The sequence below is a fragment of the Microchirus variegatus genome (genome assembly GCF_963457635.1).
Source record: "Microchirus variegatus genome assembly, chromosome: 14".
NCBI classification, from domain to species: Eukaryota; Metazoa; Chordata; class Actinopteri; order Pleuronectiformes; family Soleidae; genus Microchirus; species Microchirus variegatus.
The window spans coordinates 7,017,196-7,251,867 of NC_139815.1; the positions used below are offsets into that span (position 1 = coordinate 7,017,196).

At 41.4% G+C, this 234,672-nt stretch overlaps 2 protein-coding genes across 4 annotated transcripts; one reads left to right on the plus strand and one right to left on the minus strand.

Annotated features, from left to right (window-relative positions):
• Positions 1 to 104,045: 104,045 nt before the first annotated feature.
• Positions 104,046 to 201,018, plus strand: nav2a (neuron navigator 2a). 3 transcript variants are annotated; one of them, XM_083900855.1, is made up of 41 exons: positions 104,095 to 104,227; positions 104,348 to 104,565; positions 110,541 to 110,658; positions 114,785 to 114,837; positions 127,471 to 127,543; positions 128,818 to 129,052; positions 129,292 to 129,348; positions 131,070 to 131,203; positions 143,837 to 145,055; positions 147,085 to 147,194; positions 147,287 to 147,395; positions 149,033 to 149,464; positions 156,706 to 156,828; positions 170,398 to 170,527; positions 172,834 to 173,152; positions 174,968 to 175,685; positions 177,420 to 177,639; positions 178,274 to 178,575; positions 179,487 to 179,552; positions 180,348 to 180,392; positions 180,875 to 181,035; positions 181,818 to 182,000; positions 185,642 to 185,694; positions 187,932 to 187,955; positions 188,314 to 188,388; positions 189,937 to 190,020; positions 190,127 to 190,250; positions 190,383 to 190,564; positions 192,325 to 192,497; positions 192,631 to 192,784; positions 193,656 to 193,836; positions 194,018 to 194,118; positions 194,226 to 194,321; positions 194,900 to 195,077; positions 195,216 to 195,451; positions 195,799 to 195,950; positions 196,038 to 196,109; positions 196,271 to 196,467; positions 196,560 to 196,678; positions 197,515 to 197,715; positions 198,443 to 201,018. In XM_083900855.1, exons 4-41 carry the CDS (start codon positions 114,835 to 114,837, stop codon positions 198,566 to 198,568), a joined length of 7,167 nt encoding a protein of 2,388 aa, XP_083756981.1. In that variant the 5' UTR covers positions 104,095 to 104,227; positions 104,348 to 104,565; positions 110,541 to 110,658; positions 114,785 to 114,834; the 3' UTR covers positions 198,569 to 201,018. The 3 variants fall into 3 exon arrangements, with proteins under 3 accessions (XP_083756979.1, XP_083756980.1, XP_083756981.1); XM_083900853.1 differs by lacking the exon at positions 104,348 to 104,565 and having other exon boundaries at positions 104,046 to 104,227; XM_083900854.1 differs by lacking the exons at positions 104,348 to 104,565; positions 129,292 to 129,348 and having other exon boundaries at positions 104,046 to 104,227.
• A 1,053-nt stretch (positions 201,019 to 202,071) lies between these two features.
• dbx1a (developing brain homeobox 1a) lies at positions 202,072 to 204,705 on the minus strand (the record flags this gene model as incomplete). The annotated part of the gene is made up of 4 exons (XM_083900922.1): positions 202,072 to 202,368; positions 202,489 to 202,691; positions 204,150 to 204,251; positions 204,348 to 204,705. The coding sequence occupies 4 exons, from the start codon at positions 204,703 to 204,705 to the stop codon at positions 202,072 to 202,074; spliced, it is 960 nt and encodes a 319-aa protein (XP_083757048.1).
• Between the last annotated feature and the right edge of the window lie 29,967 nt (positions 204,706 to 234,672).

A 234,672-nucleotide genomic window follows, 5' to 3' on the forward strand; every position in this document is an offset into this window, starting at 1 on the left:
CTTTTGCCCATGGCACAACCTAATGAACGTGTGTACCAAGTTTCGTTCATGTACGTTATTCCCGACAGGAGTTGACCTAGTAGCACTTTTTTGCGTCAGTCTTTAGCCCCGCCCACTTCCATTTTTTGACGCACATTCACCGAACCACTGTGGTTCGGCGATTTAAGTTAGGTCTGATGTTGTCCCAAAAATTCACGAGGTTTGAGATCCGTTTAGGCCTTCAAAAAGGCACTTTCTTCGTGGGAAAAATAATAATAAATATAGACTACTCCAAGGCATCAATCCAGGGAAGGACATTGGATCCTCCATCGCAAAGTTATAAGTGTTTCGTTGTCTGTTTTTACAAATCAGAATGTTTGCCAACTTTAGCGCCCCCTATCTTGTACGCCATGCGACATTTTAAAAAGCCTTCACTAACTTTTGACCCTCAACTCGTCCACATTGACCTCACCAAATTTGAAGGTAATCGCACAAAAGCTCTAGGACAAGTACAGTCAAATGCCAAATGTAGTTATATCTGCTATCACCAGGGGGCGCTGTTTTCTAAAGTGAATATTTACATGTAGACTTGTTCAGGGTCGGACTGTCATCGAACCAAGGAAGTTTGGTTCAAATCGGAACATGTTCCACAAAGTTATCATCATAAATGTACTTTTTTTGGGTAATAATCCTCTCACCACTAGAGGCGCTGTTTCCGAACGTGACCGTTTTTTCATATTCATCTTTAAGACCTATCGATCATGAACCACGGCAAGTTTGGTTCATATCTGACCTTCCAATGCAAAGTTATAAGAGATTTGGTCAACATCAGAATGATCGCCAACTTTAGCGCCCCCTATCTCGTACGCCGTGCGACATTTTAGAAAGCTTTCACTAACTTTTGATCCTCAACTCGTCCACATTGACCTCGCCAAGTTTGAAGGTGATAGCACAAAAGCTCTAGGACAAGATAGATGTAATAACAAATAAAATTCTTTCTGTTGCCACCAGGGGGCGCTGTTTTCGAAATTAAATATTTTCATGTAGACATTGTCAGGGCTGGAGGAACATCAATCCAAGGAAGTTTGGTTCAGTTTGGACCAGGACTCGCAAAGTTATAAGAGTTTGTTTTTTTGTCGCAAAAATCCGACTTTGCACCGCCCACGCTGCTACACCGTTAAAGAATGCGCTGTCATATTCAACACGCATCATCTACCATGTGTTTTCAATGTTTCAGTGTCATTTTGAGTGACACTTTTACAAACTCTGTAAAAGTTATTACCGAAATCGTAAATTAACTTTTTTTTTGTATATTCTCTTCCACCACCAGGAGGCGATGGTTTCAAACGTGATCATTTTTGCATAGGTGTCTTCAGCAACTACCCATCATCAATCATGGCAAGTTTGGCTCCGACTTGACCTTCCATCGCAAAGTTATAAGCGTTTCGTTGCGTGTTGGGAAAATTTGGAATTTTCGCCAACTTTGGCGCCACCAAATACGTCCGCTATGCGATATTTCAAAAAAAATTTCAGATTAGATCGTACCTCAACTGGTCCACATCGACCTCGCCAAGTTTGAAGGTGATTGCTCAAAAACTGTAGATTTTGGTATCTACGGCAAGTTATGCTGTAAATTCGCCAAAAACGCCTCCGTTTTCGCCTTCAATCCAAAATGGCGGCCTTACTGTAGGTTTCACAGAAAACTTGTGATTGACTTTTGCCCATGGCACAACCTAATGAACGTGTGTACCAAGTTTCGTTCATGTACGTTATTCCCGACAGGAGTTGACCTAGTAGCACTTTTTTGCGTCAGTCTAGAGCCCCGCCCACTTCCATTTTTTGACGCACATTCACCGAACCACTGTTTTACAAAATTTTCAGCGAGGTCTGATGTTGTCCCGAAAATTCGCGAGGTTTGGGATACGTTTAGGCCTTCAAAAAGGCACTTTTTTTGTGTGAAGAATAATAATAACAAGAAAATTTGGTTCAGATTGGAACAGGATTTACAAAGTTATACCAGTTTCTTTAGTGTTGCACAGTAGATGGCAAAGTCTGCTGCCACCAGGGGGCGTCGTTAAGACATTGAATATTGTCATATAGACTACTCCAAGGCATCAATCCAGGGAAGGACATTGGATCCTCCATCGCAAAGTTATAAGTGTTTCGTTGTCTGTTTTTACAAATCAGAATGTTTGCCAACTTTAGCGCCCCCTATCTTGTGCGCCATGCGACATTTTAAAAAACCTTCACCAACTTTTGATCCTCAACTCGTATACATTGACCTCACCAAGTTTGAAGGTGATAGCACAAAAGCTCAAGGACAAGTTCGTTCAAATGCCAAATGTAGTTATGTCTGCTATCACCAGGGGGCGCTGTTTTCTAAAGTGAATATTTACATGTAGACTTGTTCAGGGTCGGACTGTCATTGATCCAAGGAAGTTTGGTTCAAATCGGAACAGGATTCACAAAGTTATCATCATAAATGTACTTTTTTGGGGTAATAATCATCTCACCACTAGAGGCGATGTTTCCGAACGTGACCGTTTTTTCATATTCATCTTTAAGAACTATCGATCATGAACCACGGCAAGTTTGGTTCATATCTAAACTTCCAATGCAAAGTTCTAAGAGATTTGGTCAACATCAGAATGATCGCCATCTTTAGCGCCCCCTATCTCGTACGCCGTGCGACATTTTAGAAAGCTTTCACCAACTTTTGATCCTAAACTCGTCCACATTAACCTCGCCAAGTTTGAAGGTGATAGCACAAAAGCTCTAGGACTAGATAGATTTAATAGCAAATAAAATTCTTTCTGTTTCCACCAGGGGGCGCTGTTTTCGAAATTAAATATTTTCATATAGACATTGTCAGGGCTGGAGGAACATCTATCCAAGGAAGTTTGGTTCAGTTTGGACCAGGACTCGCAAAGTTATAAGAGTTTGTTTTTTTGTCGCAAAAATCCGACTTTGCACCTCGCACCTCGCTACACCGTTAAAGAATGTGCTATCATATTTAACACGCATTATCTACCATGTGTTTTCAATGTTTCAGTGTCATTTTGAGTCGGATACGACAATCTCTGTAAAAGTTATTACCGAAATCGTAAATAAACTTTTTTTTTGTATATTCTCTTCCACCACCAGGAGGCGATGGTTTCAAATGTGATCATTTTTGCATAGGTGTCTTCAGCAACTACCCATCATCAATCATGGCAAGTTTGGCTCCGACTTGACCTTCCATCGCAAAGTTATAAGCGTTTCGTTGCGTGTTGGGAAAATTTGGAATTTTCGCCAACTTTGGCGCCACCTAATACGTCCGCCATGCAAGATTTCAAAAAACTTTTCAGATTAGATCGTACCTCAACTGGTCCACATCGACCTCGCCAAGTTTGAAGGTGATTGCTCAAAAACTGTAGATTTTGGTATCTACGGCAAGTTATGCTGTAAATTCGCCAAAAACGCCTCCGTTTTCGCCTTCCATCCAAAATGGCGGCCTTCCTGTAGGTTTCACAGAAAACTTGTCCACGACTTTTATTTAAAGCTCAACCTAATGAACGTGTGGACCAAGTTTCGTTCATGTACGTTATACCTGACAGGAGTTGACCTAGTAGAACTGTTTTGCGTCAGTCTTTAGCCCCGCCCACTTCCATTTTTTGACGCACATTCACCAATCCACTTTTTTACAAAATTTTCAGCGAGGTCTGATGTTGTCCCGAAATTTCGTGAGGTTTGGGATACGTTTAGGCCTTCAAAAAGGCACTTTTTTTGTGTGAAGAATAATAATAATAACTAGCACCGCAAGCGGTGGTAACGGGTTCGAGCTTGACGCTACGTCGCGACCCGCGCCCACCTCGTCGCTTGCGCCCTGATCTCGTCTCTCGTTCATTCGCTGCTTGCTGTCGTAGTTCTAATTGGCGCCGTCCGTGCGGATGTTGGGCTGTGGAGTAAAGTCATATATTATTTCCTGTTAAGTGCGTTACACTTTCTGTCGGGAGGTCATTGTTTGCGTGTTCAGGATAGGTCCCTGGCCTCACATACCAAGTTCCATGCAGAGCGGTCAATGTACAGTAAAGTTAGAGGGCACTTCCTGTTAAAATGGCTGACTTCCTGTTGGGTCAGAGCGTGTCTATTAACATGTTCAGGGAAGTTCCCTTGACACACATATAATGTTTCGTGGAGATAGGGCAACGTACGGCAAAGTTAAATTCTACTTCCTGTTTTGGCGTTCCACTTCCTGTTTGGAGTTTAGCTTTTGCAGACATGTCCAGGATAGGTTCCTGGTCTCACGTGTCAAGTTCCGTGCAGATTGATCAATGTACGGTAAAGTTACAGGGGACTTCCTGTTTAAAATGGCTGACTTCCTGTTTGGTCAAAGGTGTGTCCATTAACATGTTCAGGGAAGTTTTATTGACTCACATATCATGTTTCGTGGCGATTGGGCAATGTATGGCAAAGTTACATTCTACTTCCTGTTGCGGCAGATCCACTTCCTGTCAGGAAGTCGTCTGTTGCTGACATGGTCGGAGCGGTTTTGTGGTCCCATATATCAGGTATGAGGAGGATACAGGGCTGGAGGAACATCAATCCAAGGAAGTTTGGTTCAAATCGGAACAGGATTCACAAAGTTATCATCATAAATGTACTTTTTTTGGGTAATAATCCTCTCACCACTAGAGGCGCTGTTTCCGAACGTGACCGTTTTTTTATAATCATCTTTAAGAACTATCGATCATGAACCACGGCAAGTTTGGTTCATATCTGACCTTCCAATGCAAAGTTCTAAGAGATTTGGTCAACATCAGAATGATCGCCAACTTTAGCGCCCGCTATCTCGTACGCCGTGCGACATTTTAGAAAGCTTTCACCAACTTTTGATCCTCTACCTGTCCACATTGACCTCGCCAAGTTTGAAGGTGATAGCACAAAAGCTCTAGGACAAGATAGATTTAATAGCAAATAAAATTCTTTCTGTTGCCACCAGGGGGCGCTGTTTTCGAAATTGAATATTTTCATGTAGACTTGTTCAGGGTCGGACTGTCATCGATCCAAGGAAGTTTGGTTCAAATCGGAACATGTTCCACAAAGTTATCATCATAAATGTACTTTTTTTGGGTAATAATACTCTCACCACTAGAGGCGCTGTTTCTGAACGTGACCGTTTTTTCATATTCGTCTTTAAGACCTATCGATCATGAACCACGGCAAGTTTGGTTCATATCTGACCTTCCAATGCAAAGTTATAAGAGATTTGGTCAACATCAGAATGATCGCCAACTTTAGCGCCCCCTATCTCGTACGCCGTGCGACATTTTAGAAAGCTTTCACCAACTTTTGATCCTCTACCTGTCCACATTGACCTCGCCAAGTTTGAAGGTGATAGCACAAAAGCTCTAGGACAAGATAGATTTTATAGCAAATAAAATTCTTTCTGTTTCCACCAGGGGGCGCTGTTTTCGAAATTGAATATTTTCATATAGACATTGTCAGGGCTGGAGGAACATCAATCCAAGGAAGTTTGGTTCAGTTTGGACCAGGACTCGCAAAGTTATAAGAGTTTGTTTTTTTGTCGCAATAATCCGACTTTGCACCCCGCACCTCGCTACATCGTTAAACAATGCGCTGTCATATTCAACACGCATCATCTACCATGTGTTTTCAATGTTTCAGTGTCATTTTGAGTCGGATACGACAATCTCTGTAAAAGTTATTACTGAAATCGTAAATAAACTTTTTTTTTGTATATTCTCTTCCACCACCAGGAGGCGATGGTTTCAAACATGATCATTTTTGCATAGGTGTCTTCAGCAACTACCCATCATCAATCATGGCAAGTTTGGCTCCGACTTGACCTTCCATCGCAAAGTAATAAGCGTTTCGTTGTGTGTTGGGAAAATTTGGAATTTTCGCCAACTTTGGCGCCACCAAATACGTCCGCCATGCGATATTTCAAAAAAAATTTCAGATTAGATCGTACCTCAACTGGTCCACATCGACCTCGCCAAGTTTGAAGGTGATTGCTCAAAAACTGTAGATTTTGGTATCTACGGCAAGTTATGCTGTAAATTCGCCAAAAACGCCTCCGTTTTCGCCTTCAATCCAAAATGGCGGCCTTCCTGTAGGTTTCACAGAAAACTTGTGATTGACTTTTGCCCATGGCACAACCTAATGAACGTGTGTACCAAGTTTCGTTCATGTACGTTATTCCCGACAGGAGTTGACCTAGTAGCACTTTTTTGCGTCAGTCTGAAGCCCCGCCCACTTCCATTTTTTGACGCACATTCACCGAACCACTTTGGTTCGGCGATTTAAGTTAGGTCTGATGTTGTCCCAAAAATTCGCGAGGTTTGAGATCCGTTTAGGCCTTCAAAAAGGCACTTTCTTCGTGTGAAGAATAATAATAAGAATAATAATAACTCCTTCAATTACAATAGGGTTCTTGCACAGTCGTGCTCGAACCCTAACAAGCGGTGGTAACGGGTTCGAGCTTGACGCTTCGTCGCGACCCGCGCCCACCTCGTCGCTTGCGCCCTGATCTCGTCTCTCGTTCATTCGCTGCTTGCTGTCGTAGTTCTAATTGGCGCCGTCCGTGCGGATGTTGGGCTGTGGAGTAAAGTCATATATTATTTCCTGTTAAGTGCGTTACACTTTCTGTCGGGAGGACATTGTTTGCGTGTTCAGGATAGGTCCCTGGCCTCACATACCAAGTTCCGTGCAGAGCGGTCAATGTACAGTAAAGTTAGAGGGCACTTCCTGTTAAAATGGCTGACTTCCTGTTGGGTCAGAGCGTGTCTATTAACATGTTCAGGGAAGTTCCCTTGACACACATATAATGTTTCGTGGAGATAGGGCAACGAACGGCAAAGTTACATTCTACTTCCTGTTTTGGCGTTCCACTTCCTGTTTGGAGTTTAGCTTTTGCAGACATGTTCAGGATAGGTTCCTGGTCTCACGTGTCAAGTTCCGTGCAGATTGATCAATGTACGGTAAAGTTACAGGGGACTTCCTGTTTAAAATGGCTGACTTCCTGTTTGGTCAAAGGTGTGTCCATTAACATGTTCAGGGAAGTTCTATTGACTCACATATCATGTTTCGTGGCGATCGGGCAATGTATGGCAAAGTTACATTCTACTTCCTGTTGCGGCGGATCCACTTCCTGTCAGGAAGTCATCTGTTGCTGACATGGTCGGAGCGGTTTTGTGGTCCCACATATCACGTATGAGGATTATACAACAATCCCTGTTATAGCAGCATAAAAAAGTGTGATATGTAATGTTATATCCAGCAACCAGGGGGCGCTGTTTTTTAAATTGAAGATTTTCATACGGACTTTTTCAGGGCCATACTGTCATCGATCCAAGGAGGTTTGGTTCAAATCGGAACATGTTCCACAAAGTTATCATCATAAATGTACTTTTTTTGGGTAATAATACTCTCACCACTAGAGGCGCTGTTTCTGAACGTGACCGTTTTTTCATATTCGTCTTTAAGACCTATCGATCATGAACCACGGCAAGTTTGGTTCATATCTGACCTTCCAATGCAAAGTTATAAGAGATTTGGTCAACATCAGAATGATCGCCAATTTTAGCGCCCCCTATCTCGTACGCCGTGCGACATTTTAGAAAGCTTTCACCAACTTTTGATCCTCTACCTGTCCACATTGACCTCGCCAAGTTTGAAGGTGATAGCACAAAAGCTCTAGGACAAGATAGATTTTATAGCAAATAAAATTCTTTCTGTTTCCACCAGGGGGCGCTGTTTTCGAAATTGAATATTTTCATGTAGACTTGTTCAGGGTCGGACTGTCATCGATCCAAGGAAGTTTGGTTCAAATCGGAACATGTTCCACAAAGTTATCATCATAAATGTACTTTTTTTGGGTAATAATACTCTCACCACTAGAGGCGCTGTTTCCGAACGTGACCGTTTTTTCATATTCGTCTTTAAGACCTATCGATCATGAACCACGGCAAGTTTGGTTCATATCTGACCTTCCAATGCAAAGTTATAAGAGATTTGGTCAACATCAGAATGATCGCCAACTTTAGCGCCCCCTGTCTCGTACGCCGTGCGACACTTTAGTAAGCTTTCACCAACTTTTGATCCTCTACCTGTCCACATTGACCTCGCCAAGTTTGAAGGTGATAGCACAAAAGCTCTAGGACAAGATAGATTTTATAGCAAATAAAATTCTTTCTGTTTCCACCAGGGGGCGCTGTTTTCGAAATTGAATATTTTCATATAGACATTGTCAGGGCTGGAGGAACATCAATCCAAGGAAGTTTGGTTCAGTTTGGACCAGGACTCGCAAAGTTATAAGAGTTTGTTTTTTTGTCGCAATAATCCGACTTTGCACCTCGCACCTCGCTACACCGTTAAACAATGCGCTATCATATTCAACACGCATCATCAACCATGTGTTTTCAATGTTTCAGTGTCATTTTGAGTCAGATACGACAATCTCTGTAAAAGTTATTACCGAAATCGTAAATAAACTTTTTTTTTGTATATTCTCTTCCACCACCAGGAGGCGATGGTTTCAAACGTGTTCATTTTTGCATAGGTGTCTTCAGCAACTACCCATCATCAATCATGGCAAGTTTGGCTCCGACTTGATCTTCCATCGCAAAGTTATAAGCGTTTCGTTGCGTGTTGGGAAAATTTGGAATTTTCGCCAACTTTGGCGCCACCTATCTCGTGCGCCATGCAATATTTCAAAAAACTTTTCAGATTAGATCGTACCTCAACTGGTCCACATCAACCTCGCCAAGTTTGAGGGTGATTGCTCAAAAACTGTAGATTTTGGTATCTACGGCAAGTTATGCTGTAAATTCGCCAAAAACGCCTCCGTTTTCGCCTTCAATCCAAGATGGCGGCCTTCCTGTAGGTTTCACAGAAAACTTGTGATTGACTTTTGCCCATGGCACAACCTAATGAACGTGTGTACCAAGTTTCGTTCATGTACGTTATTCCCGACAGGAGTTGACCTAGTAGCACATTTTTGCGTCAGTCTGAAGCCCCGCCCACTTCCATTTTTTGACGCACATTCACCGAACCACTTTGGTTCGGCGATTTAAGTTAGGTCTGATGTTGTCCCAAAAATTCGCGTGGTTTGGGATCCGCTTAGGCCTTCAAAAAGGCACATTCCTCGTGTGAAGAATAATAATAAGAAATATTATTTCCTGTTAAGTGCGTTACACTTTCTGACGGGAGGACATTGTTTGCGTGTTCAGGATAGGTCCCTGGCCTCACATACCAAGTTCCGTGCAGAGCGGTCAATGTACGGTAAAGTTAGAGGGCACTTCCTGTTAAAATGGCTGACTTCCTGTTGGGTCAAAGCGTGTCCATTAACATGTTCAGGGAAGTTCCCTTGACTCACATATAATGTTTCGTGGAGATAGGGCAACGTACGGCAAAGTTAAATTCTACTTCCTGTTTTGGCGTTCCACTTCCTGTTTGGAGTTTAGCTTTTGCAGACATGTCCAGGATAGGTTCCTGGTCTCACGTGTCAAGTTCCGTGCAGATTGATCAATGTACGGTAAAGTTACAGGGGACTTCCTGTTTAAAATGGCTGACTTCCTGTTTGGTCAAAGGTGTGTCCATTAACATGTTCAGGGAAGTTTTATTGACTCACATATCATGTTTCGTGGCGATCGGGCAATGTATGGCAAAGTTACATTCTACTTCCTGTTGCGGCAGATCCACTTCCTGTCAGGAAGTCGTCTGTTGCTGACATGGTCGGAGCGGTTTTGTGGTCCCACATATCAGGTATGAGGAGGATACAACAATACTTGTTATAGCAGCATAAAAAAGTTTGATATGTAATGTTATATCCAGCAACCAGGGGGCGCTGTTTTTTAAATTGAAGATTTTCATACGGACTTTTTCAGGGCCATACTGTCATCGATCCAAGGAGGTTTGGTTCAAATCGGAACATGTTCCACAAAGTTATCATCATAAATGTACTTTTTTTGTGTAATAATACTCTCACCACTAGAGGCGCTGTTTCTGAACGTGACCGTTTTTTCATATTCGTCTTTAAGACCTATCGATCATGAACCACGGCAAGTTTGGTTCATATCTGACCTTCCAATGCAAAGTTATAAGAGATTTGGTCAACATCAGAATGATCGCCAACTTTAGCGCCCCCTATCTCGTACGCCGTGCGACATTTTAGAAAGCTTTCACCAACTTTTGATCCTCTACCTGTCCACATTGACCTCGCCAAGTTTGAAGGTGATAGCACAAAAGCTCTAGGACTAGATAGATTTTATAGCAAATAAAATTCTTTCTGTTGCCACCAGGGGGCGCTGTTTTCTAAATTGAATATTTTCATGTAGACTTGTTCAGGGTCGGACTGTCATCGATCCAAGGAAGTTTGGTTCAAATCGGAACATGTTCCACAAAGTTATCATCATAAATGTACTTTTTTTGGGTAATAATACTCTCACCACTAGAGGCGCTGTTTCCGAACGTGACCGTTTTTTCATATTCGTCTTTAAGACCTATCGATCATGAACCACGGCAAGTTTGGTTCATATCTGACCTTCCAATGCAAAGTTATAAGAGATTTGGTCAACATCAGAATGATCGCCAACTTTAGCGCCCCCTATCTCGTACGCCGTGCGACACTTTAGAAAGCTTTCACCAACTTTTGATCCTCTACCTGTCCACATTGACCTCGCCAAGTTTGAAGGTGATAGCACAAAAGCTCTAGGACTAGATAGATTTTATAGCAAATAAAATTCTTTCTGTTTCCACCAGGGGGCGCTGTTTTCGAAATTGAATATTTTCATATAGACATTGTCAGGGCTGGAGGAACATCAATCCAAGGAAGTTTGGTTCAGTTTGGACCAGGACTCGCAAAGTTATAAGAGTTTGTTTTTTTGTCGCAATAATCCGACTTTGCACCTCGCACCTCGCTACACCGTTAAACAATGCGCTATCATATTCAACACGCATCATCTACCATGTGTTTTCAATGTTTCAGTGTCATTTTGAGTCAGATACGACAATCTCTGTAAAAGTTATTACCGAAATCGTAAATAAACTTTTTTTTTGTATATTCTCTTCCACCACCAGGAGGCGATGGTTTCAAACGTGTTCATTTTTGCATAGGTGTCTTCAGCAACTACCCATCATCAAAAATGGCAAGTTTGGCTCCGACTTGATCTTCCATCGCAAAGTTATAAGCGTTTCGTTGCGTGTTGGGAAAATTTGGAATTTTCGCCAACTTTGGCGCCACCTATCTCGTGCGCCATGCAATATTTCAAAAAACTTTTCAGATTAGATCGTACCTCAACTGGTCCACATCAACCTCGCCAAGTTTGAGGGTGATTGCTCAAAAACTGTAGATTTTGGTATCTACGGCAAGTTATGCTGTAAATTCGCCAAAAACGCCTCCGTTTTCGCCTTCAATCCAAGATGGCGGCCTTCCTGTAGGTTTCACAGAAAACTTGTGATTGACTTTTGCCCATGGCACAACCTAATGAACGTGTGTACCAAGTTTCGTTCATGTACGTTATTCCCGACAGGAGTTGACCTAGTAGCACATTTTTGCGTCAGTCTGAAGCCCCGCCCACTTCCATTTTTTGACGCACATTCACCGAACCACTTTGGTTCGGCGATTTAAGTTAGGTCTGATGTTGTCCCAAAAATTCGCGTGGTTTGGGATCCGTTTAGGCCTTCAAAAAGGCACATTCCTCGTGTGAAGAATAATAATAAGAATAATAATAACTCTTTCAATTACAATAGGGTTCTTGCACAGTCGTGCTCGAACCCTAATAATAGGGGTGGAGTGGAAGTCTCTAAATTCATGGACTACCTCGGATCCCTCCCAGCCTGCATCCCCACAAACTGGGACGGACTAAATGCGGCACAACACCTTACCCTATTTCTAGATGTATATATAGTCTTAATTATTTACTTAAAGGGACAATATGTAGTATTTATGGGTTTATATTACCCAAAATTCACTTTTGTATACATATTATGTGCTCCTGCATTGTCTAGTATAGACATGGCTGTATAATATTCTTTGTTTCATTTTCATAGTGTTTCAAAAAGTAATGTAAAATAACATGGTCGTGGGCCGCGGTCGCATAGCCACTGTTAGCAGCGAGATGCCATGTTTCTGCCGGAGCCTGTAAGGACAAACGCAAGAGAACAAATCAAGCGTCTCTTTACTTGTAGCGGAAGTCCCGCCTCCACTCTCTTCGCTTCGTCTGCTACGGCCGCGGTAGCTCGCCCTCTCCCTCACCTCACGAACCTCATCTGCTGACACGGAGAAAGACGACGAGGACGACATTTGACCAGCTGCGGATACCGTAGGGCTCAGGGAAGGGAGGGGGTGAGCAGAGCAGGAGGTCTTTGTTGTAAATTTCAGCCTCTCCTCTAGATGTCACTATAAACTACTTACTTCCCCTTTAATATGTTTTACTATTGTTATCACCACCATCACTACCATTATTACTGTTATTATCATTATTACCATAGTCGAATATAATTTGAATAATACACTCAAGGCTACCCTCCTTTCTCTGCCCATCCACCATCTTGTGACCATCTAAAAAGCCACATTTGGAATTTTTTTGGGTTTCCATCAACAAACTGAAAAATTACAAATAAAGATAGACGTCGAAATGAAATCTCACTCGACAATAGAGATTGACCGACATGGTTTTTTTGAGGGACGATGCCGATTAGTAGTAGTCAAGGAGGCCGATAGCTGATATTTGGAGCTGATATTCATTTGCTGTAAAAGTTTAACTTTAATCGAATAGACATCTGTGTTTTAAAATTCTAACAAAAAGTGCAGGAAGCTCCCAGGCTCAGCAGCATGTCTTATAAAGTTAAATTAAAACGTCAACGGATAAATAAATAAATTGATCTCTTATCGGCCGTCTGATTTTTAAAAAAGGCAGATGCCGATATGGGCCAAAATGCCGATAATAATCTATCCCTACTCGATAAGGAGCAACCTGAGGGGACATCTGCCAGCACTACACCCTGGCAAACTAGCTGAGATTAAGTCCGAGCAGGCAAGAATTACATGTTTTTTGCTTCCCTCCACATCGCGGGGTTACAGCTGCCCGTCAGAATGCTATTACGGACAAACTGGTACGCTTGATTTGCAAAGACACAAGACCGATTATCATCTCGCAGGGGTCTGGTTTCAAAGATTTCATCATCCAAGAGCTTGAGCCAAGGTACACGGTTCTTGGAGTTGCCACAGAGGCAAATGTGACCGTCACCGCACATTTCAGAGACGGATATAATTCTCAAGATGACCGAAGCTCGGAGGAGCCACACGGCCAAAAACGTTGTCAGATGACTGTTCTCCTGAGGATGTGTGGAGAAGGATGTCCAAACTACTTTGCTTTGCCAGGGCAAGCGACCTAGACCAGTGTCAGAAGATGGTTTAAGCTTTGTTCAGCAGCCGTTTGTTGTGTCTAAGCAGCTACAGTGGAAAATAGCTATGTAAACTCTCACCATCTTCATTTGTGCATTTTAATTTTCTTTCTTTTCATCACTGCATTTGCTTTGTTGTTGAACCTTTCAGATTTCTGAAGAGATTTACTCATTCCCCTGATTTCCTACAAGCCACTCGCTGTGAGTGAGATCCTTCAGGCCCCCGAGCCTCACTGAGCTGATTTACTCACCCCACCTGTGTTTTTTCTTTACTTAGCTGAGACCTCAGACTCCCTTTGTCCTGCCAGCAGGAGAGGAGCTAGACAGACACCTGGCTGAGATATTGAAATGACAATGAATCAGCTGTGATCTGGTTCCTGTGTAGCACAGCATGGGCTTCACACATGTACTGAATTTATTCAGTGTATTTTTGTACGGAGGAGAAAGAAAATCAGCCCGTGCCAAACCTCAGTCTATTCATCAACGGCAGTTGTTGAAAAGTGAGTGACCATCACTGCTTGTTATTTTCTGTGAAACAAAAACTGTACCAGAGAGCTTCTAACATGAGCTTCACAATGGACTTGCAGAGTGAACTCTCTTCTATTCTTCTGCACATCTACTCTTTCCTTCTTTTTCCATTGCCGCCCCCCATGTATTCCTGACGATCTAGACACTGCTACCTCAGCAGAATATCAGTGTACTCTTACTGTCATCTTACTGTCAGCAAGAAGAATATGGAAGGGAGATAGAGCTGAAGCAGATCTAGACGTTGATAGCTGTGACTTTGATAATTATTAGAAGAAAAGGCATGCTTGTGTATGCAGTACATTTTTTTATATGTGATTTGATTTTTATCTATAATTTTGTTTTCTTTCATTACCTGCAGCAGGTTTTTTTCCACATCACAAACTGCATATGATGTTTGTAGAAAATGACCAAATCCATCTCTCAATTTCAGGAACACAATTCAAGTGTTCTGATATCTAGGGGGTGACATGGACTATACCAGGGCTATTCAACTAAAATTTCCAGAGGGCCAGCTTTTCGGAAGGCTGTCTACCCCGGGCCGGTCAACCCCTGTACTACTATTTTATGTTGCATGTAAAGTAAACGGATACAAATAGATACAAAATGTTATAAATTATTTAGCACTTATTTATTGAAATAGCTGCTAGTTTTGTGCAAAAAAGGTAAGTAACAAAACCACCAACATTCAGGTACAATACAATTTGTGTATAGTGCAAAACGGTTACAGTTACATTACCACCAACATTTGCAGTCACAATTGGCTCTTACAAAATTAGAGGTCACAATAAAAACAACATTAAGCTGCAATGGCCACAATAGGCTATTTTTGCAGAAATATAAGTAACAGTACCAATAATATTCAGATACAACTGCTACAGTTGGCTCTTAGTGCAAAATATTCTGGTACATGCATAGGCTGCCTACAATTACAGCTGTACTAGTATTTGCCAAAAAAGGGACGCTAAGTGCAAGAAATAGGCGAAGCTATGGTTTTATTGGCTTTTCTTTTTTTTGAAGGGCCGGTTCTGGCCCCTGGGCCTTAAGTTGAATAGCCTTGGACTATACCATATTTTCATAATCTTCATAAACCAGGTAATGACGCAGATACACACCCAAAATTAAGTTAATTGGAGCTTCTGGTCTATGGGACCTTTAAGTAAAATGCGTCTTTGGCTGACTGGTTTGCAAACAAAGCCATAGGATGAGCACGCTGAGAGACACAGTGATGTTAAAATGGTATACGCAGATTTGTTGATGCTCTTCCAGTCAACTGATGAGGCCACTCTCATAGTCTTAAGTGTTGGCAGAGCTCCTCTGAGCTTAGCATCTGTTGGTTTACTCCTTCCTGACCCAGACCCTAAAAATGATTGACGCCAGGCGCTGCCACTGCCTTGGCTCTCTCTCTCTCTGTCAGGATATCGACTGATTGGTGGGAGATAGCGGATGAGACTGATAAAATATTTAAACGCAGAGGTCTGCATCTGTGTGAGGCTCTATAATGTGGTGACATGAGCTATTAAAGCCAGGCTTTTAATGCTACAATGGAAGAATGGAAAGAATTACAGCACAGGCTATTGTTACGGCACTAATTAGCCTAAAGTTTGTTTCCAAAGACCACAGTAGTGAATCTGCTGCAGCAGTGGTAGATCCACTGCTCAGGAATATCCCAGCAGACACACACAAACACAGACTGTAGTGAGAATGAATGAAGCATCGTCAGGACTCCAGCCAACAATGAGCCCGGCATCCTGGAAACCACATCCTCTTTATGAATAATAAAACAAGCATCGTAAAAAAAAACCAAGAAAAAAAACCCCTGAACCATTACTCACATTCTGCCAGCCTGTATGCCTGGCTGCACTGACTGCTGCTCCATCATATATTTATTATATTATTAGGGTTCGAGCACGACTGTGCAAGAACCCTATTGTAATCGTAAGAGTTATTATTATTATTATTATTCTTCACACAAAAAAAGTGCCTTTTTGAAGGCCTTAACGTATCCCAAACCTCACGAATTTTCGGGACAACATCAGACCTGGCTAAAAATTTTGTAAAACAGTGGTTCGGTGAATGTGCGTCAAAAAATGGAAGTGGCCGGGGCTTTAGACTGACGCAAAAAAGTGCTACTAGGTCAACTCCTGTCGGGTATAACGTACATGAACGAAACTTGGTACACACGTTCATTAGGTTGTGCCATGGGCAAAAGTCAATCACAATCACAAACGTACAGGAAGGCCGCCATTTTGAATTGAAGGCGAAAACGGAGGCGTTTTGGCGAATTTACAGCATAACTTGCCGTAGATACCAAATTCTACAGTTTTTGAGCAATCACCTTCAAACTTGTTATATATTATTATGCCCAAAAAAAGTAGACAAAGAGAGTAATTAAATGGGGAGCAACAACTTTAGTCAGCCTACTTGGCCTTTCAGGGTGGAGGGGGTAGGATAATGGAGGTGTATTTAGAGATTAGGGGAGAGGACTATACCTTTCTTGCAGCAAGGTATTCAGAGTGTTTTGATGAAGTGTGTGGATAATTCGGAGAGAAGATAAAATGTCAACCCCACTGTGTGAATGCCATGCTAGCTGGGCAGACCATTCACAGATGAGAGACAATAAATGTGTTGTGCATCAGAAATGGACAGTGGACCTGTTGTGCAACTGTAGTATTTCCATTAGGGATGCACCGATTACCATTTTTTGGGGCGATTCCTATTTCCAGATATTGATGGGGTTTGACCTGCCGATACCGATTTTAGCCGATTCCGATTTCAGCCAATTCCGATTACGGTCACCGGATCGGAAAATCGCTACAGTTGGATCGGATTTCTGATCCGTGATTTACGTCTGTATCGGAATCCGATACTAATACCTAATTACTTCTTTTGTTGATAATTCATCCAGCTTAATTATCTGATTTTTGCTGTTATTTACGTGAGATTAAATTGTGTATCAGACCACCCACGTTGTATTTGTATAGATTGCAGCAGGAGTGTTTTTTCAAATGCATAACGATCTTGCACTGCATGTTTTTCTCGCGTCTCTGTCTCCTTTTACCCTTCATTTGACTGGCTGGTTTCTTGTCACGTCAGTTGTCGGTTTTCATCACTGACATGTAGACACATTTCAGCTCCAGCTGAGCTCGGTGCACTCGGCAGTGGGATCCATGCATGAGATGTTGTCAGTGTGTGCGTGTGTATCCCATTGTCATAATGTGCTATTAAAACGCACCTCGGGGCTTCACTGTGTGTGACCCTGCCTTGATGTCAAACTGTGTCTTGTGTATTATGGTTCTCGTTTCCTGCCCTTGAGGGGTGTGTACTGTATGTGAGGTGGGTGGTCCGCAGTAGGGTTTGTTTTTAGAGCAGGTGGTCCACCTAAAGCTATGGCACTGCACATCTGCAATAATTTGAAAATTAGACACATACTTCCTGAAGCATTTTAGTGTTCATTTTGAGTTTTATTATGCTGAGGACACAAAGCACTCCTGTCTTTCCTGCAAAAACGTCCAACATGCCATGCAGATCGGGAACAAAGCACAAAATAACCTTACATTCTTCATACTGTACATGCAATACACAATCAGAAAACAGAAACGGCTTCTCCACAGAGAAACTCACATACTCGAGGATGATTTTGTACTAAACACTCCATCAAACACTCTCAAGTCTTCACAAGGCTCTCATAAACTATTTTCAGCACAAATCCCTGTGCTTCTGATGTTCTTAATCTCCTATCCGTCATCCATCACAGATAAAGGCTGTCAAGGTTTGGCATCCCACCCCTACCTCCTCTCCTTTACCTCCCCCCGTTATATACTTCCCAGCCTGTCCTGCCCCTCATTAACGGTGACAGGAGCATCCCCCAGAGGGACAGTACCAGTCAGACCAGAGGGGGTGGATGACGATGTCGATGGAGGGATTTGAGAGATAAACACAGGGAGGATCCAAACTGTATGATCTTGCATCGCGTGCAAAATAAACTGTCCCAGGGGTAGGATAATGACATAGTATAGAGCATCAGATAGACCCCATTCATTAACATATTGTGCTAAGACCAAAACTGAATGCATCCACAGATCCGACACATCAGGATACATTTTATTGGCAGGCGCTATCAATGTGCAATACCAGATCTAAATAGTCCCTTACTGTTTGCATGTTTGATGTGTAAACGCTTAGGCAAATCAGTGGTGATTGCTCTAAGACGGCAAGGGAAGCTCGGCTTCACTGGGAGTCAATGGAGCAGTGGGCGGACGCAGACACTGGGCCTTCTGCATGATGATTGGAGGAGCTGTCTGATAGAGGTATTTGATTGACAGCTTTGCAGAAAGGTACATGACAGCGAAGCCTTTGTGTGTTATTTGCTCGGCGATCTAGACAATTTTTGTTTCTACATATACACTGTAAATCAAAACAAAAATAAACGATCACATTTTATTTTTCTAGTTGTTTGTTTGCAGAATCTATGTAAGACTTGATGTATAAATAACTGGGCCTGGGCTTCATTTCCCCTTTGCTGTCATCATATTGGGTGGAAACTGAAAATCGAGCTGAGTGTTTGTAGAGAGACACCGACAACTCATTCATATTTCCATCCACGAGGCATGGAGGCCTTTACGCTAACACTAAAAGTGATGTTTTCTTTATGGCAATACATTTTAATGTGAATGGCTTATTATCAAAACACCTGATAATATAAAGTAGCTTTGTAATTTTTGCTGCTCAGCCCTTCTGCAAGTGTTTGCTTAGTACCACAAAAGAATAACAGTGGTGGAGTTTCCCCAGTTCACAGGCTTGACTTGAATTGGCTTGAATTTCACACTGGCAACACGTCACCTTCACTGCAGACCGCAGACTCTATTTTTTTGCGCTTCAATGCCTGTCATCTATGTCGGTATACTAAATGGAAAGCTGCTGCTCACATGATTTGGTGGCCGACCCGTGGTGGCAGTTTTTAATCACCTGTTTGATGAGTCGGCATGGAAAATGTCAGAGCAGCTTTTTAAGGAAAACTAATAAGGAAAACTAATAATATAATGATATTTGTAAGAGCTGGGAAACCCAACTCTGTACGGATATATCCACCAGTATGCTCACACATGCTGCCCAGATGCTAGAAGCTTCTCAGTACGATCCATTGGAATTAGAGACAGGTTCCTTTCCTACCTGGAAGAACTACAAAGTCTTTCTCTTGTTGCTGACACACATCAGAGCCAGTTTACAGCCTGCACACAGCCACCAGCATCACCGGATGAATTCTCACTTGTTTTGCATTCTTTATAGTTCTGACAATTACCTTCCTGAAATTATCTTACGGTTTTACCAGCGTGTTCTGTGGCAAAACCTTATTTTCAACGGATCCTTGTTCAGGGCGATGCCGACTATTATGATGGTAAATTTCAAGTCATTCCGAGATACTTTTTGTTTTTGAGACTAAAGTCAGCTCACTGTCAAAGTGTATCAGGGCAAATAGCTCATTTCCTGAATTTCAAAAACTCATTAAAATTATTCTTTAAGAGATTTGCAAATATTGTCAATGGATCCCTGTTCAGGGCGATGATGACTATTATGACAGTTATTTTCAAGTCATTCCGAGATACTTTTAGTTTTTCAGAAGAAAGTCAGCTCACTGTGGCACCCAGTTTGATCATACAGGACACTCACTCATTCACACAATTAACTGAGAATGACCAGAGTTCAGTTCTGAATTTAGTATGTTTTGAGGCAGCACCCATAGAATAAGGGAAGTTTTCCTGTTGGTGGAGCAGTACATACTGTCATATAGTCCAATGCTGTTGTCTCAGAGATGCTGAGATTCATGGACGTCTCCCATTTTCACAGCCTTTGTATGTACTGTGAATTCTAATCTTATTGTATTTAAATATTTCCCCCAGCTATTCATACACAGGTCATCTGTATATGCATAAATGAAGCATGCACATACACACACTATCCGGCATTATGATGCAGATGGGCCCAACAGCTGGTGTCTGTATCCTTGTGTGTGTGTGTGTGTGTGTGTGTTGCTGGCAGAAACTGGAGATGGCAGGGCAGCATCAGTCTGGATTAAGGGATCGGTGGTGGTTTCAGACAAAAATTGGATTAGAGCTGTAATCTCGTCCCTTCTTGGTCCAAGTCTGAAACCGAGACCGAGGACACTCCTCACCCTGAGTTCACACAACATGACTAAGTGAACACAGAAAATATTACGCAGGTCTCATGACCTGTGACAGGTCTTCCTTTAATGAGCCTCGTAATTGAGTACATGACCATAACCTGGCCCATCAGTGGCAGTCATTGTGCCTCAGAGGTGGAAACGCCAGAGAAGGGATGTGAGTGCTGCTGTGTGTTGCATAATGCCTTCATACATTTTAGATGACAGGATTGTTATTTATCCTGGCATGAAGATAATGAGGTGGAAAAGCTTAGACCATGTCATAGATATTTGTGCTTGGGTTCATTCTGTGCTAATGTGCTGCAAGCTGGCTGTTATCATGAAAACAATGACACATGATCCCATTTAAATCAAAACCTTACTGTTAATACATTGACAAAAATAATCGGAGAATGTATCAATAATCACTATTCATTTAGGATGCACGATATTGGACTTTTTGCCGATATCGGATATGCCGATATATTGGGAGTGCTTATGCCAATAACTGATACTGATACCATACATATTTCCTTTTGCTTTTGCCCAACTGCAGAGGTCATGTATTCTCTTCTGCAGTGAAGAGATGAATGAATATAATATTTTTCTAATGCTGGGCACGGTGTCAACGGTATCAGCGTTGATGCATTTCTGTGACAACTGATCGGAAAAAAAGACATACGTGACGTCATGTTTACGTGACTCCCGATGGTTAAAGTAACGCAGTTTTTGTGCCGCGGCATCGGAATCCAGGCACTATTTACTAGTTAGCTGCATTAGCTCTGTTAGTGCCGTTAGTGCGCCTCCTCAGCGAAGCAGGCGTTAAAACGGTGACGGCTGGGATTATGTCGGCTGCAGAGGACCTGCAGGTGGACTCCTGGTCAATAATGCTCGCCTGCTAGCTGGCTGTAAACTGTGGAATGGATTTCCTGAACGGATCGTGCATCATTACTCCGCGCCTCATTGAGAAGCGCCTCTGTATGGGAAAGTGTAGACATTTCAGCAGACAACATTAAAGCACTGACTTAAACGGATCGATAATCTCTACAGTTGGATCCGATATTTCCGATCCGTCAATTATGTCTGTATCGGAACCCGATACTGGATTGGATCGGCCGCATCCCTAAACATTTTTAGACATATGTCAAAGCAGATCTTAGTGGCCTTTAGACAAGGTCACTGTGACGTGTACCGCTTCTCTGTTGCCATCGTTCTCTTTTTGTGGAAAAAATTTTGTAGTCACAGCCTCAGCCACATTTTGGTCAGTTGAATTGATTTTGTGATTTTAATATTCATAATGATGGCCAGTCTTGATCATCTTAAACAGCCTTGGTCATGAGCTTTGTCAAGTTCTAATGGAACACTGCTGATCTGATCATTTTCACAATCCTCGTCTTTGAGGAGAACTGCAGTCTGAAAGCCTGGAGACTCAGACATCATCGGGTTTGTTGTCTCCCGCGAAGAGATGAGAATTAAACAGAAAGTGATTTCACATTTGCTGACTGACGCACAGTGATGCAGCAGGTTGTGGTCGGATCTGTGGCTGTATATACACGTATACACACAATGATATACACATTTGTTCAAGTATGTGAAAATGCAAGACAGCTGTAAAATAGTGTTATCATTTTGATCAGGGCAGGAACGTGACTTGGCAGATGTTTACCTTTCAGCTGAAGTTATGTTTGTATGCTCAGGCTCTGGGAGATTTACTGCTTGAATTATGGCAGCGATAGTTGGCAGATTGTGGTGATTGGCTCAGCTGCTGTACAGTGAGTTGGTGAGTGTGTGTGCGTGTGTGTGTGTGTGTGTGTGGGGGGGTGTGTGTGTGTGTGTGTGTGTGTGTGTGTGTGTGTGTGTGTGTGTGTGTGTGTGTGTGTGTGTGTGTGTGTCAGGGTTTCTTGGGGCCATATTTAACAGTGACACCGGTGATTAGCAGCATACAGAGAGTGTGGCTGACAGAAAATCTGCTGGGACCCTCATACTGATGAGTTAATGGCTGGTGAAGATGCGTCATGTCGTAACAGAGTGACTGACAGGCTGTGAATCAAACAGTCTCATCATGGTCAGCCTTAATTAATTAATTTAACTTTCCTTAAAATTTTTCAACTGTCTATTCTTACATTTTCGAAGATATTCAAGGACAATTAATAAAAGCATCATTTGGATTCCCATTAGACATCACACTCTTTCTGGGGTATCCTATTTGACATAAATCCACAAAACAAAGATACATCAAGATAAACTGCACAAAAAACATCACTGATTTACAAAATGAGTAAAAATACAACAATTTACAAAGGCCAGTTATTCAAGTATGTATACAACGATATACTGTATAAGTCCATGTAGGTGAAGGATAATTTAAGCTTGTATAGAAAAGGCAAAAGGTAAATTTGGGAATCAAGGTCTAGTGTTTATATTTGTCTATCAAGACTGGGTAACATCAAAGGAAAATGCATGTGTCTTTGAAGCTTTTGTGAAATCACAGAGCTGGTTCATCTTCATCTTCATCAATCTAACTCATCCATAATTAGCCTAGCCAGTTCTTGTGCCACTAGAGGCAGAGAGGTTGGTCCTTTTTGTCACTAAAGTCAAGGCAATGCAATTGTAGTATATACTATTATAGATATATAGATTAATATTCACTTAAAGAATAAATCAATTTAGAATATATGGAACTATTTAGGAAGATCTCATCGAACATATCAGACAACGAGAGTGCACTCCTCTCACCTCATCGAGCCTTTTTTTCTCCGTCTCCAAGCGGGCTCTCTCTATCCAACGCAGACTGGACCATTTCTCTATGCGCTGCTTTATCCCCACATCCAAATAATGATCTTTATGGCGAGGATTGAGTACAGTTGCAATGAAGTGCAGGGGATCTGAGTAGATCAATAGGTCTCAACCTTTGTACGCGTTAGTGATGCAATGAAGGGACTAAGAGCAAAAAATGCATCAGATGAGCTGATGTCTTTAGTGAGGGGAGGGGGGGAGAATGTCACTGGTGTGAGGTGAATGTCGCGGGGAGTTCATAATCTGACCTGTATGCAGCCAAGTTTTGCTTTCGCACAAAGAAACTTTCCAGCATTTTATAGGTGCTGTTCCACCTTGTACTCACATCTTGTTGGAACCGTTTAATTGGTGTTCCAAACTGATCTTGGACAGACTAAGCGGGAATAGATAGGCGCGTGCTGACCGCAATTTTTGTATGCATCATCACAACGTCCTGTTTTCGGTGATGAAAGTCTTTCGACCAAAAATGAAAATGCCTTTACTGACAATTATCGACAGATATGTTCCGGCCGCCAAATTTCCGGTGCATCCCTATTAAAGACATGAGTATGAAAAGTATTATCCACTTTTCATTTTGCATTTTCATCATTCCATAGATTTTTCTTAAACAAATCCACATCCTTTACTGTTTCCTCCTCGTTACTGACTGCACATACTGCAGCTTCAGATTTTTGTATCACCTCTCATCATTTCAGTGTTTTACTGCAGTGTAGTGATGGGTCGGTCGCGAATGAAACGGCTCTTAGAGTCGGCTCTTTGAAGTGAACGACGGGAGCCGGCTCTTTCTTGGGAGCCGTGTTTTTTTTTTTTTTTTTTTTTCACTCTCTCTCTCTCTCTCTCTCTCTCTCTCTCTCTCTCTCTCTCTCTCTCTCTCTCTCTCTCTCTCTTTCTCTCACTTTTTTTTCTCTTCGCACCGCACGTGATTGGTCAATATGCGTTAGTGCCTTGTGTTTGGGCTGAGCAGCGGGGGGAGGGGCGGTAGTTACACTCGCAGCAGTAACACACGAACAGAGCAGGAGGGAGAAAGAAGAGACAACATCGACACATTAGAAAAGGTATAGTAGATACCTTTACCATAGTAAGAAAATGAGTGACACCAGGAAAAGAAGCAAAATCTGGAACCATTTCAATTTTGTTGACAACACAGTGGCAGAGTGTAGAGTCTGCAAGAAAAGAATATCCTACAGAGCCGGCTCCACAAACAACCTGCACAGCTGAGGCACTTGGTATTTCTTGATGCCAACCTCGACCTTAATTAAAGATCTGGGTGTTCATTCTTTTTCTTTTTGTTTTGCATATTTTAATCTATATTTTATTATGTTGTGGTTTGCAGTGTTTTGTGTTGTTTCACTTTAAATTTGTTTAAAAGGAAAAAGTTGACAATTGAAATAGTTAAAAGTTGAATTGTAAATAGTTGTTTTTGTATTTTATAATTTGTTTTTTACATTTTATGTGGAGTGTATAAATAAAAGCATATTTATATAATAAACATATATGAATAAAAAGCACGTTTTTTTACTTTAGTAATACATTTTGTGCATAATTTTATATTGTTGTTGATAAATTAATGAAAGCAATAAAACAACCTGAAGAGCCGATTGGGAGCCGAAAGAGCCGGTTCTTTTTAGTGAGCCGAGCCGAAAGAGCCGGTTCTCTAAAAAGAGCCGGAATTCCCATCACTACTGCAGTGCGCTGGAGTCTTGCAGACCACTTTGACTTCACTTCTTTTTTGTTATGCCTTGTTAAAACCTCCTAACATTTGTCATAATTTAGGGAGCACTCAGAGAGTGAGGGGTGTGGGTTGGTCCCTTGTCAGCTTGGGGTCGTCTTCAGGGACTTTGCCTGCGTATGTATGTTGTAAATGTAAGAGCACTGTATGTGATACTGCAGTGCAGTTTTGAAGGGGCTGAGCTGCCATCTGTGAGGGTGGCTAATGGTGAAGCAGTGGCCTGTAGTGCCGTAATAGTGTCTGGCCTCTCAGCCCAAGCTGCGCTGTCATTACCTTGCCTGTTAGTGAATGGGTTATTGCATGGAGGTGACAGCTCAAGGTTGGAGACAAGGAAGGCCACAGTTTCCCCGTTTAACAACCCCACACTGAGAATGATGGAAGGATTGGCAGCAGACAGAAAGATATGCTCTGGCAGCTCAGCTGGATCATGGTTCATCCATAAACTGCTCTACTTCCCTTTCACTTGTAAAATATTTATTAGTGCTGTCAGTCGAACACGTTATTAATGGCGTCAATTTTTTTTATCGCAAGATTAGCGTTCTTTTCGGCCAAATAAAGGCCGAAGTTTTGTAGTTTTTTCACGCACTGTTGCAACAACTAGTTACGTTAGAAAAACTACAACACAACACCGGATCTAGCTAAACAAAACAACAGGCACACTGCGCTCACTTGTTTGGGCTTGCGAGCCAGCAAAAGAGTAGTAGGCTAACGTTATGTTTTGAGTGGATGGCGAGTGCTGTGCGTTTCTCTGAAAAATAATGGTACAAAAATAAAGTAAGAATTAGAATTACACAACGCGTTTCCATGACGACTAACTGGAAAAATACGCGCATGACGTTTTACCAGTTAGCTTTGTTAGCTCCTTTAGCGCACCTACAGTCTAGGGCTGTAAAGTCAAAGTCGACTGGTCGACTAATTGGTCGACACGCTCTGGCTCGACCAAAATTGTGATTGGTCAACTAATTTATTTATTTATTTTTATTTTTTTATGGTGAATTTCATTAGGAGGAAAGTACCACATGCTAATAGGGGTGTTTTACAGCACCCGTGCTTCACAGGTAACAGCCTGTCTTCAGAGAACACCCCCCTTGTTTTCCACTAGTTTGGTTTAGTCCAGCCCAGTGGGTTGTTGTCGCTCCGTGGCTCATGAGAGACAGATAGATTAGCTTTGCCATTAATAAGACATGAATTTTGAGCTTTTCCTTTGAGGCTACAGTCAGTCCTCCTGTCAGTGTGGCAGCATTTTTCAAAAGTAGATGACAGTAAAAAAGTGGAATGCCAACTTTGCAAGCAACAGTTTGCTTTTCACAGCTCTACTACAAATATGACATATCATTTAAAAACGCTAAGCTAAGGTTGCTCCGTCCGTTTTGAGTATGAACATATCAGAATTATTAGCATATTTCAATGTTTTAGTCCAATAATCGTTGATTGGTTTTATAACTGCAGGCGCAGCCGCTCGTAACAGCGGCAGCGTCCCGCGGTCTATTTGTGTCTCAGCCGCGAAGCTGCGCTCCTATGTTCAGTGTCCCTCTGTATTCCTCAACAGTTATTGTGCTGATATTACTAGTTCTTGTCGGATATCATGGGCTATGGTATTGCGCAGATGAACGGAATGCAAAACGCTGTCAGAGCCGTCAGACTCTGGTGAACTGCAGCCGCGGCTGCGGGTCTTTTCAAATTAAGAGCCGCAGCCGCACAGGTACTTTGCGGATGCGGGTCTTTTCAAAATAAAAGAGCTGCACCCGCAAAGTACCCCCCGTCGATTAGTCGATTTTTGGTCGAAATTTCAGGGCTTTAGTCGACCAAGAGTTTCTTTGGTTGATTACAGCCCTACTACAGTCAAACTTTTATTAAACGAAAAAAGAGCAGCGCTACAAATAACCAGCGTACCTGTGTACTGCGTATGTGTGCCTCTGTTTTTAAAGTTTAGCGTTACTTTAGAGACTCATTTTAACAATCGGGAGTCACGTAAAATATGACAAGATACAGTTGTCGTTTTGTTAGTGTGTGTGGGGGTGTGTGTGTGTGTGGGGGGGGGGGGGGGGGGGGGTGTGTTTGTGAGGGTCTTAGGGCAGGTTACCTGTGGCAGGTAAATGTGTGTCTGAGAAACATTAGGGGGAGAGCTGAAATTGTACTTCTACACAGTTGTCGTTTGGCTCACCTGCAGAGTGATGGTAAAATCACAGAATTGACATTTCCCTCCCTTCTATGAGATGCAGCATTCAACTGTCTTTCTTACAGAATCCTTTTCTTATTTGCATTTCCTCGCTTTTCACTCCTTTGTTTTCCTTCGTCTTCTTTTTTAAATCATCCAGTGTTTGCTTTATTTGCCACACAACACACACTATGCCAAAGCGGCTGCTTTGCTTGTTGCTAGAGCGATGGTTGTCGGGGCAACATACGTTTGACAGCTGTTGTTACTTTGGGTTGCAGTCGCCGCTGAACTGTGAGAGGGCACAATGAGGAAAGATGAGGAGCACATTTATTGGTCGTTCTTGGATCACAGCTGAAATTAAATGAGTGAAGCCACCTACAGATTCTGGCTATTTATCACAAACTGGAACAAGCCTGGCTTTTTGCAGAGCTTCTAATCTGAGGGAATCCACTTCTGCTGTTCCTCACAGTCAGTGCACTCGGACGTGTGAATGACCCACAGCAGTTCTGTCTGAACAGCGATGCATTTACAGACTGTTTGATGGCTCTTTGTGGCTTTGTCGTGGGCTAATGAAGTTCCCCAGAGATTTAAGTGTCCAAGGTCGTTTTTCTATTCACACAGAGGCCAGTGAAACCCAGCATATCTACAGCTACTGTTCATCTGCCGGACTGCTTTATGATAGATCCTAACAGGCTAATAAATCACAGTGCTGGGTCATTACAGCTACAGCAGTACACTCTTAGAAATACAAGTGCTAAGTAAAACCATATAAGGTTCTTGTCCTCATAGGAGAACCCTTTTTGTCTCCAGGTAGAAATTTTTTATAAAGGTTCCACCTGGAACCCTTTTGGAGGGTTCCACCAAGAACCCTTTTAAAACCCTTTATTCAGAAAGGGTTTTTTGAACCATTAGTGTTACCAAGAACCCTTGAAAAACCCTTTCTTTGGGAAAGGGTTTTTCAGCAGCAAATGGTTCCAGGTAGAGCCTCAGCCCTTTTGGAACCCTTACTTCTAAGAGTGTACAAAATGACTCTAACATGGATCTTCTTAGAGCCATTGTAGACATGCACAATAGAGTCCTTGGCTTTGTTTTGGAATACTTTTATTATTCACTCTTGTCCTGGATTATTACTGTGTCATATTGGCTATAATCTTGCTGCTCTAATCACAATTAGTTTGGGATTGAGAGAGAACAGTGGGTATAGAGAATTAAGGAGGGATAATCCCTCTTCCTTTGTCAAACATTATATCTTGGAATATATTCATGTCTATTATTCCATTCCTGCTGTAAATTGTGCCATTCAGTTGATTTCCCATCAGTAATCTGCTGACGGATGTAAATGATTCAGTCCAGGTTCAGAATACTGTAAATTAAATCAATTAGTTGTTAATGGAGTCTCCAGTGAGCTCCATTGTTTTCCCCCAATTCAAATGCCATGTTACAGTGAATTCACCAGAGTCCCCATTAAACCCTTCAGACCTCATTTAGATGTTCACCTGTGCACACGTGAGAAATAAGACTCCAGAGGAGATGAGGATGTAGTGAGTCAGTGCTGTCTTAATCCTGAACTACATCTATAACACATCTATACCCTGCTGAAAAAACCAGCTTAGATTGACCAGGCTGGTCAGGCTGGTCTGCCAGCCTGACCAGCCTAAGCTGGTTTAGAGGGGTTTTGGACACTTTAGCTGGTTAAGCTGGTCACAGTGGTCCAGCAAACCATCCCAGCTTAGGCTGGTCTGCCAGCCTGACCAGCCTAAGCTGGGATGGTTTGCTGGTTTAGAGGGGTTTTGGACACTTTAGCTGGTTAAGCTGGTCACAATGGTCCAACTTAGGCTGGTCAGGCTGGCAGACCAGCCTGACCAGCCTAAGCTGGGATGGTTTGCTGGTTTAGAGGGGTTTTGGACACTTTAGCTGGTTAAGCTGGTCACAATGGTCCAACTTAGGCTGGTCAGGCTGGCAGACCAGCCTGACCAGCCTAAGCTGGGATGGTTTGCTGGACCACTGTGACCAGCTTAACCAGCTAAAGTGTCCAAAACCCCTCTAAACCAGCAAACCATCCCAGCTTAGGCTGGTCTGCCAGCCTGACCAGCCTAAACTGGTAACCATTGCTGGTTAAGCTGGTCACAGTGGTATAGCTGGTCACCATACCTGGTTAAGCTGGTCACAGTGGTCTAGCTGGGCACCATAGCTGCTTAAGCTGGTCACCATTGCTGGTTAAGCTGGTCACAGTGGTATAGCTGGTTAAGCTGGTCAGAGTTTGGTCACGCAAAGCATATATTATGCAATAAACACTTAAACAATACTGGAATCTTGGAAAACATTTATTGAAAATGATCTACAATATAAAATCAAATTCAGCATATTTCAGGTCACTGGAACACAAACAATAAAATAAGTCAACAATCAACACCTGTTGGCCTCAAACACAGCTTTTAAATTAGAAAAGGTAGTTAGCTCTACTTGCACGCAAGTACTCTTGTCTGAAAGAACTTCACCTGTTTGGACTCCCCTCCTGGCATTTTATAGACTGCGCTCTGTAGGAATTCCCACACATGCTTACACTGCTTTGGATATTCAATGTCGAAGATGAAATTGCCTTAAAGCAGACATCAATGGCCTGAATCATGCTCCAAAGCCTCTCCGGCAACAATAGTAATAGCCTGATGGATGGTGATTGTCATTCCCCAGTGTCAGGACATAGGTGTAGGGTCTGGATCTGGCCTCATGAAGATACTCCACCATGTTTGTTCCAGGCTAAAAAAAAAAAGAAACAAAGAAAGAATGCAAGAGAGCAAATGTGAGTGAGTAAGAACCAAATGTCTATCAACTATAGTAGAATTAAAACTAGACATTGTGAGGACCATTTTCCTGGTGCCCACAAGAACAATGAGTCTTTGTTAGGATTACTATTTGGAAAAGATTCAGTGTTTTTATAATTCAAAAAGTTGAACTTTAATAGTCTACCTTTCACTGCACATAACAAATATTCCAAACTTTTTTTGTTTAAGTCTTAATGGTTATGGCATATAGCTCACATTACAGAACAATTAAAAAAAGGATTCAGACCTGAACTGACCTAAGAAGCCACAAATTAATTGAGGGTCTATCATTACAATAAACATGTTCTGAAAATGTATGCAGCCCACCTATTGAAAAAAAAAAAAAAAAAAAGGAAATTATATTTAATAAGAATTTATACAAAAAAGGAATGCAGTCAACTCCATAACTATCCAAATTATCACTATGAGTAGTGCAGAATCGATATGCTGTGGATGGGTGGAAAAAATTGTATTTCTTACCTTTAAATATTACTATAAGCTCTGACAGTTGCCACTCTGTCAGAGTGTTGGTGACAATGTGCGATTGATCTGAAACAAACACAAAAAGAAATTGTTTGCTCCATAAAATGACAGAAAACCTGATAAGTGTTTGTCAAACCTGGAAATGACGATGCTCTAAAATTTCTTGTTTTTTTCCACAAGCCTAAACAATTCAGTTTTAATGATTTATTTGTTATGTGGAGCAAAGAAACAAAGCAAATATCCACATTTAAGAAGCTAAAACAATCAGAAATCTTGTTTTAATAATGAAAAAAGCTTCAAACCGATTCATCGATTATCAAAATAGTTGACGATTAATTTAGCAATCGATTGTTTCAGCTCTATATTAACTATTCAGATATCACCATGCAAAAAGCAATGCATTCAAGCAGCAGAATGTAATCCAATGTGAATATAACAAGCTTGTTTGTGGGTGAAAGAAACCAATCCTCCCTCTCGCCCTATATATATATATATATATATATATATATATATATATATATATATATATATATATATATATACATATATATATATATATGTATATATATATATGTATATGTATATATAAATGTATATGTATATATAAATGTATGTAATATACACATACATACATAATATACAGCCTTCCCAACACTGCGCTTAGTCTGCCATCAACGCCGAAACATACCCCTTGTATGTGTATGTATATATATATATATACATATGTATATATATATACACATATGTATATATATATATACATATATACATATGTATATATATATATATATATGTAATATACACATACATACATAATATACAGCACCGCGCTTAGTCTGCCATCAACGCCGAAACACACCCCCTTACACCCCCCCCCCCCCCCCCCCGCCCCCGTCCCGACGAAATCCCACTCCGTCCGAACTCACCTCTAAACTGTATGTGTGTGTGTGCGTGTGTCTGTGCGTGTGTGTACGTATGTGTATGTGTGTGTGCGTGTGTCTGTGTACGTGTGTGTACGTGTAGGTGATAAATTGCATACATAAATAAAAAAGTAAATTGAGTTAAAGTTACATGACTTCGGGATATTTAGCCCGCGACGTGAGAGACGTACCGGTGGAGACTATAGCTTGTGAGCTTCCATGCTAGCGGCTAAATGGCTAGCTACGTTGTTATCCAAACCAACCCACCAGCCTCGACAATATAAATATACTACTTTAATAGAAAACGCAACACAAAGTGTGAATTATATACCGTATGTAGTGTGCACAGACCTTTTGTTCCCGTTTTCCTTCGCCGGTCCGTTTCCCCGTTGGTGGCTCGCGCTTCGCGGTCTTCAGAACCTGGCGAGGTGTGTGTTGCGTCATCTTCTGTCGACGTGATGACGTGTGACGTTGGACGCACAGACAACGTTGATGGATTTTGACCCAATCAAGTTTTGAAGTTTTTTGGCACATAAAGTACATGTGCCAAAATATTTTTTTTTTCTCTTTGACCACACCGATCACTTTTTGGAGTATTGGTGTGTCATTGATATATAAACTGTGAAACAAAATATGAGGAAATAATTTTCATTGCTCTTCATGGTTTGAATGGATCACAGGTATTAGGACAGTCCATGTAAATCCTCTTAAAACAATAGTTCATGAATTCATTTTCTCAACCTGCCTTTGCCTCTTCATGGGAAAGAGGGACTATTATTGTTTTGATATATTTTTTTAGAGCAAATACGATAGATCTGTTGTAGGTTTTAGCCATAACTTTTAATCTACTAACCAACACTGCCTTGTGGCTTCCCTATTACACACACATACACACACACATATATATATATATACATATATATACACACACACATATATATATACATACACATATATATATATATATATATATATATATATATACATACACATATACATACACATATATATATATATATATATATCAGGATGTATTATTTATACATATCATGACAATTATGAGCCATGCTTGCCCAGTCCAGCCTGGTCAGTCTAAGAGGCTGGCCATCCAACCAGCTTGCCCAGCTTACCATTCGGGTTTTGCTGGTCCGTCCAGCTGACAAGCTAGACAGACCATCTGAATCCAGCCTACCAGCCGGGTTTTGCTGATCAGGCAGGTTGAGACCAGCTTAGCCTGACTGGGTGACCAGCCATACCAGCTGGCCAGTGACTGACACACCAGCCTGGCCAGCTTGTCCAGCTTGGTAAACCAACTAAACCAGCCTAAGACCAGCCAAGACCAGTTAAGACCAGCTAAAACCAGCTAAAACCATCAACCATCCTAAGCTGGTCTAAGCTGGTTTTTTCAGCAGGGTATTGAATCCATGTCTGTAACTATCTGGTTTATGATGAAGCACAGGTTAGCTTACTTATATTAGCTGACGATAGCAAATATTTTTCTGCTTCTCCAGACTTCTGTGTTTTTTCTTCACCCCACCACAGTTTGGAAATTATTTATTTGCACCTCGGCGACCTACGTCCAGGTGTTGTCGAGTGTACAGCAGCCATCTTCTCTGCTACTGTTAGCACACCAGCTAACTTAGCTCTTACTGCCGTCTAAGTCTGACTGTTTTCAGTCAGCCCTGACAGAGAAGACTTATAAGGCAGATATGCTTTTGGCCAGGGCCAAAAACCCAGATTTGGTGGAGGAAATACCGACCATTTTTTGATTTCTGTGGGTGTGGCTGCTAAATAAGAAAGAAAAATGGATGAAACCCTGGTGGTAGTGACAGGAATCACACAACCATCCGACCTGAGCTTGTGTCGAAAAAAGGTTAGCATTCGGCTCGCTGCTAGCAATCGCAGACAATGCTGTTGCTAAATACACCACTCTTCTGTTAAATTATGATATTTTAGACATTTCCTTGCTAAATGTTGGAGATTAACCCATGTTTTCAGGATTGTTAAGTCATTTTAATTGATCTACAGTTCGGCGCTGTTTGGTTTGATTCTTGCTCTTCTTCCTGTGATGGCACTCTGACAACATCAGTCAAGCTAGTGGTAGAACCTGATTGATAAATAGAGGGCATTTTCCACAGTTAAGGTGTATCTGGCAGCTATTGCCACCTGTCATGTGGGTTTTGGAGACAAAACGGCGAGTCTGGAGTGTACACTTTATGACGGGGGTGTGCCGGCTTCTCCCTGTCTCCAGGCCACTGGTGCCACCATGCTGTGGTGCTGGAGGGATTAAAAGATCCTCCATTTGAACCACTGGACGGAGCAGACCTGAAGCAACAAGACAGTTTCGCTGTTGGCTCTGGCCTCTCTGAAACGGCTTAGCGATATATCCATGCATTCTCTGTGCACCCTTCTTGCACTCAGTTTCCCCCAAGGGATGCAGAGGCTTCACTGAAGTCTAACCCTGCCTTTGTACCCTAGGTGTTTGGCTCTTTTTCTCCTATTAACCTGACTGCTTTTGCTTCCTCCCGTGGGGAACAGCGTACAGTTAGGCCCATAAATATTTGGACATCGACACAGTTCTCTTTATTTTGGCTCTATACACCACTACAATGGATTTGAAATGAAACAAACAAGATGTGCTTTAACTGCACACTTTCATCTTTAATTTGAGGGCATTTTCATCCAAATCAAGTGAACGGTGTAGGAATTAGAACACTTTCTATATGTGCCTCCCACTTTTTAGGGGACCAAAAGTAATTGGACAAACTGAACAATCATAAATCAACCTTTCATTGTTTAATACTTGGTTACAAATCCTTTGCAGTCAATTCCAGCCTGAAGTCTGGAAGGCATAGACATCCCCAGACACTGGGTTTCATCCCTGGTGATGCTCTGTGAGGCCTCTACTGACACGGTCTTCAGTTCCTGCTTGTTCTTGGGGCATTTTTTACCTTCAGTTTGGTCTCCAGCAAGTGAAATGCAAGCTCAATCAGATTCAGGTCAGGTGATTGACTGATAACATTCCATATTTTCCTTAAAAAACTCTTTGGTTGCTTTTGCAGTATGCATTGGGTCATTGTCCACCTGCACTGTGAAGCGCCGTCCAATGAGTTCTGAAGCATTTGGCTGAATATGAGCAGATAATATTGTTGGAAACACTTTTCAATTCATCCTGCTGCTTTTTTCAGCAGTTACATCATCAATAAACACAAGGGAACCAGTTCCATTAGCAGCCATACATGCCTACACCATGACACTACCACCACCATGCTTCACTGATTAGGTGGTATGTTGTGGATCATGAGCAGTTCCTTTCCTTCTCCACACTCTTCTCTTCCCATCACTGTGGTACAAGTTGATCTTGGTCTCATCTGTCCAGAGGATGTTCTTCCGGAATTATAACGGCTTTTTTAGGTGTTGTTTGGCAAATTCCAATCTTCTCTTCCTGTTTTTGAGACTCAGACTTGGTTTCCATCTTGTGGTGAACCCTCTGTATTCACTCTGGTGAAGTCTTCTTTTGATTGTTGACTTTGAAACACAAACACCGACCTCCTGGAGAGTGTTTCTGATCTGGCCAACTGTTGTGAAGGGGTTTTCCTTCACCTGGGAAAGAATTTTTCTGTCGTCCACCACAGTGGTTTTCTGTTGTCTTCCAGGTCCTTTGGTGTTGCTGAGCTCACTGGTGCATTCTTTCTTTTTAAGAATGTCCCAAACAGTTGATTTGGCCACACTTTATGTTTTTGCTATTTCTCTGATGGGTTTGTTTTGATGTTTCAGCCTAATGATGGCTTCTTCGCTGACAGTGACAGCTCCTTGGATCTCATATAGAAAGTTAACAGCAACAGATTCAAAATGCAAATGTCACTCCTGGAATCAACTCCAGAACTTTTACCTGTGTCACTGAAGATGAAATAATGAGAGAATAGCCCACAATTGTCCATGAAATAGCTTTTCAGTCAATTGTCCGATTACTTTTGGTCCCCTAAAAAGTGGGAGGCACATATAGAAAGTGTTCTAATTCCTACACCGTTCACTTGATTTGGATGTAAATACCCTCAAATTAAAGATGACAGTGTGCAGTTAAAGCACATCTTGTTTGTTTCATTTCAAATCCACTGTAGTGGTGTATAGAGCCAAAATAAAGAGAACTGTGTCGATGTGCAAATATTTATGGACCTAACTGTATGTCCAGTGTGTGCTGTGCGCACTTATATGGACAGAACAAGGGGTCTCAGATGGAGCGATTTGTTTTCCTGTTTCCTGTTTCCATTTCCAATCTTGGAAAACCTGTCACAAAACATTGCCTCTGCCACTGAATCGTGGATATGACTGTGGTGGCATACACGAGTCAGCTGTTGGCACATTACCTTGTACATTTGGGGGAAAAAAATTGAATCACGAGGTTCAGATGCATAAAATGTGTCTTGAAATGAAAAACATCAAAGAGAAACGCCCTGAACTCGCAATGATAGAAACGGGAAATGCACCAGAATATTGAATATTGAACATGGCTCATGAAGCCATGAGCCATGTTGGATTATGTTTGTACTTTGTGGTTGTTGGGATACTGGAATAATATCCACTCTCTCTGTTTCCATACTTGTGAACAGCACTATAGGGGCTTTATAAGGTCATCTTCTACTGCTTTATCCTCCACATGATGGTTGTGGGGCTGCTGGTGCCAATCCTAGTTGTAATATGCAGAAAGGCAGAGTACAACCTCGACAGGTCAGTTACATTCAGTTAAATTCTGCCAACACTGCTCGATATTCATGGGTGTAAAGTGCACAGTGAACTTTGAATCAATGTGTGTGATTCAGCACAGAGCAGCTTGTGGTTTAGTTTCACTTTGCGTTCCTTTGTTTTTCCGATGTCATGTTTGTTTTCATTGCATGATGTCACCTGTTTGGTTAATATTCAACCCGTGTCACGCTGTGAGTCCACAGTTTAACAGGTGAAAGCAGCTGCCTTTTAAGGTCCAAGATCAAATCAGCGGCTGCTCGTGATTGGTTGGTTGTAAAGTTTTGAATCTTGGGCAGTGATTAGACTGTGAAGGTGCTGCAGGGTTCAAACCGCTGATCTTCTAACTCACTTCACCGTTTTTACTCGACACTGAAGCAGAATTTGGTAAGTAATTATAACTTTATATAATATATAAAGTTAATTATAGTTAACTTATAGTTAAGTTAAAGTAAATATAGTTAATTATAGCTTTTCCCTATAGCTAATAATGAACAAGGGGAAAAAAGAGAAAGTTCATGAAATGAATGAATGAATGAATTGAATAAATATAGTAAAGTAAACGGCTGTAAAAAGATGCAGAAAAATACAAAGTCGTGACTCACATAAAAAGTTAGGGAGAATTGTCCCATAGCCAGTGGAACAGATTATTTTAATTTAATTTAATGTAATTTGATTAACATTAGCTGAGTGTAGAGCTGCAACTAACGATTATTTTCGTAATCGATTAATCTGTCGATTATTTTCTCGATTAATCGATGAATCGGTTGGTCCATAAAATGTCAGAAAATGTAAAAAAAAACATTGATCAGTGTTTGTCAAACCTGGAAATCACGATGTTCTTGAATGTCTTGTTTTGTCCACAAACCAAAATGATTCAGTTTACATGATTTCTTTGTTATGTGGAGCAAAGACTAAGAAAATATTCACATTTAAGAAGCTAAAACAATCAGAAATCTTGTTTTCATCATGAAAAAAGCTTCAAACCGATTAATCGATTATCAAAATAGTTAGCGATTAATTTAGTAATCGATTAATAAACGATTCATTGATTAATCATTTCAGCTCTAGCTGAGTGTACATGAGTTGTGTCATGATTTTACCTCACAAAGTGTTATTTTAACGAGTCAAACTCCAAGTTGCAGTGCATATTGATCGAGTCAAACAGACTTGAATTTAAGCTTTGCTTCAGGTGCAGCGTCTGTGTGATCTTGAATTTAATTCAGTCCCCCTGCTCCATCTTCCCTCTTCCCTGTCCCATTCTCCTGTTCTGGCTGCATGGCTGGGACCCCTGGCAATGCTTAAAAAGATTCAGCATGTAAGGCAACTTCAAAGGTATAAAATGTGCGACATGATGAATGCAGAGTTTGAGTCTGAGCGTACTGTAGATGAAGAAAGTGTATAAAGTGAAAGTGGGGGGTCTCAGGTGATGTTAGGACTTAAATGGATACCAGCAGTCACATTAATTCTGTCTGCTATCCTCTCGTCTCGCTGTGTCTTTCACTTTTCTTTTCATTCTCATTTCATCACCGCTCTCATGTCCTCTCTAAGTCATATTTGATCTTTCAGCAAAGGGGATGACGTCTTTTATCTTTTATCTCACCCCATTTCCGCTTCCCATTTTTGTGCCTCATGCTGAGCTCTTCTGACATTCAACTGTCCTCCTGCTTCCCGTTGAACCCCCTCCATCATTCCATGAGATTTTCTTTGTACTGTACAGAAAATAATGGACAAGCTTGTCCCTATATACGCTCACGTACACGTTCATGCTGTCAAATGTCACAGGCTTGCTGCCTTGGCTATCCACTCCTTTGTGGACGCAGGGAGGAGGGAGCTCTCATGTGGAACAGCCTGAGGAAATCCAGAGGAAAACTTGATTTTACTTCCTGAAATTAGGAGGCTTGACACCTCTGCACCCACCATCCATCCTCCATCCATCACTTTCGCTTTTATCTTCCTTCTGCATGTCTCCTGTGCTTCAGTTCCCTCTCTACTGGTGTTGTAAATACAGTGAGGACGATAGAATAATATATTTTTGTGAGTGAGTGAGTGAGTTTGTTTCACCTTTATTTTTAACTCATGTAGATTACCCCTTTGCCCCTCCTGGGTTTATCTTTTTTTCTATTTTGTAATTTTAAGGATCAACAGTTAATGGCAACTAGAAAATTCCGCCAGTCTAATTTCGATGGTGCCTGCTGCTTCCGGCATGTCGATTTTTCGGTCAAAGTCAGTTCAGGGAAGTTCTCTTGTCACAATTGTGAAATTTCATGCAGATGGGACATTGTTAGCCTTTACTTCCTATTTTGGGCGTTCCACTTCCTGTTCTGTCCTGAGGTCGTCTTTTGCAAACATGTTCAGGATGGGTCCCTGATCTCACATTTTGTGTTTCGTGCACATCGGTCAATGTACTGCTTACAAGTTAGTGGGCACTTCCTGTTCAAAATGGCCGACTTCCTGTTGGGTCAAGGGCGTGTCCTTAAACATGTCCAGGGTAGGTCCCTTGTCTCACATATCGTGTTTCATGCAGAACGGTCAATGTATGGCAAAGTTACATTTAACTTCCTGTTCCGGGTGTTCCACTTCCTGTTTCAAGAAATGTTTAGGACGGGTCTCTGATCTCACATTTCAAGTTTCAGGTCTCTACGTTAAAGTATGACGACACAGTGACGCTCCGAAGTGTTTTTTTTTTTTTTTTTTTTTTTAAAAGCTTCCCATTCACGTGTTTGTGGAAATTAGTTACAGTTTTTTGCAATTTTTTGTCGCCATGGTTACTCGAAACGCTTAGAAAAGTCATAGCACACCATTACCGATCAAACTACTCCTTGTGATATAGGATGTGTGGGGGTTTTCACAAAACTGTGGGAGGAGTTATGCGTCAAAGATTTTGGTGGGAGAAGAACAATGGAATACCATTTTTTTCAAGGCTGACCTCTCAGAAAACATGGCCCCAGTTTAAGCCATTTAAACAGCTGTTGGTCGGACTGTCCTGTAAAAATCCTTACAGACCTGTTTTTGAAATGTCTGTCAGTGCTGTGACTTGACTCTTACTGCTTCACTAACAGCGTCTGTAACCCTACAATAAAGCTACTGACACGGATGCTGAGCATTTAGCTTACAGCTGATCATTAGTGTCAGGACAGGTGTGCAGCAGATATTTGCTCTTCTAACAGTTGTTAGATGTTGAGCTGGGCGTCTCCTGCTCGTGCAGCATGGTGACAGTTTGCATCGCTGCTCTCAGGGTGTAAAGGGAATAATTCTGCCAGGGAGCCTTTTTTAATAAATCCTCAATATGTCCACAGTGCCCTGTCTCTATGGTAACTGAGGCTTGTATTCTCTCTCTCTCTCTCTCTCTGTGTGTGTGTGTGTGTGTGTGTGTGTGTGTGTGTGTGTGTGTGTGTGTGTGTGTGTGTGTGTGTGTGTGTGTGTGTGTGTGTGTGTGTGTGTGTGTGTGTTTGTGTGTGTGGTGAAACAGTGCTTTGTCTTCTGTGTGTATTTTCTTGAGACCTTGACTTTTTCAGGGTTTTTTGTACAGTTTCATATGAAAGGAAACACATTTTTGTGAATACGATATTTTATACTTAGCCAGAGTGTAGAGAGATTTACATTTATGTTTCCTCTGTACATTGTATGGTTTTTCACATGACAGCACATTAATAGTAAGATACTAAGTCAGACTCATGTGATTCACTTGGTAAAGATGTGCAAATCAGTAAAAGGATGCCCCAGTACAAGGTAAAACAGAGTGAATCCAAAATAATGATGCGTTTGAAGAGAAGAATAGAAAGAGGAATATTGCACGACTATGGTAGATGATAGGGATGTGAATCTCACAATTCGATTTCGATTCTCAATTCAAAAATTTAAACAATGCATAGTGTGTTAAGGCAAATTATGGCATTGAAACAATACAGTTTGTATAAGATAATTTTATTTTTAAATAAACTGATTCCAATGATGTAACCACACAAAGGCAAACTTAAGACAAAAGTTAACAATTATTCATTCAAAACAAATAAAAACTTACTTACTGTACAATAAATAAATAAATAAATAATAAAAGCTTAGGCTAGCTGCCTATTTCTCCCAGAAGTTACAAAAATAAACTGTACACAAATAACTGGTGTTTTGTGTTGTTATTTAAAATAAAAACTTAAAAAAAAAAAAAAAAATAGATTTGTGAATTTTATGAATTGATTCAGAATTGTGGATGATTAGAATCGTGATTCTCATGTGAATACATTTTTTTTACCCACAACCAACATAAAATCTGTTCTTCTTTTATGAAATATTAAAATCCACTGAGCAACCTCTAATAAGTAATTCAATTCCAGTGTTGACTTGGAAGAGCCTGCAGTTGAGTTGACTTGTATTTGTATGAACAGTGAGCAAGGGCATGAACATACTGTACAGAGCACTTCACTGTGTCTCAGACACACTGTCTAACACAGGACTTAATCTAATGTTGTTTTACTCTGAGGGCCTGGTTTACTAAAGCTTTGCAAACTGGATTGCACACGCAGATCTGCGTTGATGCTGATCTACTAACAGGGCGCAGCGAGGAGTGCGTCCCTCAGACAGGCAAAATAGCACTCGCAACCCATTTAGCGTTCTTGCCTTAATGCATATGCAATGTGGGGCGTTTACACGCTATTTTGCGTGTGATGGGAGGAGAAAATGTAAATATGTTATTTTACCACGCGCAAAGTGATTTATCAAAACTGAAACTGATTGCAGTGCTTATTTCTGCGTCTATATTTAGCACGTTTGAAAGGCAGGTCTTAACTGGCACAGCGGCGCGCACATGGCTGTGGTTATTTATAGTTATATTATATCTGTAAATCAGGAAATTACGCTTTTCCAGAGCATGTTCAACTACGCGTTCACAGATGATTTCACATTCATTCATTCATTCTTATTTGGTATATCTGAATAAATTAAATATAGATATCCAGAGGCGAAATGTGTGTTTGTACTGGTATGGGCTTACCTTGGTCTGCAGTTTGTGGTTCAAGGAGGGGTCGTACCTATGTTCCCCGGTTAAGAATGGAGGAACGGGGAACTCCGCTTTACCTTAACGGGTCCAGCTCTAACCTGGTCTACTCTTGGTGCACGGCGAAGCACAGGTGGCACAGTGCGCACATGTCACCAAAACCTCACAGGCAGGCTACCCTAACCCTAACCCTTCCAGTTCCAGGCACATTTAAATGCAATAAATAATCACAACAATCACTATTTAATGTAACTATATGAATCAGCTATAGATATGTCATCTATATCGATTGTCCCATCACCTCTGACGTCAGATCAAAGGCTGTTGGCAGGCGCAATGGAAACTCAGCCTGACTGAATGAACACTGATGAAACCAGGGACGGACTGGGACTAAAAAGCCATTGTGGTGATCTGCTTTATTTATTTATTTACTTATTGACAAGAAAGTCACACATCTATTGAAAATAGACCTATGTGTAATCTTGAGAGAAACAGCAGAACTCGCTCCCAGGCAGTGAGCTGCAGGTGAGTCAGGAGGAGAGCGCAGCACCTTCTTTTTTTTTTTTACGGCAACATCCATAGTCCATAGTTTTATTTCTTTGATACGTCAGGTAATGATGGAGCTGTCCAAAATACCGACGCAGGATTAAAATAATAATAATCTAAAAATGTCCTATGGACCCGGGGAACAAGGACGTCATATATGCCTCGATCCCAGTTTTCTGCTCATCGCAGAATGTCAGCTGTACTTTCTGTTCAGTGACTTCAAATTTCATTCTGCGGTTCCGTTGAGTCTGCTCTTTCTCCATGTGGACAACTTGACTTGCGCAAAATCCTTATTTAAATAGGGCGGTCTTAACCACTTCTGCGCCTGTAGTCAATTGCGGCCGCAATCTTAGTAGTTCACCCGCAAAACGTAATCCAGTAACAGGCGCAGTCTTTCTGCTCGTGCAAGCAATTTAGCGTTCTCTATTTGGAATCTTAGTAAATCAGGCCCTAAGTCTTATAGTCTGTGGTTTAATTTAACAACATCAGTTTAAGTCTGCAACAGGATATACAGTACTGTCATGCACTGCAGACTGTCATGGATATTAAATGCATCAGAACGGCTCTAGGAACAAGATCTTTTTTTCAGTTCTGGAAAAAAACACCACATTTACATGTTTTATATCACCTTTAAAGTACACACACAAAACTGATTTATGTATGATCTCCTTGATTCAATTTTCACCTGAACTAACACATACAGTATCTGTTTGAAATGAGTCGACGCTGAGCTCTGTCGATGTGACAAACCTGCCAAATGTCTCTGTAGGTGTCACAGCAAAAGTATGTTACATATGTTTTGAAAGAAAAGCAGAGATTTTGCATATACTTACATATTCAGAGAATAGAATATTCAAGTTGTTTGAAATCACAGTATTGTGGGTCTTATTTGAATGAGGGTTGTTTGATCGCCGTGAACCCATTCCAAGTTGGGGTGTGGTGATACCGTATTCCAGTGCGAGTCACAGAGGAAACACATGGCTACTTAATATGCAGCCGCTGCTGCGGAGGCTCCTCACTGTTACAGCTGCTTCGAGAAGCTTTGTGTGTTTTCACCATTGAATGAAGATGGAAAAAACATGTAGTTTCAGGTCTTAAAACACCTTCTCTGCGTGGACGGCCCCTCAATCATTGATGTAATTATTTGGGATTTTTTCCACCTGACATTTTGGCCGGCCAAAATACCAAAACCAGCATATAACGGCTAATGCTTGTTTTGACAGATTGGAGATACCTGACTGTATACAGCACATCAGGCAGGAATGACAGCATTTAGATATGTTGGAAACCTAAACCCTACTCATATACTTACGTATATATATTCATATACACATGTATTTATGCATATGCACCTTCACAAGCACACTTAACCGGCTTGTGATATTTGGGTTTTATTTTCTGGCTCCATTGTCTGCCTCTGTGATATTAGAGCAGTGGCAGTCATGTCAGTGCAGAAATAGTAGTGCTAAAATTATAGAGACTTCACTGAGGAGGAGGAAGACATCTCATAGGCAAGAACTGACTGAGAGAGAAGTCTGCTAAGCTTCTGCACATTAGGCCTTCTGTGTGTGTGTTTGAGAAGAAGAAAAGTCATTAGTAAGTCAACATCTTCCAGTACAGAAGCCATCGGATCCACCCAAGGTGAATCGTCTCTCCGCTTTAGCTGTCAGGAGCCCGGTGATTTATAACTCATTCAGAGAGCTTTTGGAGAATTGAGGGGGAGGTGGAGGCTTTTGGCCTGGAGGCTCCTACCAGCTCAGGCCTCCTCGCTGCAGCAGCATCGACACAGAGGCTCCTCTGTCCTCTCTGACTGGCTCCCTGCTCCCTCAGGAGAACAGTGCTGTCACCAGGTTTGCTGTCAGAAAATCTCATCCCATTTGAGGCTAATAGCCACAGTATGAGGCTGTTAGTGGTGTCGTCACTGTGCCTCCTGCTCCATAAAAGCTCCATCAGGACAACATATGCAGTGCTGTTGTCGTGCCGCCTGTCTGTCTGCCAATTCTATTTCACTCATGCCAATTTCAAATGCATTAGGACTGCGATTTGTCCTGTCCTGCATCACGGGCAATCTTCACCTTCACACTTTGCCGATTGACTTTAACAATAGAGGTTTAGTGTCAGCAGGTGCAGGTGCACAGGTGCCAGTATGGATTTTAATTCATGCTGTTGAACTGAAGTCGGGCCTCTCTTCATCACCGGTCAGACCAGCAGTCCTGAGCTGTCGTTTGCTGGATTGTCAAAACTGGAAAATGCTTCTGTATTTGCTTTTTAATCTGTTTATGGCACACGTTAATTGATGGAAGGAATAATGTTGCAGCCGTGAATGACTGTAACCTTGAATATTCTGTTTTTGTATGCATAGGTTTGCCAGTGAATACTTAAAAAGGTATTAATCTGTCAAAGTTTGCCCTGCTTATTACTTTGTTACCTTCAATAGATTATAGACACTCTACAGATTCTGCATAAGGAAAGCAGGCGTCATTGATGAATGAATTTCAAAGAGATGCTCAACTTTTCCAGTTGCATTTGGTGTGAAGTGCTGGACACAATGTTCATCGAGGACACCTGCTTTCCTGATGCAGAATCTGTATAATGATAAATAAGATTATCATGCTTCTTTATTTCATATAACACTTCACTTCACATACTACACACCTCTACCAGTTCCATTTGTTGTGATCAAAATATTAGTTTTTCCATTACAGCCAAGTGTGTAAAGACACATTCATTTGCATAATGTGAAATCACCATTGTAAATGTTGGGTAAATAGTAGGGAGGGTTTATGGAAATGATACGTCTGTTTTGATAAATGCTTCTGCTGCATCTGTACTCGTCCCATTGTCTGTGGATGAGCACTTATATTCTACACTCTTATGTTTTTCACAGATTTTCCAGGAGTTTGTGACACTGAAAACAAAATGACACCTGACTATTGACACAGTTTCAAAGGAGACTCACAAAAACAAACTCATTTTGCCATCTCTGGTCTGTCTGCTAAAATGTTTACAGCACAGATACTTTCTAGGATGAGCAAGCACCTTTCTAGCATTGTGCACAATGGCTTGACCTTGAACATTATACATATATTATATCTTTTTTTTACTTGAGCACCTGTTGAATTGACTCCTACCTGCTCATATTTTTGGTTTGTTTCCATATTGACACATCAGCGCTTGGGTTGGGTACCGCAAGCCGGTACTTTTTGTACTTGGTACCGTCGGTACCACCGAGTATTGGTTCACTTTTAAATTTCAGTACTTGAAATGTCTGGGAAACTGTGCGAGAGCTACGCGCTGCAAGACTACGAGAGCGGGTCAGCAATAATGGCGAGCCGAAGGTGGGCGAAAGTGTGGCTGCATTTCAAGCATTTTAGACGCAGACAGCGCTAGGCCTGTCACGATAACAAATTTTGCTGGACGATAAATTTGTCTCAGAAATTATTGCGATAATCGATAATATTGTTGTTCTGAGATAATTTTCATCTAATACAATGATAATGGTATAATAATAATAAAGGTACACCTTTTCAAAGAGAAATAAACTATTATTTTTAAAGAATATTTAACACTAGAACACAATAAATTAACAAACAAGCAAAAGCAATAAATAAAATGGGTTAGCTGCACTCTGCTGTGGTAGGCTACGCCAGGAGTCCCGCCTCCCCACACACCATGTGACTGACAAGTGACTGACATGAGGGTTCACTCATCGTTACTCTGGCTTTACACGGCAACGCTCCCGGGTGAAACCGACAAAATATTTTATCAGATGTGCCTTTCGTTTAAACGGCGACGGCGTTTTTGGGCTTAAAACGCAAAAAAAAATTTACCCACCCTCCAGAGTGGAAATCTTAAAAACGCTCCGCTGTCGCGTTCCCGTCTAAAGGGTTGAAAACGCAAAAGTGTTTTCTGAGCTGCTCACGCTGGCACGACGCTGAACTTGGCACCACATTCGCCTCAGGTTCTCTAAAGAGAACCGGGGACGAATGTGGTGCCAACTTCAGCGTGGTCACGCTGGCTATCCTCCTGTACGCTGACATCAGATCCATGTGCAGTACAGACAAACAACAACAAACATGTGGATTAGAATCCATCAGTCGCACATTCAAGTTGCCTTAGCTGCTCTGATGCCTATCCAGGAGTCATTTCAGCAATAACGCCGAGGTAATGTTTTGGTTTTTCGACTGTGGGCTACTCGGCGCTACTAAAGAGAAGTAGAAGGAAGTTTCAGCGCATGCGCGCGCTCCTGTTGTTGTTGTATGGCAGTGCTTCACAGCGCCACCTAGCCACCTGGCATGCATACTACAATTTCACACACTTTAGGACCCGAGAGAGAGAGGGAGAGAGAGAGAGACGGGGAAAACAAAAGAGCATGCAAATGGCATTTATCGCGGCCATAAAAATGATCGAGCTAATTTTAATTATTGTGCGATTAATTGATTTATTGAATATCGTGACAGGCCTAGACAGCGCTCAATGTAATATTTGCAGCGCGGGAAACACCTCAAACCTGATTAAGCACCTGGTGAAACACAGGATTTATGAAGAATGTACCATTTACTACTTGCACTGCTAGCATTGGTAGCTAATGCTAAAACAACATTTGCATGTCTTTTTTTGTTGCCCACACAGCTGATTGTGTAAACACTTGTTTGTGACAAGAGACAAAGGTCAAACAACGAAGAAAAATTGTTGGTTGTGGAAGAGAGAGGTCTTTCTAACCATTTATTTATGTTAATTTACTGTTCTTAAATCTTCTTGAAAAACATTTTAAAACTACCGAAATAAGGTATTGTTTGGTACCGGTATCGAAATCCAGATACCGACACAGTACCGTATTGGTTCAATTATGAACGGTACCCATATTTAATCAGTGCTATTGATCCACAGTTATTGGTTCAGCCCCAAGGGACAAAGCTGCTCTGAATGCCACTGTGGCGTGAATGTTGCCTCAGGTCAGAGTCTGTGTGAGTGCACAGATGCACATTTAATGACTTGTTAATGGCCGATGACAGGTCCCTTGAATAGCAGCAATTTGACATATTTTTGTTGAAAAATCTCAGTGAATCAGCATGCATCCTGAAACTACTACTAATTTACACACCTGAGGCTTTCCTAGTGTGATCTGTTAAAAGGGCTGCTGTGCAAAGGATCGATTGAAGACTAAATTCTGCCAGCATGTCAAGTTTCCCCCTGGAGGAGAAATTCACTGGATTTTTGTTTACATCCAGGGTGATTACGCTGCCTTCATCTGAGCCACGATCCAAATGAAGCCTCTATTTCCCTTCTCGCTGTCTGTAAAGTATAGGCACTACTCTTAGAAATAAGGGTTCCAAAAGGGTTCTTCTACAAGGGCTGAGGTTCTACCTGGAACCATTTGCTTCTGAAAAACCCTTTCCCAAAGAAAGGGTTTTTCAAAGGTTCTTGGTGACACTAATGGTTCCAGTAAGAACCATTTTGATCTAGAGAACCCTTTAAAACCCCTTTCCTGAATAACGTTCAGGAGAAAAACTGATTCTGGGTGAAAACAGTTCAGTTTCTGAAGATTTTTCAGCAGAGTAAAAGGCTATAGCTGATATGGTCTCCTCAGGATGAATTTGCCCATGTCTTGCTGACATGGATGATGGATAGCGGTGATGGCGATGTAGTGGATGATGGATGGTGCATGATAAAGATTGTGATAATAGTGATAATGGTGACTTTTTTTTAATTTCAGTTTCATGACTCTCAGGTGCTGATTATTTGAACATTGCACCAACGCCCATATATCATTCCTCTCACTCTTCACCACAGCCAATACAGGTGTACCACCTCAACTGCCAGAGTGACCTCATCCGTCCTCATTACGTCTACTTCATCACACACATGTACTTGCATGCAGAAACAGTCTCCACATGTATAAATAGTAAACTAGGCCAGAGTATCTCCAAGGTTTTGGGGTTAGAAACGGAACTATCTTGCATTTATTGTGTTCCCTCGTCATTTCCAGCCCTTATTTCCTGCACTTATGTCTCACTCTCCACCACCAAACCTTTGGAAATCTGCTCCCACCATCATCCCACCTTCTGCTGTCCATTTTCTGGCCACTCAGGGTCGTCCAACTGGGGTCACAGGCTTTCCCTTTTATTAGCTCCTCATGCTGTAATGGCTCTGGAAGGCCACATAATCAATTGTGTGTATCAAAGGCCGGCCGGCTGTCGGCAGCCTGGGAGTCAAGAGGGGACGAGGAGTTGTAGAGGTCTGCCCTGTCGGCTGGAGAAATGGAATTTTATCTGGATAAATTGCTGAGCCATTCAACAATAATTGGAAGAATAGGCTCTGATGTCGGCACTCGTAGAATTAATGACAAAAGCAGCAATCAATAGGGGAAGCCAAGGAGGGCGTTGTTTGCTTTTGTGCTTGCTGTCAGGAAGCAAAAAGGAATCCCTGCTCCATGTTTTGGTAAGATGTGATTATGTTCTCAGTCTATAGCTGGATTTTTTTCTGTGCTGTAGTATTTCCCCTAAGGAGAGAATGTGAGTTGGGGAAAGAGAAGATTGGCTGTGGGAATTTCATGTAATCCCAAATGGGATTGAGGGGATGCTCTGCAGGGAAATCCTCGCTGGTGTGAACAGTGAGAGATAGCTGGGAATAAGGAATGAATGCAGAACACAGAAAATGAAGAGGGAAACTTAAAAACTTAAGGGAATAAAGGGATTCATGTTTTTATTTGTATGAACTAAATGCAATCTAAGGTGCTTCATCTTCAAATCCAGAGATGGTGATATCCCCATATGAAGCATTTAAATGTTTTTGAATGTGGTGTTTGCTTCCCTATATGTCCACCAGACATTTAGCTTTGTTACCAGTGCTGTCATCTCCCTCCTGTGTGCCTGATGAATTATTCATGAAGGCCAGAGAGTGTCACCGCCACATAGAGCTGACGACGGATAGACCAGCAGCAAAAGAAACACAAGAGAGTGATAGGATGGAGTGAAGGCACCGAAGGAAGAGGAAGAGAGGCCCAGTATGACGAGAAGGCTTTGGTCTTTGCCTCAGAGGATCAAACTCTGATTGCCACCCAATGAAACCGCTCTTGAGAAAGCTTGAAGGTGAAGAGCTTTGCAGATCCAGAATCTGTTTATCTCAGCTGACAATTGTTCCAACACTGCAATGTCTGTTAAAAGCAAACGAGGGTTCCCTTAATGTGAAAGGATGAGTTGATGTATACGATGATGGGTTCAGGTTTAGCTATAGCAGATATAACTTCAGCTTATTGTTTGTGAATTGCATGCATGGGTACAAGTGTAAGCTGTGTGTGTGTTTTGGAGCTGTTAAATAAAGGTGGATCCAGATGGAAGGGATGCCAGTTAACAACTCATATGAATCAAAATCAGGCTTTGAGGTTCATTTCATGTTACAGCTCACCTTTAAATTGACCCGTCTGCAGCAGATTATGCAAATCAACAGAATCAGGGTAATTCATTAATAAAAAAAAAGAGATTACTATTGTCTATTGTTTGCTTTCATCCCAGATCTTAAATCTCCAGGCTCCATCCAAGGAAGCCCTGTTATTTCATGTGTACAATATCAAGATGTATTATCACAATAAATGAAAGAGTAGTTTGGTAGTAAATGGGGACGTTATGGTGAAACATTACAGATTACAAATGACTTTATAACAAAGCATAAAAGCAAACATGCAAGGGATATCTTTTATTAACATACTGTACGTATCTAATTGATATATTCACACAGGTACGGTAGTTGTGGTAAAACCTGACAGGGTACAGGAGAAGAAGAGGTTGGATGGAAAAGAGAAAATGAGCTGTATATGAATAGAAACAGAAAGAACGTAGAGATAGTGTGTTGGCAAAGAAAAGCGGGAGAGAAGAGAATGGTGGACAGAGGGAAAGAGGCAATAAAATGTTCAATCATTAAACAATAATTTAGCCACTCCTTATCCAACAGTTTGCTCCATGATTCCGATGTGCAATAAAACTTAATTACCTGTGTGTGTGTGTGTGTGTGTGTGTGTGTGTGTGTGTGTGTGTGTGTGTGTGTGTGTGTGTGTGTGTGTGTGTGTGTGTGTGTGTGTGTGTGTGTGTGTGTGTGTGTGTGTGTGTGTGTGTGTGTGTGTGTGCCCGTGTACTTGTGTTGCTCCACTTCCCTCGAGGCACTATGAGCACTATATATAATTGTCTCAGTGGATCAAACGTGTCTTTTCATTGTTGGAGGAAACTCAACTGTGGTCAGCCAAGCCTCAACGATGGCCTTCTCTAACTGTCCATATCTGCATCACCACTGCTGAGGACTTAAAGTCACAATCCATGAGTTGATGTCCCTAATAGAGCTGCAACTAACTGTTATTTTCGTGATTCGATTAATCTGTCGATGATTTTCTCGGTTCATCGTTTGGTCCATAAAATGTTAGGAAATGTTAAAAAACGTTGATCAGTGTTTGTCAAACCTGGAAATGACGATGTTCTCGAATGTCTTATTTTGTCCACAAACCAAAATGATTGAGTTTTAATGATTTCTTTGTTATGTGGAGAAAAGAAACAAAGAAAATATTCACATTTAAGAAGCTGAAACAATCAGAAATCTTGTTTTCATCATGAAAAAAGCTTCTATCCGATTAACTGATTATCAAAATAGTTGACTATTTTGCACCGCTGAATCCAAAAATTACATCCATTTTTCTCAATCAGGTCAGGTTTTTATGCTAATTTGATTTTGAAAAATCCAATCTTCTGACTAAATTGATTACATTTTTGTGACATTATCAGTTGGTTCTCGTTTAATATTTATCATCCAAAAAAGGTTTTTGGAGAAAAAAAAAAAAATGTAGCTTTGTTCAAAAAGTTGACCTGATTGAGCAAAACCACTGTGATTTTTGGATTCAGCACATCAAAATGATCCTAAATCAGCTAAAATAAAAACTTAAACAATAAATTTGGTTGACCAATGTAATGTGATGTGTTGAATTGTTTCAGCTCTATCCCTAATATTAATACTTTGAAATTATTTTACTGTAAATCTTTCTGATGGTAAAACCGTAATAGTTTAAAACCATTTCTAACCAGCCAAAAAGAAAGGCTGTTACTGTCTTTTCATGACCTTACCCATACTGAAGTCACCAAGGAAACTGTGAATCATTTACAGTAGATGTGAAAACTCAAGGAGCTTTGGAGAATGACCCAGTATTGATGTTCTTGTTGGTGAAAGGTGGAGTCAGTCACATGGGATTCAGATAACTGCACTGTGCTACTGCTCTTATAGTGCTGAACAGCTTTGGTTAATGTCCCCAGTGGTCGATTCGTGAGTAATTTTTATTTTTTCATAAACACCAGTATAGTATTTAAGAGTAGCCTAAGGAACCAAGAGGATTATAAATGCAAGATCCCCACAAACACACAGCTGAGCCTCCATTATCGCTCAAACCACTCTTAAAGGAGACTAACTAGGCCTTAGATGAGTCACTTAAGTAGGAAGAGCTCCCAGAAACTCCCAGGTTTCCAAGACTACATTGATTCCCCCCATTTACTTTACTATCTCACTCCGTCTCCTGCTTATCCAAGTGTGGAGGTAGTAAAACATCGCTGTAGCTCTTTAATTGGCTCTGTCCTGCAGAAGAGGAAAACCTGTCTGTCAGAGCGGGGCATTGGTGGGTGTTGTGTGCGTATCTGAGTGTTTCAATGAGGTAATGGGCTGCTTGAACAAGTCTCTTGTGGAAACCCTTTTCATTTGTTGTGTTTCCCACAGACCTCCTAATGGATCCAGTTATGTTATCTTCTTGTCTGTCTCACTGCCTCGTCCACTCCACATCACAGTAAAGGCCACTTCATAGCGAGTGTGGAATTTGGTTTGGAGCATCCAGAGCTCCTTTTGTTTATTCTCTTGTTGAAGCGGAGATGCACTGAGATGGTCTTGGAAGTGGATGTGGGTACAGCAACCCGCTCAGCTCGCTACATTATTTATTCCTTTTTACGACCAGCCTTTCCTCCATGTGATTATTTCTACTTGGCGGAAAAAAAGACAAAAACAAGCTGTCCTTCACCTTGGAGACCTTCTTCTGTGCAACTGTCAGTCTTACATGCATACTTTCAACATAACCTGGCCTAAGGTGGAGTTAACATAGTATCTAGTGAATTATCAGACTATGTGCTCCCACCTAGTGGTGGTTTATGTTCAACACATTTGCTGTGCCTTCTACTGGATGAAGATTTGAAAAATGCTGGAGCTTAATATCAGTAATGACCAAATTGATTGGTGCCACAGTGAAATTGTTTCCTGGTATGTGGAACAACTGTACTTAGGTGAAGGTGTGTGACTGGGTTTGAAATTGAAATCTATACTGTTACTTGAATGGCTGAGCAAGTCTGATGAAATCTGGAGTTGCTGGTAAATGATTTGCCCTCCAGCAGCAGCAAAATCTGTCAAAGATCCATCGATCAGGCCAAGAAAACAAAACAAAACATGGTTTAGTTTAGCTCCACAGAGACAAAAGAACTGCTTTAGTGACTTTGGATAAGTCTCTTTTGTCATTTACTTGCCTGTTTAATAAATCATCTTCACTTTCCTGCATTTATTTATTCCTGTACCTTTAACCTCTTCTTCCTTGATGTCTAGGGTAGCATTTTTTATCACTTAAAGGTGCATTATGTAATAAATCTAAAGCAACTGGCCATAAAATCCTCCTAATATGTCACAGAGACTCATGAATAATGTTCATATAACAAACTGAACATACCAACAACAACAGTACAGACAAAATATTTGCATTAAAAAAAATCTTTTGCAGACTGCAAATCATGTTTTGGCATGTGGCGCCACCTACCGCCGTCTATCAATCATTGCAGTCAGTAGAGTCTCAGCTGCTGAGCAAACATGGGTTGCCAGTTACGTCAGAAAACGAAACCTAAAAGACCTCGGTATTTTGAATTTGAATGTAGTAACCATTTTTGGCCACATTCTTACATATGGCGCCTTTAACAACCAAGATCTAGCCGCAAAATAAGAGCAAAACAACTAATTTTCAAGAAGCACAACCATAAATGTTGTCTTACCTTTGCTGTTTATTTAAACAGTTATTTCCACCAGAACCTCTTCCAATGAAGAACTACACTTCCAAGCATGCTTGGGGGACTATTCCTGGCCTGATTGGTCATTCCAGAGCGACATTAGATCGTTCTGCATATAGAATTACGAAAGTCCGCACAAATGCGTCATACGTAAACTGTGCCAAACGAGAGAACGCCTAGACATCTCTTTACTAAAACCTCTGTCATTTTACTCTGCTTCATTTCAGCAGCATCAGACTTTGCACAGCTCATGTGATATTTACTTTAAAATGCAATATTTTTTTAGGCGAGGGGGGAAAAAATCCCTCATTTATACTGGGTTCCACAGTGGCATCTACAGTGAAACTTCCTCCTGTGGTGGAATCTCACAAGTGTTATCTTTATTTTGATACCAAGATAATAACACATAGAGCTTGTAACTGCAGAGATTTACTCTGTTTAGTTTGGGCATCCAAAAAGATTGTCAGGGAAGAAGAGGTTAGTGAAATGTTGCTCATTGTCTGTTGGGTTTGTCTCCAGATGGAGTTTTCATTTAAATGACTGCTCCATGATTTTAATTAAATACTTAAAATTTGGAACAGTTTCTTTTATGTAGTGAACTCTCTGGATGTGTGAATGCCAGGTTGTCTCACTTCCTCCCCCTCTGTCTCTGCTCAGTGCTCTAAGCTGTTGAATTTTTCAGTTTTTGCTCAGAGTATGACTGAGACGAACCAAGTTAATCTTCTTTGTCGGCAGAAACAATGAGTGTGAAATCACACCGTGCAAGGGTTTCTCCAGGCAGACTTTAATCACATTACAAGCCCACACACTCACAGGAGGGTTTGAGTGTGTGTGTGTGAGTGTGTGTGTGTGTGTGTGTGTGTGTGTGTGTGTGTGTGTGTGTGTGTGTGTGTGTGTGTGTGTGTGTGTGTGTGTGTGTGTGTGCTCAAGCGTATGTCTCAATTGCTGGGGATCATATTTAATGTCTTAATTAAGGGGAGATTTATGTAAATGAGGGAATTCTACTCTATTTCCCTGTAAGGCAAAACCCATTCAGCGTACATGGTGAGACATTTAAGACCTTTTTCCAATGGAAAAAAGGAACATTACTGTGAACTTGCCTTGATAAGAGTTAATCGAATAAAAGTGGAATCCTGGGCAGGAGCCGCTTTAGGATTTATTTTTATGATTGAATATGCTCGCAAGAACTTTTAGTGCTTTCATTTTTCTTATCTGACATTTTTTTTTTTTTCAACTAAAAAGACCATCATTATTTTTCTTCTGTTTTCAGTCATTCAGTACGGTTTGCTGGGAAATAAATAAATAATATGTTAAAAAGCATCATCAGCCTCTATTTAAGTTCATCAACAAGGACTGAGGAGAAGACATTTACCACAAATTGCAGCACTTTTCACGAAGTGCTGTACAAATAAAATGCGACTGATTCGTTGATAAAAGGTAGAGTTTTTCTTTTTTACTTAAACATACACCGTTAACAAGCTGCAGGATGTGTCTTTGTTTAACGTTAAACTGACGTAAGAATGACTGATACTTAAGTACAGTAAATGTCAGGTACTTTAAGACTTTTACTCAAGTAATATTCTAAAAGGTGACTTTAACTTCTACCAAAGTTATTATCTGCTCAGATACTTGGACTTTTGCAGTATTGCTTTCAAGTACTTTATAAAAGACTGACCATGACTACGGTGGCCCTGAGGTGCAAAACACAAACGGAAATCAAAAAACACAAACGCAGAAAACACAAAAACATTAACATTGTGTTTTGTGATTTCCATTTGTGTTTTGCACCTTAGGGCCACCATACATGACAAACTGCTTTTGGCAGTTTTTTTTATGGAGACTTACTTTTCTAAATGACTTCCATATGTTTCCTATACATAATGACAGCATCATAAAACTAATGCCCATGCCCAGTTACAACCTTTAAACTGAAAAACTGTTTCCATTGTGTGCAGTTATTGGAAATGACCAGCAGAGGTCACTGCAGTCCATTTCAGGTTTGTTGTTCAGTGTCTGCTCTCAACCTGTAACACCTAACTTTGATTGTCTTCCTCTCTGGAGCACAAATGTAGTTAGTGTGTTTTTATAGGTGGGTGTGCAGAGAAACCACAGTCTATAATATCATCTTTCACTTCTTCCACAAGCATCATCAGTATTATTATTATGTACAGTATATAATCACACGTGAGGACACGACTATAAGCCAAGGTCTCGTGATTTATCTTGGCTGACTGAGAACAAGTTGTTGTGCAAAACGCTTAAGGCTTACCGGTATCTCCACCATGTTCATCCTGATAAGGCTGTGTTCTGTCTAACATTTCTTGTCAGACTGATAAGTGCTCAGTGCACAAAACAAATTGCATTCTCAAAGCAGTGCAGTTTTCAAACTGTCCAAACTCTCAAATGACTCTCATGAAGTGTAATGTGTTGGCCACCCTGATTTAAGATCTATGTAATGCTTAAGGCAGATTTATTCTCCATTTAAATCAAATGTGTCATTTGACTGAAATGGGAATTCTGGACAGGTAAGAGGTCACTCTTACCTTATCTCAGGTTGCCCACCTGTAGAACTTTCTTGTTTCACAGGCTTTAGGGTTAGAGTTAGGGTTGGGGTTGGGGTTAGGGTTAGACCGCCCTTTCAATGTTCTTGAAAGCGAGGAATGAGATAGACCAGCCGATATATAGATGTATAAATTAGGAAATGTACCTGATGTCACTGAAGCATTGATCACATATGTGATTGCTGCTGTGACAGTAGGAGCTATAGATGCAGAAGATTGGTCCGGATGGGGTCCAGTGAGCATGTTGTAGCCGTCCTACTACATGCTCACTTTTGGCCTTGAAAAGGGCGGTGTTCAGGTAGGTCACTGATTTCCTGTCCCAAAATGACCTCCTTGACCCTAACCAATCTGGCTTCAAAAGTGGCCACTGAAACGGCTCTGTTGTCTGAGCCTCTAAAGAAGCCAGATCGCTAACTAAGTCACGGGTAATCACAGGAAAAGCACACTCCAGGTTCAAATCCCACTGGCCGATTGTTCACTGTGTCCTGGCTCGGTCACACATCTGCAACGCACAGCCTCTCCACAGGGGGGACCAAAGGCTCGGTGCTGGGGCCTCTCCTCTTTGCCATGTTCACCACCTCACTGGACCAGATCATTCGCTCACATGGCTTCTCATATCACTGCTATGCGGATGATACCATTCTCTACCAGCTCCATGTTTCCCTCATCTTTCATCTTTGTGTTTGTGTTGCTGGTCTTTGCTGGTGGTCCGTCTGTTTATCCTGCAGCCCACTCTCTCCCAAACACTGCTGCACTGCCTTTAAATTAACAGGTAATGAGATGAGCGGTTCTTTCTCTGTCTTTCTCTTTGACTGTGACCCTCTTCAGGAGGGTTGTTGTATTGGCTGACTGCTTTTGTTGGAAAGTAAAACTGGTACCAGAACAACCAAATAAGTCCATCTTTCACTGCAGGACTGTGTGGCAGTAGCCAAGCAAAGCACTGCCCTGGTGTTTTATGACGACACTGAAGAAGTTAAGAATAGACCGTCAACTATAGTTCTTCAGGAGAATGACGAGAGTCTCAATTTATTCAACACGACTTTACCCGTGACACTCAACATGCTTTTGCCCGTGACACTCAACATGCTTTTGCCAGGCCTTGTCTTGTCTTGTCCCTTCTGTGTCTCACTACCCGCTGGTCTATTTATACACCTTGTTATCCCTGAGTGGAGCTTTCCTGGCAGGAGTCACTGAGCGATGCCAAACCCAGGAAATAATGCCCGTACTGGGCCACAGCAGAAGTTCATGGCCTTGGTCCTCGGAAGTAGTTCAGCAGTGATTTGTCTTGAATAAATCCTCCAATTTATATATATAAAGTAGGTTTGGAACCTTATATAAATCTCTTGTTATAAAATATTTCCAGTTTAACTCCAATTCTGAACCAAAAACCACTCTGTAAAACCTACATACTGTATATATATATATATATATTCTTTTTATTGCTGAAATGATTTATTTATTAATTAATTAGTCAGTGGACCTTAGTCAGAACTTAAATAATCGATTCAATCTTTGCATAACTTTTATTGCAAGCTGGATGGCATCGGCTTGTGATTAAAAAAGTTTTGATTTGACTATCTGTGGGATTTATCCAACCTGATATTTAATTGAAACCAACAGATGAAACCATAAACAAAATAGTTTCACAGTCTGGTATTTATCTGGTATTATAAGTACAGCCTAAGAATGTCATCACTGTAGCTTATAAACTAAAGTGAGAGAAGAAGAACCCACTCTGCGTGCAACCTACTTCAAGAAGAACTGGGTTAAGATTTTCCTCAAACAGCTGAAACTTGGTAAGCAGGTCGAGCTGAATGAACTTCACGCAGCACCGAGGAAGTGATGCTGACAGTGACGGCGAAGGGGTAGTGTGCTAATTGGAGGAAAAGAAGGCATAGGAGGACAAGGGTGTTGCACACCAGATGTTTCGCTATATAGTTCAAATGGAATCTACCCCAAGTGGAAGCAAAGTTATGACGCTGGTTGATACACTTTATGTGGCTTGCCTCCCTCCCACCTCACAGCCTTCCATTAGAGGTTTCATGGATATATAAATTAGGACTGAATTGTGCGTCATGGGCTTCATATAAAATAGGTAACTGTCTCAACTCTTGCACCATAAAGACTTTGACTTGTGCATGTGAGGGTCTGGCTGTGATGTTTTTGTATCTTTGCCAGGACTTTCTAACTCAAGTCACCACAAGTTTCAACTAATTACTGTAAATTCAGCAATGGTGTGTTTGCGGCAAGCTTATCTTAAAACAACCAGGACAATGGGATAGGGTCTGTCGTCAAAAAAGATAGAATATGTGGTAATTATTTCTTGTGTTGTGGAAATTTCTCTGCTGCTGGTGAAGAATGAATTAGAAAACTTCTGCCGGCCTATAAGGTTTTTATTTTTGTTGCAAGGAAAAGGTCAATCATCACAGGAGTGATCCTAGCTGGAGAAAGACCCAGAGCAAAGTGAGCCCTCCATATTTATACCTGAGCAACTCCCCTTTTGTATTCCTCCAATAGACAAGGGTCTGCCTTTCCAGGCTGTGTCCTCGCACCTCTTTGTCTACTGGAGGTATCAGGGAGTCGACTCCCTGCGGATGTTGCAGGAAGGTGTCCGTTCAGACTAGAGACAATACACAATACACAATACACAATACACAATACACAATACACAATACACAATACACAATACACAAAGGACCTGGTATTCTGTGTTCGGCAGGTATAGGGAGATGGGCAGTTGTAGCTCTGAGACGGAGAAATTGAATTTACCATTACACTTGTCAATCACAGTAATGGACAGCTATGTCACCATTATTGTCACATCGTCATGTATGAGAAATTGAATGACTCTGCTTCCGTGCCCACTGAAAATTGAAATTGAGCTGACAGATGACATTCAACTCCAAATTATGATTGTGTCACTTTCTAATAACCTGAGACAAATGTTTGATGAGAAGTCACTGCTGAAGGGGACACTGGCTCCAGTGATTCAGAGCTCAAGACCCTTCGTACAAATATGCACAGCACATACCCTGTGACTCAACCTCTCTCCTGCTCATTTACACCCTTGCTTTGCACCTTTGTCTCCTGTTTCCATGGCAACATGCCGCCTCCCTCCACAGCATATTGATGAATACAGCGGAAAAAAAGGCATGGAGAATAGCAGGCAGAGCTATTCCTGCTCATTAGGCGCTCAGTGTGGCAGCATCACGCAGAAACAGTTCAGAGCCCTTATGCTCTTTTACATATGGACCTTCTTCAAGACTGAACTGCGACACGGATCAGTCCCACTGTGAGACTGCAGCTCCTGCAGTAAGACATGTTTAAAGCATGCCACAAACAGCTTTACGATCATACACAGTAATGTAATGACATCAGTGGAAATACATGAATACACTATAAAACTCAGCTTTCTCAGTGAACCTCTCTACTACACCTGCAGATTTCCATATTAACTATGGCCATATTTATGTGTACATGAAAGTGGCCTTAATGAGTTGAAATGTGGAAAAAAAAAGTGCTTTGCCATGACAAGTGGCAGCAATAAACACTCCCCTGTGGGGATAACAGGGCTTCTTAATAAAGCTATAACTCTGCTGGAGTCTTTTATGGAACATCAAGGGCTTAACTGGACCATAGTAATCAAGACAAATCTAAACACAAGCCAGGTTTATTTTCTATTGATTTATAAATAAAAAGGTTTATTACAGTGCCACCAAGACATATGGATCACATATAAAACACATAAGACTAACGCAGCTCTATGTTTACATTCAGGGTGAGGATTTAAACTCACAGCATAGACTGAGCACAGTCGGAGTTTGCACACTTAAGTTTTATTTTCTTCACAATCGGCTCTAATCCGCAAAGTCAAGCATAAAGTCGTACATGCCAGCAAGGAAGAAAAACAAGTGGGGGTTGTGTTTTTCTGAGAGGCCGAGTGACGCACGAGTGAAGTCCTGTTGTGGTTGGAGGTGTTGGAGGTGTACAGCAGTCGCCAAAATTGTTGTAGTTCAGGACCACCAAGGCTATCTGAGTGGGATCCTGAACTAAATCTAGGATAATATTATTTTACTATAACCTTAACATGAATGTGTTTGAGTATCAAAGGGAAGAAACCGGATGAAATGCAAACATCTACAGTTTCATGAGAATTGTTTTTATTGGTGGGTGTACAATCATTTTTGTTTTTTGTTTGTTTGGTTCCCCTTTGGGTTTCCACTATAGAGGGTGAGACTCTGGGTTTGCCCGGTGGTTATGGCAGAGACGATAAAGACAGTGACATCAATAAAATGTGACCAAGGCTACGTTTACATGATGACGGTCTGAACAGAAGACGCAAAAGTGGAATTGCGTCTTCACTTTTTATTCCATGTTTACACAAGCGTTTTCGGGAGGAAATCGGAATGCATACGGTGATGCAAAAGTGTGTGGAATTCGATTGGGTATGCATGCCAGATGGCTAGGTGGTGCTATCATACACATTATCACACAACAGGGCCATGTCTGAGCGCATGCGTAGAATCTTCTTTCTTCCTTCTCTTATCAGCACTGCAAAAACCAAAACATGGCTAAACTATCTGTACATATCCTGTACATTTCGTGGAAAGACTCCTGTAAGTTTATTGGAGCTACCAGAGCAGCTTGAGTGTCTGACGCATGGAAACTTTGCGTCTTCGCAGTGTAGACGGAAATGCTACGGCGGAGCTTATTCAAGTTTTCCACTCTGGAGGGTGGTTTCAGATTTTTGCGATTTTAAGCCCCAAAAACGCCGTCAACATCTAAACGAAAGGCACTTCCGATAAAATATTTTGTTGTTTTTACCCGCAAGCATACCCGCAAGTGGCGCCTGAAATGAGACTTATCTTGAATAGAAATATGGATTTATGTGGATTAGAAGAGTGGTCAAAATATTTTGGCTAATGTAAATTGAGGACTCAACAATTATCTATCTGTCACCTGTCAGTTTGACGTTGTTTGGATAAGTAACGCAAAAGATATCGGTAAATATATCGGTAAAAGAAGCACACATTGGCTTTTGACGCTCTACTGTAGCCACCCCCCCTCTCGCTCACACAGCACATGTGAGTGAAACAAGATGCAACTATAGCGGAAACCTATAGTGTAAAGCAGCTTTGAGGGGTCATCACGTCGAGAAAAGTGCTTTATAAACACAAACATTTATCATCCTCATCCACTCAGAACCTCCTGCAGACAAATATGAGTGAATATCACGTGTGATGTCAATGCATGCAAATTGACTGCGTTACTTTAACCAGTATCTGTGTTGATTAAAGCAATTACAGCATTTTATCTCTGGCGGGAGGAGAGCCATGCTAATCAAATTAGATTAGAGTCATGCCTCACCGCTATCATGATCAAGCGCCCTTTTTTTTGACAGCCACATGGAAACATGGTGACATCTTCATCAAAGAGTTCCTCCAATCCGATTAGCTTGTTTCAAACAAGGTCGGTCTAATTTAATTTTCCATGCCATTTTGATTGAATCAGAAATTCATATTTAATTGAATATGATGTTTGCAGTCAAGGGAGCAGCTTGTAATGAGTAGCCAATGAATTTCACTTCATATCCACAGGGTGTTTTAATTGTCGAAGCAACCTTTCTTATTATCTGCAAAAAACAATATTTAGATTGCATTGAATTTGCTGTTTAAATAGAAAATGGTCTTCACCACATAACCACTCAGTGAGTGTAAGATCTATATCTATGTTATGGGTAGTGGTTAAATCTGACCTCAGTCTCTTTGAAAGCATTAAATCCTGCAGTAGGTGCCACCTCCAATAACTTATCCCCTCTCAAGGATAGGGTGAATTAAAGGCTGAAAGCTGAGAAGAGCATTTAGTTTGCTTCCTCTGATTTACATCTGTCTCTCTCAGCTCTTAATGCATGCTACATGGCTCTTAGTAGTTTTTGAGTCAAGTGGAACAATGCCAGCTAAGTCGAGGTGGTTCTGGGACCAGCTCCAGAATCAGCCGTCAAACCTGCTTCAAACTATATGGAATATTCCCTGTGATCCTCAGCCATCACCTTTATCCCCTATTTTGTGATGATGTAGTATAATCTACTGTGTTGTTACATAATCTACATCAGGGGTGTCAAACCCATTGTTCTCCAGGGGCCACATACATCACAACTAGGGGCCAATTCCAATTCCTATCTTAACCCTCAAGCTCAACCCTTAATCTTAACTGGCCTCAAAACCAAGTGTTGAGGGTTATTTTGTTACTTAGAAATGGGACACCCCTTAAATGCAGATACGTCTTCAGACTGTAGGGGGGCAGAATAACGTGAAAGCTGCAACCAGTCTGTCAACTCCAAAAAAGAAGAACTCATTTACGTCACGATTATTTATTACGATCCGTTTGTCAGTCAAGTTATTAGGTTGTCAGTTAACCACGGACATATTCAGCTGACAGTTACCACACACCACGGCTTATTGAAGGGTAAACATAGCAAACGATCGCGTGTGCGCACCGGCCGGCTATTGACAAAAGATCGTAAAATAAAAATAAATGTTACGTAACAATGACGTCAGTAATCCATAATATGGGCCTAAACTAAGATAATACAATGGTTTTCATCATTTTTATATCTCTATTAACAAAGAAAATACTTCATTTGTAGCTTACTCATTGCTGCTTTCGGCGCCATCTTTGTTCTGTCAAAACACGCAATGCATTCTGGGTAGCCCTTGAGGGCGATACAGCCCTTAAACTTGCCCCTCAACTTAATTTTTCTGAGAATCGGGACAGCACTTGCACTAGAGGGAGCGCACATTAAGGATTGAGGGTTAAGATTGAGGGTTAAGCAAGGAATTGGAATTCACCCTTGATCTCAAGTGGGACGGACCAGTAAAATAAGAGCATAATAATCTATGAACAACAAGAACTCTGAATTAAATTTTTTATTTAATGAAGTATCTTTTTACAAAACATGACATTTATGCAATTTCAACAATATTATGCCTAAATGTACCATTTACACATCACACTGGATCTATAAAGGCATAGGCACAAGCATTTAGTCACAGCTATCTGGAAGTGAAAAATATTGTATTTGACATTGTCATTTTAACAAATTCATCCTGTGGGCTGGATTGGACCCTCCGGCGGGCCAGTTCTGGGCCATACGTTTGACACCCCTGATCTACATAGTTATTTCGTTTACCAAATTTCCCAGAAAGACTTCCAAAGAAGCCAAGTTAAACATTACAATTGAAGCTACCTTTTTACTACTATTACTACTACTACTGTGAGTACCACAAATGCAAGCAAACACTGAAAATCGACTGAATTTAATGGAAATTTGCACAGAAGCGACTGGCTCCTCAAGATAAGTCATCGTACCGTCCACAAATAGTTCTCAAGCTGTTCCTCTGGTGGTACTGTACTTTGGGGAAAATCAGAAATACCAGAATATGTGATCGGAGTACAAATTGTAAGAGCCGCTGCTCTTCTTTTTACTCGTCAGCTGAATATATGAGTGCTCTTGTTCTATGTGAAGTTAAAGGGACTGAGGCCTAAACTTGGCTTTTTCCTCTGGTGCGTCCGATCATTTCCTTTATTGGGTGATATCTACCAAAAGCCCACAAGAGAATCATCAATAGAGGTGACAGGCGGAGATTAAAGCCCTAATTCATCCTCTCTGTGTCGATCTCTTTTTTTTCACTGGGGAGATATAAATCCAGAACAGCAGTAGCACGAGGTCATGTTGAAGTCGCTCTTATTTGGCTTTAGGGCCAAAGCAGAAAGCTGACCCTTCTCCACACCTAAGCTGAGTATGGACCAATGACTGAGCAGGATCAAATTGGAACCATCTCTCCTTTATGAACCAATATTTCAGTATTTACCTGTTATGGTTTGTTCTGGTAGATGCCATAGTAAATCGAGATTATTTCCTGTCACTTTGTATTTCCTGTCAGCGAGTCACAGCTGCCCCAAGGGCCCTGAATGTAACAGCTCTCATAACCACTCTATCCCTGTGGAGCCTCCACTCAACTCAGTAAACAGCTGAGTGTGCTTTCTGCTCAGTTGTTCGACCAGTCAACTAGCCAGTACAGTTTGACCACAGTGGAGCTGACATTCATTATTCTGCTTTCACCACATACGTAATTCCATTCAGGCCACTGGATGCCATCCCAGCATGCAATAGGCCAGGGGTCTGCAACCTGTGGCTCTAGATCTTATTTAAAGAGCCCATATTATACCCTATTACCACAAGTTAAACTAGTCCCTGATGCCCTAATGAACATGTCTGTGACATGCTTTAGTCAAATGTTTGTCTTTCAAAGTAAACACCACTTATGTAGAGATGAAGCCGAGGAATGCAAGTGTTTTAATAAATGGGCGACTAATAATATACATTACATCCTATGTCTAGGTCAGTTGCGATATTTAAAAATCTCCTCGAACCTGACACACTTGTGTTTGAAGTATGGAGAGTCACTGACAACACTGAAATGAAGTAATGTGTACATGAGGAATTGGTCATTTGGATCCATACTTCATTTCCTTATTTCTTTATTCTTAAAACAAATTGGTCTATGCTTTTATTTGTGTTTTTTTCTGTTTTCCTTTGTTCACAGGTAAAAACAGCTTAATTATATGTGGGTGGTGAGGGGTCAAAAGGGGCATAGGAGAAACAACCCAAATACTCAATACCCAATACTTACCATGCTCAACTTTGAACCCGATATGCTTTTTCTAATTCTGCAGTTTCCAGGTTCACTCTAAAAAATAAAACATTGGGTCAACAAAAAAAAATATGGTAATGCTTTCCACGAGAATTCTTAAGTTAAGCCAGCTGCTGTCAGAATTACATTCATTCAAAGCAATGTTTTGAGTATGGTGAATTACCTTTCATGCCACAATAAAACACATTTCTAAGTAACATGAACTTAATAATTGTCAACATGAATGCAAGTATTTAAAGGTACAATATGTAGTATTTACGGGTTTATATAACCCAAAATCCACTTTTTTATACATATTGTGTGCTCCTGCATTGTCTAGTCGCTGTATAATAGTTTTTGTTTCATTTTCGTAGTGTTTCAAAAAGTCATGTTAAATAACATGACCGCAGACCGCGGTTGCATAGCCACTGTTAGCAGCGAGACGCCATGTTTCTACCGGAGCCTGTAAGGACAAACGCGAGAGAACAAATCAAGCGTCTCTTTACTTGTAGCGGAAGTCCCGCCTCCTCTCTCTCCGCTTCGTCTGCTACGGCCACGGTAGCTCGCCCTCTCCCTCGCCTCACGAACCTCATCTGCTGACACGGAGAAAGACGACGAGGACGACATTTGACCAGCTGCGGATACCGTAGCGCTCAGGGAAGGGAGGGGGTGAGCAGAGCAGCAGGTCTTTGTTGTAAATTTCAGCCTCTCCTCTAGATGGCACTATAAACTACTTATTTCCCCTTTAAGTTGATCCGATAGTTAGCATTATGCTAACTGGCTAACGTTAGCTAGACATGATTAGACTAAGATTCAGATAAGAAGAAATACTAAAGATAACTCGTTAACACACAACCTATGTGTGCACTAGTCAGCTAGCGAAAGTAAATTAGGTAGCTGCATGTAGTTTATAAACGTAGCTAGCCTACATGCTAACCGGAGCGGTAGTCCCATATTAAGTTAGTTGTTAGCTTGCCAAGACGTTTTCTCTGGCTACTTGGCCACCTATTACTCCCGCATTTGGAATTCCATGAAGGAAGTATTTGACAAGATGATTCCACTGTGTTACTGTTCCCCACCATTTGTTGTAAAATCTTCCATTTCACGAGTAATAATCTCATCATATTTTCAAACTTTACAAGATGTAAAGATGAGGAAATGGAGAGTCATCTCTCCTGAAAAAAAAAACGTGTCCCCTCTCTCCCATCATGCCCTTCAGGAATGCTTTCCTTTTTTTTTTAAAATAGTGAAACCAATTATTTTTAGACAGCGTTGCTAAATAAGGAAAATAAGGAATGCATGAGGGAGGCAGAATAGGCCTCCGCTTCCCTTCTCATGAATGAATGAATCGATCTATTAGTGGTGCATGTGATTTAGCCTGGTTTCGAGCGAGGGGAATTTAACAGTCCAAAGAAATTCTTTCAGTTTGCATAGAAGTGACTGGCTTCTCTAAAACTTCATTTAAAATTAATGCACGCTCCTCTGCTGCTGCTGCTGAGGTTTTGAAGAGCTGCCTCAGGGTCACTATACCAGTCCATGCCTGGCAGATGGTCTCAGACAGACCTCACATACTAGGCAGTTACCAGCGAACTCTTCCTTTCATTTCCAATCGTCCTCGTCAAAAGTTTCGCTTCACTCCGAATGGTCAGACCCAATAAATTGAATGCACTGAATCCTAAAAGGCAAAGTGTAGAATTATTATAATTTTTTTTAAACATACTTTACATGCAGTATCGTTATTTATGTAACATGTACTAGGGTTTTAAAAAAGCTAAGATCCTAAGCAGTCTATAAACCATAATTATGGCAGAAATACTTCACTTAAAGCTCACATAGAGTGGTCCTGTTGCACATATATGTTAGTTATGGATGTCTACATACATACATTAACTTGTTTTTATTGTCAAAAACCTCCTAGTTGCTGTAAACGAGCCGATTGAAATCCTCTTTTCTGGCGCTGTTCGTCAGCCGTGATGTTTCAGAGTGAACTTTCACCCCCAGAAGACAGAGGCTTGTGATTGGCCAGTACTATTCAGCACATCCGCTCTCAGAAGCACAGCTCCCCCCTCTGGAACGGTGGATGCACTGCTACTCATTATCAAAACATTGTTTTAACAATATGCTGTAAAAATGTCATGTGACAAGGATGTAAGTAAGATCTACAAAACATTAAAGATCCCATGACATGCTGCTTTTTGGATGCTTTTATATTTCCCCCCTCATAATATATCTGAAGTCTCTTTACCGAAATTCAGCTTTGGTGTGTACAGGACAGGGCGTATAGTAGGGGGCTCGAAAGTCTTGAGGACTACCATAATGAAGTATATGGATGCAAAGTTCTATTTCTTTTCACCCAAAGCAAAGAAATACATTTGTTTCCAAGTCACATATAATATGCTAGTGATTTCAGAAGAAGGTGGACACACCATAAGTTCAAAATGTTTTATGTGAAAGCTGCCTGCATTGCAAGATTAAGAGGATTTTGAAAGATGTAAGGATATTTATAATAACTGAAGCTGTGATTTTGAACCATAGCGTCCTGAGGTTTTGCTTTTCTTTTGGTAAATTGTGTTTTGCAGATCCCTCATATCAGTACTGACTGCATGCTAAAATGTTGTAACCTTCCAAATGGTTGTTTTCTCCTTTAAACGATTTAAACGCTTACAGGATCCTGATTTTCACTGAGCAACATTCAACACATATTTCAATACATTTGAAATCAGCTCAAGGGTTAGAGATCATCTTTGCAGCAGCTGGTAGAAAAGAAATGCATACACAGTGAATTTATTATATTATAAATAGACTCAAGCGTTACATCCATATTGACTTTGCTTGTGACTAAAAGGGAAATAAAACAAGCTGCAAAACAAAGCAAACATGCTTTTTCCTCTGGGCTTTCAATCGTAAACACTAATGGAATAAAAGCAGGGACTCTTGAATGCACCTTTCCACCTGCTGCATTCTCTCTATGTTCATTACTCGGTGTCCTCAGATTCACCTTTTTGTAGCATCCGGCCTCTTCAACCTCTTGTCCCTTTTTGTCATCACGAGGATAAACACTTAATCCTTTGTATATTTCCCCTCTCATCTCCTATTCCCCCACATTTGCTATTGTATCTGTGGCTGAATGCTTGGCTTTGGGTTGGCATGAATACTCTGCACAAAACAGGATTAGCTCAGAGCAGGGTGTGGGCGATGTGGCGCGGGCGCCTTCCTGACCCAGCACGCTGTCAGAGGCACACCAGGCCCACTCGCTAAGCTCTTTAAAGGATTATTCACTGATAAAGAGCGCACGTTCTAATCTGATCTCCAGATTGCTACTGTCACAAACAGTGGACGTGCAGTTAAAGTGGCATCTGCTGCCTGATGCCAGTGGCAGCTCGTCAGCAAAGGACTTGATGCTACTTTTGAGTCAAGGACGGTGTCATTAGGATTTGAATATAAATGAATGAACGATGCAGGGTTTGATTTTAAAAGCATCAATCCGGTTATTCAATTTTTTGGATTATTCAATTTTCATAATCTTGTTTTGTAAATTAATCAAAGTAATGTGAATTACATTGGTGGAGAATTGGAGCAGTATGTAAGCAGCATAACTCAATAGGTAAAGGGTTGATTTTAAAGAAGTAGTGTTTGTGGAGGTGATGTGTATATATATTTATATACGTATATATGTGTGTATATACGTATATATATGTATATATATATATATATATATATATATACGTATATAAGTATACGTATATATATATATACATATATGTATATATGTATATATGTATATATGTGTGTTTATATGTATGTAAATGTACATACATATATATACAGATATATGTATGTATGTATGTATGTATATATATGTGTATATATGTATGTATGTATATGTATAAATGTGTATATATATATACATAGATGCACACATATATGTATATATATATATACGTATATGTATATGTATATATATGGAAAAGCTGGCTAAAGCTGCTGTTCTTTACAACAGAAAAGCTTGTTTATGTGTTTGTGTATATATAGGGAACACATAACTAGAACAATTTCACCCTGATGAAGTTTTAAGGGACACAAAATGTAATTTCTCTACGGTTAAAAAGGTACAGATTAATTTGTTGTGCTGTGAAACTGTGGAAGGGTGGAGAAAACATAATTTCACAGCGTGAGAATAGTGTGGCACATTTCAGCCTGTGGGCTTTGGCACATCGCAGTAAAACTGGCTCATGTTGAACTGTGACGACAATGCCTTTTTTTGTTTGGTTTTCTGCTCCAGTCCATTGGTAGAGTTCGGCCAGTTTGCCGCCCCACGTAGTGATGCTGAGGCTTAAAGGCCAAGCGCTGCTGTTTGTGTTTGTCAGTTTCCATCTGAGAACTGTAATATTCCCCACCCTTAGAGACTCGCTCTCACTCAGCAACATGTGCATACACTTTACACATTTTTAACAGATGTCTAATTCGGTCCAGTGCGGCCATAAATTGTTTTCTCAACAGAGCTTGTGCCCTTTGTTTTATTCACCAGCTCATGGTACAGCCCACCTATTAGAAACAAGCCCTTGCCAACCTCCGCCAAATTAGAGCCTTTAATTGCAATTCCATTTTGTGGCTTAGAGTTGGTGCCTTTCCTTTTCCAAGATGTTTGACTTTGAACATTTAAAAGTCCTGCTTTAAAACCTTTAGGGTTCTCTCTTTATGGCTTTTCATAAAATACAGTTTGTAACCGTTGCATTAGCATCAAAGTCTTGAGGTAGGAAACAAGGCCTTATGTTTGATTTCCTCTTTCTATAAATATATATGTATATATATGTACGCTTTTGAGGCTTCTTACAACTTTAAGTGTGTTCTTGTTAAAACAGGTGTGTGAGCACTTCACATTTAGTTTGCGTAGTGATGTAAAGCCAATAAAAACCTGTTTTACAACAGGCAAATTCAATCAGTATTAGCTATCAAATGGAAGCTCTGGGGCTCAGCTGGGTGGGCAGCACTTGGCAGCGCCTCACCGCTCGAGCACCCTGGAGGTAGAAACTAGCTGGAAACATGAGTACGAGTAGTTCCCCAATGATTTTAGCTGGTCAGTGGCCAAATATACTTCTTATTTACTGATGTTATGTGTCTCAGGTTTGCCCAGTTTACAATTTCAAAGAAATTGAACAATCAGAAGTGCATCACAGTGGTGTTATTTGTTTGATTACAAGCTCCTGACCTTTCTGGAACATCAAGTTTTCCCAATATTTTTACTTGTTTTAGTTGTTTTATGACTTGCTTTTACCTCCATCATTAAGAGCATTAGAGGTTTAACAATGGAATGAGAACATACAGTAAATCAATGAAAATATCACAGGGTTCCTTCCATGTTTCACTCTTATAAACTCTCAATAACCATATCGCTATGTATATGCATTTATGTAGTGTAAAGCTATTTGGAGAGAGTGTGTGCATCAGTCTTATTGAACCCTCTTTTACAATTGTGACTTGTATTATGAATGTTTCACTTATTTGTTCCGTTTTTGTTGTCTTTTTATTTGCAAGTACACAGAGATAGAAAAGTCACATTTCTTGTATGGCCAATAAAGTTAATTAATTTTTTGACATAAGGCTTCAGAATCCAAAAGTTATTTTGGAGATTGAAATTTCTGCTGTTAAAGGTGCCATATGTAAGAATGTGGCCAAATACAGTTACTACATTCAAATTCAAAATACAGAGGTCTTTTAGGTTTCGTTTTCTGACTTAACTGGCAACCCGTGGTTGTTCGGCAGCTGAGACTCTACTGACTGTAATTATTATTATTTGACGGTGGTAGGTGGCGCCACATGCCAAAACATGATTTCAAAACGTAAACATGATTTGCAGTCTGCAAAATATTTTTATAATGCAATGTTATAATGGATTTTATGGCCAGTTGCTTTAGATTTATTACATAATGCATCTTTAATAATGTTCTGTTTTTCCTGTCTTTCCATATGTCCCTCCTGTGTGATCCTGGGACCTTCACGTCACAGGTAAGAAGTATTGTTTTATTATTCCATGTTGGTTTTTCACTGGCGTTAGATTCAGCTGAGTGTGGGTTTCTCCAAACACTGTGTCTCAAGCTCACATATGTCTACCAGATGTAGGTCTGAGCACAGTAGGAGGGTGTTGTGAGATGAATCTTAAAATTTGGGTGTTACTGCGCGCGCATGCAAACACTTTTGCGCCCATCTGTGCGTTTGTCAGCATGTGAGATTGTGCGAGGAACTATAGCAAAGTGATTATGCAGAACTGTACTGTTCTGCATAAGAAGACTACACTGAGTGTTTGTGCAGATGGCATTAACACAAAAATGAACAGTAATTCAAAAATGTGTATATTATGGATGCGGAAAAGGCCAATGTGGAACTGGAAAAGCTGGCTAAAGCTGCTGTTCTTTACAACAGAACAACTTCAAACTAAGAAGGGATGTGTTTGATGTGAGGCAGAATATGGGCGGATAATTTACTGCCCTTTAAAACATCTCAGCTCACATGGCATTCTGGAGCAATGTGCATTTGAGTCTCATAGGAGCTTTTACAGGAGTTTTATAGGAGCAACGTGTCAGAGTTTGTTTAGGTTTGGACCCGGTAGCAGACGGAGACAAGGTATTTCAAAACAAAAAGGTATTTATTTACAAAAACGAGATAACAAAAAGCGACTTCCCAAAACTAGAGGAAGCGATAGGGGACAGAAATAGAGACAGGGGGAAAATTGTCCTTGCAGCTACTGCGGGGGTGGCTCGACAGACAGGCAGGGTTCCAGCGAGGAACGAACTCACAGTTGGAGACGAGGATCCCAGGAGCATAGGGACACAGGAGCAAGACCAGTGAATTCGTGGAGCAGCAGGAGCCGTGGCAACCTGGAGCGAGGAAGGGCAGGTGAGTATTCAAGGCAGGTAAGTACAGCGAGTTGACTTCTAGCATGACTTGTACCGTGTAGCATGAAAAACGATCTGACGCCGGTGACGAGGAAAGGCTCCGCTTTTAAGCCCCGCTGATTGCTCATCTGGAGCAGGTGAGGCGGAGCCACGCAGGTGTAGTCAATCACTGGCGTCTTGGAGGAAGTAGGTCAGCCACGCCCCCTGCTGAGTCAGAGTGAGGGAGGAAAGAAGCAGCAGCAGCAAAACAATAAAAATGAGAGGAAGGTGCAGGTGAGATTGTGACAGTACCTCCCCCTCAAGGAGCGCCTCCTGGCGCTAGACCAGGCTTCTCGGGGTGGACCCGGTGGAAGTCCCGCAGCAGGCTCTTGTCCAGGATGAAGTGGCGTGGAACCCATGACCTCTCCTCCGGACCGTACCCCTCCCAGTCGACCAGGTACTGGTGTCCCCGACCCCTGCGTCGACTGTCCAGGATCCTCCTGGCAGTGTAGGCCTCCCCCCCGTCGATGAACCTGGGTGGAGGGTGGGACCAGGTCCGATTCCACCACCGGTTTCAGCAGAGAGACGTGGAAGGTGGGATGAATTTTCAGCGACTTGGGGAGCTTCAGGCGGACGGCGGACTGGTTGATTCTCCGATCGACGACGAAGGGACCGATGTACCGGGGAGCCAGCTTCCTGGATTCGACCTGCAGAGGGAGGTCTTTGGAAGATAGCCATACCTTCTGGCCGGGTTGGTAGTCTGGAGCTGGAGTGCGATGACGGTTGGCCTGCTTCTGGCTCTGTACGGAAGATCGTTGTAGGGAAGAACGCACCTGTCTCCAAGGCGGAGATGAGGGAATTATGTGCGTATTCCACCCAGGAGAGCATGGAGCTCCAAGAAGCCGGATGACATGCTGCCACGCAGCGGAGGGCACTCTCCATACTCTGATTTGCTCTTTCGGTCTGGCCGTTGGACTGCGGGTGGTATCCGGAGGTAAGGCTGACGGAAACGCCCAGGGCCGAGCAGAATGCCTTCCAGACTTGTGATCTGAACTGAGGACCTCTGTCGGAAACGATGTCCAGGGGGAACCCATGGAGCCGGAACACGTGATCGACCAGCAGGTCCCCAGTCTCAGTAGCCGTCGGAAGCTTGGGTAGCGGGATGTAATGGACGGACTTGGAGAACCGGTCGACCACCGTCAGGACCGTGGTGTTAAGGCGCGACGGCGGAAGACCGGTGACGAAGTCCACCGCTATGTGTGACCAAGGGCGGCGAGGGATGGAGAGCGGGTTCAGGAGACCGGCTGGAGGGCGGTTGGAGGTCTTCCCACGGGCGCAGATGGGACAGGCCTGGATGAACGCCGACGTGTCCTCCGGCATGGAAGGCCACCAGAACCGCTGGCGGAGGAAACGGAGGGTACGGTTGATGCCAGGGTGACAGGTGAGTTTGGAACCGTGAGCCCACTGCAGAACCTCCGAACGTGCCGCACCGGGCACGAAGAGCCGGTTGGGTGGACCGTTCCCCGGATCTGGTTCCTCCAGCTGGGCCCGGCGAACCGTCTCTTCCACCGGCCAGGAAGCAGCCCCCACGATGCAGGATGGAGGCACGATCGGGTCAGGAGATGAGGAAGGAGGATCAGGTGAGAACTGTCTGGATAGTGCGTCAGGTTTAACATTACGAGAGCCAGGTCTGAAGGTAAGGGTGAAGGCGAAGCGACCCAGAAAGAGGGCCCAACGTGCTTGCCTGGAGTTGAGTCTCTTGGCATCTCGCAAATAAGACAGGTTTTTATGATCAGTCCAGACAATGAACGGAAGTGACGCACCTTCTAACCAGTGTATCCACTCTTGTAATGCCAGGATAACGGCCAGCAGCTCCCTGTTCCCCACATCGTAGTTGGCCTCTGCTGGTGAAAGGCGGCGACTGAAAAAGGCGCAGGGATGCAGCTTCTCGTCGGCAGACGAGCGTTGGGATAGCACCGCACCCACCCCAGTGTTGGAGGCGTCGACCTCCACGATAAACTGTAGGGAAGGGTCAGGGTGGGAGAGAATGGGTGCAGATGTGAATAGTACCTTTAGATGTTTGAAGGCGGAGTCAGCGTCGTCGGACCAGGAGAAGGGTTGTTGTGGAGACGTCAGTCGAGTGAGAGGTCCCGCCACTTTACTATAGTCCCTGATGAATCGCCTATAGAAATTGGCGAACCCCAGGAAACGCTGCAACTGCTTCCGAGTGGTGGGAGTGGGCCAGTCCTTCACCGTGCTGATCTTAGCAGGATCCGGCGACAGCTTCCCCTGGTCCACGATGAACCCCAGGAACGGGACAGATGTGGCGTGGAAGGTGCACTTCTCGGCCTTGGCGTATAGCTTGTTCTCCAGCAGTCTTTGCAGCACCATTCGAACGTGTTGGATGTGTTCCTCTTTGTTCTCGGAGAAGATGAGAATGTCGTCCAGGTAAACGAACAGGAACTTGTCCAGCATGTCGCGTAGAACGTCGTTCACTAGGTGCTGAAAGACTGCGTTGGTCAGGCCGGAAGGCATAACCAGATATTCAAAGTGTTGAACGCCGTCTTCCACTCATGGCCCTCACGAATGCGAACCAGGTGGTAGGCGTTGCACAGGTCGAGTTTAGAGAACAGCTTGGCCTTGCAGAGAGGGCTGAAAGCCGCGTCCATCAGGGGAAGAGCGTATTCATTGTGGATTGTGATGTCGTTGAGTCCGCGATAGTCGATGCAGGGCCTCAGGGTTCCATCCTTCTTCTGCACAAAGAAGAACCCTGCACCGAGAGGGTTGGGGAGGAAGAGGGACGAATGAGTCCGGCGGCCAACGGCTGGTTAATATATTCCTCCATGCAGGAACGTTCAGTCTGTGACAGGTTATACAAGCGTCTGGAGGGTAAAGTAGCCCCAGGAAGGAGGTCGATCCCACAGTCGTACGGGCGATGAGGAGGAAGTGAGAGCGCCAACTCCTTCGAGAAGACCTCCCCGAGGTCGTGGTACACCTTGGGGATCGTGGAAAGGTCTGGAGTCTTTGGCGCAGAGACAGGAGAGGCAGCAGATGAAGGCATAGCTGAGCGGAGACACCGGGAATGACACGGTACACTCCAGCCAGAAAGTTGGCCCGACGTCCAGTCGAATCGGGGGTTATGCATCGCCAGCCAGGGGAGACCCAACACGACAGGAGACGACGACGACGGGATCAGGAAGAGCTGCAGCAGTTCATGATGTTCCTAGAGAGAACGGTGAGTGACAGTCGCCAGGATTCTGCCGTCGAGGTCGAGGATCTCCTTAGGTTCCTCGAGGGGAACCGTGGGGATCCCGGCTTGGTTGGCAGCCTGTAGGTCGAGGAAGCAATCGTCAGCCCCGGAATTGACCAGGCAGGAGAGGGTGACCGACTGCTGCGCCCACCGAAGCTGACCAGGGAGAACAACCCTTTTGTGGGCCGAGCAGGAAACGGCACCGCCCGCCAACACTCCTGCGTGTGTTGACGGGCTCAGTCTTGACAGGTGTTTCGACGATGGTCCAGCCCCCCACAGTAAAGACATGCTCCACTCCGTAGCCTCACTGTCCGTTCAGCGGAGGTGAGCCGAGTCCGACCCAACTGCATCGGTTCAGGCGAACCAGAGGAAGGAGAAGGAAGAGGAAGATAAAGAGGAGCGTGTGCCGAGGTAAGTAACCTATTTGGGTCTGACGGTGACGGACTAGCTAAGCGACGAACGTTCGCCGCCTTCTCCTTACGTCTCTCCTGAATACGACTATCGAGCTGTATGGATAATGCGATAAGTGAGTCGAGATCAACAGAGTCGTTTGGTGTGGCTAGCTCGTCCCGAATCTCCCCCCTAAGGTTTTTTATAAACATGGCTCGAAGAGCCGAATCGTTCCAGCCGCTCTCCGCGGCGTGGATGCGAAATGTAATAGAGAAGTCAGCGACGGAAGAGTTACCTTGTTCAGTGTTTATTAGCCGAGTCGAGATATCCGATTCCTGAGGCGAATGGTCGAAGACCTTACGGAGATCGGAGGAGAATGAAGCGTAGCTGACTGAAGAGGGAGCGGCGTTTGGAAGAGTAGCCGTTGCCCACTGAGCGGCTCGTCCGGATAACAGGTTAACTATGAAAGCGATCTTAGCACTGTCGCCGGGGTACGTGAGTGGTTGAAGACTAAAGACTAGTGAACACTGAAAAAGGAAACTTGTACATTTACCTAGGTCGCCGGAGAAACGCTCCGGAATGGGAACAAAGGACTCTTGTGGTGAGTTAGCGTAAGCGACTGACCGACTGCTAACAGGGACAGTGTCCCGCTCCGGATTAGCGGAAGCGGAAGCGGCCGCGCCTACGGGAGGGTTAGCCGGCCTAGCGGTGTTAGCAGAAAGCTCACGGAGCGAGTTCGTGATTTCACAGAGGATTTGACTGTGACGACCGAGGAGAGCGCCCTGCGCGGAAATAGCCTGTCTGAGGGCGTCAACGTCCGCCGGGTCCATGTTGGTCAGATCGTTGTGTCGGAGTTTGTTTAGGTTTGGACCCGGAAGCAGACGGAGACAAGGTATTTCAAAACAAAAAGGTATTTATTTACAAAAACGAGATAACAAAAAGCGACTTCCCAAAACTAGAGGAAGCGATAGGGGACAGAAATAGAGACAGGGGGAAAACTGTCCTTGCAGCTACTGCGGGGGTGGCTCGACAGACAGGCAGGGTTCCAGCGAGGAACAAACTCACAGTTGGAGACGAGGATCCCAGGAGCATAGGGAAACAGGAGCAAGAAAGTGAATTCGTGGAGCAGCAGGAGCCATGGCAACCTGGAGCGAGGAAGGGCAGGTGAGTATTCAAGGCAGGTAAGTACAGCGAGTTGACTTCTAGCATGACTTGTACCGTGTAGCATGAAAAACGATCTGACGCCGGTGACGAGGAAAGGCTCCGCTTTTAAGCCCCACTGATTGCTCATCTGGAGCAGGTGAGGCGGAGCCGCGCAGGTGTAGTCAATCACCGGCGTCTTGGAGGAAGTAGGTCAGCCACGCCCCCTGCTGAGTCAGAGTGAGGGAGGGAAGCAGCAGCAGCAAAACAAAAACACTAACAATAAAAATGAGAGGAAGGTGCAGGTGAGATCGTGACACAACGACTGAATCAGATGCTTTAGAAATGGCTTTAAACATCAAGTCACCTGGAATAGATTAAAAAAAATGACCTCAGGGTGAATTAACTTTGAGTGAAAATTAGAGGGTTGAGTAAGTAGTAGTAGTTCAGAGTGATAAATAATGAATTGGTGCAAACACCTACCTCAGATACTTTGGCATTTGGCACTAACTCAAGCGCATTGGTTGGTGAATATCATTAGTATCTTTTAATCTTTGACATCCCCTAAAACATGATCTTTCCTCTCATAAACCTGTATTTTCAGTCTGACATTGCAGTTTCCTTTTAGTTTCCTTTTTTAGAGCAGTTGGAGCCTGTCGTTATGATTTTAACAATTATTTTCACCTTGTGTACTAATTTATACGGCGACCAAAAAGTTCAAATCACAACGCAATTAAGAGAAATCACATCGACATTAAGAGAAATCACATCGACATTAAGAGAAATCACATCGACATCAAGAGGAATCACATCGACATAAAGAGAAATCACATCGACATTAAGAGAAATCACATTGACATTAAGAGAAATCACATCGACATAAAGAGAAATCACATCGACATTAAGAGAAATTACATCGACATTAAGAGAAATCACATCAACATAAAGAGAAATCACATCGACATTAAGAGAAACATCGACATCAAGAGAAATCACATCGACATTAAGAAAAATCACATCGACATCAAGAGAAATCACATCGACATTAAGAAATCACATCGTCATCAAGAGAAATCACATCGACATCAAGAGGAATCACATCGACATAAAGAGAAATCACATTGACATTAAGAGAAATCACATCGACATCAAGAGAAATCACATCGACATTAAGAGAAATCACATCGACAAAGAGAAATCACATCGACATTAAGAGAAATCACATTGACATTAAGAGAAATCACATCGACATAAAGAGAAATCACATCAACATTAAGAGAAATTACATCGACATTAAGAGAAATCACATCAACATAAAGAGAAATCACATCGACATTAAGAGAAACATCGACATCAAGAGAAATCACATCGACATTAAGAGAAATCACATCGACATCAAGAGAAATCACATCGACATTAAGAAATCACATCGTCATCAAGAGAAATCACATCGACATCAAGAGGAATCACATCGACATTAAGAGAAATCACATCGACATTAAGAGAAATCACATCGACATCAAGAGAAATCACATCGACATCAAGAGAAATCACATCGACATTAAGAGAAATCACATCGACATTAAGAGAAATCATATCGACATTAACAGAAATCACATCAACATCAAGAGAAATCACATCGACATTAAGGCAAGGCAAGTTTATGTGTATAGCGCCATTCTTACACAAGGCAATTCATAGTGCTTTAAGGAAATACATTGCAAATGAAAACAAAATCAATTAAAAATAAATTATAGAATTTAAAACACAAAACAATTCAAAATCAATCAGAAATGAATAAAACTTTGGAATTAAGAGAAATCACATCGACATTAACACAAGCACAAGAATATTTCAATAATTGTGTGGCCAGTTCAACATGGCAGAATAGAATGACTTTCTGATATCATCTCCATCTCCTGACAGTCATTCTCCCTCTCACCTCCTCTCTTACAGATCTACTCCCTTTTCTGTCCTATTTCGTCACAGAAAAAGCGGTTTTGTGTCACGGCAGTTTGAGGATAATTGCTATTTAAGCCTCAGGGCTCACATTACATCAGCTGGTTCATTGCAGCTCTTTTGGGTGATAGCGTTAGGGGAGGTATTGGGACGGGGCCTTAGTGTCTCAGAAATACGGTTGTGCTTCATTAGGTGCGTGTTCATTTGTGTGTTTTGTCCTGACGTTGTGTGTTGTGTAACCCAGCATCACTTGAGCCATGCCAGAGCTCTGCCGGGCATCATGGAACTGGCTCCTTTTCTCTGTGATTCAGCTTCACAGCACTGCCACTGTTCATTTGCTTTTGTGTGTGTGTGTGTGTGTGTGTGTGTGTGTGTGTGTGCGTGTGTGTGTGTGTGTGTGTGTGTGTGTGTGTGTGCGTGTGAGGCCAGTGTATAGGTCAAATTGTAGATCCTGGGCTGTCACTGTGGAAATGTCAGGTCATTGCTCCAGTTCGTGAAGCCCTTGTCAGTGGGAGCCCACTTGTTCTGCTCTACTAACTCTGTTAATGGAAACCATCGGCATGAGCAGGGTGTGTGTGTGTGTGTGTGTGTGTGTGTGTGTGTGTGTGTGTGTGTGTGTGTGTGTGTGTGTGTGTGTGTGTGTGTGTGTGTGTGTGTGTGTGTGTGTGTGTGTGTGTGTGTGTGTGTGTGTGGGGTTTCATTTTCCATATATACTGTATGGATATAAAGACAGAGTGAAAGAGGTAGAGAGACTACAGAAGTGGGTCACTGTATGTGTTTAAGAAAATAACACACATCAAATAGGTGAAAGGCTTTGATAAAAAAAAATGTTTTTCTTTTTTTTTTAAATACAGATAAATCTCTGAGGCACAAATCTGGGATTAATTTAGTGCAATAAATAAATGATGATGCTCTAAATTCTAGTCTGTGTAAAAAATGGATGAAAGCACTTGCACAAATACAGTAGATGTCAACTGACTCCATGGGCACGGCCTTTATTCTCCAACTTGATTTTGGTGAAGTCGTTGATAGGTCGATCAGCCCCGACTTCGCTGGTAGGAGGAGGTCCCACTTCGACAGGCATTCCAGTGCACTTTTTTTTCTAGTTGGAGGTAGAATAAGTCTCACATCCAACTGAATGGGCTCTGGAACGCACCATTATTATCAACAAACTTATTCTACCATCTTTGTTGCTCACACCCCCTGGATTACACGCGTTGTACAGCATCAGCTACAGTTATCAGCATCATCTGCAGCTACATTTGGAGATACACAGTCACGCCCTGTTGAGGTACTCTGCTACAGCCGTATGATTATTAAAAAATCGAAACTTTATTAAGACATAACCGAGGCAGCGACTTACCACAGAGCCAAGGACAAGCATCCAGTCAGCATAGTTAAGAAGTTTGGTTTTAAAAACCTCATGAACGAGCTCTGTGTGGTCTAATTTGATAACTGAAGTGTTTAAAAATAATATTAAAAATAATATAAATAAGTTAATAAGTTTAAAATAGAATTTTGTATTATTCTTAATTTTTAAGGTCATGAAATATGATCAATAATTACACTGGGTTACAAAAATACGGAATAAGGACCATTTTGCACCACTGAATCCAAAGATGACATCCATTATTCTCAATCAGGTCAGGTTTTTATGCTAATTTGATTTAGAAAAATCCAATCTTCTGACTAAATTTATTTCATTTTTGTGACATTATCAGTTGATCTTCGTAAATATTTCTCCTCCAAAAAGGGTTTAAGGGGAGGAAAAAAAAGTGGTGTATTCACCGCAGATGTAGCAGAATATGTCAGGTTTATTTTTGCAAGATCTTCAAGTCGAAGCCATTTCATTCACTTGTAATATATATATATATATATATATATATATATATATATAAAATAGTCATAAGTTGGCACATGCAAAATCTTCAGAATTTGTTTATTGCAAGAAATATAAAAGAATTTTGCATCATATGACGTGAAATTCCCCGTACATGTAAACCAAAAAACAAAGATGCAGCTTTGTTCATAAAGTTGCCCTGATTGAGCAAAACCAATGTGATTTTTGGATTCAGCACATAAAAATTATCCTAAATCATCTAAAAAGAAATTCAACAATAAATTTGGTGTTGACCAGTGTTATCGATATCAATCAATATGAAGTAGTGATATTGTGATATGCTATTCAGCCATATGGTCCAGCCCTAGGCGCAGTCGTTATACGTGTGATTCCGAAAATAATCTGCTGAAAGCAGCCGCTTAGTGTGTCTTCCAAACTGGTAACGACTGTGAGAGTTGTGTAGTGTGTCCTCAGCTCAAATGAGACTACAGTGTTGACACAGCAAGGTGCCAGCACAGAGGGGCACAGAGAGGAAAATGCAGGCTCTTCCAGGAAAAAAGAGGAATATGGCTTCTTCTTCTTCTTTAACACAGTTTGTAGATCAAATACACATGATAGCACAATTCTGATAAATGACTTTATTACATCAGTTGTCAAGGCAGAAGATGCTCTTTTGTGATATTGTGAACCTCAGTGCAGATACTGATAGATTGGTCCACATCATGTTATTGTCTTTTTTCCATAACTACAAAACTGCCAGCAAACAACCACCGTCCACCCCACATGAGTGGGGTGGACAAGAAGAAAAAACAGTATAAACATACAGCAAAGCAAGGCAGTGGGTGTCCTAGTTATTACTGTCATTGCTGCCCATTTGCTGCCAAACCAGCTCTATTATTAGACTGCTCTGGACTGTCATCAGGTATCTTCAAACGCTGCTGTGCATAAATCACATTTGACAGGGTTCCCCCCTCCCCCCCTACTCTGTGAAGTGCTGTGTTCAGTTGTTTGTTTGTTTGGTTGGTTGTTGTCAGACTCATTCTGTAGATATTTGATTTGGTCGTTTGGTTGGTTGGTTGGTTGGTTAGTTGTTTGTTTGTTTGTTTGTTTGTTTGTTTGTTTGGTTGGTTGGTTGGTTGGTTGGTTGGTTGGTCCATTTGCTTCTGAAAAATCCTTTACCGAAGAAAGGGCTTTTCAAGGGTTCTTGGTAACACTAATGGTTCCAGTAAGAACCATTTTGATCCAGAGAACCCTTTAAAAACCCTTTCCTGAATAAAGGGTTTTAAAAGGGATCTTGGTGGAATCTTCTACCTGGAGCCAAAATGGGTTCTCCTATGAGGACAAGCCGAAGAACCTTATATGGTTCTCCTTAGCACTTTTATTTCTAAGAATGTATGATCAACATAATTTAACACAAATAATTCCTTATAGTGAGGATAAAATTGCATGTAATCATGATGGGCCAAACCCTGGGTGTGTTTCCTCAGCTGTGAGACATCAGGTGCAGAGCAGATTACATTGTGAAGAATGTCCAGACTCAAACAATGTGCACATTCTTCAAAAAAAAAGAAATAGAAGCAGATAGCTGTGCTCCCTGGACTCTGATAACACATTTAAAGCAGTGTTGCAGGTATAACTCCGTCTCACACAACAAAACCACTTCAGACCATAATCATATACCGGTATTTACATAATTTAGGATTACATTAACAGGATTAAGATTAACGTGGAGGATAAAGAGGTAGATCATGGATGGATGGATGGATGATAACCATATCCTCTCAAAGCTGAAATCATTGCTCTCATAAAGTGTGTGTGCTTCTCTGTGACAACGGTATTATATTTTCATATTTTCATTCATCCATTTTAGGCTGAAATTGTTCAGCTGTCACATAAAGAAAAACACAAAACAAAGACCAGAGCCACATTTAGATGTAGGTTTTTTCTGTGTGATAAGAGCTCAAAGCGGGGACACATTTTCAATGTCCACCGTCTTTTTAGCCTTTCAGTTAACATTCACTACACACAGTACTGACTGATGGAAATGTCATGGTTTATGCAGTTGGTTCATAAAGTGCCTTCAAAAAACAAATGTCAACCACATGATGGAGCTAGAGGAAAAGTCAGCAGATTCCCAAAGTCATCAGGATACATTGGACACTAGGAATCATAAATGTCGCTGAAGTATTTATTTATTCATCACTTCACCCCAGTGGGAGTGGGGAGTGAAGTATTGTTTTTGGTGACTCTGTCTGTTTGTTTGTCCGTTTGTTTGTACTTCCACACTTGCACTTGCCAATATGACCAACAGAGGCCGCCAGAGGCTTGTTGCGTGAATGGCGTGAAGTCTGCCATCTCAGATTGCCATGTTTGATTGGTTGGTTAGTTGGTTGGTTGGTCGGTCGGTCGGTTGGTTGGTTGTTTGTTTGTTTGGTTGGTTGTTGTCAGACTCATTCCGTAGATCTTTGATTTGGTCGTTTGGTTGGTTGGTTGGTTGGTTGGTCGGTTGGTTGGTTGGTTGGTTGGTTGGTCGGTTGGTTGGTTGGTCGGTTGGTTGGTTGGTCAGTCAGTTGGTTGGTTGGTCAGTCAGTTGGTTGGTTGTTTGTTTGGTTGGTGGGTCGTTTGGTTGGTTGGTTGGTTGGTTGTTTGGCTGGTTGGTTGGTTGGTTGGTTGGTTGGTTGGTTGGTCGGTCGTTCGTTTGTTTGGTTGGTTGCTGTATAAATGGGGAGGCCAAAACACTTTCTTTTAAAACAGTTGCCATTTTCAGCTCCTTCATCAAAGGAAGTGACTAACCCAAAGTAATATTTTTCAACCTTAAATACCATCCGTAAACTCTAAGAAGAGTATTTTAAAATACAAAAGGAGAGACAGGTTGGAGGAGCATACTGAGTCCATGTGTTTAGCTTTTCTCCACATATGTCAGCTCTGATCCAAGCCACACCTGCTGCTAACCACGACTTAGCAGGGAGGAAGGCAGTGAGAGAGAGGCAGAGAGGCAGCAGAGAGCTGGGTGTTTCTGTCTGTGCACTCACAGACTGAGCAGTCTCTGGAGTGAATGGTCGCTGCTGCGGTGCTGCTGCTGCTGCTGCTGCTGCTGCTGCCTTTCCCTTTTTACCCTCCATCTCTTGTTCTTTCCTGTTCTCTTCCTTCTCCACGATGAATCTCGTTCTGAAGCAATGGTGTAATGAAAAGGCGCTGTGGGAGAGAATCTGCACCACTTCATAAAGGAGCCTCTGGCTGTTTGCTGAAACTCACTCAGAGCTGGGGAATACACAGGAGGAAACACTCGCTCCAAACTGGCAAATCTGTAATGAATTGTGATTTTGGACTGTGGATTTTGATCTTTTCTTATTTTGGTATTTTCTGCCTCATTTAAAGATCCCAGACGACCTGGAAACAGGTGAAATTGTTGTTGTTTTTTAACCTCTTCGCTGCTTCACAGCTCTGCTGAGATCCAGCACCCGGACACTGACAAACAGCTCACATTGACTGAATCAAGTGCAAGCTGTGTGTGTGTTTATAATCACACTTTTAACAAATGGGAGTCACGCTTTCCATGTCAGTGTGAGAGGGAGGGGAGCGCGTGGTCACTGAGCAGCTGAGGGAGAACATGCCAGCCATCCTGGTGGCCACAAAGATGAAGTCAGGACTCCCCAAACCCAAACCAGTGCACAGCGCTCTACCCATTCCCCAGACGCCCACCAGGCCGTCGGCTCTCGCTCTGCCTCCTGCTCCCGTCAAGTCCCACATAATATCATCCGTGGGTCAGCAGCAGGTGAACTCAGGAGGACGCACAGGAAGCAAGGCTCAAGGGTCAAAGGCTGGAGTCAACCCTCAGGTATAGATCGCTCTTTTAGTGTGCTAGTTTAGATCGAGTGCAGCCTCTGTGGATAAAATTAATAGACCAGGCTCCTTAAAGTAAAACGAGATGTTTGAATGAATACTTTATTATAACAGGAAGTTAAAGTATTTCATGTTGGTTATTTTTACCCTCATTTAAAAACAAAAAGGGTTGCATTCAACCCATTTTATTCCAACACTGTTTGAATACAGGACGCTGTTCTCCATATTTGGCTGGAGAATAAGATAAAAAGTCACTTTCTTTTTTTCATGTTGTGTTCAAGTACCAATTATTCTTGGTGTCACCATACCTCTATTCTTTTCTATTCAGTCTATGTTTGTCTATGTCAGTCTATGATATTTCATTTCTGTTGTTTATTTCAATCAATCAATCAATCTTTATTTGTATAGCCCACAGTTTACAAAACATAGTTTGTCTCACAGGACTTCACAGGGTTGGTAACATCCTCTATCCTTAGACCTTCGACCAGGGTAAGGAAAAACTACCAGGGAAAAAATCCCTTATAACAGAACCACGGGTGAGGGTTATCCAAAACATACAATACAGAATTATAAAGAATAGAAAGTAAAACATCTTTAAATGCCAGGATCCATCTGGATCACTGGGTTTGTCGCAGCCTGTAGCGAAGGTTGTTGTGGTCAGAGACTTGGGGATGACGAGTCCTCTTTGCTGTCCTGGCCTCATCCTGTTCACTGGTGGCAGCAGAACTGTAAGAGATTAAAAAGCATTTTATTTCCCCTATATTTATTTATTTATTTATTTATTTAAGTCTAAATGCCATTTTAATGATTATAGTGGTTCAAAGGCATGTATTCTTGGCACAAAAAAGTCACCTTATCTTTCCATGTTGTGTCATTTGAAGCATTGAAGCATGTTTGTTGTACTTGTTAAATCAATGCGCATAATTTTGTAGCATCAACACACTCCCCTCTCTGGCTCAGTGTAGCGTAAAAACACAAACACACAAAGCCAAAGTCTGAGTTCCTGGAAGGAGCCGGAGAAGCCTGTGTCTCTGCTGTCCAGGACGCAGGACGAGAGAGATACCGCGGTGCCTGTTTTGCTGTGTTTGTGAAATATTGGCTGCTCTGAGCAACCCCACGCAAATGCATGGCTGCAAACCACGAGAGGGATCGTTTCAATGCCATGTAAGGCAGTGAGGGGGAAGGAGGTGTCTGTGTGCTTTAGTGAAGCCAGCGAGTGCATGCTTGGCGCTCTGTCTTCACAGTGAGCATGACTCAGAACCGTCGAGGCGTCCAACGCGCTGTTGATGGTGATCTCGTGAGGAGAAGATAAGGGAGGCGAAAATCCGCTGCTGGTGTCGTTTGTTTCAGTGTCCAATCACTGACCTACATTCCATGACATTCTCTCTGTCTCCTGGTTTTTCTACCTCTCTCTACCCCTGCGGTGCTGATGAAGCTGCAGTCATCATCCTCAGCTGGGAGAACACTTGACCTTCACAACCATCTGTAGTCATGTGAATGATATCCTCATATTGATCTCTGCTCACAATGTGCATGCATGGGCATTTATTTTGAGTATTAGATGTAAAAGTATATACAGTCACAGACAGTGAAAGTTTTTTTTTACTGTAATATACTGTATGCAGAGGCGCAGTTTGTGAACAGGCAGGGCAGGCAACTGCCAGGGGCACCGAGCTGATAGGGGGCCCCCTACACTCGGACCCTGAGGGCTGTTTTTACTGAAATGTGCAGTGACCAGCCACCTCCCGGTCCCCTTAAAAAACAATGGGCGATTTGCAATGACATCTCAGTAGGAAACCTCCCTAAAGGGGCCCCACCTCACTTTAACCTGTGTGAAGTTAATGAAGAGGATTATTTACAGTGTAATGCATATCTTTACTCAGTTTCTATATGTTTTTTCAGTTATTTACAGTATTTTATTGTTCTTTACATTTATATTTTCACATACTTTTTAATTACAAGGTTTTTCCATGTTATTTCATTCATTTCGAAAAAAAACAAAAAAACATTTGAATTCATACATTTTTCGTTGGTGTCAGATTATTTGTAACATAATGGTGTTGAACACTGGTTGGAAGGAAGGGCCCCCCGGGAATTTTTGCTTAGGGCCCCTACAGTCTCTAGAATCGCCTCTGACTGTATGTCAGTCAGCTTATCATGCAATATTGCTTTATAGGTTGTCCGTTTAAAAATAAATGAATAGAGTGGTACCTCAAATGAGGTATGAGATTCAAGAGGATTTGTTTATCCCAAGGGAAATTGCTGTGCTACAGTTAACATAGTAAAAATAAAATAAGTAACTAAATGCAACAAAATGACAGTTAATACGTATATACAACAATACATACTATACAATAGAGAAACACCACATTTTAGAAAATTTGCAAGGTGCACTCAGCTGAAACTGCTTTACTTGGGCTTTCTACACTCTTAGAAATAAAAGTGCTAAGTAGAACCATATATGGTTCTTTGGCTTGTCCTCATAGGAGAACCCTTTTTGGCTCGGGACACTGTTGTCACTTTTAAAAAGCAGTTAAAAACAAGTGTCTTATTGTTTTGCATTATGTAATAAATCTAAAGCAACTGGCCATAAAATCCTCCTAATATGTCACAGAGACTGAGGAATAATCTTCATATAACAAACTGAACTCACCAACAACAACAGTACAGACAAAATATTTGCATTAAAAAAAATATTTTGCAGACTGCAAATCATGTTTATGTTTTGAAATCATGTTTTGGCATGTTGCGCCACCTACCACAGTCTACCAATCATTGCAGTCAGTAGAGTCTCCGCTGCCGAGCAACCACGGGTTGCCAGTTACAACAGAAAATGAAACCTAGAAGACCTCAGTATTTTGAATTTGAATGTAGTAACCGTTTTTGGCCACATTCTTACATATGGCACCTTTAACAATGAATATTTGATGTATTTTACTTATATTGCCATGTGAAGCACTTTCTAGTTTCTTGGACATTTTGACAGAAAGATGTGTTTCATGAGGGACAGATAAGTCATTTTCACCTCCCACAGTAGCAAGAAATATATGACAGTTGTGTCCAGTAACACTGTATGAGTGGGTACAGGAGGATTATGTCATTTCTCAACTCCAAAATGTCACCCTTTAACTCTTCATTTATCTGTCACAGACATTGTTTTAATTGATTATGGAGGATTAAATGGATTTCTTAATAGATGGTTACATACATGTGCCTTCCATCATATAAAGAGCAAAACAATGCACTGATACTCTGCTGCCCTCCTGTGGCATTGTTTTCACCCTACACTCAATTCCATTCACAAACATCCAGACACTCCGTGTGTGTTCCAAGGCCGTTGTCTTTGCTGCTTTATTCATCTTTAATGCCTTTGGTGTTTTTTTTTCTTTCCTCTCACTTTCACTCCTCTCTTTTTCCTCTTTGTTATCCAAGTGTGTGTCATTGCCAGATCATTATTTCAAAGTTACAGCTTTGAAACTGAATATTATTCTAGTAAAGGATCAGTGATTCTGCCACATGTGCAGCAGAGGACCCTGAAAAATACATACTGATGGTTTGTGAAATGTGCCTGGACCTTTTTAAAATAAGAATTTGTTTTATTTACACAAACACCTACAAGTGAAAGGAGGCACCCCAGCCCTTGACCCGATCTAGGGATTTGAACCAGCAACACACTAGTTCAGGGTTAAAATGTCTTAAATTAAAATCCAGGTCATTAAGGTCTTAAATTGTCTTAAATTTAGAGTAAATTTGCTCTAAGTATTACATTTTCAGACGGTGCGTTTAATGCCAATGGGAAATTATAATTCTAGGTCTTAAATTATATTTGTTGAGGTCTTAAAATGGTCTTAAAAAGCATTAAAGTTGATCTTTAAAACGGTGCAAGAACCCTGTAGTTACAACCCCACTTACTCTCCTCTTGGCAATTGGCTGAAGAACATACACACACACACACACACACACACACACACACACACACACACACACACACAAACATTTAAATGCTTTTATTTGGATCCAAATTTTGCAAGAAGGAGAACAAGAAGAAATATTGACAAAGTCTCAGGTTAATAAAGCAACATGCCTTTACAAGACCGACATGATAAGTTAAAGTATTACACCAAACACTTAATACATGAAGGTGGCTGTCCTCCAGATTATACAGGCTGAAGCTTCACACACACACACACACACACACACACACACACACACACACACACACACACACATGTGCCTGTGTGATAAGGAGCTCCTTATCTTAATATGCATCTTTCTAGATAAAGGCTTAAGTCAGACTATGTGTCAAGACTGATTTTATTAAACTCATTACGAAAACCTCGTCTCTGCCTGGGAACACAATCTAAGTCCCATAAAAACTGATTAGGACAGGTAAAAAAAAGCCACCTCAGATTATGTTTACAGAGATTATCGTGTAAATTAAAGAGACTCAGAACAGACTTCAGTCTGAGAAATTATTGCACCAATGTGCAAAACAGAGAGATATAGAAAGTCTTTTCTATCAGCTGCTATAAGGTTTTACAATGCACAAAAATAACTAGTATTCATTTATTGTCTTTTTCTTCTTTTTAATTTATTAAGGATGGAAGTGGTTCCGTTTATGGAGGAGCTCAGTCTGAATTAGAGGTGCAACTAACGAAAACCTTCAAAGCGATTAATCAGTTATCAAAATAGTTGACGATTAATTTAGTAATCGATTATTAATGGATTAATTGTTTCAGCTCTAGTCTGGATCTTAAAATATTACTGTTAAATTATCACAGATAAACAGGTGCATCATTGTTCAGCTCCATTAATTCAATGTTCCCCTTTCTCTGAGATGAGAGAAATTTTAATTATTTAACTTGGTTGTGATTTCATTGAGGGAATTTGTGTGACGTTGTGTGAATTCACTTAATTATTAGATATTCAAAGCTAATTAAAAGACTCTTGTGAGCAGAAGCTAATGGAGAATGGAGGCTGAAGAGCAGATACAGGCTGTTGTTATATGTTATGATATAATATAATATGAAGATCCATTATTTTGATGTAATTTTTACAGTTTTAACATCATCATGAAACCTTCTTGGCTGTTTGGACTAATGGACAAACTCTTAAAGGTTGCAGCCCTTGTGCTATCCTAGGATTTCCAAGCCTACACTCTTAGAAATAAGGGTTCCAAAAGGGTTCTTCTACGAGGGCTGAGGTTCTACCTGGAACCATTTTCTTCTTCCCGAAGAAAGGGTTTTTCAAGGGTTCTTGGTAACACGGTTCCAGTAAGAACCATTTTGATCCAGAGAATCCTTTAAAAACCCTGAATAAAGGGTTTTAAAAGGGTTCTTGGTGGAACTCTCCAAAATTTTCCAGGTAAAACCTTTATAAAAAGGTTCTACTTGGAGCCAAAAAGGGTTCTCCTAAATGAGGACAAGCCGAAGAACCTTATATGGTTCTACTTTTATTTCCAAAATCCATATATAGCAGTGACATAAAGCAGAGGTTTCATGTTATAGTTTAATTTCATCAGGATACAAAAGGAATGCCATCAACAACCAACCAGAACAATTGTATAACAGTTTCATCCTTGAGGTTTTTCCCTCTTTTCCTCAATATCCTGTGAAAGACAATTAGTTCTTTTTATGGCTTCTGAGATTCAGCCTGAGTCTAAAGGCCACATTATACTTCTCCGACTGCGTATGCGTTATCCGTCTGCGTCACCACGGAGACGCCTCGAGCCCTGACGGACACGCGCTGCAATTTCCCGCCCGATCAGTAGAGGTCGCTGCGTAAGGTTGTTCTGCTTCAGGCTACAGTGAGCAATGGCGTCCGAGAAAGAAAGAGAGAGAAAGACTGTTGTTGTTGAAACAGTTGCCGTTTCTCACTTTTCTGTGTGACGGAACGCAGTTTTAAGATAATTTGAGGCGAGAAATTGGCCATTTAGAGTCTAAACATGTGCTGTGTGTGTTAAGATATGACGTATTTATAGTTTGGCAGCGGCGTTATCGGCCGGGATGAGCTCCGCGTCTGTGGACGCTCGGTGCGCACTGTGAGCCGGCACAGAGCAGCTTCACTCGGCCTGTCCTGAGGACCAATCGCAGCTCTTGCCGTCTCCGTTGTCCCTTGACGGAGTGACGGACACTTAAAAAATAAGTGACGGACACTTAAAAAAGGCTCTTCGACAGGCTCTGCGTCGACGCAGAGTCTCTGCGTAACCTACGCAGAGCACTTTACGCAGAAGTATAAATTGGGCTTAAAGTGAGGATACAGCAGCAGATGAGAGTGAAACCACCACCACCATCACAATGCTGTCCTGCCCACACAGGGCAGATTGGATGGGTGTCTCTGAGTGACTATAGATTATTGCTTCTTTCCTTTTCTAAAATCACCATGACAAAAGAGCTCTCGTAGACATATGTCTCCTCGACATATGTCTCCTAGATTTAATGGATGTTTTAGTGATCGACTGTTGAAGAGTTCTTTGTTCAGTGAGGAGAAGCGAGGTTTTAAGAGACTGCACGAGTTCAGAGGAAGAACATGTGGTTCTGTGAGTGATCTTCTGAGATTCAGCTTCGTTCTCCTAATCCTCAACAATTGTGTTTGTGACTGTTGTCATGTGTGAGAGGAACATCTCAGGCTGGATGATAAGAGAGACAACACACACACACAGATAAGAGAAGACCTGAAGTCTGTGGCTTTTATCTGACATTAAAGAAGCCACCTGTACAGTTTAGAGCATGAAAATAAACCAGGATCTATTCCAGATTTTTCCAAAAATATATATTATATTTATAGACTAATATTTATTTCAGAAAGAACTCAGGTATGTGAGTTAATTTGGTTTACCAATACCAAGAAATGTACAGCTGTCAGTGGTCAAGGATCAGTAATCTGGATTCTGGATTTATTTTCTTGACTTCATACTGTATTCAAATCCAGCGTAATCAGTTTGTTGTTTTATAATATTTAGCTATAAAATTAATATTAATCACTTAATCAACTTGATACCTAAGTAATAATAATTAATCGATGACTAAATTAATCTTCATCTATTTTGATAATTGATTAATCAGTTAAAAGCGTTTTTCATGATTAAAACAGGATTTCTGATTGTTTCAGCTTCTTAAATCTGAATATTTTCTTCATTTCTTTGCTCCACATAACAAAGAAATCATTAAAACTGAATCATTTTGGTTTGTGGACAAAACAAAACGTCATTTCCAGGTTTGATCAACGCTTTTCTGGACCAAACGATTAATCGAGAAAGTAACCCCGGATTTCCACTGGACGCGGAACGGCCGCGGAACGGCAGCGGCGCAGTTCTGCTTCGTCCTCTGCCCAGCGTCAATCCCCACCGGCGGTGCGGAGCCTTGGGAGCCGGCGGTATTCACGGAAGTTCGCGCAATAATCTTGAACGGACGCGAGTTCGCGAGATCCAGCGATACTGTGTGTATAAAGGAAAGAACAACAACACAGCTTCTTTTCATTCTCCGACGTGGAAGAACTATTGATCTGGTGTCATAAATGATTTTATGTTTCTCCACTTCAACAATCAGTCCCTCGTCGTACATTATGACTCTCAGAGACGCTCTGATTAATTGACTGTTTACCTGGCAGCACCGGTCACGACGTAATGTTGATGTGAAGTTGTGACAGGTTATATGACTTGCGTATTGTGTTTTATTTTGAAAGGGGGCCGGAAATGTTTTACTTTGATCGGGTGTCGGACTTCCTGTCTTGTGCGATCTGCTTCATTGAAATTTACGAGGTTCAGCAGCGGCAACGGAAAAAATAGAACTGATTCCTATCGATAGCGCTGCGTCGCGGCGAGCCGCTTCTGGGCCGCTGCTGAGACGCGCCGCAGCACGGCCGGTGGGAATGCTCTCATTGATTTGAATGGAAGCGATTTGCAACGGCGACCGCGCCGCGGCTGTTCCGCGGCCGTTACGCGTCCAGTGGAAATCCAGGGTAATAGACAGATTCATCGATTACGAAAATAATCCCCTATATTGTGCTTTGTTGACCCCATTGGTTTTAGATGAACTATCTCTATGAGGGGAAGCTATTTTCTCTTAAAGATAATTATGTTTGATCACTTGCAGCAGTTGGCTCCACTATTAATGACCTCATCTCGGTCTAATGTGTCACGCTCAGATTCCACTTCCTGTGCACTTGTCCCCTCGCCTTCCTGTGTGAGGTCATGGCTGAGTGCATAACCATATTAAATAAGGCTGAGCCTCTGCTTCTCTTGACTCAACATCCTCATTGATCTAAGGTGCCCTCCTCCCCCTGGTTTGTCTCCTTCTCTACTTTCCTTACATTAGTTGACACATGGAGTCCGTTGGGTTACAGCCCATGGGGGATTGGTGTGGCGGAGGCTGGGCTAACACAATCAGCGTCAGCTCTGTCTGGAGACAGACGTGAGCGTGGAGAAAGAAGAGATGGAGAGGTCAGTGAGGATGAAGTCACCCTCCCCAGAGGTTACCCAGAATCAAAAGTATAGTAGAGTTTAAGTAGATATTATTTTTTCGTGAAATGACAAAAGGCAAAGAAAATAATTAAAATATGTTATTTTTTATTGAAGATTTTGCAAATAATTCCTAGAACTGAAACAATTAATCAATTACTAAATGAATCGTCAACTATTTTGGTAATCAATTCATCTTTTTCAAGTTTTTTCATCATTAAAACAAGATTCCTGATTAATATAATAATAATTGATTACGAAAATAATCGTTAGTTGCAGCTAATAATTTCCCCATTGGGAGGAGAATGCAAACAAAAAAACAAACAGAATTTTATTTATTTTTTTTAAATCCATATCAAGAAAAATAAATGTACTTTTGCCACCTGGCTTGTAGACCTCTTGTAAACATGTAAACAAAAAAGAACAATGGCTTTGTGATTAAGGGAAAAACCTCACCCAGATGCATGAACGGAGGTTGTACCATAAGTACCCCAGTTAAAGTGAAAAGGTTTTTTTTACGATTTTCACATTTCAACATCATCGTACTCCAAACAAAATAATTGTGATTAAAAACGATGAATGGAACAGGCCTAGCATGTGCCATACTTACACTTCACTAATCTCAGTCCTGTCGTATGTCATGTGTGGAAGTGAAGAAGTCAATAAAATGATGTCGGGACTTCTCTTTTATCCACTGTCTACTGTGGCTGCCTGTCCAGTTCCTTTTGTTTATGTCTCTTGATCCCAGCGTGCCCATATGTCCCCCCCCCCCAACCCATTTACTTCCACGTTAAAACAGAGCCATCCCAACTCCTCACCCCCTCCCCACCATCACCCCTCAGGAGCTCAGAGGTCCAGGTCCCCCTCAATGGTGAGGTTATATTCCCCATTGTTCCCAACACACTGAGGTTTATCAGGGCTGTGAAAGGAACCACACTCTGTCCATTCACAATGAGGCCTGTTCATGGCCTGTACTAAAATGGTTAAACACAAGCCCCTAAATAATGACATATTTTCTTCTCTCTCTCTCAGCCTTAATGTCATTAAATCAATGCTGGTTAGAAGCAGCATGGTGTCATGGTGTATTAGTGACGTGGTCTGCAATGTGATCAGACAGCTTTTGTATTGTGTGCTATTGTAGATGTTGATAAAATGCACTCGAGATTGTTGTGTTTCCATCTGTGCTATTTTTTCCATGTTAGTGACGTGGTTCTTGGAATGGTAATGCCTGTTGGTCAGTTTGGGTCGACCGCTTTGGTTTGGAATAGTGAATGGTTCATGATGACATTAAATGTGGCCAGAGAATGCAATCGTTCCAACCTGGCGATCCCGAGGCTTTTCAACTACTGCTGATGGTTTCAAAAAATCAAATATATCAAAATCAACATTTTGTTGCACATGTTTCTTCATATTTTTCCAACATCCCTATGAATTTTAGAGGTTGCTATGCCCTCAAATGTGCTTTGAGACAGGGGACATATTATGCAGAATCAACTTTTTAATCGTTTTAATCCTTATATTTGGGCAAAGTGTGAAAAAAGACGACTCAGTCATGTTGTTGTGGTCCCCCTCAGTCTAATTTCACTTCCGCAGGGTATCTGATGTCAGACGGATAAATTAAAGTAAAACCAAACCTAACAGACAGGAAATGACATCAGCCACAGAGGCTACTGGGAGCTAACAGCAGTTAGCATTTGGAAAAGTGATCTTTTTCAGGCTCTAGCAGGCACATTGCTGTCATATATAACATGTATCCACTGGACAAATAAATCCTCTGAGACTGGAAGTTTGTGTAGAACTCTGTGCTGCGTGAAGCCAAGAATAGAACTTTTCGCGGACTTCCGGTTTTCGGATACCGTTGGACTCGTCTGCACTCTCATGTGTTTTACGGACCAAGCGGAGCTCCGCGAGACGACAATTCCAGGAATTTAGCGCATTTTGACGTAGCATGAGTGCGGAAGTCAACATCGCGTGATTTATCTCCTGTACTTAGACTGAGGAGGACCACAAAAACATGAGTGAGTCATCTTTTTGCACACTTTGCCGACTGATATGGGTCCTCCAGAGTCCCAAATATAAGGATTTAATGATTACAAAGTTGATTTTGCATAATATATCCCTTTTAAATGGTGATTAGCATACAGAAGATGATGAGACGATGATGCGTCACGTTAAACATGACCTGTCATTAACCTTTACCTAAAATCAAACGACAACCGAGCACAACATCACTTAAGTGAATTTATCTTTTACCTCATTCACACTGGTCAAAAACTGTCCTGTGCATTATCACTGAGTTTTTCCACTGTGGAATGGAAATGGTATTAATTGCCTTTTTTTTTTAAAGGAGCTTCACCAACGTTTTATATTTCTGTGTATACCCATCCATTTTAATGTGAAAACGGCTTTTAAACAACACTGGTGGCTTAAATGTACTTATGGCCAAATTGGTTAAATGCCTCTCAGTTCGCATTAGATGGAAAACTGTTAACTACAATTTGAAAAAGAAATAGTGCTTTACATAGCTCAGCTGCTTTGTGTTATTAGAAGGAAATAAAATGCTCCGTTATGCTGCACTGCATTGAAGCAGCAGCTTGTCGCTCTCAGCATGATGCATTTCAGCTACAAATGTGAGCTATTTCTGTTTTACACAAACTGGAAATAATAAAATGCATTATAAAGTCAAGCCACAAACCAGCTGTGAGTTACACAATGTGTCTTATTTTATTATTTGGCATTCGTGAAGCAAAACAAATACTATACTATACTGTGTACATGCAACATCGTTGTTTCATGAAGCTTTAAAGTGTTTCCGCTCACTCTGCGGGGAGTGATCAGGCACCGCCTCCCTCCCTCCACTGTAGTGAGAACTTTCTGTAAATCTTGGGCCTTTCCCAAAATTCAATTTCAGCTTGTAATTTGTGGTCATTGGTGTGTGTGTGTGTGTGTGTGTGTGTGTGTGTGTGTGTGTGTGTGTGTGTGTGTGTGTGTGTGTGTGTGTGTGTGTGTGTGTGTGTGTGTGTGTGTGTGTGTGTGTGTGTGTGTGTGTGTGTGTGTGTTGGGTTGGAACGCGCTCAAACGGAGGACATCCTCTGTAGTGGACTCTCTTACACACACACACACATACACGCTCACACACATAAATGCTGAGGTTGTGAAACCACACACACACACATAAATACACATATGCAGCTGCTGCTGCTGCAGTGTGATGTGGGTGACGGTTGATCAGAGACTGGACTGTCAGTCTTTGGTCAGAGGGGAAAAAAAAAACACAAGGCTTTTTTTAACAGAACAGCAGAAGAAGTCGGTTAAAGAAATAATAAATAGAACAGGGTCGGTTAGTGCTGAGGTCTGCTCGGTTTGGCTTCTGAGTTCTGTGCGTCCCACTCTTTATATTATATTATTATAATAATACCTTTATTTGTATAGCACCTAGCACCAAATATTAATTTACTGTTAACAAGCGTGCACCGATCATCCCTTTTTTCTTCGTTTTCGTCCCATTTTTTCCACCACAGTTGTGGTCAACCGGGGGAGGGGGAGCAGGAGGTTAAGAGGTCTGTCCTTTTATTCTTTCCTTTTCTCCTCCCCATATGACCAATGGTCTATTGAAGAGCAATAGCATAATGTGTTGCTGTGGGCAAGGGAGGAGGGGATTCTCTTGCTCCTTCCTCACAGTGCTTGTTGGTTTGGCTGTCTCTCTCTGAGCCCGTGGAGGTTGAGGTTGTGGAGCTCCTGCTTGCATTTTCCCACTCCTGCGTTTATTTCTCCCTCCTCTGTTCCAGAGAAGCTGGAGGTGCTGAGCTCTCCCACCCCCTCGGGCTGCAGAGACCTGCCAGGGATCAAGCAAGCAAGCAGCTGTGTTCTTCAGCGTGGTGCATTCATTCAGGACACTTTTCTCAAATCCTGCTGATGCCTCCTTGAGTCTGTTTTTTTTGGGTTCCGTTAAGTCTAGACTTGCTACCGATGGCTCGTATTTGGGCCGCCCGGCCGGCCAACCAGCAGTCGCCCTTCATGTGACGCAGGTGTCTCTGAGAAAGGAAACTGCAAGAAGCAACATGAGCTTGATGCTGTGCCGCTGGGAGCAAAACAATTTCAACATGAAACTGGTAGGCTGACAACTTCATTAGTTATCAGAGGCGCAAACACCAGAAGGCATTGAAAATAAATGGATTGTGTTTCAGTTCATTTAAAGGCCTTTCTTTTCACTGCAGTGCTCACATCTTTATCCTGCTTTTATTTGCTAATGTTGTGGCTTTAAGACATGTCTGACTTTGATTTTTCTTTGCTTGTCTCGTCAGCTCAAAGCCTGACAGCGACTGTGGTGTTTGGTTGCATCTATGCTTTGTGGGTGTGCACATGCATGTCTGTATAGGGATTTTAAAAAGTGAGTTAAAGAGAGTATTCTGCAGGATTGTGGCTTGGCTTTGCACTTTTGGTGGAAAAACTCATTGGATGGTAAATATTCAAGGATCAGGGACACAGTGGTGAAGGTGCAGCGAGGTCATGTGGTGCCAACAAGTGAAAATAGGTCTTTGTAATAGTTGATGGATGTGATAAAAGTCAGAGGCAGTTGATTCAATTAAAGTCATTTTGTGTAATGAGCACCCTGCTGAGTTTATACATAACACAGGCAGATGAGACACACATACTCTCTCCCTTTCTTTTTCCCCCTGCTTTTTTCTTTAAGTGTGTGTGTGTGTGTGTGTGTGTGTGTGTGTGTGTGTGTGTGTGTGTGTGTGTGTGTGTGTGTGTGTGTGTGTGTGTGTGTGTGCGTGTGTGTGTGTGTGCGTGTGTGCGTGTGTGTGTGTGTGTCTTTCTTTCAGTCGTAGCTCTTATCTGGATCTTCTATGAGGCCAGAGAGGAAGGGGAGATGGAAGCAGAGGAGGTTATTACCAGTCTAGAGATGAGGTGATAAGAAGGCTTAGTTTAATTACACTCTGCTAACCTCGATACAGCATGACTGACAGGAGGCCGGTGGGCCACAGGGTCAGTGTGTGTGTGTGTGTGTGTGTGTGTGTGTGTGGGTGTGTGTGTGTGTGTGTGTGTGTGTGTGTGTGTGTGTGTGTGTGTGTGTGTGTGTGTGTGTGTGTGTGTTTGAGTAATAAAGGGAGAGAGAGAGAGAATGACAAAAGTGATTGCAGGCATGCACACAGCATAAATCATAATGGATGATTGATGTGTTTAGTTCTGGTTAGAGATTATGATGAGACAATAGTCTCTGGTCAGAATGAATGGATCAGAGATCAGAAAGAAAAAAGTGCTAAATCTGTTACTACATCAACATTTTGCTGAGTCATGTGGAAGGCTGCTTATGTCTTTTTTAAATGATTGGCCGCATCCTACACAACTTATCTCGCTCGGAATATTTGGCACACAATTGAAGATTAATTGATGTCTTTGAGATAGTTTGAAATGGCAAGTTGGTAAATGCACTGGTGATTCAAAAGGTGCAAAATGAAAGTGTTGAACAGATATGCCAGCGTCAGCAGATACTCAAGGAAATAAGGGTTCTTCTACAAGGGCTGAGGTTCTACCTGGAACCATTTGCTTCTGAAAAACCCTTTCCCGAAGAAAGGGTTTTTCAAGGGTTCTTGGTAACACTAATGGTTCCAGTAAGAACCATTTTGGTCCAGAGAATCCTTTAAAACCCCTTTCCTGAATAAAGGGTTTTAAAAGGGTTTTAAAAGGGTTCTTGGTGGAACCTTTATAAAAAGGTTCTACCTGGAGCGAAAAAGGGTTCTCCTATGAGGACAAGCCGAAGAACCTCATATGGTTCTACACTACCGTTCAAAAGTTTATTTTTTAACGAAAGTCACTTTTTCTTTAATGAATATAACATTAAATGAATCAGAAACACACTCTATACATTGTTAATGTGGTAAACGACTATTCTAGCTGCAGACGTCTGGTTTTTTAATGGAATATGTACATAGGTGTATAGAGGCCCATTTCCAGTGTTCTAATGGTCCATTGTGTTTGCTAATGGTGTTAGAAGGCTATTGGATGATTAGAAAACCCTTGAAAACCATTGTGCAATGATGTTAGCACAGCTGAAATGTCTTGACTGTATTTTCATTTTGCAACTCTTTTGATGAATAAAAGTGTGAGTTTTATTGGAAAACACCAAAAAATTGTATAGGTGACCCCAAACTTTTGAACAGGTTTCCTACTCTGGTTTCCTGCCACAGTCCATAAACATGCAGAGGTTAATTGGACGCTCTAAATTGAGGTGTGGATCTTAGAATGAATGGTAGCTTGTCTCTGTGTTAGTCCCTGTCCACGGTGTGACCCACCTATCAACTGATGTCAGCTGGGATTGGCACCAGCTTCACCATGATGTGGAGGTCAAAGTGGTAGAAGATGCACAATACTATAATACTATAATAATACTTTTGTTAGTGCTGAAGTGCCCTCCTTGAATCCTGAGCAGATGTCATACTTGACAGCAAATAAAGCACCAATTTAGGGGGATTCATTTGATGTCATATTCTGGATTAACCTCTAGAAATGTTTGCATGGTTAGATAGTCAGGATAAGTCGTGTAGCCATTATCAAAACTGCAGCTCATGGGTGTGGATTTTCAGTTTTTTTGGATTGGAGTATCAAGTGAGTTCATGACTACACATGCACTTAGTTGGCTTCCGATGGATAGTTGTGTTTCCCATGCTCTGAGCTGCAGGGTTCTGGCCAAATCATTTTGTCTACCATGTGCCTGCTTTGGCCTCATGAAGCCACACGTCTTTCATGTGACAAATGGAGAGCAGGCAGAGACATGAGGGCTCATTTAGAGCTGGTCTGTTTCACTGTTCTGCGGGTTAAAGCCACTTGAGAGGCTTGTGTGTGTGTGTGTGTAACAGAGAACAGAGGCTGGGAAAGTCACTACCAGGGGCCCTGCAGACCAAAAACCATCCAGGGTTCATCCTGCTGGGGGTGACGAGAAGAAGCAGCAGCTCCAGTTGCGTCTGTGATGGTAAAATAGGGATTAGGGAGGAAGCAAATGTTTGTTTGTTGCTCTCCATGGTTACAAAATAAAAGGGAAACGACACACTGCTGACAGTAATGGACTTTATGGCTGAAAAATAAAAAAATAATGGCAGACAGAAAGTTTGCAGTGTAACACGTTTAAAAAACTATACACACATCAAGTATTTAATGCAAACAAACCATTGTCTCCTGTACAAAGCAGCACAGCAGCTGGCAGAGCAGGACCCTGTCGTCATATAATATAGAGCGGGTACTCTGATTTCTCCGTTACCATCTGTTAACGTCGACTAATGTTCATGCAGAGCTGTGCGCACCACCAGTCCCTTCACTAGATTGGGGTTCATGTGCAGACTTTGATAAGTGGGAGATGATCACCCATCGTACCTATGAACCACTCGTTCCCTTCACAGCATCCTTCTGTTCTGATATCACGTGTGTGTGTGTGTGTGTGTGTGTGTGTGTGTGTGTGTGTGTGTGTGTGTGTGTGTGTGTGTGTGTGTGTGTGTGTGTGTGTGTATCCATCAGTTCATCCATCATTCTCCCACCAGCCATCTGCTGCCCAGACTGGGTCAGAGGGGGTGTGTTGCCACATGTCACCCTCAGCCCACAGAAATGATGCAGAGTTCTAACTCATGAGACCCAATTTTTAAGTATGAATGGTTTCCGTTATTTTCACATACTGTACAGTGCTTCTAATATTAGTGACTTACTTAATAACTGAAGGCATGGAAACACGCGTGATGAAAAGACTTGGATGAAGCCTGAGAACATGTGTAATTGTATCCAGGAATCCACAAGCTCCAGAGCAAGCCTTAAGATTGTATCATTATTTTTGGAGGCGGTGCATGGATAATTGTGTAACGTGTGAATACGGCAGAGCCCAAATGTGATTGCCCCTTTACTTACACTCCCACCTTAGTATGCAGTACAGTACACGTTTGTATGTTGCATCGTGAATGGTTTTCACATAATGTGTGTTGTTAGCAAGGGAAGCTCCTTGGTGTGCATTTATGTCCATTTATGAACACGGATATGGAGAAGTACACTCCTAGAAATAAAAGTGCTAAATAGGACCATATTAGGTTCTTCGGCTTGTCCTCATAGCAGAACCCTTTTTGGCTCCAGGTAGAACCTTCTAAAGGTTCCACCTGGAACCCTTTTGGAGTGTTCCACCAAGAACCCTTTTAAAACCCTTTATTCAGGGTTTTTAAAGGATTCTCTGGATCAAAATGGTTCTTACTGGAACCATTAGTGTTACCGAGAACCCTTGAAAAACCCTTTCTTCGGGAAGAAGAAAATGGTTCCAGGTAGAACCTCAGCCCTTGTAGAAGGACACTTCTAATAGTGTAGATGGTGCTTGATGTCCTGTGTTGAAGTAGGTTTTGTTGTTTTTGAGTGTGTGTGTGTCTGTGTCTGTGTGTGTGTGTGTGTGTGTGTGTGTGTGTGTGTGTGTGTGTGTGTGTGTGTGTGTGTGTGTGTGTGTGTGTGTGTGTGTGTGTGTGTGTGTGGTCACCTGGTGCTGTAACGTACACCGTACAGCACCAGGTGTGTCATAGGAAGAAAACACAACAGTTTGTTTTTTTTGGTCAGTCAACAACAGGAACTCCGCATTGAGACATTCATTAGATTTACTCCATCTTAGAAACAGGATCAACATAATGTCATAGAGACAGTTATGTAGAACATGACACTGTTTTTAGTAATTGGCCACTTATACCAATTGGGAAGCTACAAATAGCACTACGGTTCATCGGTTAGCTGTTATCTTCTTAATGTGCGACCTCACTCTTCTGAAGTATGTAAATGTTTAAAGGGGACATATTATGCAAAATCAACTTTTTAATCATTTTAATCGACTCTGGAGGCCCTATCAGTAGGCAAAGTGTGAAAAAAGATGACTTACTCATGTTTTTGTGGTCCGCCTCAGTCTAAGTAAAACATGGGATGTTGACTTCCACACTCATTGCTACGTCACAATGAGACATTCCTTGAATTGTTGTCTCGTGGAGCTCCGCTTTGTCCCTAAAGAACACGAGAGTGCAGGCGAGGGCAATAGTATCCGGAAGAGTGGAAGTCCACAAAGTGATCTATTTTTGGCTCCACAGTGCAGCACAGAGTTTTACAAAAACTTCCAGCCTCAGAAGATTTACATTTTATATATGATGGCAATGTGCCGGCAAGAGTCGGCAAATTATGGCTTTTCCAAAATCTTATTGCTGTTAGCTGCCGTTAGCCTCAGTGACGCTGACGTAGTTTCCTGTGTCTCATTTGCATTTAAAGAGACAGGCACTCAAAAGCGAGTGTTCTGAACAGGGCTGTTTTGGCAGAGTAATTGAACTGCTCTCCTCCTTGAACTGCCACCTTATCGTGGTGGAGGGGTTTGAGTATCCGTATGATCCTAGGAGCTATGTTGTCCGGGGCTTAATGCCCCTGGTAGGGTCTCCCAAGGAAGCTGGACAGACTTGGCAGACCCAAGCGTGTTGTGAGGGTCTGCTGGGAACGTCTGGCAGAATCACCTGTCAGGGAGGTCTTCAACTCCCACCTCCGGGAGAGCTTTGACCAGATCCCGAGGGAAGCTGGAGATATTGAGTCAGAGTGGACCATGTTCTCCACTTCCATTGTGGACCGTAGGGTCTCCGGTGCCTGTCGCGGCGGCAATCCCCGAACCCGGTGGTGGACGGCGGAAGTAAGGGATGCTGTCAAGCGGAAGAAGGAGTCCTATCGAGCCTGGTTGGTTCGAGGGACTCCTGAGGCAGCTGACGGGTACCGGCAGGCCAAGCGGACGGCGGCCCGAGCAGTCGCAGAAGCAAAAACTCGGGTCTGGGAAAAGTTCGGGTTGGCCATGGAGGAGGACTACCGGTCGGCCTCATAGAGATTCTGGCAAACTGTCCGGCGCCTCAGGAGGGGGAAGCAGTACTCCGCCAACACTGTTTACAGTGGAGGTGGGGAGCTGTTGACCTCGACTGGGGACATCGTTGGGCGGAGGAAGGAATACTTCGAGGATCTCCTCAACCCCACTGACACACCTTCCCTAGAGGAAGCAGAGGCTGAGGACTCAGGGGTCGACTCATCCATTACCCAAGCCGAAGTCACTGAGGTAGTTAGGAATCTGCCCAGTGGCAAGGCACCGGGAGTGGATGAGATCCGGCCTGAGTACCTTAAGTCTCTGGATGCTGTAGGGCTGTCCTGGTTGACACGTCTCTGCAGCAATGCGTGGCGGTTGGGGACAGTGCCTCTGGAATGGCAGACCGGGGTGGTGGTCCCTCTTTTCAAAAAGGGGGATCGGAGGGTGTGTTCAAACTATCGGGGGATCACACTCCTCAGCCTCCCGGGGAAAGTCTATTCCAGGGTACTGGAGAGGAGAGTTCGGCCGATAGTCGAACCTCGGATTCAAGAGGAACAATGCAGTTTTCGTCCTGGCCGTGGAACACTGGACCAGCTCTATACCCTTCGCAGGGTGCTCGAGGGTTCATGGGAGTTTGCTCAACCAGTCCACATGTGTTTTGTGGACTTGGAGAAGGCTTTCGACCGTGTCCCTCGTGGCATTCTGTGGGGGGTGCTCCGGGAGTATGGGGTCGGGGGCCCTTTGTTAAGGGCCGTGCGGTCCCTGTACGACCGGAGCAGGAGCTTGGTTCGCATTGCCGGCAGTAAGTCAGACTTGTTCCCAGTGCATGTTGGACTCCGGCAGGGCTGCCCATTGTCACCGGTTCTGTTCATTATTTTTATGGACAGAATTTCTAGGTGCAGCCGGGGGCCGGAAGGGGTCTGGTTTGGGAGCAGCTGGATTCCATCTCTGCTCTTTGCAGATGATGTGGTCTTGATGGCTCCTACGAACCAGGAACTCCAGAATGCGCTGGGGCGGATGCAGCCGAGTGTGAAGCGGCTGGGATGAGAATCAGCACCTCTAAGGCGGAGGCCATGGTTCTCGACCGGAAAAAGGTGGGTTGCTCCCTCCGAGTCAGTGGAGAGATCCTGCCTCAGGTGGAGGAGTTTAAGTATCTTGGGGTCTTGTTCACGAGTGAGGGGAGGATGGAGCGTGAGATTGACAGGCGGATCGGTGCAGCGGCCGCAGTAATGCGGTCGTTGTATCGGTCCGTTGTGGTGAAGAAGGAGCTGAGCCGAAAGGCAAAGCTCTCGATTTACCGGTCAATCTACGTTCCTACCCTCACCTATGGTCATGAAATTTGGGTTATGACCGAAAGAACAAGATCCCGGATACAAGCGGCTGAAATGAGTTTTCTCCGCAGGGTGGCAGAGCGCTCCCTTAGAGATAGGGTGAGGAGCTCTGTCACCCGGGAGAAGCTCAGAGTAGAGCCGCTGCTCCTCCACATCGAGAGGAGCCAGCTGAGGTGTCTCGGGCATCTGTATCGGATGCCCCCTGGACGCCTCCCTCGGGAGGTGTTCCGGGCATGTCCCACCGGGAGGAGACCCAGAGGAAGACCCAGGACACGCTGGAGTGACTACGTCACCCGGCTGGCCTGGGAACGCCTTGGGGTCCCCCCGGAAGAGCTGGAGGAAGTGTCCTGCGAGAGGGAGGTCTGGGCGTCCCTTCTCAGACTGCTGCCCCCGCGACCCGGCCCCGGATAAGCGGTAGAAAATGGATGGATGGATGGATAATTGAACTGCTGTGGTGCTTCATCCTTAAGGTATTTTGACCAAAGCATGTCACAGACATGTTCATTAGGACACCAGGGAACTAGATTCACTTATACTTATACACATTGACTTATAGAAATAGGGTATAATATGAGTCCTTCTTAAATAAAAAGCATTTTAACATTTGATTTAGGGATGCACCGATTAACCGATTTCGGCCGTGAACATTTTTTTCAGTTATGATATGAATTTTTAATATACCGCCATACCGGTGTATTTGATTACACAACATCCGCGCAGCCGCGGCGCTGCTGTCTGCTTTGCGAGTGAGCGCTCTGAATGTAAACATTTCATTAATGTTTATATATTTGTTTCAATCACTGAACGAAGCCTGTTATATTTGGGACAAGAGTCAGGACCTTAAATCACTTGCACAAAACTTTTGATCAGCACTCAGCATTTGTTTGTATGTCATTTTAACCTGTGAGCGCAGAGAGCGCGAGGCATTGTTGGCAGGGGGCAAGAGAGAGAGAGAGACAGAGAGAGAGAGAGAGAGAGTGAGATCTGAGCTCTTGGTCATTAGTTCATTTACTTATTTGTGTGTAGGTACTATGTTGTGAAATATGTTTAAACTTAAATAAACTACACATACAGGTAGTGATTCGTTTTTGTATTTTTAGTTGGATATTGGATGTGAACTGATTGTATTTCTATGTTAAAATGTTTTATTAAAGAAAATATGCAAAAATATATATATTTCAGTGTGCTGTAAAGTGGTTTAAGAAATTTAAATCGGCTAAAATCAGTATCGGCAGGTCAAACTTCTTTAAAAATCGGGAATCGGAATCGGCCCCAAAAATGGCAATCGGTGCATCCCTAAATTGATTGATGGTTTGATGTTGCTTGACTCACTCTGGACCTGCAGCAGCAGAAGAAGGAACTGAGTCAGATTGTTTGACTCAAAGTGGAAGACACCCAGAGAGGGGGATTAGGGGAGAGGTGGGGTGGGTTTAAGACAGTGTCAGATTGTCTGAGGTTTCACTCTGAAGAGGTTTGAACTTCAGGAAGGGCCCTTCAAACTGCTGAGAGAGAGAGAGAGAACAAGGTGAAAGAGTAGTGTAGAAGAGTAGAGTAGAGTCCTGTTCATACAAACCTGAAGCCAGGAGGACACATAGATTTCTGGATGTTTATGGACCCTCCAGGTGTTGTCTTTGTCCTGCTCGTGGTCTTTTTTAAGGTGACATGGCAGAGTATGGAAACATTAGGGTACCGACCAGGAGTCACAGCCATCTGTCCTGCAGAAACTTCAAATTGGTAAGAGGGGTTCCCTCCTGTTGATTAATTAATTAATATATACATATATATATATATGTACACATAGTGAAGGTTTGATATGACATGAGGAAAACATCAACCGTTTTTTTTCTACCACAGACATTAACTGAAGGGGCTCGGTGGTAATGTACTCGAGAGGAAAAGGTCATCCTGAAATAGAAATGTCAGGGTGAGGAGTCAGATCTCCAGGAGCAGCCCTAGGAATTCTTTTTTAACAGCTCCCCTGACAGAGGCAGGTGACCGTCACCGAGTGTTGAACCAATTAGACTTTACCGTTTAGATCTTGTTCTTCCTCAGCACTGGAGATCCCAAACAAGGTCAGTAAAAGAGGCATTCCTCTGCATCCTGCACAAGATGTTTAAAGGTGGGTTTCCTTTGAAGAAAGCCCTGTTATCAGAGCGTGTCCTCTGTAGACTCAGCACTCGCTTCAGTTCCTTTAGTTCTATTAAAGCAATACATGTTTAAGTCCCGGTTCCCTATGAAAGCTTCTCGTGAGAGATAGCACTTTATTTCAGCTTGTGTTGGTAGATTAGTTCATAATGGTGTTTTAAGTGCAGTGCTTTGTAAGTTGCTTACTGAACCCTGGACAAAATAAGACGCTGAAATAGCACCAAAGTTATCGACGTAATTGTTTTTTGGATGCATTTAGCGCGGCTTCAGCACGCGTAAAAACTGTGCTTCAGTGTACAGACCTGAGCTGCTGTCTGTTTCTGATGTCGAGGAAATATGAAACATTTAACATAGTTAAAGAAAATGTACTCGCCTCTCAGTACAGCCATGAAACATCATCACCATCATCAAACTAATAACAAAGGACACTATTTCTGTTTATGATTATGTCTGACGTGAAAACTGACACTGAGGAAACTATGTTATTACAGCTTTAAAATCAGTATCAGTAATTAATGGCACTCAATGAGCTTCATCTAGCTGTAAACATGTTTTTTTAATCGTCTGACCTCTCTGTGTGGGTGCCAACAAGTTCCTTACAACAAATAATTCATTTGAAGACACATCTTCGAGATTGGTGATTGGCCACACCCTACACTCTTAGAAATAAGGGTTCCAAAAGGGTTCTTCTACTGGGGCTGAGGTTCTACCTGAAACCATTTGCTTCTGAAAAAGCAGGTTTTCAAGGGTTCTTGGTAACACTAATGGTTCCAGTAAGAACCATTTTGATCCAGAGAACCATTTAAAACCCCTTTCCTGAATAAAGGGTTTTAAAAGGGTTCCAGGTGGAACCTTTTTATAAAGGGGCTGGGTTCTGCTGGGTTCTGCTATGAGGACAAGCTAAAAAAACTTATATGGTTCTACTGAGCACTTTTATTTCAATAAGTGGACACAACAAATAACTCTCATTGCACTTGATGTTGAGCCATGATGCAAGTGCATAACGTCAACATCACAGCAGTGACTGACTTCTCAGTGAGCAGTTTATCACCTCACAAGTCAGCGTCAGTGCAAACAAGAACAGACAGAAAAAAGAGCAAAGGTTGTTTTCTCCAGCTGTGTGTCAGTTTGACACGAGCACACATGACTCAAGAAGTACAAAGGCACATCTGCTCAGCTGCTCCTACTGTATAATCAGCTTTCCTCATATGTCGTGACATTTGCAGCTGAGCCATCTGGCCAAAACAGAAAAGCTACTTTTCACTCTTCCCTCTTTAGAACCCCCCCCCGTAAACACAAGGTCATGCACCCAATGTGACGCCCTGATCTCACTGCCATGACCCTCGCCCGTGTAGTCTGACCCAGTGCTGTGGGGATAGTCTGTGTGTGTCATGCCCTTCTGCACTGACTGCAGCTCGGTGACTCAGCAAGCAGAAGCAGCAGGGATGCTGGATGTGAAGCTGATTTGTGTGTTTGTATGTAGGGAAGAAAGAAAGATGCAGCTGTATGAATGATCGACTCAGTGGTGCATGGTTGTGTATCATCATCATTTCATGCCTATGGATCCAGGCTTTAATGCAGTGTGTGCTTCTAATTTGATAACGCATGTTCAGCTCTTTACAGAGTCATGTGTTTGCATTATTACTTATCTGTGTGTACACTACCGGTCAAAAGTTTAGGGTCACCGATACAATTTTTCGGTTAAAAGTCACACGTTTATTCATCAAAATAGTTGCAAAATGAATAGAAAATATAGTCAGGACATTGACAAGATTAGAAATAATGATTTTTGTTCAAAATAAAACTGTTTTCAGCTGTGCTAACATCATTGCACAAGGGTTTTCAAGGGTTTTCTAATCATCCAATAGCCTTTTAACACCATTAGCAAAGACAATGTACCATTAGAACACTGGAAATGGGCCTCTATACACCTATGTACATATTCCATTAAAAAACAGATGTTTGCAGCTAGAATAGTCGTTTACCATATCGACAATGTATAGAGTGTATTTCTGATTAATTTAATGTAATAAGGACGTTTCTAAGTGACGCCAAACTTTTGGGGTACTGTAGAGTCCATAAAATCAGGGAATATCTTCATGTAAATAATTTAAAACTGCACTTTTTAATAATTAAAACCTATGAAGGTGACACATCCACAAAGCAGGAAGTCTAAAGACCACACAGGCCGTATATAGCTTTTTTCCATCAGGCCCTGACCCTGTGAATGACTCAGTGTCATGTTGCTGTCTTTGATGATGGGAATGTCCCTCGCTCTACAATCAATTTACAGCTCCAAAAATGACCTATGTTGCCATGAGGAGCGAGCCAGTGTTCTTTGGTAATGAAGGGATTTTCCCTCTTGAAAAATATATCTGACATTTTTCCAGTTCAGCACGATAGATTTTGGGCTGTCCCTTGGCTCCATTTCAGTTGGATTTGGTCCACATGTCCCTGGTGCCCATGAAACCAATTAATGTCTTTTGGTCAACCCCTGACTTTTTTTTTATTCAGTGCCAGCAGCTGGGCAATATTTCAAATCATCAAAGTGGAACATCTTTTTAATGGATCCATGTTTCCTTGAGCACGACGTGATCAATGCTTAATGCTGTCGTAAACACAAGCGGCCATACAAAACTGTTTTTAAACTGTTTTAAAAAGGGTTAGTGAACACATTTCTTAAAACGGCCAGAATAGAAAACCTATACCTTTTTTACTTTGGAAGATGCAACCTGTGAAACAACAACTACACCCTCTTATTCATTCAAAAAGTTTCTAATACAGTATATGACGGTATACTGTAAAGTCAACTGTAAAAGAAACACTGGGGATGTTGTTTTGATTACTCTTTTTGAGTGGTTATCTCAGATATAGACTTGGATTTGTGTGACACACTCTACAGAGATTCTGAATCAGAATGAAGCCAATGCTTCCTCTTCAGTTCCTGTATAGCTTATACTGTATGTCTCTAAGAGCAATCGTCTGCTCCTCATAATTCCACCCTTGATACATTCTTGATGTTATTTTTAGGATTATTAAAATGTTTGGCCTTGGCATTTGGTGGATGTTAAACATCCATCTATGGCAGGATGAAACAGTGTCGTCAAAAACCTTAAATTCCTTCATGTTTACCTTATGTATATTAGGCATCACAGTGCCTCTTAAATGTGCTTCTTTTCAGTCAGACAAATAACATAAATTAGGGATGAGCCAATAAAATACTCTGCATTGGCTTCAGCCCCCAAACTGGTCAAAATAACTGGATCAGATAAAAATGTGAAATCCGAAGAATCTTAATTTCTTCTTTAAAGGGAGAAGAATATTTTTTACACAGTTGGAGATGTATGTCTTTGAAATAGCTTGAAATGGCACAAATGTGCAGCTGCATAGTTTCAAACGTACAAAATGACTGTATTGGACTGATGTTGGTATTGGCAGATACTTGAGTTTGTGAAATCGGTATCTGTATCGGTCACAAGAAAGTGGTATCATGTGTAACACCCGTGTATCATGTATAATATACGTACATAAGATTACATTTTTGTTTGAATTGTGATTTTAATGTGTGATTCCGATGAGAACCCAAAGGATAATGCTTCATGAATTCATGAAATAACCCTGTCCTGACATTACAGTAATAAGAGTTTTTTTAGTGAAGAACATCTGTGCTGCAGTCTTCAGTGAAGATGTTTCAGATGTAAACATATGTTGTTTTTATGTTTTTGTGGTTTTTTGTCTTGTGATTGCACAAGTCTGGACACATACATTTAACAAAACCACAAGTGAAAGTTCCTTTAGTGACACAGACGGGTGCTCTGTGAGTTTCGTGGAGCTTAATTTAGGAAATTACTGCGCTTAAGTACAGGTTTGAGGTACTTCTACGTCACTGTAGTATTTCAACTTTATGTTACATTTGCGCTCAAAGTAAGTTTTGAAGACTTAAAAATGTAAAAATGAGCCCGTGGTGACTCGCCCACTCATCTTTTCTCTCACAGCTCACCCATGCTGCCCCCCCCCCCCCCCCCCCTCAGAGTTTCCAGCTCTGTGACTGACAGCTACCCATTTCACCTCGTTTTTAATTACACCCCAACCCCTCAATTTACCTGCCCGAAACTACATCAAAGCACACACACACACACAAAAGCTCCTCAAGATTACACTTCCTGTTTTCCGTGAGCAGCAGAGAGTGTGAAGCTCAGAGTCTAATCCTGCTGCTTAAAGGATTTTATTTAGCTCTGTGTGTCACTCAAGACACTTTTAAAGACGTGTTTTGGGTACGTACGTATGCCTGTGTGTGGTCATGTATTCATAAACTTTGTGCATCTGAGATTGTGTGTTCAGATGTGTGTGTGTGTCTTTGAAGCGCTCACACCTGTTGTAAGCCGACATGAGAGCGGTGATTCATTTGATGACGTGTCTGGTAGAAAAGCTCTGTTCACAATGCAAACACAAAGTGACAAGAGACACAACTGAACAACACAACTCACTGTGCATGTTGTGTGTTTTTGATCCTTGAGCTGCGGCTCGACCTCAGTGGTGCTGTGTGTGTGCCCTCATTCAGCAGTAATTGATGTACTTGAATTACGCCGTAATTGGTGAGAAGCTAATATTCAGGTTTCCACTACTGAGAAACATTTACATGCAAATGAAAATGTACTGCAGGCCACTATTTTTAAATTTTCAATGACATTTTTGCCTACTTTCTTAAATGGTTCACTAAACCCACGATTCGGGTTCAAACTTCGGTTTTTTGAAAAACCATTTGGAAAACTTCCAGAGAAAAATATTTTTCTGGATTTTATTTAACGATAGTTGCATTGCAATATCAAGAACATGAACTTTAGTCTTTAGACCAAAATAAACACTTCTATTTATATCTTAACTATCCAGGAATACAAAAACATGTGTCTTAAAACCAGTCTACATTGTCTAAATAAATCAAATAAAAATGAAAAGCTTCTGAGGTATAACAAAAATAAATAAAATGCACTTTTTCTGACGTTCTGTGGATAAGTGATACAAAATATAGCGGTAAAATATTAATATAATAATAATAATATTATAATTGAAATATTAATTACAATTTCAGTTTGACTGTGTTGGTTGGGCAAACACAGTCATTTGGTTCGTTCTAATGTAAACATACCGATAGTTTGTCACTTCTCTGTCGTCTTTTCACAAAAGTGTCATTCAGTAACAGTGCAATGAGAGCGGGACTCGGTGGTCGCCATGTCTTTCATTTTTCACCAAGTTGCAGCACTACTTTCTTTCATGTCTCGAGCCTCATGAAGCTGCAAATCAGCACAAAGCACATGGTCTCTATGTATCAAATATAAGTACTTCTTTATAGGAGTAAAATAATGTTCTACTTCACTCCAACCTTTGTGTGCCCCCCTTTATTAAGAATAAAATAAACTAACTTCTCTTGATGACAGAAAGGGGGAGTAAAAGAGAGAGTTTGGCAACTAATTATTAAGGAAGCTATTCAGATTATTCAGATGCTTGCTCTGGCCCACTCTCCTCCTCCCCCCAGGCAGTGAAGGGTCTTTTCTGTCCCCTGAGAGTGATGTCAGCATGGCCCATTGAAAACAGCCGCCGCGCGCTCTGAGATGAATGCCCCGGCTGAACACAATGGCCCCAATTTGAATACCATGCGGATGTATGCCAGATCGAGCCCCAACAAAAGACAGAGGGCTACTCTGCTCCCATTCAACCATGTTGTTATTTTATTAGAGTCGTAAATTTGCTTCAACCATTTATACCTTTTGTAGTTTCCAAGTGTTTATGGAGTTTGAAACACATGGACGACCTGACAGGGTTGCACCCCTCTGCGTTGGACTGTATTTTTTTTCCTCGTTGGCTTATAACTGAGCACTGTGGCTGTGTTTGTTTCTGACTGCAGATCTACACAGACTGGGCCAACCATTACCTTGCCAAGTCAGGACACAAGCGTCTGATTAAGGACCTGCAAACAGATGTCACAGACGGAGTACTGCTGGCTGAGATTATACAGGTCGTAGGTAAGGAAATCATACATTTGATCTGAAAATCTTAAAGCTTGCACTGGTCATTTAAATATTGGGGGGCAAACAATGCCTAATAGATCAAATCTGATAAAGCACCAAGCTTTTATTTTCGTGTCAGAGGGAGCTTAATTAAATTTTATTTTAGTTTCAATGATTCCAAGAATTGACAGTCCTGTCTGACTGACATTAGTTTGATACTCGTTGTTTCAAAGATGTTCTTATCTTATTCAGATATGTATGCAGATCTGGTATGTGGTCAGATTTAGACTTCTGTTAAATATATATATATACATATGCATGAAATAAGGGAAGAAAATTAAAGCAATACTCATTACAGTTTGTATATATCCAAACTACTGCTGTATATTCATCCCTTAGAATAAATCCTATATTTAACATGCAGTTGTAAAGCAATTGTATCTTAATTAAGTATTAATAAAGTGAATGAAAAGTCTGATTTTTCAAGTGTAGTGTAGCCTGTAGTCCTTTGACCCTTGACCTTTGTCTGAATCATCATCAGTCTTGTCATTTCATCTACTGTTAACCTTGTTTACCCTCACCAGCTGACCGTTGACTCAGCATGTCACTGACTTCTGTGCTTCCAGCTCCTCACCGTGTGTCTGACACAGATTTCATACTTTCATGAAGAGTCCTACTGTTCTCATGCTGTAGCTGTTTCATGCTGTTCTATTTACTATTCTATTTTTGGGGGGTTAGATCAAGCTGTTTATCACATACTGACTACCTGCTACTATGGTGGCTGTTTGCACTTTCCAGATTATTTAAGCCTCCAGCAGTTCTTTAAATAAGTGATTGAATATGCTGCTTTTTAATTTACTATTTGAAAATTGCCTTTATCGAGAGCTTTTTCCTCTCTAGATCCCATATACATTATATATTCCCTCTCACAGCTGCTTTACCATCAGCACATACCTGTATAATGGAAATATAATTAATGATAAATCTTAAAACAAACTACATAGATTTTGTAGCATTGGTGCAAATTTGCCACAAACGGCAATAAAAATGGTTGTTCAGCCCAAGATGGCTGCCTTCCTGTAGGACTTACGACAACGCTACATCGGACTTTTTGGACCATCCTGACATGATTAACATGTGCACCGAGTTTTGTTCATGTACGTGAAACACGAGAAAAAGTCACCCGATGAAAGCTGTTTTTCTTTTTCGTAAGCCCCTCCCACTTCCAATTTTTTACTCACTTTCCCCGAACTACTTTCAGACGTAAATTTACACCAGGTCTGATGCGGTCGCAAAAATCCATGAGTTTTCCGGTATGTTCAGGCCTTGAAATATGCGATTTACAATTGCTAAAAATAATAAGAAGAATAAGATTAACTCTTTAAGGTTCTACGCACGGGACCGTATCTATGTTCCCCGGGTCCTATGTTCCCCTGGTCCTATGTTCCCCGCCTTGTATGTGACCGGGGAACATAGGACCCTTTCTCTGAAAAAGGGTTCTATGTTCCCCGCTGTTCACCCTAAAGGACCTGGGGAACATAGGACCTTACCCTAACCCTTACCCTAACCCTAACCCTAACCCTTACCCTTACCCTTACCCTTACCCTAACCCTAACCCTAACCATAACCATAACCATAACCATAACCATAACCATAACCTTTTACCCTGGAGCTCCACACCCAGGCTTCCACAAAGTGGGGAACATAGGACCCTTTTTAAAAAAAAAGGTCCGATGCTCCCCGATCGGGGAACATTGGACCCGTAAGTAATTGCAATCAGTAATTACAATCAGTAAAAAGTTTGTTTTAGCTCTCCTGTAAAATTCTGCAAATGTCACTTATGTGCTCGAAACCCCTGCCACATTCTCTCCTGCAAAATTCAACCAAATCTGTAGCATTTAAAGTTTGTTTTGCCTTCACTTTACAGCCTTGAGGTTCTTAAAATCCAGCCTTCATACAGTCTCTGGCTGCTGGTTTTCAACCAGACAAATTATGTTTGTTATATATAAATTCAGTTTTATTTTGGGAACATTTATTTACTTTGCAAGTGTAAGTGTGTATCTCTGAATTACAGAGTAGCTGTGTATTGCGGGTGTCACTGTGACCACGGTGTGCATTTTCTTCAGGACAGCACACGTATCGTACGTAAACATTTGGGGTGTTAAATCATTCATCCTCATTTAATTATGTTAACATAATTATGGGTTTAGTTCTATGGGTTTAGTTGTGGTTTAAAATGATCATTGAAACTGAAAATCATTTCAGTTATGTCTCAGTAAATAGACAATCAAGAGTTATAATGCAGAATAGAGGTCATTTCAATATCCTCTCTTAGGTAGATCATTGTATCGTTTTAATAGTTATTTGCAGTACATCAATCCTTTTGTTTGACAAGTTGCTGATACAAACTGGGGTTTTCTAACTTCAACGTAAAAAAAATCTTAGGATTTGCAATTCAAAGCATTTCAGTCCAGTACCATGATTTTGAACCCAGTTTCCATTGAGTGGGATGGTGTGAGGGATAGTTTGACCATTTGAATCAGGTGTGTTTGTGCAGGGAAACATCTAAAACATGCAGGACAGTGGCTCTCCAGGACCAGGAGTGAGAAACCCTGATATAAGTGGAAACATAGCTTAATTTAGCATTTAGAGGATCTACAGCCGGAGTGAAGGCGATATAATGCGTGGTGTTGAGGTGGAGCTTGTGTGATGTGCCTCACCTCGGGCCCTATGATTTATGCGTTTATGCGTATGAACGGAATCGCGGGCAGAATTGGCCAATAAAAACGGAATCTAATGTTAAAGGTTGAATATCGCGGAAATTGACATAATGTGACTGAAATGCTGTCGTCGTGAGGAGAAGGAACATTTGTTTGGGGAAATGTTCCGGGGAACGCTCATTCGTGGCACCACCCGTGCATCTCCTCACAAACACTCACCCGGGCCAGGGTTTCCCCCAGTGCGTGTTGCTTGTTTATTTACTTTATATACACTTTTTTTTATACACCACAGATTTTTCTAAACCGCGGAACAAATGCGCTGCGCCCGCATGTTACCGGCGAGCGTCCTCTTATCCAGGTGCCACACCATCAGATACGCCATTATTACGGTTATATTGTTATTGTCAATAAAGTTGTCATGTTATATTGTCATGTTATATTTAGGAATGCACCGATAATTCAGTGGCCAAAACACGGCGAGTAAACTGTGGAACAGCACCTATTAAAGGCTGGAAAGTCTCTTTGCGCAAAAGTGAAACTTATGAACTCCCTGCGACATTCACTTCACAGCAGAGAACATTCTCTCTCTTTGAGCAGTTAACTAAAGAGATCGGCTCATCTGATGCATCTGCTATTCCCTTAATTGTAGCGTTGTAGGGGTAACATTGCGTGTACAGAAATGATCCAGTCGGATATGGAGAAGCGCACGGCGCAAGGGCGGTGTGCAGAAATCTGTCTGCACCAGATGAGGGGGCACTACCACTTTTTTATTTATGTTTATTTTACTTGTAAATGTGACCAGCATTGCATGGCTTGTTTTAAGATTCACTCATTTAACTTGAGTGAAAACAATTGAACAATTGCAAAGTTAGTAGATTCAAGAAGAAAGTTGCATTTTAATGGACAATGGGCATTTCAGCACACATACACAAGTAATTGTAAACGGTAAAAAACAGAATTTAAAAAAAAATTTAAACGAAAAAAACGGAATTCTAAAAAATTAAAACGGAAAAAACGGAATTTGGAAAAAAATAAAACAGATTTCATAGGGCCCTATTCACCACACCTCCTCTCGATGCAGGAGACTGCACTTTTTGGCACAGTTGTCAGATGTGAGATGACGGCAGTGTCTCAGCTGCTGTGGGCTGGGTCTCTAATGGACGGGAGGAATTCCTGACAACACACACACACACATATGACGACCCCTTTGTACAGCACTCCCATCCCAGCTGGGCCCCCAGTGGCCCTGCTCCTATTTGCTGTGATACTGTTTCACGTCTCAGTGGGAGGAGAGGACGGGTCAGAGTCACCAGCATAAACACCTCTGCCTGTCTGGCACACATTCACTCACAGGATTCCACTAAAAATAAAAGACAGGATTATCTGAACAACACAACTCTCCTCTTTTTGTCTCTCCTCAGCCAACGAGAAGATTGGTGACATCAATGGCTGCCCCAAGAGCCGAACTCAGATGGTAAGTGACCACTTGAATTTGTTTTGGCAGAACGTTGTGAATTTTTACCTCTGCACATGTGAACTAACGCTCCTCGATGTCCAGTCTCACGGACTCATGTGGCCCTCGCGCTGAGCTGTGGTACAAAAGTCACTAGTGAATAGATGTAGATGGGAACGGGTGACTCAGTTTATTTTTACTTTTTTCGCGGCGTTGCGGGCTGCTGTTTGGGAAACCTCTGGCTCAGACTTCTGGCAGTTGGCGCTCAGTTGAAAGTAGCACAGGGTTTGGTTTTGAGGCCAGATTTGTCTCATGGTATTACACTTGCAGAGGGAGAGACGGTGTTTCTCTCTTCTGCTGGAGTGACAGCAGGCACGGAGGCATCGTTTTTTTTACAGTCAGTGACATTTAGCTGATATCTAAGTGGGTTTTCTTTCTGTAGTTCCCCATTTTGTGTTCCTGTGGGAAGTGAGCTGCCGGGTTTCCAGATAGGGTTGCTCTCCACTGAATGTGAAAGGTTATAAATTGGGCCATTGTGCCAGCTGAGGGGGCTATAAAGAGTCCAATGAGGGAGAGAGACATGCACATCCATAGCATAACAGCTGAATGGGTGGGACGTGAAAGCACAGCTGATCGCTAGCCTCTTCTTCTTCATTGCAAACATACCCACATGGACCTATTGTGTTATGATGTCACCACAACACTAGTATTGTGCTCTATTTTAATGTGTTTAAAGCTCCCATAGAGTGGTCCCGTTGCACATATATGTGAGTTATGGAGGTCTGCTTACATACATTAAAGGCGCCTTATGTAAGAATGTGGCCAAAAACAGTTACTACATTCAAATTCAAAATACCAAGGTCTTTTAGGTTTCGTTTTCTGACTAACTGGCAACCCGTGGTTGCTCGGCAGCTGAGACTCTACTGACTGCAATGATTGGTAGATGGCGGTAGGTGGCGCCACATGCCAAAACATGATTTGCAGTCTACAAAATATTTTTTTTAATTCAAATATTTGGCTGTACTGTTGTTGGTGAGTTCAGGTTGTTATATTAATATTATTCCTGAGTCTCTGTGACATATTAGGAGGATTTTATGGCCAGTTGCTTTCGATTCATTACATAATGCACCTTTAACTTGTTTTTATGGTCAAAAACTTCCTAGTTGCTGTAAATGTGCCGATAGAAATCTCCCCTCACTGAAGCTCTCGTCAGCCGCGCTGTTTCAGACTGAAATCTCACCCCACAAAGACGGACTGTGTTGTGATTGGTCAGCCAGCCAACTGTCTTGTGATTGGCCAATACCTGGAAGTGACATAATTAGCTCACCAGAAGCTACTCTCAGAAGCGCAGCTCCCCCCTCTGGAACGGTGGATGCACTGCTACTCATTATTAAAACATCGTTTTAACAATGTTTTAGAAATAGCTTCTTCACGACTCCCCACCGCAGTCCCTTTTATGACTTTGACCCGGAGTTGGACCCAGAACAGAAGACACTGTCACTCGTGAAACACCTCCACAACGGACGTTATTCTTCTTCTGCGGTTCAATGTACGCAACCGGATGTGCCTGGAGCAGAAGGATCTGCTGCTCAGGAGAAATACTGTTTATGTAACCAGAACGGGTTTTCTCCCGAGATTACAATACAGCACAGCATTCTCAGCAGTGGCTGAACTGTTTGTTTAGAACCTTCAGGGCTTCATAAACAAGGCAATGTCGCAGATACACACCAAAAAAACAGCGTTAATTTGAACTTCCGTTCTATGGGAGCTTTAAGTACTGCCATATTTTGGTGAGAATTCTTCACTTTGATAATTAAAATCCTCACATAGTCATGGTGTCTTTTCCTCACTTTATTGTAACCCTAATCCTTACATGGTATAAAGCAGAGCCGGTCACCATAAAACAAGTTAAACTCAGCACGTCTCCTCCTACATAAGCTCAGTTAACAGAGTTCCCTTTCCATTCCATCTGCCTGAAGCAGAATTTTTAAACACAGGATGTCTACATGAATTAGCACTACTTTCACTACAATGTGATACCCAAGGGAAAATTGTATAATTTCAACTGAAAACAAGTGATATCCAAGACTTTATTTTCCCCCACTTGAATTGGAAATGTCATCACAAATTATCCTAAGTTACAGGGAGTTTCCTAATTAGTGTCATAAATGACTCATCTGTGAACAGATGTGGACAATTGACAACCTGTAACATGATTTTATAAAACTATGTCCTCTGTAATGAGTCAGTTCATTTGTCTTATACACATGATGAGTCGCTTTTTCCAACTATTTTGTTTAATGTAGCCTTAGCTTAGCAAGTTAGCTGTCCACTGCAGCATTTACCTTGGCTAAATGAGTTAGCTTTACACATTAATCCTACATCATTGTACATTGCTACTGGTCAGCGTGTTTTATGGAGGTAGATTTTGACATTTTAAAGAATCTATTTTCTTCAGTCTTGTTTAAAGTACTTGAAAGAGATACTTGAGTAAAAGTACAATTACAAAAGACGCATGTGACATCATGTTTATGTGCCGTGACACCCGAGTCCAGGCACCGTTTACCAGTTAGCTCCGTTAGCTGCTTTAGCTCCTTTAGCGTCGTTAGCGCGCCTGCAGTCGAACTGGTGCTGTCTGTTTATTAAACGAAAAGAGTGGTGCTACAAATAACCAGCGTACCTTTGTACTGCATATGTGTGCCTCTGCTTTTAAAGTTAAGCGTTACTTTAGATACTAATTTTAACAATCCGGAGTCATGTAAACATGACATCAAAGTAAATCTTTTTCCGGTCAGTCGTCATGGAAATGCGCCATACGTTAACGTGCGTTAACGTTGACGCCATTAACCGCCGATATTGCGTTAGCGCGCACAGCACTAATATTATCAGAAAATTACTTTGGTAGAAGCAAAAGTCACCTTTTAGAATATTACTTGAGTAAAAGTCTTAAAGTACCTGACATTTACTGTACTTAAGTATCAAAAGTAAGTTTCTGATATAAAATGTATGAGAAGTAAAAGTATTGGTTGGCCGCTCAGCTGGAGCGATCGCTAACCCAAACCATCGGGCCCCGCGTGAGCCGGGTGCGGCTGCCGGTAGACTCCAGGGTCTCTGTGTTAGCTTGCGTTGGTCCAAGTGGGGCGGCAATGAGTAAACAACGAGCCACTGGTGTGTTTTAAGTCAACTTGGAGCAGAAATCTGTGGCTAACAGCTAGTGCTGCTAAAAGCAACTAGCTGTCATTACGTCACCAACTCAATTTTTATTTTGCAGTAACGAAGATGGTTAAAGGAAATGTATCCGAGTAGTACACATTTTATTTAGGCAATGTAGTGGAGTAAAAGTAAAAGTTAATATAATATAATAATTCTGTAATCGTGTTGTGTTGTGTCCACCTTTGGATACTAAATTGAACGTATTGTGTGACTTGGATTATCAGAGATTATAGATGATTGTGTGGATACAGTGTGATATTGTTGATCACATAATTGCAGTCAAACAAGATCTGCTTCCAATTTAAAAAGAATAAACTCAGATGTTTCAGTATGTTGTTGCAGTGTGTGTTTTCGAGCATATTTAGACCATTGTGTATAATCTCTGTCAGCTTTCAAGCAAAATCAGAAGCAGTCAAGCAGAGCTGAGGGCAGGTGCAAGCGCAGTCATTATGCAAATGTCTGCTTTGGTGAAGCACTGTCAAAACAAACCGAAAACAGATCCAGGGGTGGGAGACTGTGTGGTACAAGAGCATTTTACTCAATTTCATTGCATTCAAATCTCCAAAGCTCCCAGAGCTGCTGCAAATTACCACCACTTACATTCACTTCAGTCTCTGAAGGAATAAACATGGAAATAAGTGCCATCAGTGGAATAAACAGTGTTACTCTGACCTTGCACTCACAGAAGCTGATTTTCATTCTGTTTGTTTGGACCAGAGAGCGAGTCACTTGTTTTTACAACTGTTACAAACTCATTAAATGGACCCCCATCAATGGGTCACTCACTGTGCCACCCATTCACAGTGTGTTTGTGTGTCTGTGTGGGTTTAGCCAAGAGCCAGGGCTGTTGGTTTGACACTGAGCTGTTAAAACCACACAGGAGACACAAACAAACACACACTGTCTCACCCATGCAGTCCATGTTAAAGCATGAGTATCTGCAAGGATAAAAAACACACATTTCATGCATTATTTATTTATTTATTTATATATAATTTCAGACACTAAATTTGAATTTCTTAGTCCAAAATAAATCTGATATGGTACTCACTATAGATTCTGGCCACTTTAAAATGATATTGTACTGAAAATAAACTGATAAACCCACTTTTTTAGACCACACTATTACTGAAAGAGATAATAAAAATAATAAAATACTGTGAATTTGTATGTATTCCTTTAGTGGGAGCCGAAGAAGATTTTTCAGTTATAGTAATGCATGATAAGGAAAGTAAAGGCTAACGTGGCATGGCCGACTGTCACAACAGCTAGCTACGCTAATGCTAATCCAAAATGAAAACTTTGCGTTGTGCCTAATGAGGTTGCACATTATTTGTATTATGTTAGCCCTACGCTAATGCTCATCGTAGCCTCGCTAGATTACCTTTGGAAACAGGTTCGCCAAGCTAGCCGCAAAATAGTAGCATGCTAATGCTAAATAAATATGTGCTCACTTATTGTTGAATGGACACCGACCTCGTTGTTTCGTAACACCCACCGTGAGGACAGCCTCTTCTCTCCCACCTCCCCATCCAGACAGCGCCGCTGCTGCTGATGAGCCACTGCCTGCCTGGTGTTGCGTGATAAATCAGCGAAAATTAAATTAACTCCAAAAAATGTGAAAATCAAGGATGTATACCATCGGCCCATGCTCAACCCATATCGAAATCAGCGAAAATTAAATTTACTCCAAAAAATGTGAAAATCAAGGATGTATACCATCGGCCCATGCTCAACCCATATCGAAAATCTTAGTGCGATCTGATTAACGGTCAGCGAGATATGCCTGTCACAGATAGACAGACAGACCGACGCAACTTGCTTTATAGATAGATGATTTGGTTGTAGCTGGGTGTTTATTTTGGACAAATTGTTGCTGAACTGATGTATTTCCCTGTTTCCCATCAGATGTTTTCTGCGGAAAAAGTCTCACTTTTGGTAGTTAGGCTGACACAAATCCAAACATGTAGAAACCTGCTGAAACCAGGTAGTTCACAGAAAACACGAAAGTTGCCTGTGTGGAACATTAAATTACGATGTGTTAAACTGGCCTCATAATTGAGCCTTTATTATATAATTCAGCCTTCATGTGCATATGTATCTCTTACAACTGCCTCAGAGTTTTTTTAACCTGATCAGAGCACACCCAGTACTTAACCTGAGTGCACACCATCACATACGTCTCTTTGTAGTTTTACGTTGCAGCAGTCGGTTACAGTAAATATCACTGGTTGTAGCTGGATGCAGATTGGACACATACATATTTTTTTTTCTTTCCTTGTAGATGACAAAGCTTTACGCAGGTAAGCAGGATGATGCCCAAACACATTGTTTTATTTATGGTTCAACAGGTTTGTCTATGTTTGCTGAAAGGGAGAGGTGCTTTCTGTATGTGTGGAAAAAAGAAATGTAGAAATCAGCCCATCACATGATGGAATTAAAACACAATATAATAAGATTTCACAGAATTGACTGTTTCAAAGCAACCAAATGTACATTTTATATACTGGTGCAATATTGTGTGAATTTAAATTAGATTTTGTGCATCTCTGCTGCCAGCAATAATGCCCTTTAGACAGAAATGATTTGACATTTTCAGAAAGGTTGAATCATGGCAAAATATTAGCATTTAACAGAAAGTGCAGTCCAATACAATGACCCTGCAACTCAGTGATCACATGTAGTAATTTCTTGCACGAGGTTATGACAGAGATCACCTGATGCACAGCATTGCATTAATTTTTTTGGTCACCTCTTGCACATTCATCCTGTCATTCTCTACTCTGCTGGTTTGTTGCATAAGTTTCAAATTCACAGGTGTAGTGCAACGATTTTGTTCATCATACAACACATTATTCCAGAAGCTTCAACCATGGAAAAGGTGGAAAAGGGCTCTTTTTATATAATCTGACCATAATGTCACATAAAGATATAATAGTAAGTATCATCGATATAATAAAGCATGCGCTCAAAAAGAAGAGTGAACATAAGTGATTACAGACATAAAGGCACAGTTTCAAACATGCATTTTGCAGAAGCAGTAAGAGGAAATATGCAGCCTCAGGCTGACGTGTCTGATTTGTGCATCTTACTTTGGTTTTTATCAGTAGGCAGTGAAGCGGCTCATCCCTGAGGTGTTGAAAACTTTGCTGTTGTTGATGGTTTTCAAACCAGGAGAAAAAATGATTGAGGTTGATGTCAAAACTGTGCAGATGAGCTGGATGCTGGAACATGTGAACCTCCTGGGAGAGTGAAGGTGTGGGCGAACGCTTGCCAAATCCCAATATAATCACATATACAGTTACAGTTACACAAGCACAGCAACACAATGCGTTATCTCACAACCGTGTTACGTGACCAGATTCCACACAAGTCACTAGGTCATATGACAGAGAGCATTCTGCAGTGTAGCCATTTTTAGAATCGCATATTATATATTTTGCACCTACAGAAATTGCCACACACGTCAGAATTGGTGAAAAATGTTGTAAAATAATGAACTTGTGAAAAACCAATGTAAAATGGCTCAGTAGTGCCCCCACAGGTCAAACGCCTATGGAGGGCCGAAATTTAGTGGGTTTAGCGGGCCAAGACGAACATAAAATCTGTTTGACACCATGACCTAAACTCAGCAGGAAGTCGGCCATCTTGGATTTGACGTATATCTTGCCGTTTTTCAAGTTTCATAACTGAACTTGCCAGTTTGAGGTAGCAACACGAAAAACGCGACAAATTGTGCTAGACCCATCCACGATCAAAAGTTATCAGAAACTTTAGCAGATTCAAAAGGGCGTGGTCACGGCAGCCATCGGAATTTCCGGCGAATTTCGATGGCTCGCCGCGAAGCACAAAGTGCGTTATAACGTTGCCATACATTGACCAATCGGCATGAAACTTCATAGGTGACATGAGACCCCGCCCCTGAACGTGTCTACGAACACTAATTTGACCCAAACGTGATGTCGGCCATCTTGGCGTTTTGCAAGTTTCATAACTGAACTTGCTAGTCTGAGACAACAGTGGGAACGTAATAGACACAAGTTCATACGCTAATTTCTTCTTTGCTCTATTTTTGTCAGAGATTTTCCATTAGTGATCCTTATCTTTTAAACCATGGCACGGAGCTCAGCTCACTATCAGTAGCTCAACAATTAATTTAAGGAGAGATTGAAGTAAAAGATGCAAAATAGTAGTAAACCACTGTAATTATCAGTGAGGTCTATTATGATGTTGTTGTTGTTTTTTTCTCCCTCCCAACTTGATTTGTTTCCAGCATGTACGTGACCCCAGAATTCATGCACATGCAAAAATCCCAGTTATAATTTTAGTAATAGACTTTACCCTTGGTCTTGGTCATACTCCTCTTCCCTCCCTCCTTGCCTTAGATCTCTCTCTTTCTCTCTCTGACACACACTCACATCCACAAAACAACTGCATCTCTGTCATGAAGAGTGTTTGTTCAGAGGCTTGTAGGCTGCCTGGCCTCGTGGCCTCATGCTGCTGGGAGCTGGGAGCAGAGGAGGTGACGGTGGTGGTGGAGATGGTTGTGTGAAGTGCAGGCTTAGCAGTCGTACTACAGTGCGTCCAGGAAGGTAGGAACTTCCATATGGGTTCATACCTTACAGACATACAGTAAAAACACAATAATATATCCACCCAGTGTTGGGGGAGATTATTGACTGTGGGTCTTTTTGTGTATATTGACAGTTTGTCGTTATTGTCAGTTGTTGTTGTCAGTTGTTTTAACTCAAACTCTGTTGGAGAAAAAGAAGTAATGAACCAAAAAGGAAGAAGTTTCAAAACTTCATGTCCAACTCAGTCCTGAGTCACTTCTGCAGTCTTGCATAAATAGTGACACACGGTTCATTGATTATTTTTGTGTTGCTTGGTGATGGTTTACATTTTGTGGTTTGCCTTTTGTATCCATGAAGAGGATGAATGAATGAGTTGTGACAGATGTTGCAATTATAACTCTTCAGTATAAGTATGATTCTTAATATTCAGACTCATTAATGGTTGATATTAATCCGACACATGAACTCTTTGTACATACGTCGGGGTGATGATCTGAAGTATGTTTATGTGATGTTTATCTGCTGCTATGTATGCAGCAACTATACCATGGGAATTTGGGTCAGTAGGGGAGTGGTTCTGTCACTCATGTGAAGTTAAGGCCCGGGGTATTAAAGAAAGACTCTGTGGTCAGAGAGGTTTATTTTTAAGGCACTGTTGTCATTCAGAGCAGCCCATAGTCTACATTCCTTCTGTCCCCCAAGTTTTCTGCTGCAACACCTCAAAGGACAACATTTGTCAGCCCCTCCGACAGCTGTTTCAGGCGGGTCAGAGGTCACGGAAATGACAGCAGGGGCTGCATTGCTGTTTCAACTCGATCTGCTACCGGAAGTCTGTTGGCCTCTTCATGTACTTTATTATTACAGGGACAGTGGCTGGAGAGGTAGAGAAGAGGATTAATGTGTGTTTGTTGTACAGACATCGTGTACAAGCTCAGAACTTCCTTCAGAACAGAAGGAATGATGAGTATTTTATTGTGACAAAGCATAGTTTTACCGTGAGTGAGTGTTTTAAAATTGCACGTCGTGAATAGCCTAATGCTCTCTTCATATTGGTGAAATATGACAGTTTTCATTAGCCCAAATAGCTCGACAGTCAAGGTTTTTTAATTTTATTTACGTAGGACGTGTCGCTCTGGATTTCCACGGCACATACTTCCTACGGGGCACTGCACTAGTTCCATTACCAACCAGACATTTGCTGCTAGAATAGTCGTTTACCACATCAACAATGTATAGAATGTATTCTGATTCATTTCGTGTTATATTCATTAAAAAAAGTGCTTTTCCTTCAAAAATAAGCACATTTCTAAGTGACCCCAAACTTTTGAACGGTTGTGTACGCTGTGTATTGTTATCCCTGTATTGGGATCATATCATGTCATATCATATCATGTCATATCGCCAATATTTTTTGCCAGTATAAAGGCAAGGCAAGGCAAGTTTATTTGTATAGCACCATTCTTACACAAGGCAATTCATAGTGCTTTACAGGCAGGAAATACATTTGAAATTAAAACACAATCAATTAAAAAATCAAGTAAAGAAATTAAAACCATTTAAAACATCAAACAATTTAAAATCAAGTAGAAATGAGTGTAATATAAAATCATTTGAAATTTAAGCAGAATAAATTCAAAAATCAATTATGAAATTAAAACAATTTAAAACATTAAACAATTTGAGATCAACAATTTAAAACATTTAACAACTTAAAATCATGCAAAAAAAAAAAATGCAATTAAAATCATTATTTTAAAATTATTAAAATCATTAAAAAGGAAAGTTAAAGTGGTTAAAATTGATAATATTAGAAAGCTGCAGTAAACAATAATGTTTTTAACCCTGATTTAAACAAGCTGACAGTTTGTGCACGCCTCAGGTGTTCAGGGAGCTTGTTCCACAGGTGAGGACCATAGAAGCTAAATGCAGCTTCGCCCTGCTTGGTTCTGATAAAGAAATAAACGATCACCCACTCAGCAGTGGATGTAGAAATGTGCAAGGTCTAAGTTTGTTGTGGATTATATATTATGTGATATTGTTGTTAACAGCAGTAGCCTACCGTTTACAATAGTAGTAATGCTAGTGGTTGTAGCCAGCAGAAAGCAGTAGTATATTTAAGCGTGGTCGTAGGAGTGAGTTTAATGCATTCCGTCGTTCACCACTGGATTTATTTGCAGTCCCAAAAACGTAAGAAGAATTTAACCGAGGCCGATATAAATAAGCTTTTGTTTCAGTTTCACACCTCACAGCCAGATACTTCCAAACAGGAGAAGCACGCAGAGGGAGTTCTGGGTCAAGCTATATTTAGTCACCACGTATTAACTGTAATCATGTCATTAATCTTTGAGAGAGGGACCCTCCTGCTTGCAGCCCACAGCAGGCCTCTTTTACAAAGGATACAGTTCATGTGTATTTAAGTTTAGAAACCACACACACAACTCCACTATCGCTGATTGGCATCTTTGCTCCCAATTTTAACCTGTTCCACTTTAAAATGGGTTTTTTAGGGGGCATATTGTTTCAGATAAACCTCAGCATGTTTTAAATACTACTCTTGCTTGTAATAAATGTCATCCTTAAAAAAAGGATGCGAAATGCATCTCTCTAACCTTTGTGAACACTGTAAAATGACATATGCAAAATCAACTTTTTAATCATTCTAATATCTCTATTTGGGACTCTGGAGGCCAAAGTTTGAAAAAAGATGACTCACTCATGTTTTTGTGGTCCGCCTCAGTCTAAGTTCAGGAGATAAAATATACACAATGTTGACTTCCGCACTCATTGCTACGTCACAATGGACTAAATTCCTGGAATTGTTGTCTCGTGGAGCTCCGCTTTGTACCTAAAAAACGTGAGAGTGCAGGCGAGGACAACAGTATCCGGAAGAGCGGAAGTCTGCAAAGTGTTCTATTCTTGGCTGCACAGTGCAGCACAGAGTTCTACACAAACTTCAAGCCGCAGAGGATTTACATGTCCAGTGGATACATGTTATATATGACGGCAATGTGCCTGTCGGCAAATGATGGCTTTTCCAAATGCTAACTGCTGTTAGCTGCCGTTAGCCTCAGTGACGCTGATGTAGTTTCCTGTGTCTCATTTGCATTATAAGGTGAAGTAAGTAGTTCATAGTGCCATCTAGAGGAGAGGCTGAAATTTACAAAATCTGCTCATCCCCTCCCTTCCCTGAGCGCTACGGTATCCGCAGCTGGTCAAATGTCGTCCTCGTCTTCTTTCTCCGTGTCAGCAGATGAGGTTCGTGAGGCGAGGGAGAGGGCTAGCTACCGCGGCCGTAGCAGACGAAGCGGGGAGATTGGAAGCAGGACTTCCGCTACAAGTAAAGCGACGCTTGATTTGGTCTCTCGCGTTTGTCCTTACAGGTTTCGGTAGAAACATGGCGTCTCGCTGCTAACAGTGGCTATGCAACCATGGCCCGCGACCATGTTATTTTACATGACTTTTTGAAACACTACGAAAATGAAACAAAAACTATTATACAGCGACTAGACAATGCAGGAGCACATAATATGTATAAAAAAGTGGATTTTGGGTCATATAAACCCATAAATACTACACAGTGTCCCTTTAAAGAAACAGGCACTCAAAAGTGAGCGTTCTGAACAGGGCTGTTTTGGCAGAGTGATTGAACTGCTGTGGTGATTCATCCTTAAGGTATTTTGACCAAAGCATGTCAAAGACATGTTCATTAGGACACCAGGGAACTAGGTTAATGTGTATAAATAGGGTAAAATATGAGTTTTTTAAGGATAAGTTTTGGCGTAATGTAGGTGAAGAGACCTGCTGTCTTCCTGTCAGAGGACCCGTCGCTGATCCTCCGCTCTGCATCGTGACTCCACTCCTCAGGTTGTCAATCTCGGAGACGCCTTTCTCTCGATCTGTCTGATTGGCCAACAGTCCTCCGGCAATGTTGGCCTTGGTGAAGCTTATTGAGTTTTTTACTGTGCGGCGTGATAGAGAGCACGGCGGCCTCGATGCTGCTGGTGGAAGAGCGGTTTTTGTTGCGCGCAGCAGCTCCTGAGCGGCTCGACCTCGGCAGGCTGCGGCTCCTAAAGTAGTATAATATGTCTACTTTAATGTGTAATTCACAGTTATTCTGTATTTCACTGCCCTACACTCTTAGAAATAAAAGTACTAAGTAGAACCATATAAGGTTAATCGGCTTGTCCTCATAGGAGAACCCTTTAAAACCCTTTATTCAGGAAAGGGGTTTTAAAGGGTTCTGTGAATCAAAACAGTTCTTACAGCCATTAGTGTTACCAAGAACCCTTGAAAAACCCTTTCTTCGGGAAGGGTTTTTCAGAAGCAAATGGTTTCAGGTAGAACCTCAGCCCTTGTAGAAGGACCCTTTAGGAACCCTTATTTCTATGAGTGTAGTTAACTACTGTGTGTAGTATGGGAGACCTTAACATAATTTATGTTGTACCTGGTGTTTGCTCATCAAAAGCAGTTGGTAAACTTTGATCACACAATCACTCTTCCACTGTGTTTGCTTGATGACTTATTTTATGTGATTTGATTTGTGATCACCAGGCAGCAGGTCTGCTTTATAATGGGTCTCATGGCCTTCAGACAAAGCCTGTCTACCTCGTACTGACTGCCAAAGGCAATTAAGTGAAGATTTATCAGTTAATTCCTTATTATAACACATTTTTTGCCTCATGCTGTAACAAGTTTCTACATTTTGTGCTGCCACTTTACCTTTATGGAAATACTTATATATGTTAACCTTCAGTTTTGCCATGACACATTTTCGGATTGTGCAAATATGCAAATTGAATGGTAATGGTAATGTCAATTTGCATATTGACGTCGTGTCTAACAGCTGTGTCTTTGCCTGTCTATGCAGATTGAGAACATCGACGCCTGCCTCACTTTTCTGGCAGCCAAAGGAGTCAACATCCAGGGCCTGTGTGCAGAGGGTAAGCTGGACCATCGAGAAAATAAATAACCAATAACCAATAACCAATAACCAATAACCATAGCTGCACAAATTGTGTCACCCATGACACAGAAACACTTATATTGACAGACTATGTCAGTACCCTGAGATGGAGTTGGGTAAATTTTACTTTTTTGCAGATTTCCTTCCACCCTTTCACAATATATATATATATATATTTTTGTTTTTTAATCCATCCATATTTTTTTTTTTTAATTTGAATGACTTTATTCCTCCCCCGGGGGGGAAACACACATTTACAACAGCTCAATTAAGGCGACAAGAGGTGCAGAAATGTGCAAGGGCTTAAGAAGTAGGAAGAAAGACAACGTAAAGATAAGAGTAGAAATTGGGTAAAAAATAAAATACAATATGGTAAACAAGTCACACTCTAAATATAAGTAGGGCTCTAATAAAATAAAAATACAGTAAGGTAAAAATGCGCTCTAATATAAGTAAAAAGAAGTAAAATGTAAGATAAGAGTAAAAAATAGAATAAATATTCTACCAATTTATCCTCCACATGAAGGTTGCAGGGTGTGTCAGTCCATCACAGAGCCACATAGAGACAAACAACCATCCACCAATGTACAATTTGCCTAATCCCTAAATCTGCATGTTTTTGGACTACGGGAGGAAACTGGAGAACCTGGGGAAAACACGCAAGCACACGCACACGCACGCACACACACACACACACACACACACACACACACACACACACACACACACACACACACACACACACACACACAAAATGTGAAACACATGTTCCGTATTTTCCTCTGACTTTCATTTTGCACAAATAGCAGTCTGTACAATAGTATATTATATATAATTGTATCATTGTATTATATCATAAGAAAGCGAATAGCGCTGAAACAATAAATAAGATAAGATAAATAAGAAGAAAAAAAAAGACATTCGAGAACATCATAATTTCCAGGTTTGACAAACACTGATCAAGGTTTTTTAACATTTTCTGACATTTTATAGACCAAACGATTAATCGATTATGGAAATAATTGTTTGTTGCAGCTGTAAAAGTGAATAGCATTAATGGTGACGGCAATGAATAAGAGTGTCATATGTCTTTTAGCATAATAGTAGTTAAAGTTTCTCAGCAAAGATCAGACCCACAACTGCCATTTAATTGTTTTCATTTTCACGTCTCCCCAACTTTCCCTGCTTTCATCATCATCATCATCATCATTCTTTTTAATATACCACATTGTCCATCTCTTTTGCCCACAGAGATTCGGAATGGTAATCTGAAAGCCATCCTCGGCCTCTTCTTCAGCTTGTCCCGTTACAAACAGCAGCAGCAGCAGGCCCAGCGGCAGCCCTCTTTCCCGCCCAATGCCCAGTCCCAGAGCGCACATCCTCCCCTAAGCCAGCAGAGCAGTGCCCCAGCTCAGCTTAGCCACTCTCCGCATGGGACTCCTGCCCTTACAGCCCAGAAAACTGCGCAGGGCGAGATGCAGTCCAGGTGAGGATCATTTATGGCTCATTTATGAAAACTCTCACCTCAGACAAGACTAGTGACTTCACCTTAACACTGGCTAAAGGTGTTTTCTTCACTTTCTGCCAATTTCTGCTGTTCCAATCCATCATTCTGTCATCTCTATCTTCCTGTTCACACTCTCTGTCGTTTATAACTATACTGTAAAGCTGACCATTCTGTCTCTGTCCTCTTCCACATCTCTTTTGTCTTTTCTTCTCCTCTAGGGATGGATCTCAGAGTAAACTACTCAAGTTTTCCCTTGGTCAGAGAAAATCCTCTAGGTCAGCTTCTTCTGTGTTCTCTTGTGCTCCTCCCTCTTTTTTCACCACCTCACCTCCTGTCCCATCCCATACCAGTAAATAAGAAGGTGGAAATTGCCCCTAATCAAGGATAACATTTCTTTTCCTCTGTAATGAGTCACAGGTTGTTCCTTTGCTTTTGATTAAGGGCAATTTCTACTCCAAACACTGTTTGATATGCATGAGTTGAATAGAAAGGAGCGCTCCAGGATCCGTCTTCAGACAGCCCTGCACCGCACCTCTTTTTGCAAGCTTGCTAAATCGGCTGTGGAAGACCTTTAGATAACCTTTGAGCAAGTCTTTGTTTGCTTGACGAGCACATTGCCCGTACAATGTGACATTAATGATTAACAAAGGAAGATGCTGTGACTGGAATGTTTATCTAGCATATTATGACTGTGTTGTTCCTATTCACCTTCAAATCTGTGCTTGCTGTGATGCCTTTTCAGACCGGTTTGCGTTCACTTTATTTTTTGCATGTGATGTCCCCTTAAAATTGGATATAGGATGTGGTTTTGTGTGCTGCCCATCTGTTTTTATTACACTTGCTCCACACCAGCTGCTCTCCCAGGCAGTGCAATGACGCCATCTTCTGGACACCGCATGTGACTAAAAGATTAAGTTCTGGCTGGTAGATTAAATTTTTAAACTGATATTTAACTTTTTCTGTCTTCCCTTTTTTTTTTCAACACTTTGGCACCCCTTTCTTGTTTTTGTAGGTTGTGTTTTCATAAATATGATCCAATATACCAATATGATATTTACGGATCATCAGCACACATTATATAGGGCTCTGTAACTAATCAAAATTCATTGGTATTGATTTTAAATACATTTTCATTATACATACATTCAGGTGAGAATATTACTGCCAGGAAAATTCATTGTAGCTCTTTTATTAACATTATTTAATTGAACGTTTCTGTCTATTGCCCAACTCCTTCTGCCATGAATCAAATGAACTTAATCCATTCTTGTGTTGATAAGGTAAACAAAACATTACATTGCAAATGCTAGATAAATAATAATGAAATGAGAGTAGTCTATAATGTATGCGAGAGCTGACAGAGAGAGCTGTAATCTGCTCATCAGTATCCTTGTCACAGTTCCAGGATGATGATGAGGTAGCTGGTAAATTAGCATTTTATTAGCACTCCATATGCCCCAACCAGGTCAGATTATGGCCGGGCAGCAGATCGATTTACAGCATGGAATAAAAATGTCAAATGTATTCATAGCTGGTCTTAATCCATGGGGAGAAATGAAATGAGCAGGTCCTATGATATTATAGCTGTTCAGTTGTCCTGGGACCTGGAATACTGTCTGAATACTGTACTGACAAAATATTCATACTGCTGTGAGCTCATCCATTGGTTACTACAGGTGTACATAGGAAGCCAGAAATTGATCTGGATTTGCACTTATTTAAAAGCGAGTGTGTTCCTTTCCAAGCTGCTGAATAAAAAGGACCAGATGTAAATATTTGTTGTGGAGGGAACACATTACTCGTGACACACTTCACATTTCAGATGCTTCCTTGTGAATGCAAAAAGGCAGGATGATTTGACGAGTCCCACGTTCATGCCTGTTCACATTAAAACTGTAATAAAACTGCAACTCCTCCTGTTTGAGTTTACAAGCTGGAGGCTACACTTGTGTTTGAGCAGGTCTCTAATCTCTGTAATCTATCTCTCTCTCTTCAGACTTCCTGGCCCGACTTCGAGGGTGTCCACTGCTGGCAGTGATATCCCTCCAAGAGGCTCGGTCAGTGCTGCCGGTAACAGACGCAGCCAGGGCTTCAGTGACAAGACCAAAGCCAACTCACACCTGAACAAAGGTAAGGTGGATCATTAACCTGCAGCACACATGAACACAGGCATGTTTAATCTGTGAAAACCAGATTATCGTTTGTAGAATATCTCTCACAAAAATGCACCTTGTCTCACACAATTGCTTATATTTTGTACTGATAATTTAACCAAGTGAGGGTTTTTGAGCAATTGAGCATTTGAGCAATCTACACTTTTATAGAGATTAGGCTTCACATAGTCCATAATTTAAAGTTTTTATTTTTTTATTTTTACTAATTTCAGATATAGGCTAAATAACCTAGCTAGCTTGCAGTTTGTATGTTAATTAAACACTAAAAAAGCTAACTCAGAGCTAGCTAGTTTGGGGACCGTATCTATGTTCCCCGGGTCCTATGTTCCCCGGGTCCTATGTTCCCCGCTTTGTATGTAACCGGGGTCCGGGGAACATAGGACCCTTTCTCTAACCCTAATCCTAACCCTACCCTTTTTCAAAAAAAGGGTCCTATGTTCCCCTGTCACATATAAAGTGGACCTTTTTTGGGAAAAGGGGAACATAGGACCCAGGGAACATAGGTACGACCATAGACATATAAGAGTAAACTCCGCATCGACCGCTACTGCCTATTGGCGCTGACGAGCCGTGGGGCCGCAATCTTGGACCTAGGCTGGTCAGGCTGGCAGACCAGGGTTTTGGACACTTTAGCTGGTTAAGCTGGTCACAATGGTCCAGTTTAGGCTGGTCAGGCTGGCAGACCAGCCTGACCAGCCTAAGCTGGGATGTTTGCTGGTTTAGAGGAGTTTTGGACACTTTAGCTGGTTAAGCTGGTCATAGTGGTCTAGCTGGGCACCATAGCTGCTTAAGCTGGTCACCATTGCTGGTTAAGCTGGTCACAGTGGTATAGCTGGTCACAGAGGTATAGCTGGTTAAGCTGGTCAGAGTTTGGTCACGCAAAGCATATATTATGCAATAAACACTTAAACAATACTGGAATCTTGGAAAACATTTATTATTGAAAATTATTTACAATATAAAATCAAATTCAGCATCTTTCAGGTCACTGGAACACAAACAATAAAATAAGTCAACAATCAACACCCGTTGGCCTCAAGAACAGCTTTTAAATTAGAAAAGGTAGTTAGCTCTACTTGCACGCAAGTACTCTTGTCTGAAGGAACTTCACCTGTTTGGACTCCCCTCCTGGCATTTTATAGACTGCGCTCTGTAGGAATTCCCACACATGCTTACACTGCTTTGGATATTCAATGTCGAAGATGAAATTGCCTTAAAGCAGACATCAATGGCCTGAATCATGCTCTAAAGCCTCTCTGGCAACAAAAGTAATAGCCTGAGATGGATGGTGATTGTCATTCCCCAGTGTCAGGACATAGGTGTAGGGTCTGGATCTGGCCTCATGAAGATACTCCACCATGTTTGTTCCAGGCTAAAAAAAAAAGAAACGAAGAAAGAATGCAAGAGAGCAAATGTGAGTGAGTAAAGACCAAATGTCTATCAACTATAGTAGAATTTAAACTAGACATTGTGAGGACCATTTTCCTGGTGCCCACAAGAACAATGAGTCTTTGTTAGGATTACTATTTGGAAAAGATTCAGTGCATTTATAATTCAAAAAGTTGAACTTTAATAGTCTACCTTTCACTGCACATAACAAAATATTCCAAACTTTTTTCGTTTAAGTCTTAATGGTTATGGCATATAGCTCACATTACAGAAAACAATTAAAAAAAGGATTCAGACCTGAACTGACCTAAGAAGCCACAAATTGATTGAGGGTCTATCATTACAATAAACGTGTTCTGAAAATGTGTGCAGCCCACCTATTGAAAAAAAAAGGAAATTATATTTAATAAGAATTTATACAAAAAAGGAATGCAGTCAACTCCATAACTATCCAAATTATCACTATGAGTAGTGCAGAATTGATATGCTGTGGATGGGGGAAAAAAAATGGTATTTCTTACCTTTAAATATTACTTTAAGCTCTGCCAGTTGCCACTCTGTCAGAGTGTTGGTGACAAAGCGCGATTGATCTGAAGCAAACGCAAAAAGAAATTGTTTGCTCCATAAAATGACAGAAAATGTAAAAAAAAAAAAAAAACCCTGATCATTGTTTGTCAAACCTGGAAATGACGATGCTCTAAAATGTCTTGTTTTTTTCCACAAACCTAAACAATTCAGTTTTAATGATTTATTTGTTATGTGGAGCAAAGAAACAAAGCAAATATCCACATTTAAGAAGCTAAAACAATCAGAAATCTTGTTTTAATAATGAAAAAAGCTTCAAACTGATCGAACCATCGATTGTCAAAATAGTTGACCATTAATTTAGCAATCGATTGTTTCAGCTCTATATTAACTATTCAGATATCACCATGCCAAAAGCAATGCATTCAAGCAGCAGAATGTAATCCAATTTGAAGATAACAAGCTTGTTTGTGGGTGAAAGAAACCAATCCTCCCTCTCGCCCTATACATATATATATATATATATATATATATATATATATATATATATATACATATATACATACAGATATATATATATATATAACATATATATATATATACACATATATACATGTATATATACATATATATATATATATATATACACATATATACATGTATATATACACATATATATATATATATATACATATATATACATATATACATATATATACATATATATATATTGAACTGAATTCAAAACTTATTTTCACACGTTTTTTTTTTTCTGCAAACGTCATACATGTAGCTATGATACAGAACACATGGTTTGGCGTATTTTAATAGTCATAGTGGGATTAACAGTAATAGAATATTCAGATACATGTGATATGTAGGTATTTTGCACACTATAAATATGAACACAGCAATAGAAATCATAGAGTAATCATATATAATATATATATAAATATATATATATGTGTGTGTGTATATATATATATATATATATACACATATATATGTATAAATATACACGTATATATGTATATATACATATATATATATATATATGTATGTATATGTATATATATATATATATACACACACGGTATATATCAGAGAAAATGAAAATATATATAATTCATATACAGAGAGAGATACCAAATACCAGCCTCTGAGAAATGAGCACTTTCCCAAAATAATAAATAAAAATACACCCTGAATTTGAACACACTACAGACACAAAGAAACTCTTGGGGAAATGCCCAAATGTGGGAGCATTGAAGCTAAACCGGAACCGGAGAAACACGACTCAGTATTTACTTTTTAATTGTTTTGTTTTTAATATTTATTTATTTATTGTATCAACACACACGCACACACGCACACACACACACACACACACACACACACACACACACTATTATCTTGATTTTACAAATAATATCTTTCCCTTTTCCTTTTAAATTTTATGGAATCTCAATATTACTTAACAGAACAGATGCCTGGCCTCTGGGGGGTCGTACCTATGTTCCCCGGGTCCTATGTTCCCCGGGTCCTATGTTCCCCGTTTTTCTAAAAAAGGTCCTATGTTCCCCACTTTGTATGTGACAGGGGAACATAGGACCCTTTTTTGAAAATGGGTAGGGTTAGGGTTAGGTTTAGAGAAAGGGTCCTATGTTCCCCGGTCACGTACAAATCGGGGAACATAGGACCCGGGGAACATAGGTACGGTCCCGCCAATGGAGGCTGAATCGTTAACTGCAGCCCACACCAGAGACACTGGATGGAACAGTAATAAACAACTGACAAAATCAGTTCAATTAATCACCTGTTCTGGGTAATGTAATCTTACTTGTGAAAAGTAATCCTTCGAACCCTGTTTTCAAACGTCCGTCTATTAACGCAGCACAATGTTCTGGTATCGTATTGCTTCCGCTGCTCAACTAATAGTAGAATGACCGGTCCAAGATGGCGGCCGCATTTCTTGCGCCCCAGCAGCCAATGCGGCGTCTACTTTTGTATGTCTATGGGTACGACCCCCTAGTTTGCTAATGCAAGCTAGCTTGCTAGCTCGCGATTACGTCAGCAGTCATGGGCTTTGTTTATAAAGTTCATGAGTTCAAAAGCTAAGTAGCTACCTAATTAGCTAGCTAGCTGGTGAGTAAGCTTAGGCATTTGGTCAATATTTTGTTTTCATAGTTATCATTTAATAATACTTCCATTATACTGCTGTTTCCTCACCATCAAATTCAAATTAACTTTATTTATATAGCACATTTCATACATATAAAAATGTAGCTTTACAAAAGTGATTTACATTAAAAGAAAAGAAAATGAAAGTTGAATTGTTTAATGCACTAAAGGCGTAAAAGCACTTGACTTATGCCATTAGTGCGCCAAGCTCAGTGCACTTATGTCTATTTCGCGCCAAACTCAATTGCAGGTTTTCACTTACACCTTTTTACACCATTTGATAGAGCTCATCAAGACCTTTAAAATGATGTATAAACTTATGTTCACCCAAGATGTCACTTGGGTTCATTCCCAGTCAAGTCTGTGGATCTTAGTGCCTGCAATAATCACAATGTCAAATGGCTGAATGCAGCAGTTTAACTTGGAGATAATGTTACTTAAATTCAGTGCAGACCTGGTTACATTAAAGTGGTTATTCTAAACTGCTTTGACTCACTCTGTTCTGCAGCAGACAAACTGAGCATGCGTGACAGTGTGTTCAGTTGGACGTTGAAATCGCCTGTGTCACCACTCAGGGAGCCATGGCTTTATATAGACTGTGTTAGTGTGCACAGCCTAAACTCATTACTCTGCCTTCGATAGAGAATTCTGACAAGCCAGAGAAAGAGACGAGAGACGAGAGAGTGAAACATTGACAGAGAGTGAGGGGGAGAGAGAGAATCTGTGGTCTCTGTTTAAACTGTGATAAATTAACTGGGACCACCACTGTTAGCAGCATCTATTCGCATGTGCAGCCTCATCGGAGATGAGTGGAAAGTTGTACATCCATACATCCATAAACGTGTGTGGAAGACATTAACAGACTTGATGAAAGCAAATGACCTTTATCTTATTATATTTGTGTTGGTTATAGACGCAGTGGTCAGAATAAATGAAAAGCAATTTTTTATATAGAAAATTTCATTATGCACTTTCTTGCAGAAAGTTGTGAAAGTGATTTGATCTATACCATGTCTGCTTGGTCACCAGTTGAGTGTTTTTGGTTCAGGCGAGGTAAGACACATGTTCATATACATATATGTATGTGTATATATTTATGTGTATATATGTATATATGTATGTGCATGTGTATATATTTATGTATGTGTATATGTGTACATATATGTATATGTGTGTGTATATATGTGTATATATATATGTGTATATGTATATATATATATATATATATATATATATATATATATATATATATATATATATATCAGAGGTTGCGCTAGACTTTTTTGTTGCTCCCACTGAACTCTGTACTCCGCCTCACCTCCTTGCTGCCGCTTCCTAGCTCCGCCGAGGCCAAGGGCTGAGTTTGTCCTTTATCTTCATCTGCATCTATCCCTCTTTTTTCACCTCTTTTATCAACATCGTTATTGGGCTTTTTAAAGAAACTTCTGACACTCAACTGCCGTGACATTTTTCTTCTTTTCTACTTTTCTTCTTCTACAAGAGCCAATTACTGTAATATGCTCTTCGCCACCAAGTGGTCAGGGGTGTGAATTGCAATCTGTCAAAATGACGGATGGCCCTCAGATTTTTCCGTCGCCGTTTTAAAAAAACGGTCAATGACGGAAAATATTCGGTTAAATATATAAAGCCCTCCAAGAGCACAAACCTCTGCCATGGTTCCTCAGTTTCTGTGTCCAGATCACCTAAATTAAACCGTTTCTTTCCTGTTCAGGCAAAAACATAACAGGAAAACGTTATATTACATTATATATTATAAAAATTATAATAATAATACAATTTTCTCCAACTGTACAAGCGTGGGTGTTCATTTATATGATTGGGAGCAGTAGGTTATATGATTAGTAGCAGGTAGGCTGAGAATCACTGCCTCCCAACGTCCCATGTTGTTCACTGTGGCCAAGCCCCTCCCCCTGGCCATAACAGCACTGCACTGCACTCCCCCTCCTCCTGCACTCTCTGGATGGATGGACGTACGTTGGTTTGGGACTCTTCCCTCTCCTGTCCCATCTCTGTTCCTCCTGGACTTTCTGCAGCACCCATGAGGTTTGTCAGCTTGCACTTGTACATCACTTTGAGCTCTGGGTGGCAGGTGATATGGTTTTTGAGTGAAAAGTAGAAGAAAAATGGAAGATTTAGTCCTTTTCATTGGTTTGTTTACTGAAAGTGTCAGGTCAGTACCTTTTTTTTATGAAGAGCATAACTAGATGCACATATTGCATGCTTCTTGTGAGGTTTAGGTAGTTGGAGAGACACCTGCAGCTTCTTTTGTGAGGTCAGACCTGCTGTGTGTCAATGGCTGTGACACTAGAATGTAGTGCACTGTGGCTGCACAGTGAGAACACAAACCTCTCCTCCTCTGCACCGTGTTAACATAAGGTGACAGCATCTGGGTGTCCACACAGTGACACAGCACAGAGACACAGAGAAAGAGAGCAGCCTGCTGTTGTTGTTTAACAGTTGATGTGCTCTTCACTGTGACACATTTCTCTCTCTATCCCCCCTCTGTTTTTCCTGTGTGTCACTGTGCTGGTGCTCTGACTGAATGAATAGCCTTCTGATGAGCTGTAGCGTCACTGTTTGAATGTATTCATGTGGAGAAACTTTTAAAAAAAAAATAGAACACACACACAAAAGCTGCCTGTCCCTTCCACATTTTGGAGCATAATGACTGGAGAGAGAACCAGGGAGAGGAAGGGCTTCTGAAATCAGAACATGATGACGAAGCAAAGAGCCGCCACCTCAGATGTTGTGCCAGTCTGGCATTATTTGTGCAAATTAAATTTCTATGAAGGTTTTTGTAAATTCAATACACTGCTTCCTCAAATGCCTTATAACCACAAACATGTTTTTGTCATTCCTGCTATATGAACGTGACTTATATGTAAGTCGGGCAGTTTCGGGTCAGCAATTTGGTCACTGACTTGCTTGAGAAGGTTAAGCTTCATGTCTTGTGACCAGTGCAAACTTGTGATGTCTAAACAGTGTCAGCCGACACTACTGCTAATGCATCTACTGCTTGTTTTCTGTGTTTGGTGGAGTGGAAAGGTCCAGTAAACACACACACACACACACACACACACACACACACACACACACACACACACACACACACACACACACACACACACACACGGACACACACACACACATATACAGGCTTTTTTAGGGACCAAGCACACAGGGTGTGAGAACCCTATTGTAATTAAAGGAATTATTATTTTTCTTTTGCTCTCGAATTTTGTAATTACTTGATTAAAAACAAAATATTTGAGCAATCTACACTTTTACACACAATCCATATTTTAAAGATTTTTTTTTTTTGCCAATTTTTTGCCAATTGCCAGATTAGGCTAAATAACCTAGCTATCTTGCAGTTTGTATGGTAATTAAACACTGGAAAATACTGATCATATGATCAGGACAAGCTAACTCAGGACAAGCTAACTCGGAGTTAGCTAGTTTGCAACAAAAAAAAGCGCCCCAGTTTTGATCTCGAATTTGACCCCCTGAACGTGCGTGAAAACGTCAAAAATTGCCACACACATCAGAACTGGTGAAAAAATGGACTTGCGAAAAACCAATGCAAAATGGCTCGGTAGCGCCCCCACAGGTCCAACGCCTATGGAGCGGGCAGAAATTTAGTTGCGCCGAATTTCACGAAATTCAGTGGGAACATTGTCCGGCCGAACAAAGAACAAGACGAAAAAAAAAGTCCTTTTGACGCCATGACCTCAACTCAACAGGAAGTCGGCCATCTTGGATTTTGCGTATATCTTGGCGTTTCACAAGTTTCATAACTGAACTTGCTAGTCTGAGGCCGTTTATCCTAGGCAGATGAAAAAGGTGTGCAATTGTACTCGACCCATTCGCAGATTCAAAAGGGCGTGGCCACGGCAGCCATCGGAATTTTGGCAAATTTCGATGGCTCGCTGCAAAACACGAAATGCGCTATAACTTTGCCATATATTGACCATTCGGCATGAAACTTCATAGGTCACATGAGACCCCGTCTACGAATGCGGATTTGACCCAAATGCGATGTCGGCCATCTTGGATGTGTTCTTCTCCCACCCAAAACGTCGACATGTATCTCCTCCCACAGAAAACCCCCACACATCCTGTATTTGTCTTTGAAGTTGCTGAGCAAAACAGATGTTTACCGTTCCCTCTACTCAATTTGACATGCATGCACAGACATGTACACACAGCAATGAATGGTGTCTATCCTTAAATTACATGGTTTTACATGGTGCTTAGTAGTCAAGCATGGTTGTGACAACCTCCGAAAGGAGCGCTGGGGTCAACTTCCTGAAATACCATCATGTTATCAGCACACTCGGAGGAGTGTGAAGCCTGTAAGACCCAGGGACAAACATCCCTTTTATACAGAGACATACTTCACATACATTGCTGTAAAGCAACACTTAATTTGTTTACACTGAATCAAACATGCTGGTATTTGCTGCCTCTGTGTTTGATTTCAGACTGCATCCAGAATCAGAGACAGCAACAGCATCACTGCTTTACCCCTCTGATCCAATTATTTATTGCTCTAATCTGCAGCCCAATATTAATATTAAGAAATTCAAGGTGGAATAAATGCTACATTCCCCCCTCGACAGGTTTCTATGGCAGACATGAAGTAGATAGTTTCCTTTTAAGGTCCCATATTATGCAAAATTAACTTTTTAATCATTTTAATACTTATAATTGGGACTCTGGAGGCCCTACCAGTCGCCAAAGTGAAAAAAGATGACCCACTCATGTTTTTGTGGTCCTCCTCAGTCTGAATACAGGATATAAAACACACGATGTTGACCTCCGAACTCATTGGGACGTCACAAGACGCTAAATTCCTGCAATTGTTGTCTCGCGTCTATGTCTACATATCTGTGTTGATAGAATGTTTGAAATAAAACCAACCTTGCAATTTGAAGGATTTATGTCTCAGCAGCAGCGCGTCATATTTCCGGCAGCGGCGGACTGATTCCGTTGCCGGAAGTATAGTGCTGAGAAAGTAGTCCCTCAAAAATTCATGCGATGCGACGTTAGTTTTGTTTCAAATATTATTCTATCAACACAGATATGTACATCAATAGTCTGCCGTTACAATCGATTTGCCTTGGGTGCACTGTGGAGTCGGTATGAGTGTTTTTAATGCCATGCTAACTTGCGCTAGCCATAGCATCAGCGAACTCGGCAACTAGAAGAACTGAATTAAATTTCTTGAAAACGTCTCCAGACGTCTCCATCACACCGGCTGAGTTGGAAAATAGGTCTTATGTCCAAAATTCCGAACTATCCCTTTAAGCAGACACCTCGACCAACACAGTGAATGGGGGGCAATGAGCAGTTTAATTCCAGGCTTTGGCCCAAGGCTGCACCAGGTCATTAAGTCAGTGACCCATTCTCAGGGCCTGTCCAAGCAGAAGAAGTGCTTCCACATTTCGGACTAATCTAACTTAATTTTTGTGGTAATTGTTGTGTCATCAACCAACTTTTCCTGTGTAGCATCAACACCTTTTTCCCCCTTATAAACACAATAATCTTTCTCAGTGCACAGTAATTCTCCAAAGACAACACATTCACCACCCTTTTCCAAATCAAATATTTAGTCCAGCTTGTTGGCACGTCGTACAAATGTAAGGGTCAGTGTTCAAGTTAGTGTTTGTTTTTTTCTGAAGTTGGCAGTGTCCAAGATCTGTTCATGTCCCGTCTCTCTTCTTCTGTTCTTTCCTGACCCAGAATCAAAGTTGACCCTATTCACAAATAGCACAGACGTAGACTCCTCATTTTCTCTACCTGCTCCATAGTCATAATAATCAAAGTCTCATTTAACCACTTGGAATTGTCAACCAGCTATTAACAAACTAACTGCTAACATGGCTAATTGGGCCTCAATCACTTTCTAAAGTTTGCTTTGTTTCAAGCTGCGCTTAGTAAATGCTAACCAGGGAGAGAAATAAGAGGAGCAGGTGCCTATATCCCATTAGAGGATGAACTATTGTGCTATAAAAATGAATTGGGCAGCCTTGTTAGAATGTGCTAAAAAGATGGAATGGATTGAATATACTACCCAAGTTTCAGCTAAAATAGACGACACAAATGATATAAATTGAGTGAATGTAGTTGACATTTTGATTGGTTTTGTCTTCCTTCCACATGCAATATGATAATCAATACCACAGGGCAAATATTAATATTTGAATTCACAAATTATCTAGCTTAAGGGCCAATTCCAATTTCTATCTTAACCCTCAATCTTAACCCTCAAGCTCAACCCTTATCTTAACTCAAAACCAAGTGTTGAGGGTTATTTTGTCACTTAGAAATGGGACACCCCTTAAATGCAGATACGTCTTCAGACTGTAGGGGGCAGAATAATGCGAAAGCTGCATCCAGTCTATCAACTCCAAAAAAGAAGAAGAAGAACATATTTACTTCACAATTATTTATTTATTATTTTATTTCAGTCAAGTTATTAGGTTGTCAGTTAGTTACAAGATGATACTCATACAAATACCACAACCACGGACATATTCAGCTGACAGTTACCACACACCACGGCTTATTGAAGGGTAAACGATAGCAAACGATCGCGTGTGCGCACCGGCCGGCTATTGACAAAAGATCGTAAAATAAAAATAAATGTTACGCAACAATGACGTCAGTAATCCATAATATGGGCCTAAACTAAGATAATACAATGGTTTTCATAATTTTTATATCTCTCTAACTCTCTATCTCTCTACTTAATTTGTATCGCACTCGCTTCGCTGCTTTCGGCGTCATCTTTCTTATGTGAAAACACGCAATGCATTCTGGGTAGCCCTTGCTCCCAAGGGTAGTCTCGGAAAATTGAGGTCGATACAGCCCTTAATATCGCCCCTCAACTTAATTTTTCTGAGAATCGGGACAGCACTTGCACTAGAGGGAGCGCATTTTTGAGATTGAGGGTTAAGCAAGGAATTGTAATTCACCCTAAGTCTCAGCCAGTTTCATTTGCCAGCCTTTGCTACTTCATGTCTCCTCATGGTGGCACTGCTCAAATAAATGAGGGAAACTTGGGGGGGGGGGGGAGTTACTGTCACTGTCGAGTTGCACAATTCTTGAGTTTGCACAGTTTCATCGATTTGCTGTTTAAACTATTTTTTATTGTGTTCTATTTTGATAGATAGAAACTTATCCATATAGGGAACTTCAATTTTGGTTATGAGGTTCCCTTTGAAGGACAAGAAAAATTATCCATACCAGAATTGTTGTTGATCACTGTTGATAATTCTCACTTGATTCTTCTTGGGTAAATTTTAACAGAGGAAAAACAGAAAACCAGGGTCACAAATATGTCAGCCAACAGAAAAAGTAACATGAAATGAGAAAAAAAACCAACAACTTTAAGATACGACGAAAGGCAACTCCGTCTTTATGAGAAAGCAGTAGTAACTCTTCATTCCACCCTGTGCTCCCTGCACAGGCTTTCTCTCACTGTCCGTTGCTGTTTGAATATTCAATACTCGTCTGAAGCACTGAGTTACATTCAGGATACTCTAGTTTCCACAGCAAGAGCAGTGATTAAGAACAGAAATTCCAGCTTTTGCTCTCCTTGGTAAGTTCTTCTGGAAACTGGGACTGGAAAAAGCCTTTGTGTTCAACTGTATTTTCAAGCAGTTTATGAATGTTATCGTAAAGGACCTGAGTACTTGTCACTATATGAAACCACACAGTGTTTCTTAAAGCTGAGACATGCTGACCAAAAGAAGTCCATATAAGTCCAAGCCTTACAAGTGCTGCAGCACTGCTTCTTGACTTGACCTGCTTGGCAAGACTATAAAGCACTTGAGCCTGCTCCTCATTGTTTTTATAAACAGCTTGTGATGGGTTCCTCTCATTGTTAGTGCTCAGGGGTTTTTAACAGTTTTGGTGGCTAGCCCACAGCAAGGTAATGACATGTTTGGCTGTATCAACACGAACCACTTCCAGGCCCTTATAAGGTGACTTTGTGTGGGGTCAAATAAGACTCACTCTCTGCATCTTGTTTCTCTTCTCTTCTGTTTAACATTTTTTTTGTTTAAAGGTGCATTATGTAATAAATCCAAAGCAACTGGCCATAAAATCCAAATATGTCACAGAGACTCAGAAATAATGTTCATAAAACAAACTGAACTCACCAACAACTACAGTACAGCCAAAATATTTGCATTAAAAAAATATTTTGCAGACTGCAAATCATGTTTATGTTTTGAAATCATGTGGCGCCACCTACCGCCGTCTACCAATCATTGCAGTCAGTAGAGTCTCAGCTGCCGAGCAACCACGTTTTGCCAGTTACGTTAGAGCTATAATGGCGGAGAAAATGAAACCTAAAAGACCTCGGTATTTTGAATTTGATTGTAGTAACCGTTTTTGGTGACATTCTTACATATGGCGCCTTTAACTCATTGCTTAGTAAAATGTCTTTTTTTTCCTGGTGCAGATTCCTCAGAGGGTATGACCTCACAGCCTTCAGTGATGACTGAGCATGCTCTGTTGTCTGCGGTGACTGTCAACTCTTCCACCAGCATCCCCGCTGCTACCTCCACCCTAATTCCTCCGTTATCGTCCTCCTCATCCACAGCCATTCCCCAGCCAAATAGCAACAGCAAGCCATGGAGGAGCAAGTCAATGAGCTCCAAGCACAGCTCAACTCCTCACTCCTCCACCAGCGCCTCCACATCGGCCCTGCAGACCATCAAGCAGGAGAAAGACACTTCCTGTAAAGCTGCTGCAGCAACCGAAGCTCCTCCTAAGGTCGGCACGCAGAAGTCAATGCTGGAGAAGCTGAAGCTCTTCAACAGCAGAGGTGGCTCCAAATCTTCCACCTCCTCCAATGGAGTTGGTGCCCAGACTGACAACACTGCCTCAGCTAGGCAGCTTGGAGCAGGGCAGGTGGAGAGAGTGGAGACTGCCTCCAACACTAATTCACTGGAAGACGTCGATGGTAATGTCAGGCCAGGAATGAATGGGACCAGCAATGGAGCAACTCCCTCAGCAGGTACTACTGTCCCCATAACTGCCAGCAGCCCCAAAATCGCCCTGAGAGGCATTGCCCAGCGCACTTTTAGCAGAGCTTTGACTGCTAAGAAGGGCTCTGCGAAAGGTCCAGAGAAAGACAAGGACAAGGGCAAAGAGAAAGATAAGGAAAGAGGGAAGGAGGTGGGTAAACGCATCTCAGTCCCCGACAGGACAGAGCTCAGGGGAGACGACACTAAGGAGGAAGTATCACCTGTTGCTGTAGACACAGAGAACTTGAACAAAAGGGCATCGAAAATTGCCAGCTTCATTCCCAAGGGGGGTAAAGTGGCCAAAAAGGAGAGTTCCACACCTGCACAGAGTGGAATACCAAAGCCAGGAGGCAAAGCCCCAGGGGTTGGGGGTAAGGCTTCCTCAGTGAAGGAGTCAGGGGAGAGGCCTCGGAGCATGCGGTTAGGAGGGGGCCTGGCCATGCACCGCGGACCTCTGGACAGAGACGGGGACAGCAGACACTCCAGCTCTACCTCCAGCCTGGCCTCCACAGAGGGCAAGACCAGCACTACCCCAGCAGGAGGTGGCAACACACAGAGCACAGCCAGCAACACGGTCAGCGTGCAGCTACCTCAGACTCAACAGCACCACAGCCACCCCAATATGGCCACTGTCGCACCATTCATGTACAGGTGAGTTTATACACGCCACACTCATATTTGTGCAGCAAAATATGTTGTGATTCCTGTTACAGTGGTATACTATTTTAGCTTTAATTTCACCTGGATATGTAACACAAATGCAGCAGTGACTGTCACCATAACATTGATGGGAAAATTGGGTCAACAAAAAAAAATCGAGTTTTCCAATAGAAGTTTTAAGTTAAGCCAACTGCTAGCAGAATTCCATTAATTCAAAGCAATGTTTTGAGTATGGTGAATTACCTTTTAGGCCACAATAAAAACACTAAGTAACATGAACTTAATAATTGTCAACACAAATGCAAATATTTAAGGTGATCCAATATATTGTTTTAGGTAAGGTGAAAAAGCTTTTTGGCCACAATAAAACACATTTCTAAGTAACACGAACTAATTGTCAACATGAATGCAAGTATTTAAGTTGATCCAACAGTTAGCATTATGCTAATCATGTCTACGTTAGCTAGACAATCATGTCTATGTTAGCTAGACATGATTAGACTATTATTCAAATATGAAGAAATACTAAAGATGACTCGCTAGCACACAACCTATTTGTTTTGTGCTAGCACACAACCTATTTGTGTGCTAGTCTGCTAGTTTGTGTGCTAGTTTGTTAGTCAGCTAGCGAAAGTAAATGAGGTAGCTGCTAGTAGTTTATAAACGTAGCTAGCCTACATGCTAACAAGAGCGGTGGCTAATGGTAGTCCCATATTAAGTTAGCTTGCAAGACGTTTTCTCTGGCTACCTGGCTACCTATTACTCCTGCATTTAAGCCTACTCAATCAGTGATAGGCTACAGCTACTAGCTAACTTTACCTCGGTACACAGACTGTACCATAAACACTGCTCAAATTTCAGAGTAAGTACTTCCAGATTTCGGAATCTGGTTTTTATTTCACAACAATATATATACATTTAAGTAATGACTAAAGGTCCCCTGAATTAGTTTTTAGAGTCATACAACATACAAATATTAAAAAATATACATATATATAACAGGAAACATAAGGTCATGCTCATGGACATTTGGATTAAGATCCAGATCACTGTATTATAAAGATATTAGATATAACACGTGAGTGTGTGTAAAAGACAAAACAATATTCTTTGTTGTTTAAGGTAAGTTGTTCAGAACAACCTAAGCTTTTAGCAACCACTTAGCCCTCTATAACTCTATAGACTATATATTGTGTGTTTTACTCTGTACAAGTTATTCATTCATCTCATTATGATTTATTCTCTGGCAGCATCTGAAAATCCAGAGTCTGAAAGTCATCTGTGACTTGTTAACTATAGGAATGTCACATCTGTGTTTGTTTGTGTTTAAGTGCAGAGTGTGTTATTTGCCTGACTGTTCTCAGAGTCTGGGCAAATATGTGTGGATGTAGTGTGCCTCTGACCTCTGTCCTCATCCCAGTGTGATAAGGAAGGAGCTCCATCGGCCTCTCAGTGACTCTTTTCTAACAACCGCTCATTAGCCTCAAGACACTTCCTGCATCTCTGCCCTTTCCCCTTCTGTACATTCTGACCTGTTGCTAACCACCACACCTCATCAAGAAAACCCACCAACCCCAACCCCCCGTCTTTAGTCCTTAGTTATACCTGTCAAATGCTATTACCTGCAGGATCTGCCTGTCACAAACAGCAAATCTGTTTATTCTCTCACCTGCGAAAGACTAATTGTGTTGAGCGGTGTGAGAGTCAGTGTGTCATTCTACAGCATTTAACAAGGCCAAAGTCTGGGATCAGGCAAATACCAAAATCAGCAATTCCGGCGCGTTCAAACGTCATCAGCTCCAAAAGGTACCAGCCAGTGCAGCGGCTGAACTGTATTGATTTTATCCTTCGAAGATAAACTTGGCATTTGGGGCTTAGCTCAGCTCATTTCGGACCCTGGTCACAAGACCAGGCGCAGCGGATTAAATCCTTAATCAGGTTTATTTGCTAAAAAAGGAGTTTCCCTCTTAATGTACATTCGATTCTTTCAGCAAGATGATCACTTACAATATTTCCCCAGATCCCAAACAGAAGGAGAGGGAAGCGCGAACACTGAGAGCAGCTCAGGAGGAAGAGGTGGAGACGTTTCCTTAACCAAGACCAGCCAGCCCTCCATCGAGGAACTTTCAGGTATGCAGATCACGTACTCTATAAAGGAGCTAACTTTAATCTAATGATTCTGTCAAATATAATTCTGAGCTGGTGGTCGTGTGTTAACTCAGGTGAAGACCCAGAGACGAGGCGGTTACGAACTGTCAAGAACATAGCAGACCTGCGGCAGAACCTGGAAGAGACCATGTCCAGCTTGCGAGGAACTCAGGTCACACACAGGTAAAAGAAAATACAGTTATTTTTTAGAAAGTTGAATCTATTAATGCTTGTTCATAGAGGGTTGTTGAGGTAAGCATTAAATAAATACACCTTTTGAAGAAGTTTAAAAAAAAATAATAATAATTTTGATACCATAATATGGTATCAAAATTATTATTATTTTTTATCAATATTATTGATTGTATCGATAAAATGCTATAGCGAATGATAGCATTCAAGATATAAAAATTATAATAACAAGATATGTACACTTACACAGTCACAGAAAACTCAAAATTTCAAGGCAACTTGCTGCAATCAAAAAAAAGTTCCATCAACTAATTTTATTTTGTTAGACAAACAACAGTTGTGCCAACTTTTTTTTTTTTACATTATCTGAACAAGATAAGTTCGCCAAAGTGTTTGAAAAGAGAATTTTGAGTTGGCACAACTCTAACTTACAAGTTTGTCTAACAAAATAATATTAGTTGATGGAACTTTTTAAAAAAACTCTTTAAAGCTCTTTTGTTGGGCTGTAAACTCAAAAATTGATTGCATCAAGTTGCCTTGAAAGTTTTCTCAACTTTTTTTTTTTACATTGTATAAACATCATCTTGTAAGAAATAGTCAATTTAAAATATGGTAATTAACCAGCTACGGTAAACATTTTAAGTGTTTTTTAAGCATATTCTGTTCACCCTGTTGAGTCAGCGCTGTTCATAAAGAAGTGTTTGAAGCACAAAACAGAGCCCAGTATAAAACAGAGCTCTACTGTTTGGCAATCATCAAAGTGTGAAGCCTTACTTACAATGGCTGTTACGGCTGAGTGGTAAACAGGCTAAAGCAGGCTACGTCTGTTTAGCTTATTCCCTCTTGTTGCAGTCTCATCCCTTTTGGCTTGATCTTCGACTTTGATCGCAGTGCATGTCTCTCATGTTGTTGTTGTTGTCGATTCAGGTTGAACTCATGTTCCCTTACACAGACTTTTGACCTCGACTGTGGCTTTCAATGTCAACACTGACCCAGCTGGTCAGATTCAGTTGAGGGTCTGTTGAAAAGGGTCATTTCCGATGATCCTGTTTTTGGGTGAATCTCTCATATCATTCGTTTACACTTTTATTAGGCAGTCTGTTAGTTTTATTTACTATATACAAAAATCTGGCAAAACTTTAGATTAGGGAACACATATTCACCATTAACTAGGTGCTTGCTAACATGCATATGAGTAGCACACTAGCCCATTAACACCTTATGTATCTTAATTCATGTTGTAATAGAGGTGGAATAAGGTGTTAATATGTGTTTAATGATTACTAATAAAGGGCTCGTATGCAACTTATATATGTAAGTAAGCAACTAGTTAGTAAACTTACATTTTCTGGAAAATACTGCAGACAAAATAAAAGAAGCACTTTGTCTGGCATTGATAAGTTGTCAAAAACATGATTCTCAATAAAACAATTACATGATTCTGCAGGCTATATTATATTTAATTGTTTAATTTAACCAGCCACTAAATTAGCTCACAGTTGTGTTCAGAATTCAGAGTTACCTTATTTTCTCAGCAGCGTTGTGGTTTATTCCACTACTTTTGAAACCTGAGGAGAAATCAATCAGTGCCGTTGACCTCGCCTCACCTCTACTTTCTCTCTAATCAGCACCTTGGAAACCACCTTTGACGGCAGCGTCACCACAGACATCAGCAGTGGTGGCAGCAGTAGCGGTGGTGGTAGTGGCGGGAACAACAGCAGTGGGGGTCGGAGCATCCTCAGCCTCACCTCTTCCCGTCCCTCCCTGTCTTCGTGGCGACTGGGCCAGTCCAGCCCTCGTATGCAGGCAGGCGACGCCCCCTCGATGGGGAACGGCTACAGCGGACGGGCGGTTGGCGGCCAGGGAGGACGGTACCTGTACCCTGGGCACCTTCGACGGCAGCTGGCCGGCAGAGGAGGAGCACTTTGTAGCATGGATGCTGGAGACAGAGCTGGGGAGGACATCGACCTCGAAGGAATCGCCATGGAGGTCACTGGATACATGAGTGACGGAGACGTGTTGAGCAAGAACACTGCACGCACTGATGATGTCCCCAGTGGGTAAGTGGATTACACTAGAGGTTGACAGGAATTCCTTGCAATTTGAGATATCACCTTCAGCTCAGAGAACTTGTGATAGATACTGTATAACTTTTTAAATCTTATAAAACTAACTATAAAAAAGCATTTACTGATTAAAAAAAAGTAGCTATATTTAATTGTGGCTCTAGAAATTAGCTGTTTGTGACAAAAAAAGACTTGCTACTTAAAGACGCCATATGTAAGAATGTGGCTCCGTTGAGCTAACGTAGTTAGCCAAGCTTAACTTAACTGTCTCGGAGAAGAATAGCCAATTCTGCATCTGTTTTGAAATTCCTCTCAGCTTTCAACTCTCTCCACCGTTCAAAAGCATAGACCCTCGCTCTTCCCGCGAACTTTATCTTGCCGTTTTTGACATTTATACCGAGGTCTTTTAGGTTCTGTTTTCTCCGCCATTGTAGCTCAGACATAACTGGCAACCCGTGGTTGCTCGGCAGCTGAGACTCTACTAACTGCAATGATTTGTAGACAGCGGTAGGTGGCGCCACATGCCAAAACATAATTTCAAAACATAAACATGATTTGCAGTTCGCAAAAGATGTTTTTAATGTGAATATTTTGTCTGTACTGTTGTTGTTGGTGAGTTCAGTTTGTTATATGAACATTATTCCTGAGTCTCTGTGACATATTAGGAGGATTTTATGGCCAGTTGCTTTAGATTTTAAACAGTACTTTTATTTTTTTTTGTTCTTCTGTACTATGACTGGTGATGCTAATTTGATCCATTTGATGTTCGTACAGTTTTTAATTCCATACTCTAAGATTTGCAAAATCCATTCATCTGTCTTGTTGTCCTGTTTTTGGACTGTGGAAGGAAACCGGAAAAAAATAATTTCCAAAAAATAATAATGGATAATACATTTGTAATTGACAGTAAAAACTGTTGTTAGTATCATTATGTCAAGATAAATCCAGTATTTCAGACACTGCCTATACTGTAAGTCACAGTAACGTGCGCTAATAATAAAACAACATGTGAGAAAACTAGTACTCTTTTTAATATAGAACTTATTTGAGAAGTTCTGTCTTCAATATAAAAAATAGTTTTACAAGTGTAGGCTGCTATTGTGACATATATATTATAATTATAATAATTAGCAAGTGAAACAAAACAAAAACAAAAAGCTTGACATAAACTGATACATTACAAATACTGTGCATCATAATGAATGAAGAGTAAGACATACGGTCTGCCTCCTAGGATGTTTTCTTATTTTATATATGTGGCCCAATAGGAACATGATCAGGAACATGATCAGGCAACAAACAATGTGCAAATAATAATAGAAAAAATAAATTAAATGAAAAAAAAAATATTAAAAAAAGGTTGTGTCATTTTTGTAGGGCAGTAGAGGGCAGTAGTGTTCCTTCTTGGGTGACATCCCTCAGTTTAGCTTCAGTTGCCTCACAAATCATTCATTTCATTCTGTAGAGATCCCACAAGTATCTGATCTCTCAGTGTCTGCAGATGCAGAAGCACTGATACGATGATAACCTGTTTATGTGCTCGCTCAAATCCATTGTCCGTGTTCTAACAGGCCCCCTGCATATTTTGGCTATCACACAGTGCAATTTAAACTTCTGTTGCCATCATTGTTATCAGATAAAGCCGCAATCGGCACCGACTTGCCCTGAGATGGCATCAAAATGTCAGAGAAAGAGACGGCAGGATCTGGAAATGGATGAAAGCAAAATGTTGAGCAGATCCTTTGTGGTCTGCTCAGCAAAGTAATAGAAAAACACACATGTGAGAGTGACTTCCTCTGACCCTGATGTAATTGTACTGATTCACCAGCCCTGAGGCAGCAAGTCAAGGGAGCTAAGTGTTCTTGACGTACTTAAAAGGTCTGTTCAGCAGACAAAGACCAAGTCACAGATATACCTGGACATGTGAGTGATGTGAACAGGTGAGCATTTCATATCCTGACTGGGTCAGAGACAAGACAGAACAACATTTATTTTGTTTGGATGATCCGATCAGATTTTTAGATAGTAGATTTTAACGATTACTTATCCCATAACAGTTTAATCCTTTACTTGAGATGTAAGAAACCAGTCACAGTTTTCCAGAGCTCAAAATAATGCCTTAAAATTCACGTTTGTTTGACCAAAACCTGAAACATGAATTAATATACGCTTGTGTGAAGCTAAGAATAGCAGTAAATCCTGATATTTAACAAGCTGAGATGTAAATATGTACATTTTTGTTTGATAAATTACTTAAATGGTGTGTAGATTGTAGACTGTGTGGATTAATATTCTAATAAGGTTGCCGTGTGTTAGTGGGGTAATGCAGGTCCATGTTGGTGTGTTGTGGGTATTCATGTTTATATGATGAGGATATTTGAGTGTGTGTGCAGGCATGTTGGTGTGTGCACAGTGGGTGGAGTCGCCCTGTGGGTTAACCATTTTAAAACACATACAGACTGATTACCTCCCCCCTCTTCCTTAAATCCTCAGGCCGTTGAGCAGTTGGCCCTTTCACAGACCTGTTAGCATCCACTAACTGGTTCCTCCACACTGAGGTGGGATGTTTACTCAGAGAGGAGGAGCTGGTATTTTAATAAGAGCAGTTAACTATCTCAATTTATAACTCTTATGGTGTTCTAATTCCCTGGTGTCTTGCAATATTGCTATCTAACCTTCACTCTTAGAAATAAGAGTTCCAAAAGGGTTCTTCTGCAAGGGCTGAGGTTCTACCTGGAACGATTTGCTTCTGAAAAACCATTTCCTGAATAAAGGGTTTTAAAAGGGCTCTTGGTGGAACCCTCCAAAAGGGTTCTATGAAGACAAGCCGAAGAACCTTATATGGTTCTACTTAGCACTTTTATTTCTAAGAGTGTAGTTTAACCTGTGGTGCTCATGCTATCAATAAGACTCTCTTTTTTGTTCTCCCTATTGTTCTGAATTATCTGCAGACAATGTTGTAAAAAAAATTAGAATGACCACAAATGAATGTGCCTATGACTAGGGAGTGAGCCAGCCCTCATCTGATTTATTGAATAATCCCTGTCACCATAATCTGACATTTTATAGTCAATAAATAGTTTAAAAATGAAGATAGATAATAGGTAGGCTCAACATTATTCATTAGTCTGAATTGCTGTTTTTGGTCACACTTATTCAGCATTAACTAGGTGCTTATATAAGTTGCATACTAGCCCTTTATTAGTAATCATCAAGCACGTATTAACACCTTATTCTACATAACCTTATTCTACCTCTATCACGACATGAATTAAGATTTGTCCAGCATAATAAAGGGCTAGTATCTGACATTAGGTGCTTATGTTAACTAGGTGCTTATGTTAGTAAGCACCTAGTTAATGGTGAATGTGTTACCCTGTTTTTTTCAAACCACATTCGTATAAATGAATTGTCTGTTGAGGTTTTAACTGCCTCCTCTGCTTTTCCTTAAGCTTCTCTGACCCTTATAGAAAAGTGACCTCTCCCCCTTTTCCCTCCTTAACTTCCTTCAGGAGTTATAAGCATGTGTAGCTGAGAGAGGCTGCATAACAACACTGAGCAGCAGACACACACACACACACTCAGGCTACACATGGAGGCATGATCTATACACCGCAGGTTCACTGATAGTGCATCATCTGATATGGCCATGGTCAAACACGCTCTCACCTGGTGATATTACCCATGAAAGTGTAGATATCTCTCACAGGTTCAGACGCGATAAAAGACAGTGGCTGAGAAAGGAGACCTTTGCTTTGGAGATTTTTATCTGCCCTGAGATCTGCCCTGATCCTGGACTTGTTTACTCTGTTTGGGACTATCTGTGTTTCCATGTTTGAGGCAGAGAGGTATGTCATTGTTGAGTTTTTTCCTCTTATTTTTTGTCATTTTTCCTCCTGTCAGTACCACAGTGCAGACTATAGATTTGCGATAGTCAAATAATATCTGCAGATTCATTCATTGAAGAATTCTTGCTTCTATCAGTTGCATGGCTGTGTAAACTCTGTGCTGCTGCACAGTTTCAGCTCATATAATGTCTTGTTTGGACTTGTTTCTGCTGCTGCAGAAGGTTACAGTTTAACAGGCGTCTAAAACAGGAGGACAGGGAGAATCAGTTGTTCATTAGTGTGTGAGCGTGCATGTGTGCTGGTGTGCTGATGTCTGATCCCCCACACAGCTTAAAAGACTGTTTTAGGGTTAAATGAGGTGTAGATCTACGGTTATATTCAGCAAAACATTATATGCAATAGGTAATTAGAACCTTGCACACATAATGACAAATATCCTCACATATAAGCGAACAAAATTGTGTTAAAGATCGAGGATTCCTGGTCATCTTCAAGGTGACTTTGCTTTAATATGATGGATTCTTCCCATAAAGGACAGCTCACCTCCTCAGAGTGGATCTGTCAGAGGATCCCTGCATTTTCATTGCTGTCCTTATTATCTGTTGTCTTTGTGAAATCTGCCAAATGACAGTTTCCTAACCCAGCAAAACAATTTTTAGTGATTCCCGAAAAAAAAACCCATGCATGCAATTTTTTACCTTGACTTAAAGGGGAAATAAGTAGTTTATAGTGCCATCTAGAGGAGAGGCTGAAATTTACAACAAAGACCTGCTGCTCTGCTCACCCCCTCCCTTCCCTGAGCGCTACGGTATCCGCAGCTGGTCAAATGTCGTCCTCGACGTCTTTCTCCGTGTCAGCAGATGAGGTTCGTGAGGCGAGGGAGAGGGCGAGCTACCGCGGCCGTAGCAGACGAAGCGGAGAGAGAGGAGGCGGGATTTACGCTACAAGTAAAGAGACGCTTGATTTGTTCTCTCGCGTTTGTCCTTACAGGCTCCGGTAGAAACATGGCGTCTCGCTGCTAACAGTGGCTATGCAACCGCGGTCCGCGGTCATGTTATTTAACATGACTTTTTGAAACACTACGAAAATGAAACAAAAACTATTATACAGCGACTAGACAATGCAGGAGCACATAATATGTATAAAAAAGTGGATTTTGGGTTATATAAACCCATAAATACTACATATTGTACCTTTAAAGGTGCATTATGTAATAAATCTAAAGCAACTGGCCATAAAATCCTCCTAATATGTCACAGAGACTCAGGAATAATGTTCATATAACAAACTTAACTCAGCAACAATAACAGTACAGCCAAAATATTTGCATTAAAAAAAATATTTTACAGACTACAAATCATGTTTATGTTTTGAAATCATGTTTTGGCATGTGGCGCCACTTACTGCCATCTACCAATCATTGCAGTCAGTGGAGTCTCGGCTGCCGAGCAACCACGGGTTGCCAGTTACGTCAGAAAACGAAACCTAAAAGACCTCGGTATTTAGAATTTGAATGTAGTAACTGTTTTTGGCAACATTCTTACATATGGCACCTTTAAATTGTCAAAAGCAAGCACTTCTAGTTTGGACTCTTGTGAATTTTAGCAAACACATGACCTGACTAAGTATCCTCGTATTCAAGTTCAGGTGAGAAAGTGCAACATCAGGTATTCACAGTAATTTATTGAGCAAAAATGTGACACAATTGCCTGTCGTAGCTTGTCTGCAAAACCGTGCTGCAGTTTCTCTCCAATTTAGTTTTACTTTAGCCTCTTATAGCTCATTGGTTTTTTTTCAGCCTGCACACCCAATCAATCTTGTTTGTTGAAGAAATTAACCTAGCAGCTAAATATCCAGTTAAACCAGAGCTGAAAGGGTGAAAATATTGTACTGTAAATTCATCAGTCAAGCTTCGGTTTGATCCAAATGAATGCCATGTTGTTTTAAAGGTCTTGGTGAGCTCTATCAAATGGTAAAAAAATATGGTTCCAATAATAGTTACATTTTAAAATAAAGGCTGAAAACAAAAAGGCGGAAGTGAAAACCTTCAACTAGTTAGCGAGCTAGCTAGTTAGCTTTTGAACTCATGAACTTTATAAACAAAGCCCATGACTGCTGATGTAATTGCAAGCTAGCAAACTAGCTAGCTCTGAGTTAGCTTGAATTGATCATTGAATCAGTATTTTCTAGTGTTTAATTACCACAAAAACTCCAAGTTAGCTAGGTTATTTAGCCTAATCTGGCAATTGGAAAAAAATAAAATAAATTCTGTGATATATATGGATTATATGATAAATATGGATTCTGTGAAGTCTAATCGCTATAAAAGTATAGATTGCTCAAATATGTTGATTTAATCAAGTAATTATAATCAATAAAACGTTTTTTAGCTCTCCTGTAAAATTCTGCAAATGTCAAACCCTCATTTTGCACATTTTGTACAGACCTGCGCTCTGCTGACTTCTTTTAGCCTTTAAAATATCTGCGTCACGGCCCGATATGTTGATTCTGTTTGACTAACATGTCACACAAAGGAGCTCTGTCTATACACTGTACTGTGTGTTTACTGTATATTCACATGGGAATAAATGCATGTGTTGAATGTTTAATTCCCTTTCGCTAAGGGTCACATAGCGATAACACGGAACACTGTTTTAGCCGTTCAGTCGCTTGGTCTGCTTATTTTGCTGCTCACTTAACTGCAAAAACAGACTCATCATCGGCCCCACACAGGAAGCATTCATCATTTAAATGACCCAGCGTCAACGTTGAATCAGTAGCATGTCGTTAAATTACACCTGGGCTAAATGAGTCAATATTTAGTTCCATCAGGAATCTCCTCCACTGGTACATTTCTGGAGAATTTGTCTTGTGTGGTTTTTTTTTAAGCTTGAATGGGAATGTTTGTTTTAGTGTTGAGGGCCTCAGCATCAGCTTCAAACTGTAACAGTCAGCCAATAAATCAAGTAATTTTACAGTAACAAATGTGACCTAGTTAACCCTGTACTTGGTCGATCATAATCAGACACAGTGTTGATGCTGAGATCATTTCTGGACCACCATTCTCAAAGATGCCTCTTGTTTTCCACTGGCCTCATGAGAGTGAATGTCTTCAGTTGGATATTTTGTTGTCTTCAGTGTTTGTGTGGCTGCTTTTCACCAGACATTTCAGCTTGATTGATGAGATCTATGCCTCAGCCGGAAAGCTAGATTGATGTGGTCTTTCACTACTTTGTATACAACAAAAGCAGCTCTGAGAGGAAGTTAACTCGAGCCAAGCTTGGCAATGCACAACTTCAAATCATCCACTCAGACTTTTAATTGTGTATCTTAGATGCATTTGACGTTGCGAGTGCAGTATATCATAACTTCTGTTGTGCTTTGCAGGTACATGACGGACGGAGGTTTGGGTCTGTATACGCGTCGTCTGAACCGGCTGCCTGACAGCATGGCTGCTGTCCGAGAGACATTCCACCGAAACACATCGTCTGGACAGGGGGATGCTGACAGGTAGGAATTGAGTAGAAATTATTTTTTCTTTTACTTTGAGAAAAGATTATCGTGCTTTGTCTATTGATTCCAACCGAAAGTAAACTGGACCATGCTCAGATTCACATTTGCTGCATTTATATTTTCCTGTGATAGGAATAAGTAACAGGCAACTGCTATATCTATATCTGACAGTAAACCTGAAACTAGTGAGTGAATTTTAAGACATTTTTCTTTGCTGCCACATATTTTCAATTGGCAAATCTTTTAAATACACCAAGTAAACATGCTGTATTTGTTCATATGTGGCACAGCCGGTTGTGTAGGTTTGTGCATACAGAGTGCATATAGTTAGGTAATACTGTATGTTCTAGTGATTTTGTCACACTTAAAAGTAAAGATATGCCATTTAATTCCCTGAAGCTGAACATGTTTTGATTCTTTTGGTGTCATGAGCTTTGGTAGACTTAAAATATGGCAAAGGTAGAAGCATAAAATATGCAAACTCGTGTTTCGATGCACTTGCTTCGGCCAGAATGATTTCTCTGAGATGCTGCACAGATAAAATTATCAAATACATGTACTATTTACTTGTGCTTAAGACATTGTAAAAGTATAAACATGAACGTCACATTTTCTGATTGATGTCTGCAATGGATAGACAGGCTTTACACTCTTAGAAATAAGGGTTCCAAAAGGGTTCTTCTACAAGGGTTGAGGTTCTACCTGGAACCATTTGCTTCTGAAAAATACTTTCTTCAGGAAAGGGTTTTTCAAGGGTTCTTGGTAACACTAATGGTTCCAGTAAGAACCATTTTGATCCAGAGAATCCTTTAAAACCCCTTTCCTGAATGAAAGGTTTTAAGAGGGTTCTTGGTGGAACCCTCCAAAAGGGTTCCAGGTGGAACCTTTATAAAAAGGATGTATGTAGGTTGCATGTTTAAAACAGTATTACAAACATATCACAATACATATATTACATATATTAACAGTATTACGAACATACATTTATTACATATATTAACAGTATTATGAACATACATATATTACATATATTAACAGTATTACGAACATATGCCGAATATTATGATGGGAAATTTCAAGTCATTCCGAGATGCTTTTTGTTTTCGAGAAGAAAGCTCACTGTCAAAGTGCATCAGGGCAAATGGATAATTTCCTGAATTTCAAAAATTCATTAAAATTATTTCTTAAGATGTTTTAACAGGACCCTAATGTATTCCTATTTTACAGCACTTTACTGTTAAAGTGTATTAGATAACAGTATCATGCATTGCCCTGAACAAGGATCCGTTGAAAATATTAGCAAAAATGTATTTTTTGAAATTCAGGAAATTATCCATTTGCCCTGATGCACTTTGTCAGAGAGCTGACTTTCTTAAAAAAAAAAAAAAAGTATCTCAGAATGACTTGAAATTTACCATCATAATAATCGGCATAGTCCTGAACAAGGATGCGTTCAAAATATTTGCAAACCTCTTAAGGAATAATTTTAATGATTTTTTGAAATTCAGGAAATGATCCATTTGCCCTGATGCACTTTGACAGTGAGCTGACTTTCTTCTTGAAAACAAAAAGTATCTCGGAATGACTTGAAATCTACCATCATAATAGTCGGCATCGCCTTGAACAAGGATTAGTTGAAAATATTTGCAAACCTCTTAAGGAATAATTTTAATGAATTTTTGAAATTCAAGAAGTGATCCATTTGCCCTGATGCACTTTGACAATGAGCTGACTTTAGTCTCAAAAACAAAAAGTATCTCGGAATGACTTGAAATTTACCATCATAATAGTCGGCATCGCCTTGAACAAGGAACCGTTGAAAATATTTGCAAACCTCTTAAGGAATCATTTTAATGATTTTTTTGAAATTCAGCAAGTGATCCATTTGCCCTGATGCACTTTGTCAGTGAGCTGACGTTCATCTCGATAACAAAAAGTATCTCGGAATGACTTGAAATTTACCATCATAATAGTCGGCATTGCCCTGAACAAGGATCTGTTGAAAATTATTTGCAAACCTATTAAGGAATAATTTTGATGAATTTTTGAAATTCAGGAAATTATCCATTTTCCCTGATGCACTTTGACATTGAGCTGACTTTCTTCTCAAAAAACAAAGTGTCTATGTATGACTTGAAATTTGCCATCATAATGTTCGGCATTTGTTCGTAATACTGTTAAGGAACACAAAACCACTTTTATTTCTAAGAGTGTACACTGTTAGAAATAAAAGAACCCTTTTGGAGGGTTCCACCAAGAACCCTTTCAAAGCTCTTTATTCAGAAAAGGGGTTTTAAAGGGTTCTCTGCATCAAAATGGTTCTTACTGGAACCATTAGTGTTACCAAGAACCCTTAAAAAACCCTAAAAAAAAGACCTTAATACTGTTGAAATACGGGGCAGTGTTTAGCTCAGTTGGTAGAGCACCTGACCTGCCCCATATGCTGATTCTATAGTCCTCGCTGCAGGCGACCCTAGTTCGAAACCAGCACCAATCGGTCTTTCCTGCATGTCACCACCCCTCCTGATTCCTGTCTCTCCCCACTGTACTATCCATTAAAGGCAAAAAGACCCAATTTATATATATATATTAAAAAAACATACTGTTGAAATAGTCTTTCAGACTTTTGCTCTTTTGCTGGATTTTAAACGTCTCTGACCCTCGGATGGCGCTAAACACAAACTGTCCTTCTCCTCACCTTACATCTTTCCCTTTCCCTCTTACTTCTCCTTCTTTATTCTCCATACCTTGTTTTGATTAGAGAGCAAAGCAAATTAAATGATAAACAGTGTGTTTGTGTGTGTGTGTGGGGGGGGGGGGTTCTCCTTTTGCTTTGATATTTACCCTTGGTTTGGAGCTTTCATGTTTCACTGTGAGATTTAATTGTGCAAGTAGGCAGCTCGTGTTTCTGCAGAAACTTTCCCTTTTTTTGTCTTTCTTGATCTTCGCACTTTTATTATTGTTTTCTTAAGAAGAAAGAAGGGTAAGGATGTAGCGTTTTAAAAATGATTAGGGCAAGGAGTGACTCTTCTTTCTCTGAAGGAATGTCTGATAGATATGCTTACTTAGGGATATTAGGAGAGCTGGGCAAGCAGCAGATGAAATACATTCATTAGCATCATAAACCCAAACTCTAGGTGATATAGGGCTGTAGACTTTTCCCTTTGATTCGACATAATTGTAATGCATGAGCGTCACAGCTGAAGATCTGAGCTTTGAGGCGTGTGCGGTCCATGTTTGCTCACCTATAAACCTGCTAGAGTTTAAATGCTTTTTTTATGTTCTCGAGATGCAGACTGGAAGAAGTGGGGGTGGGGAAAGGTGTTGGGTGACACAATGGAAATGGGGCAAAAACCCCATGACCCCTGGATGAAGGGGGGGTCACGATCTTCAAAAGGCTGGCCTGTTTCCACAACCTTTCCGTCTTAAAGCTAAAACCCTCCTGAATAGAAGAGATCAAGCCTGGACTAATGAGGAGCATTGCAAAAAGGGGGAAAAAGGAAGAAAAAAAAAAGAAATAACTGGTTGAGCAGCTTACCTGTGCAACATGAAGCCTTTCAAAATATAGTTTATCTTATCGCAAGGTGGGATGGAGTTGCTAAAACCAAACTGTCACATTTATGTAAAGCAGTACGAGGACGCAAAAGAAGTCATGAGACAACAGGGATCTGATTAAAAAGTCTGTGTGTGTGTGTGTGTGCGCATGCTTATCCCTATAATTTATCTGCGTGGCAGGAGAAAGAGGAAGTGATCCATAATGGTGCGACCTGTGATTTGAATTCTCTTTGTTGGAGCAGACAAAGGAAATGTCTTTGTGGCGTGAAACTGCTGTAGCTGTGAGTGTCAGAGAAACCCCAGCACCTCCCCTTTATGCTCAGGCACTGAAGATAGCATTTCAGAATGAGAACTTGGCAATAATACGAGAGAGAGGACAGCACTGGACGGATGACTGATGCTTTCACTTGAGAAAAACAAGAATATAAATCAGTATAACGAGGCGCAGGATGGTTTAAAAGATTCATTCTGTCAACTTACAGCACGCAAAGGTGATCTTTTACATACAACATCTTTGTTTTGAACTGAAAAAAACAGCATCATTTGTTATCTTCTGAGCTGTTGACTACTACTTTTTTTTATCTTTTGGCATCTGTTGAACTCAAACCCGTGGATTACCGTACTCGGATCTACATTTGGATCATACTTTAAAACCTAAACATGCCTCAAATCATACAAATCCTATACAATTCATCATATATTACTGTATCTTTCAGGTGTGTTTTTTTTGCTTCCACTGCAGAATCTTGTACCACTTACACTTAAAGAGGCTTATAACACACACACACACACACACACACACACACACAGACACACACACACACACACACACACACACACACACACACACACACACACACACACACACACACACACACACACACACACTGTTCAATGCCCCAAGCTCCAGCTTGTTATTTTTTCTGTCTGGACTTGAGCAGGATCCCTGTTTGCCCTTGGGGTGAAAGACAGAGATTCACATCCCTCTTCAGCTCTCCTTTGCTACCAACAACACCTGGCACTCCACCTGTCTTGCCCTCTACCTGTCTGTGCATCTGTCTGTCCTCTGTAACCCCACCTCCACCTGTTGTCGAGTGCCCCTCAGGCTCTTACTGCAGCAATAATCACAGGGCTGAGCTTCTCTCCCCTGTGCGAGCACTCCTGTTCCCTGTAGAACCAGGCCCTCTGTTTGTATGATCTTCATTTGCCTGGTTGTACTCGTACTGTACTGTTCCTTGTCCCCCTTCTCAGAGACAGCATTAACCTGTCAGTGTTGACCACAGCTGTTGCTCTGCTCCAATCTTTGAATGCCAGAAGTATTTGGGTTAAAGCCCAATTTATACTCCTGCGTAAAGTGTTCTACGTCGGTTACGGACACCCCTCTACGTCACCGGAGAGCCTGTCGGAGAGTCTCTCCGTCGTCTCCAGGTGCACGATATATATTTTAAGTGTCCGTCACGGCAAGGGCTGCAATTGGTCCTCAGGACAAGCCGACATAACACTGCTCTATGCCGGCCACTGTGGCAGAGCTGATCACCGCCGACAATTTCACTGCCAAACTATAAACACGTCATATCTTCATACACAAACCACATGTTGAGAGTCTATATGGCTAATTTCTTGCCTCAAATTATCTTAAAACTGCGTTCCGGAACACAGAAAAATATTTATTTCAGGTGAGAAACGGCCACTGTTTCAATGTTATTCAGCTGCAGCAACAGCAACAGTCTTTCTGTCTCGGACAACAACCTTGCGTAGCAGCCCCTACTGATCGGGCGGGAAATTGCAGTGCGTAGCCGGCACCACGACAGACAACTATGAAAGCTCAATGGGTCTCCGTGGTTACGCAGTTGGATAACGCATTGCGTAGTTGTAGAAGTATAATGTTGCCTTTAAAAAATATTTTGTGCAGCCGGAGACGGCTCTCTGACAGGCTCTCCGGAGGGGTCTCCGTAACCGACGTAGAGCACTTTACGCAGGAGTATAAATTGGGCTTTAGTGTCGTCTTAGAGTAAATGATGATGATGAACACACCTGAACTGTCTGTGGTTGTCATTTTTTGTCGAATTATCACTTAATTACACACATAATTGGAATAAGATTTAGGTCACAGAGGAAAGTAAAAGAAAATATGCACACTGTCACTGAACAAAAGGTGGAGATAACTGAACACACACATACTATTTAAACACATCTTTAATACTAAACCCCATAAATGCCTCCCAGACATGTTTAAACTGTGTGGTGGTGTGTGTGCATGTGTGTGTGTGTGTGTCTGCCCCACACTGTGGCTATTCCATGAAGGCTGTTTTAGTCGATGATGCTCCCACACACACGTACATGCTGCAGCGCTGCAGAATGCAAAAAAAGAAAAAAAATCACCATCTTATTATTCTTTTGTTCTTCAAATGTGTAGCCCATGCTTTAAGCACTTTAAGCACAGAGAAATTGTTTTCTTTTATTTATTTTTTCCCGCAAATTACCACACAGTGGAAATTTGCCAGAGACGAACAATGATTCAGATACTGTATAAGCCTGCGGGCTCTTAACAAGCACACCTTCTTTGCCCAAGGCACACAGCACACACACACACACACACACACACACATACTGAAGAGGGTGGGGCTTTACTCAGGTAAAAAAAAAAGGAAGAGAGCTTTTCTCCCACACCTTCTCAAACATTGCAGCTCTAAGAGCCACAGTTCTCGCTCTGTTTTTATAGATTGTAGATAAACAAAAACAGAGAAATTTACTAATGAGATCGAAAAGCATGGGGAGGCTTGGTCCAGTCTCCAATCTGGTCTACCAGGAGGAAACAGTAGATGGAGAAAGAGTGTTGGACTTAGACTCATCTACGTTGTGTGATTTATGAAGCAGTCAGCAAAGGGTAAGTCCTAATCTCCCATACTTCCACTGACTGACATTTGATACAGTTTTTACTACATGAGCACGAAATAAGATTTGGAAATAACTCTTCACGGCAAATCTTTCTTGAAACAGGCTTAACACATTTTATCCACACATCCTCTTATTCCACACATCCATAATAGTTATCCCGACATGAGGTTTACATTGATCATAATATTGTAAAAACTGATCAGATTTGTACCCATTATTGGCACATTTTGTGTGTCTTAGTTTATATTACAGTTCTGTCTGAACGTGTGTTTTATACTTTATTTATACAATGTATGCACACCATGTAGTCAAATTACATTTTTGCACAATATATACAAAGTTCAAAAGGAAGCAATGGAGCTAAAAAAAACAGACTGAAGTACAAAAACTTAAAGCGGACCTAGACCAGAAGTTCCAATTAACGCTGTTTTTAGTGTGTATCTGCATCATTACCTTGTTTATGAAGCCCTGAAGGTTCTAAACAAACATTTCAGCCACTGCTGAGAACGATGTGTTTTATTGTAATCTCGGGCTCAGTGAGATCTCCCTACTGGTTACGTAAACAGCAGTTCTCCGGAACAGAAGATCGTCCTGCTCCAGGCACTAGTCCGGGCATATCCGGTTGCATACATTGAACCGCAGAAGAACAATAACGTCCGTTGTGGAGGTGTTTCACGAGCGACAGTGTCTTCTGACTCTGGGTCTGACTCCGGGTCAAAGTCATAAAAGGGACTGCCGCGGGGAGTGAAGAAGCTATTTTTAAACATTGTTAAAACAATGTTTTGATAATGAGTAGCAGTGAATCCACCGTTCCAGAGGGGGGAGCTGCACTTCTGAGAGCAGGTGTTCTGAATAGTACTGGCCAATCACAAGACTCACAACTGTCTTCCGGGTGAGAGAGTTGAGTCTCAAATCTCGCGGCTGGGAAACAGCGTTAGAAAAGAGGATTTCTATCGGCTCGTTTACAGCAACTAGGAGGTTTTTGACCATAAAAACAAGTTAATGTATGTAAGTAGACCTCCATAACTAACATTTATGTGCAACAGGACCACTCTATGTGAACTTTAAACGACTTGATATATTTTGTTTCTTTAACAAAATATGCTGGAGATGCTTTTACAGAAGGATTCAAACAACATGAGCATGAAAGTGAACAGATGCTGGCCAAAGCTTGCTTTTGATTTGTACTGTAGCTGCATCCCAACAAAACAGTTTTTGTTATTTAGAACCTTGTATCCCATGAAGCCAGTCCACATGTTAAGAGGCAGCTTCATTCTAACACTGAGGTGACAATAATATAGTCACAGTGTGGGTTTAAGCAGCATGTCTATACACACACACTCACGTGAAATTCCAAATTCCACGCAAAATTGAACTTTTGGCTGCAAGTCGTGCTGCCCGTGCTTCGTGATGCGTGTCACGGCGATGTTTGAAGACATCGGTGTGCTTTCACCACATATCTGGGTCAGCTGGTTAAGTCTAATAAGGGAGTGTGTGTTTACACATCAAACACAGAGACAGAGCGAAAAAGGAGCTAAATGCTTTGATAAATAGTCTGACTGCAGAGAGCATGTGTTGTCCTAAGGCAGGAGACAATGAGACAAAATCCGGGAGACAGACAGAGAGAGACATTCCTGAACTTGTTGTTCGATCCAGTTCTGTCATTTCTCGTCACTGCAGGGACAGCTGTGTCATTTCTGTACCACACGACTCCTGGGCTTCTGCCCCGGAATGTGCCTGGTCCTGTCCCAACGGCTAGTTTAGTTTTTATGTCACAAAAAAGAGTCTAAAAGTCTTTTAGAAGCAAAAGCTCTTTTTTAGTGCAATAAAAACATTCATGAGAATATTATTATTGTAACAACAGTGCATGTTATCAGTACAGTAATGATATCATATTGTAATTAAGACAAATAACAGCCGCAAGTACAGATGCCAAACTGAGGAAAACGGTTTCTTTGTGTTGCAGTAAACATGCTTTGTAGCCTCGTCTCTTTGTGTGTGTGTGTGTGTGTGTGTGTGTATAAATACTACTTTGTGTTTAAATTGGTTCAATTCCTACTGGACGTTGTTTTATTATTATTATTATTATTATTATTATTATTATTATTATTATTATTATTATTATTATTATTAGTAGTAGTAGTATAATAATTATAGAATATCTATATCACGATATAAGGAATCCAGTAAAACTATCAAGCCCTAATGAGCAAGTTATGATTCCAGTGCACACTAATCCATCACCATCGTCATATTGTTCCCATTTTATATGTTGTTTTCATGTTGTGATCTTCATGCAAACCACATTTCCTGATGGAAAGAAAGAAAAAACACAACGTTTTTTGCAAGTCACTGTTTGTCTCGTCTCTTTTCATGTTGACTGGAATGTACTGTCGAATATACTTTGAACCTTACCTGTCAACTTTGGCATGATGTCATTTCTGGCCACACCCCCTTTTCCCCTGAGGACTACAAGCCAAAGTCTTTTCCCCCTCTGTCTGTCCGTCTGTGCAGAGACAGAGGTTTGGGGTTATATGATCCAGAGTCAGTGTGAGGATCAGTAGTCGTCCCCAAACACAGGAAATCCCCTTACTTCTGCTTCACAGCTTGTTATGGCCACTGGTCTGTATGTATAATTCTGTGGGACAGAGTGGAATGGGTTTTTGTTATAGTACTGCAGAACTGAACGGACAGACCATGGACCACAGTCCCCAGGGAAGCACATGAGCGCAGTTAAACAAACACAACTGCAGCCTCTTTCTCAGGACGCGACCAGGCGCTCTTATTGGCTGACCCACGGCGACCAGTTCTTTTTTTTTCCATTGGTCCGCTTACCACCCCCACTGCTTTTTCTCTTCAAGGAAAGTTTGGGGTTTGGCCTCTGATCTCTGACCTCTTTGTGAAAGCGGGAAGCTCTATATAGCGACCTGGCAAGAGTTTTTCTGTCTGGAAGGTCTTGATTTTTTAGGTCACTTCTCAATCACAGCTGTCCTTTCTACAAATTTACAGTTTTAATTACACACACCAGGTCTTTTAAAGGCTCACTTAACCGAAAACCTTTATAATGATTGAAATAAGTTCAAAACTTTAGCCTTGTTTCCTGCAAGCTGTACTGTGCAGTTAAAGGAGGCATATTATACTCTATTTCTACAAGTTAACCCAGTTCCCTGGTGTCCTAATGAACATGTCTGTGACATGCTTTGGTGAAAATACCTTAAGGATGAATCACCACAGCAGTTCTGTTTTGAGTGCCTGTCTCTTTAAATGCAAATGAGACACAGGAAACTACGTCAGCGTCACTGAGGCTCCGGCAGCTAACAGCAGTTAGCATTTGGAAAAGCCATCATTTGCCGACTCGAGCCTGCACATTGTCGTCATATATAAAATGTATGCACTGAACACATAAATCCTCTGAGGCTGGAAGTTTGTGTAGAACTCTGTGCTGCACTGTGCAGCCAAGAATAGAACACTTCACGTACTTCCGCTCCTCCGGATACTGTTGCCCTCGACTGCACTCTTGCATTTTTTAGGGACTAAGCGGAGCTCCACGAGACAACAATTCTAGGAATGTCTCATTGTGACGTAGCAATGAGTGTAGAAGTCAACATTGTGTGTTTTATCTCCTGTACTTAGATTGAGGCGGACCACAAAAACATGATTGAGTCATCTTTTTTCACACTTTGCCTACTCATAGGGCCTCCAGAGTCCCAAATATAAGTATTAAAATGATTAAAAAGTTGATTTTGCATAATATTTCCCCTTTAAGCTCGCCATCGATGTCCTGGAACGGTACATTCTAATCCAGTTTGCACTTCCGTCGCGGATTGTGTGGGGCCGGAAAGGCTCCATAAAATGCTTGACGTCATATGAGTGTGACACGGTGTTAGTTAGTTGCCAATAAATTCCACAAAAGAAGAATGTGACAGACTTAAAAAAGGAGTAACATTTTGTGTTTGTTTCTTCTTGGCATGTGGCTGTTTATCACAAGAAGACAAGCTTTGTTTGCTGGCGACACAGAAAAAAATAAACCTGGCCAATTTCCCCTCCGATTTCACAGAAGTGGCCTCATCAAACGATCAATGGACTGCAGTGTGTGTATAGCTCCACTTTTTCGGGTCAGGCCACTGTGTTTGGTGCCCCAACGAAAGGGTGACAAAAACTAGTTTGGCATGGATTGGTTCATTTGGCACCTGCAAAGAAATTACATAACATATTGGAGGTGGGTGTGGGTGTGTGGTATGATTTGGGTGGACTGACCCTCTCTGTTCTTCAGAATCAAAGTCCATTGCCAGCCTCGACGGCCTATGGTTGGCACCACTTCCTCCTGGGGGGGGGCAGCCTGCCTGCGGTTAATGTCGCCGTCTCCTGTGATTGGCCACGAATGTCTCAGCGGTTGTTAACTGGCGGGTAGCGATGCCAGCAGGAGGCTGTGGGCTGGGCTGTGCTGGTTAAAGCTGATCTCTAATTAGCGCTGGCTTGTCTGTCAGTTAGTATGGGTGGATCTGTCTGGGAAACTGTAGGCTTGCACACACACAGACGCATATACACACAAACTGTAGCTGGGAAACACACACACACACACACACTGTACAGTAGGCAATAGCGGAGGATTGTCCTCAAGTTTCAGGGAGTTTGTCTACGACGGTGTGGCTTTGACTTGTGTTGCTGTTTGATGCTTGTTAGGCTGAAGTGGCTTTTTTTTGTGTGTCTGTGTGTGTGTTTCTGGCTGCAGCAGTGAAGTGGTTAACAGTCCCAGGGGAAGCTCATGTTACCAGCACCAGGGCAGGTCCTTCACACCCCCCCCCTCAGTATCTGTGTCCGTTAGTCCACAGAGAGACAAAATGTGCCCTAGGGATGAAGCATCAGTGCAGGCAGTGACAAAGGAGCTAGAATCTAGGAAGACTGCCAGGGTAAAAGAGGGAGAGTGAGAGAGAGGGAGAGAGGGAGGGTGAGAAACATTGTGAACAGAGAGAAAGAGAGAGAGAGAGGAGCAGACTGGAAGAGGGAGAGATATTTTGGCTGTGTGAACTCTCTCAGTGGCATGGAGTCATGAAGCTTTCTGTCCAGCTTAGCATTTTCTCACAGTGCTCTGGTTCCCACGGCAACCCCGGAACCCTGACCAGGTAGATGTGTGTGTGTGTGTGTGTGTGTGTGTGTGTGTGTGTGTGTGTGTGTGTGTGTGTGTGTGTGTGTGTGTGTGTGTGTGTGTGTGTGTGTAAACTTTGACCTTCTTATAATGATGACTTTGATTTAGCGCTGACGTTCCCCTGTTGGGTGTACGGATGAGTTGTGGTGTTTTGGTCACTCTGAAGCTCCACAGATGCTTTCATCTCTGAAGCCCTGTTTCTGCTGCTCTTTGATTTTTATTCTGCTGGTGAATGCAGGAGAGGATGATACGGTTTCCTTTCTGTCTCTGTTTTTCAGGCTGCACAAGAAGCAGCATATATATCTATATATATAGATATATATGTGTATATAAATATATATTTATATATATATATGTATATATTTGGCTTGAAACCTGCCAAGCACCAGCTGACTTGAATCTGGGACTCTAGCCACTGAATGCACTTTGTTTTTGTTTAGAGTTTTCAAAGCCATAATTATGACTGTTGTGTCCATGTGCTCGTTGGAAACTCATGGTGGTCTTACTTTTTTTTGCTTGACAAATTAATGATGAATGATGGGCTGCTAAGAAGCAATGGCTTTTAAACTTCAGCACTTTTGTAGAGCAATGTCAAATGTCATTGAGAATCACTGAGTAAAAACACTGTTAAGAAACTGCTTAGACTAAAAAATTAGGAAACTTTTCATTTAATTTAATCGTCAGTATTTTATCTCTTCATGTCCAGTACTTTACCCACACCTGACCCCAAACTACTACTGTACACTCTTAAAAAAATACAAATAAAAGTGCTAAGTAGAACCATATACGGTTCCGGCTTGTCCTCATAGGAGAAACTTTTTTGACCTCGGGTAGAACCTTTTTATAAAGGTTCCACCAAGAACCGTTTTTAAAACCCTTTATTCAGGAAAGGGGTTTTAAAGGGTTCTCTGGATCAAAATGTTTCTTAGTGGAACCATTAATGTTACCAAGAACCCTTTCCCCCAAAGAAAGTTTTTTTCAGAAGCAAATGATTCCAGGTAGAACCTCAGCCCTTGTAGAAGGACCCTTTTGGAACCCTTATTTAGGATAATGCAACAATATGCACACCCACTGGTTATATGGTGATTATAGTGTGTGTGTGTGTATGGATGTGTGTTCTGGTGCATTGGCCGTCACTGTCGACCTCCCTCTGGCCCTTTCAGAATGATGTTTGCCAACTGGCCGAGCTTCCTGTTCCCCACAGTCTCCCAGCAGACACACACACAGACGCACACACACACACACACAGTCCTGCGTCGACTCCCGTTGTGTTTGCTCTGTTCAGCTGGATCTGTTTAAACAACTCACAGACACACAAACGCATCATGATGTCACCCCTCCATCGAGCCTTTGTTCATATGATAGACAACCCCATTCATCCTCACATGTGTGTGTGTGTGTGTGTGTGGGGGGGTGTGTGTGTGTGTGTGTGTGTGTGTGTGTGTGTGTGTGTGTGTGTGTGTGTGTGTGTGTGTGTGTGTGTGTGTGTGTGTGTGTGTGTGTGTGTGAGTCAGCTTAGACTTTGAGGAATAAAGAAAAGAACCCATCAGGCAGCCAGAGATGCTGAATCCATATTGTTGATTATTCATGGTTTCATTTTCATTTAATGCTGTAATTAAAGTATTAGTCATAAGAAATAAAGCTACCTTCATACTTGTTGATATAAAGATGTTTGTACAACATTCGGTTATAAATAGACACATGCGATAAGCACAAGGATAGATGCGCCGTCATCTGCACTCAGCTGCAAAATCTGAATCAAGGAAAGAACCTTTCATGACCTGAAATTTGCAAAAATAAAGAAATGAGGACGTTCTCCATCCTCTTCACTTTGGATGATTCAGTGTTTCACAATTGAATTGAGCTTCTCTGTGTGTGTGTGTGTGTGTGTGTGTGTGTGTGTGTGTGTGTGTGTGTGTGTGTGTGTGTGTGTGTGTGTGTGTGTGTCTTTGTGTGTGTGTGTGCAGCTGGGATGACAGCAGCTCTGTGAGCAGTGGCATCAGCGACAACATTGACACAGATGACATCAACACCAGCTCCTCCATCTCCTCCTACGCCAACACGCCCGCGGCACAGCGCAAGGGCCTCAGCACACAGGTATGACTTATTTATTGTTACTCTTTCATTCGAACAACATTTGTGTTGTTTACATTTGCAAAATGTCTTCATTCTTCATTTTAATGTTTTTTTTTTGACAATTCTATCGTTGACATGGACGCAAAATTAGATGATGCAGTTGTGGTGCAGCCAGAATGTGCTGTTTAAACGTGTACAGTGTCTATACAACTCAATAAAGTTAAAGCTCCAATAGAGTGGTCCTGTTGCACATATATGTGAGTTATGGAGGTCTACTTACATACATTAACTTGTTTTTATGGTCAAAAACCTCCTAGTTCCTGTAAACGAGCCGATAGAAATCTCTCTTTTCCAACGCTGTCCTGATCCGCGATATTTCAGACATAAATCTCACACCCAGAAGACAGACAGTGTTGTGATTGGCCAGCCAGAGTACAGCCTTCCCAACTGTCTTGTGATTGGCCAATACCCGGAAGTGACATAATCAGCACACTACAGAAGCGCAGCTCCCCCCTCTGGAATGGTGGATGCACTGCTACTCATTATCAAAACATTGTTTTAACAATATTTAAAAATAGCTTCTTCACGACTCCCCGCCGCAGTCCCTTTTATGACTTTGACCAGGAGTCAGACCCAGAGTCAGAAGACACTGTTGCTCGTGAAACACCTCCACAACGGACGTTATTGTTCTTCTGCGGTTCAATGTATGCAACCGGATGTGCCCGGACTAGTGCCTGGAGCAGGACGATCTTCTGTTCCGGAGAACTGCTGTTTACGTAACCGGAACGGGTTTTTTCAGAGATCTCGCTGAGCCCGAGATTACAATAAAACACAGCGTTCTCAGCAGTGGCTGAACGGTTTGTTTCTAAACTTCAGGGCTTCGTAAACAAGGTTCAAATTAAAAACAGCGTTAATTTGAACTTCCGGTCTATGTCCGCTTTGAGGCAGCCATTTGAGGAGTTGTCCCAATCAACAGTCAGTGTCATTTTAGGTGTGTCAGTGTTTAAAAATTAAAATGAGAAGATGTTAATTTGACAAATATAAACAATATGCAGACATCTGACACCAGTACAACAGCATTTTTCTCTCATCCATCTCCATGCTTATTTCCCGTAAATGCAGTCATGTCCCAGCATTCCTATATGTCTGGTTGGCACAGCTGTGAACTCACAGAGCTACAGTTGATGATGTTGGCTCAAATCATTAAACTCTGATGAAGAGCCACACCATAGCTCACAAACATACTCACATTGAAATAGACTGAATAACAGTGGCTGATGCGGAGCCAGTCGTCATGTGACGTGAGTCCATTATTTCCACACAGGGGCAAGGTGCTGAAAAAGAAGAAGTAGGACACAAAGAAGTCTTTGTCTGAGTACAGTAGCTCTGACAGAGCTGGATGATAACGTCAGCCTCATCTTTCCTCTAGAACACACCTTAGCTCCACTCTGCTGCATTTTTCTACTGTTGCCTTGGCAACATGTGGAATTAACTTAAAAGCAGCTGTCATCCCTTTAACAGCTGTAATTTACTGTGTTAAATAAAGGCTCTGGTGAACTGGCTGTGAACAACAAAACCTTTACTAAGTGCAACACTACATTTTCAGCACTTTAGTATGTGATTGGTTTTTAGAATTTTCTTTTTTTCCTTTTCTATTTATATACTCTGTACAAATTAAATTGAATCAGCTACAGGGGAAACTGCTCAAGCACTTTTTTTCCATGTTATCTTAAGTTTCAAAAGAGAAATATTAAAGTCTCAAATTCTGCCCTGGTAAAATCCTGGAACATGTCTAAAGTAAATAATAGAGCATCAGGTGAGATGACGCCACTTTGTTGCCCGAGGGCCAAAACATCATCTACAGTATAATCATTTATCTTGCTGACAGGAAAACGCTTGTGGGGTCAGTGTCTGCATAACATTTTCCTACTCCTTAGAAGTTGTGATGAACATACATCTGAAATGTTTTAGTAAGATTCTTGTTACTTTTAATAGCTGCTCGAAGTGTTTAAAAGGATTTCCTTTTACTTATGTTCGCCGTGCGTGAGAAATAGGAAGTGATGACTTGAATCCTTAAATTTCCTTCAAGTCCAAGAGCTGCTCAACAAAGTGAGAATTCTTCTCTTATGTTTCACGTAACCAGGAGAACTCTTGCTGCACAGATTCCAAACAAATTTCTCAGGTGACGGTGGAATGGGCTGCTGGTAGGATTACCCAGCATGATGTGGCTGTGGTCATAAAATGGAGTGGTTTTTAGAGCCACTTGGCAGTGTCTCATAAAAGACGCTTTCCTCAGCAGTAATAAATCTGTGTGTGTGTGTTCTCAGCCTGTGACAGATGCGGAGAAGCACTCGGCCTCCACGGCGTTGCACCAGGCGTGGTCGGGAGACGAGGTGAAAAGGCCAGACGGCGGGTCAGACAGCGGGGTTAGGATGGAGCCGGGCTCCAAGTGGAGTCACCGGAACCCATCCGACATCTCTGACGAGTCTGACAAGGGCGGCTCTGGGAGGAAGACCCCCTCTGTGTCTCACACAGGATCCTGGAGAAGAGGCATGAGCACACAGGTCGGGGTGACGTCTCCCCGGACTAAAAGCACCAGTAGCACGGGCTCAACAAGCTCCATCAACCTCAAAACCCACAGTTCAGGTAAGACAGACGCCTGCCATATCTATTCTAGTGTTTCCATCATGTGAGATCTGAGAGACAGATGCAGTGGGTTTTCAACATCCGGTCTGTTGTAGTAGTCATCTGAAAATGTACTCAAGTAGAAGTAAAAAGTAGTTCATTTGAACTTTAAGTAAAAGTTACTTAGTTACTTTGTGTGGGTTGTGAGGGTAGTAGAAATATGACAAGGTCTCAGAAATCCAAAACTATTTTGGAGCTCACCCACCTGGCAGATTCGTCTGGTTCTGGTGTATATTTTCCCCCTGTAGGTCTTCATTGTGCTGCATTTTTATTTTTACTCAGTAACGGATAGGATTTATAAAGTAACTTAGTACAATACTTGAGTCAATACGTACTCAAGTAAAATACAAAATCCTGATTTTAAATTGTACTTAAAAAATACAAAAAACGCAAAAAAAGTATTCAATACAGTAACGTGAGTAAATGTATTTCATTACTTTCCACCTCTGGTAATAAAGTGCAAATACTTCGTTACTGTACTTAAGTAGAATGTACACATATCTGTACTTTACTTCGTTATTTATATTTCTGACAACTTTTACTCCGATACATTTGCCTTAACCATCTTCGTTACTACAGAATAAAAGTTGAGTTGGTGACGTAACGCCTGTTCGTTGTCCCTAGTTGTTTTAAGCGGCACCAGCTGTTAAACTAGGTTTATACTCGCTGTAGTTAGTGTGACCAAGGGGGGAAAGCCCTCCCATTTTGAGACCGGTGTCAGCGATTTGCGGTAAGTTGTTGTTTACTACTGTTGCTAGGCAGCGGGCGTTTATCCGGCAGCACAAGTTGAATATTTTGGTAGTACGCCCCCTGCCGTTGCGGCGAATACTGCAACACGGTGAGTATAAATGCCGCAGTGCGAGTATAAATAAGACTTTAGCCGTTCAGCTGTTAGCCGCAGATTTCGGCTCCAAGTGGACTTAAAACACACCAGCGGCTCGTTGTTTATCGTGTCGTACACCGAGGCCCTGGTCTCCAGGTTTCTGTTGGACACTCCGGACGCCGGGTTTAAGCTATCAGCTGTTTCAGCTATTAGCTATTTACGCACTCCGCTGTTAGCTGAGCGGCTAAACCGCTGAGCTAGCGGACTTCCGCATATTAAACCGCAGATTTCGTCTCAAGTGAAATTGAATTAAAACAGTGTGTCTGGAAGCTCCACAAACTCCAAAAGTTTCAAAAACACAAGCAGCAACACGTCAGAGAGAGAGTGTCAACATTCATGACAGAGGGTTAATTTTAATGTAGTTTGAATTGCCTGTACCTATTATGCTTTTATTTTGAAGAAGCCACAATACGTGGAATTCAGAATTGTAATTGCTCATGTTGTTTAAATACTTTTATAGTACTTCTAATACTTAAGTACATTTTATATCAGAAAATTACTTTTAATACTTAAGTACAGTAAATGTCAGGTACTTTAAGACTTTTACTCAAGTAATATTCTAAAAGGTGAGTTTAGCTTCTCGTCATTTTCTCGTAAAATAATTGTATTTTTACTCAAGTATTCAAGTACTTTATACAAGACTGCATATATATGTATATGTGTATATATATATAGATGTGTATATATATAAATAACATATAAAACACACTGGAGTACATTTGTTTGCTATGGTGAAAAGTGCTCTACAAATAAAGATTATTATTATATTAACCCTAACCCTAACCCTAAGTTGTTGTTTAGTTGGTGCCTAAACCCAAACATGCTCATTGTGATCTAAGTATCTAAGTCTAGATACTTAACTCTGCTGATGTCTCCTTATTTGTGTCCTGCAGGTAAGACGGATGATGTCAAAGTGTCAGAAAAAGGATGCGTTTCTCCTCGACCGAACTGCCTTCACCACTCGCCCTCAGACGCCGGGCGCAGCAGTGGCGACGAGACAAAAAAACATTCGACCTCCAATAGCCGCACGTCTACAACAAACGCCCTCACACACACTGTCTCTGACCCGCACACTCATACACACACACTCACCTCCCGTGCCCCAACAAGCACTTTTGGTTTCAAGAAGCAGGGAATGGTTACTATGGTTACAGCCAGCGGTGCCACCATCACTTGTGGGTCAGCCACCTTGGGGAAGATGCCCAAATCTGCAACCCGCTCACTGGCAGGAGGCCTGAAAGCTGGCGGGCTGGACGGAAGCTCAGTCCTGGGTCACCATGATGATAGCTTCCTTCCCATGAGCGCTCGCTCAACTCTGCAGTACCGCAGCCTGCCGAGGCCGAGCCGCTCAGGAGCTGCTGCGCGCAACGGAAACCGCTCTTCCACCAGCAGCATCGAGGCCGCTGTGCTCTCTATCACGCCGCACAGTAAAAACTCAATAAGCTTCGCCAAGGCCAACATCGCCGGAGGACTGTTGGCCAATCAGACAGATCGAGAGAAAGGCGTCTCCGAGATTGACAACCTGAGGAGTGGAGTCACGATGCAGAGCGGAGGAGCAGCGACGGGTCCTCTGACAGGAAGACAGCAGGTCTCTTCACCTACATTACGCAGGTGAGCACTCGTCCTGTCTGTACACACACTAATATTAACATGGACTTGTGCAGCTATTCTTCCTGGGACTTTGTATTGACTTACATTCCTTTGGATAGCCTAAACAAAGTGTTATCCCGAAACTTATCCCTAAAAGACTCATATTATACCCTATTTCTACACATTAACCTAGTTCCCTGGTGTCCTAATGAACATCTGTGACATGCTTTTGTCAAAACACCTTAAGGATGAATCACCACAGCAGAACAATCACCCTGCCAAAACAGCCCTGTTCAGAACGCTCGTTTTTGAGTGCCTGTCTCTTTAAATGCAAATGAGACACAGGAAACTACGTCAGCGTCACTGAGGCTCCGGCAGCTAACAGCAGTTAGCATTTGGAAAAGCCACCATTTGCCGACTCTATATATAAAATGTGTCATGTAAATCCTCTGAGGCTGGAAGTTTGTGTAGAACTCTGTGCTGCACTGTGCAGCCAAGAATAGAACGCTTTGCGGACTTTGCAGACCTCCAGATATTATTGCCCTCGCCTGCACTCTTTTCACTCGCACTTTTTTAGGGACAAAGCGGAGCTCCACGAGACAACAATTCCAGGAATTTGCACATTGTGACGTAGCATTGTGACGTATCATGAGCAAAGCTGACATGACTGAGTCATCTTTTTTCACACTTTGCCTACTCATAGGGCCTCCAGAGTCCCAAATATAAGTATTAAAATGATTAAAAAGTTGATTTTGCAAAATATGTCCCCTTTGACAATTTATGCCTAACCCTTACCTTAACCTAACCACAGTTTAAATCATAGCCCCGGCCCGGAACTTAACCAATTCCTCGTGTAGTCCACGTTTTGTGGACTATATAGTGATCCTGACAGGATCAGTGTTCATGCCAGAAACAGTCCCAAAGAGGTAACAAATACAAGTACACATGCATGAACACATAAACATAGAATACTAATCTTGCAGACATAGTGACGGCCAAGCGATGAGCCATACTGTGGGGGCTCTCATGCATGGGTATGACTTCACTGATGTGACTTTACCAACCATTTGAAAAGACAGTAATCATACAGACACAGTAAATAATAAGCAGCGGTGAGTAAGGATCACACGTGTGGGCCTGTTATACACACACACACACACTGAGGTTAAGTCAGGCTATTATGAATGCAGGCCTTGAGCTTGGCTGATCTGCTGCCAAGCCTCAGCCTTGGCAGTGCGGGGGGGGGGGGGGTTGTGGTGCAGGGTAATGGGAGCTGGGTCTTACCTCAGTGCTCTGCCCTCATTAATGTGAGGGAGTGATAACTCTTCAAAGAGGCCTTGTGCTGCCATTATCTCCCACCACAGCTACAGTCATCACAGCCTATCATTTAACTCATATGTCAGGATTAGTAAAGTACCATGAGGGAGCTCTTTCTCTCTGTGTGTGTGTGTGTGTGTGTGTGTGTGTGTGTGTGTGTGTGTGTGTGTGTGTGTGTGTGTGTGTGTGTGTGTGTGTGTGTGTGTGTGTGTGTGTGTGTGTGTGTGTGTGTGTGTGTGTGTGTGTGTGTGTGTGTGTGTGTGTGTGTGTGTGTGTGTGTGTGTGTGTGTCCACTAAAACTAACACTAAAAGTATTGCTTCAAGCTAATTCAAAAACGCCACTTGTAAAACATGAACTATTAATAGAAACTATAACATTTACTTGATGATATGACATACCTTGTTGTTTCACCTTTCCTTCCGTCCTTGATGTAACAGGTTGTTTGGTGGGAAGACCAGTAAACAGGCTCCGGTCACCACAGCTGAAAATATGAAAAACTCCACCGTGATCTCCAACCCTCATGCTACCATGAACCACGTGGCCACGGTGCCCGAGTCCCCCGATGGAGGACTGGGTGGAGTGGACAGTGAGACCAGCAGCCCCCTGTTTGGAGGCAGAGCGATGGGATCAGGGATGGGGACTCTGGGCAGCGAGCAGGTGAGTCAGTGTTTGAATGTGAACTTTATATTGATAACACAGATAGTAGATAACTTGTGGACAATTAGTGCTTTCTTATTCTCCAAGGTGACAATTTACTAATAATACAGTAATACAGTAATATACAGTATACACTACCGTTCAAAAGTTTGGGGTCACTTAGAAATGTCCTTATTTTTTTTAAGGAAATTTTCAATGAATATAACATTTAACGTGGAATATGTACATAGGTTTATAGAGGCCCATTTCCAGTGTTCTAATGGTACATTGTGTATATATAGATATATGTATATATATCTATATATATATATATATATATAGACATATGTATATATATCTATATATATAGATATATATACATATATAGATATGTCCATATATAGATATATGGACACTAGATATAGATATATAACACATGACGCGTTTCCATGAAGACTGACCTGAAAAAGACCAATCAACCAATATATGCATATATATATATCGGGTATCCGGGTGTATATATAAAGTATAATTTTTAATGGCAGTAAATGGGAAACGATTCCAATTATATTTTCAAAGAGTCCATTCACCTTCAAAAATGATGATTCATATTCGAGCACTAGAATCAACATGCTCTCTCTCTACCCACACACAGGCCTCCAGTCCTGGCTCAGTTTACTCCTCCACTGGCCCCTCAAACAGCCTGACATGGGGCACCACCTTCAGTGGCTCCTCTGCCCAGAGCAGGGAGGGCACGCTGGGTGGGCATGGTGGGACTGGCAGCATGGGCTACCCGTCCGTCAGCAGCATGCATACCAGCAGCGAGTCCATCGACATGAGCCTTGGCAGTGCTGGAGGAGGAGGAGGAGGAGGAGGCGGCGGCCATGGGACCCACAGGGAGGACACGCTGTCTGCACTGGGTCGCACCAGCAGCGTCAAGACTGGCATGTCTGAGAGGTAAGGAGTCAGACACACAACATTCACAGGGATCTTTGCAGAAGCTTAACTCAGTCTGTTTGTGTGACGTGTAAAGCTGCATGAAAAACACACTTTTGCACTTTTAATAACCGTACTGGTCTTCAATTTGCTGTTAGGGTTCAGGAACTAGAGGTACTTATTACTACAACTTGCACCATTTGGGTATATTCTTATCTGAAGTAATATATTTGCACTCAACAAATTAAAAGACAACACTTGAAATTATTTTGTTGATATTTATATTTCCCTTATGTTACGGACTTCATTACTTCATTTGAAGAATCCAGAATTGAGATGATGCACAGAGTAGAGCTGAAACAATTATCTATTAATCGCTTTTTCATTATTAAAACAAGATTTGTGATTGTTATAGCTTCTTAAATGTGAACATTTTCTTTGTTTCTTTGCTCCACATAACAAAGAAATCATTAAAAGTGACTCATTTTGGTTTATGGACCAGACGATTAATCGAGAAAATAATCGACAGATTAATCGATTATGAAAATAATGATTAGTTGCTGTTCCAGCACAAAGCATTGGTCATGGTGAGGTGTCCCTTCTTGTACGCCGTTCTGTCTGCACTCAAGCACAGTAACAAAATCCCATGGTGTCTTGGGTCTGTTATACAGTAATTGCGGTCATTGTAGCAGATTCCATGCTGACAGGTTGACTCTGTAATGTGACAGGAATGTCTCCGGGGAAACTTAATAGCGTTCGCAGTTCAAGTTCTGAGGCTATGGCATCATCCTCCTCGCCAAGTTTTCTTCATACCTTCACTGGTGAAGAATATCGCAGTTGACTTCTGTTCATAAGGATTTCTATTTTATTCTCTAAACCCTTTTTCTCTTCTGTGTCTGTTGTGCGTTTTCCTTCCTGTTTCCTTCCATCAGTCCCTTGTCCTCCCCCTCCGCTAGCCCTATATTCAGCCGAAACACGCTACCTCGGAAGCAGGACAGGTAAATGCACCTGTGTGCAGTGTCAGGCTCTCTGATGAACCAGCTGTTGAGGCTCCTACTAAACCACCACCTGCTGCCACACAGAAAGAGCATCAAAGACCCTGAGAGAGCGGCTATGTTTGGTAGCTCGGTCCACTCTAGTCTCTATTGATTGTGGAATACTGCCACCTTGTGGTAGATCTTAGTAAGTGCAGATTTACAAAATAGTTTGTTGTGGACTCTAGACTGCAAACATTTCCACTAAGGAGTTATTTTTGTCCATTTCTTAGCATTAAGTGTCTTATTTTCAGTAAAATAAACACAAATAGCAACCTATATATCAAGATAAATTAATCTGAAAAAATAAAGTAATTATATTCTACAATCAAACGGCAGATTAAATGACAAATTGTTGTCTTGCAGTGTAAAAGTTGTGATGTCCCAGTGTACACTCTTAGAAATAAAAGTGCTAAGTAGAACCATATACGGTTCTTTGGCTTGTTATAAAGGTTCCACCAAGAACCCTTTTAAAACCCTTTATTCAGAAAAGGGGTTTTAAAGGGTTCTCTGGATCAAAATGGTTTTTACTGGAACAATTAGTGTTACCAAGAACCCTTGAAGAACCGTTGAAAAGCCCTTTCCCGGAGAAAGGGTTTTTCAGAAGCAAATGGTTCCAGCCCTTGTAGAAGGACCCTTTTGGAACCCTTATTTCTAAGAGTGTAGAAGTAGAGTTGAGATTGTTAGTTAGTCCTTTTAAAATGCAGACACGCATCCTTGTCTGGTTCTGTCCTCCTCTGAAGTGTTTCTCTTCCACAGCGGGTCACACTGTGGCAGAAACACTCTGCCTAAGAAGGGACTCAGGTACTAACTTCACTTCCTGCTGGACATGTTGCACTTGCGCACACCGGTTCACCAAATCGTCCTCTGATTTTCCATTTGATTTTTCTGCATCTCCATTCACTCTATGGGGCTTGTGTTCACATGCTTTTAAAAAATGCTTTTGGTGTGTTTTGGCACATGCATCGTTGTGTTGTGTTTCTGTAAAGAGTTTGTCTTCCTGGAGAGTTGTCTCTGTCTAACGTGGCTTGAGTTTAAGGGTCAAATATTCTTTGGCTTCTTCTCTGCTTTTCCCCAGTTTCTGTTGCTAGATGAGAATCAGTCTGTGTTCACTGTTGTACATTGTTTCAGCATCTGATCTTATATCCTGGCTACTAATGTGAATGCTCCAGAGAAAAAAATATCCACCTCAAAATATGAATCCAGATCAACAAAATCATAAAATCTACTCTGCATCTTCTCCATTCTGTGCCCCCAACTTTAACCTCTTCTTTGACTTCCTGTAGGTACGGCCCTACCCCACAGCTGAGAAGCCATGAGGAAGCCCGCGATTGGCTACGTTCCCACTCCACCAGTGGGCTGCAGGACTCGGCCAGTAACTCTCCGTTCTCCCCAGGCTCAAGTCTCACCTCCCCCACAGGCACTCGCTTCAACTTCGGACAGCTCGGTAGGACTAACACACAAGCACTTGACAGTTATTTACACTACCGTTCAAAAGTTTGGGGTCATTTAGAAATGTCCTTATGTTTTTGAAGGAAAATCACTTTTTTTTCCTCAATGAATATAACATTAAATGAATCAGAAATACACTATACATTGTTAATGTAGTGAACGACTATTCTAGCTGCAAATGTCTGGTTTTTAATGGAATATGTACATAGGTGTATAGAGGCCCATTTCCAGTGTTCTAATGGTACATTGTGTTTGCTAATGGCGTTAGAAGGCTATTGGATGATTAGAAAACCCTTGAAAACCCTTACGCAATGATGTTAGCACAGCTGAAAACAGTTTTGCTGGTTCTTTGACGAAAGGGTAAAATGATTATTTTGAATAAAAATCATTATTTCTAATCTTGTAACTGTCTTAACTATATTTTCTATTAATTTTGCTACACTTTTGATGAATATAAGTGTAACATTTAATGGAAAACACAAAATAAATTGTATAGTTGACCCCAAACTTTTGAACGGTATTGATCTAAAGTAAACTTACATTCATTGAAAATGACTTCAAAACTCATGACAACCACATTATCAACAAACGGAAGACAGATATTTAGTGTGAGAGCAATTACATAATAATTATATTACATTTTGACTTGTGGTTACTTAAAACAAACACTTATTTTATTCACTGTTTTCTGACATTTATATACATATTTTAAAAAACATTGTTTTTGTGAGAAAAGTTTATTTGAAGCTGATATATTTATTTGTATAAATGTTCCAGCATCCAGCCCGACCTCAGCGACTCAGATCAATGTGGCTGGTCTGCGGAACAACAGTCTGACCAATCAGGACGTTGCTTTTGACCCTTGCGGCGACAATCGGCTGAGAAACTCTTGCATGTCACTGGATGACAAAACTCGCACCATGAGCCGATCGGGTTCTTTCAGGGATGGCTTTGAGGAAGGTAAGGATAGACCAGGGGTGAAGAATGGATGAGAAAGAAATACTTTTCAGCAGACCTTAACCCATTAAGGCCTGAAGCGCCTGGAAAAAATGTCTCTAAAACCTGAGGTTCAATGGCTACTAAATGACTGATTTCTCAGCCTCTGTAGCAGATATCGGAACACAATTCAAAAAGTATTTGAGAGCTTACACCTGTGGCTTTCCTGTGAAATTTAGTTTATTTAGATACAAAAATGTAAAATTACAGTGAATAACTATTTTCAATTAAAAAACAGTAAGAAAATAAAGTAATATCAATTTATGTCAGTGCCTTGATTTAGTCCTGATGGAGTGTGAAGAACAAGAGCAGCATGTAATGACTGTAACCGTCTGCTTCACGTGACGGTGATGGATCTTACATCGCTGTGGCATCTGCAGGTAAATCCACTGTCACCCCTGGTGCGCGGTTGTAAACACTCTGTTGATTACGGTGGTATTTATTGTCATTATCATCGACATCGTCGTCTTCGAACAGAATTTACGTCTTAACCATAAATCCCGGTCGATTTGTTCAGCGCGTATGAAGTTATCAGCGATGACGTCATCGAAGATGAAACTCATCAAAATCACTGCCTTCAGAAATCTCTCCACTGTCAAACTCCTCCATGTTCGCTCGAAGTAATTTCAAAACAATGTCGCGAGGAACCATTATAGAATGGTAGAATAAAATGCGCAGCCGCTCTCTTGGCGTCAATGGTAGAAGTGCGGCAATGCTTTCCCGGCATCAATGGGTTAAGTAAAACCTGTTTTTACTTGTAATCCTTTTCCAAGACCTGCTTTGCCCCCATTTCTTTATTTTTCTCTGAAGCCTTCTCTCCCTTATTCCACATCCACCATGCCAAAAGTAGTATTATTCCATTTGTTTAGAGAACATTAGGGCGGATTACAACTGCTCCTGGAGGAAAAGCCCTCTATCCCCATAGAAATACATAATCAGCTTTGATGTGGCTGTTTTTTCTCCCTAACCCATGTTTGTTGGGAAATACCGAGCAGAACTTTTCCCACCAGCAGGAACTGGAATCCTCAGAGCCATGGAAACACAGTGTATGACTATAGAGGACAGGATGACAGGAAGGAATATACTCTGTTGTGTGTCTATATTCACATATTATATAAAATGTGATTATTTATTTGACGTGACATTGAGCTAATATCGGTTTAATTATAGCCTCAGTGATGTTTGATTTGATTTTTATTATTAGGGTTCGAGCACGACTGTGCAAGAACCCTTTGCATCTTGAAATGCAAAGGATTATTGTTCTTCTTATTATTATTATTATTATTATTCTGCCAAATGAATCGCATTTTTGAGGCCATTCTCATGCCCCAAAATTCACAGATTTTTGCGACTGCGTCAGGCCAGGTGAAAGTGTAAGTATTTAAAAGGTTTGGTGAATAAGCGCGGAAAATTGGAAGTGGGAGGGGCTAAAAACGGACGTAAAAAAGTGCTAGTAGATCATCTCCTGTCAGGTTTAACATACATGAACGAAACTTTGTACACATGTTCATGAGGTTGGGACCTAAATAAAAGTCGATTTGAAGTGTCCTGTAAATCCTACAGGAAGGCCGCCATTTTGGATTGAATGCAAAAACGGAGGCGTATTTGGCGAATTTGCACCAATGCTACAAAATCTATCTAGTTGTTATTATTATCTATCTATAAAGCAAGTTGCGTGTCTGTCTGTTTGTCTGTCTGTGACAGGCATATCTTGCTGACTGTTAGTCAGATCGCCCCATTTTCACACGGTTCACAGCAGAACACGGTGTTATACTGAAACGACGAGGTGTCCATTCACCAATACGCGAGCACATATTTATTTTTAAACATTAGCATGCTACTACTTTGCGGCTAACCTGTTTCCAAAGGTAAGCTATCGAGGCTGCGATTAGCATTAACGTAGGGCTAACGTAATACAAACACTGCGCAACCTAATTAGGCACAGCGCAAATGTTTTCATTTTCGATTAGCAATAGCGTAGCTAGCTGTCGTGACTGTCAGCCACGCCAGTTCACAGTGTTTGTAGTATGTTAGCCTTTACGTTCCTTATCATGCATTACCATAACTGAAAAATCTTCTTCAGCTCCCACTGTAAGAATATATACTTCCTACGGGCACTGCACAAGTTATCAATAATGTATAAATCCAGCCCTTAAAAGTGAACTTGCATTTCAGTAATCAATCAGTGATTGAAAACAAAGTCATATGTTCAGGGATCTTATAATATAGAGACAAACATTAGCAAAGCACTGGAGATCCAAAAGCAGAGTCACAGAGCAAGTGTAACCCTGACACTTGCTCTGTGACTCTGCTTTAGGGCAATCAGCTGAAGAAAAAAGAGCTCTTTGGGTTATTTTTTGTTTTCTTATACCTTGAGTTTGACCTTGAGTTTAAGTTCAGTGTTCATCAACAGTGTTATACAGCTCACTTTGAGGGTCGTTGCCTGGAAGTTTGATTTTTTTTTTCTTTCCCAAAAGCACTTAAACATATCATTATTATCCCCCTCCCCTTCACACTAGTGTATATGTCTTGCTCTATCTTCCTGTTCTATGGGTCTCACTTCCCTTTCACTAGAGGAGATAATTACAGGGATCATAGTGAGGGGCGTGAGAGAGAGGAGAGGTGATGACATACAAGATACCTCCAGCATAACTTTCTGTGTGTGTGTTGGATCACAGCACTGTTAGTCTGCAGGACATCTGCAGGACATGTATATGTGTATGTCGTGAGTATAGCGTTACCCGACCGTTGTTTGATTGACAGAACAAAAGTCACATCATCCACCTGACACTGTGTCGGACGTGTCTTGACGCAGAGTGACACCGCTACACTCCGTCAATTCATTCTGTCCCCACAAGGCCTTTATGTATATATATAGAATAATGTATGATTTATGAAATGTAGATTCACTTTTACATTTAAAATGACATTTTCTGCCAAAAGAAATTCATTTTTACGAGCATTTTTTAACAGTGTAATGCAAATCATCACATCCAAAAAAAGCTAAAGCCAGGGAATGTTTGCAATTCTTTCCTCTGGAAAAAAATAAATAAATAAAAAATAGCTGCCACTTTGATTTGTCAAGTAATTGTTGCAGGTCTCGGCAGATCTTTGCCTATTACAAATGCATTATTACCTGCAAAGACTGATTTATGAGGTCGACAGCAGACTGCACACACACACGGGGCCCCAGCACACCTCGCTGTCTAGACCAAATTAAAATAAAAGTGTGTCTTGAGTAAAGTTCAGTCTCCTCCCTATGAGGTAAATGAATAAGTGGGGGGGGGGGGGATTGATGACTTCACACGCCTGATCCGTTCCAAATTGGCTCTCAGGCAGGAAAAGAGCTGGCGTTGTGTCACACATGCCCTGTGTGTGTGTCATTATACAACAATAGTTGCACCACAATCTGATTATACTGTGTAGGACTTTTATCTTTCTGATCACAGAGCTGCAGTCTTTATGATCAGGTGCAGGGTCGATGGTTGCAGTGGGTGGTTTGTGTGGGAAGGATAACGGTGATGGGAGTTGTTGTTGATAATTAGGGTACTGTTGTGTGTGTACAGATGTACTTTCTAATCCCCACTTTCACTTTGTGGTTTCAGTTCACGGATCATCGCTGTCTCTGGTCTCCAGCACCTCCTCCATTTACTCCACGGTGAGTTGACATGAAGCCGACAGTTAAATAGAGCTCATTATAATTTGACAGCAGCAGTGTTTTTGTCACATCATATAGTTGCTGAACGTCGTCTTTCCTGTCACTCTCTCTCATGCAAATTGTGTCACTAAGTTAAAACATTCATTAAAATAAATAAAAAAATAAATACAGACATGCAGCTTCTGTGGCAGGGTTATTATAGTTCAGGAAAACTAAGTCTAAAACTAAAACTAGCAGTGAAAAAATAATTTAGTTACCTGAAATCAAAATTAATTAATCTAAAAATAAACTGAATTGTAGATAAATTCAGCTTTGTCTTTGTTTTTCCAAAACTTCATTATGGAATACAGACCGTTTGATATTTGATTTACATGCAGGTGTTAAAGGTTGAATAAATAAATTAAAGGATTAGATCATCCATATTTGGTGTCACACATTCTACAAGTTAAGGTTTTTTCTTAATACCTGGAAAATTAAGATTAAAACTAAATAAAAAACGAAACTGAAACAAGGCAATTTTTTTAAAATAACTAAAATCGACTAAAGCATTTGTTGAATTAACTAAAACTCAACTGAAAAACTAATAAAAAAATGTAAACTATAATAACCTTGGTGTGTGCTTGGCTCTGCTTTTACGTATAAAAACTAGCCTCATACAAATTAATTGTAAAAACCACAGTAGCCAGGATCAGTGTCATTTCTGCTGGAGAAAACTAAATTTTCCATGCCAAGCACTGATTATCCTTCAGGTCACAGAACTCCTAAATTCACGTCAATTCCACAGATGTATGTTTCTGCTCGTGCTTGTGGAATTATGAAATACTGAGAACATGAGTTGGCAAATAAGCTGTGACACACTGACCAACTATTCCATCCAGATATTAGATGTTAACACCCTATGAGAGAAAGGCTTCAGTCACACAGCTTGTGTGTGTGTGCATGAGCCAATCAGAGCGTAGTGCCTCACAGTGTAGCTCCTCCTCCTCCTCACACTAGTGGGCTGGTTTACTCACCTGGGCAGGTGTAGCAGAAACACGCTCAGACACTAGACCTGTGCTCCAGTCTGGCTGCTCCTTCGAAATCAGAGTCAACGGGTTTAAAAACACAGTGGAAGCAAAAATGATGGCGACTTTATCCTTGACGGGAACCGTCACATCCTGGCAGCAGACGGTAGGAATGTAGGGTGCTTCATTCTGCTTTGTGTTCAATGTTTCAGTTCAATTTGGCTGTTGGTCAAAATTTATATTTACACAGAACATGTTTTTTTATAAGTTTGTTTTTAGTTGTTTATGCTGACATGCCTGACACGAGGACTCAGCTGCTGCCAGTTTAAATTTTACTTCAAAAAAAGTGACCATCTGTGATGTTTGATAGCTTTCAGGACTGCTTGTTTGCCCTTTCCGAGTTATATAGTCGTGTTTGTGTATCCAGGCTCAGTCGGTCATGTGCGTGGGATTGACAGTTTGGGTGTGTAGATCATGTGTGGACAGTTACCAACAGAGTGCAGGTGCCTGTTTCACTGCTATACGTGCACAGACACATAAATCTGTTAGTATGCAGCCAAATGTCATAATCCGCAAAATCATTAATTATCCGCAGTTCTGCTCCGTTGCTTCACTCAGAACAGTGTTTAGAAAGAAAAGAAAGGACTGTGAATGTAGTTCCTTCCAAAGCTGCAGAGGCAGAACATGTACGAAAACTATATCAGATTTTTTTTAGGAGAAACATATATGGCTTGTCTTTATTTTACCGTCTTACCTCAAAGAAGTGATTCAAACATGGAAATGTGTTTGGATATAGCTTCAGTGTTTACATGTAAATGTGGGTGTTGCATGTGTCACTGTTTTGGCGATGTGTAGCAGCAGCAGCAGGGTGTGCTGGGTTCGTGCAAGCAATTGTTTTGTGCGCTGTATGTATTTGCCTGCCTTGCCTGTCTTTTCTGGCCATTGTTCATCGTGCACTCTATGAAGACAATGGGACTCAACACTGGGATATCTCAGTGAAATGCCTTCAGGTGAAATATCTCTGCTTTCCAGACACATTACACCAGACAGTCTCCTCCACAGTTTATAAAGCTCATCTTTTCTTCTTTTTTTGGAGATAATAAATCAACCGTGATTTGAGACATGTGCAGGCTGACCTCTAGCAGCTTGACCTGCTCCTCAGTTTTCAGTCCGACTTCAATCAGCTTCCCCATAATGATTTTCTCTCTCTCCTTCTCCTGTTTGTTTTTACAGAATGAGGAGAAGTCTCAGTCAGAGGTAAGTGTTATCCAGCCCGCCACAATTCTCTCCTCTTTAATTTTCTCATGTGGCTGGACCTGTTGGAACATTTCACAGTCGTATCTAGTTACACGTGTAACTGTAGTGTGAGTGACCCTGTTACAAGCAGTTGTTCGTCTCTGAACACCTGTGTACACCTGAATGTTCTCTTTTATGCATCCGATCTGTTTCATCTCAACCTGAACATATCGCAGTTCCAATCTGGGAGCCTCCCTCATTTGTTACGACACTATTTTTGTCGTCATGGGTCTGTGTGTGTGTATGCTTTTATGGAGCAGTTATGTATGCTTTCATCTCAGTGCTTTTTGATGTCATGGTTTTTTTTTTATGTCTTCAGATCCGCAAGCTGCGCCGGGAGCTGGATTCCTCACAGGAAAAGGTTTCTGCCCTGACGACACAACTGAGTGCCAACGTAAGTGAAGGAGTACACAAATACACACATTCCTACATCTGTGTATTTAGTCAGTCTAATTAATTAGTCTAATCTAATTGATTAGTGAAGGGAACTAGATCAATCGTTTTTCAATACTGAATCGAAACAAAAAATAATGATCTGTGGGAAGTGACAGTAAATATAATGTTATGTTAGTTGAAAAAAAGGCACCATCTCTTCATGAAAAACCAGAGATAAATGCCACAGAGCACTTTGCCCTCACAAGGTATAATTGCACATCTGGCTGAACTATCAGAAAACCTCTTAAAACATCTCCAGACATGATCCTTGTCTGGAGTCTCACCACGCTCAACTTAATCTGCTGCCTGAGTGTGCGCTAGCTGCCGGTTTAACCGTGGATTAAAGATATGAAAAGAAGGCAAAGGTATCAGATTACAACGGGGGAGTCAAGTCTCGGCACACTTGCTGAGAGACTGTCCCAGATGTGGACTGAAGATTTACAGCTAATGACGCCCGGGTAGAGGCAAAGCGTGTTGTAAGTGTTGAAAGAAAAACACAGACCGCCAACAGAGGAGTCAATGGTGGGAGGATGTTAGGGTGAGATGTGAGATGGGGGTAATGGAGGGGCTTTATTCAAATATTGGATTACACGCTGCAGATAGATAAAGAAATATCTGAATACACCTTGAGACTGCCAAAGTTTGACAATCTAAGATGTACTTCTTCACAAAAGTCAAGACTATAGGCACTTTACTGTCAACTCCAAATGACTCTCACTGTATTCCTCAGATGGAGGCAACAGCAACATGGCTCTAATAAAGCAAGACAACATCAAATAGGTTGGAGTATGACTGAAAACACAAAGAAGTGGCCACCAAAAGTTTCAGAAGTGAAATCTCTTGCTCAAAAAAAAACACTTGTTTAGCATTTCAATTGGATAAATCCCTGTGTGCTGCTGCTGTTTACACACAGATGCTCACCCAGGCAGGTCTTAGGCTACATTTCTGTTTACAAAGACCGAGCATAGGCAGAATACTAACTTAAACAACCACTAGAAAAGCACTCGGAGAGCGCAGACCTCCGCCAAGGCAGCTCAGTGCCTACAAATACACCCTGCCGGCACACCTGGGTCATACAGCGAGTGTTGTAACCAGTCATAACGTCTTCGGATCATTCCCAAAATGTTATCACTTGTTTCTGGTCCCATTGTGGACATTGCCTGAAAATGTCATCCAAATCCGTCTGTGACTTTTCAAGTTATGTTGCCAACTATCAGACAAACAAACAAACTCCGGCGAAAACATAACCTCCTTGGTCGAGGTAAAAATCACCAAAAGCTATGTTATTCACATGTTGACGCCGATCTCACTTCTGCTATGCGAGCAGACTTTATCTCTAACACGTTAGCATTAAAGCTAGCGGACTTTCATTCACACTCATTGTAAACTGCCTTAAAAATATTGACTAAACACTGTTGGATGATTTATTTTTTCTCAATAAAATGTGCTGACAGGGACTTGCTGCACATAGACTGTTCATGTGTATATTGGTCTGTTTCTCCTGCAGGCTCACCTGGTGGCAGCGTTTGAACAGAGTCTGGGCAACATGACTATTAGACTGAAGAATCTCACCCTTACAGCAGAACAGAAGGTGAAAAACTTCTTTCTTCTTTTTTTTGTAGCACACTCTCCACAAACCAAAGTACACATTCAAACTCATTGGCATTGACTTGATCCCCATTCTTGTCTCCGTGTAGGACTCTGAGCTGAATGAGTTGAGGAAGACCATTGAGCTGCTGAAGAAGCAGAATGCTGTTGCTCAGGCAGCCATCAATGGAGTCATCAACACACCTGAACTCACACCTAAAGGGGACAGGACAGGTAGATGCAAAGACCCTGTAGTTTTTTTTCCATCGAACATTATTATGAGAAAAATTGTGAGAAGACTCAGGCCACATCTTCACAGAAACGGCAAAAAACTAAAATGTCATGTCCTTGTCTGTCTTTCCTTAGCTGGAAACAATGGCAGTTCACAGCAACAGCAGCAGCAGCACAATCAGCAGCCAGACCTGCGCATCAGGAGGCAGCATTCCTCAGACAGTGTCAGCAGCATCGCCAGTGCTACCAGTCATTCAAGTGTGGGCTCCAACATGGACACTGACGCAAAGAACAAGAAGAAGAACAAGAAGAACTGGGTAAGATGGCAGAATTTTTTTTTTAAAAGCAGCCAGCTTGGGTTCATGCTGGTTTGTTGCTTATTGTCTATGTTTATTCCTGTGTGTGTTGGTGTCACATGTTTGGGTTTCTGCCGCTTCAGGCGTCTTTCACTGGAGAAAAGGTGACTAGCTTTGTGTCAGTACTTTTAAATGTCAGATGATGACTGATATGGTTATTTGATTTTTAATGGTCATTGCTTTCACTACAAATGATCAAATCAGTGATTACTGAATAGTGTGTCGTCCAAATGTTTTGTTTGTTTGTTTTGTGCTAGTGACTGTAAACAGAACATCTTACATATGTTCATCTATAACTGTAAAAGACATGTATTTCATCTTTTTTTGTCGTCGTTAAAAGGCATTCTTGTGCACCGGAGGACAAGTCAGAGATGATGACGTATGCAGCTCTTTTTTTTCCTTCTGTCATCCTGTAGACTGGTGTGTTTGTTTGCTGCTTGTTGTTCTCCTGTCTGATCCTGATGTTGAATGTTTGGCAAAAGCCATGCGGTGCTTCCTGGTAGCTGTTAAAGAGTTTCCTGCTTTAGGCCAGTCATAATAAAAGACTGTGTGGGCATCGATGTGCTTCCAGCTGTCAGTGTTTGTGTCAGTGAGACCCCACAGAAGGATCCTTGATGCAGGTGCTGCTCACATAGCGTGTGATATGGAGTCGAGTGTATGTGGGCTTAGTTTATAATGGATCTTGAAAGACCCCTTCCTTTATATGCTGGTAGTGAGGTAGAATTAGTTTGCAGCTGCGTGGGATCTAAGTTTTCTAGTGGCCTTGAGTTTAATCCGTGTGTCCCTACAATACATTAACACACCCAAACCCATATGAACATGTGCTGTTTTGTCTTCCTCTGCTTCGCTTCATGTGGCAGGTCTATGAGGTAAGAACGGTATGCTGCGTGAAACGAAAGAAACAACTCTGCCTAACCCCTGCACCTTTTCTTGGTTATTAACCTCTTTCTGTTTATTTCCTTTCCTTTTGTCCTTCGCTGCCACCTTAATGCCTTTTCCTCCCCTCTTCAACAACTGCTTCTCCCCAAAAAAGCTCTTATGTCACTTGAGCCAGCTGAAAATACTCTAGGAATGAGAGAAAAAAAGGGCTGGTGGATTAAGTCAGTCTCTGTGGTGGACGTCTGTATAAGTTACGAAACACAGGCGACAATGGCTTTGCTGCGTGTCCATCACAATCAAGAGGGACAAAAAGCTTCTTTCTGAAGTTGCCACAATTCTAAAGATAAAAGTAATGAGGGGAGTGTTCTTCTCTTCTTAAAGTATGATGGGTTTTCATTTAATTGGTTTTCATTTAAACATGTGTTGATATGAGTTAATAATTAGTTAATATGAGTTTTTCTACAGTGCTCAGCCGTCACCTGATTCACCTGAAGCGTACATTCATGATACATTCAGAAATGTACAATATCCACTTCTTTTCATGACTGGGTTTTCACAATTTTTTGTAGCACCCAGACAACTCTTCATTTGTGCTTCTCTAAGATGGAGGCAGATGATAAAGTATATTGTTGTGTTTTGAATTGTAGCTCAAGTCATAAGACAGCCCTACCCTTACTTCCCTTTCTACTTTTTACCCCCTCACCTTCTTCTCAAAGCTGTTTCCCTCCACTTCCCCAGCACAATCCTCCTCCTCTCAGCCTTGTGTATTTGGGATCAGGAGGTTCCTCCACCTGCTGACCATCTCTCTCTTTGTCTTTTTCCTATTTTTGTACCTTTTGCAGCTGCGGAGCTCCTTCAAACAAGCGTTCAGCAAGAAGAAATCTCCAAAGTCGGCGTCATCTCATTCCGACATCGAGGAGATGACTGACTCCTCTCTGCCATCCTCGCCCAAGCTGCCCCATAATGGCACCTCAGCCGCCAGCCACATGCTCAGGAACACACACTCCAACACACTGTAAGAGCACATTCTCATCACCATCACCTGTATGTCATTGTATAACTATAAACATATAGATGTGAAAACGAATAAATGCCATACATTAATTCACATTATTAAACTGTGGTGTCCTCTTTTGTGTGCGCTGCAGATTGTCAGACTGTCTGGATGGGGAGGCAGAGACAGTGATGCAGCTGCGTAGTGAGCTCAGGGAGAAGGAGATGAAGCTGACTGATATTCGCCTGGAAGCGCTCAGCTCTGCCCATCAACTGGATCAACTCCGGGAGGCCATGAACCGCATGCAGGTCTGCAGATATACACACACATATAAATATAGAATATGTACACTAGCGTTCAAAGGTTTGGGGTGACCTATACAATTTTTTGCGTTTTCCATTAAAAGTAACACTTTTATTCATCTAGATAGATAGATGAAATAATCATCAATAATCAATATAGTCAAAACATTGACAAGATTAGAAATAATGATTTTTATTCCAAATAATAATTTTTCCCTTTCATCAAAGAGCCAGCAAAAGTGTTTTCAGCTGTGCTAACATCATTGCACAAGGGTTTTCAAGGGTTTTCTAATCATCCAATAGCCTTCTAACGTGATTAGCAAACACAATGTACCAATGTAGAACACTGGAAATGGGCCTCTATACACCTATTTCTAGATATTTTTGCATTAAAATATCTAGAAATAACAAGACTAATGTTGTATATTTTGAGTGAGGTTTTAAGTCAGCCGACATGTTTTCAACATTCTTTAAATCCATAAAAAAAAATCCATATCTATGTTCATAGTAATGGACTTTTTATTTCATTTTGGATCACTTTTTAATGCCGTCCTCTCCTTTACCCGTCGCTGCAATATCTTCTCAAGCAAACCTCCCATGAAACGTAAAAGGAAATACTGTTTGCCAGTCTGTTGTTTTCATTTTGCTGTATGTATTTGTCACAAACACTGACGTATTGCCGTGTGCTGTCAAAGCTTGTCATAAATTGCAAACACAGCAGCAACCAAATGAGTAAACAACAATTCCCATGATCCCATGCTGCTTCCTGACATTATTAAACAAAGTGTTTTGTTATTGGTTTGACTCACAGAGCAGAGCAGAAATCACACATTGTACATTTCACTCACTGAATTTTTTCCTCTGTTTCTGTCTGTAGCTGGAGATTGAGAAACTGAAGACAGAGAACGACCGCCTGAAGCTGGAGAACCAGGTCAGCAGGACGGGCTCCCAGGTCTCCATCTCATCTTCACCTCCCCCTCACACAAACAGCCAGACCCCCGGGCCTGGCCTGTCTCAGCACAGCCTCAACCTCACCACGAGTGAGTCCACCAGCCTGGGTAAGACAGCGCCAATGCTACAGACTGTGTTAAGTGATGTTTTGTATTAGAATGTCCTTTGGGCCTACTACTGTTGGCCTTTTAAACTAATTGTTATAAATATACTGTACTTTATATAGTGATGTGGTACAACAGTGATCAAAGCTTTACTTTGCTTACCCTATTAATTCCTTCTTGTCAGACATGCTGCTCGATGACACTGGTGGAGAGGGAGGGATGCGTAGGGAGGGGAGACATGTCAAGATTGTCGTCAGCTTGGCTCAGAACAGCAAGTGGGGAGAGGTGAGGCCAGTTTTTTTTTTTTTTAAGGTATACCTGAAACTGTTGTTTGTTGCTTCTTACACCTGGAGACTTTTTCCTCTAAAAGCAGTCATGTGTTTCCATCGCAGGAGAGTCGGCCTCGCCATTTTTTGATCGGTTGCATTGGCGTGAGCGGTAAAACCAAGTGGGATGTTCTGGATGGAGTGGTCCGACGTCTTTTCAAGGTAAAGAATGGGATAGCAGTGTTACAGAATCAGATAAGACGATAGCAGAAACATCTCAGGAAAGTGTTATTTTAAGTGGCAGTTGAGAATGAGTGACACATTATTATCAGTAGCGACGTTACTTGTATAACTACATTTCTCAGTGGCGTAGTGGTAGCGTTGCTGTTTTTTGAATCAAATAGCTTGTCAGTAGCTTAGCTCTTTTATTGACCATGTAGTGCGGTTGCGTCCACACAAGCTACATTTTTTACAAACATCTCTGAAGCTCAGCGCAATGGATCAATAAAAGGATCAGTCAATGACGCCACCACCTACAGTCATAGATTTGACTTGGAATATTTTTCCATGTTGCTATAGCTTAGCTTGCTACATTCCTCTAGCTTTGATTTAGTGAAACTTCATTTAATTTAGAGTAACTGATAGCTTAGCTCACTGTATTTTCCAAGTAGCTTGCCCAACACAGATTATTATAAATACTAATCACAGGGTATTATTTTAAAAATGAAGGTACTATGTAAAAAGGACGACAATTGCATCCTTTAAAAGAACCTGCTGAATTAAGACACTGTGTCTGACAGGAATACATTACCCACGTGGACGCAGTGAGTCAGCTGGGCCTGAGCTCGGACAGCGTGGAGGGATACAACATCGGAGAAATCCACCGGTCCAGCATCCTCAGTGCTGCACAGACACCTGAGCTGCTGCCCTGTGGCTACCTGGTGGGTGACAGCAACACCATCAGCATCCAGCTTAAAGGTACAGATATATTCAGTGCTGCAAACAATGATGTCTGTGTGTCTATCTTATATCTATAACTGTACTAATATCTAGCAACTGCACCTGCGTCGTCTATCACTGTGTCCACTGACATGAATGACGTGTGTGTGTGTGCAGGTGTGACCAGTGAAAACGTGGACTCGCTGGTGTTTGACACTCTGATCCCGAAGCCGATGCTGCAGCGTTACGTCTCCCTGCTGAAGGAGCACAGGCGAGTCATCCTGTCAGGACCCACCGGCACTGGAAAGACTTACCTGGCCAATCAGCTGTCTCGACACCTGCTGCTGCTGGAGGGCCGACCTTTGACCCCGCACGCCGTTGTCACGTTTAACGTGGATCACAAGTCCAGCAAAGTAAACGCACAACAAATGTGACATTCTGTGTAATCTGTACACTACGTACATAAAAGACAAACCTAGTGGAGGCTAGGGATCAGAGCTAATGTTTTGACTTAAATTATGTTTACATTTATCAATAATCCAGTGTCTAATGATTTGAAAGATGTACAATTTAGTTTTAGCTTTTTAAAAACATTCACATCATGTAGGTACATTTCTGCACAACTGTAGTGTAAAGCAGCTTTGATTAGAGAAGCACAATATAAATACAGACAATTTACCATTTAATTAACTCATTAATAAACAAATGTTTAAAAAAAATGATGATCATTTAACAATCAAGCTTTCTGACTCATCCACAGGAACTGCGTCAGTACCTGTCAGGTTTGGCTGAGCAGTGTAGTGGCATGCCGGGGGTGGAGAGCCCTCTAGTGGTCATTCTGGACAACTTGCATCACGTCAGCTCCCTGGGAGAGATTTTCAACGGCCTCTTCAACTGCAACCACCAGCACAGGTCAGTCTCTCACACACACACACACACACATACACTACTACCGTTCAAAAGTTTGGGGTCATCTTTACAATTTTTTTGTGTTTTCAGCCCTTATATCATCGGCACCATGAGCCAAGCCACATCATCAGCCCCCAACCTGCAGCTTCATCACAACTTCAGGTAAAAACTGCTGCTGCTGGTCTTTTTTTATTATTATTATCATTATTATTATTATTATTATTATTATTATTATTATTATTGAATGTATTTCTACAAATGTATCTGTGGGACGTGCCAGATGATATTTGGGCTTTGACACACCTGTGTTTTCTATGATGAAGGTGGGTGCTGTGTGCCAACCACATGGAGCCAGTCAAAGGCTTCCTCGGTCGCTACCTGAGGAGGAAGTTGATCGAGACCGAGATCGGCAGTCGAACGCGCAACGTAGAGCTGGTGAAGATCATCGACTGGATCCCCCGAGTTTGGCACCACCTGAACCGCTTCCTGGAGACGCACAGCTCGTCTGATGTCACTATTGGTAAGAGGACATTCTTGACTGAAATTATCTTTTATTCACTGAACTTTCATGCAAACCAGTTCTTACCTCTGCTCTTGCTCTGTGATGTTCAGGACCTCGTCTTTTTCTGTCATGTCCCATGGATGTGGAGGGCTCCAGGGTTTGGTTCACTGACCTCTGGAATTACTCCATCATTCCCTACATGCTGGAGGCCGTACGAGAAGGACTGCAGGTGACACACTCACACACACTGTTTTTCACACTAAAACAATGACAAAGACAACTTGATTTAACGTCCTGAGGGGATTTTTAAAGGATCACTATATTCGCCATTTTGGCTACTACCTTTTTATTTCATTTTCTATTTTGTAGTGCATTTTTCCCATTACATGCATAAATTAGCCCATGTTCTTTTCGCTGTTCAGACCTGATATTAACCTTCACCACAGATGATTCAACTGGGTGTCCGCAGGGTCTTAAAAACTATGAAAAAGTCTTAACTGTGACTTCATGAGGTATTCAATTTTGCTCAAAGAGTTTGACTGCAAAAAGTATGCATGAATGTATTTATTTTCCTCCTTTTATTTGATTTTTTTTTTTTTTTTTTTTTTTTTAAACAATGATGCACAGGCATGCTCGCCCTGCAAGACACGCCCAAAACTGTGCTCTGTAGATTTAATTGCACACTAAAAGTGTTTTGTCAGTGAAATATGGGTTGCTGTTTACAGCTTGAAGTGGCGACAAGGTCTTGAAAAAGTCTTAAAAAGGTGTTGAAATTAACTTCAGGATTCCTGCATATACCCTGTTCAATCACAAGTGAGGTCAGGTGACACCTGTGAACATCCAAAAACTGACATGGCGCTGGTCAAGTTGTGAAGGCTTTCACAATTTTTGGTTTGCAATAAGAAGCCTATGTCCATTTTTATATGCAGTTGATACCAATCTGAACAGAGCCTTAAAGAACCTCAGACATCAGACAAACTGTTCTTCCAAACTCCATTGGCCTCAAAATCACTAAATCTGCCTTGTGCGACTTTTTAAATGATTGCTTTCTGTGTCTCTCTGAAGCTGTATGGCCGCAGGGCTGTGTGGGAAGATCCGGCTGCCTGGGTGATTGACACCTACCCGTGGTCGGCCACGCCCGCTCCTGCTGATTGGCCGCCACTGCTGCAGCTCCGTCCGGAGGATGTGGGATTCGATGGCTACTCTGCCCCGAGAGAAGGAGTCAGGAAAGAGCCCATACAGAGCGACAGTGATGCAGACCCACTGGTGAGCACGAATACACAAGTTATGATTTTTAATCAGAGAAGCAGAACATTTAAGAGGAAATATTATACAAAATCAACTTTTTAATCAATTTTAATAGTTATATTTGGCCCTATGAGTAGGCAAAGTGTGAAAAAAGATGACTTGGTCAGGTCAACACACGATATTGACCTCCGCACCTTATCTGACATCAGTGTTGGAATTGTTGTCTCACGGAGCTCCGCTTAGTCCCTAAAATCGTGAGAGTGCAGACGAGGGCGATAGTATCTGGAAGATTGGAAGTCTGCAGTGTTCTATTCTTGGCTGCACAGTGCAGCACAGAGTTCTACACAAACGTCAAGCCTCAGAGGCTTTACATTTTATATATGACGGCAATCTGCCGGCTCGAGTCGGCAAATGATGGCTTTTCCAAATGCTAACTGCTGTTAGCTGCCGTTAGCCTCAGTGACGCTAACGTAGTTCCCTGTGTTTCATTTGCATTTAAAGAGACAGGCACTCAAAAGCGAGTGTTCTGAACAGGCAGGCAGGTTTTTGCAGGGTGATTGAACTGCTGTGGTGCTTCATCCTTAAGGTATTTTGACCAAAGCATGTCACAGACATGTTCATTAGGACACCAGGGAACTAGGTTCACTTGGAGAAATAGGGTATTTCCTAGGGTATGTCCTTTAAATCTTGTTATAAAGAGTCAAATAAAATAGTTAAATCATGGTGTCACTTCTCTCTCTGACAGATGAACATGCTGATGCGACTGAAGGAGGCAGCGACGTCGTCAAGCCCTCAGAGCTACGACAGCGACTCCAACAGCAACAGCCACCAAGACGACATCCTGGACTCATCGCTGGAGTCCACCTTGTGATGCCGTTAAAATACGACGCTGGGATCCATTTTCAGGAGAAACTTATCTAAAAAAGTAAATGTTCTCACTGTGAGAACTTCTCGCTGAGAGCAAACTCTCACAACCACAAAATCCAGCCACCTTAATTTGGGTGCAGGAAACCCAAATATTAAATATAAAATAACATGTCACAAAAAAGAAAATAGGCAAACATTTCTACTGCACTGCGCTGTTTTATTTTTATTTTATCTTTTAATTTTCACCTCTGTGGCCCATGGCTCCTCTCTAGAGCCTGACATCTTCAGACAGACAGAATAAAAGCACACAGCCCTTCACTGTTGAAGAGGCACTAATTATCATGACCCTCATCATGGAACCAACCAGGAATCCATACCTTCTCTGAGCATCACCTCCGGTTTCCTGCTCAGCTGCAGTGCCTGCACTGCCTGCAGATGGCGATACAGGCCATTATCTCTGGAGCATCAGCGAGGCTGCTGGAGGAACGGATGAATCGACAGTCGGAGCTTCTCCTCTACAGCACAAGTTGTTTGTGTGACTGCTGAATAGATTGAGCCAAAGTGATTGATAAGTCCCATTTTTGAAACACTTTATATGTGTCCACATAATACAATTCAGAGAGCACAAATAGAGAAAGAGAGTTTTGACTGGATGCATGCAAACCTGGCTTTTTAATACAACAATGTCTGCATTCAACACCCATAGTGAAAAGGATCCAGAAATGTGTTAATATACAAAAACCCACAATATTAATATTGTCCCAAAGAACCATGCAAATTTAATGTGGTCTGTTTAATGTGAAGTCTCCCTCGGTCCTGCTGAAGCTCTGTCTTTTACAGTCCACACATCATATGGAAACATTCCATCCAGGTCCCCAGTGGTGGTTACATGAGAAACCATTGTTCTACCAAAAGTCGTTCCTCTGAGATTAGTTTTATTTGTCAGAAAATTTCAAGCTTGCTGGAAATAAAAGACCTTTCTTCCTGCAGTAAAACATCAGTGCTTCATTTTAAAAAGCAATGCAAGGACAAAAAACAAAAAATGAATGTAGAAAATCCCTAGAAAAGACTGAAAGAGGAAGGATCTTATTGACACTTTGGCTTGATCTGTCCTCGTAACTTAAACAGTATTTTTGTTTCCTAACTTTCTGTGCAATTTGACAAACAATGCCTCCAACAATTGTGTTTTGTTTTTTTTGCTTTAACACTGTATGTACTGAGATCTCCATGCACATGTGGCCCAAACAGGCTGTTGTAGCACAAATGTCTTTTGGTGCTGGACTGAATTCTAACAAAAAAACAATGCCTTACTATTTTCTAACAGACTTTGTGCATTAACACAGACTTCTTCTTCTTTAACACGTCTAAATAGCTGTAGATTGAACAGGGCTGCGAGTCGACTCTGTCTCTGAGCACCTCGAGGAGCAGGGGCAACCTCTTATATCAAACACCAATGCTGTGGGATTGAGGAAACGTGAATGAGAAGCAGTAATCTGGGGTTCAAAGTTAACCGTATGCATTTGTGACCCAGCGAGGAGAAGCTGATGTAAATATTTGGACAACGAACATATAGATTTTTGAGTTTTGGTGCTTGAAATCAGAACTTTTTGGAAAAAGCCGAGGGAAGTTTAAGACGTGCTGAGTTAATACCTCATCCCTGTCCTTTCACTATGCTTTCATCCAGCTCATTTTTTGTTTGTTTGGATTATGTGATTTGTGATGAGCAAATTAAGTGAAAGTGAGTGTACATGCTGCTTTGTTTATAGTCATATAATGAATCAGAGGCTAAAGATATAAAAAAGACAAAGGTACGTGTCGTTGAATGATAATGTATAACGGTCCACATCATTTCTGTGGCTTGGAAAATAAACATATTGTACTATATCTTTTATTTTAAACCTTTCAATCTGCCTTGTGAGAAGGGTTTAAAGTCGGGGCGATGAGTAGTTCATATCACTTTTCAGTGTTTTTGTCACCAATGCTATGCAACATACGTTCTGATTTCAGAATGGAAGCTCAATTTGTCCCCCGAGCAGAATCTCAGCACTGCCGAGTTCGTTCAGCATGTAACCAGATTTGTGAAGACTATTTTTTGTTGGGATTATAATCTGCTGTAAGCACAACGAGACTGACCCCGTCTGTGCTCGCTAAAGCCTGCTCTTTAGCAAGCGCTGACTTGTCCATCACTCATGAAACTCAAATGAATGTTTAGCCTTCTTTGCTATGTCCATTTTTTGTATATGTAACATAACTGTAAATAGTTGGGTTACAGTTTTTCAATGACTTTTTTCTAGCCGATTTGTTACAGCATACTTGAAAAGAGTATTTTGTGTACAGTCTCTTTACATCTGAGCAGATTGATGCCGTTTTGTCACTTGTCTGTCCAGGGCTCGCAGACTTAAATCTGATATCACTGTACTAGTCTTAAGTTATTGTGATTCAATAAAAATTATGATTATTTATGAGTTCAACTTGTGAAACTGTTATTTCTGGGGTTTTTTGTAACACAACACAGACACACACGCAGAGGCGCAGCTTGTGAACAGGCAGGGCAGCCAACTGCTTGGGGCCCGAGCCGATAGGGGGCCCCCGACACTCGGAGCCTGAGGGCTGTTTTTACTGAAATGTGCAGTGAGCAGCCGCATCACCGTCCCCCTTAAAAAACAATGGGCGATTTGCAATGACATCTCAGTAGGAAACCTCCCTAAAGGGGCCCCACCTCACTTTAACCTGTGTGAAGTTATCGTTCTGCAAGTTGTAAAATGAAGAGGATTATTTACAGTGTAATGCATATCTTTTTTACTCAGTTTATATATGTTTTTTTTTTTCAGTGATCTACAGTATTTTATTGTTCTATATATTTATATTGTTTTATAATGTGGGTTCTTTACAGTGTAATGTATTTTTTTACTAAGTTTACATAGTTTTGAAAGCTATTTACAGTATTTATATTTTCACATACTTTTTAATTACAAGGTTTTTCCATGTTATTTCATTCATTTTGAAAAAATATATATTTTGAAGTGATAAATTTTTTGTTGGTGTCAGATTATTTGTAACATAAGGGTGATGAGACCTGGTTGGAAGGCCCCCCTGGGAATTTTTGCCTAGGGCCCCTACAGACTCTAGAATCGCCTCTGCACACACGTCACATGGCACTGTTTACAATTTTATTTTATTTGGTGTTTTGTACAAAAGAAAATGTGAAATAAACATATATATACATGACATAATACAATTAAACAGATTCATATAAATTATTAACGAAATAGCTACATTTTTTTTCTCTCCAATAAACAACTCTATTCAAGGTCAAGGCAAAAGTAACTCAATATTCTTGGCATAAAATTTCCATACAAAATTGTACAAAATACTGTACAGTTGAACAAAGCTGTGCAAAACAGCAAATTGTATCTCAGGTTGAAGTAACTCAGTTTGAACACAGACATTTGACACGAGGGTTATATCTCTATATTTTCTTCTTCTTCTTCTATATAAAAAAATAAATTAAGATACTGTTATTTCTTCGTCGTCTGACTCTGAGAAGTCCGAGTGCTTACTGGACAGAGAAGGAGAGGACACGCTGGATCCTGTCGACCGGACCATTTCTCTGGCGAACACCTCTTCCTCCTCTTCCTCTTCCTCCTCATCCTCGGCTGAGGATTTCTTGCCCACGTCGCTCAGGTCCGGGTGTGGGTTCGCTTTGGTGGGCAGTGTCTGTTCGCGGCAGCCGCCGGACGAGAGCAGCTCTCGTTCCTTGGAGTTCCTCCACTTCATTCGTCGATTCTGGAACCAGATTTTCACCTGCAACAACAACAAAAAACCGGAGATAAACGTGAGTGGAAAAAGTGTGTGAGTAAATTACGCACGGCATATTACGCACTATAAAGCTGCACACAAAATAGTTTTTTTTTAATTTTTTACCTGCGAGTCTTTTAGGCCAAGTTTGGAAGCCAGTTTCTTCCTGTCGGGTTTGCTGATATATTTCTGTTTCTGGAACATTTTCTCCAAGGCCTTGCGCTGCACGTCAGAGAACACCGCCCTCCTCAGCATTCCTCTGCGGGGTTTCCCTCTGGCGGCCAGGGGCCAGGAGAAAGTCCCAGGGATGGGAACCACGGACGAAGATGCTGCAATGAAAAAAACACATGTAAGCTCATTTTGTTTATTTATGTACTTATTTATTTGTTTTTTAATCACATAAAAGTCAAATCCTGCAGCCAGGAATGTGATATGAAATTCGCATCTAGTTGCTTTTAAAAACCAAACTCCAAACAAAGGCTCTATCTAAATATAAGACGAAACTTTTCCACCTTTTATTGGAAGTTTTTCCCCCTTTTGCAACAGTGCAATACGTCTCCGTTTGAGTGAAATGGCACGAGGTGACTAATTAGCACATTGGCCGGAGCCCAAAGGCATTGGTATGGTAAAGAGGGAGCATATCCTTTAAGGAACCCCGCGAGGGCGGATAGAGGAGTTAATAAACCGTGAACGGTAATTGTGTAGTAATGAACTAACGCAGAAAAGACTCTGGACAGGCGGCGAAGGCTATATATTATCGCAACAAAAGGAGATTTACACTTTAAAACTAAACACAACTGCATACCAGAATACTGATGCCAGGAGGGGGGGAGTGAAGAGTGGAGGGTGTGAGGGGGGGGGGGGGGTTTCTCCTTCTTCTTCTTCTTGCCCTCAAATCATTTTCATTAAATGAACACGAAAAGCTATTCAGGCCTCTGGAGTTGTTTTGTTAGGGCATTCAGCTGAGCCCATGAAAAGACTCCATCTCCATTATGATTTTATTCCCTGAATAAAAGCACGGACTAGCGACTTTATAGACTTTTCTAAGAGATTATTCTTTATCTCTAGTCGTTGATTGGTCCGGTTTGTAGAATGGAGGACCGTTTAGGGCGCAGGGGAGAGACAGGACTGTAAGTCAATGGAAATCTCTGAAATCATCCACCAGCTGATTGGTTTAAAAAAAAAAAAGAAGAGTCCCTTTACTTTAAATCCCACCGCGCAGGACGTGCGTCCTGTGCGCGCACAGCTGTCAGGACACGTCCCTGACTGTAGCGGCCCTGCAGCAGTGGCCGCACTCAGAATCAGGAACAACGACGCGCTATGTGGTCTTGTGAGAATATTGAAAACTCTCAATAGCGCCTAATGGGGAAATTAGTGCATGACTGGTTCACGCCTTTGGCCCGCCTGGTAAAAGTCACTCTCCGGGGTGTGTGGGTGGTTCGCCCGGTGGGAGCTGACCAAATTGGTCACGGTGCTGAAGGCTTTTGTTGCCCGTCACCGCGGCCCGTTGGCCCCCCGGGCGCTGTGGGAAAACGTGGGCCGGGAAAATGCCAAAACGCCCCCCAATGGGAAGCAGGGGGACTATAACTCGCCACCCCGCCTCAAATTTAGAGCGTGACGATTTGGGATAATTGGTTAATTAGGGGGTGGGAAGGTGGGTCAGAGCCAGCGGTCCCTATAATAAGACAGTGATTTCTTCTTTTCTGACTCTATTTAGAGTGAATATATGACAGGGCTTGAACTTTTTTCTTCTTCTTTTTTTTGGGCAAAGGCAAAGTTGCGCCTACCTGGTAAATAAGGCGTCCTGAAGATGGGGTGAAAAGTTCCGTCAAAGCAGGGGAAGGGGAAGGTCTTGGAGTGCATGTTGTGGAGTGAAGGTGGTGGGGAAACTGTGGGAACAAACACAAATGTACACATATTTAAACATGAATTCAAACCAAAATAACCGAACAAAAACGACTCAGTGTAGAAGTCCGTGTACTCACCGGTCTTTGGTGAAGGTGCGAGGATGGCGCTCACTCCAAACTTAAGGAAAGTCGGGTCCTTGCTGCTCGGCAGCGTCGTTTTGGGTGAACACAGGTCGCGCGTCATCGCCGCCACTGTGCAGCGCTCTGCTGGCGCGCAGCTGAAGGACAAGGTGGCAGTGGGCAGGGTGACGCTCGCTGACGGAACAGTCCGGCTTATGAAGGCGGCGGGGCGGCTTATGCGCAGCAGATCCTCAACCAAAAAGCTGGAGTGGGTCTGGAAGGCAGACGGCAGGGTCTGATGGAGCGGCAGAGCCGCGGCGGGTCGGTACAGCCCCGGGTAGAGCGCAGGGGGCGCGATGGCGCTTGGGATCATCATGGTCCCGGGTTTAAAAAAAACAACAGTGTGGAATGAGAAATACTCCTTGTGTCAAGCTCAGAGAGAGAGAGACCTGTCGTGTGAATGGCTGCTAAGTCCTCTGATTTCCTCACTATGGGGAAAGCAGTTTTATAGCAGCCGGCCCCCTCCCCCGCGCCCCCCGCACCTCCTCTCAGGACTGACAGCCTCACAATGAGGCTCAACAAAGTTCTCCACATGAACCGCTTTCATACGCTCTGCGCTGGCCCGCTGATTGGCCACAGGACGCAATTTATGATTGCATTAGACTTCATAAGCAAGCAACACTCAATGTAGTGACCACAAAAGAGGGTCAACTCATCAATTTTGCATGTTGTCCGTTTTCCTTTCAATGTGTTTAGTTTGGCAGAGGCGAGCGGCTTTAATTAAAGAACAATCTTTGCACATTCTGTCATTATATGAGACGTTTAATACGCGCTTTAACAAAGATACTTTCCATTCAGCGTCCTTCTGTTACGCAGGATGAAAAATGTACTCGTTAAAATGCAAACGTATTCTTTTATTCAATTTTCAAGACTGGCACACTGGTACATTAAAAATGTTTAAGCCACCCAACATCCTTTAGAAACACTGAGTATATTTATTATTAAATGGCTGCAGATGCCTTGCGTATACAGAATATTTCACATGTAAATTAGTTTTAGGGTTTCATGGGATTTTCAACACTCAATCTGGCCCTCGTCATGGAATAATGTCTTAAACGGATTTCTGCTATCAAAACGCTTTAACAGATGTGTTAAATATCACTCATTTCGCACAGGCTTCATTCAGAGCGCCAGAGCCGCTGCGCCCGCAGAGCGCACAGGAGAAGTGTGCGGCCTGAGCCGTGCGCTCCTGATCCTGTTAACCATGAACTAACTGTCACCCTCAGCTGCGGAGGAGGAGGAGGAGGAGGAGGCGCAGGCGCCCCTCGGCCTTTCTCTGCTTCTCTCTCCAAAAAAGCCCAGTGGAATAAAAAAAAAAAAAAAAGCTTTATTTGAAAAGACGGTTTTGTTCTGCTATTTTAACCGGCTGAATAAAAGTGCATCTGTGATTTGATTTAAAACGCATTCATATGAGCGGACACTGAGACCCCATATAAAACTCGTATTAAAGCGACTTGGAGCCTGATCGTCGTGTTTTGTCAGCTTTGCTCCCGAAAAAACAGTTAAAGCCGAGCGATCAGGCGAAAGTGCGTGTGCACAGATCCTTTTTTTTCTTTCAAAGGCCTAATTGTTGCCAGTTTGAAACCAAATTATAATAAATCCAATTAAACAAATTGGAAATGTTTGAATTCGATTTAAAATCATTCAGGAAACGAAAAACAGAAATGTTTATAATAATTTGATATTGTATGTTTGTTCATTTTAACTCTTTGGCCTTTATATTGTTGCGGCCTTTTTTTTTTTCCTCAGGAAAAAAATATGTTTTTATTTATTTAAAATACAATTATGTATGTGAAATTATTTGATGTTTCTATGACTATTTAAGGACAATTTTAGGAGACTCTAATTTCGTGTGAAGGTCACTTTCAAAATGACTTTTCTGCTCCAAGAACTAAAGAGTCACTTTGCGTCATTTTAAGTCAACATCAGTGGAATGCAAACTGGCCACAATCGCATCATTAAAGAGGGAACGCCTCCGTGAAATGATCCTTTACACAGAGTCAAGGCTTATCAGAGGTGCGTCTCTGCGTCTTTTCACGCAGCGCGCACGCAGAGACGCACAAACAGGCGTTTACGCAGCCGCTCAGTGCGCGCACGGCTCCACAGCTACACCTCCAACAAGTAACGAGACCTTCAATGCTTTTTTTTTTTTTTTTATGAGCCCGTATTCCTTTACTTGGCTGCCCGAAATCCTCCCTTTGTGAGCGCTAAGCAGATGGTTAGCAGGAAGCATGGGCTGCTCTGTCTGACCGAGACTAATTTCGACGAGCTTTGCAAGCTTGCCACGATCCGTGCTCCTTTAGCAGCGCCGAGTAAAAACAGCTGGCCGCGGCTGAATTAAAGCCATTAAAAGCACATCTCTGAAATATTAGCAGCAGTTACGAAGATCCTCCTCCTCCTCCTCCTCCACAGTCACTGTAATATAATTATCCTGCAGGGATTCAACATCTCAAGTCAAGATGTACATGACATTATGGATGAATGATAGTATCAGCTTCTCCATCATAGAGTCTGATTTCACACTTTCTATTCCTTTATTTTAAATGTGACACTTATATATTACCATATGTGATCTTTATCACTATTATGTTGTCTTTATTATAATGGGATACTGTGAATAATCACCATATTATAGACAATAATGCAGAATATTTGACCAAATAGATGAAGTTAACCATTGTCTTTTCACTCTCTTTCTGCTTCGTTAAGTGAAAGGAGCTGAGTAAATATGTTACCCATGCATGAGAGGCTCTCTATGCGCCGTCCCATTGTGCCACGGATCCGACAGGTGGTTAACTGTTTATTATTCCCTCATTATTTATCGGTGACGTGGACGCACCGAGGAAAAGGGAACTCCCCAATCTTTTCACTAGGCTCGGGGGTGAACAGATTGCGCTGACTGGTTGCAGCCTTGTGTATGACACTGGTCACCAGTCCATCCATCTCAGCCTGAAGGCCTTTTCAGTCTGCATCCAACTCAATCAGGGCTTGGTAAGTGAGAGCCATTATTACAGCTGACACATTCATCCTGACCGTTTAGTGCCAGATCCAGGCTAACGCATTTTTACCATTCTGGGAAAAATATGTGGACATAAGGGCAACTAAATAAAAAAAATTATACAATACAATAAGTCTAAGGATGGGAATCAGTCAAATCACCGGGGTAAAAAACAAATTAGAGAATTATGTACACTACCGTTCAAAAGTTTGGGGTCACTTAGAAATGTCCTTATTTTTCAAGGAAAAGCACTTTTTTTCAATAAATATAACTATATTCATATGATTATTCTAGCTGCAAAAGTCTGGTTTTTAATGGAACATGTACATACAGTAGGTGTATAGAGGCCCATTTCCAGTGTTCTAATGGTACATTGTGTTTGCTAATGGCGTTAGAAGGCTATTGGACGATTAGAAAACCCTTGTGCAATGATGTTAGCACAGCTGAAAACTGATTTGCTGGTTCTTTGATGAAAGGGCAACATTATTATTTGGAATAAAAATTATAATCTTGTCAATGTCTTGACTATATTTTCTATTCATTTTGCAACTCTTTTGATGAATACAAGTGTGACTTTTAATGGAAAACACAAAAAATGTATAGGTGAGCCCAAACTTTTGAATGGTAGTGTATATAATAAAGTGATAGCCTATACTTAAGAGGAAAGTATTACCTCTGCTATGGATGTTGTGTTTTTGTCTGTCTGTAAGAAGCATTTTAATTATAAAGTAAAGGACATACTCAGATTTTATCCCCCAAAAAAACCATTTATGTCTCTTTTAGATTTAACTTCTCAACAGCGTGCAGTTCTTAATGTGACTTGTTCTGAATGTTGTACTGACGTTTGGTAGAGGCCTGTATCTCAAGTACTGTAGGGTCTAATTTGAAAATAAATAAATATTGATTGTCGTTATTGTTATCATAAGTAAATAAAATAAAATAATAAAAAATGCAAAGAAATAATTTTTCCTTTTTTCTTGGTGCGTACTTTAAAGTGTTAAGTGTTAGTGTTAGAGTTCAGCTTGATGCATTTTTCAATGAGATAAAGTGACTTAAAGTGTGGTTGACCAAATGGTTGCGTAGTACCTTAAAGGGTTAAGCATTAATATATCATTAGTCACAGGTTAATTGAATTAAAATACATAATTAAGACCATCAAATATAACCATAAAGATGATCATATAATCATCCAAATATAATAATCGTTTGCGTCGAAGCTGCAGTGAATCCTCGCTCCTGCCATGTGCAGTTAACCAAACATCTATTTCAGCCGACTCACTTTGTGAGCGGCCTTTACCTCAGCGGTGGCTCCCACTCGGGGTGTTTTGGCCGTGGCGTCACCTCAGCTCACCGGCAGCAGATGAAGGTCTCCCAACCCCCCCCCCCCCCGCAGCATCTGGCACCGGCGTCACCAAAAGGCCCCGGCTCGACACTGAGCGAATTAGCGATGCCGCAAGATTCAGAAGAGCGGTGACAAGCATTAAATTGATATTAACTTTGTATTAAACATGGACCCCTCCCTCTTCTCTGAATGGACCGGAGCCATATCGGCACACAAAGCGCTCTATATGAACTCTGGCTGCACCTGTTCCCTCTCACTTGGTCATGGGAGCTCAACCTTTTAGTTTCACTCCAGGCTCTTTTTTCATTTGCTTCACCCCACAGTGATTCCTTTCACTTGGGTTTTTGTCACCATTTTTGATCTCATCTTCACCCCCCACATTCAGCTCATCCAGTCGCATCATTAAGATCATGCATTTCACATCAACATTTTTATTACCTGTCTAAAACTGTAACATTCCAGTTCCACTTCCAACACACTGGAAGTTTCAGCGCCGACGCTGCTCTTTCTGCTGCTCCACACCGGGCCCACTTCTCCTATTTTTTTTGGGTCGTTCGTTTATTAGCAGTTGTCAGTGTGGATGTCGAGTGGCGTCCTAATCCTCTTAAAGTGCATGTTGGTACAGTTTGCATATAATTTTCTCATCTCAGAGAAAGGCCACAACCCTCTCTATTCACAGGGATTCCCTGTCCTCTTTCAGTGCAGCCACAGCCAACGCATTAGCATAATCTGACAACCAATACTATTGTCCATGACCTTGTATGCAAAGTTAATTGCTCATTAATACCAGACAAAATAGAGGGGTGTAGAGGAAGCACTGGAGTTCCCTAAATCCTTGTTTTATAAGGGAGATGCAGGCACACTGGTGCATTCGTTTTTACTCATTTTACAACTTATTCAGAGGTTAATATTTGTCTCTTTTATTTTACTTAAATTGAGTCATGCGTAAGTGGTTGTTGTTAAACCAGCCTCTTGAATTAAAACAGTCTGGCATCACGTTCACACACACAAAGACTTTGCACACGCTCCCTCAAAAGTACATACAATTGGTCACAGTGGCTCTGTGCTAATCAATTGCAAATGTATCTCCCTGCAAGTTTAATCTCGTCTCTACATTAGTTTCACGCATGCAGGGGCGATTTGCAAGCCCCCCTCCCTGCAGCACCTGGCAGTCTTATCGTGGGTAGCGTCATGTAAACACTCGCCTGTTTCAGCGGGTGCCCCGTCTGAGGACCCAAGCCTCAGTGCGCAGCAACGGAAAAGAAGGGCCAGGCTGTGTGGTTGTCAACACCTGTTTAGCTTAGAAGTCCCACTGTGACGTTAGCGCTGACTCTCCTGCAGCACTTAGTTATATCTGCTAATATCTGCTTATTACGGAATGAGCAGGCTCCGGGCAGAGTTCTTAGGGCTCACCATGTGCAGCTGCCCGATGCAGTCACAGCTGGTGCAGAGAAGCAAGAATGAGAGTAAAAAAGAACGTCATAAAATCTACAAATTCTGTTTGTTTTAGTCATGCAGTGTGGAAAAGCAAGTGCTTAAAAAAAAAAAGTTAAGCAAATACAAGTTTTGTTCATATTTGCATGAATGAAAATTCAGCTCCAGTTACAATTTTTTCACTTTGAGGATTCAGGAGGTTTGTTGTTTACTGGGAGTGGAGGCTTGCAGAAGTGTGTGTGTGTGAGGGAGGGGTGGTTATGCAGGGCAGGAGAAGGTATGAATGGGGGAGAAGGGGCTTGGGTGGAGGAGGGGATGCTTGACGGACTTCACTGCCTGTTGGCCCTGCAGCATTGATGCCGTGTTGGCCATATAATCGGATTGCCAGTGGGTGAAAGTGAGCCCGGGTGCTTATGTCAGTTTGTGTCTCGTCAAGCTGAATAATACGCCATGGCCAGGGAGTGAAGCGGACGCTTGCCATTGAGAGCTCTCGGCACTTGTGGCTAAGCATTTCTAAAAGAGAGAAAAAGCCTCATTGGATTCATATATAATTCTCACTCAAGCGTTTTGGTTCATTTGCATAACAGGAGGAAACCAGTGATCTTTTCAGTGCTGCTGCTGCTGCTGCTGCTACAGCACAAGTGTGTGTTTGCATGTGCCACTGTGTGTGTGTGTGTGTGTGTGTGTGTGTGTGCGCGTGCGTCTGTGTGTGTGTGTGTGTGTGTTTGAACTGATCCTAGCCTGCATAAACAAGGCTGGACACAGTTCTCGCACTTGGCCTCTCGCGATTAATCGAACAAAACGACTCGGACATTTAGCGTTTCCCACTCGTCTTCTTTCATGTGAAGGAGAGAGAGAGGAAAAAAACAGATACGGGGAAAATGAGTTCAGAATTTGTTTTTGCTGTTGTCATGAATGAACATAACCAAAGAAAACCCTGTTGTTGGCGGCTGAGATGTTGTCATGTGTTCAGTAGTGGGAGTATTTTCAGATGCGGTACTTTAAGCCACAGCTCCTGTTGAATGTCCCGCCTGCAGTTTACTGAGATTAACTTGAATACTCCATACAGTAGATGTATTATAATATGCTTCTTGTCCTTTGTTAAACATCATTCTAATGTTGAACTTGTACACTGCGGTCATAAACGTTCGAGATGACACACTGTGATCCCTACAGTTTATTTAGGGCCAATTCCAATCCCTATCTTAACCCTCAATCTTAACCCTCAAGCTCAACCTGAACTGGCCCTCAAAACCAAGTGTTGAGGGTTATTTTGTCACTTAGAAATGGCACACCCCTTAAATGCAGATACATCTTCAGACTGTGGGGGGCAGAATAACGCGAAGGCTGCATCCAGTCTGTCAACTCCAAAAAAGAAGAAGAAGAACACATTTACGTCATCCGTACTCAGTAATCCATAAAATGGGCCTAAACTGAGATAATACAATGGTTTTCATAATTTTTATATCTCTATTAACAAAGAAAATACTTAAAGGTGCCATATGAAAGAATGTGGCAAAAAACGGTTACTACATTAAAATTCAAAATACTGAGGTCTTTTAGGTTTCGTTTTCTGATGTAACTGGCAACCCGTGGTTGCTCGGCAGCTGAGACTCTACTGACTGCAATGATTGGTAGACGGCTGTAGGTCTCGCCACATGCCAAAACCTGATTTCAAAACATAAACATGATTTGCAGTCTGCAAAAGATTTTTTTTATTGCAAATATTTTGTCTGTACTGTTGTTGTTGGTGAGTTGAGTTTGTTATATGAACATTATTCCTGAGTCTCTGTGACATATTAGGAGGATTTTATGGCCAGTTGCTTTAGATTTATTACATAATGCACCTTTAATTTGTAGCTTACTCGTTTTGCTGCTTTCGGCACTTTCTTTGTTCTGTCAAAACACGCAATGCATTCTGGGTAGCCCTTGCTCCCAAGGGTGGTCTCGGAAAATCTCAATATTGAGGGCGATACAGCCCTTAAACTTTGAAGATTGAGGGTTAAGCAAGGAATTGGAATTCACCCTTAATCTCACTTTTATACCGATGTGGCAGGATAGTCATATCATTTGTATAATAATTGTGAATTCTTATTATTATAGACAAAAATGCAACAAAAAAAAGACGCTTGTGTGAGGTGGCAGTTTGGTCCAAAAGGCCACTGCCATTCTCTCCAACCCGGATGTGGAGCATCAGTCAGTCCATTTAGCCCGTTGAGACTTTGTGAGGCATGATGACGGTCAGGGTCTTTAGTCATACAGGCAGCAGTAATGTGCTCTGACTGACTTTCCACACAGCAGACCCCACAGGTCTGATCCCCGGTGCAGTCCTGCATTGCAAAGTCACATTTAGAGTCATTGGCCTGTGCTGGCTCTCTGTCACAGTGAGGCCTGTAACTGATCCCATCATTGCATTATGGGGGATTCAATAGGCCCTAGGTGAGGTGACCTCTGCACGAATAGGTCTTTAACTCCCCCCCTTCTGCTTGTCAGTTCTCCAAATCATCACAGGTCTATCCCTTTCACCATCTTCTGTAGTCCGTTTCCCCCTTTTCTTCTCCTCCTTCCCTGTGCCAACCTCTCTCCTCAGGTTTAGCAGCCATGTTGAGCTCACAGCCATTTCAGCTTAATGAGCGAGAAATGACACAGTTTATCCAGATCAGAGACACAGTAAGTTGCAGGAGCACTTTCATGTTTTTTTTTTTCTCCCAGCTATCAGCTGAGTGAACAAAGAGACACCAATTGGCCTCTTATGATGAACTCATGACCAGGATGTGGGGTTAAGCCAGTCCACCAGAAACAACCTAGAAGATAAGATTGTTTTTCTAAAAAACATTCAACACTTTACTGAAGACGTCTGACGTCTGTAAATCTTTCATCGCAGTTCTCTGAATGTTTTATTTTCCCCTTCTATCGCTCGCTTATTCAAAGCTCCACTAAGCTTTAACTTGGAAACCATCTTAAGCTGGAGAGTCTTGGTAGAAACCTCTTGTACAAAAGCTAAATACAAGGGGAAGGGTCATCTATTGCAGAGTGACCTCTGCTCTTCGGGGGCCAAATGATAAGACACTTAAGGTCAAGGAGAGCACAATGGACTGAGACTGAGTCCACTCCAAAGACAACACGCTGCAGAGCAGGAATTTGAAACTTTTACTTTGGCTCCAGCAAAATTTTGACCAGAGACAGAAAAAGTTTAACGACCTCTTACGGCACAAGTATTTTGGAGCAATATGCATCATGTAAAAAACCAGTGCAAAACTTTCAAATATAAACAAATATCTGTTCCACTCAAACCCTTGTTATTAGTGTTTGCACAATGCTGAAAACGTGTAAGCTCGACACGACTCTCTCTGTGTTTCTTAGTATATTGAATAGATATAGTGATATTCCCATGCTGCACACAGGACGTGATTAATTTTATATTTTAGGACAGATTTCACTTTAATAAAGCGAAACAACTGCAAACAGGATGAGCACAACTGAAAAAATTACCGCCCCTGAGCGGCTGGTGTTTACACACAAACGCACCCTCAGCAGTGTTGGGAGTAATGCTTTACTGGAGTAATGCAATTACTATTTAAGGCCTTGAAATGTCTAAAATCTCATAAAAGGTCTTAAATATAATTTTGAAAGGTCTAAAAAAATCTATTACTTTTATTTAACACATGCATAAACTTCAGTCTCGTTTTGAAATGTTTTTTTTTTTGAGGATGCGATAACAGAACTACAACACGGAACTAAAGTAGGCCACCTGTGCTGCCTGGTGAGAATTTATCGAGCACCACTAGCTAGTGTGCTGTGCGCGCGTCGCGGTGTGTTACAGTTAGCATAGCAGGATCAAACTTAACAAAAGCCCACAGCTAAGCCAAATTACTTGCATAAGATGGGTAAGTGCAAGTTCAACTATTTGTGTCTCCAATTTTCCTTCATATCTTTTGTACTTTTTTAGCATAGGAGAAGAATATCTGCTCATATGCTACATGCGCTCATTATTTTCAGTTCGTCAGAGATACGAAGAACATTACAGTTTACAACTGTCCTGTGTGTGTGCGTGTGTGTGTGTGTGTGTGTGAGGAGACTCGTGGCAGAGTATGTTGTCAAAGTTCTGCTGCCACTGTCAACAGTGGATTCTTCATCTTTTAGAAAAATTGTGAGCAAGATCCCCGTCCAAGCTAGCAACGACAAGGTTAGCAATCACCTTGATAGACGATCATCGCCTGAACATAACACAATATAAATAGCCACCAGAACAGCAACATAACGTCAACCTGTATCTAGATAAAACATATAAAACATTATACAGTGAAGCCGCTAGCTCTACTGATTTCAGTATGAATACCTCTAAAGTTACAGTATCTTTATCACAATATGAGCCATAACTGCGGCCATTATATTATACTGCTGTTGTGTGACGTCATGTTTGCGTGCCGTGGGCACCGGAGTCCAGGCACCGTTTACCAGTTAGCTCCGTTAGCTCCGTTAGCTCCTTTAGCGCCGTTAGCAAGCCTACAGACGAACTGGAGCGTTCTGTTTTTTTAAAGAAAATAGCAGCGCTACAAATCACCAGAGTACATGTGTACTGCGTATGTGTGTCTCTTTTTTTTATGTTTAGCGTTACTTTAGAGACTCATTTTAACAAACGGGATTCACATAAACATGTCACACGCATTTTTTTTGTTCAGTCATCATGGAAACGCGTCATGCGTTAATGTGCGTGCCCAGCACAAAATATAATGTCACATTTGTGTTTATAAAGGCCCAACAGAGGCAAATAACATCACTATCAACAGAAATCACCAAATGTTATGTACTGCAGCTTTAAGAGTGACCTATTGCTTGGCCTACCACACACTGAGACATAAAGTGTTTCTCCAGTTGTGTACCTTTCAAGTTTTCATGGTGTCTGACTTTGATATGGTGTGATATTTTCCCATCGTCTTGTCTTTATGTCTGTAAAGTTTGATGGATGCTTACAGTCTTTTCTTTGAGGGTGATACAGCGGGACAGCCGGAGACTAATTGTTCAAAGGACAAGCAAATCTCACAGTTAAGGCGTCCAAACGTTTTAGTTTTTTACGACGTGTGTCCGACCACCGCAGCCTCGCCAGTTCACTGACAATATCCAAGAGCTCTGCAGAGGGATAGAAAATTAGAGCTACCATGTGTTGTTGCAGGCAGACACATGCCTTTTATAAGTGCATCTCCTCAAAATAAATCCAACGTGAAAACGTCTGTATGTTTGCGGAAATATGGAACAACATTTGTGGGATAGTTGCAGCTTGTGAGGAACAGGTGTCTGGGATGAAATGACAAAAACAGCCAATCACTGTGCAATGAAAGATTTACAGAATAATGACACATATGTTCCAATTTTGCACCATTCACTGAACTTGGACAATATTTCACGGATTAGAGATGACAGGCCGTGATAGGCCATCCCTCGAGTCCAGGGATCATGGCTGCATTCACATGCAAAGATAATACACACGCACACACTTTGAAGTTTTTAACTCCTCTTTCATATGAAAATAAATGTTTAATGAGTGGAAAACACAACAGTGTCATTGACAATCATCCCCCCCCCCCCAAAAAAAAAACACACACAAAAAACACCAAGTTTATGACAATAAAGGCACCGACAGTGCACACAAAATTAATTAATAAAAGCACAAAAGCACTATCAATTCATTCACTGTTGCAACATCTGACAAAGAGATCAGATTGAGGGGTGCATGAGAGCAACAGACAGTTGGCAAGGGTTGCCAGTTTAGAAAGCTCTATTCACACACACCACACACACACACACCCTCACCCCCGAGGTCCTTCATGCTCACAGAGGAGATGACAAAGAGCACCAGTTAATTAGCAAGAAGTAGCATCTCAAGTAGGACTGTGAAGAAAACATCCATTCACTCTCTCCCCTTACCTCTCGCTTATGAGAAAGACTGAAGGGTTGCAGGGAGGAGGTGTATGTGTGTGTGTGTGTGTGCAGACTGAGAGTGCGGCTGCCTGCGTGGGGCTGCCTTGCCTCGGTTTAATTTGGACAGTCATTCCTTTAATTTGCAAGGTCATTGTATCTAACGGGGAGTTTCCATTGAGCTCGGTGAACAAGTGAAAGCCTACGAGTGCAAGTCAACGACACCCCCCCCCCCCCACACACACACACACACACACACACCTCCAAGTCTACTACTAGATGAGATGCAGGACAGAAGATGAGAAGCATGAGGAATAAAAGCAGAGAGGGCAGGATTGTGGAGAGTGGATGAAGTTTTAATTAAGGCACTTCTGCCATTTCTAAGCAGACTAATTTAGCCATAGTTCCTCACAAGTGTATGAGGTGATTGAAACAGAGGTGAGGGAGGGAACTGGAGGGTCGAGCCTATATTAGGTCTATTGTGGAAGAGCAGTTTGAAGTGCCTGAATGTGTCGTTGAAAAGAAAATAACAGTTGGAGGAGAATAAGCCAAGTAATCTGTTGATTTATACTCTCCCTCAAGAAACGTCTTAAAATGATTACCTTCTATTTAAGGAATTCACACACCATGCAGAGTTTACTTTCACATTTTACAAAAGCAGATACATTAATTTGTGTGTGTGTGTGTGTGTGTGTGTGTGTGTGTGTGTGTGTGTGTGTGTGTGTGTGTGTGTGTGTGTGTGTGTGTGTGTGTGTGTGTGTGTGTGTGTGTGTGTGTGTGTGTGTGTGTGTGTGTGTGGTAAAAGTGCAGATTAAGAAATAATGTAAAGACGTGGGAATTAGCATTTACAATCGGAGCAGGAGCAGAAGGGCAACAGCTTGCAAAACAAAAATCTCTGATGGAGGGATCCTGGTTGGTTTAAATGCTGTTTTTGTTTCACTTGTTTAAACGGAGGCCTGATCAGAGCAAAGAACTCCCCGAGGTCCACAGGCAGAGGTGCAGACAAAGGTAGGCTCTGCCGGTGCTGAGGTCCCAATGGAACGAGGAATATGCAAAGCCCTGCACCTCTACACTGGCTCTGAATTTGAATGGCTTAAACAGGCTGCACCATAAGGAGGCAACATTCAGCTCCTCTGGCCACTTGGCTTTACATATAAAGGTTAGAGAATGTAAATGTATGACAGTGACTGGGAAGTGAGAATGCAAATGTGCGTTTGTGTAAGTCACAAGCAGGGGGAAAAAAAGCTAAAGCTAAATTTTCATTGTTGTTATTCTGCCTCTGTTTGGTCTTCATGAACAGAATTGATGTAACATTTGTATACTGCCTCCTCCATGTGAAAACATGCTTTTATTTACTATGTGTGTATACATATATATATGTGTGTGTGTGTATATATGTGGATATATGCATGTGGATATATATGTGGATATATGTATTTATATATATACGTATATATATATATATACGTATATATATATATATATATATATATACGTATATACGTGTGTGTGTGTATATAGGCATGTTGATATATGTATATGTATGTATATGCGTATATATGTATGTATGTGGATATATATGTGGATATATGTATATATGTATATGTATATATATGCATATACATGTATACGTATATATGTCATATATACATATATGTATGTATACTATACATATACGTATATATACAGTTACATATATGTGTGTGTATATGTATGTGGATATATATGTGTGTATGCATATGTATATTTAAATGTATACGTATATATGTATATATATGCATGTACATATATACATATAAATATACGTGTATATATACACTTATATACGTATATATAGGTATATATGTCATATGTATATATACATATTCATATATGTGTGTGTATATATGTGTACATATTTACAGTATGTATATGTATATATATATATATATATATATATATACATATGCATGTGTATATATGTGTATATATAAATATATACGTATGTATGTATATACGTATATATAAGTATGTATGTTTATACGTATATATACGTATATATATATATATATACGTATATATAAATATATACGTATATATATATAAAACTATCACTTTCATGTCATATTACTGATAGAATGTCAATATCATTATCAGCAGATCTCTTCTCTGTCTATTTTTGCTGGGAACACATGAAAAAAAGGCGAGACGGTGAAACTCAAAAATAGTCCCGGGCTCGTTCCATGCGTGCAGTGTGAATCTGTTCAGATGTGTGAAGAAATGAAAAACATGACGGAACGCAGCAGCGACAACACACACGCTGCACATCCACGCATGTGACCCTGGCATCAGACCTGACTAACAGAGCGTTTGTGTGAATAGAGTTGAGCAGCAGAATTCACTTCTGAATCTTCTTAGACCAGGTCATTTGATTCACACATAAAACTAATTTCCAGAACAGCCTTCTTCCACTTGGCGAATATTATGAAAATTAGAAACATTCTGTCCTTTAAGGACGCTGAAAAACTACTTCATGCTTTTGTTACATCTAGATTAGATTACTGAAACTCCTCATTGTCAGGATGTTCTAACACGTCTGTTAAAACCCTTCAGATAATTCAAAATGCTGCAGCAACAGTTCTGACAGGAATGATGCTGTCTATGTACACGGCCTTGAGATAATGTATGTTGTGATTTGGCGCTATAGAAATAAATGGAATTGAATTGAATTGAACCATGTAGATTTAACCAAGAAATCTGTCAGCTTGGAACTAAGACTACTTCTTACAAATATGAATTAGTGTGATACTGTTGCAGAGCCACAAAGTTTGAGGTGGATTTATTATTAATAATATTATACAATTATAATATGAAATATCACTTAATTTCCTGTTTCAATTCGACAATTAACAGTGGTTTCCTTGAAGTATGACCATATTCAGTGTTGTAATACAAAGAAGTACAAACACTTTGTTACTGTATTTTTCACACAACTGTACTTTACTTCACTATTTATATTTCTTTTACTCCACTACATTTCCTCAATAAAATGTGTACTTTTACTCTGATACACTTCCCTGAACCATCTTCGTTAATCCAAAATAAAAGTTGAATTGGTTTGGTAGGCTAATGCCTGTTTGTTGTTGCTAGCTGTTTTTAGCGGCACCAGCTGTTAGCCGCTTAGCTGTTAGCCGCAGATTTCGGCTCCAAGTTGACTTAAAACACACCAGCGGCTCGTTGTTTACCGTGTCCGACACCGAGGCGCTGGTCTCCGGGTTTCTGTTGTACACTCCGGACGACGGGTTTCAGCTATCAGCTGTCAGCTGAGCGGCTCAACCGGTGAGCTAGCGGGCTAACGCAGATAAACCGCAGATTTTGTCTCGTTAAGTCGAATTAAAAGACATTATATACTGTACATACACATTATAGCTATGTAGATTATAGATATTAACAAGTTAAGCTAGAAATAATTTCAATAATGGGGGTGTATGGGGAAAAAACTGACCATTGTCATAAAACGTTAGGGTAGGTTAAAGCGGTTTTTAACAATACTTGTTAACCCTTTAAAGTACTACTCAACCATTTGGTCGACCACACTTTAAGTCACTATATCTCATTGAAAAATGCATCAAGATGAACTCACCAACACTAAATTAATGTGACTTGTTCTGAATGTTGTACTTTATGAATTATGCAAACCAGGTTTATTATGAACAGACATCTCAACCGTTTGGTAGTAGTGTGTAACTTTCTATCTGTAATCATTCAGGATGGATTTGACAGCTCATCCTGCTGTGTCAGGTGGATTCTTCTTCCTGCAACCAGGAAACTGCTGACAGGAACCACAGCAGTGTTAACTGTGGCCTTTAGAGATGTAGGCTAATGGTTAGCTAGCCAGGGTAACGTCGCCATTTCAGCAGCTGTCTCTTTCATGTGTTGATAGGAAGGAAGATGACCGACAGGGCAGACGCTCCTGCTCCATGTAATTGATTATAGTGAATTTGCATCAGTTTGCAGTAACAAATACAAGAAAATGTACAAAGAAAAGCATCTGTAAATGCTAATATAATTTAAGATTATCAACACAGATGAGCTTTAATTTAGAGATCAACGTTGATCGGGTCGTGAATATCTTAACAGCATCATTGTACCTTAAAAAAACTGGTAATGTTTGTAAGCGTTCAGTATTGAGAGAAAGACAAAGATTTTTTTTTTTTATTTTAAGAAGTGTGGAGACTTTTGGGTGGGAGGAGGTCTGGAGGGGACAGTGCTCAAATACCCGGAAAATTCAAAGTGAGAGTGGAGGGGGTGGACCTGCCAGTGATGGAGGGTGGGATGGGAGGTGGAGAGTGATGTATGGAAGCGTAAGAGTAAGAGTTTATTCACTGGCGTCTGAGGGAGCCATTCAGAGCCTCTGAGTGACTGTCTATAGCGGGGCAATCAACCATAGGACTAGGAGGCTTTATCTCTAAAATACAACCCCACCTCCACCACCCCGCTCCACCCTTCAAACACACACACACACTCACACACACACACACACACACACAGACACACACACAGACACACACACAGACACACACACACACACACACACACACACACACACACACACACACACACACACACACACACACACACACACACACACACACACGCTCTCTGGTACCTGTGAGAGCCTCTCATGTGCGACTAAGGGTGCCATTGAGCGAGACAGGAGAGAGAATGGCCCCTGAGGGACAAACAATCCTGAGGAGTCTATCATTCTGCGTGGTGTTGTCTTAGGGCCTGAATAGAGCCAGTGTGACCTGCCCACCACCACAGCCTCCTCCTCCCCTTCTCGCCTCCATCCATCCTTCCTATCTGTTGCCAACCAACCCAAACTGTCCTGTCCCAAAGAAAATCTGACTCTCACTCTCACACATCACATCAGCTTTCCACCTTTAACCAGGGTTTCTGTTTGTTACACCTTTTTAAAAAAACAAAACAACAACACTATTTTCATCACAGCCAAAATCTGCTGATGTTAACATTGTATAATATGGGTATATAATACACTGTGGTGTGCAGTCTGATGACAACAGTAGGAAGAAGTGTACAGCTGTGTGTTCCGATGCAGTAAGTTTTGTAACCAGGAAGTAAAGCTTTGAGCTGACAGAGGCCGATCAGTGTGTTAATTCAGACAATACTGCAGACATTTTCTAATTTCAAAACCATAACCTATAGCCAGATAAGTCATAAAATGACTTTCTTTTTCCTTTTCACAACTTGTTTTCTCCTCTTTAAACTAAAGCTGTACGTTTAAACTTAAAGTTTAATTTAAACTAATCACTCAGCTATAATAATAATGTTTCTCCTATTCTGCTTCTTCTTCTATGAGAAAACATGTCATGTCTTTAGCATCACACTTTTAATATTTGCCTAAAAATATTTAGGGATAAATCTTTAGCCTCCTAATGTCCAAAACAGTTTTTTTTGGAACACTTTAGATTATTAACTAGGTGCTTACTAACATATATAAGTAGCATACTAGCCCTTTATTAGTAATCATTAAGCACGTATTAACACCTGATTCTACCTCTATTATGACATGAAATAAGATTGGTGTTAATTGGTGTTTAAGAATAAGATAAGGTGTTAATATGTGCTTAATATTTACTAATAAAAGGCTAGTATGCTACTTATATGCATGCTAATAATCACCTAGTTAATGCTGAATATGTGTTTAAAAAACATTTTTTTAAAGAAAATCAAGCATTTGTTGGAAAAAAAATCACCAAGAGAATTTCAGTTTCACCTCATTGTCAGTCTAATAAAAGAAATGCATGTATTGCTGATAGTATGGATACTGATGACTTCTGATGCAGAAGCTGAAACTTTATATGAGCAAGATGAAAAGTATACAAAGGTCAGGTTGACTAATAGATAAATGAGTCATTCACTACTACGACCCAATGCCTTATTCAGGCTTTAAATTAAGCAGATCAAAAATAGCCTCAAACACTGATGACCCTCAAAGGGCCAGATGTAACTGTCATACAGAATAAATGTAACTAAATATAATGTAAAATAAATTTAACCACTCCGTGACATATTGCTAAATAACTTTCTGTATTTATTTATATAAAAAGTATGTATCTATGTTTTTGGTTGTGGCTTTTGTGAACACATTCTGCTGCGATCACAGTCTCAATCTCAATTTCACTCGTCGTGTGATGCATGTGCAACGATACACTGCGATCTTGTGGCGGGATGTCGTCACTTTGCGGGTAACGCAATCGCTATGCATTGTGGGAAATGTAGTTCATGGTCAACGTACGCCTTAAAGCAGCATAGACCTATTTTAACACAGATTTTTAAGACCAATTAATCACTTGCGGGCCACATAAAATGACGTGGCGGGCCACATCTGGCCCCCGGGCCTTGAGTTTGACACATGTGCCTGAGAGATTCATTGTGTCTTTTTGCCTTAAATGCTCCCACTTAGTTCACAACGCTCAGTGTCATAAAAAAAAAGTCCTAACATTGTGTGTCCCAAATCAAGATCCACTGTGTGGGAAAGACAGAAAATCCATGACTCATCCATGTGCTCCTCCGATTCCCTTGACTTGATCTGTCTGCAGCATGTGTGCTGCCAAGTGCACAACACAGTCAGTCAATCAGACACGGTGGCCAACGACATGGTGCATGTCGGTGTAGGTGATGAGTAAAGAAGGCCATGGGGCTGCACATGTCAACGTCCTGGGGTTTGGGGAGGGCATGACGTTGGTGGCCACAGAGGTAAGGTGGAGGGTACGAAGGCACCAGAAGGGTGAAAAGAGAAAGAGAATACAGTCATTACCCACCTAGGGCTATTCCTCTTTGGCCCATTAGCTGCTGGCGGCCGTGACCAATTGTGTTTTGTTGCTCCAAGCAGGGTCATCATCCAGTGGTGGTCTGGGCCTTTTCTATTATAATGGACGCTCACTCTGCCGTCCTCACACAAAACTTTTTTTTTTTTTTTTAAAGAGGGGAAAGAAATTCTGCGCCTGACTCTCTCGCCTCTTCCTCTCGCTTTAAATAGACCCAGTCAGGCAAGAAAGAGAAAGAGTGAAAAGTGATCATGAAAGGAGATTCGTTGCAATGCGAGGCGCGAAAAAAGGAAGCGATCGTTCAGCCACACGTGGGGTGAAGAGACTCCATGGTGGTGGGTCTTGTTAACCCTCTTGACTCGTATATGCCAGGAACCAAATCAAATTGTTCCTCCGTGCCCGAGAGAGTGTGTGCGGATGGGGTTCCTTGTGGGAAAAGCTGCACAACGTCACAACTGGCGGCGTGTGTGTAATTTTCAAAGTGGCAAGAAGGAATCTGAACGAGCCGTAGCAGATTATGAACACTGATCCTGAAGATGTTTAAAATGGTGCCGCTGAAACAGGAACAATGTTTCTCTGCGTCGCTGGTTTGATTTCATGTGGTGGCTCAACAGGAGCAGGTGTGAGAGGAGGACGTGGAAATATATTAATTATATTTTAATTAAAGGCGCCATATGTAAGAATGTGGCCAAAAACAGTTACTACTTTCAAATTCAAAATACCAAGGTCTGTTAGGTTTCGTTTTCTGACGTAACTGGCAACCTGTGGTTGCTCGGCAGCTGAGACTCCACTGACTGCAATGATTGGTAGACGGCAGTAGGTGGCGCCACATGCCAAAACATGATTTCAAAACATAAACATGATTTGCAGTCTGCAAAATATGTTTTTTTTAATGCAAATATTTTGTCTGTACTGTTGTTGTTGGTGAGTTGAGTTTGTTATATGAACATTATTCCTGAGTCTCTGTGACATATTAGGAGGATTATTTGACCAGTTGCTTTAGATCAATTACATAATGCACCTTTAAATTAGCTAAAGAAATGAAGCTCTAATTCTCTATCTTAATAAAAAAAAAAAAAAAGCAGCCATGCATTTCTTATAAACTCAAACTACACTAGTTTATCACGGCTATAGTCATTTGAGGTTCCTGTGCAGAGATTATGACACAAATCATTGTGGGCACATAAATGCATATTTTGTTCAGTATTAGTTAAGTTTGTCTGTCTGTGTGTGTGGGTGCTTTTTTTTTTTTTTTTTTTTGACCAGTCCACAGCTGAATAAAAGGCCAGTTAGCCACCTAGCGGGCTACTAATTCTCCATGTCAAATACAATGGCTGCAATTATATGGTAATCAGTGTTGGTGGCTCATACCTTTCTGCTGCTTTCTGTGAGTGTGTGTCTGGCCAAGCTTCTCCTCAGGGAGGAAGTTAGTCACGGCTTATTATTGACCCATTAGACACCCGTCCCACTGCCAGAAAGAAACCAGTCGGCTCACAGGCCGCGCTGCATTCACTGAACAACAATAACAAGGGGGGAGATGGAAAATAAAGTGAATCATTTATTTTAAAAAGAGACAAAATTAATCAAGTGATTCAAAACGAGACCAAACTATAAGTTTAATATAAGTATATTATATGTGAGAAAGTTGTATGAAAATGTATGGGACAACCTGTCAAACACTTGTGAAAGCGGACATAAAGTCTGCAATAATCTACAATGGAAATTAGATTACTGTTATAAGATGATCATCCAGACTTTAAAACCAGTCATTTCTGTGTGTCATAAGACTTTACTGCAGTGGATCATTACGACCAAGTCACTTTAAAGAGTTTTAATACAATGATGTCTAAAGATATGAAAGCATCGAACGTTCCAAACAAGACAAGGCTTCATTGTTTCGCTCTTCTCCTCGCGCTGCAAATGCGAAACAATATTTTAACTTCAAATTAAAAAGAGATTATCATCAAGAGCTCGTTCATAACACGACACACAGGCCTGTGAAGATATTCTCTCGGAAAAAACACGCCCTCTCTTTGTCACTTCTTCTCTTCGTCATATAACAATCTACATATGTGTTGTTTTGATATAATCCCCCAGATCTGTCAACTCTGAGGTTTGCCCTCTGCCCTCCCCGTCCCTCCGCACCCCCGCTTCACAACACACCCACACGGACCCTGCTGCCACCTCCTCTCCCGTCTCCACCCCTGCAAAGCAAAGCTCTCTTTGTTAACCTAATGTGCTTTTACCAGTTGCTTTCTGCCAGGGAGACATCTGCTGTGTGCAACCAGTCAATATTGTGAGGACAGTTCAAAGCGGCCAGTTCATTATCTGTGTCAGCTTAACAACCCAAAGGTAGCGGTCTAAGGGACACAAGGAGGAGGAGGAGGAGGAGAAGGAGGGGGGGGAGGAAGAGGAGAGTCGGGGGGGACGGCACAATGTGTGAGGACACAATGGTCTCCTCATTAACCAGTGATTTATCATGATGGGATGCCCAGTTCAACCTTTGCTCCCCCCTCAGTGCATGCGTGCACAAGTGCACACACACAGACACACACACACACACACACCTCTAGAAAAGGATCCTATTGTTGCATGTAGTGAGGACTGTCGTGAAAAGTGGGTCGAGTGAAAATGATATAGTTAAAAAGTCAAATGAAAAGTCAAAGTCGAAGAAAAATCATCCTTCGCTGAAGTGTGTCCTTTTTGCGAGTGTGAGAATAAAGGCCACCAGGTTCACATTTTCACCAGTGAAACTTTAAAGCAAATCTGCCAGTTTCCTTTTTCATGTTTTTGTCAGTGTTTCTGTCATTTCCATTCAATTGCTGCAGAAAATGCAGACTTCTTCCTCTCGTACACTGTAAAAAAGAAAGCTCAAAATTTCAAGGCAACTTGCTGCAATTAATTTTTGAGTTTACAGCCCAACAAAAGATCTCAAGTTTTTAAAAAAGGTTCCAACAACTAAAATTATTTTGTTAGACAAACTTTTGGACGACATTGTATAGTATGTTGTTTTTTTCAAATTTTGACCAAAAAAAGTTTTCAAAAAAATTTGGACGACAAAGTATAGTATGTCGTTTTTGTAAAATTTAGGACCGAAAAAAACTTTAAAAAAATTGTCCAATTTTGGACAACATAGTATATTATGTCGCTTTTGTCAAAATTTTGGACCTAAACATTTTTTACAAAATAATTTGGTTAAATTTAGGACCAAAAAAAAAACGTTCAGAAAATTGTAAAATTTCGGACGACATAGTATAGTATGACATTTTTGTAAGTTAGTTGTGCCAACTCAAAATTCAAAATTGTATTTTTTAATGCATTTTTTACATTATCTGAACACGATTAGTTAGCCAAACTGTTTGAAAAGAGAATTTTTAGTTGCCGCAACTCTAACTTTCAAGTTTGTCTAACTTTTTTAAAAACTCACAATCTTTTATTGGGATGTAAACTCAAAAATTGATTGCATCAAGTTGCATTGAAATTTTGAGTTTTCGCAACATTTTTTTTACAGTGTATCAGTACGTGAGAAAACCCAGTTGCTTGAAAAGTCAACTTTATTAATCATTACAGACCAGATCCAAATCGCACCGTAAAACATTGCCTTGCATCAGACACACCCTCCCTTTCCTGGGTCAGGGGGCGACGACGGTGGCGATATGATGATATCGTTTACGTGTCAGAAAGCTTCTAAAGATGCTCCATGCATGCATATGCAGAGAGATCATAGTGCGTCCTCGGCCGCGCTGCCCTCTCAGAGACAAGAGCCTCCTCTTTGCACATAAAGGCTGTATAATGAGCGTTTAATGTATGGCTTTTCAAAAAATGCAAGAGAGAAGAGAATATTCAACGTGGCCCATGTGGTGGTTTTGTAAAGCTGTTGCATTTGGGGGGTTACACACCCCTTTTCACTTATTCCATTTCCATCCCTCCCTCCCTTTCTGAATCCATTTGCCTAAATCAATCTCACAGGAGGCGGTCGTGGATAATGTACCAGCCAGGGTTTGTAAATCGTTTTGTTAACAATGCATTTCTAAAAGAAAAGAGGAGGAGAGAGATAGAGAGAGTGAGAGAAGAAGAGGAGAGGGAGAAGCAGGCAGAAGGGTGCTGAAAAAGGAACAGTTGGGTGGGTGTGGTGTGCTGCACTGTTTGGGACAGGCCCCGTCGACTGGTGACACCCCTGTCCCATCTCCTCCTCCTCCTCCTCCCTCAGCTAAAGCCTGCATCCGCCCAATTTGGTCCAGTCCTTGCTTTAGTCACACCACCTGCCTTCACCATTCTTCACCTCACAGCCACCCATCCGCTGACAGCACCGACAGACGGCATAAACCCCTGTAACTCAGGCTAAACGCCTCTTTCACGTACACACTAAACGCTGACAGCGCTGCCGTTCCCTTTTGTAGGGATTATAGCGATCGATAATGAGCTATGAGAGATCTTTATGGTCAATTTCTCAATCATGTAAATGTACCGCTCATGTCGATGGAAACACAAGTGATTGCTCTTAATAGTTGCCAAACACTGAATCGGTGCAATTTATTTTAATTTTAATCACAAGGGAGGTTTATTGGTGTTTATAAATTACCGCGAGATGCAACTCTGTCACTTGAAAGTGAAAGATAATAACTAACTACGCCACATCATTGAACGTTCCTCAGAAGAACACATCTGAGGGAGATGTTTGTTTTATGATAGTGTGCATTTTTTGCACTTTGCGGGAAGTTATCATTCATCTGAGGAATACTAATTTAATAATAGGACACTGTAAGCTCTTATTTTCAGTGAATTAATGAATTAAATGTATTATTATAATTTGTTTTCTGTCAAACTGCTCCAAATTGGTCGAATATGTGAGTTTCTACTCACTCCAGAGGAAACTGTGATGCAGCTGGGTATAGCATTTGTAATGATGTGGTTTATCATGTTTTCTTGTGTTGTTTTCTGGGTTTTTTTTTGCAACAAACTCCATCATAGATTTTGGACTGAAGAGTCAGTCTTGAAAATGCAAAAAAAAAATAAAAATCTTAGGTTGTTGATGTGCACTAAAATCAAATCATCTGATAATTCAGTTAGAAGACGATTTGCTCATCATATTTCAGCTAAATTAAATAATTCCATTTGTGTGTTCCTCCGGAGTTGAATATACTTAAAGGAATATTTCACCTATTTGCATTTAGCTTTGTACTAGGGATGTGAATCTTTGGGTGGCTCACGATTCGATTCGATTCGATTCGTTTCCACTTCTTAGGGTCACGATTTGATTCAAAATCGATTCTCGATTCTATTCATCGATTCTCGATTCAAAAATGTATACAATGCATAGTGTGCTAAGGCAAATTATAGCATCAAAACAATACTGTTTGTATAAGATAATGTGATCACACAAAGGCAAACTTAAGACAAAAGTTAACATTTATTCATTCAAAACATGTGAATCGATTTTTCCCCCACCCCTACTTTGTAGCTACGGCTAAAATAGCGGTAGTATTTTTGAACAATTGTACGTCCCTCCCTCAATCCAGAAATAACTTCCTTCCTCCAAGGCTTGAAACTACAAAGAGATCAATATAAACATGATATAATTCAACCGTTGATACCAGTGGTCGGACTCCTTGCGAATGTAATTGGTGTTGTTTTTGGTTCACAAACACGCTAGTTGGCTTTTCAGTGTTAAGGCCACATTATACTTCTCCGACTGCGTATGCGTTATCCGTCTGCGTCACCACGTAGACCACTCGAGCATTTATACTTCTGCGTCGTGGTGACGGATAGGCGCTGCAATTCCCGCCCGATCAGTAGGGGTCGCTGCGCAAGGTCTTGTGCTTTTGGCTACAGTGAGCAATGGCGTCCGAGGGAGAAAGACTGTTGTTGTTGAAACAGCGGCCGTTTGTCACTTTTCTGTGTCACGGAACGCAGTTTTAAGATAATTTGAGGCGAGAAATTGGTCATTTAGAGTCTAAACATGTGCTGTGTGTGTTAAGATATGACGTATTTATAGTTTGGCAGCGACGAAATCGGCGGGGATGAGCTCCGCCCTCTGTAGCGCTCGGCGCTCACTGTGAGCCGGCACAGAGCAGCTTAGCTCGGCCTGTCCTGAGGACCAATCGCAGCTCTTGCCGTCTCCGTAGTCCCTTGACGGAGTGACGGACACTTAAAAAATATTCCGTGCACCCGGAGACGACGCAGAGGCTCTTCGACAGGTTCTGCGTCGACGCAGAGGACTCTGCGTAGCTACGCAGAGCACTTTACGCAGGAGTATAAATTGGGCTTTAGCGCCATAATCACGGCTAAGCAAAGTTCCTAAACACCTTACTTACTTACTTTATTTAAATTATTATAATAAATATAATCACTTCACTTTGCGAAGTTTGTTTATTGTTGACTATTTAAAAAAAAAAAAAAAATGTTGTTTACTTTTTAAAAATCTGCTAAACAAGCTAGCGTGTTTTTAGACTAGCTAAGAAAGGGCTCAACTGGGCCTGTACAAGTTAGTAGTGACACATCCTATTAGCAGGAACCTGTTCCTCCCATGTTTCTGGTGTCTGACTGCTTTGCCTATCAAAGCCGCTTTGAGCCTGGGACAGTTTGACACTGTATTCCCATGGAGCCCTCTCAGATCTCCACCAAAGCAGCCAATACTGGATCATAAACACAAGAATCAGCCCACACTGGACAGCAATCCCCAGTAGAGTCCTGCGGATCAGGCTTATTTGCTGCATAAGTCACCCTCTGATTGCCCATTAGCCTTTGTCCCCACTGGCAGCGGTTAGCAGGGTAGCATGTGTAGCTCAACCCGGCGAGTGTGCGCTGCTATTGAAGATTATTTTCTACTAATTGGCAGTGAGGGGTATTAGAAGAGGTCGTGGCTTCAGGGAATTCACAGTGGCATTTCATCTTATGTTGACTTAAAATGAAGAGGATGTTGAGTCATCGTGTGCTGACAGAAGAGAATTCACCTGGGACACAGCTTAGGCACTGATGATTGACGGGTTATTATAACGCAAGATCCCTGTGTCAAGTCCAATTTTACTTTTGTGTATTTGTTATGGTCCACAGTTAAAATCTAAGGGTTAAAATAAAGTTAAAATAAAGATTAAATAAATCAGAATTTTGATATTTAATGTGAGCCACAGGGCCTGAAGTAAAGATTTAAGAATTAAAAAGTGCATATTGTATCATTTGTTACTCTATACTTTTTAAAAAAGAATACTTTGACAACAGAAATATATACATATATATATATATGTATATATATATATTCTTTTTGTTGCAAGTGGTTGCAACTTCATGCTTAAAATCAACTCTTCTCCTGTGATTTTCATAAACACAAACAGCTTTTTCATCATTATCTGGCAATAACTATTAATGTCTGCAATACTATTATCTCTTTACGTTTCAGTAAGCCTGACTTAATAAATAATCTGTTGGTATGTTACTTATATATGTGTTACACCGCACTTCTACAAAATATTTAAAATAAGGCAGTATAAGTGAACGTACAACATTGCCATTGTGTTACAATCTAAAACGTACTTGTTTGTTCAAAATAAATATACCTTATATTCTAATATTTATTTCCATGTCAGTCTTTCATCCATAATAATTCCCAAAACCCGAAACTCAAATACTACATAATAATTCATGCAGTATTGGCAAAATCCTGCCACTAAAAAAAAACAAATGATGCCTCAATGCACATGTTCATGTACTTTAATACATATTTCTATAATCACCTCAACCTCAAAGCTATAAAGGAGGAAGAACAATATAGATCTGGCTTATTGATCATCAAAATCAAATAGTGAGTGAGTGGTCGCTCACATTTTTAACCACTTTGTAGACGTTTCCTGGTCAAATAAGAAAACTAATAAGACAGCAGCAATCATTCTACATGGTCAACTGTACACGCTTATTCCATGGTTTGGCTTTGCTAAGATGACTTGATCTCTATTGCTTGGCAGACATTCATGCTACTTCACTTTCACGTATAATTTCATCCCCAAAGTCTCTAAAATTGACATTGAAATTGATTTAATCTATCAAACATACACACTTTGGATGGCAGAAGATACTTAAATGAAATTTCCTTCAGCTTATTCTCCCTGATCTTGTATTTTTCGATCTGAATTATGATCCAAGCACAAGAAACACCTGATTTGACTGACTTTCAGATCCACTCAGAGCATTTCCAACTACGTCGACCCACCAATAACATTGGTCCGATATTAGCTCATTAATGTAATATAACTTTGTATAGTTTTTTTCCGCTGATAATGAAAACCTGATAAAGTGATGCCAGCATTTCGCTAAACATGTGTAGTTAAAAGCTTGGTACGTATATTGTGGCAAGTGGCCTTTTATTTTGAGACTCCCAGCCTTGATCAATACTCCACAGTCATTGAAAACCCAGAGGCTCATTAACTGCATGAAAACTCTAACTCACTATAACTGTTGTGTTTACTGTCATATTTAAGCATTTAATACAGAATATTTTGATACGTGTCATTTTTGCAATGCTATATTTAGTATTTAGTATATTTGTAATGCTTTTATGATCCGCCTCAGCTCGTCATTTCACTGATATATACTGTAGGATAATAATCCAAGTTGCTATAAACTGAAAAAAGAGACCTACAGAAAATACACAGTGTGTATTTTTATGTTTACTGTATGTTTATTTGACATCAATTAAACGTATATGTAATAGCAGGTCAACACATTTTAAATATTTCTACAAAAATGTTGCTTTCATATAATTTAAAGCTCATCATCATCATTATTATATTAATATCGTTCTTACATTGATGCTATATTATTATATAATGATCATAAAATATTAAAATAAAGTCAGGCCAGAAAACCTGCAGACTCATGATCATATTATAAGGAACAATAGAAATGTGTTAAAAGTAGTTTTAGAACTTAAATGCTAATAAAATAAATGGTAATGAGCGACGAATAAAAAACTAATACTTGCTTTGTCGTAATATTATTTTTAAAGTAAACGAAAACCCCCCATTGCCATAATTTAAATTAAGTTTTCATATCGTATGGTTCCCTGACGTGTGCTGAGTGATGTCACTCTGGGAAATAAGATTTGTCTGGGCTTTTTATGGCCTTTAGGAAGATTTTACACATATGAAACTCCATGAATTACAAATAAAGATAATTAAGATCTATAAAAGGTTTTTTATAAATATAAGTATTCACAATAAAAGTAGGCAATATGTTTTAATTCCATAACAGGAGATTATGTGATGTGACCTAAAATTTGTTTTGAGGGATAAAAGCCTATATACTGTACTCGGTTGATAAAGGAAATTATGTTTGGTAAAATATCAAATATCTGTAAAAAAAAAAAAATAGCCAATATCGGACATCCCTATTTCCAACCACTCACAATCAGCCAGGACAGAGTGACGAATGAGTCGAGCTGCTCCCAGATCAGAGAGCGCAGACACCGAGTGTGGTCCATCAACAGATCTTCCTAATCAACCCTGAAGACCCCGGTCTTTTAGCCGCCAGCCCTCAGCATGTCTCGCTGTGTTTACACACTCTGATTAGTTTGGTAAGTGTACAGAATGTCCCAAGGATGGTGATCTGTGAATCAATGTGCCCCTCAGTTCCATCCTTTATCTTCTCATCCCCCTCTCACAAAGGACACAGATCCTCTTGGAATCGGTGAGAGAAATTAGGGGATCAGAGTCGGCCATCCTGAGCAAACAGACTGAGCTAATGGACCAGCCGCTGGCTCCTCCCCTCAAATTATTAGCAGTGAGGGAATGTAACCAGTCCAGTCATAATGTTAATGCTAAAGCTCGCTAATCCCTTATACACACAGTCGGCCTCGCACTTGCCTTGATACACACACTGCTGCTTGGTAATCGCTCCACCACCCAGGCAGTGGGAGAGAAACGGAGCGAGACTGAAAGTGAACACATGCCCACAACGTGGTTCCCAGGGCCGGAGGAAAATGATGACAGTTATAGTTGTGCTCCCATTAGGGATGTAACGATGCATCGTGAAACGATCAAAAATCGGTACAAATGCGTGACGATTCGCACCGGTTGACAGAAAAAATTAATCACGAATGCGAGAGAAGTAGGACATGTTCTTTTTCTTCTTTCTTTTTTTTAGAAATGGGTTACGTTATCTTAAAGCTCACATAGAGTGGTCCTGTTGCACATATATGTTAGTTATGGAGGTCTTCTTACATACATTAACTTGTTTTTATGGTTTTTATGGCTCCTAGTTGCTGTAAACGAGCCGATAGAAATCCTTCTTTTCTGACGCTGTGCTGAGCCGTGATTTTTCAGACATAAATCTCACACCCAGAAGTGTGTTGTGATTGGCCAGCCAGCGTAGAGCCTTCCCTAATGTCTTGTGATTGGCCACTACCCGGAAGTGACATATTCAGCACACCCGCTCTCAGAAGCACAGCTCCCCCCTCTGGAACGGTGGATGCACTGCTACTCATTATCAAAACATTGTTTTAACAATTTTTAAAAATAGCTTCTTCCCGCCACAGTCCCTTTTATGACTTTGACCCGGAGTCAGACCCAGAGTCAGAAGACACTGTCGCTCGTGAAACACCTCCACAACGGACATTCTTCTTCTTCTGCGGTTCAATGTACGCAACCGGATGTGCCCGGACTTGTGCCCGGACTTGTGCCCGGACCAGGACAATCTGCTGTTCAGGAGAACCGGTGTTTACGTAATCTCGCTGATCCCGAGATTACAATAAAACACAGCGTTCTCACGAGTGGCTGAACTGTTTGCTTAGAACCTTCAGGGCTTCTTAAACAAGGTAATGACGCAGATGCACACTAAAAAAAAGAGCGTTAATTGGAAATTCCGGTCTAGGTCCGCTTTAAAAAAAGTCACTGCTTGGTGACTTACGTCACTACGTACGTAGGCATGGCGACGGTAGGCAACAACTTTGAGATGGAGGATGCACCGAGTTGTTTAAAGTCACCTGTGTGGCGGCATTTTGGATTCCCTATATACACAAATACAACTGTTGAGAAATGGACAGACAAAACCAAAACAGCATGTAAATATCGCAAGAGACTGCTAACATATAGCAACAACAAGAGCAACATGCAGCAGCATATTAGTCGCCACCACAGTGAGAAGCAAAGTAACATTACGCCACCTTTGAACTCCAAATACGTCATATCTTAATACACACAGCACATGTTTAGACTCTAAATGGCGGATTTCTCGCCTCAAATTATCTTAAAACTGCGTTCTGTGACACAGAAAAGTGAGAAACGGCCACTGTTACAATGTTATTCCGCTTCCACAGTCTTTCTCTCTCGGACGCCATTGCTCACTGTAGCCAAAAGCACAACAACCTTGCTTAGCGACCCCTACTGATCAGGCGGGAAATTGAAGTGCACCACCACGACGGAGAAGTATGAAGGCTCAAGGGGTCTCCGTGGTTACGCAATCGGAGAAGTACAGTGGTATGCAAAAGTTTGGGCACCCCTGTAATTTTTCATGATTTTCCTTTATAAATCATTGGTTGTTTGGATTTTTTCAGTTAAATATATCATATAGGAGACAAACACAGTGATATTTGAGAAGTGAAATAAAGTTTATATGATTTACAGAAAGTGTGCAAGAATTATTTAAACAAAATTAGGCATGTGCATAAATTTAGGCACCCTTGTCATTTTATTAATTTCAATACCTTTAGCACTAATTATTAGAACTCATATTTGGTTTGGTAACCTCAGTGACCCTTGACCTCCATACACAGGT

What these genes read in the sequence shown, in the direction of transcription:
- nav2a (XM_083900853.1), top strand. Translation starts at nt 104,156, where the DNA reads ATGGCAGAGTATGGAAACATTAGGGTACCGACCAGGAGTCACAGCCAT. An exon ending in GGACTCTGGGCAGCGAGCAG is followed by an intron (nt 177,640 to 178,273) that starts GTGAGTCAGTGT and finishes ACCCACACACAG; the next exon opens with GCCTCCAGTCCTGGCTCAGT. An exon ending in CTTCAACTTCGGACAGCTCG is followed by an intron (nt 181,036 to 181,817) that starts GTAGGACTAACA and finishes TAAATGTTCCAG; the next exon opens with CATCCAGCCCGACCTCAGCG.